Source organism: Eleutherodactylus coqui, chromosome 6, assembly GCF_035609145.1.
Source record: "Eleutherodactylus coqui strain aEleCoq1 chromosome 6, aEleCoq1.hap1, whole genome shotgun sequence".
In the NCBI taxonomy this organism is placed as follows: Eukaryota; Metazoa; Chordata; class Amphibia; order Anura; family Eleutherodactylidae; genus Eleutherodactylus; species Eleutherodactylus coqui.
Genome location: NC_089842.1, coordinates 97,568,838 through 97,851,510, shown reverse-complemented (window position 1 = coordinate 97,851,510; position 282,673 = coordinate 97,568,838). Strand labels below are relative to the sequence as shown.

The window sequence follows — 282,673 nt, the reverse complement described above, 5'->3', positions numbered from 1 at the left end:
AATCCATCCTAAGATTCCCATGCAGCATGTGAATTTTACCCTCTCATTTAACCTTTTAGTGATCAAGAACTTTAAGTAGATCGCACTTGGTCCTAGGCTTTACACCTGCACTGTTGTAAATTTACGTGCGAATAGGTTACCATGACAGCAGGAGGCCAGAAGTAATACAGTGTGGTACTGTTGTATTATGTCTCCACTGGATGTATGGGTGAAGACATGGGTTGGCCGCTGTTAGTTACAGGGAACTCCGAGCCCATGCCCCCCCTCAGCTGCCATGGGTTCTGCTGAAAATTGGTTCCTTTGGTCTCAGTGAGCCAACGAGGAGAAGGTGTAATGAGCTGCCAGATGCAGGGTGAGCGTGCAGTTTGCGCCTGCGGTGGCAGTGCAGAAGGTATTGTCAGCGGCGTGATGGAGGGTGCCTGCGGCACATACCACACAGCTGGGGGCCGGACTTCCCGATCTCTGACATTGCCGCCATGCATGATGATACAGTGGCCGCAGAATAGAGAGCACTGCAGGACTAGCACCGGAGGACACACTTTCAAGTGGTGATGGAACGGCAGCAGAAGGGAGAGCAGGCGCACGAAAAGAATGGAGCACACCCATTGCAGCAGTAACTGGACGCCAGCGAGGACAGTGAAAGTGCAGTAGCCGGGAGGGGACAAGCGACAGCAGTAGGGAAAGTCACTGCTGTGGGCAGAAGCACCCAGCCGCTTCTGGAGTGCACATTTCAGACCGCTGGGGGGACACAGATCAACAGAAATGCAACAGAAGGCTAAGGATCAGACGATCCAGTGCTGTGGGCGTCACCTGGCCCTCTCCAGCAACTCAAGCAGGGCAACCTATGTCCCCACCCATTCTTCTGGTGGAGACAAGATACAACAGTACCGTTTGTATTAGGAACCCAGAGGAAAAGAGATTTATCTTAGATGGTATAATCCAAAGTAGAATTAATATCTCCATCAATGGGGGCTCCCACATATAGTCATGCAACTGTCCTCCATTGCTCCATGTATTATAGAGTGAGAAGACAAAAAGGAGCTTGCATAAAGGGTGATATAGTGGCCCTCTATTGTTGAGAGAATAAAAAATAGAGTGACCCTGACAACCTGGAGCTTTACAATCTACCCCAAGTCTCTAATTTTTGCCTAAACTCCTATTGCTTTTAAATGAAAGACCTTTACATCAGCTCAATCACTTTCTTCCATTTTCACCCCATGATCTAATCTCCCACTAAATCTTGCTGTTTCTGGAAGTGAATGTAAAAATTAAAAGCAAAAGGGAAATAATTTCAGTTTGGCAGAGGCTTCAGCCTGGAATGGAATTATTTTTTTCTGCATTCTCCCAAAAATAAGTTTTACAACACATTCATATGTACCCTAAAGTAGTGCAATTAAAAAATACAACTTGTCTTGTAAAAAAATAAGCCCTCATATAGCAATGTCGTTGAATAAAGAAAAAAGTTTTGGCACTTTCAATACAACCATGAAGAAACTAGAAAAATAGCTTGGTCATTAGGGTGCATAATAAGCCGGTCAGTAAGGGGTTAAAGGGCTAAAATCCAAGCTGAAAACCTGCAGCATACATTGACATTCTGCTGATTAAAATGCATACAACAGGTCAACTTTTGCAGCAGACATTTCCCATAGTCTGTGGACAAGATTTCTCATTATCTCACTGCTAATACAGTAAAGTGTTGCAGCACTTCCGCTATGTGTGAACATGCCCTTATACTCCTCCGCCCTGTGAACCCCATGTCTGCACCACATACTGCAATCTGGACTCTTCTTTCTGATTATTTGCCTTTGTACTTGGTTCAGCTCTTGCAGCTGTCTTCCTGTGAGCTTGAATTATATTGATTCATTCTGGAGTCCCAATAAAGGTCACACTATGTTTGTCTTTCCGAGTCGGTAATCTTTACTGCTTCCTTGCCTGCAGGCATTTAACCTGCTGCTGGAGTGACTGCTGTTCAAGGTAGAAACTTTGCAAATACCTTCAGCGCTGGATGACTGCGAAATACTAGGTGTCAGGATGTCCTTGACTGCGTGAGAACTCTGTTGACCCCAGAGGAATGACAAATGTTTCCATGGAAACTCGCTGTTGGTGGACCCAGGGCTAAAACCGCGACGAGCTTGAAATCTTCAACTTTATTCTTAGCGAATAAAGTGGTAAAGTTTGTTTTACAGGCTGGATTATGTTGTGTTGGCATTAAAACTGTGATTCAAACCGTTTCTTTCAAAGCTGATGAAATCCTATCCAAAGGCTTTATTTGGGAAGCATAAAGATCAGACCATTAAAACAGATTGCAGAGTCAGGAACGCAATCCTGACCAACGGCACAGACCTCTCGCTAGCCAAGCCAGAAACCTACTGCACACTGATGAGGGGCAAACACCCTGAAACAGCTTTCTGTGTATGGATTTCGGCTTGGTTTTCAATTCCCAGTTGGTGATACAAGGCTTGTATAAAGAGTCTAACATTGACTTGCAGGAATGCTACCTTCCAATAAGTGGCACGGCAGAGGTATTGTTCCATCTCCATTATTTGCAGCTGGCAGAGAAGCATACGAATGTGCTTACATGTTTGCGGCACACACAGTCCTTAAAGGGGCTTTTCCAGGACAAAGGCTCCTTTTTACACTGATTGAGAACTGCACTATTCTCATTTGAATGAGTGAATGAACTAGTGACGTCATCGCCAGCTTGTTCGCGCTCATGGAGTCTGTTTTGACAGGCAGATTCATCGTTGAGAATTGTTCACTTTTCCGTCAGTGTTTCATGTTCGCTACGTGAAACAATGAATGAGAAGTGTTTAAACAGAATGACAAGTGAATGAGCCAACGATACCTTTTGGAAACTGAATGACGAATGAGAAGTGCAGGACTCTTCTCCATCGTTCAGTCGTTGGCTTACGTTTAGACTGAAAGATTACACTGGGGAACACAATTTTTTGTGACTAAGATGTTAGTACCTTTTTGGGATATTTTGGGGTCGTAGAGTCTAAAAATGACATTATTTTTTCTCAATCGGGTCTGCTGATGAAGATATGACATATGTCCGTATAAATGTACGCACTGGTGTAACTATGGGGAATGCAGGGGATGCGATTGCACCAGGGCTCAGGAGCCTTGGGGGGCCCATAAGGCCTCTCTTCTTATAGGGAGCCCAGTACTATGAATAAAGCATTATAGTTGGGGGCCCTGTTACAGATTTTGTATTGGGGCCCAGAAGCTTCGTTACACCTCTGAATGTACATATATTGTATTATACATGTAATGACTGCCAATCAAAAGCTGAAGGTACAAAGATAAATCCCAAGAAGACTAGACATGAACAACAAAGCAAAAGTTTCGTCCTTGAGATGTTGATGAAACTACGGTACATTTCTGTGACCTCCTGCGATGAGATTTTCCTGGATATTCGCGCTGGATGTTTCACCAGTAGTCCTCTATCATATGCGTATCCCATTGTCCGCAGTCCTGTTCTTCCACGGTCACCAGTAGACGGCCATCACATGCGTTTCCCATCGTCCGCAGTCCTGTTCTTCCACGTATCCCATCGTCCGCAGTCCTGTTCTTCCACGTGTCCCATCGTCCGCAGTCCTGTTCTTCCACGTGTCCCATCGTCCGCAGTCCTGTTCTTCCACGTGTCCCATCGTCCGCAGTCCTGTTCTTCCACGTGTCCCATCGTCCGCAGTCCTGTTCTTCCACGTGTCCCATCGTCCGCAGTCCTGTTCTTCCACGTGTCCCATCGTCCGCAGTCCTGTTCTTCCACGGTCCTTATTTCCTGGAGACATTGCTCACCTTGTTCATCACTTACATCACCGAGACATTCTGCAAATCCATCAAAATGACTGCAGGTCCCGCAATTTGATACTCTGGTTACAATCAAGTGTTCACAAAGACGTGAGCACACATCCACTTACTCCGGTAATCCCATTAATGACCTTTTATATTAACCAAAGAAAAGTAACAATCATCACTGTGGTTTTTCTGTTGTCGCCATACTATCGGTATACCAAATTTCCCATCCCAATTTGTCCACTGTGCACGTTTTACAGACCACATGAGGTGTCCGAGGCTTATCTTATTCCACCAGTTTTTCTTTGAAATAGGCCAAAAAAGCTCGTGTTACAGAGTCAGTTAGGCCCAATGTCCACCTATGGATTTGATTTAATAAATCTGCGCAGATCTCCCACGCCTATAGGAAACAATGGTGCTTTGAGGATGCCCCGCGAGGATCTAAAATCGCAGCATGCTCCATTTTATCACAGATGTGTCCCCATTCATCTCTATGGGAGATGAAAACACACAATTTGCAATCACCCGCATGGCCACATAATGAGAAGACAAGATACCTTGGAGAAGATGCCAATGTTGGGGAAAGTGGAAGGCAAAAAGAAGAGGTGCTGACCAAGAGCAAGATGCATGGATGATATCCTTCAGGTGATGGACTGGACCTTGGTGGAGTTGGGGGTGGCGACAGCTGACGGGAAGCTCTGGTGTGGGCTGGTCCACGAGGTCATAAAGAGTCGAAAGCGACTGAACAAATACACAACAACATGTTTTTATTTGCACAGAATATGTTTGGATGACCGGAAACATATTACATACTCTCGAAATATTCCCCTGCCATGTCCCAAACCTGCTTCCAGATCTCTAGAAGACGTCTGCCACCATAAGCATCCCTGCTGCTGGTGATGGTCCTCAGAGAGCGCCCTATAGCTGCCACAATTTCTTCTCTCATTTTGAAATCGGGGATCATTCATTTTTTTGGATCAGGTCAAAGTCACACGAACTCCTATCTGGAGAGTAAGGGGAATGCTCCAACACCCCCCACCCTATTTTTTAAACCTTTGGTTCCCAGTATCGGCCACATGACAGCGAGCGTTGTCATGAAGGATGATTGGTGGATTCTGTAGGAGGGCTGGTCTCTGCCAAAGATGGTGTTGCAAGAAATAATGGTGATATTTGGTGTTCACAGTAACAAGTGGAGGGATGTGGTGAGACAGTATCACACCCTCGCAGTCATAGGCAACAATAAGCATTACTTTGAAGCTGCTTGGTGTTTGCTTGCATTTCTTAAATCCAGTAAATGGTAAATAGTCCATCGACAAGAGTGGCCATGGAGAAAGCAGGAATTTTGTAGAAGATAAACTTATACATAGGACAGTGCTCTCCTGTACGGTGATCTCTTAAAAGTTGTTTTTGGTACAACCCATTTATCACCTATCCACAGGCTAGGTTATAAAAGTCTGATTGGTGGGGGTGTCACTCTAAGACCCCCACCAATCCCAAGAACAGCCCCCCCCCCCTCCCTTCCTTACCGTTGGCTTTCTGCACCCCATGCAGTGACGAGGAGACTGAATGGAACGGCAGTCGCACATGTGTGGACCACATTTGTACTCCATTTCTCTCAGCCTCATTGAAATGCCGCACTGTATTGCTGCAAGGAGCAAAAGGTTCAGATTTATGCTTTAACCCCTTAATGACATGTCCTATTTTGGGCTTAAGGACGCAACGATTTTTGGCGGATTTTCATCTCCGTTTTTGAAAAGCCATAACTTTTTTATTTTTTCCGTCGACGCGGCCGTATAAGAGCTTGTTTTTTGCGTGGTGGACTGTAGTTTTTATCGGTGCCACTTTTGGCTACATAGACTATATCGTAAAACTTTTATTATTTTTTTTTTTATGACCACAGGGAGAGAAAACCCATCAATTCTGCCATAGATTTTTTTTTTTTAAAGCATTAATTATACAGCATAAATGATACAACACATTTTTTTCACCAGGTCGGTACGATTACAACGATACCAAAATTCTTATATTTTTTGGGGGGGGGGGTTATCCACTTTTCTGCAATAAAAACCCTTTTATTGGAAATCTTTTGTTTTCTAAATCGCTGCATTCAAAGTTCGATAACTTTTGAATTTTTTTCATGGATGGAGCTCTGTGAGGGCTTATTTTTTGCGAGACAAGCTGAAGTTTTTATTGGTACCATTTTGGAATAATTGCGGCTTTTTTGATTATTTTTATTGCGCTTTTTAGCTTTTTTTTTAAATTGTTTTTTGCCGTGCAGCATAAAAAGCATGTTCAACTTATTGTACGTGTCGTTATGGACACAATGATACGTAATATGCAGAATTTTTATTTTTTTTGTTTTTTTATGATAATATGAGAAAAAGACCCCCAAAAGGTTTTTTTTTTTTTTGTAAATTTTTTATTTTTTGTACATTTTTCTTTTCTTTTTTTTTTTTTTTACACCACTTCTGTCCTTCTAAGGGACTTGCGCCATACCAGCTCTGATCGCTAAGATAATGCATTATCGCTTATTACAGCGATTAGAGGCACTGGTGGCAATACAGGACACCAATATATGGCAACCAGCCGGGCTCTCTGCGATTATATCGCGAGAGCCCAGCAATGTCACAGAGGGAGCGCGCTTCTACATAGATCACGTCAGGGAAGGGGTTAACAGCACGGGGCGCATCTCCGATGAACCCACGCTGTTGCAGCGGGAGGCTGGCTATCACTGATAGCCGGCTTCCACTGCTGGATAGCACGAGATCTCTTATGATCTCGTGCTATCCCTATGATGTAAGGGTATGTCCAGTTGTGGGAAGTACCCCGCCCCCAGGACGTACCCTTACATCATATGGAGGGAAAGGGTTACAGAGAGTACAATATGGAAGGTTTAACAATTCAAATTAAGTAACAATCGAGCATACTGGTGAATAATTGTCCTACTTCTGTGAATTATTGTATCAATATCTACAAAGGATAATATATACATAATGTGTTTGTGAAATAATCTGCAACCCTTATGCTTTGCGCACACACTACAAAGTAGAAAGATTGCAAGTTATATCACATCACTAGCTACACATTACATGTTACCAAGAACATCATTGGGAAGTCCACTCATGTGAACCTTCAACTGAAGAAGCCAAACGGTGCTATAACAGAGTATCTTCTCCAGCAGAGTGACAGGCATGACACCTCCTCATCCCTTCACCAAAGGTTCCCCTCACTTCTAGGGGTTTGACAGATATGAAATGGACTTCTCATGTCTTTGGCTTAAAAAATAGGCAACTTTTCTACTATTCTAATACAGATGACTTCATGTCTGAGTTTGAAAGTCCCGTACACAACATATCTTGTCATAGGTGGAGAACAAACACACATTGTATGCTCTTTACCCAAGACCAGATATATCTCAAAATACACACGCAACATGTTGATCCTTCTTTTGTGTGCATACACCAATAAATACATCTTCTGAGATAGGACTATTTAACTTCGTCCTGTCTAGAACAATGATGGTTCAAAAGTCATGTTTGAGAGAAACATGGGGCCTTAAATAATTACACACTAAAGGCCCATTTACACTCAATGATTGATCAAAATTTGCTCAAAAGCCATTGTTTGAGTGATAATCGTTGTGTGTAAATGCTCCTATCTTTCACTTTTCGGCTGAACGATGATTTCTAGGTGAGCCTAAAATCCACCATTCAGCCAGAGAGAAGATAAAACAGACCACATGCTGTGTGCTGTCCATGATGCTTTATTCTCCACGGGAGTGCTGAATACATTGTATTCAGCTTGCAGCCCCGCAACAGAACAAAGCAGCTGAATGCAGAGAATAAACCACCGGCTGTTCTACGTAAATAGGTTCTGGAGGCTCATTTACATGCAAATGAAGGTGATGAAAAACAATCACTCAAAACCTCACTCAGAATCTTTTCAACGATTACACTGGCCAACACATATTTTGGTGCAGAGCATTTGATAGCTGATATAAGGTATATTTCGTGTGCAAATTTCAAATATGCCATGCATTTTTCCCTATCAGCTCTAGCTTCTGTGATATAGGCACCGACTGAATTTTATTACCCTATTCCATATTACACATACGATCAATATAATTAAACAAATACCATACAAATTAGTGTTATTTTCTACAATATCGTGATGCAAGGAACAAAACAAAGTGGACTATGTAACAATTTCCTATTCCAAATAATGAAAATGAAACCATAAATGAAATGGACATTAGTTTAGGTTTCTTTTATGGGACATTCGTGAATGAGCTTTGGTAAGAGAGTCTCTTTGCAAATTCCAGCAGTAATCAGCCATCATATGTTTATCCTATCATCCATTGCATGGTAGACCTGTTTCACGAAGTCTGATATAGGTTTTCTATTGTCTTGTAGGGTATATTCCCCACAGATGTAGCAAAATACATTTAGGTGATTTAAACAACTTCTCCGACTGGTAGAGGCCATCATGTGTATAAACTTTCAAACAACACAACCACAGGCGTATCGCTAGGAGGAGCAAGGGTGGCGATTCCCACCCGCCCCTTGCAATCAGGGGCCCAGCGACCCCAGCGATATAGAGATTGCATGCTGAGTGCTTGGCTGGCTGGTCACCAGCAGGAAGGGATGCCAGCAGAAGATCACCCCAGGCGTCCTGGAGAGGAGAGGACAGCCGCTGCTATCACTCACCTCACAGCCGTCTCACACAGACCCCCACTGGGAGAGCCAACAACAGCATCCAGGACCTGTGATGATGTCACCAGTGTTGGAGGAGTCAGTGATCACATAGTACCCTTGTGTGTGTATACTCTAGTGTGTGTGTGAGAGTAGCCTAAGGGGCTGCAAACAAATTTTCATGTAGCGTAGGAAATGCATCATATTTGGAAAGATTACACTAAGGGGCTAGATGATGTATGGAAATTTGTTTTGCAGCTGTATGCAGCATGATTTAGGAAGGGGGGGGGGGGGCCCAAGCTGAACTTTTGCACCCGGGCCCCTGAGCCTTTGGGTACGCCCCTGAACACAATGATTGTATAGTTACAACACTCCACAACACCTTGGACGATAAATGTACACAACTGTTCCTCACTACCGGTCGGGACAAAGTAAATGTACGAATAAGATTGGTGATGTGACGTGGCGTGGCTGGCCATGCGCATTTGCTGAAACTATAGCTGATGGAGAGAAACTATTTGCATATTCATAAATAATAGGCCAAATATACACTAAATCAGTTGTAACATTCCCGGCACCAAAAAATGTTTTCAATTTTGTTGGCCAGTGTTATCTTTGTGTGTAAATGGGCTTTTAGCAAATTCCTGACTGAGGGAATTAATATGTAGTTGAATCTAAATAATCATACATTCAGTATTTTCCTGCCACACACAAGAGCTCCTGCCTTCCCTCCAACATCATTGCAGGTGGGTACAGTAGAGCAGCGGTCCCCAACCACTGGTCCGCGGACCAGGGCCGGGCCGATGGGTGCTTAGCCCCGGTCCGCGGCACCGCCAGGAACTTTTCTTCTGAACACAAGGCCCGCGGGCCAAATCCGGCCCGCTGCCTCGTGTTATGTGGCTTGCAGCGTACCGATGCCGCTCACCACTGAAGCGATTACCAGTGAGAGCGCCGCAGCTCCCCGCTCGTAATCGCGCTGATCCCAGCGCACACGGACGTCAGTGTGCAGCCAGGATCCTCCTCCCCGAGTCCCCTGCTCATTAGTTCCGCAGGAGAGGACTCGGGCAGGAAGCATGCCGGGCTGCACACTGACGTCAGGGCAAGCAGAGAGAGAGCGATGCTGACAGCAGGGAGGAGGTAAGTATATGGGTTGGGGGAGTGCTTATTTCTGGGGGGGGGCTGCTTACTACTGGGGGGGGGCTGGTTATTACTGGGGGGACTGCCTATTACTGAGGGGTGGGGACTGACTGTTACTGGGGGGGGGCTGCTTACTGGGGGGGCTGGTTATTACTGGGGGAACTGCCTATTACTGAGGGGTGGGGGCTGACTGTTACTGGGGGGGGCTGCTTACTGGGGGAGGCTGCTTATTACTGGGGGAGCAGGCTGCTTATTCTTGGGGGGGCTGCTTATTCTTGGGGGGAGTGGCTTATTCCTGGGGGGTGGGCTGGTTATTACTGGGGGGATGCTTATTACTGGGGGGGGGGGGCTGTTTATTACGGGGGGAGGGTCTGCTAATTCCTGGGGGGGCTGCTAATTACTGGGGGGGCTGGTTGTTACTGGGGGGGAGGCTGCTTATTTTGGGGGGGGCTGCTTATTACTGGGGAGGGCTGTCTATTACTGGGGGGGAGATAAATTATATGCTGCCCTATGTGTGTGCTGGGGAGGGGAAGATAAATTATATGCTGCCCTATGTGTGTACTGCCCGGACATTCTAAATGTCATAATTAAATAAGTATGCACTAAACTCCAACCCCCTTCATAACCCTGCCCCATATAACCAAAGCCCCGCCCATGTCTCGCCCAACCCTGCCGGGCCTTGTAAAAATGTTCTTGCTTGAAGCCGGTCCCTGGTGCAAAAAAGGTTGGGGACCACTGCAGTAGAGGGTGGCATGGGACCTCCATTCCTGGGATCAGTGGGGGTCTCAGTGGTGAGTCTCCCACCATTCAGACTTTTATCACCTATTCTATGGATATATGATAAAAGTTGTTTTTAGAACAACCCTATTAAAGGGGCTTTTACCAATGACATTTATCCACAATTCAGTGGATTGGGGATAAATGTTAGATCCTTAGGGGTCCGACCACTGGGACTTCAATGATCTCGGGATCTATGTTCATTGAATGGTATGTGAGAATGGAGCAGTGGTGCTCATGTGCTGCTACCGTTCTATTCAGTTCTATGGATCAGATGGAGATCTATTTAAGGAATGAAGATTGGCAAGCACATCAGTCTTCTCCCTTTTCATAGAAGTGAATAGAGCAGTGGTCACACATGCACACCACCATTCCATTCTCATGGAGCATTCAAAGTGCACAGATCTCAGGATCAATGGAGGTCCCAGCAGTCAGACCCCCAGCGATCTGGCATTTATTCCCTATTCAGTGGATAGGAATAAATGTTATCAGTCTGAAGCCCCCTTGTAAGATGCAATGGCCTCAGTATACAATATTTTTAATGTACAATGGTCTTTTCGGGACAATTAAAACCAGATTCAACACACAGTGTCTCAGACAGTCAGAATCTGCGGCATGTTCACTTTACTGAAAAATCTAATAAATTGCCATGGGCATTTCACTAGTAAAACATATGTCTTACTGAAATACATACACTAATTGGCTGCCTAGTGGCTCCTCTCTAGTACAGTGCGGTACTACGTAATTTGTACTGCATGCTAGGATGAGCTGCTCCTTTGGGCACCAGGTGATGGCGGCTCCATTTTTATTTTTCTAGTACATTGTGTGCTATACAGACCATGAAGAAGCTTCTGTCCTCTACATAGAAAGTGATTTACATCTTCCAGATTGGCTTTATCTGTATGTTATCTGCTCCATTTTCTTTAATCTTCATTTTGTGTCATTTACCCCATCACAATCCCACCCCTTGTCTTCGTCTCCTTTTTTCTGGAAGGTGTGCTCCCTGCAACAGTGACTTTTCGTCCAGAGTTACCTCCTCACAGTAGATGCCAACTGGCTTCCACAGGCAGATGTTATGCAGCCCCTGTGTCATCCCTCATCCTTCCTAACAAAGAGCATCAGGGGACATGGTAGACCAGTAGCTGGAGGGAAGTATAGTACTGTATGTTGAAAAGTATGTTTAGAAGAAGCCAAGCTTAACAAGTAAGGCCTCTTGTCCACAGGTGGATCGGATTCTGCACGTGGGAGCCCTCTTTTTTTTCTATACTGCGAATGTGTGCGGAAGTGCCGGCCAGCGCACGTGCACAGTACAGGTTTTTTTTTTTGTTTTTTTTTTAAAGCTCCTGCTTGCCGACGGAATCTGTGGCCTGTCCACAATGGAAGCCATCCGTGTGGAAACCGCATTGAAATGAAGCATGCTGAGATTTGTATTCTGGACCAAAAGATCCGCAAAACAAATCTGCATGCTTTACCATTCTATGAATTGGAGTTGAAAGGGACCTCCAGGGTCATCTGTTCCAACCCCCTGCTCAGTGCAGGATTCACTAAATCATCCCAGACAGATATTTGTCCAGCCTTTGTTTAAACACTTCCATTAAAGGAGAACTCGCCACCTCCTGTGGTAACCTGTTCCACTCATTCATCACCCTCACTGTCAGAAAGTTTTTTTCTAATATCTAATCTGTTTCTCCTCCCTTTCATTTTCATCCCATTGCTTCTAGTCTGTCCTTGTACAAATATGAATAGGGCTGATCCCTCTGCAGTGTGACAACCCTTCAGATATTTGTGGACAGCTATTAAGTCTCCTCTCAGCCTTATTTTTTGCAAGCTAAACATTCTCAGATCCTTTAACTATTCCTCATAGGCCATGATTTGCAGACCGCTCACCATCTTGGTAACTCTTCTCTGAACTTGCTCCAGTTTGTCTTTTTTTAAAGTGGGGTGTCCAGAACTGGACACGGTATTCCAGATGAGGTCTGACTAAGGAAGAGTAGAGGGGATAATTACCTCACGTGATCTAGACTCTATGATTCCCTTAATGCATCCTAGAATTGTGTTTGCCTTTTTGGCTGCTGCATCACACTGTAGACTCACGTTCAGTCTATGATCTATTAGTATACGCAAGTCTTTTTCACAAGTGCTGCTTACCTCAATTCCTCCCATTCAGTATGTGCTTTTTTTCATTTTTCCTGCCCAGATGTAGGACTTTGCATTTCTCCTTGTTAAATACCATTCTGTTAGTCGCCACCAACTGTTCAAGCTTTTCTAGATATTTTAGCATATTCTTTCTCTCTTCCCTATCAATTCCCTCCTCCAGATCATTTATAAAATTGTTGAACAACCCTGGGCCTAGGACAGATCCTTGTGGTACCCCACTTGACACATTCTTCCACTTGGATGTGCAGCCATTTATGACCACTCTTTGAGTACGATCACTCAGCCAGTTGTAAATCCGCCTAACAGCTGCCTTGTCAATCCCATATTTGGTCATTTTTTTTCAATAAGTATGGTATGAGATACTTTGTGAAATGCTTTACTAAAGTCAAGATATACTATATCCACCGCATTTCCCTGATCAACCCAGTCAGTGATTCAGTCACAGAAGGAAATTAGATTTGTCTGGCATGACTTGTTTGTTACAAACCCATGCTGGCTCAGGTTAATTACTCCATTCTCATCCAAGTACTTGCATACATGCTGTTTAATAATTTGTTCAAAGATCTTTCCCGGTATAGAAGTCAGGCTCAGAGGCCTGTAGTTTCCTGGATCTACCTGCTTCCCTTTTTTGAAGACGGGGACATCATTTGCCCTTTTCCAAACTTCTGGGACTTCTACTGTTCTCCAGGATATTTCAAAGATTATGGCGAGTGGTTCAGCAATTATCTCCGCTGCTCCCTTTAGCATCCGAGGATGTAATTCATCTGGACCTTGAGACTTGAATTAATTTAAGTTAGCTAAGTGTTCCCTCTCCATTTCTCTGCTTATAGATAGCCTGCATTCTTTTATTCCCCATATAGCGCAGGGAAGATCAGTTGATGTTCCATCTACTTTGAGAGAAAACAGATACAAAATAGGAATTAAAAAGTTCGGCCTTCTTAACATCATTCTTAACCAATTCACCATTTTCATCTTGTAAGCATCCAATAGCATCTTTGACTTTTCTTTTGCTTTTGACATGCCCCCAAAATCCTTTTTTTATTGCTTTTGGCCTCTATTGCAAGCCTCAATTCATTATTAGCTTTTATGACACTTGCCCTACAGTTTCTGCAGACCGCATTATATTCTTCTTTAGATATTCCCCCCCCTCTTTCCATTTGATCAATATATTTTTCTTCCTTTTTTAACATGTGTGCAAGTTCTGTGTTCACTCATCCTGGTCTCTTTAAATGCTTCCCATTCGTCCTTCTTTTAGGGATTAACAATTGTGCTTTGAGAATCTTATTTCACAATACTTCCCAACCTTCTTAGACATTTCTGTCCTTAAGAACATCCAGCCATTGGATTCTTCCTATCCTCTTTCTGCATTCACTGAAATCTGCCTTTCTGAAATCCAACCTTGAGGTCTAAGTTATCTTAGGTCTTCCTCCCCTTTTTATCCACAATTCAAGGATAGCATGATCGCTGCCTCCTAAAGTCCCAGCCACCCTTCCCTCCCTGTTGTTAAGAATTAGGTCTAAGATAGCAGATCCCCTTGTTTTCTCTTCTACCTTTTGTCAGCAAGAAGTTGTCAGCAAGAGCGGATGCACATGCTTCCCTATGGGCGGCTTGAATTGTGGATCTTCCGCGCGGGTGCCCCACAACAAATCCGCCTCTGGACATTGGGCCTTAGAGAATACAAATAAAATGCTGCATCAAATATCTGTAGGCCACAACCGTCCCAGTGGTCTGAGGTCATGTACTCTGCAGATGACAACTTCATGTACCTCGCATAACACATCAGGTTATGCTATTTGGTTCAGGTTCGTCTTTAGGTAATGACTTGTTGCTCAGTAAGCGGCTGGCAATAACCTGGTGGATTTGAGTTGTTGTATAATAACTGGATCTTATATTAAAGCTTTGCTTCTCACTTCAAGTTCAAGGGACAAACACAGACTAATTGGCAGAGATGACACTTTGCTGCGGGAGACGGGTGTTTGGTGATGAGGATGACTTAAACTATCATACGACAAAGATAAGAGGCTGTTCTGGATGTATCTGTTGTCCGAGCACAATACACCTCTGATGCTGATAACAGCCCGGACGTTCATCTCTGTAGTGTGAGAATGTCACATAACGCAGCGTAAAATCTGTGGCACCATCATCCTCTGTCAGACATTGTATGCCACACCATGAATGATACAAACGTATCATAGTGACCAGATAATACACTGGCCACATCCCATGTTACAGGGCAGTCCGGTGTATGTAGTATGTCTGAGCCGCTGCTGTTTAACGCTTAATGTGAAAACTGATTTCGACCACATTTTACAGTAAGTTTTGCAATGTTCAGCCTGTAGTGTGGATGCAGACGTCTCTTCTACTGTGAACCAAGGACATTATGTGAAACTACCATCGTCTGAATTACTTTCAACCCCTTATTGACCACCCCATAGTGTTTTTACATCCTGGCTTGCTGGGCTTTAATCCCCAGGGACATAAAAACATGCTCCCTGCGAGGATTAAAACCCTGCATGATGTGGAAGTGACAGTTCCATGCTGCTGGCACCCGGAGGTAGCCGACATCCTGGAGCTGTCATCCCGGGACCCCCTCCCCGTTCACATAAAACTCAATGAAAAGTAAATAAAGTTAAAGATTCAGCTGCCCTGAGGGATCAGATCCAGCAGGGCAGCTGAAAGTACTCACCACCATCCTACGCAATGTCCCACGGTGTTCTAGCCTCCCGGTCCCAACGTCGCCTTTTGCGCATGCTCGCCAGATGTCATATGTGGGGCCCAGGAAACTTAAAATCTCTCTGACTCCTGGCTAAAATGTGTAGCCCAGAGCAGAGAGATGTGACCAGGAGCTGCTGTATGCGGTTCCCAGTCACATCATCGCAGTTATCCAATGGATAATGGCAATTACATAAAAGTTAAAACACAGTTGAAGTTTAGGGCTTCTTTCGGTTTGGGCCCCGTTGTGCTTATGGCCATAGTATTAGGGCCACAATGGGTATCCATTTTTGGTGCAAATCCTCATTATCATGTGAACTACAGAAAAGAATCCTATCTTTCAAATGACATATTTGGAAAAATAATGCAATTTGGAGGAGAAAAATTAAAATTTCAGAATTCCTGAAAAGAAACTGTGGGGTACAAAAAACTCCTGACCCCCCCTCAGTGAATACATTACGAGGTGTAATTTTTTAAATGGGGTCATTTGTGGGGGTATCTATCATTCTGACACCTATGAGCCTTTGCAATCTTGTCTTGGTGCAGGAAAACAGTGTTCCTCAAAATGTTAATTATCAATGTTAAATTTGTGTTTAAATCTTCTAAATGGTTTAAAAAAGCTGAAGTTTTTCCAATGTGTAGTCAGAATAGAGTAAACGGATGGAAATCTATATCTCATCAAAAATTTGTACAGTATGTTTGCACATATTTGAGATATTGCAGTTAAAAATGTGAAAAAAATGACGTTTTTCGAATTTTGGCGCTTTAATAAATATACGCAAATTCTATCGGTCTTTTTTCACCACATAAATGAAGTACAATATGTGGCGAAAAAACTATGTCAGAAGCACTTGGATATGCAAAACCTTTACGGAGTTATTCTATGTCAAAGTGACACGTCAGATTTCTAAAATTTGGCTTGGTCACTAAGGGGTTAAACACCACCCAGAAGCCGTCTAATCCCCTCTTAAACTCCTCTTGATTTTGCCATCACCACGTCCTCAGGCAGAGAGTTCCACAGTCTCACTGCTCTTACAGTAAAGAACCCCCTTCTGTGTTTGGTGATGATGCCTTCTTGTTACCATCCTGGTAGTGTGTACTGTACTTTAGGGGAGATTTATTAAAACTGGCTTTTCATGCACCAGTCTTAAGCAAAAGTATGTTGGACTAAAATGTGTCACATTTACTAAGAGGTTCATGCGTCTAAACATACTTGTGCGTCTTTGACTGTTGTTGTAAAATTAGTTGGGATACGGGAGTCTAAGCGCTGTAGAGGTTAAAAAAAAACCCCTGCCCCTTTATTAATTATAAGAGGCTAAAAGAGTCACAAATTGTAGCAGAAGTATAGAATGTGTTAAATTGTAAGTCAGAAAACTGTCGCAAAGCCATCAATTTGTATTTTGATTTACCCCTATTGTTACGATACCTGGTTGCCGTTGGTGAAAAGGAATATTAATTTTAACATTAAGTATTTACAAGCAGAGGTACGGGGCTCTTTAGGTGTATGGGTTGGTTGTGCACCTGTATAAGCTTTATTACCAGAACACCCACACCCCCCTCAAATGTACAGGGATGTATCCAACTATTTCAACTATTTCTTCATAGTACAATAGGAGGGCAACAAGCTGTATCTGTCTGGAGATACTGCGACTATAACCACTGCTTCGCGGTACCTTGTTGGTTACCCAGGGATAACCGCCCTGTGCTAGAATAAGCTGTACACGGCTCTGTATACCAGCAGGACCATGGACAGCAGCACAGTCCATGCATTCACTGGGTAGAGAGCCTTTTTCGGAGCCGATCAATAATGTGATTGTAATGATGACGGCTCACATCTAATGTGCGATCAGACAAGCAGGAGACACCATACAGAGCAGACTAATAGGGGACCATATGAAAACTCCAGCAGATGGCGCCACTAATTAAAGGTATATTCAAATGGCGGAATCCGTGCCGGATTTTTAAGCACAAATTCCGTCTCTAAAGCCGCCATGGAAATCTGTGGCTAAACCGCATATTCCTGCAGCAGATTTGCCTCCCTATTTACCACGGATCCGCACAGAGATGTTGCCCTTGTTAATGTGCAAATCCGCATGTGGCATTTTCAACGCAGATTCAGCACCAAATGCACATCAAGAAGTGGTATGTTACCTCTTTTAAAGGGACCTTGTCACTTGCCTATAGTACCATATACTAACTTATGGTGCTGTTAGGCGAGGGGACAGGGGGGGCTGTGTTTTTATACTTGCCTGGCTCCCACCGTATCCGCCACTGAAGTCCGTGTGCCGGACAAAAATCTGCCTGTGTGAATGTAGTCTGTGGCTGCTTTTATACGGCAGCTATCTTCTTACAATTATTAGTGCTAATACATGAGCATTAGCAATGCTTGTGTAACAGCGAGTGTACTATTACGTGAGTGTTAATGCTCCTGTAATTGCACTGATTGCTTGGGTGTACCTGTGCTTGCAGGTACCGCCTGACAATTGTCAGGAAGATGCAAACACTAGGAACAGTTGCTAGCGCTCTTGTAATAGCGGCCTTAGGCTGGGTTCACACAGGGCAGATTTGCCATGGAAATTGCATCCGGAAATACGGCAAATACCCCTGCGGACGCTAATCCCGGGATTAGCCGGCCATGTGGACGAGACTTGTCAAAAATCTTATCCACGCGGGACGGCCAATCCGTCACAGTAAAGTCAGCGCTGCAGCATGGATTCCCCAGCCACAGCATGTCTATTTTTTTTTCTGTTGTGGCCACACTGCTCTCTGGGCCGCAATGGAAAAGCGTGCGGCTAAGCTGCTCCAAAGTGCCGCGGGTTTTGAAGCTGCACTTTCCTAGCGGAAATCTTGCAGTTTTTCACTCGGAAAATAGCGCAATTTCGGACAGGATTCCGCCCTGTGAGAACCCAGCCATAGGAACCATTCACACGGGTGGAGTTAGTCCGCAGGACTCATCATGACCCACAGTAGATCCCACACTAAAATCTTGGCTTAATCCTGCTGGTAATTCCACATCAAAATCCCCTATAAAACACTTGCGGGTTTTTGTGTGGATGTGGGTGCGTAATGCTGGCCAATACCAGCCTGCGGGGCGGGCACTCTAAGGGGCATTTCACACAAGACAAAATCTTCCACAATATTGTTGCAGAATATGCTGTCCTGGAATTCTGCACCAAAATCCGTCTTGCTAACTGAGAATTTTGATGCGGAATTGCTGCAAGAATCCTGTTGTTTTCAACTCTGCATCAAAATCTGCAGTTATCAACAGCAGAACAGACTCTGGTGCTGAATATTCCACAGGAAAGCACTGTTGCAAATTATTCTGTCCCATATAAAAAGGTCCCTATGTCATTCCGCACATCAGGGACTGGGAGTGATTAAGTCAATTCCTGGCATTTTATTAACCCTTTCAAGACCAAAGCCTTCCCATGCCTGTATGTCCACAGCACCTTTCGGAATGTGACCACCTGAGGCCGGTCACATACAAACATATTCACGGCTAGAATATGCTTAATTATCATTGTCTAGCCCCGAATATGTTTGCTTGTCAGTGACTGAAGAGCAAATCTTTTTTCTTGACCGTTTTTCATTCCCACTTTTCAAGTTTTGTTTTTTTTTCAACCTTTTAAAAAAAAAAATTAAAACGTAAAATATATAAATATAATTTAACCTCTTCCATTTTTCTTTAGCCCCTGTAGCGCTTAACTAGCGCTCGTTATCATTTGTACAATATATAATACTTCGGTATTGCAGTATATTCTATTTGTAATGTTAATCTTTTAAGCCCTGCCTCCAATGCATGGCAGCCCTGGAAGTCTTCATTAGGCTTCGGGCTGCCTTGTGAACCCATTGACACCTTGTGATCATATCACATGGGGGGCCGATTGTGTTCCCCCTCTGACTAGCTGCTTGTCACTGTCAACATTGACCGCAGCGTTTAAGGCATTAAAGGGGTTGTCCCGCGGCAGCAAGTGGGTCTATACACTTCTGTATGGCCATATTAATGCACTTTGTAATGTACATTGTGCATTAATTATGAGCCATACAGAAGTTATAAGAAGTTTTTCACTTACCTGCTCCGTTGCTGGCGTCCTCGTTTCCATGGAGCCCGCCTAATTTTTGGCGTCTAATGGCCAAATTAGACGCGCTTGCGCAGTCCGGGTCTTCTTCTTTTCTCAATGGGGCCGCTCGTGCAGGATGCCGACTCCGTGTAGCTCCGCCCCGTCACGTGCCGATTCCAGCCAATCAGGAGGCTGGAATCGGCAATGGACCGCACAGAAGCCCTGCAGTCCACCGAGGGAGAAGATCCCGGCGGCCATCTTCAGCCGGTAAGTAAGAAGTCACCGGAGCGCGGGGATTCAGGTAAGTGCTGTGCGGATTTTTCTTTAGGTCCCTGCATCGGGGTTGTCTCGCGCCGAACGGGGGGGGGGGGGGGGTTGAAAAAAAAAAACCCGTTTCGGCGCGGGACAACCCCTTTAACAGTCCCGATCAGAACCAACTCTAACTAATCACAGCCATTGCCAGCGTGAGTCGGCTATTGAAAATAACGGATACCCACCAAGTATAGAATGGGTGGTACTCCTGACCATGGTCCATACACCACCCGCTGTACATTTGAGGCAGGGGGTTACGAAGTTAATTGTATACTCTGGGCAAATTATTTTTTTTCATGCACAGATGTGGCATTTATGTGCCCATAATACAGTCAACATGTGGTGCGAGGACTTAAAGGCTATTGTTTCTCTGTTATCAGCCTGAAGGCTGAAGCATATTATATATTGTTCTGTTTATTACATATGTATTTACCAAATTAAATGTAGCTTCTGTATACTAACTTTAGCTTTATTAACTTCCCTTCCTCTCCACTATGAAACGTAGTTGACTGTACATACTGTCTGCTGAGCTATGTATCTAATCCTCTTCTATGTGATACCATCTCCCATATTGTAGCTGATGAACACTGTAATTGGATACCAGAAGGAATGTAGCTGCAAATCCCCCACTAACACTTTCACCCTCCCTCTCCTCTTACTAAGTGAAAGTATAATATACTTTCTGCTCTTTTTGTTTGATGTTAACCCCTTAGTAACCAAGCCTGTTTTCCAAAATTTGGCCTGGTCATTAAGGCGCAATCTGACATGTGTCACTTTGACATAGAATAACTCCGTAAAGGTTTTGCATATCCAAGTGATTCTGACATTGTTTTTTCGTCACATATTGTACTTCATTTAGGTGGTAAAATAGACCGATAGAATTTGTCAATATTTATTAAAAGTGCCAAAATTTGGAAAAGTTTGAAAAAATCGTAATTTTTTTTCACATTTCCAACTGCAATATCTCAAATATGTGCAAACAGAATATAGAAATTTTTGATAAGATATATATTTACATCCGTTTACTTTATTCTGGACGCACATTGGAAAAACTTTCGGGTTTTTTTTAACCATTTAGGAGACGTACAAATTTAACATTATTAGCATTTTGAGGAACACTTTTATTTCCTGCAAGATTGCAAAGGCTCATAGGTGTCAGAATGATAGATACCCCCACAAATGACCCCATTTAAAAAACAACCTTAAAGGGGCTGTCCCGCGAAAGCAAGTGGGTCTATACACTTATGTATGGCCATATTAATGCACTTTGTAATGTACATTGTGCATTAATTATGAGCCATACAGAAGTTATTCACTTACCTGTTCCGTTGCTAGCGTCCCCGTCTCCATGGTGCCGTCTAATTTTCAGCGTCTAATCGCCAGATTAGACGCGCTTGCGCAGTCCGGTCTTCTTCTTTTCTGAATGGGGCCGCTCGTGCCGGAGAGCGGCTCCTTGTAGCTCCGCCCCGTCACGTGCTGATTCCAGCCAATCAGGAGGCTGGAATCGGCAATGGACCGCACAGAAGCCCTGCGGTCCACCGAGGGAGAAGATCCCGGCGGCCATCTTCACCAGGTAAGTAAAAAGTCACCGGAGCGCAGGGATTCAGGTAAGCACTGTGCGGTTTTCTTGTTTAACCCCTGCATACGGTTTGTCTCGCGACGAACGGGGGGGCTATTGAAAAAAAAACAAAACCGTTTCGGCGCGGGACAACCCCTTTTTTAATGTATTCACTGAGGGGGGGGGGGGGCAGGAGTATTTGGACCCCACAGTTTATTTTCAGGAATTAATGCAATTTAGACAAGGAAAAAGAAAATTTCATATTTTTGCAAATACGTAATTTTAAACACAGACTTTTTTTCTATAGTGCACATGAAAATGAGGATTAGCACCCCAAAATGAATACTCCCATTTGTCCTCTGTTCAGAAATATACCTATTGCAGCCCTAATCTTGTGTCTGTATGCACAACGGGACCCAGAAGGAGCAGCCGGTGGCTTTCAGATCAGACATTTTGCTTGAAGGCATTTCAGGCCCCATTGCCCACTTGTAGTAGACCCCTTGAGCGGCCAAAACGATAGAGAACTCCACAAATGATGTGATTTTGAAAACTAGACCTCTTAATGAATTCATCTAGGGGTGTACTGTGTATTTTGACTGCACAGTTTTTGAATGAATTGAAGCAAAGCAGAAGGAAAAAATTATGATTTTTATTTTTGTAGCAATTATGTCATTTTAAAAATAGTTTTTTTCTGTACAGCATACATATGAATGGAGGCTTTCATCCCAAAATGGATACCCATTTGTGCCGTGTTCAGAAACGTACCCTAATCTTCTGTCCGTATGCACAACGGGGCCCTAACCGAAAGGAGCAGCGGGTGGTTTTCAGATCAGACATTTTGCATGAAGGTGATTTAGGCCCCATTGCCCACTTGTAGAGTCCTTGAGTGGCCAAAACGACAGAAAACCCCCACAAATGACCCCATTTTAAAAACTAGACCCCTTAATGAATTCATCTAGAGGTGTACTGCGTATTTTGAACCCACCATTTTTGAATTAATCGAAGCAAAGCAGTAGGAAAAAATTACGATTTTTTGGGGTTTTTTTTGGCAATTGTGTCATTTTAAAAATAGGGTTTTTTTGTACAGCATTGTGTACAAAAATGGACTTTCACCCCAAAATGGATACCCCCATTTGGCCCGTGTTCAGAAATATACCCATTGTAGCTCTAATCTTCTGTCTGGATGCACAACGGGGCTCAAACTGAACGGAGCATCAAACTTTAACTGTCTTTTGTAACCTTTACGTGATCGCCATTATCCATGGGATACTGGCGATCACGTGACCGAGGAACACTAACCGCGGACCCCCGTGACATCTCCAAGCTCTCGGTTACCTTTAGTGCAGGAGCAGGGAGATTTTAAATTTCCTCTTGCCCTCCCCAGCTTCTGCGCTTGCGTCTGCAATTTTGGCGACGGGCGCATGTGCCAAAGCTGGGGAGAGGTCCATGGATAAAGATCCCATCAGGGGACATCGCTGGTGATCTTGATTAAGTAATTTCACCTCCTCTCACGGACCGGATCCCTGACGGGAGGTGAAAATTTAGCTTTATTTTTATTTTTTTTTACTTTTACGTGATCGCCGTTATCCATTGGATAACGGGGATCATGTGACTGGGAAGCGTGTACCGTGGCACCCCATAAAAACTCCAGGCTCCTGGCTACATTTAGTAACCAGGTGCGGGGAGATTTTAAATTACCCCGCCAATCTGCGGCTTTTGCGCCTGTCTGCCATTTTGGCGACGGACGCGTGCGCAGAAGCCAGGGTAAAGTCTGCGGATAAATCCAGGGGCTTTAGGTACCTAATTTCATCTCCCCTCACGGATATGATCCATAAGAGGAGATGAAACAAACTTTTTTTTCTTTTTTTTTTTTTACACTTTTAAACTTTTTAAAACGTTTACATGATCGCTGTTATTCATTGGATAGCAGGGACCATGTGACTGGGAACCACATACAGCGGCTCCCGGTGACAGCTCTATGATCTCGGCTACTCATATTAGCCGGGAGCAGGGAGTTTTTAAATTTCCCGGGCCTCCCAGCTCTCTTCGCATGTGCAGACGCCGGCGGCAGGTCCGGGGAGAACGAAGAAGATGCCGGACATCGCGGAGGACAGGGGTTGAGTATTCTCAACTCCCCTTATGGAGTCCTTATTGATCCGATCTTGAAACTTTAACTTTTCACAGAGTTTAATGCAATCGCGTGACCGGGAGTGGGGTCCCGCACCCGGGATGACAGCTCCATGCTGATAGCTACCTCCGGTAACAGGCAGCAATGGAGCTATCACGTCCAGAGCCTGCAGGGCTGTCATTCCCAGAGGAAGCATGTTTCTATGTCCTCTGGGAATTAAGCTGAGCAGGCTAGGACATAAAAAGGCAATGGGCTGGTCACTAAGGGGTTAAAGATAAGATGGACCAATAAAGGCCCTTTTACACGTAACGATTATCGCTCAAAAACCATCATTTTAGCGATAATCGTTGGGTGTAAATGTGCCCATCTTTCACTTTTCTGTCGGACGATTTTACGTTCGGCATAAAATCCATCGTTCTGCAGAAAAGCTGATAGCAGGGACTTCACGCTGCTTTCTCCATGGGGAGCGCTGATAACATTGTCTCAGCTGTCAGCCCAGCAGCAGAAAAAAGGGAATGTATTCAGAGAACAGTCCAGCCACTGTTCTCTGAGTAGCTGGGAGCTATATTCACACGCATTAATAAGCTACTATTAGGCATTTCTACCAATTAGTAGTTTATGCAAAATGATCGATTAAAAGTCATCTTTTGAGTGATCATCTTTGTGTGTAAATGGGCCTTAAGTGTTAGCTTTTAATAAGCCAACCCTACTTACTATATAAACTGATGTATGTGATGTAATAGCCACTCAGAGATTTGTGATCATTGTGTCCCTCTGAGTGAAGTGTCGACATAGAAATAAATTAATTTCCTACATGCCCTGGGTGTCTCATCATATATCATAATGTCCTGGCCCAACCACAGATCTGCTGAACTGACCTCTGAGCATCATGGATCAGATTTGGCCCAGGACATTCATCTGTATTATGGTGCATAAATGCATCCTTCTTGCCCTTCTGTGAAACTGGCTTAAAGGTGAAGAGAGATCTGCCTGAGTTTTAGAACTGGTAAGAAGCCTTTTGTGTCCTCTGTTTATATTGGGTTAACAGGAAACCCACAATTCTGAGGTAGCATTCATCCGTCCATACATGATCCTGATTTTGCTTGTACATCTCAGATTTGTAACCATGCACAAATCACCTGTGTATGGAAACCTTTATAATAGACATAAAAGCAGATGGGGACAGGGAAGGTGTTGGACAAAAAGACTAATGGCAGGAAATGCTTCATGTGGAATTGATATAATATACTCAAGTATTATTATATGCATCCATAGAAAATGCCTGATGGTGCGAGTTTATAGAGGAGGGGTTTAAAAATTTCAAAACTATTTCATTGGTCTTTTTAAATTAATTTTTATCATCTTAGGATAGGTCATCAATCTCAAAACACCGTGTCCAGTTCTGGGCACCCAAACTTAAAAAAGACATCGGCACACTGCAGCAAGCTCAGAGAAGAGTTACCAAGATGGTAGTCTTCAGAAGCTGGACAGACATTGGTCTGCGATGACTTGGTGAATCCTGCACTGAGCATGGTGTTGGACCCGATTACCCTGGAGGTCCCTTCCGACTCTACCATTCTATTTACTAGGGTTCAGACTTGGTTGTTTGAAGGGGCTGCAGTGCTTGGGCGAGTTCTGTGTCCTCTTCACTATCCACCAGGCACAGTGCCACATATTGCATGGTGGTGGTGTCTTGTGTTGCAGAACAATCTCATTCACTTCAATTTGACAAGCCTGTAGTACTCAGAACACCATAATGATTTTCTGAGTATGAACTGGTTTATGCTCGGATGTAAAAATTGAAGAGACTGTGACACTCACACTAGGGCCGTGCCCCCTTCAATAAGGCGGGAATCCCAAGTGGCGGACTCCCACAGATCAGATATTGGTGGCATATCCTGAGGAAAAGCCATCAATTTTAAAAGGTTCCATAACCCCCTTCACTGCTTCTTGCTTTCCTTCCTCTGCTCCTGTAGCTGTTGGTGCTGCGGGTCCCGGGACTGTTGTGACAACTTTGGCAGCTCCGATCTCTACAACTACATGCATGCATTGTTACCCTTTTTTACTACATCAGTCCACATCGCTCTACTTGCAGCTGCAGTTGGCTTGACTACGGGGACACTTTTACAAGCGGCTTATAATGTAGAGGATTGTTTGACTGAGGAACATCATGTGCTGAACCTATTCCAGCGGGTCCTCCCTCTTGCTCTTTGCTTTTAAGCTGCAGTATGAGCCATTGTCCTGCGGCATTGGCATCCAGCTCCTGGCCAGTTGACGTATTAGATTGATATATTTTAACACATTTTGTGTTTTATACCGTTTATCTTATTTTACAACACTACATTGTATCTCATTTTTGCACATGGTATTGTAAATGTAGTGATCACCCCCATTTTCCTGTGCCCCGACCCTCTTGGGGGAGCAGTTTGATGTAGAAATATGAACCGGCGTTGTTCCTGTTATATAACCCATCCCGATGAAGGCAGCTGTTGCCTCCAGAAACCTGCCGTCCAATAAAGTATATTCTACTATGTTATCCATTACTTTTGTGGATGTCCGAGTACATTTGCATCCAGGCACATAACTGTGGGCTGAAGCCCATGACCACCCAGAAGTAGTTCCATTCAATGCTGTGGCAAGAACATGCCACCTTACTGCCAATTCTCTTTGAGCTCAACCGCAGATGTAAAACCAGCCGTCATATCTTTATGGTAGACTGTCCTGGCATACAGTCAGTCTGGGAGCTTTGGTTCACTTGTGCAATGACCAGAGGGAAAGAGGGCTGTAGGACTTTGGCAGGGATAAATCTTGCCCTGGCTTTGGTGTCAGATCTGTTATGGCTTCCCTTGTTGAAGCCAGCAGGATGCCATCATTTAACCCATTAGTGAGTGCCAATACACCTTTTTTTTACTGACCTCATCAATGGGCTTTGAGCCTGCATATACATCTTTTTGAGGTGGTGACTTGGCTGACTACTGACACCTGGGCTCCTACTCTAATTTCCAGGAGGAGAAAAACCTCAGCTCCTGGCAATTTAACCCTGTACATGCCACAATTAGGGGAAGCATGTAAGCAGATGATAGGGGAAAGTGCTCCTACTGTCACTCATTGGCACCCCACAATATGATCACAAGGTATACGTGTGTTCACATGGCACTCGGAAGCATGACAAAGGCCTCCATGTCTGCCATGTAACTCAGACTTTTAGACCCTGCCTCTGGTGTGATCTAATAGACTGTTTTCATAGTCATAGTACAATGCACTACTTAAATGCAGTGTACTATACTAAGGCTTGAATGATCGCATCTTCAAGTCCCTTTGTTAAAATTTTATGACACTTTTGTCCCTCAAAGTTTTGGTGAAAAGAAAATCTACTTTAAAATGCGCTAATGTGCATGACATCATCCAAAAGAATTGGGTTCAGATTTGTGCATCTCGCAACGCACAAATCTTGCATGGCCTTTGTTAGAGAAGCTGGCCTTAGGCTTCTCTAACAAAGGTGTTTTCAATGCCTGCTAAAAATGCTGCACTAAGCCTTTACTTTTTAATGGGACTTCCCAGACGAGTGTTTTAGCGCAGCATTTATAACACGTACTAAAATGAATGCTGCATGTTCTAGTTTCAGCGTCGCAGCATGTTTTTGACGCCTTGCATTGCCCATTGAAATGAATGTATGGCTTTTTACAGCATTTTTGATGCTGTGTTCTATGCCACCGGGAGGGGAAAATGGGGACATCATCAGCCTGCTTTGCCTGTATTGTTACTCCACAAAACTTGCAGTAAAAATGCAGTAAATGCTGCTTTCACAAACGCTTGTGTGAGAGTGGCCTTATTCCCTGTCTGTTCTCTCTGCCATCAAAATTTGCGGTTAGGCCAGCGATGTTGGACATCTTTCCATTCATGGGCAACAACTAGTCTTCTAACTTGCCCACATTCCCTTCCACTGCTCCTATATGCTCATACACTTTCAAGTTATGCCAGAGGTTCTCCATACAGATGATGTGGATTCTGCAGCTAGCACATCTCTCAATGTGGCTTCGCTTGGCGGGCCTGAGGGGAGTGATGGAGTTGGAGAACTGCAGTGCCCTACTTGGAGTGACTGCCATCTTAGCTCACAGACATACCAAGCCCTACAGCTAAGTCTTCCCAGTCATCTCCAGCCATCTTACCTTGTGCACCTTGGTGGGAACAGTCTTCCTGCTCGGTTGCTGGATCCATCAAATTTGCTGTCCTTTTTTAGGCCATCTCCGATGTTTCTAGGTCTTGTCTGCCAGAAGTTGTAAAGAGGGACTTACAACACTGTGGCTTGCAGGAGGGCCACACATGCTAGATTATGTCACAACAGCCATCCTCGCTATCATTGGTATGTCACTAACACTCTCATTAGTGCGTTTATAGGGTCATTCCAACAAAGGCACCTTAACTGGCATTACATGGCTGTGGCCTGAATTTACTGGCAGATCTTACAGTCACCATGTAAGTTGGTTCTTAAAAGTGGATTCCCCAAGTAGCCTTGTGCAAGGCAATGTAATGTTATACTGTGGCCAGAAGGTGGCACTAGAGTACCACAAATCTGCAACTGGTATCTCAGACTTTATAATATTGTAGGTTTACCAAAACAATTATTATGCTTAGGCCGGTGGCACACGAACAGATTTGCATTGCGGAATCTATGGTCAGCGGCTGCAGCAAATACTGCATAGCATGTTCCGAATGGTATTGCTTTTTCTTACACACTTGCGGAATCAAATTGCGATTTTCATGCGGATAGTCAATGGGAGCTGTCTGACCCGCGGCCCATCCACATTTGACATTGCGGATAGCTAGCGGGTATCTGCATCATCGCCTAGCGCCAGCGCAGCATAAGGAAAGAGTTTTTTTAAAATCCGTATTGCGTATGTCCGACGTTGGCTGGCCGTGTCCATCTGCAATGCAGATTTCAACAGGTACTCACGGATGCCGGCCGGGGACAGGCCTATATTCCCGCTGTTTTATTCAAACTGGCGCACTATAGCACAGAGTTTGAATACTCAGAGAAAACAAAAACGTTCGTGTGCAACTACGTTGGGGACGATGGATTCTGGGTCCTAATATGATATAGCAGCTGTTCAACCCCTGCTACACAGGCTTAACAGCATAGTGGTATAAACAACCAGCTGAATTCATTCTGAAGATCAGTGCCATTATGTTGGTACCACATTTAAACAGTGTTTCTTCTTTATTTTACTTTTGCATACTTTTTTTTTTTTTTACAAAAAATGTAATTTTTCTTTCAATCGTGATATGTGAGGGCATATATATTTACATTTGTTTACCATTTTTGTAAACTTTTCTTTACTTAAGGCTAGTTTCATACAAGCAATCGCGATTTTGCCATTAGAAAATCTCAGCAAAATCACATCTTTGTACCCATGATTTTTTGAGCGTCAGCGATGTTTTTTTTAAAAATAATCTCGCATCACATTGCTGCCGCCCGCAATAAAATCGCAAAATTCAATAGGACTTTTTAATGTTAGTCACAGCAAACACGCATTGCGATACGATAAAGAGAAGGCTCCATAGGGAAACATGGGAGGTTAAACACCCCCCCCCCCAAAAAAAACCCCCCGCATATCTCAGAAAGCTAGATATGCAGTACGATCTGATGCATTGGATTCTAATGCATCAGATCACATTGCCGTATTACCGCGGTGTGAAAGCGCCTGGCCGGGCTAATATAGCACCAATCGCTTTGACGACGGCCTGCAAAGATAGTCCTGGAACTATCTTTTGGGCTGGAATACGTTGGCCGCTGTATGAGCTCCCATGGGAGTCAATGACAGCGGCCGGAGAAGGGAGGTGGGAGGGAGTTTAGCAGCGTGACTGCTGAACTCCCTCCCTCTTCTCTCCTCCTCTCCGGCTGTTTGCACTTGGAGGGGGTGGAACGGGGCTAAGCCGTTTACGTGTTTTTACGATGCCAGCGGGTACATGTAAGAACTCCTACGGCCGTATGAAGAAGCCTTAAAGGTGACTTAAATGCGATTAGGAACTATTATTTCTGTAAGGCCGCCTGCAGACGGGCAGAAATTCCACGGCGGGATGTCCCGCGGAATTTCCGCCCCTGGAAGCTGCCATAGGATTGCAATAACAAACGCAATCCTATGCAGATGGCCGCGATTTGGCTGCGCGAAAACTCGCAAGGCAAACAAACCGCAGCATGCTCTATTTCTGTGCGGGGCTTGCAGAGCCTCGCACAGAAATGTCACTCGCAGGCTGCGCTCTGTGCGTGCGCCGGCACATGAGAGCCGGGGAGCAGGTGAGCGTCCCGCTGCTCTCTGCAGACGCTTGGGTCGGGTCCCGCTGCGAGAGCCGGATCCGACCCGGCCGTCTGCAGGCGGCCTAACCCATAATGTAGACTACGAAGGACGGCTTTTCACACAGCATGATTTGGAAAATGCACTGGCAAATTTTTGCGCCAAGAATGGAAATGGATCCAGAAGGAAGTAGAAGTCCTCCCTTGTAGGGTTTATGTCTGCAACCGTGTTTTTCATCGCGTTTTGCTCGGGCACTGCACACATACGTGATGCGCGGTGAATGGAGTCAATGGACTTTCATTGTTCTATGAACACCGGTGTGTAATAGGAAAAAAAAGGTTTGGTACCATGTTTGCTCTAATGGCTAAGTGTGATTGTTCTCAGTAAGAGAAACCACGTAATCTTGTAGATATGATACCTTTTAATGGCTAACAAAAATACATGATGTTAGAGCAAGCTTTCAGGTTCTTCTATCGACCCTTCATCAAGCTAGTGAAACTGGTTTGGATGAAGGGTCGATAGAAGACCCGAAAGCTCGCTGTAACATCATGTATTTTTGTTTCAGACATTGGCTAAAAAAATGCATAAAAAACTACCAGTACATATTCCAAAAGAGGCTGTGTGTGAAGCCACCATAATACTTCAGTATTGCAGTGTATTAAATTGGCGTACAAGACCCTACCTCTGGCCATCAAACTTTAAACTATGCAAGCATGCTACCAAAGAAGAAAGTGAATAGTTTTTTGTTTTTTTTTTAATAAAGTTTTTTCCCCCCTACATTAAAAGGATTATTTATGTATTCTATATATTTGCCCCTGGATGGATTGGAATCTAGGACCCCAGCACTGCAGGGCAGCCGGCCCCTGCACCATCATGCTGTCTTTATGTGGTCTGCTTTAATAGACCGTGTAGATCAGTGTTTCCCAACTCCAGTCCTCAGGGACCACCAACAGGTCATGTTTTCAGGATATCCTATAGTACGAACCCCTGTGGCAATGTCTGAGGCACTGACAATAATTACATCACCTGTGCCATCCTGAGGAAAAGATATTTTCCTAAACATGTCGGCAGACTGGTCCATCTAGGCTACTATACAGCATTTCTGCTTTGTGTAAATGTATTTGTAGTGTGATGTTACGCAGAAGCTTCCCACTGTTTAACACATTAGCGTGCGCTTATCTGTAGTTAAGGGAGATGGAACAATACCTCTGCAGCGCCACCTAGTGGAAGGCAGCATTCCTGCAACTCAATGTTAGACTCTTTATACAAGCCTTGTAACAGTCTAACTGCTGCCTTCCAATAGGTGGCACTGTAGAGGCATTGTTCCATCTCCCTTATTTGCATATTACCCTGAGCAGCATGAATGTCTCCTCGCTCGCTCACCTAGGTGCTCTACCTAAGGAGAAAAGATAGCGTTTCTGACCCTTATCTGTAGTGAGAGCATAATAACCTGCCCAAAGAGCTGTGCTGCTCCCCTTTTACAAACTGTGGCTGTCACTATTGGATGGGAATCTGGAGGCTGATGGCTCAAGTCAGCCATCGCTAAAGTCTGATCTCAGGCCTGTGTCACAGGGGTGTATTTGAACACATAATACGCAGTGAATAAAAACCACGGATTTGAACAGGTTTGTTCACATAAGCGTATGCTTGTGCAGAAGCAGTTGCAGCATGCACATTTGCGCAGTGTACTAATTACACTAAGTGCCCATTTCAATGAATGGGAGCATGGTTTTGTGTCTTAATTTGAGTGTGCTAAAAGTACAGTAAAACACAAAATGCGCAATGCGAAAATATGAGTGTAAATAAGCTTACACCTGTGTAAGGCCGCCTGCACACGGGCGGGTCGGATTCCGCATGCTGGGTCTCGCAGCAGAATTTGACCCTATGCCTGGCTGGTGACCCATGCACCTGTCTGTAGTCTTTAAATCTATGCTGCGGATGTGGTGGCTGCCGCTAGGCGATGATATGGATCCTGAGGGCCGCGGGTCAGACGGCTTATATTGACTTAAGCATACTGCGATTTCCCCCCCCCCCCCCCCCCCTTCGAACAGAAAATCGCAAGTAATTTCTACTCGTGGGCAGGAGAAAAATCGCTTTTCCATAGCGTGCTATGACAGGTATTTATTGCGGAACCTAGATGCCCGCTTCGCATACCATAATGCAAATCCAGCCGTGTGCAGGCAGCCTAACCCGGTGTAAAAAACAAACAAGGAAGCTCTGAACTGCGCACATCCAGCGACCCAGGTAAGATAAGGCTGGTTTCACACAGCCAAGATTCTCTCAGAATTTCTCGGTCGTGTGAAAACGGCCTAAGGCTACATTCACACACAGCGGACATGCTGCAGCTTTTTTGCCGCGATACAATCCACAGCATTGGTGCAGATTTGGACTAAGAATCAGCATTTACAGCACCGCCCTCACTTCGGAATACCTTGCACTGCCAGCACCAAGAGCGCAGCACTGCCGGGCATGAGATGTGGAAGAGGCATCATCTGAACAGCAGTGTGGCACCCTCTAGTGGCTGCTGGGTGTGCTGACAGCACAAAGTATTGCGAGGAGAGCACTGTAGCTGCTGAAAACAGATGCAGATACTGCAGATTTTTAACAAGGAAGAAGCTGCATATGTCCACTACGTATGAACAAACCCGAGCAGGGGTTGCCCAGAATTGGAGAAGCACGACTACCTCCTAAAATCTGCATTGTTGCATTGCAGCTCAGCCCTATTCAATCCAAGCAGCCTTTAGTGCCCCGGTGTACCCAGCCCCTTACTTCCCAAGCAGATCTATGGTTCGGTACAACCACAAAGGTGCACGTGATAGACTGGGGCTACTGACCTCGAAATACAGGCAAATATCATCAATCTGGATGAAGTCAGAAAACGTTTGCAGCCTGAATAAGGGTACTAGTTAGAGATGAGCGAACGTACTCGTCCAAGCTTGATGCTCGGGCGAATATTAGCGTGTTCGGGATGCTCGTTACTCGTAACAAGTACCACGCGATGTTCGGGTTACTTTCACTTTCCTGTCTGAGACGTTAGCGCGCTTTTCTGGCCAATTGAAAGACAGGGAAGGCATTACAACTTCCCCCTGTGATGTTCCAGCCCTATACCACCCCCCTGCTGTGAGTGGCTGGGGAGATCTGATGTCACCTGAGTATAAAAGTCGGCCCCTCCCGCGGCTCGCCTCAGATGCCTTGTGAGATAGCTGAGGGAAAGTGCTGTTGTGTTGGAGCTGCTGTAGGGAGAGTGTTAGGAGTGAGTGTAGGCTTCAAGAACCCCAACGGTCCTTCTTAGGGCCACATCTATCCGTGTGCAGTAGTGTGGAGGCTGCTGTTAGGAGTATTGCACCTTTTTTTTTTTCAAAATCGGCTGTGCAGAGCATTGCGCCCTGCAGTAATACTACAGGGACAGAAGTGGTGGTTAGGCAGGGAGAGTGTTAGGAGTGAGTGTAGGCTTCAAGAACCCCAACGGTCCTTCTTAGGGCCACATTTAACCGTGTGCAGTACTGTGCAGGCTGCTGTTAGCAGTGTTGCTTTTTTTTTTTTTTTTCTTCAAAATCGGCTGTGCAGAGCATTGCGCCCTGCAGTAATACTACAGGGACAGAATTGTGTAGGCAGGGCCAGAAGACATATATTATTGATTGAATATAGTCAGTGGGCCTTTTCTTTAAAAAAAAAGGGAAACATTCTATTGGGCCTGCCTCTGACAGTCCTTAGCGTTCTGGGTACGTGTGGTGGGTGGAGAACGTAAATAAATCATACGCAGCCAGCTACGTTTAACAGCAGGCTTGCGACAATTTATTTCCTGCCTGGGAAAAATCACCGCTCTGCTGCACTTCATATAACACTGCAGTGCTGTGGAACACATTTCTTATCTGATTGAATATAGTCAGTGGGCCTTCCCTTTAAAAAAAAAGGGAAACATTCTATTTGGCCTGCCTCTGACAGTCCTCAGCGTTCTGTGTACGTGTGTGGTGGGTGGAGAACGTAAAGAAATCATACGCAGCCAGCTACGTTTAACAGCAGGCTTGCGACAATTTATTTCCTGCCTGGGAAATCACCGCTCTGCTGTAGTTAATAACTCTGCAACCCTGCAGTTCTGTGACACATTTGCAGGGCCAGAAGACATATTTATTATTGATTGAATATACGCAGTGGGCCTTTCCTTGAAAAAAAAGGGAAAACAATCAATAATAAATATGTCTTCTGGCCCTGCAAATGTGTCACAGAACTGCAGGGTTGCAGAGTTATTAACTACAGCAGAGCGGTGATTTCCCAGGCAGGAAATAAATTGTCGCAAGCCTGCTGTTAAACGTAGCTGGCTGCGTATGATTTCTTTACGTTCTCCACCCACCGCACACGTACCCAGAACGCTGAGGACTGTCAGAGGCAGGCCAAATAGAATGTTTCCCTTTTTTTTCAAGGAAAGGCCCACTGCGTATATTCATTCTATTTGGCCTGCCTCTGACAGTCCTCAGCATTCTGGGTACGTGTGTGGTGGGTGGAGAACGTAAAGAAAAATCATACGCAGCCAGCTAAGTTTAACAGCAGGCTTGCGCCAATTTATTTCCTGCCTAGGAAATCACCGCTCTGCTGTAGTTAATAACTCTGCAACACTGCAGTTCTGTGACACATTGCAGGGCCACAACACATTTATTATTGATTGAATATACGCAGTGGGCCTTTCCTTGAAAAAAAAGGGAAAACATTCTATTTGGCCTGCCTCTGACAGTCCTCAGCGTTCTGGGTATGTGTGTGGTGGGTGCAGAACGTAAATAAATCATACGCAGCCAGCTACGTTTAACAGCAGGCTTGCGACAATTTATTTCCTGCCTGGGAAAAATCACCGCTCTGCTGCACTTCATATAACACTGCAGTTCTGTGGAACACATTTCTTATCTGATTGAATATAGTCAGTGGGCCTTCCCTTTAAAAAAAAAAAAAAAAAAAGGGAAACATTCTATTTGGCCTGCCTCTGACAGTCCTCAGCGTTCTGGGTACGTCTGTGGTGGGTGCAGAACGTAAATAAATCATACGCAGCCAGCTACTTTTAACAGCAGGCTTGCGACAATTTATTTCCTGCCTGGGAAATCAAATCATTGGTAATACAGCATGCTGAGGGGTAGGGATAGGCCTAGAGGACGTGGACGCGGCCGAGGACGCGGAGGGCCAAGTGAGGGTGTGGGCACAGGCCGAACTCCTGATCCAGGTGTATCGCAGCCGACTGCTGCGCGATTACGAGAGAGGCACGTTTCTGGCGTCCCCACATTCATCGCACAATTATTGGGTCCACGCGGGAGACCTTTATTAGAAAATGAGCAGTGTGAGCAGCTCCTGTCGTGGATGGCAGAAAGTGCTTCGAGCAACCTATCGTCCACCCACAGTTCTGCGCCGTCTACTGCTGCAAATCCGAATCCTCTGTCTGCTGCTCCTCCTTCCTCCCAGCCTCCTCACTCCACTACAATGACACATGCTCAGGAGCGGGAACACTCCCAGGAACTGTTCTCGGGCCCCTGCTCAGATTGGGCAGCAGTGGTTCCTCTCCCAGCAGAGGAGTTTATCGTCACTGATGCCCAACCATTGGAAAGTTCCCGGGGTCCGGGGGATGAGGCTGGGGACTTCCAGCAACTGTCTCAAGACCTTTCAGTGGGTGAGGAGGACGATGACGATGAGACACAGTTGTCTATCGGTGAGGTAGTAGTAAGGGCAGTAAGTCCGAGGGAGGAGCGCACAGAGGATTCGGAGGAAGAGCAGCAGGACGATGAGGTGACTGACCCCACCTGGTGTGCAACGCCTACTCAGGACAGGTCTTCAGAGGGGGAGGCAAGGGCAGCAGCAGGGCAGGTTGGAAGAGGCAGTGCGGTGGCCAGGGGTAGAGGCAGGGCCAGACAGAATAATCCACCGTTTCCCAAAGCGCACCCTCGCGCCATGCCACCCTGCAGAGGCCAAGGTGCTCTAAGGTCTCTCAGTTTTTCACAGAGACGCCTGACGACCGACGAACAGTGGTGTGCAACCTTTGTCGCGCCAAGATCAGCCGGGGAGCCACCACCAACAGCCTCACCACCACCAGCATGCGCAGACATATGATGGCCAAGCACCCCACAAGGTGGGACGAAGGCCGTTCACCACCTCCGGTTTGCACCGCTGCCTCTCCCCCTGTGCCCCAACCTGCCACTGAGATCCAACCCCGCTCTGAGGACACAGGCACTACCGTCTCCTGGCCTGCACCCACACCCTCACCCTCACCTCCGCTGTCCTCGGCCCAATCCAGCAATGTCTCGCACCGCACCGTCCAGCCGTCGCTAGCGCAAGTGTTTGAGCGCAAGCGCAAGTACGCCGCCACGCACCCGCACGCTCAAGCGTTAACCGTCCACATAGCCAAATTTATCAGCCTTGAGATGCTGCCGTATAGGGTTGTGGAAACGGAGTCCTTCAAAAGTATGATGGCGGCGGCGGCCCCCGCGATACTCAGTTCCCAGTCGCCACTACTTTTCCCGATGTGCCGTCCCAGCCCTGCACGACCACGTCTCCCACAACATTGTACGCGCCCTCACCAACGCGGTTACTGGCAAGGTCCACTTAACAACGGACACGTGGACAAGCACAGGCGGGCAGGGCCACTACATCTCCCTGACGGCACATTGGGTGAATTTAGTGGAGGCTAGGACAGAGTCAGAGCCTGGGACCGCTCACGTCCTACCCACCCCCAGAATTGCGGGCCCCAGCTCGGTGGTGGTATCTGCGGCGGTGTATGCTTCCTCCACTAAAGCACCCTCCTCCTCCTCCTCCTCCAATGCAACCTCTGTCTCGCAATCAAGATGTGTCAGCAGCAGCAGCGCGTCGCCAGCAGTCGGTGTCGCACGTCGTGGCAGCACAGTGGTGGGCAAGCGTCAGCAGGCCGTGCTGAAACTACTCAGCTTAGGAGATAAGAGGCACACGGCCCACGAACTGCTGCAGGGTCTGACAGAGCAGACCGACCGCTGGCTTGCGCCGCTGAGCCTCCAACCAGGCATGGTCGTGTGTGACAACGGCCGTAACCTGGTGGCGGCTCTGCAGCTCGGCAGCCTCACGCACGTGCCATGCCTGGCCCACGTCTTTAATTTGGTGGTTCAGCGCTTTCTGAAAAGCTACCCACGCTTGTCAGACCTGCTCGGAAAGGTGCGCCGGCTCTGCGCACATTTCCGCAAGTCCCACACGGACGCTGCCACCCTGTGGACCCTGCAACATCGGTTTACTCTGCCAGTGCACCGACTGCTGTGCGACGTGCCCACACGGTGGAACTCTACGCTCCACATGTTGGCCAGGCTCTATGAGCAGCGTAGAGCTATAGTGGAATACCAACTCCAACATGGGCGGCGCAGTGGGAGTCAGCCTCCTCAATTATTTTCAGAAGAGTGGGCCTGGTTGGCAGACATCTGCCAGGTCCTTCGAAACTTTGAGCAGTCTACCCAGGTGGTGAGCGGCGATGCTGCAATCATTAGCGTCACCATTCCTCTGCTATGCATCTTGAGAAATTCCCTGCAAAGCATAAAGGCAGACGCTTTGCGCTTGGAAACAGAGGCTTGGGAAGACAGTATGTCGCTGGATAGTCAGAGCACCCTCCTGTCTATATCTCAGCGCGTTGAGGAGGAGGAGGAGGAGGAGCATGAGGAGGATGGGGAAGAGACAGCTTGGCCCACTGCTGACGGTACCCATGCTGCTTGCCTGTCATCCTTTCAGCGTGTATGGCCTGAGGAGGAGGAGGATCCTGAAAGTGATCTTCCTAGTGAGGACAGCCATGTGTTGCGTACAGGTACCCTGGCACGCATGGCTGACTTCATGTTAGGATGCCTTTCTCGTGACCCTCGCGTTACACACATTCTGGCCACTACGGATTACTGGGTGTACACACTGCTCGACCCACGGTATAAGGAGAACCTTTCCACTCTCATTCCCGAAGAGGAAAGGGGTTCGAGAGTGTTGCTATACCACAGGACCCTGGCGGACAAGCTGATGGTAAAATTCCCATCCGACAGCGCTAGTGGCAGAAGGCGCAGTTCCAAGGGCCAGGTAGCAGGGGAGGTGCGGAGATCGAGCAGCATGTACAGCACAGGCAGTACAACAGTCTTTAAGGCCCTGGACAGCTTTATGGCTCCCCAGTCAAGGCTGAGTCGGCGGGAGCACTGTAAAAGGATGGTGAGGGAGTACGTAGCCGATCGCACGACCGTCCTCCCTGACGCCTCTGCCCTCTACAACTACTGGGTGTCGAAGCTGGACACGTGGCCTGAACTCGCGCTGTATGCCCTGGAGGTGCTTGCTTGTCCTGCGGCTAGCGTCTTGTCAGAGAGGGTGTTTAGTGCGGCTGGGGGAATCATCACAGATAAGTGTACATGCCTGTCAACCGACAGTGCCAACAGGCTTACACTCATAAAGATGAACAAAGCCTGGATTTCCCCAGACTTTTCTTCTCCACCAGCAGACAGCAGCGATACCTAAACAATACGTAGGCTGCACCCACGGATGGAAGCATCGTTCTCTCTCACCATCCAAAACGGGGACATTTCTGCTTCATCAGTCTGTGTATAATATTCCTCCTCCTCCTCCTCCTCCTCCTCCTCCTCCTCCTGAAATCTCACGTAATCACGCCGAACGGGCAATTTTTCTTAGGGCCACAAGGCTCACTCATATAATTTTTCTTAAAAATTTTTATACGTTTCAATGCTCTTAAAAGCGTTGAAACTTTAACTTGAACCAATTTTTCGTTAAACTGGGCTGCCTCCAGGCCTAGTTACCACTTAAGCCACATTAACCAAAGCGATTAATGGGTTTCACCTGCCATCTTGGTTGGGCATGGCCAATTTTTTCTGAGGTACATTAGTACTGTTGGTACACCAATTTTTTTGGGCCCTCACCTACAGTGTAATCATAGTAATTTCTATGTTCTTCGCCTGCACTCATCGTACAGAAAGGTGTGTGTGGTTGGCCTACACTTTAGCTACATAAATGTAACTGGGGCCTTGTCTATACTGCAGCTACTGAAATGTGAAAGAGACTGTTATCTCCCTAAACTGCTGCAATGGGAATGTTACTGGGGCCTGTCTTGAGTGCTACTATTACTGAAATGGAACTAAGACTGCGCTCCCCCTATACTGCTGCTAGTGATATGTTAGTGGGGCCTGTCCCTAATGCTACCGCTGAAATGTTAATAATTCTGGGCTCTGCCTATACCGCTGCTAATGGTATGTCACTGGGGTGTGGAAACAGAGGCTTCACAAAGACATGATGGCGGCGAGGTCATTTCCCACCAACGCTGTTACTGTTAAGGTGCATATAACCACAGACACGTGTAGAGGACACATAGTGCCTCCAAAACATCCCCCTCCTCCTCCAACAATGAAAACATTCTTGGCAAATACCTTTGCATTGGTCCGTCTGGTGGCAGTCCAAGAATTTCACCTTTAACGACACAACAAGAGAGCACCACCACCATCCCCCCGCCACGGCCCACTTAATCCTGGCCACATTCCGAGAACCAACTACATTAAACCGCGCTACCAGGTCCGCAGTCACCACCACATTACCACCAACGAGGTTACTGTTAAGGTACATATTACCAGTCAGACTGGGGCATGCAGTGTGGGCCGAAGCCCACCTGTATTAAGCACGACATTACTAACTCAGCTGTGTTGGGCAATGCAATGGGATATTTTTATGTACCGCCGGTGGCTTCCTGGCACCCACCCATGCTGTGGGTCCACAGGGAATTATAAATGCATCTGTTTCCACTTCTAAAGAACCCCAGTCTGACTGGGGCATGCAGTGTGGGCCGAAGCCCACCTGTATTAAGCACGACATTACTACCTCAGCTGTGTTGGGCAATGCAATGGGATATTTTTATGTACCGCCGGTGGGTTCCAGGGAGCCACCCATGCTGTCGGTCCACAGGGACTTCACAATAGGGAGTTGTACCTGCCTGTGTCTATGAATTAAAAACCGCGGTCTGACTGGGGCATGCAGACACCTTGACAGAATGAATAGTGTGTGGCACATAGGTTCCCCATTGCTATGCCCACGTCTGCAGCTCCTGATGGCGGTGGCACAGGATTATATTTCTCATTGCTTCTGTACAGCATTGTGGGCTATCGCCCCGCCCCTTTTAAAGAGGGTCGCTACCTAGCCGTGCCAACCCTCTGCAGTGTGTGCCTGCGGTTCCTCCTCATGGCAGACGCACTTATAAACAGACATGAGGGTGGCGTGGCATGAGGGCAGCTGAAGGCTGGGCAGGGACAGTTTGGTGTGCGCTGTGGACACTGGGTCGTGCGGGGGGGTTGGGCAGCATGTAACCCAGAAGTGGCAGCGGAGTGTCATGCAGGCAGTGATTGTGCTTTGTTGGAGGTAGTGTGGTGCTTAGCTAAGGTATGCATTGCTAATGAGGGCTTTTCAGAAGTAAAAGTTGTTGGGGGGGGGGGCCCACTCTTGCCGCTATTGTGGCTTAATAGTGGGGCCTGTGAACTTGAGATGCAGCCCAACACGTAGCCCCTCGCCTGCCCTATCCGTTGCTGTGTCGTTCCCATCACTTTCTTGAATTGCCCAGATTTTCACACATGAAAACCTTAGCGAGCATCGGCGAAATACAAAAATGCTCGGGTCGCCCATTGACTTCAATGGGGTTCGTTATTCGAAACGAACCCTCGAGCATCGCGATAATTTTGTCCCGAGTAACGAGCACCCGAGCATTTTGGTGCTCGCTCATCTCTAGTACTAGTACAAGCGCCGCTACGTTACGGTACCGGTAAAAAGTCTCTACTCGTGCTTGAAATTGTAGAATCCGCAGCAGCCGGGTCACAGCTGCTGAGTTTTACAGCGGATTTCATTCATTGCAATGCAACGAGGGACATCCATCGCGCAGGCCGCGCCAAAATCTGCAATGTCATGTGCGGCTTTCACTGCGGATCATCTCAATGGTGTGTGTACATACCTGTGTCTGGAGCAACGTCCATCATCCAAACTGGTAGTTTTAGGTCGGCTTCACACAGGCAGCGCATTTATGCTGCCTACTTGCACGACGGGCGCTGTTATTTTGCGGGCGCCTGTGTGTTTTACTGTACTTTTTGTGTGTGCGGATTTGCAAACGCAAAAAAAGCAAGTATGCCTTCATTGATGGCAATGAAGTTAAATTAGTTTAATGTGCTGCGTTCATACTGTGAATGTTTTGCGCAAATGAAATGAGTGAGTATAATACGCTTATCTGAAGGAACCCGTTGAAATCAATATGTTCTATTTACTAGGTATTGCGTGTACAAATACCTTTGTGTGAATAAGCCCTTAGGATCATAGAGCAGTTACTATTGACAATTGCCTACAGATGAGGAGGGGAAATGGTGAAGAGGATTTCCGGTATTTTCTGGTTCTTGTAAACATTGCCACCCTGTTCTAGCTTCTCTGCCCTCCACACACCTCAGTATCGGGGAACTAGTTATAATCTGCAAAAGGGAAGTCTCCCTGACTTGCTTCAGGTTTCTGATGACCTTTTCCACAGCAAATCTGTTGTTTGAAAGTCCCCGGAATCCCACCGAGTTCTGGAGCCCCACAGGAGTGGATACAGAGGTCAGGGACAACTAGCTTTCCTGCTTTTCAGACCTACTTTTGGCTTTAACACAAAAAGCTGCACCAAAATCTACATGTGTGACTCTAGCCGAACAGATCTTACCTGAACGGACAGATTTGCATCAAGCCATCAGCTCTGAGCAGGATTAGGTCATGAGGGGTTGAGTACTTGAAGTACAAAGTTACTGAGATCCCCAACCTTTTGTACCTTGTGAGCCACATTCATTTGGAGTGATTCTCAGCGGCTGCATTCAACTTCAATATTTCTCCATTCATGTTAAATAATGGAGAATCGGGGGAATCACATATTTGCCAATACGTATTTGTGTGAAATCTGACTCTAGTATTATACTTATCCATGTTGGTAGCAACTGCTGATTATATGTCTGCAATAATGTCAACTGCTCGACTAGAATGGCCATACAGTAACCCAAGACTCGTATAGCAAGCCGCATATCCCTGCCGAGCCAGCGGTTGGGGAACACTGGGCAAAGCATTTGCAGTGGGGTTTTTTAAAATCCCTTTGTGCGGTGAAGATCGGGCCGCCGCTATCTTCCCATGGCTTTTTTTAAGCTCCTGTGCTTTGGCATCATCCATGTAAATAGACCCAGTGCAAATAATGGGTCCTACGTTTGTGCGTCTCATGTGAGGGCTTATTCAGACGACCGTATGTCAGCCGGGTTTTCACGCCCAGCCAATATACAACGTCCCTCGCTGCAAGGGGGGGAGGCAGGGAGGGCAGGGAGCAGTGCACTGAGCTCTCGCCCCCTCGCATTGCAAATAGTGCCGAGGGGCAGAGAGAGGGCGGGAGCTCAGTTCCTGCTCCCAACTCTTCCAGCTCCTCCCCCTACAGAGAGGGACGCCGTATATCGGCTGGGCGTGAAAACCCAGCCGATATACAGTCGTCTGAAGCCGCCCTGAGTGTTGCTTTTACACAGAACGATTATCATTCAAAAAGTTGCTGGATCGTTTGAATTTGACCAACAATTGTTCAGTCTAAACACGGCCAACGATTGAAGGATAACTTCTCTGCTCATCGTTCATTTCATGCAGACTTGAACATCCCCGTTGGCTTCCTTCTCGCCACACTCTGAGCACTGCGGCCGAGGAGATTCCTCTGCTGTGTCAACGATAGAACATCAATTCAGGCGGATTGTGGATGTAATAATTGCAAAACTCTGCAATGAGGAGAACTTTATTCCAAGAATACAACAAAAATATAGACTTTCTGCAAACTTGATGCCTAAGAGAAGGAACTGATCACTAGTTAAATGGAGTTTAAGACACCGTATATAATAATCCACATAGGATTTGCTAGGTATGGCTATGTAAGGCAGGCGCAGCTCAGTGTCCTCATCGATCCTTCTCACCCAGGGTAAACTATCAGTAATGGTCGTCGGGTTGTGTAACTTGGCATCTTCCCGGGGCCCGGTATTTGTATGATACACATACGGTTAGCAGAATGTCATGATGTGACTACACATGCACTATAGGAAGGTGGTGGGGGGGGGTCTATCCATCCACAGACAACATTCATAACTTGAACCTTTACATAGTGGAAAAAAAATATTAACATCTAAGAATAAAGGGAACCACATCAAGAGGCGATAACTTGGACATCCCACAACGTTAAGGCCTCGTTCAGATCGGCATTTATTTCTATCGTTTGACTCCGTTCTGGTAACAGAACGACAAAAGGGATTGTGGTGCCAGATTTCAGCTAGGCTGGACACCAATGGCATCTGATGGGCCCCATAGACTAGAATGGGGTTCATCAAGTTTCCCTCATTTTACCTGACTAGTGCAGCATGCTGCGCTATTTTTTTTTCCTGCCCTTTTAAACCAGATCCAATGTGAATGAGGCTTAAAGAACATAAATTTATAAATGTCATGTTTCATAAACACAACAAACCCAATATGGATTAAATAGCAGTTCTTTATTCTTCTGAGTTCCTCCTCACATTTAGGAAGGACACCAATGGGGGAGAACGGTACAGGATTATGATATCACTGTTTACAACATAAAAACGGTCATCTAACGATGGAGTGCAGGAGTGTCGTGTCCGTGTGTATTGCTAGTTGTGTGTGTACTGAAGTTATTGTGTCATTACTAAGATTTGGTTCTCTTTTTTTTTTTTTTCACATTTTTTGTCTTTTGAAAAAATAAAACAGTCCGCTGTCCAGCAGGGGTCTGCCTAATAAGAATGAAGTTCTCTTTCCACTTTGCCCCCTCCCGTTATCCCCTGGCAGCCCCTCACTCCGCGTGGACTTTTGCCTCTGGCCTTTGCAGGGATAACTCTGCAGCTAGGAAAGCTCCCTGACCCAGTGCAGTAGCGTAAGTCCGGCCATGTGTAAGGGAAAAGGCATTTGGGTTTGATTGGCTTGTTGATCGATGGTGGGGTATGGAATGGTAATCTGCCACATTATCGTACTGGGACAATGTACTTATGGAGCTGTGGAGCTTTCCGTGGAGTGTTTGGTAGGGGTAGAAGATGGTAGGTTCTCTCTCTAAAGTCTCTGGGTTGTGGGTCCGGAGGCTATGGCTCCTCTCCGGTTTGGGTGGAGCGGTAGAGAACTGAGCCGCATCCTCTCTGTAACAGTCTCTGTGGGAGCTGTCGGGTGGCGGTCTGGCAAGTGACCGCTCTTTGTCCTCCGACATCCTCTTTTCCTTGTGATTGAGCCTTATTGGTTCCTGTGGATTCACATTGTATTTACTGTTTGAGGACTGATATGTGGATTCGGAAGGCAGTGGTAATGTTTTGGAGCTGTATTCAGCGGGTGGGAATGGGGGTCCATTACGTCCGTCAGATGACTGTCTATGTCCGGCATCCGGCGGCGGTGCAGTCCGATGCTCAGAGGTAAAATCATGCTGTATGCGGTTCCTACTCCCTCCACTCTGCTTCTGGGGTAGGGATGGTTTATCCTGGGACCCATTTCCATAAGGAGGAGGAGGATGTGCTAGACGTTCATCAGCCTCTGCTCTTCCAGGGTAGCGGACATCTTTAGATTCAGCAACACTAAGCAGTCCTGGAGTTTTTCCCGGGTCGGACCTGCTTCTCAAATGTAGGACGTCCAGTCCTACTATATCCTCTATGGATGGGGTAACGTTGTCATACTGAGACATCACCGGTCCCTTTGATCTTTGCCGTGTTCTGTTCTCCCGTCTCAGAGACTGTAATCTGTAGCGGTCCATGTCCTCCATATCCCAGGAGATGTGAAGAGGTCTCGGGTGTTCAGGGGGTAAAGCAGGAGGCACATCTCTGCTTATAAAATTGTGCTCACGCAGGCTTCCTCTGGGATATGGCGCCAACGCTTGTGACCGATATGTTGACTTGGGCTGCAGTCTCGTAGTATAAGATGCAAAGTCACGGCTGGGATAGACGTGGTACTGACGCAAACGCAATGTGCTGTAAGGGTCCATATCATAAAAGGTGCCATCTGAAGAGTAATATGTGGTGCTGCCAGAGAAGGGACTGTATCGATAATGTACCCTTCCGTTCTCAAAGTAAGGCTGCAGCTGAGTGACATGATAATCGGTGGAAGAACTGTAGGGCGGGCAGGGTTTGTACTGATAGACGGGTCGTGGACAGTATGCAGGCTCCTCATCTGGAGGGACCTCTGTTCTGGAAATCGGAACTGTACGCATAGGAGGTGGTGGAGGTTGCATAGGCACATGCAAGGATTGGACCCGTCTTATGGTTGGATATGGTGGAGCATCTTCTGAGTATGTACGAGGGTTCGGACTTAAGGATGACATATAATCCGGGCGACTCCTTGCACGGGAATGCTGTAGTCCTGGGTGTTTGACTGGGTTGATGTAGGTGCCATAAAGAGTAGAATTTGAAGATGGCGTTTCACAGCGGGACACATATGGCGGTGCTGGCATATGCAGTGCCGCACTGTCCGCCTTGTAAGACTTGGGGACTACAGATGGTTTAGAATGCACAAAAGCATCAAATGCCTCATTAAGATTTTCTGGTTCCACCTGAGAAGGATGTGTGTTTCTGTAGGCGAGCTCTGTGCTCTCAGGCTTACTGAGGGTTTGATATGAGTGTCTGTATCCATCTCCCATTTCAAGCTTTTCTTCCGGTTTGGGCTGGGAAGGATACGGGTGTCTGTAGTTGGCACCTTGATCCATCAGGCTCTCAGATTTTACATGAGCTGAATAATTGTGCCTTGGCAGCGCATCCTCTAGGGACGATGGCAGGGTGATAGTACTCAGGAAGGAGTGATAATTGCTAGCGGTGATGGCATCATTATAGTTGGAGTGCAGGGCAGTGGCCAGTCGACTTTCCATGGTTCTGACCGGTGGGGCTGGTGGTCCGGTACTATGTGTAGGATGGGAAGGAAAAGACTCCGAACGCTGGTGAAAATGAGGCCTCGGACTAGGTCTATCCGAAGAAAGGGGAGGAGTACACAATTCTGCACGGTAGTTGGTTTCACATGGTCCATAGTTGGATTCACATGGCCCGTAGTTGGTTTCACACGGCCCATAGTTGGTTTCACACGGTCCAGGAGGTGTAATCTCTTCCCGGGGAGCGGATTCTGGGACCTTGAACACAAACAATACAGGTTAGAACCATCCAATAGAATCCTTTGTACAAATAATAAAAAGTTTTCATAGTTAGGAAATGCCATAAAAGTCTCCATGACATAGCTGCTTTTAATATATATAGATTTAGTGACTTACACTACAAAGTTACTAATTTACTCCACCTGTTAAAGGTGTATTCCGGGCACAGAGTAACACTTCAAAATCCTAATATACATCAGCACAACAAGACATTCTGTAATAGCTTCTTCCTTCATTTTCTATCTGCGTCACTTGACCATCTGCCTGAAAAATATCTCCACTTCCCCTGACATCTTGTCCGCATTTGCTACTTTCTCTCCTGTCCCTCGCCTCCAACATCCTCTGAGCAGTGCATGATGAGGAGGACAGGAGCTTTCTCTGGCACGGAGTGAGAGGCAGGTTGGTGCTGGTAAGTTGTAGGACAGGTGAGCTGTGGGCGGAGCTACAGAGCTGGCTGGGAAACAAGCTCTATGCATGCTGGAAGTTGTAGGTAACAGTCCGTTGCTGCGTTTACTGCAGGAGTGATGCATGTAAGTACAGCGCCAGATTGCCGGCTGCACAGGATGAAAAAGAGGATTCAGAGTGGCAGATAAAAGTTACAGGTTGCTGGTACTTAGCCGGACCTCCTAGAGTTCAGCATTTTCAGAATTTCCATTTTGTGCTCAGAAAAGCCCCTTAAGGACAAAGTGCCATAAATATACGGCGCTTGGCCCTTAAAGGGTTAAACAAAAACAGCATGTTAATGGGTTTAAAAGCCCATTGGGCAAAATCTTGGCAAAAGTAGTTTGAAGATGGGATTTTCCCCCTTGTACATCAGCCTTTACTTAGATGTAGCTGAGTGGAGTACATTTACTAACTCCTCCACCGGTGGTATTAGATAGGTACAAATAAGGTGGGCAGTCCTATCACAATGTACAAAGTATCTGTATACAGATTAGACATGTAATACGGATGTCTGGAGGGGCTCAATGGAGCTCTCTTCATACTGTAATTGTATTGTAGTAGGCCTTTCTCCAGACCCAGAGGGTCGCGTTAAAAACAAAGCTTGCTGACGAGCTTCTCTAACTACTAGATGTACGCTGTGTATTAGTATGCATTGTTAGTCTAAGACACTAAAGGCCCTTTTACACGCAACGATTATCGCTAAAACGTCTGCAAGACTAAATGAACTGCCAACATTTTTGCATAAAATTACATGTACAGATAATGGCTTTTAATCATCTCCATTTCCTTCATTAACTAAAGTAAACTCTAGGAGTAGGAGTTGTTTGCTCAGGTGGGCGTGTACTTATGTCAGGAGAAGACAATGGAATCCTGCCAGATAATTGCTCGCATAAACAAACAATGTACTTATTACGTATGCAAGGGAAACACAATGATTACATTCAAGTTGGCAAGCTGTACCACAGACTGCACGAATTCAATTTTAAAAGAATTTTGAGCGGCTTGATGATGGTTTTTATGTGGGCTAAAAACCAGCAGCAGACGACATGTGAATAAACAGTGCATCACTGCCTGCGTTTACACGTAACGATTATCGCTCACTTTTGGCTGTTTGAATGAATTTTGAGTGATAATTGTTGCGCGTAAAAGGGCCTCAAGACTAATGATCGCCATGTGAGCAGTTCTGACCAGTCATAGGAGCATGCAGTGTCTTAGATTACCAATGTATACTATGAAATACGCAACTGCATGAGATGTGGCGGGAGACTTTCTGACATATATGTCATAAAGATGCCCTAAACACAGTGTGAACAGAGCCTTACAGTTGTGCGGACATAGTCCTTTGGTCCTGGCAGGGTCCAGTGTTTAATATTCACCGCAACTGTTGCTGTGCACAGCACCCCCATTCTTTTCATTGAAGACCCCAAAGATGTAAAGTGCTCCAAACTCCAGATACACTGACCTGCTGGGCTCCCATATGATCACTCTGCACCTGGGATGAGGGGCTGAGCCCCGGGGTGACCGTGGATGGGCTTTCTCCTGGTACACTGTAGTGACTTCTCACCGGACTGTACTGGATGGTGATGAGGGAGAAGGACGATGTGCTGGGAGTAGTCGCTGTAGTGAGGACGGGACTCGTCTCTGGGGATACAGCTGCAGCTGGCATTAGTGGAGGGGATGCCATCGGCGGTGGGAGATCAAGAGGGGGCTCCTCCTCTGGAGGGGGTGGCAGTGGGAACTCCATGAACTGCAGGTAGGGGGGTCGCCTTTGACTGGAAGCTTGTTGTGCAGACTCTGCTAATGCCAAAGCCAGCATACGGGCAGCGTTTTTAGGAGGAGGGGGCGGAGGAATGAAGGAAACACTGGTAACAGGGACAGGATCCAGAGGAGACTCCAGAACAGATAATCCTGTTTAATGTAAAGAGAAAAGTTTAATGTTTCAAATCCACAAAGTTGTGCAGACAATGTCAGTTATACCATAAGTTACATTATACAACACAGACCCCCAACTGTGCAGTTGCTGGGGGTATATAACTACTTTTAGGAACTGTCTTGGGAATGTCTGATCACTGGGGGCCTCACACCTAAGGCCATTATCAATCCTGAGGACTGGGGTCTTGTGTCTCCTCCAGGGGAAAGCGGCCGCAAATTTTTGCTCATTTTATCACCCCCTCATCAATCAGAGAGCAGATTTGTTCTCTGATTGTCACATATGGGGTTTTTCCCAGATAAGGAGTGAAATCAAGACTTGCTCATCTGCACCATTTAACCCAGCAGGTGCTGCAGTCATTAATGACAATAGCATACAAATGTTTTACAGGGAAAGAAAAAAACCTTTTTCCTTTTTCACAAGGCTTTCAATGTTAAAAAAATAAAACAAATCCTACGTATAATTATGGCCACACCCATAAGAGCTCTACATTTATCCAGCACAGTATATTCCAGTAAATAAACCTAAAATAGCAGTGTTCTGATAGGGCAAAACAGGCATAAAAATGTAAAAGTCGTATATACTTTTAAATGATACCAATAAAAACTACAAGTTGCCCCATAAAAAAACAGGCCTGATGCAGCTCTGTCAACTGAAAAACTAAAAATGCTCCGGTCCTGGGATGTGCGGCCACAGAAAAAGGTTTGTTATTTAAAAAAAAACAAACAAAAACATTTTATATTGCACAAAGGTGGTGAAGTATAATATAACCTCTATAAATGTGAAGTATAATATGACCTCTATAAATGTGGTGTTGCCATAATCGTAGGGACCCGCAGAATAACGGTTACAGTATTTATACCACATAAATTCTAAAAAGCAAAAGTAATTTAATACATTATACACTCCTTTTGTAAAAAAAAAAAAAAAATCAAGCACCTAGAAGAAGTTGTTTTACTGCTGTGTCTGTTTGAACCATTTCTAGGTGCTTGGCTGAAGGATATTTGGTCTCTCAGCGCCCAATATATGTAATGCCTTTGACACCCACCCACCGTCGCCTCCATTTACAGAGGTCCCATGAACAACAAAACTGGATGCTACGGAGTGGAACTGGTTTGTCTTCAGTGATTAATCCAGGTTTAATTTGGGCACCGACAACGGCTGTGTTCATGTCTGGAGACCTCCGGGTGAGCGCTTTAATCCTGCCTTTGCTGTGGATCCGCACACTGCCCCCTGCTGGTGTGATGGTCTGGGGGGCATCGCATACGACAGTCAGTCACCCCTAAGTAGTGGCACGAGGGACAATGACAGCCCAGCGATATGTTCAGGACATCCTGCAGCCACATGTGTTCCTCTCATGGCGGCTTGAAGCAGGATAATGCTCGGCCGCACACACAAGGGGGGCACAGGAATGTCCCCACAACACTGTCACACTTCCATCGCCAGTAGAAAATGTTTGGGACCATCCGGGACACCAACTTCAACAGATTTTTCAGCCTAGTCCCCATTTGCAACGAGCCCTATCAAAATGTCTGTACTGCTAATCGCTCTTGGCTGCTATATTTAGGGAGACCAATAAGGAAAATGTGGGAGGTAGCCCCAAGTAATAGCTGCACATACATCCCCGACAACACAGGACCAAACGGTAAAGTGACCTTGGCCATCAAAAAGCTAGAGGACCTATCAGTAGAGCTAAAGAAAACCTCAGGTATAAGTCACCCATGGGACCAATACCTTAGTCGGATGAGTGGGTGGCAGAGAACGCTGGCTCAGCTAGGGATAACCATACTTGTAATTTTGATTATCCTTGCCGTCATAGTCCGCTGTGTATTACCCTGCATGAAGAAACTCTGTGAGAAGGCCGTGGACAATGCTGTGCCGACGCTGCTGAACATGGACTACAAGAAATCCTACACCCCCCTGCAGACTCTTTCCCCTAAGCAATTATAATACCTTTAAGCCCATAGGGACAGCATCTGACCTCTCTATGTGCAGAGTCGGTGGCAGGGAGGGTCATGGGATGGCCATGACTCGTCTAACGTATGGCACAAAAGAGTTCCAAGGCACACAGAGACAGATGAGATAGGCCCGGGATTAGGGACAGGCAAAATAGTCATTTTAAGGGGGGATTGTAATAAACTAAGTAAAATGCCTCTTGCAAATATGTGCTTTTTCTACACCACTAACACAGCTGTCTGAAAGTGCTGACTAACTACTCGCTTCCCCCCTCCCACTGTGTTCCTAACAGTTAACTCAAGGTGGCGCCTCCATCCAGGAATGTAACCAAGCTAAGGCCTCATGTCCACGGGCAAAAGAAGAATTAAAATCCGCAGCGGATTTTAACTCTTCTCCCGCGCGCGGATCCGCACCCCATAGGGATGCATTGACCACCCGCGGGTAGATAAATACCCGCGGATGGTCAATAAAAGTGATTTAAAAAAAAATGGAGCATGAAAAAATCTGGACCATGCTCCATTTTCGTGCGGGTCTCCCGCAGGCTTATATTGAAGCCTATGGAAGCCGTCCGGATCCGCGGGAGACAAAAATCGGGATTTACTCACCTGCTCCGGTTCTTCTCTTCGCCGCGGCGCCATCTTCTCTCCATCGCGGCCAGATCTTCTTTCTTCGGGCCGGCACATGCGCAGGGCACGTCACTGACGTCATCCTGCGCATCCGCCGAGCCGAAGAAAGAAGATCCGGCCGCGACGGAGAGAAGATGACGCCGTGGCGAAAAGGAGATCCGGAGCGTGCGGGAGGTAAGTTTATTCTTATTTATTCTCATTTTCAGCGCTCATGTCCGCGGAGAATCCGGAGCGGGCCTGATTTTTCCCGTGGACATGAGGCCTAAGGGCCTCAGCTCCTGGAGGAAGAGACACATATATAAGGGCAACAACCAATAGCCACAGGTTAGTTTGTGCTGTAGTAAAGATCATCCAGTGATGAAACCGTATGGGGGCGACTGATCACATGAATGAGTGTTTGTCCCTCATGCCATATACAAAGGTCAGTTATAGGAGCACAGATATCGTTGAACAGTAGTCAGCAAAAGGCTGCTATCAGGCCCTAAGTGTGTGTGCTTCAGCTCACCGCATAGCAACTTAAAATGGCCTCACAAGCACTCTGTCCTACCTCGATGCTGCTGACCAGGTCATGTGACTGCTGCAGCCAATCGCTAACCACAGTAGTGATTGTCTATAGTCAGTGATTGGCTGCAGCAGTCACATGACCTGGTCAGCAGCATCCAGGAAGGACAGTGTGCTTATGAAACAATTTTAAGTTGTGGGAAAATCTCTTTAATAGTCAAATAGGTTTTGATATTTAAAGAGACACTGCACTTTTTTAAAAACTTTTGATATGTCAGAGTGAAATTTGAAAACTTTTGATCAATGTGGGGCCTGATGCTGATAACTGAAATGAAGGGACTGCAGTGCTTGTTGGCTCCTGTTAGCAGCTAAAGCCCTTTGCTTAGATGTTTATAAAAGTCTATGTGTCCATCTTCAGCCGCCAAGCAACAAAGATAGCTGAAGGGGCACAGAGCTCGGGTGCGCACTGCTGCCCCTTCATTTCAGTGGATCAGTGGGGGTCTCAGCACCTGGACCTCATGGGATCAAAACTTTTCACGTGTTGCTCTGACAGGTCAGATGTTTTTTTGAAAAGTGTTGTCACTCTTTAAATATCATGTAGAGAAAGATTCCTTCCAGCATATGACAAGACTGAAAACCGATTTTGTATGATCATTTATATAGGGTCCCCGGTCTTTTCTCGAGCTGCTCTGCCTTCACAATATACACTCTTTTATAAAGGTTTGATTGCCAATGTCAGATAAACTCAATAAGGACCAAGAGCAATAAACGTACGCCGCTTGGTCCTGGGCTTTAATCCCCACCGGTACTAAGAATACAGCGCAGGATTTAAGCTCCCGCAATGTCGCCGGTTCTGTCCTTGGCTGTTAGTCACAGGTGAGAACGCAGAGATGGCAGAAACGTTTAACCTCCTCTCTTGTAGGCTCAATGAGCGCTGTGACATGAATGAAGAAGAAGCAGAAGTGCCGTTTCCACTATTCAACCTGGCAATCATAGGATCGCTGGGTGCCCCCTGTGACAACAGAGCTGCAGGGTTTTACCAGACGCAGAACAGCTCTGCCAGTGACTACTTACTGTCACTGCAGTGGAAAAGTGTGAAATTAATAATAAAGACACAATGGGAATGACCCCCAGAGGTCTTATATGACATCATGGGGGACATAGATGGTAAAAAAAAGAAATTACAAAAAAAAAAAAAACCTACTGCGGGCGCAGACCTAAACGATTGCCATATGTGCTGTGTAATGTGAGACTATACAAATTATATATCAGAATGTCAATGTACAGGAATGGGTTCCTCATTTTATTTTTTAAATGAATATATTTACGCTAAGGTGAATTCTTAATTTAAAATGAACTTTTTTCAGCTATTTATCTCTAATAAAACTAAAAAACGGTAAAAATAAGTCTATGGAGAAAAAACCCTATAAAAAATAATATGCATGTAAGCTGTAAAAGTAATAATAGCTTTATAAAAATAGCTGTATGTGTCACGGAACAGAAAAGGCAGCAAAAATAATTTTGGTAGCTGAAGAAAAAAAAATTGGGCCATAAAAACCACCACATGGGTAAAATCCCAAAAAGTGTCTGGTCCTTTTGGACTGAAACACATTGATCCTTAAGGGGTTAGAGGAATTCCACTTTACTTGATCCCCAAAAAGCAGAGTACTGATATACACACACTGAAAACATGGCACACCTGTATACTACTAATACCCCTCCAGTGCCAGCGAGCCACGGCTGCTCCTCTGTAAGCTCACTGGTTGGAGACCTAACTTGCCATTTGATTCTCGTCACTCCAACACCAGTATACACTATGTTTTATTTAATGCTACATTGTAATTTGTCGGTGCATTCACTAATGTTACACTAAGTACCAAAGGTTTTGTCTTCCTTCTCCTACTGCTTTCATCACTTGAGCCGAGTCCTAATACGAATTCTATTATATTGGATGTGTGGATTGTACATACCTGGGGGTGGAGGCAGGCCTGGAATAAGAGTGTTCTCCATTCCTGACAATTCTGCGTTCTCCATCAGAGATGATCCAGCTCCATAACTGGTGGTGAACTCCTGGATGTAGCCATCAGCGGATGAGATCTCGGTGCTGCACACAGCATGGGGGATTCCTGGAGATACATTTTCTGCAGGGATGTCTGGTTCATATACAGGGCTGTTCCATGGAGAAGTTACTACATAGTCCACAGTCCTGGGCGATTCTGCAGCTGTTGATATAGCAAAGTGTGCAGGGCCCATGTCCAAAGATCTGCATGTAACCGCTGGAACAGTCACTGCCTCTCTGGAGTCGCTCTCCTTGCACCATACAAGAGACTGCGCAGCTCCAACACCTCCCTGCATACTTCCAATCATTTCCGATACGCGGCTAGGCAGCGAGACAGTGACTGGTTCCGAAATAGTTAATGGTGGAGATCTGAGTGCTTTGCGGCCCACTTTTGGAGAGAAGGCTTGCACCACCTTTTCTGCAAAGGACGAGGCTTTTGGGATCTTCTCAGCATTGGGGCTACGGTCAGGTGTTATGAAGGGACTGGTGATCAGATCCTGGTAAGGGGACATGGGTTCACAGCTGTGGCCACTGGCAGAGGGCTGGGGTCCGCCTTGTACTCTCTCTTTGCTGCTGCTTAGTGAGGAGTCCAAGAGGAATGTAGTGTGACTATCTAGGCCTTCATGGTCTAGTCTGGGAGGGCTGCACTGGAAAGACATTGGGTCAAAATCTAAACTGGCCACCCCAATATCAGGGGGACTCAGATCCTCATCTTCATGAGACCGTGTGGATAACATGGCGGGCACATGAATCAATCCCTCATCGCCGTCACTGTCTTGGTCATGAGGCAGATTATCGTAGGAGTTGCAGCGATTGCAGCTTTCCAGTAAATCCCCATTGTATGAAGCAGAAAGAGCGTCACTGCTAGAACGAGGGCGTCGAGGACGGAAAAGCTTGGACTCCACTGGAAAACGAAGAAGAAAATCACTGTCACAATAACAATCAAAACTTAGAATTTAGACTGAATTCACAGACCAATATTGGTTTTATCGTGGTTTCTGTCTTCCGTGCAAAAAAATTGCATTGGGACGAAAGCAAAGAACAAACCTGGGTGTCACCATAGGGGTTAATATGTGAGACAGAGGCTCTTTGGTCTCCATCTAACACAGTTTTCATCACTAACACTTTTTACACTGAATAGTAGGGCCGGCTGCACACGAACGGGTTGGATTCCGGATGCAGGGTCTGACCCTGTGCTGGCCAGCGTCCCCGCGTACTTCTCATTTCGCTTCTGTGCTGCGTATGGTCTGGACGGCTCGCCGTCAGACATGCGCAGTACATATACATTTTTTTAAACCTCTGCTTTTTCTCAATGGTGGTAGGGCCGCAGGTCGGACGGCTTTCACCGACTTAAATGGTAGCCATCTGTGCAAAAATAGAGCATGCTGCGATTTTTCCTCTGCAAGCGGATTTCTGCTCGTGTGCAGAACAAACTGCTTTTCCATAGCATGCTATGGAAGGTATTAGCTGCGGAATCCGGAGGCGGTCGCCCACTCCGGATTCTGCAATCCAAATCTGGTCGTGTGCAGCCGGCCTAAAGCGCCAAGCAGTTAGTTGCAGAGCTTGGTTTATCAATGATGCGTGAGTTAGGAGAGGCGGTGTAGACTGTATATACTGGGTAATGCTGAGGTTACTACACATCTGCTATAGACGCTCAATGTGTCATTTTGTTTTGCTTATCCAAAATACAGAAACTAATTAACTAATTATGAACCCCAATTATGTTGTTCTCAGTCTTAAGGCCACCTGCACACGGCTGGGTCGGATGCCACATGCAGGATCCTGCAGCGGAATCCGACCCTTTGCCCAGCTGGTGACCCCTGCGCACCTGTGCAGATGGTTCTTTTCTGTACTGTGGATGTGATGAGGGTGTGCTGCTGCACATGCGCAGTACAGAAAATGCCACGCCTTGGCTAGGCGATGATGCAGAATCCGCGACCCTAAGAGAGTGCACTACAGATGAGCATGTGTCAGGGGGACGTACCATCAGGGCCGTGCAGGGAACTCAACGACTCTTCACTTTTAGCTGAGCGCATTGTTCCGCTGTCTCCTCTTCCACCTGCAGGGATGACAATCCACAGTCAATAAAATCTTCCTTTTTATAGTCCACATCACAGATCTATGCTGGAGCCATAACTGAAACCATCAACGACTACTTCTCACCTGATAATGCCATGTTCTTCATTTCGGACGGTTCACTTGGGTTCCGGGTTAGCTTCCTCTTGGACATTGTAGATGACGAAGACTTCCCCAAATTGAAGAAGGAGCGCCAGCTTCCCACCGGAGACTTCTTCATCTTGGGGGGTGGCCGTTTTCTTACAAAACAAAGAAAGCAGAGGTAACTAAATAACCCGCATTATGCAAATGCTAAATTCTTATTTCACGAAAAACACTGGTATTAAATTTATCAAAACTGTCTATAACAAAGACCAGAGCGACCAATCAGAGCTCAGCTTTAAGTTTTATCATAGAAAAAAGTTGCAGTGCGATTTTTTGCCTATAGCAATCAGCGATTACAAAATCTATACATATCCAAAGGAAACCCCATCGATGCAAAGTGTTCATTATATATATAACATGTCTAAGCATGGAAGCCTGTACCATAAAAGGGACAGTCTGCTGTCTGTAAAGCAGTGGTCTGGCACTAAGTGGCCTCTAAGCTATTGTAAAACCACAACCCCCATCATCCCTTAAAGTGTCAAACCTGGGAGTTGTATTTTCTCAACAGCTAGAGGCGGCATGTGGCAGAGCACTGTGTATAAAGCCTCTGCTGCTGGTTCTTTCTTCCTACCACTAGGTGGAGCACTTTACAGTCCCCATTAGCCATTATTGGTAAGAGCTTGTTCTGCGTTCTCACCTCTCTGCTGGAAAATCAATGACTGTGTGAAACTTGCCCTGCAGAGCAGCTGGTCCTTCTCCCACTTCTATGTATTTACTGTCGGCCACAACTGGGGAGTTTATTTGAGCCTGCGTCCGTGCTTGGGCCTCTTCAAGACTAAGAAGTTTTGTAGAAGGTGAAGACACGAGGAGAGACTTTGGTCGCGACATAGAAGTGTGGCCTAATAGAGACACAAGGAAGATGCCGATAATTCAGGCCTATTTGGTGGAGAAATGAAATGTCATACAAATTGTGTACAATATTACTAGTGCAGTCAGTCAGTATACTTTACAGTATAAAGGTTTAACGTCGACCCCTACTTTAAAAAAAAACAAAACTTTTTGCTAAAAGGGTGAGGGGACAACAACAAAAAAGGTAGTTATTATATTGAGTGCTTCTTTACTGTCTTTGCTCCTACGGGTAGGTCTTTTTGGATTTTGTTAGGCAATGGAATGCATTGGAAGAGATACCAGTCAGCAACTGCCCCAATTAGTGGAAAGACATTGTACAGTATTATTTAAGGTAAGTATGTGCTTATATATAGCATGGGGGAACGAGCAGCAGCCCGAGCCTCAGGTGAGACGGGAGGTGAATATCAGACTCTCATACCCCAAGCTGGAGTCACTGACGAAGGCTGTGCCCTAGTGAAGCTAAGCTAAAGGCAGCTGAGTACTTTCCAAAGGTATATGCTAGGTTTTAGATATCGGAAACACATAATACAACATTACATGTATGTGCATGATGCTGGGTAATAATGTGTTACGTTTCTCTTAAATCAACCCTCCAGGCCTGGGCAAAAAAAAGTTGGCCACGTTGCTTTTCTAACTCCCTGATGCACACGGTGCATAGTATACATTGGTAGTCTAAGGCCAGTCTCACACAGACGGGTCGGATTCCATATGCAAGAGCCCACAGCGGAATCACTCTCCGACCGCGGCCAGCGTCCACGCTGAAATGTTTAAATCTGTAACGCGGATGCACAGCGGAATCACTCTCCGACCGCGGCCAGCGTCCACGCTGAAATGTTTAAATCTGTAACGCGGATGGTCTTAGACTAATGATGGATACTAATACACAGTGTAATTTAGACAATTAGAGAAGATGGTCCAGCCAACTGTTTGTCCAGGCCTGGAGGATCGCTTTAAGATGGATATGGATCTTCCCCGAGTGATGGACCTTTCATTCCTTCCTCCGACCACTGATAAGTAAGTACGAGGCTCTGTAATAATTACCTTGGAGCCACTCACCTGCTCCTTCCCGTATAACCGAGCTCAACTTGGGACTGAAGAGCACCTCCACGTGGTTCAGGATGAATTCCACAACAACGGACTGGATCCGCACCTCCATGAAGGCTGCCGTCCCACTGAAACAAGCCGACTCAATTTGCTTTGATCTTTAAAAAAATAGAGAAATAAATTATAATGGAGAATCCAAATAGCCAGCGGGATTCACGGACTGTGCTGACATTTGTCCTGTGATGGAGGGGGGTAAGTTTTATTAGAAGATAATCTGCAAGTTCATTATTTTGGAAAACTTAGGATGCTCCACCAGATATTCTGAGGCATCGCCCGCCATTATCTGTGTGATCCTTATATCATCCCGTTACATAAACTTTTACTAAATATTAATTTCCAGAACGCCAAGGAAACAGACCCCATCATCAGAGGAAGCAAAGATCTAATTATCGCATCATTTGGCTGGGGATGGATCTCGGCAGTAATCGCTTTCATCGTTGGTCATAACCACATCCCTCAAAATTTGGCGGAATGACACAGATGTTAATTGGTACAGCCAGCTGCTTCTACTATATCACTCAACATTAGCACAGCGTAAACTGTGTCACTGACTATGGAGATTCTTTACTATGAGAGAGGTTTATAAGAGGGAAAGAAAGGGAAAAGTGGAAAGAGAAGCTTTTGAGGCAAAGGGGAGTCCATTGCCATACTGCCATGTACCATACCGGGAAGTATCGGTCCCATACCGAAGCAGGTTTGGTGCCCAGACGATAGCCAAGTTCTTGGTGTGCATATTGGTGATGGTACAGTAGGTTGCCAGTCGGGAGAGGTGACGCATGAGAAACTCCAGTGTCCTGCAAACAACACAAGTGCCCAGCATGTCAGCTTAAACACAATGCCCACGTGTGCCAGGCCTATACTATTTCCTGCTCTTCAAAAACACAAAAAAACAAGGCTTTAACAGAGGCTCAAAATATCTGTAAATGCTTAAAGGGGTTGTTCAGGACTTTTTGGATTTTTTTTCTATTAATGAACTGAATTCAAAGAGAGTTGTGACCGCAATACCAACTCTGGCCACTGCACTATGGACAGCATGATGTGCTTCCTGTGCTTTCCATAGTGGTGGCGATGACGATAATAAGCAGGGATCTGAGTGGTGGACCCCCTTAAACATTTATTGATGACCTGACCTCTCCTGTCCCCTTTAATCACTGTGCATAACGACTAACAAATGACAATCGTACAACTATAACAAAGCTGCAGCTGTGAGAAGTACAAATGTTTCAGCCAAAAGTTTCCATTCACTGAGAGAAAACTGATGAAAAGGGAAGGTGAACAGGGGATTTATCATGCATATTCTGGGAGGAAAAAAAAAATTCCCATTTTGCGACATTTTTATGCTGGCTTGCGTGGGAAAAGTAGGCGGTGCTTAGTAGTGAGGGCTGCCAATGGCCTGTCAAATTTACTGTACGCCAGAAACTGGCATAAATTATACCAACAATCTATGGCAGTTGGTGTAGATTTCAGATTGTAGTGTACGGACGGCTCAAGATGCACCACATTTATTAAGAGGCTTCCATCTTCTAATATATTTGGTGCATATTCCAACAACAGGCTGCGGGTTAAGAACAGCGTATGAAATGCCAATCTTACAAGATATAACCCATTGTCTGCAATGTTCCATGTACAAAGATATGGGAGTCTGGCAGCAGTTTTACAGATTCTAGACTGCTGACAGCATTAGGTAAGGGCAGGGGCGCAGGGTGTAATCCTACTTTTATGGAGGCTTTTACCATCTGCATCAGTGATGAAAACCACTTCCACTCTATGGAAGGAACCACCCCAAGTGCTTCATTGGAGTGCCTTCTAACTGTAGTGCCCTCTGCTCTGCCCGTTGAGCTGTTCCATAGCTCCGATTGACTGCAGCGGTCTACTGGTTGGACACCACAGCTGTCCATTAGAAGAAAAGGCCAGCTTTCTGAGCACTTGTGCGGCTGTGCCATGGAATAAGACTGACTGCACGGAGACTTCTGTAGCACAACTTTCCAATGTAAAATCTTCAGTGAGGGCTGCGGGTCATAGGAGGGCAGTCCGTTGTATGCAACTCACAGCAGTCCCTGGACTGCAACTTGCAAAATTGGACTATTGAAACTCCCGATGTAGTCGCAGCTTCAAAACTGATGAAGACAGTAAAAGCCTCCCCAAAGCTTTGATCACATCCTGCTCCCGCGATCCCACATAGTACTGTCAGCAATTGTCATCCAGCTATGTACCCGGGAAAGGACAAGGCAGAAGCGTTTAAAAAACCCTTCTCCTCTGGATCAGCTGAGGATCTGACCTGCTCCAGCTTGATTGGCTTTAATCCCGCATCATATTTTTTGCCCTCGGTGGGGATTAAGGACCAAGCACCGTATATTTACCACACTTGGTCCTTAAGGGCTTAAGCTTCTCCTACAGAAGACTGGACACGGACCCGTTAACAACATACATTATTATGACAAAACCCTTCTCCACCAATAAAGTATCACATATCGTCTAAGTACAGATCCCATGATGATTAAACATCGTACTAGCAGCTGTTGAGGTGTCCGGGATTAGATGTTCCCTTGTTCTGTGACCATTTCTAATGCAGCTATAAACTATGGATCCTACAAATGTCCTGACGGAGGCCGACAGTCCACTGGGAAAGTGGCAGCCAATATGAATTGGGTGAATTAATCCAGTCGAAGGAATTTATTGTATTTCTAAATCACAGTATAGTCAACACATTCCCGGACAGGCACAGTGGGAAGACATGTCCTTTCACGAATTCCCCCTCCCCCACATTCCTTCATGCTGAGGGGGGCTAGCTGAGACATGGGAATGGGCTCAGGCTGTATGCAGGATAATCCTCTCTTTCTCTACCCGGTGGCCTTTTTTTATGATGTGTACCCCCTGGTGAACCTTGGTTCTAGTCTACACCATAAGACTATGTCCGGTACTGAAAATCAGTTCCATATACTGTATGTGAACCTGATTCTTTCTGCAGCAGGTTTGCTGTGTGTGAACTCACCCTAATGTGATCTCCATGATTCATGATAATTGCACCACAGAAATTCATTCATTAATTTACTGGGTGTGAGAGGAACTGACCGGTAATGTGGAGGAGGAAGCTGCTGGATGACATCATGTATTTTCACTAGTCGTTCTTCATCGGTTGCGGCAGAGACTGCGTCCTAACACACACAAAAAGATGGAAAACTCAGATTGACACAGTTATTTACAAACATCTAAACTAGACAAGTCCTATAAGCAGCACGATTTTATATTATCAATAACAATTAATGCATCCATTACAGTACAAGGAGGTCTGCATCGGGACAGTGGGGGCCGTGCTTTTCCAAGAACTATAAGGATACATTCAGCACGTTACACACTGGTTCACAAGAACAGAGATAACACAAAGAATATAGGGAAGCGCTGCGTTTCTCTCTGCAGGCTGCATCACAAGGAAGATTAAAAAGGGGGGGAGAAAGTGACAACTTATTCCACAGTGCGTTCAGGTAATTTATTACCTCCCAGCAAACTGGATACTCATTTTACTGACCTCGGAATGATGGACGGCTGACAGAACCATGAGGGGATTGAACTCACAACCTTCAGGTCATGAGCAAGGGCTTAGGACTGCATACTGCTGCCTTAACACTCTGCACCCCACGAGGCGGTTGTACCAGAATATCAAAGTTAACCCCAATCCATAGGATAGGGAATAACTTGCTGATCGGTAGGGGCCTCACTGCTGATCCCCCTGCCAATTTCAAGAACCAGTGTCTTGTGTTGATCTCACTGTGGGGTTACTGCACCCTCTGCAGTGAGGAGCAGACTGAAGAAAGTGCTGGTCATGCCAGCGCTCCAGTCAGAGTATAGCTACTGCAGGGGGAGAAGCGACCCCCGCAGTGACAGGACAATGGGACATGGGAGTCCTGTTCTCAAGATCAATGGGGGTTTCAATGGTGAGACCCCCAGTGGTAGGGAATAACTTGATATTCTGGTACAACCCCTTTAAAGAAGTTTTCCAACCCCATTAATTTTTTTGTTGTTTACCAACAAAAAGAATCACCTTACTGATCCTCTGCCAATGAGGTCCACCAGTCTCTACTTATTGGGCTCCAGTGACTGGTGCAGCCAATCACTGGGCATCACTACAACCAAGTAAACAGAGACTGGCAAGGAAAGGTTGGCAAGCGAGCCGTAGAGGATCGGTAAGGTTGGGTGAGTAACACTCCTTTTGTTATTTTTAGATCATTTTAAGTGGTTTGTAAAAGATTTCATGAAGCTAGAAAACCACTTTAGACCCCAGTGATGTCCATACAGCATTAAATCAGACAATGCAACAGCAGTCCACTCAATGGGCTTTATTTATCAAAACTGACAGCAACCAATCACTGTACAGCTTTAATTATTCCAGAGCAGTTTCAGAAATGCGACTGATTGCTATGGGCAACAAATGCAGGTTTTCTTTTAGACCATTTTGATAAGTGAGACCCATTATGTGTCTTTTAGATGTTGATATTTTTCTATTTTTGCAACAAGTGACAACAGCTAAGTGCAGCCATACGGGACGACACCTTTGAATCACGGTCTCAGAAGTTTATGGGAAATCAATCACTCTGTTACATATAGAATAAATTGGGTTTCTGATGGAAATACTCACAGAGAACTTCTCGTACAGCTGGTAGGTGAGAAGGGGATTGGGCAATTCACGGAAGTAGAGCTTACAGAGGGAACCCACGCAATGAATGTCCTGGATGTAGACATCTTTGGTCAGATCTGGGATCTGCTCAGAGTCAAACTCATGTCTAGAAGAGAGAAGCTGAAGGGTGAATTTATCATTCCTAGCTTCCACCATGTTCTACACATTACAATGGTTATAGCACTCACCGTAACTTCTGAATATTGGAGGCAATCCCAGACAGGCGATATATTCCATCAACAATCCCATGTTTCTCTATAAACTCTGTACAGCTCCGGAGGACCTGAGGGACTTAAGAGGGGAGAGGAGCAGGAAGACATTAGAAGGCAGAGCAAGTCAACAATTTCCTGCCCCTCCGGCAGATATTGATCTGTATATTACATCTGCAGTCATAAACGAGGAGCATTCAGCAAGTATGTGTTCTGCTCTTCCATTCATTTCTATAGGACTGCCAGAGATAGTCGAACAATTGTACGCTGCCATCTATGGCATTCCAATACAGGAGAATGGAGTGGCGCATGCAAGGCTAATCGCTCCAGTCAGAGGACAACAAGGGATCGACGTTCATGTGACTATTGGGAGGTCTCAGCAGTCGGACTCCTACCAATCACATTTATCTGCTATCCTGTGCTTTTTAATCGTGGAATAACGCCTTTAAGAACAATATATATATATTTTTTAAATCTGCTTTCCTGCGGTATCTGCAGCGCATCCACAATTGAATTGCGGACAGGCCAGCTTCTATTGACTTCAATGAAAGCTGTCCTTGCGGGACTCGCAGAAAAATGGAGCGTGCTGCGATTTGTTTTCCAGATCAAAAGGTCCGCAAAACAAATCTGCATGTTTTAATTCAGCTGCGGACACTCATGTCTTCCTATGGGCATCTTGAACTGCGGATTGTCCACAGTTCAAATTTGCCTGTTGCCATTAGGCCTTAGGCTGGCTGTCCACAGGCAAGATGTCACTGTGAGATCGGCAGCCATAAATTGCACACTGAGCTCGCATGACAGGCTTTCCATAGGATTCTATGAAAAGCGCAGCCTACTATATACACACACACACACACACACACGTGGAAAATCGTAGCAATTTTCAGCTCGCGTGATTAAAATCGCGGCATGCCGCAGTGAACCTATTATTAATATAGGCTAATCGTGGAGAACTTTTACGGCTCCCCCCTCCTCCCCCGCGGTGGAATATCGCTAGCGATATTCCGCCGCGGCCGTGGACAAGCGGCCTTGAGGCTGGGTTCACATGAGGCGGAATTTCCGTGCAGAAAGTCCACATGGCAATTCCGCCTGCGGCCACTAATCCCGGGGTTAGCCAGCAAAGTGGATGAGATTTTGCAAAAATCTCCTCCACACGCTATGGCCAAGCAGCATGAAAACTGACATGCGGCGCGGAATTCAATTCCGCAGCATGTCAATTCTTTTCTTATTTCCACAGCGGCCTCTCTCCTCTCTATGGGGAGAGAAAGATGCAGCGGAATGCCGACGGCAAAACCCCTCCTGGCCGCAGGTTTTGAAGCTGTGCTTATCCCGCGGAAATCTTGCGGTGCCATTCCGTCCCGTGTGACACCAGCCTAAAGGGATTATCTGACTTATTTTTTATGTAAACAGACTCCCTATGAGTAAAGAAACAAACAAAAAAAAAAAAAAGTCTATACTCCTGTCTCTTCGCTGTGTCCAGTGCTGCAGCTCCGGGTCTCTCCTGTGATGTAATGCTTACAGACTGTAGCAGCACTTGACTGCTGAATTTTGAAACTGGCTGCAGCAGCATGTGAGGTCTCGTATACAGGCTGCTGCAGCCTGTAAACAATACGCCACAAGAAAGAACTGGAGCAGCGGCGCTGGACACCGCAGGGAGACATAAGTATAAGTATAGTTAATTTTACACAAGGAGCCTGTTTATATAAAAGCTGAATAATTCAGACAACCCCTTTAAGTAGAATTATGGTAATGGATAGGCTGTACCCTGTCCACACTACTCCTAGGTTTGTTTGATGGACAAGAAAAGGAAGGTTTTGTCTTCTTTCAAACATATACATTTTAACAACAAATGAGAATCCTGCAGGTTACAGCTGTCTGTACATTCTATAAAACCTATAAAGTACTCCATGTGAATGTACAACTAAAGCCCATACAGAAGAGAATACACCCCAAAAGTACAAACATAATAGATCAAGATTATTACAAAAAAAAGAACCTATATAAAAAGGCACGTGGGCTGCCCGACCTTGGCCGTGTCTCTTTTACGCATTTTTATATGTACTTTGTATTTATAATAAATTTGATACATTATTTTTGTACGTTTGGAGCGTATTCTCTTCTGTTTGTACATTCACCTACACAATACCAGGTCTGTGTGTAGAAGCGGGTTCTGTGGCTGGCATCCTCAGGTGACAAGGAGGCAGAATGCATGTAACATGTTTGAGCTTTTCCCCTTATTACCCCTGAGGACAAACCTTAAGAGAACAGGATAAACCGTGAGCGTAACCCCTCCCTGTATAGCAAAATGTGGCAATGCAACAAAGTGAACCAAACATCCAATTCCCTCATTACTATCACTCCAGGAATGCTGCAGTGCCGGAGAGGAGCCGTGTGCCGGCCTGACATTAGTGGCGGCAGGAGGAGACGCTTTTCTTCCAGGTGTAACTCTCACACCTGGTTTCAGGTTTTCTACGTGTCCCTACTGAAAACATCCAGTGATTCTTCCCAGCGGTCACACCCCGTCCCAGGCAGCTCTGCCCTGTAATTACCGCAGACACGTGTGGCTGTAGGTGTTTTCAGGTTCTTACTCCATAGTTCCGGACAAATCACAAAAGACTACTTGACTGCCACCATCACTGTGTCCTCTCTGTAACTTGCAGTATTACCATAATCAGAGACATGATGAGTGATCAGACACAACCCAGAGAGACAAGTAACAGGTTCATTAAATCCTAAGAATAACAAGAATTCATTAAACTCAATTCTAACATATTTCTAGTAAGAAAAAACTATCTGACTCGCTCTAAATCCATAGTGACTCCGGCACTGACCCCTCGAGGATTTGGGGATTCCATTACCTGATTATCCTTACTCCCCTGTCCCTGCTCTGTCCCCTGCCTGCTATTCTATTACTAGGTTTCATCTCATGTTACATGTGTCTCACACTAGATCTCAGCCTCTTCCCTTCACATCTGCAACCAATGAACCATTCATTATAATGTTCTCCAACTGGGCTTTATTTATACTCCATAAAATATTATAAGGAAGTTGCGAAGGAAAAGTATACAGAACGTTACCGCCATAAAGCCAACACCAGCGGAGTAAAAGCGCTCCTCCAGTCGCCTGTAATAAAGATTAATCCCTGCATAATAAAAGCCTTACAACGTAGTTGACTACGCTAGGCTATCCGGCAAAGATGCCAAAAAGGAGCGGAAACCTGTTCAAGCGGAGACATTATTGGCTCTCTTACTAATGAAAGCCTATGGCTCTGCCCAGGGTTCCAGCCGAATCCCTGTATAAGGGGATACAGACAGAATCCCGGAACGCGGCCTGAGCAGAGACTTGACGAAAAAAAAACAAAAAACAATCTCTATCAAGCTGTGACTGTATATGATTCTAATGCTCTGAACGGATGTTTCGAGGTGTAATATGAGCACCATCCCACTGGCTGATGTCCGAACTTTTCAGGCCCACCCGGTCATCCCATTCATTGTACAAGACGGTAAAATAACGAGGCAGATGTAGATAGAAATGAGGCATGAGTTTTGCCTTGTGCTGAACTCACAGCTGCGACCACCCCTGGGAGTCCTTACCATCCTGGCCGGAGTTCAGCAGATGCTCTCCGAGGTCGCAGCCGAACACACGTTCCCTCAGGATCCCTCGCTGCTTCAACTTCTGTTTGCTGGGTCTGGACTTCATGAAGGTTCTGAGGAATGTGATGAGCTTGCCGTGTTTCCGGGACACTGCGCACAAAGTATGAAATCCACTTTACTTTAAAAAAACAAACCCAATTGTCCTCAACTGTTACAGACACAGACAGACATTGTGCAGATGAATGGACAACACCCCCATTATGGATCAGTTTATAAAGAGTCAATGATTCCCGAGTCGAGGAGCCTGTGCATCTCATTATTAGGCTGAATCCGGGATATCTCTTGATGGCCACACACAGCACTGGATATGGAGGAGGACAACCCGCCATTCAGAGCTTTCCAAATTCATTCATTACCCAAATCTCAGCCAGCGTACAATGCACAGAGAGCAGGAGGCGACCCAGAGCATGTCACTACCAATTACTATAATGAGGACACCAACAGAACAAGCTCATTATCACATATTACAGAAAGGTCAGTGCTGCACCACATAGGAATAGATCACATCTGCTGCTGTCATCATATGGAAGAGACCGCTTCTCTACAATTCATACTAGATTTCATTATCTCAATGCTTCAATCAGCATCCACTAAGTGCACGGTTCACAAAAATATATGGTACTGCTACCTGGAAACTACCAAGAAGCAGGCTAGTGGATGTCCATATACGATGCGCTAGGTTATCACAGTCAAATATCCTGATATAAATACATCAAGGATGCACAACCTGCAGCCCGGGGGGCTACATGCAGCCCACAATGTCATTCTGTGCAGCCCCCAACCATCTGGGCACAGCAATATTTGTCAGTGTGCCTTTTAACATGTAGATTCCAAGTCAGAGAGGAGTGGTACACAGGAGCAAGTGGCAAGTATTGTGTTTCTCCAAAAATAAAACCCTGTCTTATATTAGTTTTTGCCCCAAATGAGGCACTAGGTCTTATTATACTTATCTAGCAGGCTCGGTCCACACCCCTCCCGCTGCTCTCCAGAGCATTGTGGATGCGCGATTTATGAATTGGCCAATTCATAAATCCTGCCTCCACAACGTGATGGCTGCGATTGGTTCTCGAGTGCTGCTCAGCCAATCAATGCAGCATTGGATGAAGCAATCGGAGCCATCGCATTGGTTCATTGAGCGCTGCATTGACTGACTAAGCAGCGCTAGATCTTCTGCGGGCAGCCAGAGACTGCAGGAAGCCTGCCAGAGCTCTGAAGAATAGTGGAACCAAGCCTGCTAGGTAATGTATTGCTTCTTTTTTATTATGTAATGCAGCTAGGGCTTATTTTTGGGGTAGGGCTTATATTTCAAGGCTCCCTGAAAATCCCCCCAAAACTAGGGTAGGGCTTTTTTTAGGGGGTAACACGGTACTTATAATGGTACACGCAATCTCTGGGTCCCTCAAATATCAAGAAAATAGGGTCTATTGACTTTACAGAGCAATATCTGAGTTACTGAGGTGGTTGTCTATGCGTCCGGTTCTCTCCATTGTAGCTTATGGAAATTGTAAATTATTAGGCTCGTACCATAAAACCCATAGTCTACAATAAAGAAAGCTACATGTATGGTTTCCTCCTTTCTTGAGTGATGGTGGAGAGAGAAGGGGACCCGCATTCTTCCAATAGGTGGGAGTCCTGAAAGGCATTCATGGCATATGCTTTTAATATGCCCTAAATGTCTCAGGATGAGAAAACCCTTAAGTGTTATTTTGATCCTTCAAATGCTTCATTATGACAATGTGGTCCTTGCATCAGAAAAGGCTATGCATCCCCGGAAAGCACAATACCTAAAATATTAGTTACCCCTTAATGAGTGAGTGGGGCTTTAGGCGGTATTAAATTGCTGAGCCAATCAGAAGCACAGTCCAATCGCAGCATAATAGTCACATAATAAGAACAGATCTACAGTATTAATAGCTAATCCAAATCAGCTTCATTGGCAGAACCAAATACACATGACCACTGCCAAAACGGGAGATTGGGACAGGGACACATCTGAGGTAGGGGCTATAGACGTTCATGATGTATCATGTTTTCCCAGAAACTTGTTAATGGTTTTCATAAAGTAATAGCAAAATGTATCACCCCACTACATAGTAACATACTAAAATTAGTAAAAACTGTTGAAAAAAAAATGATGTTCTACAACACACATCGTTCTCGGCTGATGATGCAAGCTGGAGCTTCCCTGCATTGGTTATAGTTCTCAGGAGTTGGAGCAGATTCGTATACACCAAGTATTGCAGATCTTTTTACTTCCTGCAGTTTCGGGTGTCCTGACAGTGGTATACTAATCATTACCGCCATGACCTCTGTGCCCCGCTGCTCAGCCTATGACTCTTATCTGTTGGTTCTTTGTTTTCTGCAGGATGTGTAATCAGGCCTAATGCTAGGGAAGCTCTTGTCCTTGGTGCTCATGCAGTCATGCCTGCTCATCACCTGACACAGGCGGATACTGACCCCATAAGATTAGGTGGCAGCTTACAAACACAGCGGCCGCAGCTCGGTTTATGGCGATGGTGACCACTATGCTTGCGCCGCACTGCAGCTCTGTCATTTTTATGTGACGGTAATTTAGAAAGGAGATCGGTTCTATGGACATCCCATGTATAAGCTACACACATTCTGCCGCTCCACTGTTACATCAGCGGTAATTATGGATGGGGTCCAAGTAAATAAACTCCTTCACTTTCAAAATCTCAGAATTCTGATAAGTCAGCTGCAGTTCACAGGAAACGTTCATACACAACATTATGACGGGACACGTTCCATGAATGTGTAGATGGCCCTCAAGTGTCTGTGCCAACAGCTGCCATCATAAAAGCTTGGCAGAAACTGGCACGACTGTATCCTTCCACTCACTTCTGGAAGCGTGCCCGGCGTCTGCAAACGCAGAACCTCCATCTCCGAACAATACCCTCATTTAGACCTAGGTGTCACAGTAACTAATGAGAGCTGCACAGCCATGTAGTATTGGGAGCCGCAACAACAGCAAGAGATCACAAAGCAGCCTCAATAAAGCACAAATATGAGAGTAGATTTAGGGTACGTTCACACCGAGCGGAAACATTGAAATTTCTGCGAAAAATTGCGCATAAAGTCCTGCACCGTAGGTGTGGATTTTTGACTAGGTATTGGCAGTATATCCACAGCTGACTTTAGTAGCTACATCGCTCCCCACCACCTCGGAATACATGGAGCTGTCGGTGCATTCCGGGAACAGCCCCCCCCCCCCCCCCTCCCGGCAGACTCTAGTGAGCGCTAAGCTGATAGTCAGGTGATTCCACTTCCGCGTCACCTGACCAGCGGCTCGGCGCTCACTAGAGGCTGTCGGGCAGCCTGTGCCGGGTTGCTCTTACAGCACCATGTATTCCGAGGTGAGAGGGAGCGATGTAGCTACTAAAAAACCACCTGCAGATATGCTGCAGAATTTGCCACAGTGTTTCCGTCCCGTGTGAACAATATCTTCCCGATGACTAGTGGTGTTGAGCGAGTCATCGGGAAATAATTTTTTTAAATAACTGAATTGGGACTCCAGATTTCGACTTCCATTAAAATCAGTAGGAGTAAAATCGTTTTTCGAATTTTAGCTACTTGAAAAACAGTGGAGGTTGTGGTGGCGGAGGCCCAGTGGTTAGCATTGCTGTCTTGAATCAGCGTGGTCCCAGGTTCAAATCCCTATCAAGGTCAGATTTAAACCTAGAACTCCAGTACTACAAGTCAGCAGCACTTAGCCAACACATGCAAAGTAGAGAGCCAATATTTTGGCAATTTTTGCTAACAATCAGATTTGAATGAACCAATCCAATTTAGTAACAATCGGCCAGATTTGATCACCCAGCCAATCACAATGAGCAGCACTATTGACTACTTGCTCGTTCACTTGGTTTTCACACAGGCCAACTCAAAAATGCATGAGGGACGAGTGATTGTTTGTACCCCGTATATTTTTATCACTGTCAGCAGCACATTACCCGGTGACAGCGCTGCTGACAACAAGGATTTCTTTTCAGCTGCACAAGAAATGTGACCAGCCGATAAACAAGCATTTGCACATATGTTGGCTGACCAGGTGCAGTTTCACATGGCCGGATGATTGGGTAAACAAATGCTCCTAAGGATATGTCATCAGTAGATGGTTGGCTGGGGTCCGTCGCTCGGGACCCCGACTGATCAGCTGAGTGGGCAAACGCTGGCAGAATAAGTCATCCGTAGCTGATCCGGCTGGTGTCCGTTGGTGGAGACACCGACGGATCAGCTAATCGGGTGCAAGCTGTCAGCGCCGCAAATACACAGAGTTCAGAGTGGAAGCAGCAGAAGTCTCCACGCCGACCTCTGTGTAGTGGCCGGCGCTTGTAACTGCAGGCACAGCTCGCGTTGATTTCATTGAGACCCGTGAGAGCGTCGGCCACTACACAGAGGTCGACGCAGAGACTTCAGCTGCTTCAGCGCCGACCTCTATGTATTTGTGGCGCTGACAGCATGCGTCCACTCAGCTGATCAGTCGCGGATCTGAGTGACGGACCCCAGCCTATCATCTACTGATGACCTATCCTGACGATAGGTCATCAATAGTCTTCTCCCTGGAAAATCCCTTAAGGCTACACTGCGACTTGGTTAAGCGTTTGTTACTTACTGCATTGAATTTCCATTACTATTTTAAAAGTGCAATTTAGGATTTGGAACACTCCTTCAAACGCTGCAAGTAGGTTGCAAGCAACTTACATTGATCTCTATGATAGAAGAGACGCCTGCAGTTCACAACCCAAAATGCAGCACGTCTATTTTCTTTCATGATGCATGTAGTTACGCAACCACAATCACTACTTGCAACGTCAGGCCTTATTCACATGAGCGTTTTATTGCGACAAGACGTCAGACGAAAATCTCGACCATCTAAAGTATTGGATTTCAATGCGTTCATTCAGACGGCCAATGTTTTGCAGCGTAAAATTTGCCGGCCAGAAAAGATAGCACATATGCTGCTGATTCTAGCAGCCGGATTTGGCGCGACTGGCAAAGATACATTTGGCCCTGATGTGTTGGCCGCAATTAGTCGGCAGTTCCCATAGAAGCCTATGGGAGCTGCTGGCAAAGGGACGAGGGAGTTTAGCAGCAGCTAGTGCTGCTTAGCTGTCAGCTGGCTCTATAGAGCCAGTTGAAAGATTTCTCTCCAGTGGACGGACTTCCGGGCTGCGGCGTATATACGCCACACCCCCAACCATTTGAATCGGCAAGAACATGCGAGATTCAGCTGCGACTTGGTTGCGGCCTTCTCTTCTTCATGTGATTTTTGGACGGCCGAAAATCACAACGCTTGTGTGAATGAGGCCTCACCTTGTAACCTTGGTCTACCATGCAGCCCTAACTTGAAGCAAAGAAAATTAGTAGCACATGCTAATTTATGCTGCAGACTTTTCGGCAGCTCCTGGATAACCGTTCTTGAAAGCTCATCCACATTGCTGGTTCTGTAAAAGGCTGCCGATTTTCCGCAGGAATCTCCGCATCATTATATTACGATTGGATGGACTCTACAGCTATGTTCACACTGGGCTTTTTGACTACGGCAAAGACTGCACACAAAACCGCATTAGCATAATCATGCGTTTACCATAGTTTTGATGCGCTCGCGGGTTTTTACTGCAGTGAGATCCATAGCAAAAACGTGTGCAGTTCTGCATGTGCTTTGAAACTAACCCAAAGCACCCTGTGTGAATTCAGTGCTTCTCAACTCCGTTCCTCAAGTTGCACCAGGTCATGATTTGAGAAGACCTGTGGCAATCTCTAAGGCTCGGACAACAATGACATCACCTGGGCAATACTGAGGGAAACCCTGAAAATATGGCCTGTTGGGGGCACTTTAGAAACACTGGCCTAAAGGGCAGGTTCAGCCAGAGATATGAGTGTGAACAGATGACATGGTTTTAAGATAACAAATTCAAGATGCTCCTTCCCTGCAGATCAGCGCTTCCACCAGGCATTATGACCATTATTGCCTGTGTCTATAGAAACTAAATATCCGGGCGCCTGGAGAAGAACCAGCATTTAGTGGAACAGTGGGAGAAATATCTGGAACATTTGTATCCTAAACAGAGAAAAACTTAAGACGAAAAAGCCCCTCGCCCGCTCCTCCCTCATGCCTGGAGGGCTGCAGTTCAATCTCAAATAGCAAAGAAACAAAAGAAAAGGAAAAAAACAAACAAAATGTTTCCAGCAACTTGGAAATCATTGTTATATAGGGTACTTGGGGTCGTGTTCTTACCTGGTCCTTAGTGAGTCCCACCGTTCAATCAGTGTGGTCTACAGCACAAGAATTCACCATTGGCTTTCTTTCTGACACTCCCCAGAACTGGCAGAGGGCTCACACTCCTCTACACTGCATCCAGGATTATAGGCAGCACAGACCCCCTGGACCCCGGCCAGACTTCTGCACACCAGCCCCCTATCCCAGGACGCAGCTTCTCCTTGCACAGCACTTCCCTGTTTCTCCTCTTGGCTCAGGTAATCGCTCCTCCTCAGCCCTTCTCCAGTCACACCTCTGTCTCAGACTCCTGCCTTTCTGTAGTGGCTTTTTTTTTTTCCTTAACCAGGTGCAAAGTCTGTCCCCGTCCCCACCTCCTCCATGCACAGCCCTCCCCCTCCTGCATGGCAATCACACAGAGGACCCGGTAACCTCTGTTGGACCGCTCCACATACTAAATCTGGAAGTTCCTTTGCATTGAAGCTTAGATGTGCCTGTGCCTCCTATGTGCCGTCCTGATCGCAGATGACGGACATTCCCATCATCTCCATACAATGTCCAGCGCTCCATTTAGCTCTCATAGTGTCAATTTTTCACTTCAGCCAATGACTGCAAGCCTCTACATTTTTGGCTGGATTACCACGTTTGGGTGCGATGAAAGCTAAAAACATTTTGCCAAGGTTGCAGTTTATACTGCAACTACATTCACGGACTGAAAAACACCTATTAAATGCAAAAGGGACAAAATCGGCTAGACAGCTCATTCATTTTTTGCGCAACAGCTCAGTGAACATGCCGGTTTCGTGCGTATTTACACAGCCTCATTGTCTGCAATGGACTATTTTCGTGCGTAATACGCACTAAAATCGGACATGTTGTGTCAAAAATACGCTTGTGTGAATACCCCAATCTAAATCAATGGGGATTCACTGCTGCGCAAATGAACCAGCCCGTCATTACATCTTATACGCAGATTGTATGTCAGCGTGGCGTTCCCTCATGTAAACAGGGACAGACAATAATGCAAACTGGTTCGCAGAAACAACGGAACGATTGTCCATACTAATCGCCACACCGCGTCTGCAGCATTTAAGACCAATAATCAGCTTGTTGCATTGGTGCTCGCCGCACGCCTGTGTAAAGGGAGCCTGACGATTATTTCCATGTGTATAGAAAGCTTAGTGGAGCTATAAAGGTCAAAGACCAAGGTGCCCATTAGAGTGCAAGCTCTTCTGCCAGGGTCTATTTGTTCTCATGCTGACTGTTCCCCTGAACATACAGCTCGGTATGTTCCCGTTATTACATGGCCACTTATGATGCAGCGCTCCAGACTGGATTTTGAACCAGTATGACAGATATTTTGATAAGTAACGTAATAATCATGAGCAGGAACAGAGCGCCTAGTAATTACTGGGATCGGACACGGCATGAGTGACTCAAGTGACCTCATTTCACGAATACTTGGTCACCCCTCCCTCATGGAGGATATCGGAGCCCGATCTCACATACAGAAGGCTATGATGCAATGTGGCTGCACAAACAAATCACCCGCTGCCAGAGCTTCATACATTATAGAAGAGATTCCCAACAGATAGGAGACAGACTGACATCTGTACGCCGGCCATGTAGCAGCAGGCCGCGGCGCTCCTGTCGCTAGCTACTTGTTAGTAGAGACTTCTACAACTAGACTACACCAGTGTTAAAAACTCAAGCCCTGTGCGGAGTCCTGCGGGGAATACGCCACTCTAGTTCCACATGGAATTTCTCACTAGCACCGGAGCTCGAGCCCGGCCTCACACGAACGGATTTAAATTTTGGAATTCGCCATCGCTGACCGCACGGAAGATCCGCGGGACATTGCAAGACACGTATTTTATATTTTTCATATTTTAGCGCGGATTCCGTGCGGACGGCCTTAGTTAAGTCAATGGATGCGAGTGTTCCGTCGCCCATACGCATATGAGCAGTGGAAACGCTCGCAACTTCAGGGGAAGAAAGATAGAAAAGCCGAAAGGGGGAGAGATCTTTCTTCCGCGTTGACGACACACTGTGCATATGCGTACGGAAAACCGATCTTCTGCAATTGGTTTCCGCGAATGAGAGCAGTTTTTTCACTGCGGTAATCCGACCCGTTCGTGTGAGCCCAGCCTAAGAGATATAGACCCCCGATGACAACACAGTGGGAGGTCAGGAAACCAGCATCTTTACAGAATTCACTTCCATAGGAAATATCATTATTAGTCTACGACTTGTAGACAACGGGGGAGATAGTTGGGTGTAATGATTAATATGATGCTAGATTTAGTGGGGAATAGACGTTAAATCTGTGGGCCCTTTTACACGGAACAATTATCGCTCAAAAAATAAATCGTTGGGACTGTGCGAAACTAAACCAACAATTGACTGAAAAACAAAAATTTGCTTGCTTAGTTTGTTGTTCTTTTTATGAAGGCATAAAACTCCTCGTTCAGTCATTTGTAAGTGTTAAAAAGTGATTATTCAGTCGTTCCCATTCACTGGCTCAGTCCCCTGAAAGACCAAGTGACCATGCGAATGATTAAAGATGTAAACGATTGTGTGCGTGTAAATGGCCAGCATCGTTTCTCGCTCCGTGTAAAAGGCCTCCAACTCTAGAGGAATCTCCTCCCCCAGGACTCTCAGGCACAGGGGCTGCTTGTAGAGACACAACGACATACAATACCTGAACTGAGCTTGTAGGGGCTGGGTACCTCAGAAAGGCATGCTGGCCCTGGCCTGACACTATCCATCTCCAAATCTGCCGTTGTGCGGGGAAGGGAGACACATGAGATAATGAAGGACAACGAATGTGGGTAAAAGCTGAGAAACAGATTGAAAGCGTGAAAGTGATAAAGTGCAGGACGGCCTGTGTGACCTGAGCGATACCAACCACCCACCAGTGATCTGACGTGTGCTGCCAGGGTACTAACTGCAAGTCATGTAGGCCGGTTTCACACGGGCAACAAAATTGGACAATTTTCTCACGATGTGATAGCGCGACAAACCGCATGTATGTGAAGCCCATGCTTTCCAATGCCTTCCTTCACATTAGTAATATTTAGTAGGCTGCTACATTGTGAGAAAAAAAAACTGCAGGTAGCTAAATATTGCCACGATTTGTGAGGTTTTGTATCCCATGTTTCCCTTTGAAGCCTTCCTTTTTGTTGCATCGCTTTTTGTTTCACTGTGTTTTCGTGCGGTGTGATGCAACTTTTACAGTAGGAAGTCCTACTGTAAAAGCCCTAAAATAAGCCATAGCTGCATTAAAAAAAAATACATTGCCTATCATCAGGTCCGCCGCACTTCTCCGGCACTTGTTTGAAGTCTTCTGTCAGCGCTTCCTGGATTGGAGGTTCAAAATCCCTGCCTCCAGGGAGTGCTGGATATGATTGGTTCATCGAGTGCTGGCTCTGATTGGCTGAGCTGCGGCGCTCCAGAACCAATCAGAGGCAGCGCTTTCTAGAGGCGGGTTTTTTTTAAACTCTTGACCAGAAATCTCTGCCGAAACACTTCAAACTAATGCCAGAGATGCAGAGGAGACTAGCAGTGAGCCAGACAGCGCCTCTTAGGTGAGGTTTTGTTTTTTTGCATGCAGCTAGGGCTTGTTTTTCAAGCCCTCCTCCAAATCATGGCAAAAGAGCGATACCGCTGTCGCCCATGTGAAAGAGGCCTTAATCCTGATGTATACTCAGCTGCACAATGCATTTGTATTGGAGTATAGGTGTCTGTACAGTTACATGGGAGACTCGAAAGCAAAAAACAGACTCTGGAATAATTCTGGATGTAGTGTCCATATGAAGCACAGCCATATTCTATAGATCGCTTGCAGTTGGCCATGTAGCCCTGGGCTTCTACCTCTATATGTGGTAGCCTACATCAGACCTTACCCTGTATTCTGCAACACATGCATTATAGAGTGAAAGGGAAGGGAGAGAGAGAAGACATGGAACCGTACAGGGGGGGAAGTAGCTCCAGGACGCCGGCCTCATTCCGTGTGCAGGGGAGACTGGAGGGAACAGATTACAACAAAGGATTAAAAAGCAAACAAGCAAAGCACAACTTCAACCCTTCCTATTGTAGTTTTCCTTTAGAACCAAATCATCAATTGATGTTAATGTAAAAAAGCGAGAGACAAGACCCTGGAGAAACATCGCTCAACACACAACATAGAGAGACGGGACAACACGGCTCAAGAGCAAAACTAGAGAACAAAAACTACACAAATGTGTCCTTGCGGGCAGCGGCTGGCACAGAACCCAACCGGCTCCGGTGTTAGTACAATGAGGTGGAAGACAGGATGATGAGCACACAGCACGACACAACACAGGCCCCGCTAGAAAATACAGCAAGAATGGCATTTGGGCAAAGACGGGGTAACCGACGGATTCTGCACCCTTCAATCACATGGATGTCTGTCCTGCACTCACGTCACCCAGCAAACGATCATTTAGCTGCAGAGCTACGGTAAACCTGTTAAGGAGAACTCATCATAAGGATCGCTATCGCTGTTCTAGCAACCCAAGGGAGGCAGCAGAGCGGTAGAGTCGGGGAAAGTTCTGTAGTCTAGATGTAGCCAGGGTTCGGCAGTTTTGGCTTGCAGCACTGGGGTTCTGGGCTCAAATCCCACCAAGGACAACATCTGCATGGAGAATACATGTTCTCCCAGTGTTTGGATAGGTTTTCTCTGGGTACTCCAGTTTCCTCCCACACTCCAAAAACATAGGTGAATATAGATTGTGAGCCCCAATGTAAAATGTTGCCTAATATGCATGCGCTATAAAGGCGAATATTACTATAAGTCACATATAGTCTGATGCGGTTTCTGGACCCGAGACGCTTTTCTCATCTGTGTTCCCCCTGCATGCTGCTTATCCTCCGTATACCTGGACGTCCCTGAAAGTTTTCAGCAATTTCTTTCCTCACTCATTGAAAGGGTCATCTGACTTTGGCAAGCACCCCAGCAATGAGCAGGTCCAACTACTGTGACCCCTGGACTATTAGGGATAATATAAGGCAGCCACTGCAGGGAAAGTGTAGCATTTCATAGCTATACAAATGGCAATGTAATATATAGTCACGCCAACACCTCTAGAACAGAAACGTCTTTGCTGCTCCTAAATCTCCTCTACGACATCTTAATCGAGCCTTTTAAATGGATTTTCCAGTTGTGTGTAAATGAAAGTTAACCTCTTAAGGAACAGGCTGTTTTATACCTTAAGGACCAGACACTTGTGGTCTTTTTGTTACACACTTTTCCATTGTAGCTGGGGCATCCATAGGAGCGCCAAATACTGTCAGAGGTGATCAGGGTCTGTGAGGACCCTGCAGCTCTGCTGTGCCAGGGGTTTCCTGGCGGTCATGTGATCATTGGGTTGCAAAGTGGAAACACTTCTATTTTCACTTCTTAGTACCTAGCGCTCATTTAACGCTATGTACCTGGGAAAAAAGAAGGCAGAAGCCGTTAAAAAATGCTTCTTCTTTCTCCTTTGGGTTCTCAGCTGTGACTAACAGCTGACAACCAGACCTGCTCCTGCTTGATAGCAGTAGTACAGGCCTTAATCCCGCGCCGTAAAGCCCAGGACCATGCGCTGTATATTTACCGCGCTTGGTCCTTAAGCGGTTAGTTATTGTATATTCTGCGACATTTTAATATTGGTATTCTAATACGTTTATGGCCTCCCTCACGCAGGCGTTGCGGTAAGTGTTGCGATTTAAATCTTGGCGCTCTGCCACTATTTTACTTTCGCCCGCAGGCAAAAATAGAACACCGCTCAAAAAAACGTGGCTCTAGAAAGCGCTGCGATCGAGCAGCTGTCAAAGGGGTCCCATTGAAAACAATGGAAGCGTTATACTGCAATTAGCGCGGTGCTGAAAGCGCGGTGCTAATCGTGGTAAAAACGTCTGATCTGTGTGAGGGAGGCCTAAGGCACATGCAGCAGATTTTTTTGCAGAAATTTCTGACTGTGGCTTGCATAAATGCATGCGCCTTCTGCAGAAACAACCCCATTCACATGCATAGAAGGGATTTTCAGTCACACAGAAACAAATCTGCATTGTGTGTATAATCATACTTGCTGTCAGTGAATGAAAACATTGCTGAATTCACAGACTAAAAACCTTCCCTGACCCATTCCTGCTCCCCCTGGTGAAGGACTCATTACATGTACCGCAGATCTCAAATATAAAGAACCCTGCAGTTGTGTCAGCTGCACGTGATCAGTACTGGTTCTATGTCAGACAGTGAATGTTTCACTGACAGCAAGCAAAGATCTTGAAAACATGAATAGACAGTCTATTAGAAATTTGGAATTGTGTAATGATTAGGCATCATTTAAATAAAACAGTAGACTCCTATAAGGGGACCTGCCGGCAGCATGTTGTGGAGCAGGAGGGGCGCAGCGGACGGATACATAGTTTTGAGGAAGACGACTCAGTATAACTTCTACTCTATTCATTGAAATCAGCTCTTTCTGGGCTTCGAGTGATATCCGGTCCTGGACAAACATGGCCGAACCACTTATTTGACTAACTCATGCACACTGTGTTTAAGTATGTAACCTAAGGCCGCTGTCACATGGACGAGAAAATCGTGCTACGAGACACATAAATCTCGCACGAATACGAACCCCATCCTTTTGAATGGGGTAAATATATAATAACAGCAGCGTCGGAGGATCGCTACTTCCCTTACACAAAAATGCCTCATATCTGTGGGGAAATCCCATGTTGCCGAGCGTTATACCTGGCAGAGTTTCACGGCCCGATATTGCGCTTTCTTGTGTTAAATTTAGTTTTAGGCTGCATCCACACGGGCTACAAAACATTGCTACAAAACACCGTATTATATGCAGGCCACATAAGGCCATGTGAGTTAGCCCTTAGACTAATGATGCACACCAGCATACTAATACACCGTGTGCATCGGATAGTCCGAGAAGCAGTACGGCCATCTTTGTTTGTCCAAGACCAAAGGGCTGCTTTAATGGTCCAGTGGGCGGTACTATCTGTGATTGACAGTCTTCCTTGTATGACTGCATCGGGAGATAGCTGCCAATCACTACATAGGACGATCTATTGGATTCCCAAGCAGAAGCAGATCAGGGATGTAAATGCCCACTGTCTTTTTAACAAAGTTATGATTGTTGTAATGTACTGACTAATAAACCTGCAATGCACTGAAAAATCGCTGCTGGCCACTAGGGGTCTCCCTTTCTTCTAATATGCAGTTTATTGCCCGTTGTCAAGTGATACCTGTCTCTAGTAACAGACAGATTACAGGAAGTGGGGGAGGGGCCTAGCTAGCACACCTGAGTTCCATGTAACAGCCTTTTCATCCTGCTTTTCTACTGTATACGTGCACCACCTCGTGCGCAGTAGGGGATCACTCACATGTGTACATTACACGCACATTATAGTATATAGTTGAGTAAAATGCACAGTGAAAACACATGTGATATGCGTATTTGCTGAGTACAATGCGCGTAAATGGGAAGATGGAATACCTCTGCAGCGCCACCTACTGGAAAGCAGCATTCTAGCAAGTCAATCTCAGACCTTTTATACAAGTTCCGTCTTGCATATTTCCTAGAGGAGCATAGATAAGTCTCCTCATACCTTCTAGGTGTTCTCCCTAAGGAGAAATGATACCCATTTGTGCATAATACACAAGTAAAATATACTTGTGTGAGTGAGGCCTTAGTAGCCATCAGTCCTGTCCTTCTACAAGCCTGCCGTGTTGTGCCTGTCGGACAGCTGTGTTACGCTGGTGCCTGTACTGCAGCCCTCAGTGAGTAGAGTTGGGGACTCAGATCTGGGCAGGGGTCCCATTGGCCAGGTGCAAGGGGCAACTAAGAGGAAGTGGCAGCATATCGGTACTGGCAGGGCTACTGCCACTGATAATGAGTGGATGCATTATAACTCTGCGTCACCTTCCAGAAAAATAAGGATATGTGTCCCAATTCCCAAAACTAGACAATCTGAGGCAGAAGAGATAGAAGCCCAAGTTATGTGATGAAATGACAGGTAGGCTTTAAATGAATAAAATACACAAGTTACACTGAATCTTTTCCCCACTGCGAGATTTCCGCCGGGAAAGCGCAGCTTCAAAACCCACGGCACTTAGCCGCATGCTTTTCTCTTGCGGTCGGCTCTCCCATAGAATGGACATGCTGCGTCCCAGAAATCTGTGCCACAGCACTGGCTTTGCTACGACAGGTTCGCCGCCCCGTGTGATTGAGATTTTTGCCAAATCTTGTCCACGAGGCTGGCTAATCCCAAAATTAGCGCCCGCAGGCGGATCTGCCGCAGTGAAATTCCGTGGCAAATCTGCCCCGTGTGAACCCAGGCTAAATCAATGTAAACTGCTCCTCCTGCTCTATAACTTGCTGCCCGCAGACAGCACTGATGTACAACGTAACAGGTTCCCTTGAAGTCTAGTGTATCCCTCTGTGTTATCCAAAGGGCAGATTTACTAATCCAGTCTAATGCAGTGTAAACTTACACCAGGAAGTCTAAAATGTGCCTAATTTTTCACAGTGGTTAATGCTAAATTATTAATTTGACACATCTTCAGACATTTTAGCTGACCTTTATACTACCCACCTATTGGTTCTCCTACTTTACTCAATTTTAGTGCACGCTGTCACATTTAACCCTTTCCAATCCACTGTCTGACATCTGAAGACATTATGATTTAAGCCTATACAGCTCCGATGTTGGAAGACGTCCGTCGGGGCTCTGTTACTGTATATTGCCAGCCTCTCTGCTGTCGGAGCCTATCCAACGTGTCACCTCATGCAGTACTGGCTTTAGCCAGCAGATAGCGCTGTTGTATAACGGCAGAAAAAGAGTAAGCCCCCTAGGAAAACCAGGATACAAATTGGATTGGAAAGGGTTAAACTGCAGCCCTAAAGTCACTCCGTTTCAGATAAGCCAACCCCCTTGTTGAGCGAGGAGAAGTGGGTCATTCTTTCTTTTGTATTTGCTTCATAAATAGCCTTACACTTAATGCAAGAAATGTGCCAAATTTTGCCGCATTTAACAATTCCTGGTCTTAGGGCCTTTTTACAGGGAACGATTGTCGGGCAAATGATAATCGCTCAGTGAATGGAGGCGGAGTGGGCCGGAGATCACTTCCACCCCCGTCCATTCACAGTAAATAAGCAGATGTTTTTCGTGCCTGCGGAAACTGAATGACGAGCAATAATTCACCAAATGATCCTTCGCTGTTCAGTCACTGGCAGCATTCACACTGCATGATTATCATTCAGATTGGAGTTAGAAAGGAATTTTTTCCCTTAAATGGGGAAAATTGGCTTCTACCTCATTGGGGTTTTTTTGCCTTCCTCTGGATCAACATTGGGGGGGGGGGGGGGGGGATAGGCTGAACTGGATGGACATAGGTTTTTATTTAGCCTTACATACTATGTTACTCTGTAGCTTCCCGTGATCATCTGAACAATAATGGTTTGATTTTAAAGGGCCCCTATGTACTTGGCATCAAGTCTAATACCCGCCCCGGTCACTACATCATACAGAAGCTCTCTACTTTAATGTGAGCCAGTATTACCTATATGACAGGTGCCTGACCCCCTCTTTCTATCGGCTCCACACCTACTGACACTTGGGCTGTATGTGTGACCCACCGCAAGATGATGCTTGTGATCTGTTAGGACTGTAGACTTTTAGGAACACACAACACACAGAACACCACAAACATACATGACTTGCGGTGGCAGCATTGCTACATCTTGACACTTAGGAGTATAGGGGACCGACGGGCTGAAGACAGGACAGTGACGGACATGTTATAGAATAGGTACATACATGTGTTAATTCAGACAACACGTTTTTAACATATCAATCACCCACCTGGTTTGGGGACAGAGTTGGTCATTGACTGGGGAACCTTGTCATTGATTAATTCAACACATTCGCTGGGAAAAAAGCCAACCTGTGGAAGAAAGCATCATGTAACAGGGCTCTAGGATAAAAAATAAAAAAAAACACACTCTGGTGCCTTTGGCTCCCAAGTCTAAAAATGTAGGATCCAAACGATGATATTTCTGGGTTGCACTGGCCACAATTTAGGTTTCCATTTGGGTCCGTCTTTAAGTTCAGCTTGTGTGCTGTAATCCCCCAGCATTCCCTGTCTGTTCAGTTCTGAACAGAGTATGTCAATTTGTCATCTTTCTAACTGGCTCTGAAGAGACATTTGACCCCCTGCTTGGGTACTGCAAAATCAGCTAAACCGTTAGTGGTATGTAACAACAAGCAGAATAGTGAGTGCAGCACTGGAGTATAATGTATGTATATGGTGATTCTACCAGCAGAATAGTGGGTTGGTTTAGAATAAGTAATGTATGTATGCGTGTACACAGTGACTTTGCTGTATATATAGGATTCTATATGTCACTTGTAACATGGTTATTAGACATGAAGGAATGAGTCCAGAGAGAGCATGAAATGATGATCAGCAATAGCCGAATGGGGAGATGTGAATGTTTCATCACCTGGAATCCATGCTTTCCCCTCCACCACGTGGTCAGTTCTTTTGGTGGCATATCAATAACAGATACAATGTCTCCGACCTGTAGAAAAGTGAAAACATTACAGCTACATCTGACAAATCATGCATCCAACCAATTTAGATGGCACAAACTGTGCCTTATGACCATGGAATGCAAATCCGTTCGTGTGCAAGCGGCCCAGCTTATCATCTTACTTCAAAGGACAGTTCATCGGCAGCTTGTGCGTTGTAGCGTTTGATGACGTGAGCGGCGGCGATGGCAGGAACATTGATGGACGATTCTTCATGCACAAGCAAGTGGTTCCCTTTGTTATCAATCTAGTGAAGAAAAGAGGAAAGCAAAGTGATCCTTCTGTGTATTCAGCAGAAAACTTTATGCAAACATCGGGTCCCGGCGTCTGTCTTACCTCCATCCACGTCAGGGCTGGTCCACAGTTGATCTTATTCCCGGCAATGGCGGAGAGGCGTGCCAGGTAAGCCATCAGCATCTGCGTGACCAGCTGAGAGAAGACAAAAGACTGTTACGTAACAAACCAGTAGAAATTAAGGGGTGGACTCTCCATCTATATATCCCTATTTACACAAGTGTCGCTGTCCTGCCCACCCCTCCTGTATGTAAATGGGACATGAACACCAAGGTCTTGGCTGCTTCATTCAAATCAGCAGGGTTGGCCCGGCAGACACTCGGGGAAATCCAGCCATGTTTTCTTAGTGTGTGCGGTGTTTACTAACTCTACAGACTGTGACAAACAGGCAGACGCTCCCAGGGACATTTAACCACAAATAGGAAGTTTCTGTTGAAAAGGTCTAAATATAAAGCCAAGTTCCTCAAGTGAGGACATTGCAGCCACCGCACGTGGACTACTGCACTCAGCATTTCATCTGCAAGATACACCCTCATTATTGGTCTTAACATCTAACCCAATGAGCCCCCATAAACAGAAACGACTACAATTCAGAACGCCCAGCTCTAGATGCCCATTACCTCTGGACTTTCCTTCACGGAGTCGGACCGGGGCAGCTCTGAGAGCTGAGAGAAGCGTCGGTCATATATACATAGATGAAGGTGTTTGTCCAGCACCCGGAAATCTTCATAACTTCGTTTTACTATCCAGCTGCGACCCTGGAAGACATCATCATCACAAGTTACAAGCTGCTTTAGGAGTTGCAGTGCTGCAGGTGTGTGAGGGTTAAACACATGGTTGGTTTTGGCAGTAGTAGTAACTACCCCCCCAATCACCAAGACTCATAATTGCTTTTCCATCTGGCCAGTGCGGAGTCTGCCGGGTGCACGGTCCTTCTTATAGGGGATGCCGTCATTTGCATTTCTTCCTCAGCGCTAGACTCTCATTTTCAGACCCCCGTTCCGTCTGCCATTCTCGGCTGGTGTAAGCGCGAGGATCTCATTGTCCAGAACAGAATTAATAGCTGAAAAATGCCAGACATATCTGCAGATCTCAGCACAACTGACAGGCAGCGAATGTAAGACTCCGCAAGCATCATTACTCCTCAACACGTCACGCATACAGACGGTCGGGAAGAAGGCCAATTTTCTCACCTCCACTAAAGTGAATGATTTGTTCAGGAAGCCACGGGAGCAGATAGACGCCATTTTCTTAGATATCAAATAGTGTTATTTGTTCCAGAAACTTCACTGAGAGGAGGGAGAAGTAAAGCTGAACCTGATACTCCACATATTGCCAAGCAAATCGTGAGGCGCCCACCCAGTGGTCACCTTAGACACTCGGAAGGAGCAGGTGTACTTATAAGCACACTGGCAGACAATTCTTGTGGGTACAGGGCAGCATCCATCTACACAGCCCACTGCTGCTTCACATTATACACTCAATGGTCACTGCATTAGGAACACCTACTCAATAACGGGTTGGTTGATCCACCTTGTTTTGGGTGATCACGGCTTCCAGACATCAGAGAATAGATTCCACAAGGTGGCGAACATCCTCCATACTCAACTTGACCCCCACCGGCTGTAGCCGCGCCATCAGTTGGTGCACACTTTGTGGATATGAGGGAGCAGATCTCACAGTCCTTTCCAGCATATCCCAAACATGTTCAATAGGGTTACAGTCTGATGAGTTTGGGGCCAAGGCAGTATGAAGAATTACTTGTCATATTCCTCCAACCATTCCCTAGTGATCGGAGCTCGATGAGACGGAGCATCGTCTTGTTGAAAGATGGTATTGTGATCAGGGAAGACTTCCTGAAGATATGGGTGCAGATGGGCAGCTAAGAGGTCCCTGCAGTGTTCAACATTCAAGGATAGTGATATGCTGACCAATGGTCCTACACCATGCCAGGAAAACACTTCCCAGAACATGGCACAGCCACCACTGGCCTGTTGAACCCCAATGGTGCACCCATGCGATATGGCTTTATGCCGTTTACGCCAGATGCAGACCCCGCAATTAGTATGGTTCATAGGGAAACGAGACCTGTCACTCCAGATGATTTTTTACCAAGTGTCCAAGATCCACTGACGTCTGTCCTAAGCCCACGTAAGACATTTTTGGAGGTAACTTGGGAGTCATCTGGGGCACCCTTGTTGGGCATCGGCTATTGAACACCAGTTGCCGGAAGGTATGCTGCATGGTTCTGGTGGAAATTTGTCCGAGTCCCCCCCGCTGTTGTACTGCTAGGTCACTTGGTCCACTGTGGTACGTCTTTCCTGAGATACCAGTTGCGCCAGCTGCCGCTAGGATTAACCACATGTGGCCTGCCACTGTGTGATCTTCTTTGTGATTTCAGTCCATGGTCAACCAGTGTTGGACAATTGACACCATGGTTCAGGAACAGCCAACAAGTACAACTGTTTCAGAAATACTGGCACCGTTCCTCCGGGCACCAACAATCTGCCTGTAGTCAAAGTCACCCAAGTCACCACGTTTACCCATGACGGCCAGAGAAGAGGGCAGCACTTATCTGAGAATAGACTGTGATGCGACCATCATGTGGTACCACAATACTGATCACAAGATGCCATGTGCCGGCTGTTTCTAATGCAGGGACCGCTCAGTGAGTAACAGAATGACATGGATGTTATGTGCGATTATTATGTCACCTCAAGGAGAATAGATTCAAAATTCTGAGAATAGTGGGGGCTGCGAACTGGATAACATCACTCGGGGGGGACAGCATACGGAACAACATCAGTCTGAGGGTGGGAAACCATTAACAAGTCTTGTGAGCACATTTATGGCAGTGCCTTATGTTCCACTTCCATAAACCGGGTTACAAATGATCTTCCCGATTCGAAATACTCACAAACTCACGTTCATTGACACTCAGATATATAAATTTGACATCAAGGTTAACAGCAAAATTAACAATTAAGTCAGAAGTGAGTTTAATAGGCGACTACTAAAGAGATGGACTATCCGTGACAATAGTGAACTGCTTCCTTGGCCTCCATGTTCCCTGGCCCTTACACCTTGTGATTCCTTTTTCTGGGGGAGTGTTAAACATGGAGCCTACATGCCCCCATTACCCCCCACCATGTATGATCTGCAGCATCACAGAAGCCATTGTATCAGTCAATCGTGATACACTATAACGTGTATGGCAGGAACTTCACTACAGCCTTGATGTGTGTTTGCCAAAGGGGGCTCACATAGAACACTGTGATGTGGAAAACATTTTTGATGTTGAGTAACAAAACTTTTTGAGCTTCTTTTTCTATTGACCTCAAATATTTATGTATCCGAGTGTCATTAAAAGTGAGTTATGAGTGTTTTTGAAACTGGGAAGACCATTTGTAAATAACCCTGTACATGTCAAATAATTGTCCTTGAGAATGTGGGTGCAGGCATTATACTTGTTCTCTGCTCCCATTAGTCAAGTGTGTTTTTGTCAATATGCGGACTGAGAATACAGAATTACATTCTCTTCTAAATTACCCGGTGAGCTGCTGACCCACTCGCACTCTTCCCATAGGAAAAAGTGGTTGCAGACAGGAGAAGGCTGAAGGAGGACGACGTGTGCCACGAGGGGCGCTGCTGCTTCCTAGACACTGGGGTTTTTGAATGGAAGCCAAGTAATGCATTATGAGATTGGAGTAATCATGTTCGGTAAATTGCAGCCGGGCCATCTCATGTTATGTGCTCCTGCATCACTGGAGAGGTATTGATCTCCTCTCTCAATGAGCCAAGCAATGAAGTCATGCAGATAAAAGCCTACAACAATTGCCTGTAACTTGCTTCTCAGCATCTACGGTGACGCTACAACCACCATCCTGTGTCTATCCAGGTCCGCTGGGAGTTGTAGTTTCATCAAAAGTCAGGAGGTTGGCAATTGCTAGAAGGTGACATTCTGAGGCTGCTGTAGAAAGTAACTTTACTTCTGTATCAACTCCTGCAGTCTCCAATGAATAGGCTAAGACCAACGGCATTTCCAGCAACAAGACAAACTCCTAGGCTGCCTGCAAACGGACAGATTTTTGATGCAGAATCCGTGCACCGCAGATCGGCAGCAAATACCGTCCATAGCATGCTATGGGAAATTGATTCTTCCCGCACACGAGCGGAAGTCAATTGTGGTTCCCGCTTGTGGAGGAAAAATCACAGCATGATCCATTTTTACACGGATTCCACATGAAAAGCTTTCATTGAAGTCAATGGAAGCCATCCGACCTGCAGCCCGTCCGCATTACCTAACAACGGCATAGAGAAAAAAATTTGCCAAAAAATTCTGCACTGCACATGTCCGACGACGATCCGCCAGGTCACTCCGCAGTACAGAGGAGAAATGATAGGTACGCGCGGACGCCATTGCTGACAGGTTCGGATTCCGCATGCGGAATCGGGCTCTGCTATGTGCAGGGGGCTTTAAATAGGAATCGGACTCTGCGATGTGCAGGGGGCTTTAAATAGGAATTGGACTCTGCGATGTGCAGGGGGCTTTAAATAGGAATCGGACTCTGCCATGTGCAGGGGGCTTTAAATAGGAATCGGACTCTGCCATGTGCAGGGGGCTTTAAATAGGAATCGGGCTCTGCCATGTGCAGGGGGCTTTAAATAGACCAAATGACTGCCCTCTGCCATCAGCCCACCATTACCTGACATGCGACTTGTACCAGGAAGACCAGCTCCTTAGATTCACAGCCGTTTCTGCTTTGTTCACTCTGCTCCTCTGTCAGTGTGAGCTGGAAAGGCCAAAGAGGAGACAACAATAAGATGCCGGAAACTAAAAGACAGCATAAACAAACAGTGCATAAAAAGAATAACAAAAAAGATTAATATCAACCATGGCACTTGGGCCCAGGAGCTGACACTCTTCAGCTGCTTCCTGCACATGCAAATCATCATTTCAGATGATCCTTAGATGAGGCATTAGTGAACGAAGGAGCACTGGGGGTCATAGGTCAATGGTCTCTTACATATAAAGGAGAAAGGGGCTTCCAAACACAGCGCCACCCTTGTCCATTGGGTTGTGTGTGGTATTGCAGCTCTATTGAAGTGAATGGGAGCTGAACCGCAATACAAGACACAACCCAATGGACAAGGGTGTTGCTGTATTTAGGAAGAAAGTTACCATGTTTTTTTCTAACCCTGGACGCAAGTCCTTTAATGGCCCGGGACGATTATCGCTTAAATTCCGATGGGGGCTTGAACGATTCTGAATGATAATCGCCCTGTTTAAACTCAGGCAGCAACTATACGACTGCCTGCTTACTGTGAATGGAGGCAGGTGGGGGGGGGGGGGGGGGGTAGAGAACGCTCCCCTCCCACTCCGCTTCCATCCCAGCAGCTCTTTGAGCGATATTCGTTCCTGTGTAACAGATCTGGAGCTAGTGTCAGGCATCGTGTGCCCAACAGCTCGTCCCGTGTAAATGGACCGTAACTCTTTCTACTCAAAACCCCTAGACAGATACTGACTTTAACCTTTTCACCACCCTATGCCCCTGGGCTATTACCCTAAAACCATTAAAGGGATTGTGCCAAGAGAGGAAGTTATCACCTACCCAAAGGTTAGGGAATGAATAGTGATCGGTAGGAGGCTGACGGCTGCGACCTCTACCATTCCTGAAGGACCCTGAATGTCTCATGTGTGCCATCTCTCCATTCATTTTAGTGGTAGCACCGGAGTTCGCAGGGCACTTAAACTCAGCAATCTCTAGCGCTCCCATAGAAGTGAATGATGTGGCAGTGCGCATCTGCGACTGCCGATCCATTCATGCAGGGGATCTTCGGTACCCATGTTCTTGGAATCGGTGGAGGTCCAAATAGTTGAACCCCCACCAATCAGAAAATTCCCTATTCTGTGAATAGGGGATAACGTTCTATCTTGGCACAATTCCTTTAACCACTAATTAATTTTAGCCAATTATTTGCCCAATTGAGAAGGAATGGTGCCCATGTCCCTAACTCCCACTCACCAGCTACAAAGGCTTAAAGGGGATATTGCTTATAAGACAAAAAAATGTCAAACACAATAAATGGGCCAAATGTCCATACAAATGAGATCCAACTGCAACTCATCTGCCTAGATAGCGAGTATATAATGTCACAGGCTTTAATATACATAGATCTCAATACCAACATTGGATATATGAGCAGGTAAAACCATCACGTCTTACATGGGTCACATCACTCGGTTGCAACAGTCACAAGCCTTGACAAGTGGAAACACAAATATATCAGCATTCCTGGGGCCTTATTCATCCTCACCACAGCTATTGTATATGGATGGCATCACCAAATTCAGCGTCAATAACATTTCAGTTGTTTTCATCCGATTGTTGGAGTTCCAACCGCTGTGTTCCCGAGGCCCCCCATCACCAGACATTGCATATGTCAGATCGATTCTCACTAATCTCATACTATGAATTCTAATTATATATGAGATGAACCTGGGAAAGCATGCAGCAGCTCAGCCACAGGGACATTAAATGTTGTGCAGTGAAGGAGCAAGGACGTCAATTACCGGAGGTGCAAGGAGTCCTGAAGGGCGGCCTTGATCTTAATGAGGAAGCCACATCTTATATAACATCTCCTCTGACTGAGCTCAGATAATGAAGGAGAAATATTCCATAAATATGGCTGTGAATATTAAACACAAGGCAGACAGAGCCAAGACACACACACGAGAGGAGAATACCGCTGTATGATGAATACGTATGAGGAGAACCTGAGTCACTGCGGGAGGTGAACAAACGACAAATCCCGCACGTGCCCCCCATTATAATGGGGACTGTGAGAGCTTACGAGTCTGAACGTTGTCCATTACTAGTGCTGGGGCGTCCGAGGCCTCCTGCGCTGCGGAGAATGAAGAATTCACTTCCGCTTTTTAGGATACAAATGTTATTTGCTTGTAACAATTGCTCGGATCCAGCTGCTGACCAGATGTTGATCTATCCCTGATGGAGCCTTTATCTGCCGAGGAGTGGCCATGTTTACATCCTGCACTATTGCAGATCACTGCAGGCTTCCCAAGTGAATGTTCAAGGTCTTATCTACATTAGTCAGGATCTGGCTCTATGTAGGACATTACAGCATGTATCTCAGGTCACCATGGCTGATGTAAGGCAAGGACAGGCCCAGCAGATACTGAGGTACACGACTCCCTAATAAGTGACTGCTGACAAGTGTGGTGAGTTACGGAAGTGACAGATGTTACATGGGAAAGTTCTTCCGATTCTTGAGACCTCACACGAAACAGCCAATGAATGGTTCATATTAAGGGACCAAACCCTCCAACACTAATGTGTTCGTACAGCTGCTGAGACTACTAATGCAAACCGCCAAGAAGGACGAGTCTTGAGCCAGAAGAACAGACAAAAAGTCAACACAAAGTTTTGTGTCCAAGACAAACTTCCACTATGGAGGCACTGGGGAATAGGAAACTACAAGCCTGGAAGTCAGGTGCAATGATGGGGTGTATTCCCCCGGCTATGGGGCGTCCCAGTGCTCTGGTTACTAAAGTGTGGATAATGTGCAGCAGATGAAGAGCTCACACCAAAACAGGAAGTCTTTAGACACAACATATCCTCAGTAATACGCTGGGACTGGATACTCTGCAGGCTTCATATATGAAGAGAATCATCCCAAAAATTATATTTTAAGAATAACTGTTTAGACTGGAGAAAGTGGAGATTTTGGACCTGGCATATGGAAAAAGGTGCCCATACAAAGTGCTGGCAGAATGTCCCATCCTTTCCCCATTCACATCAGATAGTCAGGTAAAGCCACTGAAGTGGCCGGGTTTGGACGAGATTTGTCTATGAGTAAGAGCAGCTTAAAGGGGTTGTCTCACGCCGAAACGTTTTTTTTTTTTAATTCAATAGGCCCCCCGTTTGGCGCGAGACAAACCCAAGGGATGGGTTAAAAAGAAAAAAAAAGTTTATTACTTACCCGAATCCCCGCGCTGCGGCGACTTCTTTCTTCCTTTACCAAGATGGCCGCCGGGATCTTCACCCATGATGCACCGCGGGTCTTCTCCCATGGTGCACCGTGGGCTCTGTGCGGTCCATTGCCGATTCCAGCCTCCTGATTGGCTGGAATCGGCACACGTGACGGGGCGGAGCAACGAGGACCAGCTCTCCGGCATGAGCGGCCCCATTCACCAGGGAGAAGATCGGACTGCGCAAGCGCGTCTAAAAACGCCAGAAGACAGCGAATTTAGACGGATCCATGGCGACGGGGACGCCAGCAACGGAACAGGTAAGTGAATAACTTCTGTATGGCTCATATTTAATGCACGATGTATATTACAAAGTGCATTAATATGGCCATACAGAAGTGCTGAACCCCACTTGATTTCACGAGACAACCCCTTTAAGGTACTCTTCACATTCAGAGTTTACTTTCAGCATGCAGGTCTGACGTGCCTGAACATAAGCCCCAGCTGTATACAGCTATGTGCCTACATACTTGTGTATTCCCACAACTTTGCCAGCATTGTCCATTGACTCATTGGAGAAAAAAAGAACAAAGCATACCAACTGTACGTATCATAATATCCCACTGTAATGGCATACATTTGGTTAGTGATAGTCTGTTTGGGCATGCTGATGTTGACCGATCAGCCACAACATTAGAACCACTTGCCTATTATGTAGGTCCCCCTTACGCCGCCAAACAGTTATGACCCATTGAGGTATGAACTCCCCAAAACCTCTGAAGCTCTCCTGTATCATCTAGCACCAAGACGTTAGCAGTAGGTCCAAACGTGCAAGTCATTTTAATTACCTAAAATGATATTTTTGTGCTGAAAAATAACTCTAATTTGCTGCCCATTAAGAGTCTCACTTCTTTCTAACTTGCTGTTCACAGCCTGTCAAGTGAAGTCAGCATCTGGTAACAAGGCATCAAGACTCATGCTGACCACAGAAGTCTACGGGGAGGTGAATGGGGAGGAGTCTGCTGCAGAGAGACTGGCACAACTGTGCTGCTGCACCCAATAGTGAATGATTTTCAGTCAGATAGCTACTGGAATGACATCTACGCTGCTTAATATTGCTGTATAACATCCTCCATGTTATTTCAGGAACAGAATCTGTATTTTCCATGTGCAATGACATCATAGCAACTGGTCTCCATGCACCAGCTCAGACTGGGAATTAGAGGTAGAGCCCAGAGAGGGCAAAAGTGTTGACAAATATCATATTCAAGACATATAATGGCCATAAATAGCTCTATATCTCAGGTACACACACTGCAGTTTATTATTGGGGAGTGCTTTAAGCTCTGTTGAGGTTAGGCAAGTTAAGGGGCTTTTCTGAATCGGACTTCATTTTTCCAGCACATCCCAGAGATGCTCAATTGGATTGAGATCTGCAGAATATAGAGACCAAGCCAACACTTGGACAGGAGTCAGCATGGCCATCATGACTGATATGCTTTCGCAGCTGCATATGCAGGATACTGCAAGGCACACCTTTCTATAATAACCAGTAGTAACCTTCACAGCAATTCAGGTTATAGCAGCTCTTCTATGGGATCAGACCAGATTAGCTAGTCTTTGCTCCCTAGTTGCATCAATGAGCCTTTGGCGCCCATGACCCTGTCGCCACTTCACCAGTTGTCCTGCCTTGGATCACATTTGGTAGGTACTAACAATTGCATAGCAGAAACACCCCATAAGAAATGGTGTCTTCAAGCTGAACTGATCCAGTCATGTAGCAATCGCAATTTGCCCTTGTCAAAGTCACTCCGACTTGCTTATTTTTCCCGCTTCCAACACATCAAATTCAAGGACAGGCTGTTCACTTGCTGTCCAGTATATTCCACCCCTTGATAAGTGCCATTGTAACAAGATATACAATGTATTATTAATCTGTAGCCCTAATTAAGTTTTTAGAAGAGTTTACCACTATTTTTGGCTAGACAGAATATCATCATAGAGATGCGGATGGAATAATTAGATTATTGCAGTAAGGTAGGAGCACAAGAAGCGATACTTTTGATTGGGTGTTCCGTACCTCGTGATCGAGCACAAGCGTCTAACAATGGCTAAACATGTGAATATATGAGAGTAAGAAAAATAAAGAATTCACTGTTTTTATTGGAGGGGTTGTACCATGTGATTGGAAGTAAGGACTCCACAGTCTATTTGTGAGGAAGCTATCGGCACAGAAGATTGGTTCTTCTCTCCTGGACTCTTGGAGTGGTGATTACTTCTCAACTGATGTTCCATTCTTTGGTTTCCGGTGAAGAACATTCCGTAATGTACGAATAACCATTTCCTCTGTCCGTGGTTTTAAATGTTACGGCTTATCGGTGTATATGCCGAACACACATTCTAGAAGTCATGGTAACAGAGCCTAATCTCTGTTCAGTCAGTCACTAGTGGAAAACCAGCCATGCCAAATCACCAGCAAAATACAAAAGATCCATAATTTTAAGTGCCAGGGATGAGAGCAGACTGGTAATGGAGGGCTCTCCATAGATCAGATGTTCTCGTTACCTCCGCTCAGTGCAGTCTTTACATTTTTAATAAGTGATCTTCATCTCTAGAATCCTAATGTAGCTGAAGACACTCTCTATTAAAGGTCACCTTGTAGAAAGCTGCAGCAACAAGCTATGGCATTGAGGAAACCCTTTTCTGCTGTTGCTGAATGGACCTCCTAACTCCACCATACGAGAACCTCAACAGCCAAGAAGTAACCTCACATAACCTGCTAACATGAAGGACACGTGGGGTCGTGTATCAAGCTGATACACCGTTTCCCTGAAAATATGACCCTGTCTTATATTAATTTTTGCCCAAAAAAGGGCACTAGATCTTCTTTTTGGGTGAGGTCTTATTATGCAGATGGCTATGATTGGTTCTTTGCCCGCTGCTCAACCAATCAATAGAGCAATGGATGAACTAATGCGGTGGCTGTGATTGGTTGAGCAGCGGTGGAAAAACCAAATCACAGCCATCATATTGGTTAATCCAGTGCTCCATTGATTGGTTCTTTGACCGATGCTCAACCAATCACAGCCATCGCTTCCTGGAGGTGGGATTTATGAATCCCATAACCAGGAAGTGATGATGTACGAGTGGCTGAGGACTGCAGGAACTGCGCCGAACCTCGAGAGAGAGCACAGTGAGAGACCTGGACCGAGCCTGCTAGGTAATGTATTCTCTTTTTTTATGTAGTGTAACTAGGGCTTATTTTCGGGGTAGGGCTTATATTTCAAGCCTCCCCGAAAATTAGGCTAGGATTTATTTTCAGGGAAACAGGATAGTATGACAGCCCAGTAGGCCATGTTAACCTAGTCCAGGTGATCTAAAACAGTGGTGGCGAATAGAGATGAGCGCGCGTACTCGCTAAGGCAAACTACTCGAGCGAGTAGTGCCTTATGCGAGTACCTGCCTGCTCATCTCAAAAGATTCGGGTGCTGGTGGGGGAGAGTGGTGAGTTGCAGGAGTGACCAGGGAAGAGAGAGTGAGAGAGAGACCCCCCCCCCCCCCCCGTTCCTCCCTGCTCTCCCCCGCTGCTCCCAGCTGGCACCCGAATCTTTTGAGACGAACGGGCAGGCTCACCTCTAGTGGCAAACCAATGGCACTATTACTACTGGGGCTACGGGGGGGGGGGGTGACATTGCTGGGGCCGCTGTGGAGGTCACTTTTACAGCTGGGGCTGCTGTGGGGGTCCCACCATTACTGCTGAGGCCACTGTGGGGGGGACACCATTACTGCTGAGGCCACTGTGGGGGGACACCATTACTAATAAGGCCACTGTGGGGGGACACCATTACTGCTGAGGTATGTTTACATGTGGCGGAAATGCTGCACAATATCCTCAGCACAGCAGAAATATTTTGTGGCAAATTCCGCAGCATTTCCACTTCCAAAAAGCTGTCAAAATCAGCATCCTGTCTATTTTGAAACAGCACTGTCCTTTTTATAACGACGAAGGTAAAAATCATATGTCGTGATAAGCCCCGCCCCCTGATGTGCTGGCACTTTACGATAAATAAGTGGGTTTTGTGTTACACTTTGGGCACTTGGTCTTTAAAGGTTCACCATCACTAATCTAGCAGGTTCTGGGCGTTTTGTCATATTTTGGAGAAAACAAACTAAATGATCGTATACCACATCTAACAAAAAGAATATTGTTTGGAAAATGTAACAATGCATCAATAACTATGGCACATATATGTTTACAGTAGAAACCGCTTCAGATACATGTGCTTTTATGTGCCACCAAAACCTGACATTTCTATCTGTAGTATATCATAGATTAGAAGCAGCATTTCACGTAACCTCAGACTACACATGATGCCGATGCCACCAGGAGAGGATGCATTCCACCTTCCATTGCAGGCCACTGACCAACAATCCACTTCTATCTTTGAAATGATGAAGCCAATGTATAAGGTGGTACTAAGAATTTGGCAGTTTTGGTCCATAGTGAGGAAATGCTGCTATATGACAAGACTGGTGGGTAAGTGCATTAAGCAGATCCGATTTGTCCTCAGTGGTACAAGGCTGCCTCTATAAATCCCAGCCTTACCGAATTAACCTGTGATGTCCTGAACCATACGATGTGGCAGAAGCAGATATCAGACTCCTGTGACAGCAGCGTGCTGCTCTGCCTTCACCTGAACCAGTTAGTTCAGTCTAAAGGGAACAGAGTATTAACAGGAATCAATGCCAGGGACAGCAAAAGGAGGAGTATTGACATCCGTGCCCCACATGCAAAGCATCGTGTCTCTGAATCAGCAAATAAGGACTGATAGATCTGCTTAACATCTGCCGATACTAAAGAGGGCAAAACCTGTGAACTGCACTCGTAGTCAAAAAAAATCCATCCTGTTAAAAGAGTTGCCAGAATCTAATGAAACTTTCTATGTGTGATTGTACCGTTAACATAAGGGACTACAGTATCAGAGTAAAAGGATAAATTATTGCACAAAACTGAACCCTTGAAGGGAGGCTCTAGTACCCTGTTGTACCGCCTCTAGCTTGGATACAAGATGTGATACAGGCAGGCATGGAGGCTCTAGTACCCTGTTGTACCGCCTCTAGCTTGGATATAAGATGTGATACAGGGGGGCATGGAGGCTCTAGTACCCTGTTGTACCACCTCTATCTTGGATACAAGATGTGATACAGGCAGGCATGGAGGCTCTAGTACCCTGTTGTACTTTCTCTAGCTGGGGTGTAAGATGTGATACAGGTGGGCATGCAGGCTCTAGTACCCTGTTGTACCACTCCTAGCTGGGATGTAAGATGTGATACAGGCAGGCATGGAGGCTCTAGTACCCTGTTGTACCGCCTCTAGCTTGGATACAAGATGTGATACGGACGGGCATGGAGGCTTTAGTACCCTGTTGTACTGCCCCTAGCTTGGATACAAGATGTGATACGGGCGGGCATGGAGGCTCTAGTACCCTGTTGTACTTCCTCTAGCTGGGGTGTAAGATGTGATACAGGTGGGCATGGAGGCTCTAGTACCCTGTTGTACCGCCTCTAGCTTCGATACAAGATGTGATACAGGTGGGCATGGAGGCTCTAGTACCCTGTTGTACCGCCTCTAGCTTCGATACAAGATGTGATACAGGTGGGCATGGAGGCTCTAGTACCCTGTTGTACCACTCCTAGCTGGGATGTAAGATGTGATACAGCTGGACATGGAGGCTCTAGTACCCTGTTGTACCGCCTCTAGCTTGGATACAAGATGTGATACGGACGGGCATGGAGGCTCTAGTACCCTGTTGTACTTCCTCTAGCTGGGGTGTAAGATGTGATACAGGTGAGCATGGAGGCTCTAGTACCCTGTTGTACCGCCTCTAGCTTCGATACAAGATGTGATACAGGTGGGCATGGAGGTTCTATTACCCTGTTGTACCACTCCTAGCTGGGATGTAAGATGTGATACAGGCAGGCATGGAGGCTCTAGTACCCTGTTGTAACGCCTCTAGCTGGGATGCAAGATGTGATACAGCTGGACATGGAGGCTCTAGTACCTTGTTGTACCGCCTCTAGCTTGGATACAAGATGTGATACAGCTGGACATGGAGGCTCTAGTACCTGTTGTACCGCCTCTAGCTTCGATACAAGATGTGATACAGGTGGGCATGGAGGTTCTATTACCCTGTTGTACCACTCCTAGCTGGGATGTAAGATGTGATACAGGCAGGCATGGAGGCTCTAGTACCCTGTTGTAACGCCTCTAGCTGGGATGCAAGATGTGATACAGCTGGACATGGAGGCTCTAGTACCTTGTTGTACCGCCTCTAGCTTGGATACAAGATGTGATACGGACGGGCATGGAGGCTTTAGTACCCTGTTGTACTGCCCCTAGCTTGGATACAAGATGTGATATGGGCGGGCATGGAGGCTCTAGTACCCTGTTGTACCGCCTCTAGCTTGGATACAAGATGTGATACGGGCGGGCATGGAGGCTCTAGTACCTTGTTGTACCGCCTCTAGCTTGGATACAAGATGTGATACGGACGGGCATGGAGGCTTTAGTACCCTGTTGTACTGCCCCTAGCTTGGATACAAGATGTGATATGGGCGGGCATGGAGGCTCTAGTACCCTGTTGTACTGCCTCTAGCTTGGATACAAGATGTGATATGGGTGGGCATGGAGGCTCTAGTATAGTACCCTGTTGTACTGTCCTTTAGCTTGGATGCAAGATGTGATACAGGTTCCGTCTGGTATCAGTCATATCAGTCTACATTTGTTGTAACAGATCCTCTAGATCATACAAAGTCATAAACTGTGGAAATTTGTGTCACAGATGGCCCCGTACATGTTCTATGGGCAGTAAATCTGGCGACCGGGCAGCCACAGAAGTGTGACAATGTTGTGGAGGCTTCTGTGACCCCCTTGTGTGTGCGGCCAAGCATTATCCTGCTGGAAAATGCCTCTTGGAAGCCGTCATGAGAGGAACACAAGTGGCTGCAGGATGTCCTGAACACATCGCTGAGCTGTTATTGTCCCTCCTAGCACTACTACATATCGACCGACTGTCATATGTGATGCCCCCCAGACCATCACACCAGCAGGGGTCAGTGTGCCGCTCCACAGCAGAGGCAGGATTAAGGCATTCACCCCTAGGTCTCCAGATACAAACACGGCCGTCATCGGTGCCCAAACTAAACCTGGATTCACAGCCAAAGGCATCCCGGTTCCACTCTGTAGTAATCCAGTTTTGTCGTTTATGACACCACTGCAAACAGAGGTGATAGTGGGCGTTGTGAGACTAAGGCCTCATGTCCACTGGGAAATTCGGGCCGCGCGAATTCTCCATGCGGAATTCCCGAGCGGGTCCCTCCTTTCCCGCAGAAATGAGGCCTGAAAATAGATTTCACTTACCTGTCCGGACGCTGTGGGTTCCCATCCGTCGCGGACGGATCTTCTTTTTGTCTGCCTGGTGGATGTGCTCGGCACGCCGGCAGTGTGCCGCACGCATGCGCCGTGCACTCTTTTTTTTTTCTTTTTTGAACTCTGCTCTCCCGCGGCAGAGCAGAAATTCAGCTGCGGGTGTACTGCGGATCCGGACGGCTTCCATAGGCTTCAATGGAAGCCTGCAGGAGCTGTCCGCGTGGGAAACCCGCAGAAGAAGGAGCATGCTGCGGGTGATTTCCCGCATGTGCGATCCGCACGGCAGGGAAAAATGACATCCGCAGGTATTTACTTACCTGCGGGTGTCCAATGCATCCCTATGGGCGCGGATCACGCGTGCGGGAGACCCGCGCGGATTTTGTAAATAGAATTATCCAGTGGACATGAGGCCTAAATGTCCTTCAGCCCAGCGCCTGGAAATGGTTCCAACGGACACAGGGATGTAACGATGCCGACACCTGTCTCTGGAGAGCAGACAACAAAACCGTTGGAGCGGCCCGTGCTCGTCGAATGAGCAAACAATCCTCTAGTGGTCAAAAGCTCTACTCAAGCAAGGCCAAGGTTGGAACCATTTGTATGGCCTCAGGTGGCAAGACCGTTCATCTAATCACAGCTCTAATCATTTGCACATCGGCCTGAGATGTAACTGCATGCTGAGTTTTGCAGAAAAATGACAACTCCTAGGTGTTTGATATTGTCTGACAGTTTATAAGAGCTATCGTCTGACACTGCTCACTGTTCTTTCTATTAATTTGTTTCTTTGCTGTGGTATTAGCAAGAGCAAAGCAGATTAGGTCAGAGCCTTAAATCTATAAAAGCTTCCCTGCCTTAACTCTGTAAGGAGGTGTTGGCCGTCGTTCCGGCACAGCCACATTCACGATGAACCAACACTAAACATTGCAGGGAGATCAATAGACCAGACAGGCATGACACCAATCACATGCATTATATCCACCAACAAGGCAAGGAATATCCGACAGTGCAAGACGGAAAATAGAAGTCTCACCAAGCACATACATGAACATGCCAAACATATGACTGTAACTCACATGCATTGCATCTGTTGGGCAAGTAGAATAACCAAAGCTATACAGCCGAGGAACATGCACGGTGGGTATAAAAAGTCTACAGATCCTTGGTAAAATGCCATGTTTTTGTCATGTTAAAAGAAAAAATAAAATCAACAAAGATTAATCATCTCAGATTTATTTCCACCTTTAGGCCTCATGCCCACAAGCGTCGCGGGATACGCATGCGGATTTACGCTGCGGGAGTACCACAATTAAAAACAAAAAAGTGCCTGCTGGTGAGTGTAGAATTCAGTGGTCTCTATTAATGCTATATTAATACAGACCTCCCGCGGCGTAAATCTGCAGCAAATAGATCATGCCGACATTTATTTCCCGCTGCGGAAATCCACAGTAGAATTCCGCAGGTGAGCGCTGGTAGGCAGAAAGCCATTAGGTTCAATAGAAACTAATAGCTGCGGAATTCACACGCGGGAAACACGTAGAAATCAGTCCGTGGGCATTTACCCCAAAATGTGACCCGTCATCTGTACAATTCCATTGAAAACCAAGCTAAATTCTTTTAGGGTGGGAAGAAAAAACTAAAATCATGTGGTTGCATAAAGATGCACAGCCTAAAGCTAATACTTTGCTGATGTACCCTTGGACTTTATGACTTCATTTCAGACTTTTAGGGTAGGTGTCTTATCAGCATGGCTCATCTTCCTTGCGAAATTGAAAGGGCCTCTTCAAGTCAAGCCACAGATCTTTAATAGGATTCAAGTATAGGCCATTTCAAAACCTTGATCATCTTCTGGGGAAGCCATTCTTTTGTTGATTAGTTACGGTTGTGCCGAAAGGTGAAATTCCTCTTTATCTTCAGCTTTTTTTGCAGAGCCCTGAATGAAGGTTGTGTGCCAAAATGGACTGATATTTGGAACTGTTCATAATACTCTCCACCTTTACTAAAGCTCCAGTTCCAGCGGCAGAACAGCCCCAAAGCATAATGCTGCCTCCACCATCTTCACTGTGGGTATGGTGTTCTCTTGATGATGCACAGTGTTGGATTTGCGCCTTACATAGCTTTTGGAGTTATGGCCAAAAGGTTCAACCCTGGTCTCTTCAGACCATAACACGTTCTCCCACATACTTTTGGCAGACTTGATGTAGGTTTTGGCAAAACATAGCTGGGCTTGGATGTTTTTCTTTGTTAGAAAAGGAAATCTTGCCACCCTACCCCACATCCCAGACATATGAAGAATACGGGACATGGTTGTCACATGACTACACTACCAATACTTGCCAGAAATTCCTGCAGCTCCTTTAATGTTTCTGTAGGTCTCTTGTCAGCCTGTCGGACCAATTTTCTTCTGGTCTTTTCATCAATTTTTGAGGGACGCCCAGTTCTTGGTAATTTCATAGACTGTGCCAAATTTAATTCACATCTTGATGACCGTTTTCACTGTCTTCCATGGTACATGTAATGTCTTAGAAGTTTCTTGGTACCCTTCTCCTGCCTGACACCTTTCAGCAATCAGATCCTTTTTGTGTTACAGCGTTGTACTGACTACTACTTAACATGACTCTACATGTGATTGGCTACTTCTGAACACGACCACATCCCCAAATAGAAGAGTGTGCTCACACTTATGCAACCACATTACTTTAGTTTTATTATTTTCAATTCCCCCCCCCCCCGCCCCCCCCCCCCCCCCCCCCCCAATGATTTCAGTTTCTTTAATAATGGAATTGTACAGATAACAGGTCACATTGAAGGTGGAAATAAATTTGAAATGATTGATCAGTTTGAACATGACAAAAACACAGCATTTTAACAGGGGTGTGCAGACTTTTTATATCCACTATATTAGGGGGGGGGGAAACTATGAAAATCGGGGGTGCAATATAACAGATGATGCAGGATAGGAAGAGTTAACAGACTTAAGATGGCATGGGCTCCCAAGATCCATATGGCAGCACTTGGTCTAAACTTTCAGTCTTAAGCACAGGAAATGATGACTAAATTGTTTAACCCTTGTGAGAACCTAGCACATTGTCTCACATTCCATACTATTCTCTGGGGCAATTGAAATAATCAAACACATCTGCATTCGCATTGAGTTGTAGATCCGTACAATCCTCTGATGATTAGGCGACACCTATGCACATATAGCCTGATACATACCCAGCAGAGCGCTTGCTGGATGCATCTTGCTGGGGTTGAGCTAGCTCTGGAGATGGATCCTTTGTTTGCCGGATCTACAGCCTTACTGGAAGGTGTTTTGTCTGTGATTATGTGAAGAATTAGACAAAGGCTCAGAGGGATGTTACTTACCTCCGGGACAGAGTGCTACTTCTGGCATGAAGATGGGGGGTACCTGGCCCAGGCCCCAGGTCTATACTTTGTGGTTTCCAAGTCCCGACTGCAAAAGACATTGGAGGAAGCAGCAACCCAATGAAAGTCACGAAAGGGAATCTTGCGCTGTGTTAGCCCTCCGATGCAAATGGAGGGCAGCTCCTGGCTCTGTAGCTCCGGTGTCCTGGCTGAGGCTTGTACACCGCCAATTTCACGCTCAATTTGTACTACAGAAAATCAGCGGTGATCCCTTTTCTCTTGTATTCGCTCAGTCTGTAGCTGGCTGCAGGGGTCCCAGAGGACACTCCGGCGGAGAAGCAGGGAGGGGAGGGAGGATGGGAGGCGATAGTGAGGATGCCTCTCCACTCCATCATGTTAGGATGCAGAATACAAAACACATCCGAGCAGCCACCGAACATGGAGAAGCCATTATCCCCTCGCAGACTTACAGCATTTCACAATAGCAGATTACATTTTCATTGTTATGAAAGCCTTCTTATATGAGCTCATGCTCACTGGAGACGGGCTGCAGGAAGACTCAACCAGATCACAGCGCGACTTACACTGAGCTTCATGCCCCGTCCAAGCCAACAAACCAGGGGACGCAAAATGCATTACTTACAACAGCCGCCTAAGCAGCACATTGATTTTTGCCCAAGTGTAACACACACACTGATATATAATGTATGTAATATATAATGCATAGGCACACACATAAGTATGCATGCATATATTATATATATATATATATATATTTATTACATACACACGTGCATGCATACTTATGTGTGTGCCTATGCATTATATATTACGTACACACACATACTATCATAGAACAGGTATTTGAACATCCCTATTAGTAGAATTAGCAGGTCACGTGTCCTAAACCATGCTACATAAGATGAAGACCCCTGGAAGTGTCAGTCAGTTTGTTATGGGAAGTATACGCTATTGGATATCTGGGTTACGCCTCCTGCCCACGGGCGATATGTCACTGCGTTATTTGCGGCGATAATCCGGCTGTGGGTAACGCAGTGAACGCTTCCCACAGACTTAACTATGAAATGCGCATCCCGACGTCCACGAGCGAAGAATCGTAGCGATTCTCCGCTCGCGGGGTTCAAATCGCGGCATGCGAGTGAGACCTGTCAGTACTCCCCCCTGCTCCCCCGCGGTGGAATATCTCTAGTGATATTACGTCACGGCCGTGGACAGGCAGCTTGGAATTGCTCCATAGTGCCGAGCTTGAGAGTAATATACATATATATGCGTAGCCTCATGCTACTACACACAAGCCGTCCATCACAAAGCACAATGCAGCAGCCCAGCTCCAATGATGCAAGAAGCGTCGTCATTGGACAGTTGAGCAATGGAAGAAGGTTCTATAAAGTGATGAATTACACTACTCCACTTCATCAGATGGACATACCTGGTGTGGAGGATGCTGGGAAACGCCTTTTGCCTGAGTGTGTTGTGCCAACAGTTAAGTACTATGGAGGTTCTGTTATAGTCTGGGGGTGCTTTATGTGGCATGGTTTCGGTACATTTGGTTGTGTTGGCAAGAACCAGGAACACGGACGTGTAACTTGACATTCTAGGCAATAATTTGCTGCCAAAAATGTGACAATACTCTGGGAATGGTGGGCAATACTTCCAACAAGATAACTTGCCTTGTCACAAATCCCACATGGTTTTATGTAGGTTTGAGGATATGGATGTTCCATGATTGAACTGGATGCACAGAGCCCTGACTTGAATCCTATTGAACATTTTTGAGACTGGAACATCGGATCAGAAAATATGAACAGCATTCATCTTCTTTAATAAAACTCACTAGACCTTTGCAGGATGAATGAAGGGAAATATCAGAGGAAGTGTATGATATCTTAGCAGAAAGTATGCCATGGAGAGTATCCAATGTCATTAGGGCCAAAGGGAAGCCTCATTAAGTATTAACATATATAAATACTTTTAATTCCTGCTCAGGTGTCCACTTACTTTTGGTAGGATAATGTACATACACACATACAGTATATATTAGCTGGATACGTCCGAGTTTCAATGAGCACGCTTGAGGGTTACGCATTTGTTATCCTGTCTGCCAACCCCAAAACTGAATAGTTACTTGCAGCGTTCTAGTGGCAATGTACAATTTAAACCAGTAGCAAATTACAATAAGATAAAATCTATAAAAATGTTTCTGCAGTTACATAGGTATATTGAGCCTTTTCAGCTAGTACCGACCTATCTGCATGTGATATGTCCAAAATGTATCCTAGTATATATCCTAGCAGCCTGACAATGTATCTGAACTCTGCATACCCACTGCCAGAAAATCAGTACATCGCTTCTACCTTACAATTACAAGGGCTAGAGGTAGTAGCACCAGTATCGTTTTGGTTAGGGCTACATGGTGATGTCACATAAATGACATCATCACTACAGCAGCACAGGCCCACACTATGGTGTCCCATCATCCTCTCATATGCACAAAACTAACTTAACTGAGTAGTACGTGTGCAAGAAAATGTCATCTCACATCAAGAGGTTATTGCGGCTCCTTCAGGTCTCCAATGTAATAATACATGAGGTGGACCAATGTGGCAGTGCAGTCCTCCCCTAACCCAATTTTCCAGGTCTGTGCTGTATTACTAGGGTCTCGTTCCTTACGTCATCCATGACTTTCATACAGAAATCTTTGCACTTTCCTTCAGGTTTATGGTTCCTGTGGAGCTTTACTAACCTCTCCACCACTTTACTAATCACAGTCCGCTCACATGTTTGCTCCATCAAAAACTAATTTTCGTATTGCAATACCTTCTGAAAGTGTCAGCCGGCTGACCAGCACTCGTCTGACTTCACAGTTGGACTTGATCCTGGTGGAAATGGTGAGTGTCTAAGAGTTTAGAAACTAATTGCAAAAAACAGCTACAAACACTCCTGCAAAAAGCAAAAAACCTGAAAATTCAACACCTGCGTTGTAGCCAAGCGATGCCCCACGAGAGGGCAGGGTGTACAGTGTGTGTATGGTCTGGCACGTAGCTGGAACTCCAGCCGGTGAGTCAGCCCTGCAGCAGCAACAGGCAACTCATTTTCCACTATTCGTGCCATGTCAGCTCTGGTGGTTTTGTGCTCTGGAGTTTATCGCGGTGCGGAGACGCTGCAGTCTGCTCATTTACACCCTGGTATTGTCACGCTCAGACGAGGGTGCCCTACATATATGAACACAGCATAGCTAACCGGTGCAACAGATCCAACAAAGAGAGAGGCAATGACGAGTGTCTGAAAACAGACATCCCGAGACCAGATGTCAATCACTTTGTGCATAGCTCAAATGGGGTAGAAACCCATCATCTAACAATAATGCAGTCAGCTCCTTGTAGAGGGGCCACAGCAGCTAACGCCGGGACCAGGCCGTCCCCAGTCCTCTATCTGCATTGTCTTTAGGCACAGATAAGCCTTAGTGCACCCTTGCACATCACCATTACTGTCACATAAGGTTAAAACCAATGATTAGGATTGAGTGAATGTTACCAACATTTTATAAACTGACCTTATTACACGCATTGTCAAAAAAATAATCCCTCCCCTAGAAGGAGTTGTCTGAATCACATGATTATAACACTGGTGTAAGCGATTACTATATCAGGGCAGAAGGATAGTTTATTGTGAAAAGTGACCCCTCGCAAGGAGGCTCTAGTACCCTGTTATACCGCCTCTAGCTTGGATACAAGATGTGATACAGGCAGGCATGGAGGCTCTAGTACCCTGTTGTACCGCCTCTAGCTTGGATACAAGATGTGATACGGGCGGGCATGGAGGCTCTAGTACACTATTGTACCACCTCTAGCTTGGATACAAGATGTGATACGGGCGGGCATGGAGGCTCTAGTACACTATTGTACCACCTCTAGCTTGGATACAAGATGTGATACGGGCGGGCATGGAGGCTCTAGTACACTATTGTACCACCTCTAGCTTGGATACAAGATGCGATACGGGTGGGCATGGAGGCTCTAGTACCCTGTTGTACCACCTCTAGCTTGGATACAAGATGTGATACGGGCGGGCATGGAGGCTCTAGTACACTATTGTACCACCTCTAGCTTGGATACAAGATGCGATACGGGTGGGCATGGAGGCTCTAGTACCCTGTTGTACTGCCTGTAGCTTGGATACAAGTAGAGACATACAGGTTCCATATGTTATCTTACGGCATATAGGTCCCCATTTACTGTAACTGAGCCTCTAGATAGTGCAAACTGGTAGGCTGTGCTGAGATGGAACTGCATGGGGAGTTTTGCAGCAAAACAAGAACTTCTTATAAGTGCATGATTGTTTTTTCTTTAAATTATGCATTTTCCTCATTTATTAGCAACCATTGTGGATTTCAGTTGATGCATCTGCAGCCATGGACATGAATATTTGCCAAGATTCTTCCTCCAGTTCTGTAGTCTGGGGTTTTCCGCTTTGGTGCCCTAATCGGACTGTTGGCTGGATGCGGGGGACATTATTTGGCTTTGGGCTTTTACTACTGCAGAGGGGTGATGGGGGAGATTCGATGCCTCCTGGATCTGTTCTTCTGCAAGAAATTATATTCAAGGAGATTTTTTCTTTCCTGATTCAATATTTTTGTTGCATTTTTGGGACAGACATTCATGCAGTTCAGGTTTCTGTTGGCTTTTCCTGCCTTTCACTCTTCACAATGACTAAGATGCACTTCACAGGCGGTGACAATATGAAGCAACGGAGCATTGCAGACAAAGACTTTGCTTTCTGCCTCCTGCGAGGGAATCATTTTTAAGGCTCATAAGTGAGGACAGTGGGGAGGACAAATGAACGTATTGTAACCACTTCCCCCGGTCTACCGCTTGGTGCAACATGACCCTAAGATCACGAGTTTCCCCTTCAAAGACATGAAACTGGAGCCAGGGAAGGAGAAAGGCTGGAGAGCCCATGGAGCGTACAGTACACACGCCCCGCACACAGCGGGCTCTTGACCTGCTCTCCCACTACAGTACTGCGGACACCATTATTTATATACATTCAGCATGCTGCCACTGCCTCATCAGATAGGGAACAGTCCTAGAAGACAGCCGCTCATCCTCATGTCTCTTCTTAATGGCAAAGGAGTCACATGGATGGAACATAAAACATAATCATATGGAGAGACCGGTCAGTGCTACAGTTATCCTACGAGACTGCCAATTCTGAGAGTGCACCCCTGGGGTGGGGTTATCCCAGTCTTGGGTCCTGTGGCATGAAGTGGTTACAGTCGTGGTATCGCAGCACAATTGTAAACGCAGTGATGCAAAAGTATTTCATGCGCATCCACAGATCAGCTCAAATTACTCAGAGCACACATGGAGCCGGGGAGGGGATGGCGGGACGTGAGCAATGAGATGAATGTGATGGGGCACAACCAGGTCGGCCTCTCCAGAATGCTAACAGTGTGAGGGGGGTACTGCAGAGGAGGGAGGCATCACTCATCCACATTACAAGGTCTCATAGTGGGGGGCATTTATGACTACGCCTGGGACAACTCTCAGCATTGTAAATCCTACTCTCATGTACACTGATACATTGATGGACGTACTGTGACTGCTGCACCCGATCAGCCGTATCTGCTGTACAGGTTTAAAAATGTAGCGTGTTTCTAATTCACATGACAAGGCATCTGTCTGATAATGTGCCCCATTGTATAAACCAGGCAGGTGGGTGGTCTCCTGCACCGTGCACACACCTATGTACAGCCTGTACCCCGATCACAATGATCCGGATACTAGAAGGAGGTAAAGAGAGGACAGCCACCAGTTTGGGATTATCACTTCTATTCTACATATATGAGAATTTGTACCGTTTTTCTATTCTGTGTATGTGGCGACTGTAACCCACTTTTCACCAGGATCCCCAAGTGAAATGCTGGTTTGAGGTAAACTGACTTTTGTCTGGCACCGACTGTATTGTATGAAACGCAGAGCAGTGGAGGAGTATGGAAATAAGAAGCACATGAATTGGGCAAATTGGGGACAAAATGATTATAAAAAAAGATTAAAAATGCTTAAAAATCCTCGATCAGCATAAGATGAAGGAGTAAAGTGGTGGCTCCTTTAAGGAGTTAATGGACCCAGCCGTGGAGTTAGTCAGCAGGGCTTGTCACGGTGCCGATGTTGGAGTAGGATGCAGGAATTCCCTGGCATGAGGCACGGAAACCTTTTCACCGTGAAATACTTCCTTTTCCTGGATGCAGATGAAGAGGGAGGTCGGGCGCTCTCCCTACATCTCCCCTTCGCTTGGGACTGCAAACACTACTTTTCTTGCGTGCAACAGAGATGTTCCAATTCATGACCATCACTTAGAGAGAACACCACGTCATGTAAAACAGTTCTTACGCGTTTCACCCATCGATAGACAGCAGGAGGCGGCCATGCTATTGGTGAACAGCCGAACCATGAATGGGGCGACATCATCGGCTAGGAGAGATGCCTTTAGGAAAGATTCGCTTTAAAGGCAAGGGCAGACAGCAGCAATTCTGCAGCACAAGCCCTCCCAACATATCTAAATAAGCCCCTTTTACGGCTCATTCACACGGCCGTTATTTCACTGCGTAATATGCATGTGATGCACGCCCGTGTTATACGAGGTGAAAGTACATTGATTTTCATTACACTAGTCACATGAGCGTGTAAACATTGCGTGTAGATACAGATACGTGCGTGAAAAAGATCGCAGCATGCTCGATTTTATTGCATATCACACATGAACAGGCCTATTTATCTGTATGGGTAGTATATGCAAATATACATTGCATATGGGTGACGTACCATACACAATGCTGCTATCAGATAGAGAGGGGAATAAAAGTTAAAAAAAAACAAAAACACAAGTCACATTGCGCCCGTCTGCGTGCGGGAGATACGTTGCCATCCGCAGCAATAGTCGGCTCTCATGGCAGTAAAGCGCTGCATGATCCACACAGTGGTTTACGCATATGCCCCTGTGAATGAGCCCTTACAGGGGCCAATAACTGTTCAAGTTCCTGTGATCCGGGGATTATATTCCAGCTACCAGATTCGAGTTAGCAAGAAATTGGCTTCTACCTCATTGGGGCTTTTTTTGCCTTACTTTGGATCAACATTGGGTGGGTGGTGGTGGGGTTATAGGCTGAACTGGATGGACATGTGTCTTTTTTCGCCCTTACATACAATGCTACCATGATTACCCTTCAGTGTAAATGCATACACTGACTGACACTAAATTCCTACAATTATTATTTGCTGTTCAATTTCTTGCTTGCCGATCGGCCCGTGGAATCTATGGACAACTGCCTGTTTACTGTGAATGGAGGAGGGTGGGTGGGTCGAACGGTCCCCTTGCCCACTCCGCCTCAATTGACTGAGCAATGATAGCTGCAGAGACGTTCATAGCTGAGACGACTGTCTGGACCTCTGCACCAGATGGGTCGTCCTGTGTAAAAGGGCCCTTACCGTGGGGGCAAAAAAAAATAATGACTCGTACTGGATGTGTGACCGCTGGACTGTGCTACATCTGTCACCGAAGGCCCTTTTACACTGCAAGATAAATTGGAAGGAGGATGCAACTGTCGGTAAACTAGCGATTGCGTAGAATTCTCTTGGCATGTATTTACACTAAACAATAATTGGGTAGTTTTGATTGTTCAATGGATCATAACAGCCTCTAGTCACCCCGTCTGCCACTGCTCTCTACTCAGCCAATCTTTAAGTTAATGAATGCTGCCTGGTTCTTCTCCTTTTCTGCATTGATGACCAACGGTGGACCCGGGGAGTACCTTGCACCAGCGGTGTGACTAAACTTTTGGAGTGCTGCTGTAACTCTTTCTTCTTGCATCCAATCTTTAAGACGCCCGTTTATACCAAGAGATTTGCGGCAAATGAATAATGATTTGTAGGTCCACATAAAAAGTCAAAATCAGTGATAATAATTTATTGCTGATTGTTCGCTCGCTGTATATGTTTACACCTAACAATTATTGTGCAAAAATCAATCTAACAGTTATTTGTACAATAATGTACTGTGTAAAAGGGCCTTCAGTTGTGAGTTCAAAGAACAGATAAGAGACGTAGATATCCAAAAGAGAATACGGACAGGAGTAGAGACTCCAATATTCAAAAAGACACATGAGACAAGAAGAGATGCCGATAGCAGAGGACAACACGGACGACAGACGAGATGCCGATAGCAGAGGAGAACACGGACGACAGAAGAGATGCCGATAGCAGAGAAGAACACGGACGACAGACGAGATGCCGATAGCAGAGGAGAACACGGACGACAGAAGAGATGCCGATAGCAGAGAAGAACACGGACGACAGACGAGATGCCGATAGCAGAGAACACAGATGACAGACGAGATGCCGATAGCAGAGGAGAACACGGACGACAGAAGAGATGCCGATAGCAGAGGAGAACACGGATGACAGAAGAGATGCCAATATCAAAGGAGAACACGGACGACAGAAGAGATGCTGATAGCAGAGAAGAACACGGACGACAGAAGAGATGCCGATAGAGGAGAACACGAACGACAGACGAGATGCCGATAGCAGAGGAGAACACGGACAACAGACGAGATGCCGATAGCAGAGGAGAACACAGATGACAGACGAGATGCCGGTAGCAGAGGAGAACACGGACGACAGAAGAGATGCCGATAGCAGAGGAGAACACGGGACGACAGACGAGATGCCGATAGCAGAGGAGAACACAGATGACAGACGAGATGCCGATAGCAGAGGAGAACACGGACGACAGAAGAGATGCCGATAGCAGAGGAGAACACGGACGACAGAAGAGATGCTGATAGCAGAGGAGAACACGGACGACAGAAGAGATGCTGATGATAGAGGAGAACACGGACGACAGACGAGATGCCGATAGCAGAGGAGAACACAGATGACAGACGAGATGCCGATAGCAGAGGAGAACACGGACGACAGAAGAGATGCCGATAGCAGAGGAGAACACGGACGACAGACGAGATGCTGATATCAAAGGAAAATACGGACGAGAGAAGAGATGCCGATAGCAGAGGAGAACACGGACGACAGAAGAGATGCCGATATCAAAGGAGAACACGGATGACAGAAGAGATGCCGATATCAAAGGAGAACACGGATGACAGAAGAGATGCTGAAAATAGAGGAGAACACGGACGACAAAAGAGGAGCCAATATCAGAGAAGACGAATGAAACAAAAGAGCCAGATTGAGAACATGGATAGGAGAAGAGATGGTAATAACAGAGGGGAACAGAATGGTATAGGATGGACTATATAAAATAGAGGTGGCAGTGCTGAGGTCCCAGGATCTCCAATATCTGCAATATGTGCCGTTTCATGGGTGATTAATAATACAGCTGACCGCACTTCCAGGTGCGTTACAGACCAGGTGACTATTATAAAGCTCCCACACTGAGGACTATATGTGACCTGCTGATGTATCCGAAGCTGCACCTGTGATGATGAATATAGATGCTGCTAGAAGAGGAAATGCTCCTCACGCTACTAATACAGGGCAAAATGAATAATCTGGAACACGAACACAACAGAGACACTAGTTTGTGCCGAAGCCCGTGTGCTGAAATCACCAACATCATTCACTATGTGGAACTAACCACCATGGAAGGCGTATCTGGAACATAACCTAAAGGTTGGGTCACTTCATGCCAACTAAGGTTATTACCAGTTCCGGAACCCTAGAGTCATAGAACAAGATGTGTAAAAGGCGGGAGAAGAGACTAAAAGCAGAGTGTAGCAATCAGCTGCGGCCAGGAAGACCATGTATGAAAGGAGGTCAGCAGCTCCCTGCCTAAACACCACCATACTGGTCTGCTGTCGGTGGAGATTGTTTCCTAGCAGTACATGAGTGCCAACTCCACAGAGGCGGGCAGGTCAGCTGGAATGGCACTCTTAGCTCCTGGACATGAGAGAGAGCAGTTCTATATCCCATGACACCGTGTTAGTCAGACACATGTATTAAGAAACACAAGCCTCTTAATACATTTGTGGTGTCTGGTGGAACCTCCATGCGCCAAACTGAAACCTACGCCAGCTCTCAGTTGCTGCGTGAATTAGTGGAAATCTTATGACCCATGTGAGGCCTCGCCCATTTTTTTTTCAAAAATTGTGACTTTTGTACGTCAGTAATCTGACATACAAATAATAATAGATATGCCCCAGATAAATTGAGGGTTTTTTTGTGATTTTTTTTTATATTTCATTGACTGCACTAACGACAAAAGGAAAATAAATGGATGAGGATGTGATTTTCTGATTAGTGAAATCCCTCTGTAGATGTCAGTTTTGTATCTGGTAGATTGTGACAGCAGGACGCATCCTTGTATGAGCGAGCGCCTCTGATGTGTGCCGTGCTCGGGGGATGGGTATTTTTCCATCTTGGTTTAGCAAGAACAAAATACTAAAAAGAAAATAGATGATATGCGGGTAATAAGTCACAGAACAAAGTACAGACAGGACATAGCTGGATATCAATTTACACCATCTGAAGAGCCCAACATATTTGTATATTTGTGGCTTCCTGTCTGCGATCTGCAGGATTGACATGGAAAGTAAGTACTGGGGAGCCTTCCCCTGGGCGGAGACATTTATACCGAGCGAGCGCACAGGAGAACTCTGGGCAGGAGCTCACATTAGCATCAATATAAATGACAAAAACAATCAATCATCTTTGGTAAAAGCCAATCTTCATGTATACAGCATCTCTGCAAACCAATGCATCTCCATGGTGACAGCATTATTCAAGCATAGTAGGTTATAGATCCTTGAGGAGTCTTCTCTCAGAAGTCACAGCAATACAATGAGGAGACATTCTAGGGAGAGCAGCTTTACAGGGAATGCCCACTGAAGTCTGAACCCGCATCTCCTTCCTCAGGCACAAGGATCTATCCCAGTAAGCCTGAGGAAGAACCCTAAGCAGGTCCGAAAGCTTGCTATAACACCAGCCAATAAAAGGTATATCTACCAGATGACTTGGTTTCTCTGAGAACAATCACACTTTGCGCTAGTGGCCAACACCGTACCAAACCTTATTCTTTTTAGAAAACAGGTGAAACAGATAACAGCAGAGAGCGGCTTTAACTACTCTAGAAACAGCTAATAACTGTTTTCCACAGTAAAGGTGCCAAGTTTAACATCAAGATGAAATAATATAGGTCAGGTGATTACCATATATATTCAAGTATTAGCCGACGCAAATATAAGCCTAGCTATACTCAAGAGTATATTATATACACACACACACACAGTCTATACAGGAATATGGGGTCTGACTAGAGATGAGCGAACGTACTCGGATAGGCACTACTCGTCCGAGTAATGTGCTTTATCCGAGTACCTCTCTGCTCGTCCTGAAAGATTCGGGACGCGCTGCGGAGCGGGGAGCTGCAGGGGAGAGTGGGGAGGAACGGAGGGGAGATCTTTCTCTCCTTCTCTCCCGCCCGCTCTGCCCCGCTCCCCGCTGCGACTCACCTGTCAGCAGCGGAGCGCCCCGAATCTTTCAGGACGAGCGGCGAGATACTCGGATAAAGCACATTACTCGGACGAGTAGTGCTTTACCGAGTACGTTCGCTCATCTCTAGGTCTGACACATATACTCATTATTTATACATACATATATATATATATATATACACACACACACACACATATACACACACACATTATACATATACAGATACATATCATGTACACAGACTGTACAGTGTAGTATACAGACATATATAGTATACATACATATATACAGCCATATACCCCCCATATGAACAGACTACACATATATACACACACATACATAGAATACAGCCATATACCCCCAATATGGACAGACTACATACACCATACATACAGCAGAATGAATCTTCCCTCCGTCGGGCGCGGTAGGAGCTCCGCGGCCGCAGAGCCGCTCACTCATTATGTCCTCAGGCCCGGCAGCCTGTGCGGCGCTCTGTATTGTAGGACAGTCCGGCGGGGAGGAGAGGAGGACCGGCAGCAGCGCTCACCGGGGGATGGGGACTCCCGGCAGCGAAAGGAGAAGACCTCCCGCTACACCGCGGCTGTGCGGAAGGTGAAGGAGCCAACTCGTGAGGTTTTGTAGCCCATGTTTCCCTATGGAGCCTTCCTCTGTTGCACCGCATGAAAACACGATTTTCGTGCATTGCGATGCAACTTTGCCATAAGCCATAACTTAAGCCCTAACTGCAGAAAAAAAAGCATACATCACCTAGAAGCGCTATCACCTCCAGCGTTTCTCCCCGGCACTATTCTCTTTCATCTCTCCTGGTCAGGGATTGAAAAATTCCCACCTCCTGGAAGTGCTGGCTCTGGTTGGCTGACGCTTAGCCAATCACAGCTAGCGCTCTATTAACCGATCACAGCCATTCATCGAGCGCTGGCTCCGAATTGGCTAAGTGTCAGCCATTCACAGCCAGCGCTTCCAGGAGGTGGGGATCTTTCAACCCCCGGCCAGAAAAGATGAAAACAGTGTCGGGGACCAAGGAGAAGATGCAGCGGAGCCCCAGAAAATGCTTCTACGTAATGTATACTTTTCTTTCTTCCCTGCAGCTTGGGCTTATTTTTGGGGTAGGGCTTATATTTCAAGCAACCCCCCCCCCCCCCTCCCCAATCCTTGCATGTGGTGCTACAAAATCGCAGTATCATGGTGGGAAACCGCAGCGATGCGATAACACTGCGATTTTCTCGCGGCAATGCCATGTCGCCCGTGTTAACAAAAGCCTAACAGACACAGCTCCTATTAAACACAATGGATAGCACATTTCAGAGTACAGGAGCGTCTTGTGAAAAATCTTGGAGATGGGAGTAGGAGAATCAGACTATTGCAGAACTTCGTCGTCAACAGAAAGGAGAGCACAGGTATGGTGGCAGACAGAGATGAGGCAAGAGCTATAGGGAGGTGCAGCACTGTGGAGAGCTTTATGGACGAGAATGATAAGTTTAAAAGGACACTAACTTTTCAGACAACTTCTCATCTAATAGCCTATGACTCAATCTTGTAATATACTTTCATTTAATTTTTTTGTTTTGTTTTACCAAGTTTGAAATGCAGGCCCTCTACAATCCACTGTTAGACATTCAGTTTCTCTAGAAACTGGGACATTAGAACGTCAAGCTGTGGGGAAGGAGTAATCTTCACAGACTGCTCCCTTGCACTCAGATCTGCTGCCCCTGTGTGCATATTCCCTGCCTCTCCTGATGTTTTAGTTACCTAATCTACACTTATATTTAGGCAAAGCAACTTAAAGGGGTTGTCTCGCGAAAGCAAGTGGGGTTCAGCACTTCTGTATGGCCATATTAATGCACTTTGTAATATACATCGTGCATTAAATATGAGCCATACAGAAGTTATTCACTTACCTTCCCTGCGCTGGCGTCCCCGTCTCCATGGCTCCGTCTAACTTCAGCGTCTAATCGCCCGATTAGACGCGCTTGCGCAGAAGGGTCTTCTGCCTTCGGGTCTGTCCGGCAGCAGCGGCGTTCTGGCTCCGCCCCTTTCTACGCGTCATCGCGTAGCTCCGCCCCATCACATGTGCCAATTCCAGCCTCCTGATTCCCTTTTTAATAGTGGGATATGACAGCATATTTAAAGAGGTTTTCGTCGACATAGCAGTGTGAAGTCTCGGTTTTTGTGGGATGCCCTGTATTTTTCATTGGTACTATTTTGGAGTACATACAACTTTTTGATCACTTTTTATTTATTTATTGGAGTTGGGGATGACCATAAAAAGTGCGGTTTTGGCATTGCGTATTTTTTTTTCTGACAATATTCACCGTGATAAATAATGCATTACCGTGAAAAAATCTGACTTTTAGGCCTCATGTCCATGGGCATAATATGGCATGTGTGGATATTTGATACGGATTTCCGCAACAGATGCACTGCGAAATGATCTTTAAATTGTATTTTTTTTTGGCTTGCGGGAGATCTCGGATTTTTCGCGCTCACATGTACTGCAGATCATCCGCGCGTGAAAAAAACGCAATTCCACCTCCCAACCTTTTCCCCACCTTCCTAATGGAATTTAACCTTCAAATCCGCTGATGAACTGCAGATCTCCCGCACCCATAGAGATCAATGGGGCCCAAATGTGCGTGATCCGGGTTAAAATGGAGCATGCTGCAGGTTTTTTCCCACACGTGAAATCTGCAAATTGAAATAAATCACATCTGTGGCTGTTAAATTAACCGCGGATGGGCAATGATTCCCTATGGGAAAATTGATCTGCAGGTTTCACGTGCGGGAAGCACGAGCGGATTTGCTAAATGAATTATGCCCGTGTACATGAGGCCTTACAGACGCAGCTATACCAAATAGGTTTTGTTGTATGAGGAAAAAATTTTAATTTTTTAATTTTTATTTTTTTAAACCTATTTTTACATAATATTCAAGTTCAACAGAACTTGAACTTGCGACCGTTTGATGGCTCCTGTAGTGTTACATTGTACAGTGATCTGACATGCGGTCTATCAAGCCACAGGCATGGCTTTTATAGGCAATGAGCTATGGCAGGGCTGTGGGCCTTCAGAAGGCTCCAGGGTGCCATGGAACCAAAGGGCACCTTGTGATCTCATCACAGTGAGGCCCGTTCAGAACTACGAAAAACAGATTGGGGGATGCAAATGCTGCTGTCAAAACTGTTAACCATGATCAGCGCGCACACCAATGTGAGAAACAGCCAACACCCACATTATATGGGGCGGGATTGCCCCCCCCCGATCCCACTCCATACAAACCCTGAACGCACAGGATGTAAATGTAAATTAAGGGGTTAAAGAAGGAGGAACATGGGTGAATATTTCTGTAATCTAAAGGCCCTTTTACACGGGCCAACAGTCGGGTAAACAACTGCAGGAGTGCTGATGTCACCACTAAGGTTGTCAGCGCTCGTGCAGGGCATTAAGACTAAAAGACGTCGCTGGCTTCTTGCTCAGCGCTTCTCCTTTTATGTGAAGCGCTGAGCGTTTACACTGAGCGAAAAGCCAGCGATGGTTTTTTCGCTGCGTAAAAGTCAGTGAGATAAACAACCGCGAACGAATAGCGAGCAATCTTTCTGCATTTAGATTGAACGATCATTGCTCAAATTCATTTGTTTGAACAAACTTTGAGCGATCATCGTTACGTGTAAACGGGCCATTAATTACAAATTGGTAAACACGGTTATCCACCTCTGCATATGAATGAGGCTGGGAATACGATGGGAATAAAAATACAGTGTGCACAAAGATAGCAGACCTGATACACTGCTCCCTCTTATTACATGTCAGATACAGTGTAACACTAAGGGAGGAACGGTGCCAGTTATTACACGCTGGATATAGTATAACACAGGGAAGGTCTGTACACACTGCTCTGATGCACGGCCCTTGTTATTATATATTACATGTAAGGAGGAGTTGTGTGCACTGCTCTGCCAGCGCCCCCTGTTATTACATGTCACATGGCATATAAACAGACACAAGACAATCACATTCAGCTTATTCTCATGCAGTGCTTATACTATGCAAGCAATTTCTGTTAGGACAAATTCCTTTTATCCAAGAGAGGAAAACAAAAAACAAAAAAACAACTTTCCGATTCCAAAAACATTGTCTACCACAGATAAGCAGTGCGGTTATTTTGGCCAGAACTACTTCAAATATTAAAAAAAAAAATCCAAATGACAAATCAATCATCACCACATCCAAAGGCAGAAAGTTCCATCGTGTGACCGCTCTACATGAAGGGGGCGCTCCATAGTCACAGCTTTAGACAGATCACAACCTTTCATAAATGTGTATATACCAAGTATTTACATTATACAGTATATATATATCATACATGTAGATGCACGTATGTTACATCGTATTAATTGTTGATAAACGACAGGAGTAAGAGAGAAAGGACTGAACCTTTGGCGGCCTAACCACCCAGACAATGGCGACCCCACAAAACTGAACCTAGAAGACCCTGAAATGATTCTTCTGCCTTTTTATACCTGAGCTGATTTGCGCTCGTGCAGAATGTTTAGACAGGCAGATCATCGCTGAGGATTGTTCACTTCTCGCTCAGCGCTTCACATTCCAATGAGTGGGGAGTGTTAAGACGTAACGAGGAGTGAGCGAGCCGCCAAGGATTTTCATGCAGGCTGAAACGGAGCGACAAATAAAAACCGAACAAAAAGTGCGCGACGGTTCACGTTTAGAGATAACAAAGATCGCGCACATTCGCTCATATGAGCAAGTTTTGAGAGACAATAGTTTCAGCCCCAATGCGTTATCATGTCCCAGTGGTAATGTATGCACTATGGTTGATGCCGCCATTGTCTCCTCTTAGTCAGTGATCAGACCACCCAGATATGACCACTTCGCCTGTACATCTGCTGAGTGCGAAGAATACTATTCTATATGATGAAAAGATTAAAATAAAAACCCTCAAGTATAAATCATACAGTCATAATGACGTTAATTTGCCCTACTTAACGCACTTCACATAACATTCCTATCGTGTACGCAGCATTTATCATCAGCTTCCTGTGTGTTCATACTGCCCCCTCATGGTCAATAGAGAAACTGCTACTAACACAATCTCGTCTGTAGCTCAGTGAAACTTATTTTATGGATTATTCAATTGCTTCTGCAGTTAATTCAGAAGGTCCTCCCGACCGGTGGATTTGTATAGTTGTGAATTCAATGTCCATATGTGGGGAGGAATGTAGAGCATCCAAGGGAGACCCTTTCTATAGAAGAGGTGGAGACGCCCACGTGGCAGGCACACATGTATAGAATCATCTGGTGAGGGACATTGTGTGAAATGTAATGGTAGGTAAGCTGTAGAGTGTATGGAGCCTTTAGGCTGCCGGATGGAAACGATGCGGAATTTCCACTTACAGTACAAGCCATGTGGATGGGATTTAGGAAATCTCCTTCAGATGGTGCGGAAAATATTCGCAGCAAATCCACAGCATGTCTACTTATGCTAAGGAAGTCAGCCCTTGGAATGCAAGAGTTAAATCCCGCAGCAGATCCGCAATTGAAAAAAACGGAGCCCTTACTACGCGCTTTCCACAGCGGAATGCCCATGTGTGAAGGCGGCCTTAGTATTCCATTGGATAAGGGGAATGTCCGAAATGTGGGCCATACAAGGCAGATTTGATACACCCCTTATGGTGGCGTCCGGCCATCAGAGCACCATGGAGAGCAGATGAAGGATATTTACACAACATTTACTGCTAAGGAAACCATTTTGGATGCGTGGTTATTAGAGATGAGTGAACGTACTCAGTAAGGGCGATTTCGCAATCGAGCACCGCGATTTTCGAGTACTTCACTACTCGGGTGAAAAGATTCGGGGGGCGGCGTGGCGTGGTGGAGCGGGGGGTAGCAGCGCGGAACAGGGGGGAGCCCTCTCTCTCTCCCTCTCCCCCCCCCCCCACTCCCCTCTGCAACCCCCGCTCACCCACAGCGCCCCCGAGTACTTTTCACCTGAGTAGTGAAGTACTCGGAAATAGCAGTGCTCGATTGCGAAATCGGCCTTACCGAGTACGTTCGCTCATCTCTAGTGGTTATGCATTCGCCACTATGATATACTCTAAGGACTTTGTTCATCTGATATATTGGCAACTGATTAAGTAATTCCTTAGTGGGGGTGGAGGTATGTGTATCGACACAATCGAGTTACACAAGACTTGCACTGAAATAAGCCACATTGCTCCCAACAGATCCATTTACACGTGTGATTTCCCTCTCGTGGCGAAGCTGCGAGATAGAAAAATCACAGTATGATCTATTTTTCTGCAAGTCTGACGAAATCTTGCCCATTGTTTCCAATGGGTGGGGGGGGGGGAAATGGCACGAGTGTGGTACGATTATTAATTTGTCCTATTAAAAATACATGAGATTTTCATGTGCATGAAAAAAAAAATCGCATATCCAGCGATACGATGCTAGTTTCTCGTAAATTGCAATGCACTCTATTAGATAGGTTCATCGAGGAGACCTGTCAGTGGAATATCGCTAGCGACAAAAACTTAATTTTTGCACTATATTTTTTTTTTGAGGGGGTGCGTGTCTTGTTTTTATGCCATTGATGGTGCAATAAAAAGGACATATTAAACTTTATTACGTGCTTTAGTACAATTATGGCAATACCAAATTTGTACTTTTTATTACGTTTTACTACATTTAGCCAATATAGAAATCGCTTTTTGTTGTCAATTTTTTTTTATTTTTCCTTCGGGGGGCTGTATGAGGGCTTATACCCCGTCCCTCACGCTAGCTGCTTAGATGCCACGGTCAACACTAACTCTGACATATAAGCAGTTCAACTCCGACCATGGCCATTGCTGGCGGATGTCAGCTATCAGAAACAGCCGACAGTCTCAGCTACTGAGCCCACTCCATACCTCCTCTCTTGTGACCTGTATATTCATCAACAGTTCTTAAGGGGTTAATGGACCAGAACAATGCAAAATGAAAGAACCCATGGTTCCCAATGTTACGTGGTTTATTTTCTGTGGTGACTGAATAGATATGTGGTCAGGGAGCCGCCGTTAGAGGGAGGAAGGAAGGAATGGATTCATGGCCGGGTCAAATGAAAGCAATCATCTGTATTTTATAAAAAGTTGGAAAAAGCAAATAAAGTTTAAATTCTAATTACTACCCCAAATGGGTCTGTACTCCAATACTCATAAGAACTCAAAACAGACTAAGGCTTTGTGATTTCTGCAACATATATCTATGTACGGCATATATTATATATTTTAGGCTGCCTTCACACAGACGGATTTGCATTGTGAAATCCGGAGCGGGCGTCCACCTCCGGATTCTGCAGCAAATCCAGCCTAAAGCATGCTATGGCAATACGCAATTTCAAGTCAATCGATTGCAATTTTCTGCTAGCGAAGAAGAAATCGCAGCATGCTGTGATTTTGTGCAGGCTCCACACGGATGGCTTCCATTGCAGAATGGTCGCGGGATCCGCGTCATTACCTAGTGATGGCATCATCTGTATTGCACATGTGCGCCGGCCGGCACATCCGCAGCACAGGAAAGACAACACCGGACAGGTATGCAGGGGTCACAGGGTCGAACTCTGGTATATGTGTAGGGACCACCAAAGTGTGAACACCACCCCAGCAGAACAGCTAAGGATACCTTTAGATTGAATGATTCTGTTCAAAAAATCATTCAAATGAATGAAAGTGCACATAATCGTTCAGTCTAAACGTGAGTCAACAACCGAATGAGAATCATTCGCATCTCGTTCGTCGTTCCGCTTCTGCCGGCATAAGGCTGCATTCAGACGAACGTATATCGGCTCGGTTTTCACGCCGAGCCGATATACGTCGTCCTCGTGTGCGGGGAGGAGGGGGGGGGTATGGAAGAGCCAGGAGCAGGAACTGAGCTCCCGCCCCCTCTCTGCCTCCTCTCCGCCCCTCTGCACTATTTGCAATGAAAGGAGGCGGGGCGGGGCTAAATTCCGAGAATTAGCCCCGCCCTCGGCCCACCTCTCCCCATTGCAAATAGTGCAGAGGGGCGGAGAGGTGGCAGAGAGGGGGCGGGAGCTCAGTTCCTGCTCCTGACTCTTCCATCCTCCCCCCCTGCACACGGGGACAACGTATATCGGCTCGGCGTGAAAACCGAGCCGATATACGTTCGTGGGAATGCACCATAAAAGTCATCGTTGGCTCGTTCAGGTGTCGTTCTGTTTAAACACTTTTCATTCATTGTTTCGCATACTGTTTGTGAACCACTGAACGAGAAGTGAACGATTCTCATTGAACGAGTCTACAATGAATCTACCTGTCTAAACAGGCTACAGAGAGCGAACTGGTGATGACGTCACCTGTGCAAACGAGATTGTGTCATCTAAGAGGAGCCTAATGTACACCAAGAAATCTGTCCTAATTAACTGTGTCAGTTTAACTCCAGTGGAATTTAACCTCCAGCTCTTGTGAAACTACAACTTCCAGCATGCCCTGACAGTCACTGATCTAATGAAATGAAGAATGCAGGGACAAGGACTGTTGGGGGGACTGCGGTCGCTCCTATTCTCCCAATAGAACAACACTGACAGGCAGCGGGGACAAACGTTCCAGCGAGATCAGGTGAGCATTTCTCTCAGGTCAGCTTATGAGCCACTTACTGTCATTTCTGTATCACTTCTTTCTATTAATCCACTTACTGTAATCTCAGATTTGCCCTCTAGCGTTGAGATTCTGCGGGGTGAGAATTTACTATTATTCATTTGCACCTCTGATCTGTCAGTTCTTTGCGGAGCGAGAGAAGCTTAAGAAGAAGCCAAATCTCCAGCTCTACCGGAGGCTGTTTGAGGCCGAGGATTTCATTCTAAGCCTCAGAGTAAGATGACCTTATGGAATTCACTAGATATGGCGCAGCGGGCTCTGGCTGCACAGCTCTGGGGGAGAGACGGACAAGATGGCGGTATACGTGTGGCCGGGAGAGGGAGGAGTGCCATGTCTGTACAGGCGGGGGTCACAGCATTCTGGGTTGTCATCTTCGGACAGAGTTCTGTTTGTTCCTTTCTCTTATGTATTGTTGATTACTTAAGTGGCCCTGAACACAGATGGTAATCGCTCCCATGAGCCCTGTCCCCAGGAGCTCACAATCTAATCTCACACAAGTACTGAGACCAATTAACAAGTCAAGAGGTTCTTGTCTGCATAATACAATAAAAGGATGAGACTGTGTGCAGGGCGGCCTTACCTGAATACTGCCGAAGTCTACGTTCTCATAGTGGAAGTGGGCGCACTCTGCCAGTTTAGGGAAATGGCCCTTGGTGAAGGATATTCTGCTTGGAGGAAAAGTAAAAAAAAGGACAATAAGTGATGTCTCCTGCGCTCAAACAGCACCCTAAATCCTGAAATCCCCTAAGGCTGGGTTCACACAGGGCGGAATCCTGCCGGAAATCTAGCGGTTTTGCCACAATGAAAAACCGTGAGATTACCGTCGGGAAGGCGTAGCTTCAAAACCCGTGGCACTTAGCCGCAGGTTTTGTAGCTGCTTGGCTGCCTGCTTTTCCGTTGTGTCCGGAGCTCCCATAGAGGAGAGCGTGGCCGCAACTGGAAAGGGGGGGGGGGGGGGGGGGAATGCTGCGGCCGGGAAATCCGTGCCGCAGCGCCGGCTTTGCCGCAACAGATTGGCCGTCCTGTGTGGACAAGATTTTTGACAAATCTTGCCCACATGGCTGGCTAATGTCGGGATTAGCGTCCGCAGGCGGATTTGCCGCAGCGAAATTCCGCACAGATTTTCCACGGCAAATCCGCCCTGTGTGAACCCAGCCTAAATCTTAAAGGGGTTGTCTGGAAGAAAACAGCCATCTTTTTCTAGACCAAAACACAGCACCACCCTTATCCATGGGGTTGTGTTTGGTATTGCAGCTCCGTTCCATTAAAATGAATTTGAGCAGGGCTGCAATACCAGACTCAACCCACAGACCAGGGTAGTGCTCTGTTTGGAAAAAAGTAGCCATGTTTTATAAACCCGGACAATCCCTTTAAACTGAAATCTTTTTTTTTTGTTTTTTGTAACAAAATCTCGGAAAGCTGAGTGGCCGCCTTCAGAGCTGTAACACAGGCCACCTCCCAGGCGTCTTAAACAGGGGAAGAATCATTGCTTTCCCAGGGAGTTCAGTGGTCCCCCATAGATATACCTAATAAAAAGTTAACAGTTGGCGACTCCACTACCAAAATATTTTGACTATTCTAACATAAGGACAGTTTAGCACATGTGAAACATAGGCTGCTTCATATGTGCAACACTGCAAGGTGGTACAAGTGCGCCCTCATGCAACTTTTTCCTGCTGTTCTGTATTTTCAGCAGCCATCTCACCCTATTAAAGGGTTATCTATCTCTGCTTATAATGAGTTTGACTTTAGATATCAGCTTTCTTCAGTTCACGCACTATAAATGTCGCCGATACTGTTATATACAAGGGGGTGCTGAAAAGAAACAGGGACCCTCTTCTGATGGGTGGGACGTTAGCAGTACAGACTCTGCTACTAAGTAAACGTTTGCGGAGCCCTTCTGAGGCGGTATTCCGGCTGACATCGTCGGGGAAGGTTACGTTTGGCTCCAGTGATTTTTTTTTTTAACAAGTTGTTCAGTTTTTCGCCTATCTTGTGATGGGCAATCCATATGGACAACTGTGAAGTTGTGTATGCCTGTTACCCTATCAAGAGCCTCTAAAGGCAGCTGCCGTGAGTACAACAAGTTTACGATTGGTTCTTTCGTTTCAAACGAGATGATTTGTCAATTAATGATCAACCTCGTTCCGGACGCCCTGTGGAAACCAGTAACGGCTTTTTCCTTCATGGCACGCACCGCCCATACAGCAATTTTTGGTGAAAAACAGCATGACATCCCTGCCTCACCCTCCGTATTCACTCCAACTTGCTCCGTGCAACTTTTCTTTCACTTCCTCGGGTTAAAAGAGAGCTCAAAGTAAACTGTTTTGCCTAAGTGGAAGAGGTACTCCCTCGTGTGAATCAGCCATTACAAAATAGGCGAAAAACGGAACAAAAAAAAAATCACTGGAGCTGAACGCAACCTTCTCCAATGGCGCCGGCTGGCAGACCGCCTCAGACACGCACCCAGCAACAGAAGCCTGTACTAGTAACGCCCCGCCACTGGTAGAAGACCCCTCGTACACTGCTTCACAGATACAACAGAGAAGCCCAGGAGCAGATGACACGTAACTCACTTTTTGACGTTCTTGACTTTCATGCTTGCGGTGTGACTGCAGGATCTCATTGGGAGTTCTGTGGCAATGGGAATCTCTCCAGGAACCGGAATATCAGCTCCCCGTGCCTGCCAGGAAGAAGAAACTGTTCTATTAGAAACAACTGTGCCGCAAACTACTTAATTTCACATAATTAACAAGCAAGCACTTGCGGTTTTGGAAAGGTGCCTACACCAGAAGAGAGAGAAGCTGAGATGGGGCAAGCCCACTGTCTGTCACTTGTCTTATATGCAGTCTTACAGACATCAAGAAGACAATTACAAGATGTAAAGGATACAATGTATCAACTATGAAGCAAAAGAATAAGACTATGAGCAAAGGACATAAAGCCCGACACATCACTGCTGCCTCATAGTCTACTGTACCCCATGTGGCGAACCCCTGCCAGCACTTCATGCCTGGTCACACATTACTATGGACCAACCGGAAGTGTACATCCCCATCACTGAGGCCAGCGGGCAACAGACTACAGAACTGCTGCAGACTCCTCTACTCCCCGCCGGCCGCATCCTCCTTCTCATATGTCATCAGCAGGAAAAACATCCTGTACAGCAAACGTGTGAACACGGCTGAAGGCCACGGGCGGCAGGGCAATTGGGCGCTCCTTTGCGCAACCTTTTTGCTCTCTGAGCAAGGATTTTTGCGTGTGTATTGGCATATTTTAGCGGACTTTTTCTGCCTGCAAAGAAGGTTCATTTGAGCACAGCAGCCACACAAACCGATACAAATGGCTAATTAGTTCCAGATGTGTTCCTTTTCCCGGAGTTTTTCTGCAGCGTTTCCCGCATCTCCTTGCATATTACGCACCCTCCATTGACTGCTATAGGGACCATTGGTGTGCAGAATACGCAGAACGATAAAGCATATTCTTTTTTTTTGCGGGGCGTGTTAACGAACTCATTTACATCAATAGGTTCTATTCATTATGTATTCTGCACACAACTTTCTTTGTGTCAGGGCTCCCACACTTGCATTTTTTAATGCTGCGTTAACTCTGCGTTGCTTTTTTACGCAAATGTGAATGGGACTTAAAAACACGTCGCACAAAAAAACCCCAAAAAACGCAAAAGCACAAACTTGCGATGCGTTTTTAACATTAGAAAGTCATGTGTGGGAGCCCTAAATATGTCTTTGTGAAGCCGTGTAAGGGACATTTACAGCAGCCAACAATGTAGGGCTAGAGCAGTATTCGGGTGTACTCACGGACTGCTGTATCCTACATCACTTCTGATCTAGATGGAACAATGCCACCCACGCTGCCAGAGGAGGCGGCCCCTTCATCTGTCGCTCTTCTTTTAGTCTATGATTTGTAAACCCTTTACATTGAGGGGGTGTGAACACTAATGCACAGTCCTCTATGAAGTTTGCTCTTCTTTCCACCAGCTTTCTGCCGTTTGGAGAACACGCTGGAATACTCCATCCAGTAATAAAGACAGGAACCCATGACTCCCAACCACAACCCGGCCTTCTGCATCGTCCTGTGACCATACAATATTACGTTGTCAACTGCTTGTGAAAATGGCTCAACAGCAGCTATTAGGATTATTTGGTCTATTTTACAGGTCAGATGAGTTCAAACTAAAGGCCCATTTACACGTAACGATTAGTGCTCAAAATTCGTGCAAATTAGAGAATATGAGCGATAATTGTTCAGTGTGAATGCAAAAAAAAAACGCTCACTCGTCATTCGCTGTTGTTTAAGCCGACTTTTCAGTCATCTTGAAAAACCTTTTCATCCTGTGTAAATGCACCCCATAGGAGGTGAAGTGCTGAGCAAGGAGCGAACGAGAAGCCCGTGATCCGGCGCTATGTCTTTCAGTATGAATGCTCTGCATGAGCGACGACGACTTTAGCGGTGACGTCAGCACTTGTGTCGTCCTCTCTTAAGGGCCTTTAGCGCGCCCACACACTTTAGATAACTGGCTCAGCGCTATTCCTACTGACCCCCCATATACACTCAGGTGGAGGGAGCGCTCATGTGTTCTCAGTAGGGATAGGGGGAACAAGCTGCTACTAGACTCCTCTGTCCACTCCTAATGGTGGCAACATTCCTTGATCACACAGGATCCACATGTTAAAGTCTAACACACCCGACCCGCCTTCCATCAGACGAAGGGGGAAGTCCCCATACAAATTAGAGGGCCAGCCAGTCCCACCAAACCTGGCGGATTCAGCCAGCATTCATCAAATGTGTATGCCACCTTAAGACCCAATGAATGAGATCGAGTCAGTAGCAATAACTAGCCAGCAGGGGGCAGCAGAGTACTGAGTTGGGCAGCAATCACTGACACTTCGTTAACTGGTTCACAACTGTAAAGCTGTAATAAATGTTTGTATACATCCCTACCAAGTTATTACAGATGATCTTCCCGATATGAAACACTGATCACTCCTATTTATCGACCCTCGGATAGATAAATTTGGTATCAATGGAAATAGAAACTCAGACTGTTCTGCTAAATTTTTAACGGTAACATGTCCTTGTTGCCCCGAGTAACCAATCACAGCGCAGCTTTCATTCCTCAAGCTGCAGAGGTTAAATGCTAACTGCACTGTGATTGGTTTCTATGGGCAGCAAGGACATCTTACCGTTAGACAGTTTCGCCAAATAAGGCCCAGGCGGTTTAATCCTGCCACAGTCATCAGTAGTGTCTTATGAGACAACACGGCGGCCAACGAAGACCGGGCAGAGTTTTGTGTCCATGATTTTCAGGTCTACTCGTTTGTTATTAATGCTCAGCACCATTTTCGAACAAAGTTTGGTGAAGATCCACCCAGCGGCCGCACAATTCGTAAGTGGTACTCTGATTTTAAGGACAAAGGTTGAATCTGTGAGCATCATCCGGCTGGCCACTAGTAGGCGTGAAAACAGCAAAGCGCGTCCTCTGTGCAAGTTCTCACACGAAGTCCTCAGACATCCAGATCAAGCAGAGAACTGTCCAACCCGGAGTGTTCAGTGATGGAGCTGTCTTCCACCTTCTGGACACCGTTACCAAACGTAATGTCAGAATCTGGGGAGGAGAACCCTCCCGTCACCGCGGAGCGTACATGCGACTCCCCCAAAGTGAACGTATTCTGCACTACAACCTGCCGGAAAGTATACGGCCCCCTTCATTTTCCATGAGGCGACAATCATGGCGATTTCTAACCTGGACGCTACAGCTACGGCTTCTGCCGCAGCCGGAGCAGGAAGCCGGTCCCAGGATTCATCTTCCAACACCCTCCCCATTTTTACCATGAAGTCAGGTGTGAGCTTAATAGACGCCTACTAAACAGATGGACAAGCCGTGCAGGTTGTGATGGGAGTCAACGTCTTCCTTGGCCTCCACGTTCCCTGGACCTTACAGCTTTTAATTTCTCTCTGGGGGAGTGTTAAATGGGTTGTCCAGTTGCAAAGCTGTCCGAGGGTTAGTGTGGGTTAGTGTGCTTGTGCCCTGAGCTGATTTCTGCAGGAAGCAGACAGCTCCATTCCCACTGCAGTGACCAGGCTTGATATTGCAGGCCAAGTTTCCATTGAAGAGAATAGAAAGTGGGCCTGCAATACCAAGCCTGGTCACTGCAGAGGGAGAGGAGCTGTCTGCTTCCTGTAGAAATCAGCTCAGTGTACTAGTGTACTGGCCCAGAAAACAGTGGATTGTCAGGACTCCTCGCAGCAGAGCCCCAGCACTCTTCTTCTAATGGCCTATCTTGTAGACAATAGTTTACAATTGGGCAACCCTTTAAAAGATGGAGTCTACAGACAACCCTTACCACCCACCATGCATGATCTGTGGCATCACAGAAGCCATTGCATCAGTCAATCGAGATACTTTACAACATGTATGGTGGGAACTTCACTACAGCCCTGATGTGTGTTGACTGACAACGGGGCCTCACAATGAACATCTCTGATGGGAAAAACATTTTGATGTAGTGCAACAAAACTTCTTGAATTTCTGTTTCCATTGATGTCAAATTTATGTAGTTGAGTGCCAGTAAAAGTCCATTATAAGTGATCCAAATCGGGAAGATAATAACCCTGTGTGTATATTATATTACCTGTAATAGCTATAAGCTACAACCCTGCATTTCTCAATGCTGACCTCAGGGTGGGATCCGGGGGTCCGGCTATATGTCACTCCGACACACGAGGTATCTTTCTTGCACAGGTTGTCGTGAGACCATCCCTAGAGATGCAGACCGCTGGTGACAGGGACCCCAGGAGACATGAACTACGGAGGTGAGCAGAGCTGGCAGCCTCCGCTTACCATTTCTACAAGCTGATAGTCAATGATAGCGGAGGGCTTTAGTGATGTCATTACTAAGGGGGGACGCAGTTCCCTTCTCCTCTTACTATATACATGTGGCAGTTTATCAATTACCTTGATGGGTTTTTGGTCAAATCCCTGCACTTGCATCATCCTTCATTTCCATTTCTACTGGTGGGCCAATAGTGAACAGATGGGGGAGATTTTGTATATTTCCACGCTTTATAAAACCAGTACATAGCCATACAGGGAGGTGGCATTAGGCCCAATGTCCACAGGCGAAAAATGAATTGCGGAATCCGCTTGGGGCAGCCGCATGGCCTATAGACAATTATGGGTGCCTGCAGCTGAATTTAAGCATGCGGATTTGATTTGCATACCTTTTGGTCCGGAAAATGAACCGCAGCATGATCCATTTTGCTGCGGGTCCCACATGGATGACTTCCATTGAAGTTAATAGAAGCCGTCCAATAAGCGGCCCCCTGCAGCTGACACTGCATATGGGCCATGGATCTGTGGGAAAGCAGGTGATTTAAAAAAAAATAAAATAAAAATTCCACTGCGCCCGCACGTCCGCCCACATCCGCAGTGGAGGAGATGGAAGACCTGCACAGTCACGAGAGGATCCGGACAGGTAAGTAATGTCCTTTCGCCACGGGCAGGGTCGGATTCCGCTGCAGGCTCCCGCCCATGGACATGAGGCCTTACTTTTCACTTTGCTCCTGACATGGCCTTCTACTATGGAAAACCAGCATACAGCGACCCATCTCCGGTGAGAAAGCCGATGTGTGCACCACCATATCCATCAGTCAGGACTGCCGGCTTATAAGGGAAGGGACAGACGGGATAAGACGACTTTAGCAGCTATGGTGACTGCAGCATTACCGGCGGTGCACTGGGCTGCAGAAGAGTACTAGTCATAGCCAGTCTCAGCCCGACATGGCTGATAACAAAGAGCAATAGTTTATAGCTGGAGACAGTCAGCCTTGCCCGATAAATTGTATTTCCCTGTCGTGTTGTCTGTGGATCCTGAAATAGTGGATAACACTGATAACAGAGAGCAATAGAAAATAAACAGTGCAGTGATGATGAGTAATGCTACATATGGCCGGGTCTATAGAGAAGGCTGGGGATGGCAGATCTCCTGCAGTACAGTAACCAGTGACTGGATGTGAAGGAAATGAGGCAGTAATAGTAATAAACTGCAACCCGGTATTTCCAATGCTGATGTCAGGTGGGGTCCCAGGGTGCAGCGCCTACTACTACACAAAGTACGGGGCTTCCCTGCTCTCACGGGAGACAGGAAACCATGAATACCACCAGCATGGGACATCTGAAGGTGTGGGGACTGTCAGGGTAGAATGATCCGTCCATTATATTACAATACACCAGAAGAGCTCTCTGCATCATTATAAGGATGAAGCGAGGGATGCAACTCAACACTTAGAGGGTTCTACCAAAACCAACCTATCACTTATCTACAGGACAGATGAAAAAAGCATGATTGGTGGTCGTAGTGGGGTGTCTTACCAGTACCCCCAATGATTCTGACAACGGGAGTCCCATGTTCCCCTCTTCTCATCACTGTGGGGCCGCTGCACCCACCTGCAGTGATGTCAGATTGAATGGAGCAGCAGTTATACTTACACGGCGCCACTCCATTTCAATGGGGTTGATGAAAAGTGCTGCAATACGGGCGTAAATGGTTCTCTCGTACGTTTTTAGTACAACCCCCTTTAACCACTTAGTGACCGCCTCATCGTGTTTTTACGTCCTGCCATTGCAGGATGTGTATGGCGGGAGATAGCACCGCTAACTCCCTCCATACAGTGCGGTCGTCAGTTGTTTATTACAGCTGACACCTGCGAGCAAAAGCCCCGCCATGCCGCGCGTCCGATTGGGACTGTTAACCCTTTAAATGCTGCTGTAGATTCTGACAACGGCATTTAAATCCCCGGAAGGATGTTTAGGGGTCCTGTACAGCCACCCGGCGGTAAGATCGGGGGAGCCGTATGGATATCATGCCAGCAGGGGGCCTTCTGAAAGGCCCCAGGGCTGTCGTGGAAGTATGCCTATCAAGCCATACCTGTGGGGTGGCTTGATAGGCTACCTGTCACAATGCAGTATGAGAGCTTCAAGAAAAAAATGTAATAAAAAGCGATCAAAAAGTTGTATGTATTCAAACATGGTACCAACGAAAACAACGGGATGTATCACACAAAATGAGCCCTCACAAAACTAAGTCAATGGAAAAATAAAAAAGTTATTGTGTGTAGAAAATGGAGACAGAAAACAATTGAAAAAATGAAACCTTAAAGGGGTTGTCCCGCGCCGAAACGTTTTTGTTTTTTTTTCAATAGCCCCCCCCGTTCGGCGCGAGACAAACCCGATGCAGGGGTTAAAAAAGAAACCCGGATAGTGCTTACCTGAATCCCCGCGCTCCGGTGACTTCTTACTTACCTGGTGAAGATGGCCGCCGGGATCTTCACCCTCGGTGGACCGCAGGTCTTCTGTGCGGTCCATTGCCGATTCCAGCCTCCTGATTGGCTGGAATCGGCACGTGACGGGGCGGAGCTACGAGGAGCCGCTCTCCGTCACGAGCGGCCCCATTCAGAAAAGAAGAAGACCGGACTGCACAAGCGCGTCTAATCCGGCGATTAGACGCTGAAAATTAGACGGCACCATGGAGACGGGGACGCCAGCAACGGAGCAGGTAAGTGAATAACTTCTGTATGGCTCATAATTAATGCACAATGTACATTACAAAGTGCATTAATATGGCCATACAGAAGTGTATACCCCAACTTTGTTTCGCGGGACAACCCCTTTAAAAAAAAAAATACAAGTTGTTCAGCAAAAAAAAAAAAAAAAACTATAAATTTGGTATTGTAGTAATGGTACTGACCCATAGAATAAAGTTATCAGGTCATTTTTGTTGCAGTTTGTGGGCTGTAGAAACAAGACGCAACGAAACATGGCGGAATGTCATTTTTTTCCCCATTTCTCTCCACTTTTTAAAAGTTTTTCAGTACATTATATGGTACATTAAAAAGTACCATTGAAAAATACAACTCGTCCCGCAAAAAAAAAAAAGCCCTCATACAGCGACGTCGTTGTGTCATTTACGCTGCATGATTAACGCTGTAAAGAAACCCAAAAAAACCTATGGCAGAATTCATGCATTTTCTCCCCCTGCTGTCATAAAAAAAAAATTAATAAAAAAGTTTTACAATATAGTAATTACGTTCCCCAAAATGCCAATAATAACTACAGTTCGCCATGCAAAAAACAAGCCCTTATACGGCCGCGTCGACGGAAAAGAAAAAAAGTTATGGCTTTTGAGAAAGGGAGATGATAATCCGCCAAAAATCGAAGCATCCTTAAACCCAAAATAGGTCATGTCTAGAGATGAGCGAACCTACTTGGCCACGCCCCTTTTTCGCCCGAGCGCGGCAATTTTCGAGTACTTCTGTACTCGGGCGAAAAGATTCGGGGGGCGCTGTGGGTGAGTGGGGGGGGGGGAGGGAGAGGGCTCCCCCCTGTTCCCCGCTGCTACCCCCAGCTCCGCCACCCCCGAATCTTTTCACCCGGGTACGGAAGTACTCGAAAATCACGGTGCTCGATCAAGTAATTACTCGAAACGAGTATATTCGCTCATCTCTAGTCATGTCCTTAAGGGGTTAAAAAAAAATACCACAAGGACAGCGCTATAGGGGCGCTTGCTTTTAGAGGGTCAAGTTGTATTTTTTTTAAATTATCATTTAATTAATCATTTAATGCACTGAGAATGTCCAAGTGGGATGAAATGGAAAAATATGCAACTAACAGAGCTGTGTGAGCAATTATTTTTGGTACCATTATAAAGTACATGCAGCATTTTGATCACTTTTTATCTAAATTTTGTTTTTTGTTTGGCAGTGTGACAATTTGTGCTTTTTTTTTTCCTTACGGGGAATATATAATGCATGACAAATAATGCAAGACTTTAATATTGCAGACTTTTACAGTCATGGCAATACCAATTACGTTAAAACTTTTTAACGGTTTTATTTTTTTTCATTAAAACCGGAAAAGGTTTTTTTTTAACATTTTTTTTATATTCCCTTAAAAACATTACATCTTTTAAAATTCTCTTTAGTCCCTGCAGGAGCCGTGAACTTGTGATACAACATACTTCAATACTTCTTTATTGCAGACTATTAAGAGAAGTATCCTCAGGATAGTTCATCAATAGCAGGGGCCAGCCGGAGCCTTCCTGGGTCTGTCTGCGAGCACGGAGCGGTCTTTCTGCTCAGCATATTGAGCAGTGGTCCTGACTGGTATTGCAGGTGTTACGTGTGCGGCTGGGATCTGTGGTACTATGTACTCCTAGCAGCACTCTCAGGGTTAATTGAGCTGGCTGGGTGTGGTACTTCCTGCTAGCCAATCTCCTGGTTCTGTGCTCACATATAACCCAGCTCCTTGTCAGTCTCTGTGTGGGTTCCCTAGGGTGAGTACTCATGTTGGTTCTGTGTCCTGTAACTTGTTATCAGTCATGGTCTGTCCTGTTTCCACTCTGATCTGTATTTGCAAGTAAGTCTATTGTGTGGCTCTGCTTCCCCAAGATTGTCTGGACACCTGTCGTCCTAGTCTGCAGTACATGCAGCCCCCTTTTCCTTCCCCCTGTTCAGGTGCAGCCTCCAGAAATCTTCTGTCTTACTCCGGGTGTCAGCTGTGTGACCTGCTATCTGTGTTCTGTCCTGTTTCAGATTTCTGTATGAACTCTGTCCGGTTCTGTTGGACTCCTGGTTAGTGTAGGGACTAGCGGTATAACCAGGAGCCGTGAAGTGGCCCGCTAGCTTCAAACATCTTGTACAACATGTCAACTAATACCTGGTATTTATATTCAGCTTATCTGTTTCTAGTGGTTGCATGTTGTGTGCTGTGTATCCTGTTCTGTCTTTGTCATGTGGCATGTGTATGCCTTCTCTTCTGTGGCATGGTTCCTAGGATCAGCTAGAGCCGAGTTCCGAAGACCGATGGGCTGCCCTTATTGGGGCAATGTTCCCCGCTTGGGTAGGGCCATGCCAACCTCCCGGTAGTACAGGGTCAGTTTGCTTGTAACCTGTGTGAATCCCGTGTGACCCTGGTGCTACCTGTGTGCGCCCATCCATTACATTTTCCCATTTTTGGGTACGATCGTGTGGGCTCCCATGCTTAGGTTGCCCACACGATCGTAACAGCAGGCCCATTTAAATGACATGAATAGGTCGGATACAGCGCGAATCACTAACAAGGAAGTACTAGATCGCGGCAAGCAAGAAAAAGTTCCAAGAGGCGAAATTTGCAAACAAAAGCCATCTTATTTTGGACACAGCCAATAGCCACTGGCCAAGAAGCGAGCTCCACTTTATACCTCCCCTTGTAACCCATGATGGACATAGCAGTCAAAGATCTTAAGGGGTTAAGGAGGCCCTTTACATAGAAAAAAGTAGGTTGATGGCTGAAAGATATCGAATGATCGTCTGCTGAACGATTGTTTCGCCGAAGGGCCGCACACATTTGCCTTTACAATAATTAAAATTGGCCAGGAAAGATCGATGGAGAACAAACATTTTAAACAAGGCAGAGCAGACTAATTGCAGCACCAAAACACAAAGGATGTGACAGCTCAGAGGGAACAGGCGCCCCCTACAGACCAAGCACATTAGTACCAGGACACGCTGCAATGATACCGGAGCGGCATCCCTAATCATATATCTTCATAATATAATATGGTTATACTCCATACCCCAAAACACTGGACTAGACCCTAATACAAATCTATGATACAACCCTACCATCACTGCACATCAGATATGAGGGATGGAGAGCAGTGAAGAGTGGATACAGATCAGGAGACCAGACACAGAGACTGGGGCTAGGACCCAATGTCCACGGGCGGAATGGAATTGCGGAATCCACGTGGGGCACCTGCGTGGACAATCAGGCAGTTCAAGCCGCCCCCAAGAAAAACATGGGCGTCCGCAGCTGAATTTAAACATGCGGATTTGTTTTGCGGACCTTTTGGTTCGGAAAACAAATTGTAGCATGCTCCATTTTTGTGCGGTTCTAGGTCAATGGAATCTGTCCGATGCTGCGGACCGCCCATAGTGGAGAATATAGAAGACCCCCGCACAGACATGCAGAGGGTCCGAATGGGTAACTAGTGTCCTCGGCCGCAGGCAGGGTAGAATTCCCGTGGACATGAAGCCTACATCTGGGAGTAAAATGGCCCAATCCGACCCGTGGGCTCATATTTTTCACTGTTTTTAAAAACACTGTGTATAACTAGGACAATATGATTTGCTCCCCATGTAATAAACTTGTAATAAAAAAGCTTTGAAATCCACGAGAACAGATAACAAGGGACAACAGCACAGGAAGGTTACATAGTAATGGAGACGACAACCAGTTGCCGATCTAGGATTATTCTCATCCACCGGCAGACTGTACCCATCATCTGCAGTCAGGCAGAGGGGAGTAGGCTGGGATCCCATAGGTTTCCTCAGAGATAGATGGTTTCTGCGTCTTGCTCATATAGATAGAACAGCGGGTTGCAGCGGACGGACGATGAGTGACGTCACAGAACAAAATCACACCCATCAAGTTCCATCTGTCAATTTTGCAGACCCGTTCAGCATGGAGACGTTCTGAAGGAAGTATATAATTGTTAGCTACAGACTAAATCTGTGCACTTCATTGATCCCAAGCAAAGAGGCATTACCTTCCCACACAAATGTGTCAGCAGTAGGAGACAGCGGCGCAGGGGGAGGAGACCTAGTGAGGGATATGGCAGTGCCTTCATACATGGCTGCTCCAAATTATTAGAGCAATGAGACAGAAAGAGAGCAGAAGGCAGCAGTCAGCGCACAAGAGCAGCCGCTCGTCCCAGATACCGGGGTTACACATGTGACAAGCATCTGATGAGATGACAGACGAGACAACAAGAACCCGGGTACCAAAGTGACATCAATGATCAAGAGTACAGGGAGTCCAACTATGCAGTCACATATGATTCAACTGCTAAGTGCCAATAAACTGCAGACAAGTTAGCAAGTAAGTGAATCTGAGGAAGACGATAGAAATCCGTCTAAACGGAGCGCACGAGAGCGAGCTCTGACGGCGTCCACTCGTTCAAACGATAAATCGGCTCATCTGAAGGGGCCCTTAGTGTAGATCTGGGCCCTAGTGTAGATCTACACTAAGGGCCCCTTCAGATGAGCCGATTTATCGTTTGAACGAGTGGACGCCGTCAGAGCTCGCTCTCGTGCGTTCCGTTTAGACGGATTTCTATCGTCTTCCTCAGATTCACTTACTTGCTAACTTGTCTGCAGTTTATTGGCACTTTGCAGTCACATATGATTCAACTGCTTAGTTGGACATAAGGATTAGAGATGAGCGAACGTACTCGGATAAGCACTACTCGTCCGAGTAATGTGCTTTATCCGAGTATCGCTGTGCTCGTCCTGAAAGATTCGGGACGCGCTGCGGAGCGGGGAGCTGCAGGGGAGAGCGGGGAGGAACGGAGGGGAGATCTTTCTCTCCTTCTCTCCCGCCCGCTCTGCCCCGCTCCCCGCTGCGACTCACCTGTCAGCAGCGGAGCGCCCCGAATCTTTCAGGACGAGCGGAGAGATACTCGGATAAAGCACATTACTCGGACGAGTAGTGCTTATCCGAGTACGTTCGCTCATCTCGAATAAGGATATATCAGAGTTTAAGGAGCATTAAAGCATTATTGTAAATGATAATGGATCTGGACACAATGTGTAATCTGAGCTCACATTGCACTGCTTTGTGGTAATGCAGCTGTAGATGCGACTGAAGTATGATGCGAAGTACAGGAATGCTCAGCACAATACAGTGAAATCTGTCCATGAGCAGAGCTGTGGTTTAAAGGCCGTGGAAACATATGCAAGAGCAAGTTCAGGCAGGAATGTGACATCATGAAGAACTAATCTGAAAATCCCCAATAGACCACAAGTCCGAGGCCAGGACAGCTGGACAGTGCAGTCTGCAGAGAGACATAGCTCAGCCATATGTACATATCCAGCACAAGAACAGCGATTCACAAGTGGAACCGTCCACAAGCAGAGCATCGTGTACTTGACTTTGTGCAGCAGCTGCCAGCCGCTCACTGCCAGGACAAAAGGTGATGAGAGGAGGGAACGGTCTGGAGAAAGGTCCACGAGTTCAGGCTGAGGGACGGGAGAAGATACTGCAGATCTACAACATAGCCGGCTCTGCTATACGGTGGGAGAAGGTACAGTGCAGCGCAGGCAGCAACAGCCTTTTAAAAGGAGTTGCACTGTTAGACGTCCTTCACACCTGCATTAGTATTTCTTTTTGTCTCCACCATGGGAACAGAAGAAAGCAGAGGATCCGGCATGAATGATGCCCAACAGACCCACTGACTACGGGGTCCGTAAAGCTTCTGTCATGCCGCCCAGCATCTTCCTAAACAAGATAGCACAGCATGTTGAAGTATTTTTTCTGGGATTTTCATGCCAGGTCTGCATTGGAGTTCAGATGTGAAGAAAGCCTAAAGACGGCACAGTCGCCCAAACTGCTGTACTTTTTTAGAGTTCCCCCAGTTGAGGTTCCCTCCCCTTATGTACAAAGCTTAGCCATCAAATTTGTTCTGCAGGACTCTAAAGGTCAAAAAGGACGCACTCTATGGAAATAATCGTGGGAGCGCAAAATGTAGCCAAATACTACCAAGCAACACAAATTTCATAGCTGGCCCTATTATCACTGCAGGATACAGAGGCGCTACAAAGCATCACTGGCAGGCTGCATCCACACGGGCTACACAATCATTGCTACAATGTGAAGCCCATGGTTTCCAATGGGGTCTTTCATATGAGCAATGTTTTGTAGCCCGTGCGGATCAGCCACAGCTGTATACAGAGGCGCTACAAAGTATCACTGGCAGGCTGCATCCACACGGGCTACACAATCATTGCTACAATGTGAAGCCCATGGTTTCCAATGGGGTCTTTCATATGAGCAATGTTTTGTAGCCCGTGCGGATGCAGCCACAGCTGTATACAGAGGTGCTGCAAAGTATCACTGGCAGCTTTGCTGTAGGCCTCCTTCACACGGGCGACAAAGTCGCACGATTTTGTAGCGTTGCTACAAATCGCATGTATGAGAAGCCCATGCTTTCCTATGGGTTACTTCACACATGCAATATTTTATAGCCTGTGACAACCCGACACAAAAACCTCACCTTACAAACGCCCTCCGCCGCCGCCGCAGCAGCTTCTCATCGGGTCCCGGCACTGTTTCTCCTTCATCATCTTCTGGCTGGGGATTGAAAAATGCCTGCCTGCTGGAAGTGCTGCCTGTGATTGGCTGACGCTTAGCCAATCACAGCCAGCGCTCAATGAATGGCTGTGATTGGCTAAGCATCAGCCAATCACAGCCAGCACTTCCAGGAGGCAGGCATTTTTCAATTCCCAGCCAGAAGATGATGAAGAGAAACAGTGCTTGGGAAAGAGGCTGCTGTGACGGCCCAGGACAGCACGGGAGTGGTGATATAGTAGGCGGGAGAGGTGAAAGGGGAAATTTATATTTCAAACCCCCCCCTTCCCTGAAAATCCTTGCATGTGGTGCTAAAAAGTCACATCACCGTGAGACACCGCAGCGATATTGCACGGACCAACGATGTGATACCGCTGCAATGCCATGTTGCTCGTGTGAACGAGGCCGACTGCATAGGCACTACAAAGTATCACTGGCAGCTCTGTTATATGTTAAGAAGGGTTAAAGTTTATCACCGGCAGATCTGCAACATGGATAGACTGCTACAATGTATTAAGCAGACCACCCTGCAACATGAAGAGATGCTACGATCTATCAAAGGCAGCTCTGCTACATGGACAGGCTTGTAGAATCCTCTTTCCCTGGTTATTTGCATTGAAAAGCCATTTCATTTCCTTGCAGCATAGAAGTCATCTGAACAATTTCCCCGCAGCGATCAACATGCTGCCTCTTCCCTCCACTGTCCTGAGGATTTAATTCAGGAAACCAGATGGCAAACTCCAGAACAAGAACAATGTGTGGTATGTGGCTGGAATGATCAAAGATGCCTGGACACCTCACAACGAAATGTGCGGACTCACCATAGCGCTGATGGTCTCCTCCCAGTCCGGCCTCTCCCGGGGGTGAATACTGCGGGGAAGCTCCGGTACAAAGTCATCTTCCTCTAAATGCAGGGAGGACTTCATTATTCTGCAGCACAGAAGAGAGCGGCGATGATTAGTGACAAATTGCAGTAGAATAACCAAGGGTTTCATAAAATCAATGGATTATCCACATTGTCAAACACTAAGCAAACCTTCTTTAAAAAAAATAAAAAATTGCGCATGGAATAATAATTTGGCACAACTTGCTAAGCATATCAGACGTCTTTTCCTTATGCCACCACCCGACTGAAGAGCAAATACTCTACATGTAGAATTCTGCACCTTTTATAATAAATTGGTTGGTTTTCATGATTTCTCTTCGCTATGCCCCTTTCTCTCGAAATTGGCATAAAAGTGTCAAGAATGCATATTATTGGCATGTTGGATTATTTTGCCACTTTTTCTTAAAAGGGACCAAGATTTCTTTTCACTATTAAAAACCAGATAAAGAACTATTTAATTATTTTAATCGGTTTTTATTTTTTGATTCCAAACTTTTTAATTCTATTTTCTGTACACGGAGCGGCCCTCTCGTCTGAGCTGCAGCTAACAGAACTTAGAGATATGCTTCACAGCAGCCTCATGGGCCATAGGCTCAATGGCCATGAGGGCATCTATCAACGTGTTCTGAGACATGTGCAGAAATCAATGTGTAGGGAGGGGGAGGTGAGCTGTGACCAACATCTAATGCAAACGGAACAATCCCATGTTATCTGTATAGAACGATCACCCTTCTTTGGAATCCTGCCTGTGGCGAGGAGATGACTGCTGAAAAGTGATCATGACCAGAAGAAGTCTCAGTCTATTAATGGGTTTAATGGTCAGCATCAAAAATGCTGGATCTTTTTCAAAAATTACATTGTGACATGAAAAATAAAAAAATCGCCAAAAGTACGTAGAATGTTGGTGTCACCACTAATTTAATAAAATGATGTACAATGCGGACTGGAGCTCCAAGGCCTCCTGTACTGGTCAGGTGCAGCCCACCAGCCAACGACACAAAAATTAGTCCATTTGTATGTAATGCTCCACATGGAAGAAAAGTGAGTCCTCCATTACTGGTAGAAGGATTTCAAGGACATACATGACAGCAGACAGGGTGCAAAGTATAAATGATCTTAATTCCTTCTTTCCATGTGCAACACTTCACCCATATTGGTCTTTATCAATCTTGGCCACAATGTTGCACATGTAAAGGAAGAATAAAGTTTCTGCCTGCTGTCACTGAGGACTACAGCTCTGAGGATCCCAGGCCCTAGTGACTCTGCTGAGTCCTGATATTGGATAGATGACGCGTCCTGTTTAAACGTTCTGTTCCTTTGCAAATGCGCAATGTCCTGACAGATACAGCTCGGGTGTACACGCGCCCCCCTCCCCCCCCCCCAAACCAGGTGCTGGCCATAATGCTGCACGACATGCCCCTCACTCAGGGTGCTGGCCATAATGCTGCACGACGTGCCCCTCACTCAGGGTGCTGGCCATAATGCTGCACGACGTGCCCCTCACTCAGGGTGCTGGCCATAATGCTGCACGACGTGCCCCTCACTCAGGGTGCTGGCCATAATGCTGCACGACGTGCCCCTCACTCAGGGTGCTGGCCATAATGCTGCACGACGTGCCCCTCACCCAGGGTGCTGGCCATAATGCTGCACGGCGTGCCCCTCACCCAGGGTGCTGGCCATAATGCTGCACGACGTGCCCCTCACCCAGGGTGCTGGTCATAATGCTGCACGACGTGCCCCTCACCCAGGGTGCTGGCCATAATGCTGCACGACGTGCCCCTCACCCAGGGTGCTGGTCATAATGCTGCACGACGTGCCCCTCACCCAGGGTGCTGGTCATAATGCTGCACGACGTGCCCCTCACCCAGGGTGCTGGCCATAATGCTGCACGACGTGCCCCTCACCCAGGGTGCTCGCCATAATGCTGCACGACGTGCCCCTCACCCAGGGTGCTCGCCACAATGCTGCACGACATGCCCCTCACCCAGGGTGCTCGCCAGCTCTGGATGTTGCACTCCATTGCACCATATGCAGCTTACTTCATTATCTCAAGGTCAGAGATGTTTACCGCTCATCAGAATATTTAATATGACAATAACGCTCATGTCAGGATGAGGAAGGCTTCTCTATGCTTCCAGGAGCAAGAAAGAACAGGAAATGCTGAGCCCAGCGAAAGGAAGGCTCCCCATACTGTGCGAGGAGCGAGGGAACGATCCGGCAGCGCAGCTAGAGACCTCCATGCTACAAATAATGAGCGATCTCAGCAGGCAGCATCTTGTTCCCCGTGGCTGTAGCCAAGGCTTACTATTTAACTCGTTTTGGCAGCACTTGTAATAATCGGGTCCAGATAATGTAGTAGATGGTAGTTGCAGTGCTATGTAATGCCACAGAGGACAGATCAAGGCATCCCAGAAGTTACACTAAGTTAGCTCTGCTTATGGCGATACCTACAGTTACTAACTGTCCCCTGCAATGCTTGTGGCCGGATCGGCCTGTCCCGAATCAGACTCGTTAGCCACCAACGAGCTTGTAGTAGACGTGGACAATCTCTTACCTTGGGTCAGTCTGACACAACCGGATGAGTATTGCGGAATCAGCGATAGTCACTCGCACGGACGATCCGCGGTATTCCACACACATTGACAGAATAGAACATTCACATATCTGCTCAGATGAGCGCATAGCGATTTCTAAGAGTGGATTTAAAAATCGCAGAATGTATTTTTCTGCGGAATCCACACGAACGGCTTCCATTGAAGTCAATGGAAGACGTTTCGACCCGCAGCCCATCCGCAATTGACAATGCGGATAGGCCAAGGGTACCAGCATCATCGCCTAGGGACAATGTGGGAAAAGATTTTTTATTTTTTAAACTCTTCTGTGCATGACTGATGGCGAGCGTCCACAGTCAGCTGCAATACAGAAAAGTGAAAGGTACGCAGGGCTGCCGGCCGTAGTAAGAGACGGATTCCGCTATGGGCTCCCGTATGTGGATTGCCCATGTGAGACCGGCCTTATGGTGCGCCTACAGTTTACTACAGTAACGGTCTCCTGCATTGGTTGTGGCCGGATGGGCCTATCCCATACTGGAGTCATCGGCCACCAACAAGCCTGTAGTAGACGTGGACAACCTCTTACCAAAACCTTCGTTAGCGAAGCCAAGCCGTACATTACAGTATATAATGATCTTTATCAGGACTATGTTTAGCCTAGAGAGTGGGCGTCTGTCTACAACAGCTATGGGCTAGGCCGTATTTACAGGGCCATATTCCGGTGAGAGTTTAGTGCACTGCGAGACACATAACTCATCCCATTGTTTGCAGCAGTCTATGTACATGGCAGAGATGCTGCAAGTAGAAGAATCTCAGCATCTCCCACTTCCGTGCGAGCCTCGTATGAGAGTGGTACACGCACAGCACACGGACGGGGTGTTGAGCGATGCGGGGCTCAGGCATGACTCGCGATCAGCCGTGTACATGCGGCCTCGCTGTTCAACAAGATGTCATTTTATCGAGTTGCAGTTGAGTAAATCCTGCTGACCTCCCCACCCAAAGCCCTGGCGCGATTCCCCCCCCCCCCCCCCCCCCCCACTACTGGCGCTTCACGAGCGGAGGGATAGCATTTCCTGCATTTTAAAGTGCGGGATTAATTTTAAGACACAGTGAACGGTCTTCGAGGTCCCGCAGTAAATACCCAGCGGACAGAACATGCGCACGTTATAGCCGATGGCCCATGAGTAATAGAGCTCCATGTACACGCAGATCGGACAGTAGACAAGGTTCGGCAGCGTTTCCATATGCATCCCTGACTAAACAGAGCAAAGAAGAAAAATAAAAAAAATTCCAAAAAAAATAAATAAAAATCCCGCTGTGCACGTCCGTGAGCCTGCAATTTGCAGGCATGTGCAGTGCCAGGCGCAGTCTCTGCCCACTCTCTGCAAACAGTGCGTATGGCTGGAAATGCGTGAATCGCTGCGGTGGCACCTAAAGTGTTACGTGCATATGGTCGTGGGCATAAGGCCTAAGGCCGGGCTCACAGAACCGGTTCGTAAAACGCTGTGTAAAAATCGCAGCGTTTTATTTGCACGACGAATTGCGTATCTCCGCATATTGTAACATTTGTGTTCGTTTATGCCGGTGCATTATGGCATATTTGTCGTACGCTGCCCTGCACTGGCTTCCTGGTTTCTTCTTTTTTTTTTTTTTTACTTTTTTCCTAAGTTTCCTAGCAAATGCTTAAAAACCTCCTTACAGACGCGATGCAATTACACAATACAAGCTGTACCAGCGTAATACGCGGTAAGATAGAACATGCTACGTTCTTTTATTACGCAAGTGTGAATGGAATAATGGAAAATCTATGTACTTACATGGACACCATTCACCACACGTACAGCGCATGCGTAATACAGCCGCACAGAAAAGATAACTTCCCATCAGGCATGTGCGCTTTCGCCTGATATGACTTTTGGGTATATTTACAAGCAAAAGGTCATTGACCTATTCCATCAAGTCACCAATAGCTCCTTATTCTAGTGAGCCTTTTGGCCCATGAATCCAGAAATCCCATTAATTGACATTGCGCCATTCAGACCTGCGTATTACATACGTGAAAAAAAAAAGGACGCACAATGTCCTATTTTGGTGCCTAATATGCAGTATTCTAGTCTATGGGTGCATACAATCTGCAGTAAATATGTGAGCGAGCCTTACAGCCAGCGATACAAGTACACAACGCTACCTCCCTACGGGCGAGGGGGGCAGATTCTGCAGCCATGCCCAACGCTACCAACTGACTGGACACGTGACAAGCATAGAACAACTAAAACAAGAGGGAGATTTATCAAAATTGCTGCAAAGGAAAAGCGGAGCGGTTGTCAATGCCAGTCAGCGCCCTTTACGAGCTGAAAGCTGCCATCTGCCCGGTAGCTTGCCTGGGACTGGCGTCGCCCCGTACAGGCTGCGGGTGCCTCGTACCTCCCTTTGATGTGACGTTATGTAGAGGCTGATGACAAATATTTAGGTAACATGGTTTTCATTCAGGAGGCCGGTGCAGAGCCGCCAGCAGGGAGCCTCCGAACGCCTTTGTTCTCCTCTCTGAATTGCTTTTGTATTCCGGGCCACGGATTCCAGCGTCTCCTCCTCACATTCCTGCTACATTGTGTGTGAACAAGGCCTCATTGTAGGGCGCTGCATTCTGGGGGACAGCGGTGACGGCGCTGCACTAGCCATCTGGGATCTCATAGTAGACGAGGCTCTATGAGTGGCATGCAACGGGCACCGTGGGTCTGTACTGCTGCATGACTGCGCTCCTGTTATACAGAGAACCACAGGAGCGCCAATCTCATGTAACACACGTCAGCTACAGTATCTGTAGACTATCACTGAATCCCATTATCCTGCCAGAATTACCAGACAGGGTCCCATGAAAAACTGCATACTACGCTATAATATGGCGGTCTAGTAACACGGGCACCTATGATCATATGTCCCTGCTCACAACCGGCTGCCACCAGATTCCTGAGGAGGACGTTGGGCAAAACCCTCAACTGCAACAAGATTTGATGGCAGTGGACACTGAGGTATTTAGGTGCGTGGTAATTCACGGGCAGCGCTCCGCCCTATTGCAACCCAAGGGTCTATGCACACTACCGTTTTTGTAATGTGAAGTTATGTTGTGTGTGAAAAACCTCTAATGTCCTATTCTTTGTGTCACGGACCAGAATTAGGACATGCAAATGCATATTGATGTGCAGCAGTCTGTGTATCGGACAGAACACAGGTGTCCATGTGGTATCGGGTACAAGTTTCGCCAGAGCCTCTCGGGCACACACGGCAAGTGTGCTCCCGGCCTGAGGCACATACTAAGCTCTGAAGGTCTTCATGGCTAAAGATGTAGACCTCCGCTGACCCTCAAGCACAAGACCCCCCTCAACTCAACATGGCGTCATTCCCACAAGTGGCCGGAAGACATCTGGAGCGAGGTTAGATAGCCCTCCAAAGCTCTGTGGTATTTGTAGCTGCAGGATCTCAGGTGGAAAATGCACCTCTCCAACACATCCCATAAATGCTCAATTGGGCTCAGGTCGGGCGAAACTGCAGGCCGCACCATTCATAGGAACTCTCCAGAATGCTGATCAAACCCATTCTAGACAGTGCATTATCCTGCTGGAATATCCCATCATTGTGGGGTACATGAAGACCATGATGGGCTGCAAATGGTCACCAAGCAGTGAATTGTAGCGGGCATCGGTCAATAATATGTCTAGGAAATCTAGTGAACACAACACATGCCATGAGAACACCCCACACCAGTATGGAGCCACCACCGGCCCGCACAGTGCCTTGTGGAAACTGGGGTCCGTGGGATCATGGGGGCTGCGCCACGCACAAACCCTACCATCAGCTCAAAGCAATTGGCACTACAACTCATCGGACCATGACACACTGCCAATCCTCTAAGGTCCACTTTGCAACTTCATAAGTCCAAGTGAGGCGCAGTGTCCGCTGTCGTGGGGTTGGCAGAGGCATCTGGGGGGCCTTCTGCTTAAATATGCCATGGAAGCTAAAGAACGTTGCACTAATCTGCACGATACGCATCGGGGCCTCCTGCGCTAAATGTCATTTATGCCACAGTCGATTATCTGTTCGCATGAACAATTCTATCCAGATGCCACTGGTCGCCATCATTAAGCACCCGTGGGCAGCCAAAGCGCTGTCCACTGTGGGTGGTAATGCCTCCATATTCACAGTACATGCGCGACACGGTGGATCATGGAATATTAAATACCCGCACCACGTCTAAAACGGGGAGTCCCACCCATCTGGCGCCCCCCATCATGTCTCGTTCAAACACTGATCATTTCCGTTGTCTTGTCATGGGCACGCTAACCAGTGCTTAGCCCCACAAGATGCCTCGTTATCGTCACGCCATGTCTTCACACGGATCTGCGCAGAATCCCGTTGGTAACGACACAATTGGATTTCGCCAGCTGATGGCGCTAAATCCACATACCAATCTGCGGCAAAGTTCACAGCAGAAATACGCGTCGATGCGGTGCAGTTTTAGAGGCAGAATCCGCACCGAAAAATCCATCACTGGTGTGAATACACCCTAATAGGTAAAAGGACAGCATGGCGGTTCACGAGCTGAAAACCTGTGAAATCAGAGATTGTTACCCGAGATCAGACAGGACTTGCTCAGAGCCGCTAACACAGAAGAGCGCCGATCCCCCCCAAGCCGTCCGTATCTGACGCTCACACATTAGAAGGCTTTATAACGCTCATGTCTTAAGACAAGCTCTCTATGTGCCTTCAATTTCAAACAATTAGTAACGAAGGGTTAACTCTTCCTGCACCCCATGACCTGTGAGGGTAGCAGTCTGCAGCTCCCGCATGGGGATTTGTGGTTTACCACTAATTAATGACTTAATTGATATGATGCACTGCAAGAGAGGAGATATTATAGTGCAGAGGTGTTAATTGCATGAGGAAGGTCTCTACACACAACAGACGGTGCGTCTCCCTCGGACCGCAGTACAACCACGCAGGTACTGCAGTTATTATGGGCAATGGAATAGCCATGCTTAATATCTGGCCAACTATATCACCCCCCTATGGTAGGTGCACACGGATGTGTTTTTAGTCCGATTCATTTAAATGGCTGCCTGCACTCGAGCTTCACTTTACTCTGATAGTCAAACAAACTGCAGCATGTCCTCTTCTTGGGCGCACATAGTGCATGTCAGTGTGCGGTGTCCCGCAGATCGGACGGCACGCGAATCTTGGGCAGGCCTGCGTCACAGAACATAGTTGCGCAGCCCTTTGAGTGCACAATATTCAGTGAATAGAACCCACTGATTTCAAGGGGTTCGCTCACGTAAGCGTATTTTGCGCACGCATTTTGGTTACACAAAAAATTATGCCGCATGCTGTATTGCGCACGAAAATAGCACATATCGCACTAATTAACTAAATTGCCCGGTTCAATGAATGGGAGCGCGGTTGGGTTGATGGCGATTTTTCTAAATCACAGCCTGCTCTGGCGTTTCCCCAAAGGCTTCTCTATAGGAAAAGTGCCAAAGACAAAAAAAAGACATAACAGAAAATAGACGCCATTTCACTGGCATTTTTATTTAATCCAAAATACAATTATGGATGAATGCACACGGGCGGAATTGAATTGCGGGACCAAGAGCGGGGCGCTCAGCTCCTGATTCCGCAGCAAATACCGCCCATAGCATGCTATGCAAAGGCGATTCCTCATGCACACGGGCGGAAACCAATCGTGGTTTCGACTCGCAGATGAATAATTACAGCATGCTGCATTTTCCTGCGGTGTCCGCACGGACGACTTCCATTGATGTCAATGGAAGCCGTCCGACCGCGGCCCATCTGTGGACGGGCTGCGAATTCTGCGGGAAAAGCAGGAGTTTAAAGAAAGAATCTGTACTGCGCATGTCTGACGACTCACCGTGCGGACCATCCGCAGTACAGCTGAAGATCAAGAAAAGCAGGTACGTGCGTAATACGTGGTAAAATAGAACAGGCCGGGTTCTTTTTGTGCGCGTATTATACGCAATGTATACACGCAAGTGTGAATGGATCAATGTACTTTCACTGCATCAGTTCACTAAATATTACGCGAGTGTGATACATAATTAAACAACGCTGTGAGTCCTCCCCTAAGACTGAGCTTCTCACTACCATTATTTATTAGATGATTGGACATAACACCGGCAGTGCTGCCCCCCCCGTAATAAAAGGTTGGGACTGTGCAGGCAATCCGGCTGGGTACTTCTCCTTATTCAGGACATTCTCTGATCCGCACGCCCGCTCATGTGCCGACATGCAGGAGCCATTGTTCCAAATATTCACTAATTAAAGACTCGGCTCATCTGCTATTAGTCACAATAACTGACTACATGCCGCACCAATCACATGGTGGAGAGGGAGATTTCACATGCCGAGAGCCAACGTACTACGTCTGCAGCCAAGAGAGGAGGGCACTAAAGAAAAGAGGGCACCAGGGCGAGGGACCCCACTCCTGCGCTGATTATTTCCAGGGCTCCCAATTATGAATGACAACCTACCAGAGGGAGCGCCGAAAACGTACGTCAGTCATGCCGGTGACGCTCTATAATGACTTGCTCGGGTGTGAGACTAGGTTTTAAAAGTGGAACCAAAACTTGTCAAAACAATTAAAACAGAGGTACTTCCCCTTCCCCACCGCCCGACGATCCAGCTGCAGCTCCGCAGTCCTCCCGGTCTTTGATTAGGGACTGCTACCACCTGAGCGCGGTGCCTGACCGCCATGGTCTCTGATTGGCTGCGGCAGTCATATGGTAGCTATTCCTAAACAAAACCAAGAGGACTGGTAAGTACCACCGCTTTTACCGTTTTAACAGATTTTGATCGTTCTGTTTTTTTTTTTTTAATTGCATCACACGTGGACAACTCCTTTAATCTCTGCAAGCTACTGGGAGACAGGGGCCCACAGACTGCTCTTGCCTAGGGGCCCCGGCTGTCTACACGTGTCCTCACTGAGGCTGTATGATTATTCTAATCAATCAAAGAAGAGATGAGGCCTAGCGGGAGGAAGTAATAACACCTCTCCGACTCCTGGCAGTATAGACACGGGATGTACAGAGATGGCGGTGGCTGCCATTACTCCGATCGCCGGCACATTCCTTTCTCAGCGCTCCGCAGGCTACTTGCTTTTCATATGTCGATTAAGAAGTAAAAATCAAGACACAGATAATACTTGGATCTAACCCCCAATACTGCCCCGTTACCTATCTGAGACCACAATACTACCCCATATAGTCACAAGCCCAGTTTGACACAGTTACTGCCCCTCTACAGTTAGGTCTGACACCACCAATTCTACCCTCTATAGTCAGCAGTATCAAGTGGTCACCCTCGTCTGACACTCCAATACAACCCCCCAGGGTCACTCCAATATCCATCATACCAGGGGTTAACACTCTACACCATTCCCTGCTGTCATCATCTTCACCAGGGTAAGTACCCTCAATAGCCCTCACATCTGCCTCACTGTGGTCATCTAGACTCCCCTAACCCCAATACCGTCAGAAACCTCTAGCCATCACACCAGGAGTGTCACCCCCCCACCCCAACCATTACACAGGAGTGTCACCCCCCCCCCCGCTATAATCACCACATCACTGTCACCCCCCCCCATAATCACCACATCACTGTCACCCCCCCCCCCATAATCACCACATCAGTGTCACCCCCCCCCCCATAATCACCACATCAGTGTCACCCCCCCCATAATCACCACATCAGTGTCACCCCCCCCATAATCACCACATCAGTGTCACCCCCCCCATAATCACCACATCAGTGTCACCCCCCCCCCATAATCACCACATCAGTGTCACCCCCCCCCCCATAATCACCACATCAGTGTCACCCCCCCCCCCATAATCACCACATCAGTGTCACCCCCCCCCCCATAATCACCACATCAGTGTCACCCCCCCCCCATAATCACCGCATCAGTGTCACCCCCCCCATAATCACCGCATCAGTGTCACCCCCCCCCATAATCACCACATCAGTGTCACCCCCCCCCATAATCACCACATCAGTGTCACCCCCCCCCCCCCATAATCACCACATCAGTGTCACCCCCCCAAAATCACCACATCAGTGTCACCCCCCCCATAATCACCACATCAGTGTCACCCCCCCCCCATAATCAGTGTCACCCTCCCATAATCATCACATCAGAGTGTCACCCTCCCATAATCATCACAACAGAGTGTCACCCCCCATAATCACCACATCAGAGTGTCACCCCCCCATAATCATCACATCAGTGTCAGCCCCCCCCCCATAAACACCACAACAGTGTCATCCCCCCCATAATCATCACATCAGCGTGTCCCCCCCCCATAATCACCACATCAGAGTCACCCCCCCATAATCATCACATCAGAGTCACCCCCCCATAATCACCACATCAGAGTCACCCCCCCATAATCATCACATCAGAGTCACCCCCCCATAATCATCACATCAGAGTCACCCCCCCATAATCATCACATCAGAGTGTCCCCCCCCCATAATCACCACATCAGAGTCACCCCCCCATAATCATCACATCAGAGTCACCCCCCCATAATCACCACATCAGAGTCACCCCCCCATAATCATCACATCAGAGTCACCCCCCCATAATCATCACATCAGAGTCACCCCCCCATAATCATCACATCAGAGTCACCCCCCCATAATCACCACATCAGAGTCACCCCCCCATAATCACCACATCAGAGTCACCCCCCATAATCACCACATCAGTGTCAGCCCCCCCCCCATAATCACCACAGTGTCAGCCCCCCCCATAATCACATCAGAGTGTCACCCCCCCCCCACAATCACCACATCAGTGTCACCCCTCCATAATCACCACATCAGAGTGTCACCCCCCCCATAATCACCACATCAGAGTGTCACCCCCCCCCCATAATCACCACATCAGAGTGTCACTCACCACATCAGAGTGTCACCCCCCCCATAATCACCACGTGTCACCCCCCCCATAATCACCACTTCAGAGTGTCACCCCCCCCCATAATCACCACATCAGTGTCACCCCCCCCATAATCACATCAGTGTCACCCCCCCCATAATCACCACATCAGTGTCACCCCCCCCATAATCACCACATCAGTGTCACCCCCCCCCATAATCACCACATCAGAGTGTCACCCCCCATAATCACGAGTGTCACCCCCCCATAATCACCACATCAGAGTGTCACCCCCCCCCATAATCACCACATCAGAGTGTCACCCCCCCCCCATAATCACCACATCAGAGTGTCACCCCCCCCCATAATCACCACATCAGAGTGTCACCCCCCCCCATAATCACCACATCAGAGTGTCACCCCCCCCCCCATAATCACCACATCAGAGTGTCACCCCCCCCCCATAATCACCACATCAGAGTGTCACCCCCCCCATAATCACCACATCAGAGTGTCACCCCCCCCCATAATCACCACATCAGAGTGTCACCCCCCCCCATAATCACCACATCAGAGTGTCACCCCCCCCCCCATAATCACCACATCAGAGTGTCACCCCCCCCCATAATCACCACATCAGAGTGTCACCCCCCCCCATAATCACCACATCAGAGTGTCACCCCCCCCATAATCACCACATCAGAGTGTCACCCCCCCCCCATAATCACCACATCAGAGTGTCACCCCCCCCATAATCACCACATCAGAGTGTCACCCCCCCCCATAATCACCACATCAGAGTGTCACCCCCCCCCATAATCACCACATCAGAGTGTCACCCCCCCCCCATAATCACCACATCAGAGTGTCACCCCCCCCCCATAATCACCACATCAGAGTGTCACCCCCCCCCCATAATCACCACATCAGAGTGTCACCCCCCCCCCATAATCACCACATCAGTGTCACCCCCCCCATAATCACCACATCAGAGTGTCACCCCCCCCCCATAATCACCACATCAGAGTGTCACCCACCCCCCATAATCACATGAGTGTCACCCACCCCCCATAATCCTCACATCAGAGTGTCACCCCCCATAATCCTCACATCAGTGTCAGCCCCCCATAATTATCACATCAGTGTCACCCCCCCCCCCCATTATCACATCAGAGTGTCACCCTCCCCCCCATAATCATCAAATCAGTGTCACCCTCCCCCATAATCACACCAGAGTATCAGTCACCCCACCATCACACCAGTGTAACCCCCCCCCCCCCCAAACCACCATCACACTAGTGTCACCCACCCATAATAATCACACCAGGAGTGTCAACCGCCCCCCCCCCCCCCTAATTATCACACCTGAGATTTACCCTCAATCATCACAGGAGAGTCACCCCCCCCCCCCCAATCATCACATTAAAATATCACTCTTACCCCCCCCATCATCACACCTGTTTCCCCCCACCCCCACAAATCATAACACCTGAGTGTCACCCCTCTCCCCCCCAATCACCACATCAGAATGTCACTCCCCCCCCCCTAATCACCACATCAGTGTCACCCCCCCCCATAATCACCACATCAGAGTGTCACCCCCCCATAATCACATCAGAGTGTCACCCGCCCCATAATCACCACATCAGAGTGTCACCCCCCCATAATCACCACATCAGAGTGTCACCCCCCCATAATCACCACATCAGAGTGTCACATCCCCCATAATCACCACATCAGAGTGTCACCCCCCCATAATCACCACATCAGAGTGTCACATCCCCCATAATCACCACATCAGAGTGTCACCCCCCCCCCCATAATCACCACATCAGTGTCACCCACCCCCATCACATGAGTGTCACCCACCCCCCATAATCACACCTTTCCCCCCACCCCCACAAATCATAACACCTGAGTGTCACCCCTCTCCCCCCCCCAATCATCACATCAGAATGTCACTCTCCTCCCCCCCCCCCCCCCCATAATCATCACATCAAAGTGGCATCCCCCATCACACTAGTGTCACCCCCCATAATAATCACACCAGAGTGTCAACCACCAATCATCACATCAGAATGTCACTCCCCCCCCCCCTAGATCATCACACCTGTTTCCCCCCACCCCCACAAATCATAACACCTCGGTGTCACCCCCCAATCATCACACCTGAGTGTCACCCCCCACACCATCCTCAGGCCAGCCGCCCATTCCTCCCCCATCCGCGCTCTGCAGCCTGGCAGCTCGTCACACAATGTCCTGCAGCCGGCGGTGCCGCAATGTGCCACTGGGTTGGACGATGCGGGGTCTCCGGCTGCGGGGAGCAGGTGCCGCACACAATGCCGGGCCCAGCAGCATCCCATGTGCACGGCGCCAGCACTAACCTCTCCAGCTCCTGCAGATCCTCGCCGCTGCCCGCCGAGGACGGGGGTGCCAGGAGAGCGGGGAGAGCTAGGAAGGCTCCGATCTCTCCCTCCATGCTGCCGGCCACTATCCCCCGGGACCGCTCATGGTGCGCCGCCGCCTGCCGGGCATCCAGGATGCAGGTGCAGCTGTCCCTGTAGGCGCAGGGAGGGGCGGTCAGCGGGCGGGGGACATTGTTCTCCTGTTACACGCTTCACACGATGCGTCCGGCTGCGGCCGAGCGGGATCCTGCGCTGCTCTCCTGGCTCTGCCCCCACTCACACTGTACCTGCCCACAGCACGGCAAGCCCAGGCAGGCAGAGGCTGCTCCCTGCACTAACCCCTCCCGCCGGGAGAGCACGAGGGGCTGCGGGAGAGAGGAGATCCGTCAACGGGGGCTGCGGGACAGACGAGCTCGGTGTATCGGGGGCTGCAGGAGAGACGAGCTCGGCGTATAGGGGGCTGCAGGAGAGACGAGCTCGGTGTATAGGGGGCTGCAGGAGAGACGAGCTCGGTGTATAGGGGGCTGCAGGAGAGACGAGCTCGTGTATAGGGGGCTGCAGGAGAGACGAGCTCGGTGTAGAGGAGGCTGCAGGACAGAAAAGCTCGATGTATAGGGGGCTGCAGGAGAGACGAGCTCGGTGTATAGGGGGCTGCAGGAGAGACGAGCTCGGTGTATAGGGGGCTGCAGGAGAGACGAGCTCGTGTATAGGGGGCTGCAGGAGAGACGAGCTCGGTGTAGAGGAGGCTGCAGGACAGAAAAGCTCGGTGTATAGGGGGCTGCAGGAGAGACGAGCTCGGTGTATAGGGGGCTGCAGGAGAGACGAGCTCGGCGTATAGGGGGCTGCAGGACAGAAGAGCTCGTGTATAGGGGGCTGCAGGACAGAAGAGCTCGTGTATAGGGGGCTGCAGGACAGAAGAGCTCGTGTATAGGAGGCTGCAGGAGAGAGGATCTTCGTGCACAGGGGGACTAACGGAGATGTAGAAGAGCTGGGAGCATGGGGGGGCTGCAAGAGGAGTTTAGTACATGAACAGGGGGCTGCAGGAGACTGGAGCTCTGCACAGAGGGACTAAAAGGAGATAGAGGAGCTCAGTGCAGGGGAAGCGCAGCACAGAGAGTGGAAAGGAGCCACATGAGAGTGCAGGGATGGGGGGCTGCAGGGAGAAGGCAGCTCACTAGTGCGCCGGAGGGCTGCAGGGAGAAGGCAGCTCACTAGTGCGCCGGAGGGCTGCAGGGAGAAGGGAGCTCACTAGTGCGCCGGAGGGCTGCAGGGAGAAGGGAGCTCACTAGTGCGCCGGAGGGCTGCAGGGAGAAGGGAGCTCACTAGTGCGCCGGAGGGCTGCAGGGAGAAGGGAGCTCACTAGTGCGCCGGAGGGCTGCAGGGAGAAGGGCGCTCACTAGTGCGCCGGAGGGCTGCAGCATGAAGGGCGCTCACTAGTGCGCCGGAGGGCTGCAGCATGAAGGGCGCTCACTAGTGCGCCGGAGGGCTGCAGCATGAAGGGCGCTCACTAGTGCGCCGGAGGGCTGCAGCATGAAGGGCGCTCACTAGTGCGCCGGAGGGCTGCAGCATGAAGGGCGCTCACTAGTGCGCCGGAGGGCTGCAGCATGAAGGGCGCTCACTAGTGCGCCGGAGGGCTGCAGCATGAAGGGCGCTCACTAGTGCGCCGGAGGGCTGCAGCATGAAGGGCGCTCACTAGTGCGCCGGAGGGCTGCAGCATGAAGGGCGCCCACTAGTGCGCCGGAGGGCTGCAGCATGAAGGGCGCCCACTAGTGCGCCGGAGGGCTGCAGCATGAAGGGCGCCCACTAGTGCGCCGGAGGGCTGCAGCATGAAGGGCGCCCACTAGTGCGCCGGAGGGCTGCAGCATGAAGGGCGCCCACTAGTGCGCCGGAGGGCTGCAGCATGAAGGGCGCCCACTAGTGCGCCGGAGGGCTGCAGCATGAAGGGCGCCCACTAGTGCGCCGGAGGGCTGCAGCATGAAGGGCGCCCACTAGTGCGCCGGAGGGCTGCAGCATGAAGGGCGCCCACTAGTGCGCCGGAGGGCTGCAGCATGAAGGGCGCCCACTAGTGCGCCGGAGGGCTGCAGCATGAAGGGCGCCCACTAGTGCGCCGGAGGGCTGCAGCATGAAGGGCGCCCACTAGTGCGCCGGAGGGCTGCAGCATGAAGGGCGCCCACTAGTGCGCCGGAGGGCTGCAGCATGAAGGGCGCCCACTAGTGCGCCGGAGGGCTGCAGCATGAAGGGCGCCCACTAGTGCGCCGGAGGGCTGCAGCATGAAGGGCGCCCACTAGTGCGCCGGAGGGCTGCAGCATGAAGGGCGCCCACTAGTGCGCCGGAGGGCTGCAGCATGAAGGGCGCCCACTAGTGCGCCGGAGGGCTGCAGCATGAAGGGCGCCCACTAGTGCGCCGGAGGGCTGCAGCATGAAGGGCGCTTACTAGTGCACAGGGGACTGCGTTTTTCAGAAAACTCATCCACATATTCTAAAAAGTTTGCATGCAGAAATTAATCTGCAGGCAATTTGTAAGTGAGCAGCATGTGATGTCTGTTACAGATTTTCACCATGGATTTCACTTCTTTCGGATATATTCACACGTACTGTTATTGCTGTGGAAAATTAAGCTGAGGGGTAATCTCCATAAACGGGAGGCGCTCTCTACATACATTGCACTGCTTATACTGTACTGATCTCAAGTTACATAGTATTTTAGGCTGAAGACTTGTCCATCCAGTTCAGCATATGAGTTTTGTATCATCTGCAAATAGATATTTTACTGAACAATCCTTCTGCAAGTTCGTTAATGTATTAAAAAGGATAGAGCTCAGTACTGCCCCCTTGTGGTACCCCACTAGTGATTGTGACCCAATCAGAGTATGCACCATTTATAACCCCCCTCTGCTTTCTATCACTGAGCCAGTTCCTTACCCACTTACACACCTTCTCACCCAGACCAAACATTCTCATTTTATATACCAACCGTTTATGCGGCTCAGTATCAAACGTTTTGGACGAGTCCAGATACACAAGATCCAGTTACTCTCCCCGATCCAGGCTAGAACCTACCTCCTCCTAGAAGCTGATCAGACTGATTTGATGGGAGTGACCCCTCATAAACCCGTGCTGATATGGAGTTATACAGATATTTTCCTTGAGGTACTCCATGATGGCATCTCTTAGAAACCCTTCAAACATTCTACCCACAATAGGAGACTTACCAGCCTGTAGCTTTCAGGTTCACTTTTTGACCCTTTTTTTGAATATCAGCATCATGTTGGCTATGTGCCAATCCAGTGGAACAAACCCCATCACTACAGTCCTTAAATATAAGAAACAGTATGTCTATCACAAAACCCAGGGGTGTATGCTATTAGGACCCAGTGATTTGTCTAGTTTAATCATTTTAAGGCAGCTCTGCACTTCCTCTTGTGTTAGACTGGTGAAATTTAATGGAGAGTTTACTTTATCACTATGTATTTCACCTGACATTTCATTTTCCAGAGTGAATAGGCAAAAAACCTCAAAACATCGATTTGCTTTGTCCTCATCACCCTCTGCAATATTCCCTACAATTTTTTTCGCGTGGTGCAGGAAAACATCACTCACGACTCACGTATATGACTCCATTGAAAAGAATGGGGTTCGTATCCGCGCACAAATCGCTGCCATGTGAAACCGGCCTAAGGTGTGGATTTTGATTTGGGTTTTTATGCAGAAATGCTACAGAGGTTTCCGTCTATGTGACTACACCTGAGGCTGCCTTCACACGGGCACTAAAAATCGTGCAAGATTTGTACGTTTTGAGACACACAAATATGAACCTTATTCTTTTGAATGGGGATCATAAACAAGAGTGATGTTTTTCTGCAGGGCACCACGATACGTGAAACAAATCAAGGCATGTTCTATCTTGCTGCTCTTGCATCGCAGCATCCACTGTTTTCTCAATGGGGCAGGCAGCAGCAGCGCTGGCCCCATTGAAAGCAATGGGAGAAACTCCGCAATCCTCCTGCTGCAGCTGTGACAGCCGCGTCGGAGGATCCCTGAATCCTGCAATGAAAACGCCTTGCACACTCAGGGAATTCACATGGGAGCACGATATCAGGGTAGGATTCACATCGCCATATCACGCTTGCCCATGTGAAGTTAGGCTTAGGCCCAATGTCCATGGGCAGATCCGATTTGCAGAATCCGCGCAGGTTGTCCGTGCGTAAGATCCGCAGTTCAAGCTGCCCATACGGAAGCATGGGTGTTTGCACATGAATTAAAGCATGCAGATTTATTTTGGTCCAGAAAACAAAAATCGCAGCATGCTCCATTTCAGTGCGGTTCCACATGGGAGGCTTCCATTGAAGTCAATGGAAGCCGTCTGATCCGCGACCTGTAAGCAATTAAATGGCAGATTCAACGGGAAAGCAGGGATTTAAAAAGAAAAAAAACTCCACTGTGCATGTGCGGCGGCGCACCGGACGTCACTAACACGCACATCTGCAGTGAAGAAAATAGAAGACCTGGACAGGCACGCAGAAGACCCGGACAGGTGAGCAGTGTCCTCAGCCGCGGGCAGGGTCAAATACCGCTGCGGGCTCCCAAATGCGGAATCCGATCTGCCCATGGACATTGTGTGCACAGGGTGTATTTCGAGCACAATTTCTGTGTTTTGTGTGATGTTCGGAAATCCCACTTGAAAATAAGTGATTACTTTAAGTGGGTCTATTTACATGTGCAATTTTTCTCTCACACCAACGCTGCAAGATAGAAAAATTGCAGGATGTCCTATTTTTGGGTGATAATGTTCAAAAATCGCCCATTATTCCCCTTGGCAGTTGCTTGGTCACAGAAAATGGCTTGACGTGAACAGACTGCTGAGGACAGATGACTAGCTCCTGCTAATATGTATTGACATCGGATGACTGCTGTTCATTCGACGCCCTGGAAGCAATCGCCATACCCAGTAATTGGGTGTGAATGGAGTCAATTTTGAAATTGCTACTTTCTCTTTAAGGTGAGTTCCCTGGATAATCAGCTTGGAGTCACCTTGCCCAGTGATTATCTCAATCCCCTCATGCCAGCTCCTGGGGACATGCGCTCAGTGACAGCACAGCAGATGTCTATTGGGGGGGACGCTCTGATACAAAGTATCGGTGCCTTGTGAAAGAGAACCACCATACTACTGAGATTAGCACTGTATCCAGAAGGGCCGGCAAACGTATCAGTGACAGCCACTACTGCGATCAGTAAAATGTTTGCTATAAGATCACTGAATGTGTGCGACGGCCTGAGGCCACCATCGGACGTGGCGTAATCGCTACAGAACCAGCAAATATGCACCGAATCCACACACGGAATTGCAGCAGGATTTTTAAACCCCGGTTTTTAAAAAATCGGATGCTTTGCGTAAATTTCCCCCACCATGTGAGATTCATTTAAATCCCCCGCACATGGCCGGCCTTGAACACGGTGCAGACTTTTTGCAGCGATTCTGCCAGTGGAAATCTCTCAGCGTTTCCGGCCCATATGAAGGCGGCCTGAGGGTACCTTCACACTGAGCAATCATCGCAGGTAAGCCGCCCAGCAGTCACCGAGAGGTAAAGCCCTTTTACACAGAACGATTACACAGAGCAACAAATTTTTTAAAAATTTCATAAAGCAATGGATATGTTTCTGTAGAATTAAAACCTGCTGATTCCACTGGTAAAAGTTGATAATAGCAGCAAGTCTTATTTTCCAATTGTTTAACCCCCTAGTGACCAAGCATTTTTTTTTTTTATGAAATTGCAACTCTTATTTATCCATAAACGTCACTGGCTGAAGAGTTGTTTTTTATGGGACGAGTTTTATTTTTGAATGGTACTATTTAATGTACCATATAATGTACTGAAAAACTTTTAAAGAGTTCTAAGTGGAGTAAAAAGAAAAAAAAACGAAGTTACGCCATTTTTCGGTGCGTCATTTCTACGGCACACAAACTGCAACAAAAACTACATGATAACTTTATTCTATGGGTCAGTACGATTGCTACGATACCAAACTTAGGGCTTATTCACACCAGCGTATATCGGCCGACCCCTATCCCAGTCCTAGCAAAGCCAGACCTAATGTACACTGATGAAGGGCAAATACCCTGAGACAGCTGTCTGTGCATGGAGTCCGGCTTTTAATTCCCAGTCATTGTGACAAGGCTTGTATAAAGAGTCTAGCTTTGGCTTGAAGGAATTCTGCCTTCCAATAGGTGGTGCTGTGGAGGTATTATTCCATCTCCCTTGTTTGCACCTGAGCAATTTATGGTTCAGTCTAAACACTACCAAGCGCAATGATGAGAAATGTAAGCGATTATCTACAGGTGTCAACAGTCAGCGTTTGAAAGCAATCGAGTCGTTCAGTCGGGCCAACGACTGCTTTGTGTAAAAGCACCTTGGGGCTGCATTCAGACGAACGTATATTGGCTTGGTTTTCACGCTGAGCCGATATACGTTGTCCTCGTGTGCAGGGGGGGGGGGGGGGATGGAATAGCCAGGAGCAGGAACTGAGCTCCCGCCCCCCTCTCTGCCTCCTCTCCGCCCCTCTGCACTATTTGCAATGGGGAGAGGCGGGCCAGGGGCAGGGCTAAGTTCTGAGAATTAGCCCCGCCTCTTCCCATTGCAAATAATGCAGAGGGGCGGAGAGGAGGCAGAGAGGGGGCGGGAGCTCAGTTCCTGCTCCTGGCTCTTCCATCCTCCCCCCCCCCCCCTGCACATGAGGACGTGAAAATCGAGCCGATATACGTTTGTGTGAATCCAGCCTCAAGGGCAGTTGCTTTTACACCAAGTGAGAATTGTTCCATCAGGTCTGTAAAAAGTCATTCAGGAGGGGAGAGAAGCAGCTTTAGAGATGAGAGTCCCCACACAGATTCATTCGCAAGTTGTTCAAATGTGAACGTCTGACCTCACACTAGGCGACTTCATCAACCCATGGCTATTTTTTAAGTGAGATGCAACGAAATGACAAGCCAATCATTGCTCGTCACCCGGTTGGTGGCCGTGTTTACATGGTTGCATTCGCTCGATCGAGCAATTATTCGGCTGATAGTCGTCCCATCTAGAGGTACCTTATAGCGACTCTCTGGTCCTGGGCAATAATGGTTAAATACATGGCAGCCCTAGGACCGTTCATTAGGAGCAGGGCTACCATGGCAAGCATCAGCAGCCACGATCACATCACAGGAGGCCAATGGTGAGTTGGAGGGGGACACCCCGCTCATGCTGCGGTCAGTAGTAACTGCGCATATAAGCTCCAATCACAGGTGTAGGCTGTTCCAAACTGGCACCTGCAGGGCCCGCTAGACTTGTCTCCCAAGCCCGCTTTATACCCACCCCGCACTTCTGTGACGTATATGTATATCACAGAGGGGGGAGCGGTTAAATAGGTACTGTGCTTTTGGCAAGCTCTACACATCAGTACTACAGATGAATAACAGATGTATAGTAAGAAATAGAGCGCTACGGTATCTAGTGGCGGGGCTGAAAGTAGTGTGCATGCGCTCCTGAGATACTGGCCAGCAGATTTAGATGAAAGAAGTGCGCAAGCGCCGGCCTCCTCTGCTATTTCTGTGCATAGGAGAGGTGTTCTGTTTCCCTGGCAACGAACAGTAAACAACCTGAGACCAGAGGGATCAAATATCTGCAGTATCTGGAGAACGGAGCATTTTGGAAACATATCTTATGGGTAAATGCATGGTTATGAAATTGAGAACATTCTGAAATAGTATTTAATTGACTGGTAGATCATTGTAGTTTCTGGGTCTATTTAAACTCTGTACAATGGATACTGTGTGCCGCCATATTTGTGATCTGCCTTCAACCCTGATTTGGGATGAGCCTAGTAATGATGAACAAACCCAGCATGCACTTCTGAGATACTCAAGGCAATGATGAATAGGCAGAGCACATCTTCACGCTCTGAGCATGCTCAGAGTGCAATGATGAATATGCCATCACTTCTTATACCAATCTGCTGCTGCTCAGAGGCTTTCAAGCCAATCATTTGGCCCAAAATGGAAAATTTTGGAGGGAAACCAAAATTGGGTGGTGCTGATTTAGACAAGGGTTATCACTCAGCTTTCCCAAACTCCTGAATGGTACATCTACCTAGAGATACAGAGGAATGGGGAAGGATAATAAGTAGTTTGTTGGAATGTTGTGCTCACCCAGCTTCCTGAGGGGGCCTTCACACTTGGGATATCGCTGCTTTTTTTTTTTTTTAATGCAACCGTCAATGGGACTATCTAATGTTAAAAACACAATGCGATGCGTTTTTAACAGTTAAAAGTCCTATTGACATTCGTGCTTTAAAAAAAGCAGCGGTATCACACGTGTGAAGGCTCCCTGAGAGACAGATATAAATGACGAGAATTCTGCGCAACCTGACAGAAGCGATGACTTGATTTCTATTTACCAGGCATTTTCCTAATTTTTGAAGGCAGTTGTCTGTGGCAGGTCCCAGATGATAGCATTATCTAGATAATAACCTGCGCCGCTGATGGAGCGCAGATATAACGGCACAGAAACATAATGGTGCGATAACGAAGGCAGACAAGTGCACAGTGACATCGCGCCAACCCACGTCACATTCGCGGCAAGAGCAGTACGCATTATAGTAACATGAAGGGGGAAACAGCGCTGCGTTTCATTACAACCTGGAACGGATTTAATGAGCGAGGGGGGGGAGGGGGGGGGGGGGAGATGAAGAACGAGCGAAAGCAGCTGCATAAATTATCCTGAAAATACGAGGCTGCTGATTCACCCGTGAATGCATCCCACCGTTCAAGACACCCACGTCCAGGTTCTTATTAACCGTCAAGCCCTGGCACGTCTCCATCGGCGAACAGCCGGTTACTATGACAATGTCAATATCTGTGTGGGCTCCCATTAACCCCAAAGAGCCAGCGACACGGCGAGAAGAGGGAAGCGTGACCTATATAGAAGGAGAAATGTCAAATAAGTTCATGAATTCTCATTGAACGGCAGGGAAGGGGGCGGCTGAAGACAGAGATCTCCTTGATTCCGTCTTATTGTTTATATCCCATCTACTAGATAACAATGGCATCTTCCACTTTCATCAGCTCAATGTATCGCTCCCATCAGTCCTGTCCCCAGCAGCTCACAATCTAGCACCCAGTGCAGCGTGGGTGAGGATGTATAGCATCTCTAATGACAAGGAACACACCTGCATATGTCAGTCTCAAGAGAGAAGTAAACAGTCTGTGACATCATCGGCAAAGCTAACGAGGCGCCGTCATGTCACCTCCTACTCGGCATTCAGGAAAACACAGCAGTGACAAACAGTGATACTCAGTGGATCACAGACGCTCTACAGATACTGGGGTCCTCAATACTGATTGATGGACACCTTTGGGGTGGGGGGAGGGGGTTCACTTAAATGCATGTATTTAGAGTTGACAATCTTTTTCATAACAGGGTTTAATTAAAAAAATTGCAGCATTTGTTTCCTTCTACTGTTTTTATCATTGTATATAGACTCTGCAGTGCTTGTAATGGGGCGATAGTCAGGAGCTTAAGCACCTAACAGTCGGAGGCAGGGCAGGTCAGAGATCTCTTCCAGCCACTTGTCTCCAATCACTGAGGCCAGCTTCACATGGGTGAGAAAAATCGCGTGGGATTTGTGCGTTGCGAGACACATAAATGTGAACCCCATTCTTTTGAATGGGGTTATATACATGAGCGATTGCAAGAAATGAATGGCGTCAGGTTCTATCTTTGGGCATGATCTCGCATCTCCCATTGTTCTCACCACGTGATGCATCGCTTCTTCCTTGAAGTAATGCGAGGCATTTTTGAAAGAAAAACGCCTTGCATCCACAGCGAAATCGCATGTTGGCGAGTGCGAACCCAGGCCGATATCGCACTTGCCAGTGTGAAGTTAGCCTAAACAGGCAGTAAGCACGGCCAATTGCTTTTTAATTTTTAGGCCTGCTTACACTGAATGAAAAGAGAACAAATCACCGTTCGTTGTTTAGTCGCTGGAAATTTTACACTGAATAACTATCGTTTAGTTCCACATGCTTCAGTGATGAACTGAACAATAATCAGTCCGTGTAGAAGGGCCCTAGGCCTTCAGTCCCAGCGTAACTAACAGATCTCCTACTGGGACTTAGGACTTATTAACATGAGCGCATTTGCGCTGCGTATTACACGTGCGATATTTGCATGAGCGATACGCAGTGAATAATACCCACTGATTTTAATCACAAGTGTGTTTTTTGCAAGCACATATTGGTTGCGCAAAATAAACCCCAGTAGGTATTACATGACCACTAGGATAACCTGGCAGAACAGAGCTGCAGGGGCCCAACAGACCCTGATCAACTATGCCAGTGACTATTGTCACTACAGGGGATGTTTTCCATGTACCTGGGGCTCCTATGGATGCCTCAGCTACAATGGAAAAAAATGTCAAATAAAAAAAAAAACATGCGAATATTGACGTCATGGGGGACATAATTGGTAAAAAAATAATTACATTAATAAGAAAAAATTGCAGAATTAAATAAAAATATATACATAAAAAAAATAGAAAATAACCCAAAGTCGACGCCAACCAAAACAGTCGCCATATGTGCACTGTAATCCAAAACCATATATATTCTATATCAAAACGTCCTGAAAAAAAAGTGGCACCCATTCCCATACTTTATTTTAGCGTAAATAGAAAAATTACTATAAATGTTAAGAAAATATATATTTTTTTAGCCTTTTACCCCCTATAAAACTAAAAAAGAGTAAGCGAAAAACCTATTTTAAAAAATATGTCATGAGGAAAACAACGCAGCAAAAAGAATTTTGGTAGCTGAAGGAAAAAAAATAGGGCAGTAAAAAATCCACCACATGGGTAAAATCCCTAAAAAGTGTCTGGTCCTTAAGGAGTTAAACTAATTAATCTTCATTGTCCTTTGAAACTAATGGGAGCACGCTCGCATTTTTTTTTGCGCATGCAAATATATACAGCATGCGTGCGCAATAAAATACAGTGAAATATGCACATGTGCATTCAAATACATAGTGCAAATGCACACATAAGTATACTTACACCTGCATGAAATCAGCCTTAGGGCTTATTTCGATGTGCATATATCGGATGGGTTTTCACCCCAGCCGATATAAGCTGTCCCTCTCAGCAGGGGGAGAAGGCGGGCCGGGCGCAGTGCAAATAGTGGCAAGGGGCGGAGGGGGGCAGGAGCTCTGTACACTGCTCTCGGCCCGCCTCCTCCCCCTGCAGAAAGGGACACCGTATATCGGCCGGGCGTGAAAACCCGGGCGATATACGGACGTGTGAATAAGCCCTTAGGAAGCATGCACATGAGCGGGTCGGATTCTGCATGTGGAACACCGCAGAGGAATCCTGCGCTGTCAGCGGCAGCGTCTGCACGTACCGGCTTTCTTTTTCTCTTCTCTGTACTGCAGATGGTCCGCACGGCGAGCCATTGGACATGTGTAATAGTTTGTTTTTTTTGCTTTAAAATCCTGCTTTTCCTCGTCATCGCCTAGCGATGATGCGTAATCCGCAACCTTTCCACAATGTCAGAAGGGCCGCGGATTGGACGGCTTCCATTGACTTCAATGGAAGCCGTCTGCACCAAATCTGTGCAAAAATGGAGCATGCTGCCATTTTTAATCCGCGAACGGAAACCGCAATTGGTTTCCGTTCGTGTGTATGAAGAATCACTTTTCCATGGCATGCTATGAGTGGTATTTGCTGCAGAATCTAGAGGTGGTCACCCACTCTGGATTCCGCAATGCAAATTTGCCCGTGTGCATTCACCCTTAGACTACAAAGTATATACAGTGATATGATGAAGCTGCATAAGACAAACCGTGCAAAGTTTTTAATTAAACTTTATTGCAAAAATTGGCAAACCAAAATACATGCATTTAAGTGGAAGGAAAAGTGCCCCCCAAAAGGTGTCCACAGCCTATAAAGATGAAGACCCTCTCTCTATCTCAGGATGCTAATTCAGTCTTAGCATGAAAAGAAAGGTCTCTACCCACCTACAGCAAGCAGAGATATCGAGAGGCGAGAGCAGTAGAGAGTAGGATCGAGGTATCAGCTCTTGGAAGTCTAGTATCCCACACATATATTATCTGGACTTGGAAGGTTTGCTAGCAGTTTGACTCCTGCCAAGTCCATTTTCCAACATTCTCAAGCACAAAGCAATGTCGCCTAGCGTTACATATAGATTCATTTCTCGCCCTGCACCAACCTGCAGGCTATAAGTAAGCAGCTGAAGAAGTGGACTGCAGTGCAGGGGGCACAGTAAAACTCCCACCACCACTTGGGGCTATTATGACTGGCACTGTCATACATACCTTAGCTGCTGCAGAGCCTCATGCTCTGCCGCGTGGCTGATCCGAACTATTAAACCTCCTGAACGAAATTCAGGGGTCCCGTACGGCCCCCTGCGATGAGGCTGCAGAGAGCCGCGCGGGAGTCATGGCAGCCTGGGGCCTTCTGAAAGGAGTGGCTTGATAGACTGCCTGCCCAATAGCAGTATGATGTAATGTTATGCAATTGTATCATACTGCAGGAGCGATCAAAGCAGCGAAAGTTGTTGTCCCCTGTGGGGACTAAAAAAGTAAAAATAAGATCAATAAAGTTTTACTAATTATTAAAAAATAAAAGTTTTTAAAAAATAAAAAAAAACACACCTTTTGCCATATTTATAATAAAATAACCTAAATAATAAAACAAAAATACATATTTGGTATTGCTGCACTCATAGAAGTCTGATCTATGAAAATGAATGCATTATTTACCCCGCATGATGAATATGGTCAGAAAAAAAAATTAAGAACGCCAGAAATGCGTCACCCAGTCTCCGAGAAAAAATGCAATAAAAAGCGAACAAAAAGTCTTATGTATTCCAAAACGGTACTAACATAAACTACAGGACGTCTTGCAAAAAATGAGCCCTCGCACAACTACGCCGACGGAAAAATAAAAAAGCTATTGCGTGCAGAAGACGGCGGCAGAAAATAATTTTTAAAAATTATATCTCTTTGTAAAGAAATACAGGTAGTACTGCAAAAAAAAGTTTGGTATCAGTAATCGTACTGACCCATAGAACAAAGTTATCAGGTCACTTTTGTTGCAGTTTATGCGCCGTAAAAACAAGATGGACTTAAAATGGCGGAATTTCAATTTTTTTTCCATTTCTCTTCACTTAGAATTTTTCAAAAGTTTTTTGGACATTAAGTAGTACCATTAAAAAACACATTGTCCCGCAAAAAAAAGCCCTCATACAGCAACGTCGATGGATGGATAAAGAAGCTGCGATTTTTTAAAATGGGGAGGAAAAAACGAAAATAGAAAAACGGAAAAAAGCTTGCTCACTAAGAGGTTAAGTAAAAGAGCTCAAGGTCTTTGTGAATGTCTCAATAGAGGTTGAGCCATGGATCATGTTATAGAGCAGGAGGAGCTGAGCAGATTGTTATATACGTTTTGTGGGGAAAAAAAACTGAGTATAAGGCCGGCTGGACACTGTCATATTTGCACTGCGGAATCCGTAGCGGGCGTCTGCCTCCGGATTCCGCAGCAAATACCGCCCATAGCATGCTATGGAAAAACGCTTTTCACTCCACATGTGCAGAAATAAATTACAATTTTTCACTCGTGAGGAAAAAATTGTAGCATGTTGTATTTCTGCACAATTGGCTTGCATTAAAGTCAATAGAAGCCGTCCAATCCGCGGCCCTTCTGCAATGGCATTGCGTAAAGGTAGCCGATTCTGCGTCATCGCTAGGCTTGAAACATAAAAATCTGTACTACGCATGTCCAACATCTCGCCGTACGGACCGTCCGCAGTACAGAGAAGATACAGAAAAGGCAGGTACATGTGGACGCCGGCTGGACACAGGGTCGGATTCCGCTGCAGGCACCCTAATGCGGAATCCGACCCGGTCGTGTGCAGCCGGTGTATTTTATTCATTTATATCCCTGCTCATTCCTAGCTGAACAGTCCAGTGGGCGGTCCTATCAGTGACTGACAGCTACCTCTGTATGCACAATCACTGATAGCTCCGCCCATTGGACTGTTGAGCTCAGGATGAGCAGTGATATAAATGAATAAAATACAAGTTATACTGAATCTGTCCCCATAAAACTATATACAATCTGCTCGGCTCCTCCTGCTCTATTACATCATGCCTGCAGTTGGAACCGCGTGTTCCAGCTGACAGGTTCTCCTTAAAGGGCTCACCTTAATAAGTGTTCCCTTTTTAAATTTCCTACCTTTTTTAAGATCTGGACTTTGGGTCAGTGAATGAAAATATTCTTAGTCACTTGCTCTTGCTGTATTCAGTCTAGGCATTCCTATGACAGATTTATAATATACCTGGTTTCATTTCCGCACCATTTTCAAGATCAGAGCTGACAGTGAGAAGAGACATTCCTATTTACATCCAGAGGCTTCAAAAACCTTCCCTAACTTTAAAGGGTTTTCACAAACAAATATATTACCCCCCCCCCCACCCCCACCAATCTGATATTGATTACCTATTCTGTGGATAGGACATCAGTATCTCAGTCCCTGAATACTCCTTTACGTCAAGGAAGGTTTTTAGTAAGTGGTTATTTCAGAGAGCTGATCAGTGGGGGTCCCAATTGGTAGCCCCCACCGATCGGATACTGATGACCTATAGGTTATTAATATGTTAGTCTTCGAAAACCCCTTTAACATTCCCCATGGATGAGTGGTTTTTTTACAATTGCATCCAGTGCATTCGTTCCTTCGCGAGGTAAACACATCAGGAGCCGTTTTAAATCCGTAAATGCTGACTGCGGCATCTAAGGAGCTGCCCCCTCCAGCGCCATATCCCACCCCCACTTGACACAATCACAGGGTACTGATTGGTGCAAATGGCAGCTTGGGCTAAGTGAAACCTCACAGGCCAGTACAATAGATAAGTATTGTATCAAACAACAGCAAGTTCACGATCCCCTAGTGGGCCTAAACACAAAGTCAAATTAAGTTTACTAACATTTTTAAAAATAAAAAAAGCCTTTTCTTATTTTTCAAATTTATTTTAAAAAAAACGTATCACCACATCGGTGAAATTTGGAACTATTAAAAATATTACATTAATAATCCTGCATAGCAAACAACATAATAGACAATGCCAGAATGATGGTTTTAGGAGCACCAACTCACTCAAAAATGTTTAATATAAAGTAATCAAAAAGTATGCTTTAGGGCATATCGATCGTGATGTTGTCCGTTTTGGAGGACAAAATCGCCCTCATAAAAGTAACAAATGACCTGATGACTGCAAAGTCGAGAGGCGACTACTCCCTACTATTCCTCCTTGACCTGTCTGCTGCATTTGACACTGTCGACCATAACCTCCTCCTTACTATGCTCCGCTCTATTGGTCTAAAGGACACTGCTCTCTCCTGGTTCTCTTCCTACCTCTCTGACCGCTCTTTCAGTGTCTCCTTTGCTGGTTCTATCTCTGCTCCACTTCCTCTCGCTGTTGGGGTACCCCAGGGCTCGGTCCTTGGTCCCCTTTTCTCTATCTATACTGCCCCAATTGGACAAACCATCCACAGATTTGGCCTCCAATACCATCTCTACGCTGATGACACCCAACTATACACCTCCTCTCGTGAGATCTCTAAACCATTCCTCCAAAATATCACCGACTGTCTGTCCGCTGTCTCTAATACTATGTCCTCCCTTTTTCTCAAACTGAACCTCTCTAAAACTTACGACCTTGTCTTTCCACCTTCCAACCGACCTCCCCTTAAACATCTCCATTCCAGTGTCTGGCACCATCATAACCCCCCGACGGCATGCCCGATGCCTTGGGGTCACACTGGACTCTGACCTCTTCTTTATCCTCCATATCCAATCTCTGGCCCAAACATGCCACATGCACCTCAGAAATATTGCTAAAATACGGCCGTTCCTCATCACGGACACGCTAAAGACACTCGTGGTCGCCCTCATCCACTCCAGGCTTGACTACTGCAACTCACTATGCATCGGCCTGCCCCGCATTAGACTCACTCTACTCCAACCCATAGTAAATATGGCAGCTAGGCTAATTTTTCTATCCAGCCATTACTCAGATGCCTCTGCATTATGCCAATCGCTGCATTGGCAGCCCATCCACTACAGAACGAAATTTAAACTCCTCAACCTCACACACAAAGCTCTGCATGGCGCCGCACCACCATACATCGCCAACCTCCTGTCCGTACACCACTCAGCCCGCTCACTCCGAACCACTAAACACCCCGCTAATACGAACCTCACATGCTCACCTCCAGGACTTCACCAGAGCAGCACCGATCCTCTGGAACGCTCTACCCCAAGGCATCCGGACAATTCCTGATGCATGAAATTTCAGGCGTGCCTTAAAAACGTACCTTTTCAGGGAGACATACCAAATCTCCTGACCTAGTCCCCGCCCCTCCCTATGGCTCCCCATTCCTTCCACCCTGCCTATCACATACGACCTCTACCCCTGCACTTCCTCACATCCCACCCTGTTTGCTTTCTAATAACTGATTTCCACATGAAATCCTCTACTGCCTGTGTTCGCTATACAAAGATTCTTATTGTCTTTGTTCCCACTGATGCTTTTTCCTGAGAATAATCGCATCGGTGTGATAAAAAGGAGTCTCTATAGAAAAACACGGTCGATTTAAAAAACAAAACGCAAAATGTAGAAAGACCGGACATGCTGCGATTTTGTCATCGCATAAGTGAAAACATCACAAATGGGAATGAAACCATTCAAAGTAATTGGTTTCATAATTATGCGTGTTCACTCACTCTCTTGCATCACGCACTTTTATCACCAGTGTGAAGGCACCCTTAGTTGGTTATGTCTAACCCTTTCATTCCCTTTGTAAATCTTTTTGTTTTTATACAACTTGGAAAACTCCCTTAAGGGCCAGGGTTCGATTCAATCAACGTGCCCCCATCATCTCTTGTATGTGGATGTGTCGGGATCTCTGATCTCTAATACATGGAATACTGTGTACAGTTCTGGACACTGCTGCTCCGGAAATACGTTGCAGTGCTCGAGGGGGTTCAAAGAAGGGCAACTAAATTAATACATGGAATGAAGGGACTGTAATATCCAGAGAGGTTATCAAAATTGGGATTATTTACCCTGGAAAAAAGACTGTTAAGGGGGCGACCAAATAACTATGTATAAATACATTACGGGTCAATACAAGGATCTCTCCCATGATCTATTTATACCCAGGACTGCGACGGTAACAAGAGGGCATCCGCTACATCTAAAGGAAAGCAGGTTTCATCACCAACACAGAAAAGGGCTTTTTACTGTAAGAGCAGTGAGACTGTGGAACTCTCTGCCTGAGGATGTGGTGATGATAAAATCCATAGAGGAGTTTAAGAGGGGACTCGATTTCTTTCTAGAGCGTTACGATAATACAGGATATAGACATTAGGTGACCAGCGGGGTTGTTGATCCAGGTCTTACAGTCAGGTAGGAACTATCAGAGGTTGATCCAGGGATTATTCTGTCTGCCATTATGGAGTTGGGAAGGAATTTTGTCCTCCAAATGAGCTAAATTAGCATCTGCCTCGGTGGCGGGTTTTCGCCTTCCTCTGGATCAACAAGGGGGGAGGGGTAGAAACAGGCTGAACTAGATGGACATGGTCTTCATTCAGCCTAATATACTATGTTACTATGTATATTAGGGACCCTGGATAAGGCTGTCTGAACTTGTCATTTACCACTGTTTTTAGCAAACATAAAAATAGTCATCAGGCAGTTCAAAATTCGTTCTACTTGAATCGAAATCCTGCAGTCTTTTGAGTGGCTGGAGGGGAGTGAACTATATACTTATTGTGTTTGCCTTGCATACATAATGAGTACACTGTTTACTCTGCTAGGCGAAGACAATGGAAACCTGCAGGCCAGATAATCCCTCATATAAACACACATCCACCTGAGCAAACAACTAGTTCTCTTTTTCTCTCATTAGCTAAAGTAAACTTTAGTAAAAGTAGATGATTTCAAGACATTAAATTTTGTGTAAAAAAAGTTGTCAATTCGTTCAGTCGTTCGGCCATTTAAGTGATAATCGTTTTGTGTAAACGGGGCTTAACGCTTACCTTTTTGTTTTGTTTCACAGAAAGGCCATTCTCCAAATACCAGTTTTTCTGTGTGATATGCAAATTTCTTCTAACTCCTCCAATGGGTAGTTCATCTCCGGAACCCATCCAGCCCCCCCCCCCCCCCCCCCCACACACTTTAGTAAAGCACTCCCCTCCTGCTGTGGACTGACATCTGCAGTGCTGGAAATGCCATGCGTTTAACACAGATGGCGCATGCGCCACAGCAGGAGGGGTGTGTTTTACTAAAGAAAGGGAAACATGTATAAGTTTGAGTGATGAACTGCTCATTGAAAGGTTTAGAAGAAATCTGAAAACCTTGCAGGCAGAGCAAGAAAAAAAAGCAGATATTTGGAGTATGGCCTATCCACAGGATAGGTGATAAAAGTCTGATTGGTCGAGGTCTCACCGTTGAGACCCCACTGATCCCAAAAACAGGAGTCAATGTTCCCCTCTCTTCTTTACTGTGGGGTCATTGCACTCAACCGCAGTGACATCAGATTGGATGGAGCAGCAGTCGCACACGTGTTGCAAAGCTCCAGTCATTTCAACGGGACTCATGAAAATAGCAGTGTGCAAGCGCTCCGCTGACTCTGGCAGTCCCATTGAAAATCAATGGCTTGGAGCTGTGCGTGCATCATGGATTGGTGATAAGTCATTTTTTTGTACAACCCCTTTAAAAGGTTTTAACTGTGTGTGTGCACAATTGTGTTAGTTTGGTTACAATAAAGAGTCCTCTTTGCTCTATGTAGGGTCAGACATGTATGCTTGTGTTTTCTTAGTGGTGAAGGAAGAAACATACTCACAGAAAAACCACTGGTTGTCAACTTCACTGATGAGGCGTCCATGGCTAGTTTGTGCTGTGATGTGTGTCAACACTGGCGTACCATGAGGGGTCGCAATAGCGACCCAGTCCCTTTGCTGTGGGGGGCCCCAGAGGCCCCGCCATATTCAAAATGCGCGTTGCGTGCATTACCGACACTGTCGGACACGTGATTGATGCAGCCAACAGTGTGTGGTTGTTGGAGGAGGAGGGAGAGAAGAGGAGGGGGGCAGCGTGGCAGGTCGGCACTCAGAGAGGGGAGAGCTGTTACCAGGGAGCCGGCAGCGAATTACAGGCTGCAGACTCCCATGGCACGCAGCCCTCCCACTGATAGGCTGCAGTTTTAGTAGTCACAGCGGCAGCCTATCAGTGCACTGCTGGCCAACAATTACCAGGGGGAGGGGCTAGTATCGCTCTACTCACCTCCGGAGCAATGAATGCACAGCCGGTAAATGAGAGTGCATGAGGACCTTTGATTACATAGCAACGCGGATCACATTTGCCGGCTACGGTCATGTGATCAAAGGTTCTGGACTTTCATTTACAGGCTGCCCAGACACTGCTCCAAATGGGAGTTAAGAAGTGAGTGCCATTATGTATGTATAGCTGGTATACCAGCTGTACATATAGAATAATATACAGGAGACTCCAGGTTACACCAGCATGCTCCATATGATATACACAGGGGGATGTACATCTACTGTATATAGTGGTATAAGCCCATACTGGTGTAACCTGTGTATTTCCTGTATATAATTATATATGTACAGCTGGTATAACCTATACATCTTGTATACAGTAATATGTAGCATGCTGGTATACCCTAACCCAATTTAGATGAGCATGGTTAATATCACTATATACAGGCTGTAGAGCTTCTACTAGCTGTACATATGTAATTATATGCAGAAGATACCCGTGGTTTCACACCTGCACTGGGGGATTCCGCTTTCCTGTTCCAGCTGAACACGTCTGTCTATGGACAGAACCAAACAGTGCCGGACGGACTCCATTGACTACAATGGGGTGCGTCTGCTTTCCACCTGGCTTTTTGATGGAAGAAAAAGCGTGGCATGCGGCACTTTTTTTCCAGTATTTGGCTCCAGATCTGTGAAGGAATCTCCGGCCAACGGTCCCGACGTTATGGGCGGTACTTGCTGCGGAACCCAGAAGTGGATGCCCGCTATGGATTCTGCAATGCAAATCCGGCCGCGTGCAGCCGGCCTAACGCTAATTTCACACGGGTGAGTCTGATATCGGGCTGTGAAACTCTGCCCCATAACACGCTTGCCAACGTGCGATGTCTTCACGGAGGTGAGGGGTTTTTGTGTTAAAGCCAGCTTGCATCACATTGGGGAAGTAGCGATGCTTTTAGCCGCGGCGCAGGATCGCAGAGTGTTTACCGTTGTTTTCAATGGGTACACCTTGCATCGCACGCTCATGCACCTCATAAAAACAATGGGCGATGAGATGTTCCAAGGGAACACCCAAAGATAGGACATACGATATTTTCGTGCTATGCAGGGAACAAAATCACTCACGTGTATGACCCCATTGAAAAGAATGGGGTTCATATTAGTGTGCTTCGTACAAATCTCGCGTGATTTTAGCAGCCATGTGAAAGCAGTCCAAGGCGGCTACCAGCAGATTTTCATGTAGTCCAGGAAGTGAGTCATGTTTCGAAAGCTTACGCCAAGGGGCTAGATCATGTATGTAAATTAGCACAGTTTAGGTATGGGTACAGGTACAGGATGGAGGGAAGGGGGCCCCAGCTGAACTTTTGCACCCAGGCACCTGAGCTTTTAGGTACGCTCCTGTCTGTAAGTCCACGTCTCCCAGTGCAGAGAAGCCATAAAATGTGTTTTGTCACCAGGTAAAGTACTTTGAGGAATGTGGAGGGGAACGGCCGCACCCTCCTGTCATGTCAAGTGGTTTGTACTAGAAAGTCATTACAATGACAACAGGCTCCTGGGAGTAGTAATTCAACACCTCTCCAGCCCTCAAGTACAAGGACTGTGGCTAATGGGGGAAGAATGGGCAGCCTTCATCCTTGTATGATATACATCGTGCTGTACAGTCAGTAGAGGGTACAATAAATAAACCAGTTTTTGTGAAGTTTTATGTTTTGCTATTTTGTACTTTTCTTTTAAAGATTTGCTTTTGTGCCTCCGCATTTCAAGAGCCATAGCATCTTTATTTTCCATCGACAGAGCTCTCTGGCGGCTTGTCTTTTGCGGGATGGACTCTTTATCCCATGTTTGGGAACGTATAACATTTTGATTGCTTTTTATTCCATTATTTTCTAGAGGCAAGATTAAAAAAATCTGCAATTCTGGCATGTTTTTTTATTTTTAACGGCGTTCACTGTGTAGTATAAATCATGTGTTAAATTAATTCTGCAGGCCGGTACGATTCCACCAATACCAAATTTATAGAAGATTTTTTTTTTAAATGTATTTTTTGTTGATCGCTGCATTCAAAGACCCCTAACATTTTTCTTTTTTTTTGTCAAAGATGTTATTTGAGGGTTTTTTGTGGGATGAGTTGTAATTTTTAATGGTTACATTTGTTGATCCATCTAGTGTTTTGATCACTTTCTGTTCTGTATTTTGCAGGTGAAGATGGTGAAAATTAGCCATTTTCACCAAGTTTTTTTAATATTGTTTTTTCATGGTGTGCACTGAGCCACTTAAATAATCTACTAACTGTTTTCTCTGGGTCCTTACAAACGCAGCGATACCAGATATGTGATTTTTTATTTTTTACATAGTAAAGGGGAAAAGTGGGGTTTTAACGTGTTTAATTTTGCAAAACTGTGCATTTCGAGTGCGGAGAAAAAACACGACCTGCTCTGAGAAAAAAATGAATACGGAGGAAGCCATTAAAATCAATGTGTTCCATTTGCTGCGCATTTGCCCTAAAGTTTCTGATCTTTTTCACAGCATATGCTGCTTATTGTAACCCGGGAGGGGTGGGAGACGGACAAGGCGAAGGGGGGGGGGGGGGGGGGGGAGAGACGGACAAGGCGGAGGGGGGGGGGGGAGACGGACAAGGCGGAGGGGGGGGGGGGAGACGGACAAGGCGGAGGGGGGGGGGGAGACGGACAAGGCGGAGGGGGGGGGGGGGAGACGGACAAGGCGGAGGGGGGGGGGGGGAGACGGACAAGGCGGAGGGGGGGGGGGGGAGACGGACAAGGCGGAGGGGGGGGGAGACGGACAAGGCGGAGGGGGGGGGAGACGGACAAGGCGGAGGGGGGGGGAGACGGACAAGGCGGAGGGGGGGGGAGACGGACAAGGCGGAGGGGGGGGGGAGACGGACAAGGCGGAGGGGGGGGGGGAGACGGACAAGGCGGAGGGGGGGGGGGAGACGGACAAGGCGGAGGGGGGGGGAGACGGACAAGGCGGAGGGGGGGGGAGACGGACAAGGCGGAGGGGGGGGGGAGACGGACAAGGCGGAGGGGGGGGGAGACGGACAAGGCGGAGGGGGGGGGGAGACGGACAAGGCGGAGGGGGGGGGGGAGACGGACAAGGCGGAGGGGGGGGGGGAGACGGACAAGGCGGAGGGGGGGGGGGAGACGGACAAGGCGGAGGGGGGGGGGGGGAGACGGACAAGGCGGAGGGGGGGGGGGGGAGACGGACAAGGCGGAGGGGGGGGGGGGAGACGGACAAGGCGGAGGGGGGGGGGAAGGACAAGGCGGAGGGGGGGGGGAGACGGACAAGGCGGAGGGGGGGGGAGACGGACAAGGCGGAGGGGGGGGGAGACGGACAAGGCGGAGGGGGGGGGAGACGGACAAGGCGGAGGGGGGGGGAGACGGACAAGGCGGAGGGGGGGGGAGACGGACAAGGCGGAGGGGGGGGAGACGGACAAGGCGGAGGGGGGGGGAGACGGACAAGGCGGAGGGGGGGGGGAGACGGACAAGGCGGAGGGGGGGGGGAGACGGACAAGGCGGAGGGGGGGGGAGACGGACAAGGCGGAGGGGGGGGGGGGGAGACGGACAAGGCGGAGGGGGGGGGGGGAGACGGACAAGGCGGAGGGGGGGGGGGGAGACGGACAAGGCGGAGGGGGGGGGGGGGGAGACGGACAAGGCGGGGGGGGGGGAGACGGACAAGGCGGAGGGGGGGGGGAGACGGACAAGGCGGAGGGGGGGGGAGACGGACAAGGCGGAGGGGGGGGGAGACGGACAAGGCGGAGGGGGGGGAGACGGACAAGGCGGAGGGGGGGGGGAGACGGACAAGGCGGAGGGGGGGGGGAGACGGACAAGGCGGAGGGGGGGGAGACGGACAAGGCGGAGGGGGGGGAGACGGACAAGGCGGAGGGGGGGGAGACGGACAAGGCGGAGGGGGGGGGGGAGACGGACAAGGCGGAGGGGGGGGAGACGGACAAGGCGGAGGGGGGGGAGACGGACAAGGCGGAGGGGGGGGGGGGAGACGGACAAGGCGGAGGGGGGGGGGGGGAGACGGACAAGGCGGAGGGGGGGGGGAGACGGACAAGGCGGGGGGGGGGGGGAGACGGACAAGGCGGAGGGGGGGGGGGAGACGGACAAGGCGGAGGGGGGGGGGGAGACGGACAAGGCGGAGGGGGGGGGGGGGAGACGGACAAGGGGGCACAAGAGGCGGAGGGGGGGGGGCACAAGAGGCGGAGGGGGGGCACAAGAGGCGGAGGGGGGGCACAAGAGGCGGAGGGGGGGCACAAGAGGCGGAGGGGGGGCACAAGAGGCGGAGGGGGGGGCACAAGAGGCGGAGGGGGGGGCACAAGAGGCGGAGGGGGGGGCACAAGAGGCGGAGGGGGGGGCACAAGAGGCGGAGGGGGGGGGGCACAAGAGGCGGAGGGGGGGGGCACAAGAGGCGGAGGGGGGGCACAAGAGGCGGAGGGGGGGCACAAGAGGCGGAGGGGGGGCACAAGAGGCGGAGGGGGGGCACAAGAGGCGGAGGGGGGGCACAAGAGGCGGAGGGGGGGCACAAGAGGCGGAGGGGGGGCACAAGAAGCACGGGGGAGGGGCACAAGAGGCACGGGGGAGGGGCACAAGAGGCACGGGGGAGGGGCACAAGAGGCACGGGGGAGGGGCACAAGAGGCACGGGGGAGGGGCACAAGAGGCAAGGGGGGAGGGGCACAAGAGGCAAGGGGGGAGGGGCACAAGAGGCACGGGGGAGGGGCACAAGAGGCACGGGGGAGGGGCACAAGAGGCACGGGGGAGGGGCACAAGAGGCACGGGGGAGGGGCACAAGAGGCACGGGGGAGGGGCACAAGAGGCACGGGGGAGGGGCACAAGAGGCACGGGGGAGGGGCACAAGAGGCACGGGGAGGGGCACAAGAGGCACGGGGGAGGGGCACAAGAGGCACGGGGGAGGGGCACAAGAGGCACGGGGGAGGGGCACAAGAGGCACGGGGGAGGGGCACAAGAGGCACGGGGGAGGGGCACAAGAGGCACGGGGGAGGGGCACAAGAGGCACGGGGGAGGGGCACAAGAGGCACGGGGGAGGGGCACAAGAGGCACGGGGGAGGGGGTGGGGGGAGACCTTCCAGGATGGTGATTGCCTCCTTAGTAAAGTTGCCTAGTTACAGAGTCATATACATATCCTTGACTCCCATAGACCAAGGCACGTCCAGTCAGACAGGAGAACTAGTTGACAACTCCACACTGAAGTTTAAGTAGTGATCATAATGGTTGTCAGCAGCTTGTAAAGAGATTGCTATAACTAAGGAATCGCAGAGTGGATTTTCATCACACCGGCAGAAGAGGATGAGCCAATGACTTGCACTTACTGAGGGCTTATGGTATTGTCCTCCTCTTAGTGGGGAGGGGAGTCCCAGCGACATACTGGTAAGTCAGTCAGTGCGCTGTGTGATAGATGCGGTCCGCGCTCTCTCTCCACCTGGGGGCGCTAAGACGTGAGCTCCATGATGAAGATCTCCTGCCAGTGACACCGGGCTCAGCTACACAAACACCAATCCCATCTATTCGTCTATCTCCACTTCCACTCCCCACAGCGAGCGGCTTCTCGAGATGTGAGGGGAAGAGTCAGCGCCAGCTTATCTGTTGCCATAGCAGCCGCCCAGCAATCCACAACCCAGGTGAGAAGCATCCACCAACGCTCATCAGCCATGATGGCCTGCGCTGGGCGAACACCACATCACCCGGCACTCTCGTTATACACAGTACAAAGTGAGAGCGAAGAACTACTACTACCACCATCATCATCCAGCATTGTTATACACAGTACAATGTGACAACTGAGAACCATTACAACCATCATCATCCAGTGTTCTGTTATACACACCACAAAGTGAGCCAAGAACTACCACCATCATCATCCAGCATTGTTCTACAGAGCACAAAGTGAGAGCCAAGAATCACTACAAACATCATCATCCAACAGTCATACAGAGCACAAGGTGAGAGCCAAGAACTACTACTACCATCATCATCCAGCATTCTGTTATACACAGTACAAGGTGACAGCCAAGAACTACTACTACCACCATCATCCAGCATTGTTCTACAGAGCACAAAGTGAGAGCCAAGAATCACTACAAACATCATCATCCAGCATTGTCATACAGAGCACAAGGTGAGAGCCAAAAACTACTACTACCATCATCATTCAGCATTGTTATACACAGTACAAGGTGACAGCCAAGAACCACTACAACCATCATCAACCAGCATTGTTATACACAGCACAAGGTGAGAGCCAAGAACCACTACAACCATCATCATCATCCAGCACTGTTATACAGAGCACAAAGTGACAGCCAAGAACCACTACAACCATCATCATCCCGCATTGTTATACAGAGCACAAGATGAGAGCCAAGAACCACTACAACCATCATCATCCAGCATTGTTATACACAGCCAAGGTGCGAGCCAAGAACCACTACAACCATCATCATCCAGCATTGTTATACACAGCCAAGGTGCGAGCCAAGAACCACTACAACCAACATCATCCAGCATTCCGTTATCCATAGTACAACATGACAGCCAAGGACTACTACAACCCTCATCATCATCCAGCATTCTGTTATACACAGCACAAGATGAGAGCCAAGAACCACTACAACCATCATCCATCATTCTGTTATCCATAGTACAAGATGACAGCCAAGGACTACTACAACCCTCATCATCATCCAGCATTGTTATACACAGCACAAGGTGAGAGCCAAGAACCACTACAACCATTATCATCCAGCATTCTGTTATCCATAGTACAAGATGACAGCCAAGGACTACTACAACCCTCATCATCATACAGCATTCTGTTATACACAGAACAAGATGAGAGCCAAGAACCACTACAACCATCATAATCATCCAGCATTGTTATACACGGCACAAGGTGAGAGCCAAGAACCACTACAACCATCATCCAGCATTCTGTTATACATAGTACAAGGTGACAGCCAAGGACTACTACAACCCTCACCATCATCATCCAGCATTCTGTTATACACAGCACAAGATGAGAGCAAAGAACCACTACAACCATCATCATCCAGCATTGTTATACACAGCACAAGGTAAGAGCCAAGAACCACTACAACCATCATCATCCAGCATTGTGTTATACATAGTACAAGGTGACAGCCAAGGACTACTACAACCCTCATCATCATCCAGCATTCTGTTATACACAGCACAAGATGAGAGCCAAGAACCACTACAACCATCATCATCATCATCATCTAGCATTCTGTTATAAACAATACAAGGTGACAGCCAAGGGCTACTACAAACCTCATCATCATCCAGCACTCTGTTATACACAACACAAGGGGACAGCCAATAACCACTCCAACCATCATCATCATCCAGCAATTTGTTACACATAGCACAAGGTGAAAGCCAAGGGACCTCCAGGGTCATCGGGTCCAACCTCCTGCTCAGTGCAGGATTTACTAAAATCATTCCACACAGATATTTGTCCAGCCTTTGTTTGAAGACTTCCATTGAAGGAGAACTCACCACCTCCCGTGGTAACCTGTTCCACTCATTGATCACCTTGTACAAATGAGAATAGGGCTGATCCCTCTGCAGTGTGACAACTCTTCAGATATTTGTAGACAGCTATTAAGTCTCCTCTCAGCCTTCTTCTTTGCAAGCTAAACATTTCCAGATCCATTAACCATTCCTCATAGGACATGATTTGCAGACCGCTTACCATCTTGGTAACTTTTCTCTGAACTTGCTCCAGTTTTTCTATGTCTTTTTTAAAGTGGGGTGCCCAGAACTGGACACAGTATTTCAGATGAGATCTGACTAAGGAAGAGAAGAGGGCGATAATTACCTCATGTGATCTGGACTCTATGCTTTTCTTAATACATCCCAGAATTGTGTTTGTCTTTTTGGCTGCTGCAGCACATTGTTGACTCATGTTCAGTCTATGATCTATTAGTATACCCGTCTTTTTCACATGTCCTGCTTAGCCCAATTCCTACCATTCTGTATGTGCTTTCTTCATTTCTCTTGCCCAGATGTAGGACTTCGCATTTCTCCTTGTTAAATACCATTCTGTTAGTCGCCGCACACTGTTCAAGCTTTTCTAGATCTTTTTGAATACTCTCTCTTCCCTAGTGTTAGCTATCCCTTCTAGCTCAGTGTAGTCGGCAAATTTGATCAGTTTCCCATCAATTCTTTCCTCCAGATCAATTTTAAAAATGTTGGGCATAGGACAGAGCCTTGTGGTACCCCACTTGAAACATTCTTCAACATGAATGTGCAGCCATTTATGACCACTCTTTGAGTACGATCACTCAGCCAGTTGTGAATCCACCTAACAGTCACCTTGTCAATCCCATATTTGGTCATTTTTCCAATAAGTATGGTATGAAATACTTTGTCAAATGCTTTACTAAAGTCAAGATATACTATATCTACCTCATTTCTCTGATCAACCCAGTCGGTAATCATGATCCAGCATTCTGCTATACAGAGTACAATGTGAAAACCAAGAACCACTACAACCATCATCATCATCCAGCATTCTGTTATACAGAGTGCAATGTGAAGGTCAATAACTACTAAAACCACCTTCATCTTGATTAAGCATTCTGGTATATACAAAGTATGATATAAAGCTCGAATACTACTACGACTATCATCATCTTGCATTGTTCTACAAAATACAATGTGAATGCCAAGAATTACAACAATCTGCATGACCATTCAGCGTTGTGTTATATAGGCTACAAAGTGAAAGTCAAGAACCAGCAGTCAGCATTCTGTTATATATAAGTTACAAGGGGAAGGTCAATAACTATTGTTGAAGTTTGCAGTAGTGCCGTGTGCAGAGCAAGAAGCACATGTGCAAGAGACGCATTGTAGGTGAAGTTTTACTAACAGGGTCTCAGATGCTGAGCATGCAGCTTTGTCATAATTAACCTTTGTAATGTAATAATAATAATAATCTTTATTTGTATAGCGCCAACTTATTCCGCAGCGCTTTGTAATGTATAATTAAGGCCGCCTGCACACAAACGAGTCAGACTCCGCATGCGGGAGCCAACCGCAGAATCGGACTCTGACTGCGGCCAGCAACCGGGCATACCTTCTTTTACTGTACTGCGGATGACCATGGATGCTCGCCGTCAGTCATGCACAGTACAGGTTGTTTTTTTTCTTAATATTTCTTTGTCCTGTGCCGCCGCTAGGCGATAACATGGGTACCTGCAGCCCATCCGCAATGTCAGTTGTGGATGGGCTGCGGGTCATACAGCTTCTATTGACTTCAATCTAAGTGGTCCATGCAGAGTCAACAAAAAAATAGGACATGCTGTAATTTTAAATACACTTGCGGAAATCACAAATCGCTATCCACTCATCTGAGCAGACATGTGAATGCTCTATTTTTTTTTTTAATGGGTGCGGAATACCGTGGATCGACAGTGCGATAAACCAGAAGAGCTTGGAAACATCACTTGAGTGTTTCTCACTGCATTCTTCTCTGATGCATTGAATAATTAGGCATACCTGATTGAACAGGCTACTATACCCTTGGGTATCACCTAAATTAAGTCATTACTTCAGCACCATAACAATAACAACCATCAACATCCAGCATTCTGTTATACACAAGTGACAATGTATGATCTAAGTATTCTGTTGTATACAAAGGGCAATGAAAAGATCAAGATCATCACCCAGCATTCTGTTATACACAGTATGCAATAAGGCCAAGAACATCTAGCATTCTGCTACAAAGAGTACAATGGGAAAGCCAATAAGTACAATCATCACAAGCCAGTATTCCAGTACACAGGTTATAACGTATGACCTAAAAACCTACGTCTCATTCGCACATTTGGAGTTTAATGGAAAATTTGCTACAGATTCTATATCGGCTATCATTCTGCATCCAATACAAGTGAATGGGAGCATTTCATCATTCATTCATGTGTAGTGCTTACATTGTCTACGCCATGGGAAAAATATCCACAATAAAAATGGTTGTTTTAATTCTTATGGCCTATTACACATGGATGGGTCCACTGAGTAGGCAAATGCAGATTAGCCTTCTTGAATGGGGCTAATCCTCATGCAGATACACTGGCACGTCTGCGGTGGAATCTGAGTGTTGGCCTCAGATATCTGTGGTGGATCTTCTTGTAAATACAGGTTAGATTTGCCACCAGCATCATCAACCAGCATTCTGGCCACGAACTACTACAACCAGCATCATCCTCCATAACTCTGTTCTATACATGATAGGGTGTGTACCCTAAGTACTACACAAGCATCATCATTATCCAGCATTATATAGAGTTTACGGTAAGCATGGGAGGGGACCCACAGGGGTAAGGTTCCACTCATTTTGGGGTGTTCTCTGCTGCAGGGTGGAGGTGGTGATAGAATTGCTGTCAGGTTCAGTGATCTCTCGGACGCTCTCGTTCGGGGCCGCATTCTGTGACTGTTTCATCCCTGCACGGTCGGTTCGGAGGAGTCCAGGGCAGGGACTGCAATGCAGCAGGTTTGAAATATTTATCTGATGGTGCGGCAATGGCTTCAGCATTTGTCATACCGGCTTCCAAACACATGCTATATGATTACCCACGTGACCCCGGAGCACACAGAAATCAGCTGGCTACTTAATTCATTGCATTGTGGTACAGATGAAGACACAATAGCTCATTTTAGCTGTAAAAAGATTGTGCTTCAATTTCTCAGCGTTCTTAAGATCTCTGCTTGCAGTCAGTTAATGAAACATTCTTGTTTAGCTGCAATGGATAACTACCTGTCCTGACCTAATACTTCTCACTGCTGTAGGTTTGTTACAATTGTATCCAGTGTAGGCAGTCCTCTGGGAACTAAATCACACCAACGTTCCAAATCACTGACAGCTAACAGAAATCTTTAAAAAATTGCAAATAAAACTGCAGTACGAGAAAATATACATGCATGTAGCAATTAAGCTTTATGCACATAAAACCCTCCAAAAACCATTAAAGGGAACCTGTCAGCTGGAACACGCTATCCAAACTGCAGGCATGATGTAATAGAGCAGGAGGACCCGAGCTGACCGATATATAGTTTTATTGGGAAAGACTTCGTATAACTTGTATTTTATTTATTTAAACCCCTGCACATTCTGAGCTGAAGAGTCCAGTGGGCAGAGCTATCAGTGATTGACAGCTACCCCTGTATGTACAGTCAAATGCAGACAGCTGTCAATCACTGATAGGACCGCCCACTGGAATGTTCGGTTTCAGTGAAGCCATCTGGCATTTAGGACTTATTTACACGAGTGTATATCAGCTGGCCGTGAAAACCATCTGAGCAGTCCAGTCCCCCCCCCCCTTCCCTCCCACTCACCGACTTTCTGCCTCTCTCCTCCACTCCGCCGGTTGCAATTGGAGGGGGCGGAGCTAAGCTTCGCTCTGTCCCACCCACTCCCACTGCTGGCTGCGGACAAGGGGAGGGGGCGGGAGCTTAGCTCCACCCCCGTCGCACCCACTCCCATTGCAAACTGCTCGGAGGGGAGAAGAGAGACAGAGAGTCGGTGAGGGGGAGGGAAGGGAGTGGGGGACTGCCCAGATGGAAGCGTATATCGGCCAGCCATGAAAACGCCAGCAGATATACACTTGTGTAAATAAGCCCTTAAAACCAGACGAATAAGTCCTCCTTTTTGTCCAGGACTGAAAATAATAAATATCTTTATTTGTGTAGTGCCAACTTTTTTCGCTTTTCAGGTAATTTACTTATTACCCCCAGCAAACTGGGTACTCATTTTACTGACCTCGGAAGGATGGAAGGCCGAGTCAACCTTGAGTCGGCTACCTGAACCATGCAAGGATTGAACTCGCATTGGAACCTTCAGGTCGTGAGTTTGAGCTCGTCTGCTGCATGTCTGCTGCCTTAACACTCTGCGCCACACGGGGCTGGATCTGAGATAGAACCTCCTAACAGAGGTTCCCAACGCAGATGTAAACATAGCCTTAAATGCTATGATAAAATAAATACTAAAATGCAAAAACTGGATTTAAAAAAAAAAAAAAATTCACACTGCTTCAAAAAAAATGGTATAAAAATTGATCAAAAGTTGTGCGTGGTACCAATAAAAAAACTACAGCTTGGCCTGTAAAAAAAAACAAGGCTTCATGCAGTTTCTTCTATCTAAAAGTAAACTATAGCTCTCTAGATTACGGGAACATAAACTATATAAATTGTGAATCACTATAAATCACACAAACCCCCAGAGTATAAAAGTGAACATGTCATTATATATCACAAAGCGAATGCTATAAAAACACAATCCGTACAACAATGATGGGAGTGCTGGTAATTGTTAAGTCCTAATGTACCTGTAGTTTATATATACCCCACATTAAAAACTGAAATATAAGTAAATACCACACAGAAAACGACTACTTCTTTTACTCTTAAATACCCAAAGCAGGGTCACATTTCAGGGGTTTCCACTGTAATGGAACATCAAAAACTCCAGAAATGCGACATGGCGCTCGAACACCAATCCAGTAAAATCCGCAGTCCAATAGTCAAATCTTGGCTCTCCCCTTCTGAGCGCTGCAGAGTTGTCAAACCAATGATGTCCACATATAACGATGTCAATGTTGTATATGGGAGAACCCACTTATTAATTTACGACATGTGAGATTCTGGTGGCACAAAGGGCATACATTATAGTGGGCACTGAAATGGCATGTCTATGAAACATTTGCAGCTTTCACTTCACACCATCAGAGGCGCATTCATTTTTACAAAATATGAGTAGCATCCAAATGCTGACTATACGATGAATTATTCTGTCGCTTCCAAAATGGGGTAATTTCTCAGGTTTTTTTAAAATATTTTACAGCAGACCCTCTGCAGTTATCGGGCAATGATGTGTAAATCACCACATTGGGATGTAAATGTGCCCCGTGATCTTTTTCTCCTAAGGCCTCATCAACTTTGCATGCAGAAGATTAGGGCCACAGGTAAGGGGTTTCCAAAATTAGGAGACACACTAGAATTAGACTTTCCTCAGAAGCACTGAAATGGGTTAACTGTGGAAAGACTGCAATTTTTACTTGCACCATCTGCTGCACGTTAATTTATGGAAAACACTTGTAGGTCAAATTACACTCTCCTAGCTGAATTCCTTGAGGAGTGTAGTCTTGAAAATGGGTCACTTCTTGGGGGTTTCCTCTGTAAGGTAGGTCTGCAAATGTGAAATGGTGCCCAAATACCATTCCAACAAAATCTGTGCCTCAAAGGCTAAGGCCTCATGTCCACGGGGAAAATCAGGCCCGCCGCGGATTCTCCATGCAGAAACCCGCAGTGGGTTCCTCCTTTCCCGCGGACATGAGGCTAAAAAGATTAAACTTACCTGTACGGACGCTGCGGATCTTCCCTCCGTCTTCCTTCTTCGGCCCGGCAGCATGCCGCGCGCATGCGCCGGGCACTCCATTGTTTTTGAACTCCTGCTCTCCCAGAAATTCAGGTATGGGTGTGCCGCGGATCCAGACGGCTTCCATAGGCTTCAATAGAAGCCTGCGGGAGACCCGCACCAAAAATGGAGCATGCCGCGGGTGTTTTCCCGCAGACGCAATCCGCGCCTCAGGGGAAAATGACATTCGCAGGTATTTAATTACCTGCGGGTGTCCAATGCATCCCTATGGGGCATGGATCACGCTGCGGGAAAAAACGCTGCGGATTCTTAATTTTATTTTACCAGTGGACATGAGACCTAAATAGCACCCCTTTAAAGTGGATGTCCAGGATAGGTCATCAATAGTAAATAGACTAGGGTCTGTCGCCTGGGACCTCCACCGATCAGCTGTTCTCTGGGTTGATGAGCTTGTTTTCAGAGCTCATTTCTGCAGGAAGCAGACTGCTCTATTCTTACTGTAGTGGCCTGGATTGGTATTGCAGGCCACAATACAATTGAAGTAAATGGCCTGTAATACAAAGTCTGGCCACTGCACTGAGGATGGAGCGGTCTGCTTCTTCCTGAAATCAACTAGACGCACAAGCACAGCGGTCCAGAGAACTGCGGATTGGCAGAGCTCCCAGGTGACAGACCACTACCAATCTACTACTGATGACCTATCCTGAGGATAAGCCATCAGTGGTTTATAACTGAACAACCCCTTTAACTCCTGAGCCTTACCATGTGCCCAAACATCCATTTACAACCACATGTGTGGTATTTCCATACTTGGGAGAAATTATGTTACAAATTTTGGGGTTTTTTCCTTTTAAGCTATGTGAAAAAAAAAGTGTTTAAAATTACATATTTTTTAAAGGAAAAAAAAACACATTGTTCACTTTCATGATCCAATGTTAAAAAAATTCCATGAAATACGTACCGAGTCAAATTGATAACCAAACCTCTATAGGAATTCCTTGAGGGTGTGGTTTCCAAATTGGGGTCTTTGGGGGAAGGGTATGCTTTGGCACCTCATGGCCTATGAAATCCTAAAACACTGACTAGAAAAAGTCCTAACAATGAGGCTTTTTTTTTTTTTTTAAATACACAGAGGTCAGAGCAGAAGCAGATGAAGTCTCCACGCTGACCTTTGTGTAGTGGCCTGTGTTTGTAACTGCAGGCTAAGGGCTCATTGAAATGAATGCGAGCTGTGCCTGCAGTTACAAGCGCCAGCCACTACACAGAAGGCGGCGCGGAGACTTCCGCTGCTTCCACTCCAACCTCTGTATTTGCGGTGCTGACAGCATGCGCCCGCTTAGCTGATCAGTTGGGGTCCCGAGTGACGGACCCCAGCCGATAAACGATCGATGACCTATCCTGAGGATAGATCATCAGTAGTATTCTCCCTAGGAAACCCCTTTAACCATTTTATGTGGTATAACTACAAGCAGAATATTTAAAATTTTGTAAAATACTAATTTTTCAGTAATTTTTCCCCCACAAAGAAACACAAAAGGGAGAGAGAGTTATAAAACTGTCTAAAACAAAAACAAATCTGTTTCCCATAGCAACCAATAACAGCTCAGCTTTCAATCCTCATTGTGCTCTTAAAAGTGAAAGCTGCTCTGTGATTGGTTGCTATGCGCGACAAAGACAGTTTCCCTATTAGACAGTTTTTTATAAATCTGTTCCAAAATGTACTGATCAAAATTTACCACTAATGTAGAATACAATGGGGCAGATGTACCAAAAACTGTCTTGCATGCTTTGCAACCAATTTTAGACACTTTTTTTGTCCCATCTCAAAAAAAAAAAGTGTGTGCCTTCACAGAAAGAAGCGTGGTTTCATAAGATAGGGGTGTGTCCTAAATTTGCCACTGCTCCAAAACCTTTGCCACAACAACTGGCATAAACTAAGCCACTAACAGAAGGTATAAAGATAGACAAAGGGTCTGTCTAGTCTGTCTGCTCTGCCTATTTATTAGACAGTATTAGTAAATCGGCCTCAGTGTATCAGGAAAAAAAATCTCCCATGTCAGAGCTGAATAATCGGCCTGCGTCCATGGGGTCAGAAACAGGCTGTGGCGGGAAGGGGTTAAATAAGCACAGCTGTATCCCGCATGCGTGTGCAGAGTTCTTTATTTTGCCCCAAGTTGTCCTCTGACCTCAGACCTGTAAATGACAGATTAGGCCACTGTGTGGGAATGGGATGCATCCTCCCTGTGGTGGGAAATTTCTACCCCCATGTATCCCAGGATCCCACTTGCCCCAGGGGCTTCACACACAGCTGTGGATTCCTCTTTATTCCACCATAGATTATTGTGGACGCAGAAAATAGGAATCAAACTCATGGAGGAAGACAGGGACGCCTGGAACCCGCTAATCTTCACCCCGTCTTGGTCCCCTGACCTCCTGCTCAGGATCTCTTCTGGGTTGTGACGTTCACCGCTATATTTCACCAAATACGAATTACTGACATTTGTATTTCCCAGATGCACAAAAGGGTCATCCAGCCTTACATCGATAAAGCCTTAGAATGACAATTTTTGTAACTTTCTTCTATACTTCAAATCCCTGCTTGTTGGAAGCATTCATAATGATCTAAAGTGGCATCATAAATGTTGTAATTTACAGTGATATCATGAATATTGTAAAAGACAGTCGCAAGAAGAGAAGATTGGCGCTGCTGTGAAGTGGCCGGACGGCTGGCCAGTGAATGAAAACTTCCTTTATTCGGCAATGTATTTCAGAGCCGGATTGTCTCCTTTCTCAAGCCGGTTACAGAGAGTGAATTTAAACACAATGCCAGAGCAGAAAACCATAGCCAGTGTAATCCACCAATCATTACATAAGGATATTATAATACAATAAAACAGTAAAATACTTATAGTAATAAAATGACAATACAAAATTTGTTACGAGCAGCAAGTGTGGACCCACTCTGCCAACCAACTAAACTTAAGGGTGTTGGCCTGACTGTTTCCTGGTATTCTTCCTTTAACCCCTGAACAGGGATCTGGACTTCGCCACAGGGAACCGGGCAGGCCGCTACCTCCCGGACTAGTCCCGGTGTGGATGGCAGCTGGCCAGTCTGAGCTATGAACAGGATCAGTTCTGGTGTCGGGACAGGCAGAGTGCAAACGGAAACCAGGCAAGCTGCTTTAGAATTCTCCCCACTGTCATCTCCCTGCTCGGCTTTCAAATCCCCCGCTGTCAGCGCTGTGGAAGTAAGCTCTGTGATTGGATCGAGCACTGGCCAATCACAGCCAGCGCTCGAGCCAATCACAGCCCGACAGCAGGGGATGACAGAGCCGAGCAGAGAGGATGGCAGGGGATGACAGCGGGGAGGATTCCAGCAGCTTGCCGTATGCCGCCGGGAACACAGACGCTGGCTGGGTGGTGAGTATGGAGTTTTCTTTTTTTCCCAGTATATACTAGAGTATATCTAGGCTTACACTCGAGTCAATAAGTTTTCCCAGTTTTTTGTGGTAAAACTTATTGACTCGGCTTATCCTCGGGTTGGCTAATACTCGAGTATATACGGTAGTTTATGGAGCGCAAAGATGATAACTGTGTCCCCAAAGGCTTCAAAAGGAAGAAAAGTTGGGCTAATTGAGCACATCATGAGATAGAAGTCTTAGTAAAACCATGGCCCTAAAGTAACCCTCTGGTTTCAGGACAAAATTGTGTCCCAGGACCAAAGGGGTGGGAGGGTGGGGGGGGGGGGGTATATTACCTGCAGTTGTTCTTCTGTTCTCCCTCTGATCCACCTACTCCGGATCCCATTTTCGGGCATCCAATATGGCCAACACATTCGTCAGACAACCTAATGTCCACAGTCAATTGGTAATGTTATACTACCAGTGCAGCATACCTGCTCTCGGATTGGCTAGAACAGCTCATGTGAGCACTACTGGCCAATCATAGAGCAGAACACAGTGTTCACTAGGTAGTTAGAAAACTGCTGCAGCTTTCTTGGATGGCCAATGACAGCACCCAAACCTGGCAGATTTTGTCCCAAAACTGGAGAGTTGCTTTACTTGCAGACTACTCCAGCAGGTGAGATTCACATTCTGAGCTCGGATGAGCCACAACTTTCAGCCAATGTTCTCCACATAAAGGTTTAGCTGGAGGGCGGATTTTCAGCAGCAATTAACAGAATCGTTCCGTCTCTACTACAGGGATTCTTACTGAAACACTCATGATGAAAAGACCTGACAGCTTCCTGATCACCAAGCACCTAAATAACAGCTCAACTAGAAAACTCCCATGACAAACTTCAAAAGGAAACACTACTTATCAACTTTTTCACATTTCTTAGTATGAATCCCCAGAAGATACCCCAACCCACCCCCTAAGATTCTTTGCAATTCATCTCCTCTTCTTATGTTGTGCTGGTTCTTGGTTATGTCAGGTCCTATACACCAGCCACATCCAGAGCTGCATCCACAATTCTATTAAGTCTTATACACCAATCACATTCAGTGTTGTATCCACAATTCTGTTGATCCCATTAGAATATCGAATGACTTCCCATTCCCAACATGTTCATGGGTTTCATCACAAGTATAACTTTCAACAGAAAAAACATCCAAATGTAAAACTATAACATATCCACAGTAACATGATGACAAGAGAGTCTTATTGGCCAGTAAACACCTGAATACTCTATCCTGACAATAGAAAAAGTAATGAACAGTCTTGTCACCTGAGACCCTACAAGCGGTTCCCCCCTTGGCCTATAAAAGGCTCTCAGAGGCTCCTTGTGTGTAGTGACCTCTTCTCCTGCTTGTGTAGAGCTTGTTGGCCACTAGACGCCTCTACAACGCAATCAAAGAGCTTTCACCGAATTAACAGAGTCTGAGAGGGGAGCATTATTGGGATGTGAGAAGCTGGATGGTCGTATCGACTGCCACCTGGGCTGTTCCGACCAGACTTTTAGGAAGGGTTGGGACCAGAGCGCACACAAGGTGACTGGGATCAGGACACCCTTGACTGACCATCAGTTAAAGAGGATCATCTGCTCATCCGACAAGCATGAGCGGCTCCAACTGTTTCATTGTTCACCATCCATACACAGGCGGCACCATCGCTACACCCCTGTGTCTGTCGGACCAATTCCAGGCACTTGGCTGAAGGACATTTGATCTCACAGCACCCATTCTGTGTACCGCCTTTGACACCCACCAACCATCGCTTCAGTTCACAGTGGTGTTGTGAATGACGAAACTGGACTGCTACAGAGTGGAACTGAGTTGTCTTCAGCCACAAATCCAGGTTTAGTTTGGGCACAGATGATGGCCATGTTCATGTCTGGAGACCTAGGGGTGAATGCCTTAATCCTGCCTTTGCTGTGGAGCGGCACACTGACCCCACTACTGGTGTGATGGTCTGGGGGGCATCATATAAAACAGTCTGTCACCCCAAGTAGTGATACGAGGGACAATGACAGCCCAGCGATATGTTCAGGACATCCTGCAGCCACATATGTTCCTCTCATGGCGGCTTCCAAGAGGCATCTTCCAGCAGGATAATGCTCTGCCGCACACAAGGGGGTAACAAGAATGTCTCCACAACATTGTAACACTTTCATCACCAATAAAACATGTAAGGGACCATCTAGGACACCAGTTTTGACAGCCTATGAGTTTGCACGATCTAGACGCTTAGTAATAGCAAATGTGCAGTGATATGTCGCAGAATACCATATTCAACCTGTATGCCTCCATGCCCGCCCGTGTCACATCTTGTATCCAAGCTAGAGGTGGTACAACAGGGTACTACAGCCTCCATGCCCGCCCGTGTCACATCTTGTATCCAAGCTAGAGGTGGTACAACAGAGTACTAGAGCCTCCATGCCCACCTGTATCACATCTTGTATCCAAGATAGAGGCAGTACAACAGGTTACTCGAGCCTCCATGGCCACCCGTATCACATATTACATCCAAGCTAGAAGCGATACAACAGGGTACTAGAGCCTACATACCCGCCTGTATCACATCTTGTATCTAAGTTAGAGGCGATTTACAGGGTACTAGAGCCTCCCTGCCCACCTATATCACATATTACATCTAAGCTTGAGGCGGTACACAGGGTATTAGAGCCTCCATGCCTGCCCACTTAGAATTTTTTTTAAGTTTTTCAGTACATTATATGGTACTTTAAATAGCACCATTGAAAAATATAACTCGGCCCGCAAAAAACAAGCCCTCATACAGCGACGTCGATGAATAAATAAAGGAGTTATGATTTTTTTGAAGGGGGGAGGAAAAAACTAAAATGGAAAAAGAAAAAAGGGGCCGCGTCATTAAGGGGTTAATCATTCCAGTGATTTTTTAGTCATCCATTATGTAACTATCCCCCAGTATATACAAGTCAGCTACTATTAGCTTGTTTAGTTATTTCTCTCCATCTTAAACTTCCTGGAGTCCTTCTCCTCACGTGGGACATGTGATCTCAATTCTGACAACCTAAGATTCACTTGGCTTTATGGTTTCTCAAAAGGACAGTTTTTCAGTGTGATGGACCCTACCACACAAGCTGTTTAGATGGGGACACAAACTCCTATCACAGTTACTGCTGATGATTAGAGGCTCCTGTCACAGTTATAATAAAGGAGATCACAGCTCATCCTTCTGCCTGTTCTCTATTTAGGAGAATATAGAAAGCAGGGAGAAATAAATGCCTGGTAAGTATTGGATAGGGGGCTGTTCTACATGGAATCAAGTACAATATACCCAAGAAGGCAATCAGCCAAGGGGGGCAGCAATGCAAAATGTGCATTCGCCGTAGTGGCATTTTCATAGAAGTAAAGGTCTTGCACTTACCAGAGCTCAAGGGTCCAGCCTCAATGCTACACGTTATTCATTCATAACTGCACAAATCTCACAGCTGGAAAAGAAGTAAAGATAAGAATGATCAAAGAACATTCCAGAGACACCAGCCAAGCCCTCCCCACCTTACAGAACTGAAGAAGGAATCTGGATTCCAAAAAGAGGAGAACCAGGGGTCCGTTTACACCAAATGATTTATGGATTGAACCAGCGAATGTCGTCAGAGGTCTCTCAGGCAGCCCATTTATACAAGCAGATTCATCGTTAGTTCATTCAAACGAGAAATCATTCAGTTGTTTACATTCACTGTATAAGTGAATGAGAACGACTGAACGATCGCTATTTAGGCTAAACGATTAGTGAACGAACCAATGAAGATTTTTATGCCTACATAGAATGAACAAAAAGCAAACGATTTATGGTTCATCGTTGGCTGCCTTTACACTAAACAATTATCGTTTAGGCCGCTTCCACACGGATGACTTTATTGCGCAATTTCGTTGCGATAAGACAGTGCTACAAGTTGCATGTATGTGAAGCCCATGGTTTCCTGTGAGTTCTTTCACACAAGCGATGTTTTGTTGCCTGGGACATTGCAAGACTACAAAATCATGGCATGCTCTATATAGCTGCCATTTTTTTTGTAGCCCACGTTTCCCTATGGAGCCTTCCTTTCTGTTGTATTGCATTGCATAAAAAAAAAAAAAAACCATCACCTAAGACTATCCTCTTCACCTGCGGCACTTGTCTTTAGTCTTCTGCCGGCCCTTCTTGAATTGGAGGATCTAAATCCCTGCCTCTAGGAAGGGCTGGCTGTGATTGGTTCTTGAGAGCTGTAGCTCAGCCAATGAGGGGCAGCGCTTGATGAACCAATCACAGGCATTCAATGAATGAATGGCCGTGATTGGCAAAGCGCCATGGTGCTCAGTCAGTCAGATTCAGCGCTTCCTGGAAGTGGGGATTTTCAAATCACTGACCAGGAAGAGATGCCTGAAGACAAATGCCGGGGACCTGGGAGAAGACACGGCAGAGCTGACAGCACTTCTTAGGTGATGTATGTGTTTATTCTACGTGGCAAAGACTTTTCAGAATAGGGCTTATTTTTCAAACCCCACCACCCCCCCCAATCACAATCCACCAAAAATCCTCGCACATGGTGCTACAAAATTGCAATATCGTCGCAAGAAAAACGCAGCAATATCGTGTGGACCACCCATGCAATATCGCTGCGATTTTCTCACAGCGATATCGCGCCGCCCATGTGGAAGCGTCCTTAACTGATTTTTTTGAACAACAATCGTTACATGTAAAAGGGCCTTAAGTGAAGAGCTGGACAGATCCAGACCCAGAAATCTGCTTTTTGAGTTGTTTTCTATTGAAAGGAAGGATGTGCAGTTGCTACAGACCGTAGGATAGAGTACACCCGGCCCTGGTGGGTCCCATCCCCTTAGCTACCGGCTGGTAAGAACCTCTGCAGAAGAGCTACCTTGTTAGTAAATGTAACAGTGGAATTGGCTCCAGAGGTGGGAATAAGGGGGCCCTAAATTCTATCACTACATGTGCTTTATCAGGGCTTGTAATGTGGCTTCATCGGCTGGGAGTCTGGGAAGTATTAGGGCAGTACAGGTTTTCAACCTTTTGATGCAGATAAAAAAATGTTAAATCACTAACAGCAAGCAGAGATCTTTGAAGAATTTAGGTACAAAGTATATTAGACAGATGCCGAACTTTTTGTTTTGCATCTGTCAAAAGAAACTCCGGTATAATATATGGCAAGTAAGTGATCACTGGGGGAAGGTGTGTAATATCCAGTGGAGGGGTCTGTGACCACTAGAGAGGGGTACAATATATGGGATCCCGCGACAACTGGAGCTGTACAGATCATGAGGGCTTTTGATGTCCTTGTACTCTTTTAGCAAACAACAAGAATATTGAGAATAAGGAAGGGTTTACAAAAAAGATTTTTAAATTGTAGGCCGTATTGTCCTGCTGTACATACGTATGACCCATTAATAAAACCTCATAGGTCACTTCACTACAAATCTGTCACAATGCTGTCATTGGTTGGAGCTGCTCAGTCAACTTGTCAGATTCCGGCAGAAGATCCCCCACACAAAGCCCAGGCTACAGCAGGAGATTGCACCGACCCGAGCACCTAGCGAGTAACACATTGCTCACAGGGACATGAGCCAACATTCATCCAGGAGCCCATTGCAATGTCTATGGTGGCAGAATCAATCAGCTACAAACAATTGGACCGTTATTTAATCAACACCCCAATACTGCGCAGACTGGACCAGTGATTCACAAATCTAGCAGGTCAGTAAATAAACAGAACAATTGCAGTGAGATCACAACTGATCTCCAAAAGTATTAAAAAGACTAAATTAACACTGTAGCCCTTGAAGATGACACAGTAGATAGAGCTCAAACAGGGAATAAGGCCGGTTTCATACGAACAAGTCGGATTCTGCATGCGGGAGCCTACAGCGGAATCCGGCTCTGACCCCGGCCGACGACCCAGCGTACATTCGATTTCTGTATTGCGGATGACCGTGGACGCTCGCAGTCAGTCATGCACAGTGCAGATTTTTAAAAAATATGTATTTGTTTTTTCCGCGTCGTCACTAGGTGATGACACAGGTACAAGCAGCCTATCCACAATGTCAATTGCGGATGAGCTGCGAGTCGGACGGCTTGCATTGACTTCAATGGAAGTCATCAGTGTGGATGCCACACAAAAATAGAACATCCTTGAAGTTTAAATCCGCTTGTGGAAATCTCTATCTGCTCATCTGATCAGACATGCGAATGTTCTATTATTTCAGTGGGTGTGGAATACTGCGGATCGTCCATGCAGGTGATGATCACAGATTCCTGTGAGACTGGCCTTAAGGTGTGTGAATTTAAAGGTTGGCAAAAATGGTGCCTGTGGCATACAGTAATATATTTGGCACATCTTGTTGGCCATTTTACAACAAAGTTTTTTTGCATAAACCATCAAATAGTTGCCATTCATGTGCATAAAAAAAATTTAAAAAAATGCGCACATCTTTTACAGATTTGCAGCATTTTACGGGCAGACTTCGTATCCTTTTATACGGAGCAATAGTTTGTTCGCATCAGCAAACAATGACAAAATCTGTTCGTGCGGCCTGTTCATACAGGCAAACAAGCCGTTCGCAATGTCGTTTAGACGTTGCATACATAAGATGGATTAGCGAGAAGTGAACAAATTTTGATTTGTCGTTTAATCATTGGCTGTATTGTTACTGAAAGATTATGGTTCAAATTCACAAGTTCCTACGATTTTTTTTGACCGCTAATCGTTCCGCGTATTAGGCCCGCTGGCCACGCCTCTTTCTCTTGATACATTTTTAAAAACTGTTAATACGTAAAATGAAAACGCGTTCTCCGCCTGGCTCTACGTCCTCCAGGTTTGGGGCAGAGTCTGCATTATAATTCCATCCCATTTCTAGCTATTAACCCTTTATGCTCCTACCATGAAGTATACGGCTCAGCTGTATGCCGGGGTTAGTCCTCGATTACCTGCCTTTGGTAAGAATGAACCCAATGTCATGAGCTGACAGACGGCTGGTTGGGTGGAAGCCCCTCCACTCCGCTGGTGTTTGACAATAACTTTGTTCTTCAGACAGCAGATTTATCTGTGAGCCATCCATCTGCACAGAGGCGGAGAGGTTAAATGGATGCTTTTTCGTGGCAGCGCTTCAAATCCTCTTGGCTCGTGTCCACTTCAGCAGTCTCCATCTTCTCATTCGATGACTGCCAAAGGCTTGACTGTGATGTAATGTGGTGGACTAATACGAGGCCAGATTCTGGCAGTACTGAGCATCCTGTCTACATATGGGGATTATTCTCTTCTTCGCTCGACCCTCTTTTCTCACGCTCATAGGGTCACATCCACGGAGCAGGAAGACAGTTTTGCCAAATCACAGGGGGGTCATTTGTTCTGTAACCACATCTGTCGGTTGAGAGATACAACAACACATCCAAGAGATAAAAGTCTGGAACCAAAGCTAAAGTTGTAGATTCATTCAGAAGAGTAACTAGGGGGGTTATTGTATTGTATCACTGGTAATGATCCATTGTGTATTGGGGTCCTTGTACGACTTAGGTTGGTCACATCCCAATTTGCCAAGAAGTTCTCTGCTACCACAAACCCTACTGCTATAGAAGATCCTGTCGCTGATTAATTACTATTGGCTATTTAGACCTTTATTCTTGTAATTCCTCATCTTCCCTCATTATAAACCCCTGAATCGTCGCTGGCGTATACTGCATAAGAGAAGTAATAAAACATAAGGAAACAAGCACGATGCCACTCTGACTCCTGTAGGAGTCTATAGCCACTTGTTCGAATGAATGATAGGAACGCTGCCGAAAATAACAGTAATGGTCTAATAATGGACTTGGGGCTCATTCACACGGCCATTTTGCGTATTTCCGCCCATCAGTAGTTTATTTACACACGTAAAAAAAACAAAAAAAAAAACGGACAAAATCACCCTAATTTCATGTGAATATTGCACCCAATATCATTTGCTCTCGCACTCAAAAGTAAGTTTCTTGCCTATTCCAGGGGCTCAGAAAACAATACTGAGGGTCCCGGACTGACTGCTCATGTCTGAACAGTGCTATGACAGACCTAAGGGCATTATGGTAGAGAGAGAATATTGTCCCCATGTCAGCAGCCAATAATGCCCCATTACAAGTGCACTGCCAAGAGGTCCTATTACATTAGAAGGCACCAGGAGTTGTGGAGTCCTAGACCGAGGTTTGTTGCATTGGTGTGCTCAGCACAGATGAGGAGCAATCAGAGATGTGGCATGTAAACCTGTTCCTGCACCGTCCATGGATAGGAGGATTATATACAATCTGGTGACACAAGGCCAGGAGCGTCCAGATAATACTCAGCCTGACCTGCAATGAACGGGACGTATACAGAATATGAGCTGCTCCTATTACAATCAGTATAAGATTCCCTCCGACATCCAGTAACATCGGGGATGGGAGACAGTGGAGGAGTCGGATCTGCAACACTTGTACATTATAATCCGTTTGTGTGAAACCCCCTTTACACATGGATGGAAAAGTAACTAAAAGCTCTTGGGCTCCGATGCAAAATCTGTAACAGGGCCCCCTGCCTACCATGTGCTATTTATAATAATGGTATCTTCTTATGTGCTAGAGTGGCCTTTGGGCCCCGTAAGGGCTCCAGAGCCCAGTGGCATCTGCACCCTCTATAGCTACGCACAAATTTTCCAGATGACGCCACAGATTTAGCTTTGGGTGGCTTCATACCTGCATTGGGGATTCTGGGATTCCTCCGGTTCAGGAAGCAGCAAAGGGGAATCCTGGTGGCCATATGGCATCTGTCTTAGGACAGAACCGAACAGATCCCCTTGACTCGTACAACGGAGTCAGTTTGCTTTCTGCTCAGCTACCCGGCTTTTAGCTGGAAGAAAAAGTGCTGCATGCATTTATTTAGTGCCGAATCTGAGACGGACCGTCCAACCAGAGGATCCAACGCAGATGTGAAACCGGCCTTTGTTGCCGAAAAGAACATTATCAGAAGCAAAAAGTATTCCATTGTTGCATTCTATTGGCAGGAGGCCATCATAAACATATACAAATATTGCTACATGAAATGACTCTACAAGTATGCATGTAAACACGTCTCCTCTATTTATACAAGCACTCATAGCACCCTGCTCAGACACCGCCTGTATGCAGCACATGCAGGAATGTCCTTCTCCAACGATTGTGGCCGATTATCAGGTCCATCATCTCCTGTCCCAGCATTCCTCTGATCACATAGCCATCACTAAAGTTCGAGGTGTCCGGGAGCAAGAGGTTACATACATCATGATGGAATGTAGTTGTAGCAATGATGAGTTGTGAGCTCCATACCTTCCAACCCCTGGCTGCATCAATGATGACTTCTACTTGATTTTTGACATTTGGAAATCTGCTTTCTGCAATATGGCTAAAAATAAAGCTAAGTGCTTGTTAAATAGTTAAACAGATGCGGAGAGGTTGTACACATGCAACGGGTCAGTGCCGCAGCTCTATCACCGAGGCGAGCTTTCAGCGCTCACGGAATACATTTCTTTTCTTTTAGAGGAATTGTCAACATTGGGGGAAAAAAAGCTCTTTCTACGGCTTCAGGTTCAGCGCACAGATCGCACGCAGGAAGCGCAGGCCTATGTATAAAGCTACAGAAGCACCAGCAGGTCTGCACATTACAGATGCATGAAGGAACGGACTCTCTGGAGGACACCAACTTAGGAACGGACACGGAGGGGGCCGAGCATCATCCTATCATGTGGCAGGGGACCGGGAATACACTGCAGCCTGTAGCCCTCGTGCTACAGCGGGTCCCCAAGTGTCACCATATGATGTGGGAACTATTCTTCTTTATACCTCTGCACATATAATGCCCGATGGCACACGCCAGGATTCATTTCATGTCAGATTGGTCCGTAAAGACTCGTGCATGTCTCCGGAGAAGCCCCAAGCACAGCCAGGATACCGGAATTAAGGTCCTTTTACACGGAACGATTTCCATTCAAAAAATGGTTTAAAACGGGCAAAAATGAATGAATCATTCAGTGTAAACGCAGCCAACGACCGAACAATAAATTGTTCACTTTTCATTCATTTTAAGCTAGCATAAATATCATCTGGTTGGCTCGTTCACCAATCATTCAGTTTAAGTAACAATTATTCATTCGTTCTCATTCCCTTATACAGCGAATGTGAACGACTGAATGATTTCTCATTTGAGCAAGCCAACGGTGGATTTGCCTGTATAAACAGGCTGAACAAGCAAACGGACATTGCTTTCTTGCTCAACCGATATATCGTTTGGTGTAAATGGACCCTTATGTCAGGCTCACATAGCTGGATTTGTATTGCGAATTCTGCGATCACCGTCCACGCTAGCGATCTATGGTAAAACGTGGGCATTCTCGCTTTTTTTGTTTACACTCATGGATAGCGTATTCCATGAGCAGATGAAAAATAATGGCATGCTCTATTTTGCGGCGGAATCTCCGCTGAACGGCGCGCGTTTTAAAGCTGCATTTGTGCCACGGAAATCTTGCGGTATTTCTGTGCAGTCCCACTGCGGTCATTCCGCTATATATTTATGTGGGATTTACGCCCCGTGTGACTGCAGCCTAAAGGGTCTACAGCAAATTGCAGGTAAAGTGTACTGCAGCCATCCAATCGGCAGAAACCCGCAGGACACCCGTAACGTAGAACGCATCTCGCCATCGCCTCCACAAATCGTACCATGAGCGCGCAGAAAAGAGTGACAGTGTGTAGTGAGCGCCGCCACGGATCGTCCTCCAGGGAGCTGGTGTTCCCACAATCTGGTTAGGACCGAGATCGGAACGCTGGCCCCACACAACTGGCAGAAGCTACTCATTCATCTCATCTTGCGATTCCGGAATATGTCCGCCGCAGCGTACGTGAAAGGCCGCAAGACACAGAAGGTCGTGTATCCTTCCTGTCCCAGCTGCAGGACGACACACAGACGGATGGAAGCATCCTGAACCAGGTTTAATGTCCCTCTTAAACAAGCAATAAACGTGAAGCCTCAAACAACGGTCAGAAGTGATGGAGCGTATCACCCCTTCCACCACAGAATGGCTGATATCAGGGAGCAATAGCTTGTATAAACTGGTCCTACAGTTAAGGGCCATTTACATAGCAGGATTACTTTGAGCGATATCGTCCAGTGTAAATGCAAAAAAATCGTTCACTATTCCTTATTATAATAAATACCCATCGCTGGATTGCGAACTTACAGCCATAATTTTTAATTTTTCCATTGAGCTTGATTTTTGTGTATATTTTAATGGAATTGGTACATATGATATACATTTTAGGTCGGGAGGGGTGTCGTGTCTCCTTAAGGAGAGCACCCAAAAAGTGGGTGGAGAGACCTAGGGTGTGAACGGGTCCGGGGATGGTCTAGTCTCTTCCCAAGGAGAGCACCCAGAAGGGGTGTGGGGACACCTAAAAGGTGAGTAAGGAGACTTATAAGGCCATGCTAGCTCCTCTGGGTAATTTATGCAAATAAGGAAAATGGAAAAATCCCTTTACAGCGCCACCTATTGGATGGCAGTATTCCTTCAAACCAAAGTGACTTTGTAATAAGTCTTAACAATGATTGGGAATAGAAAACCAAGCCAGAAAACCATGCACAGACAGCAGATTTGTTTCATTATTCCTGAGGAAGGACCCTCAGAGGTCTGAAAGCTTGCTGTAACATCAAGTATTTTTTGTTAGCCATTAAAAGGTATCATATCTACAAGATCGCTTGGTTTCACTTGCTGAGAACAATCACATTTTGCTCTACTGGCTAACACGGTACCAAACCCTGTTTTTTTATAAAGCCTATGAAGCTCATCCAGAAGCTGAGCCCCATAGATCACCATAGCTGGCAGACCTGGAGGCCATATTCAAGCCTCTAAGTGCCATAGCAACCCATCAGGATCCAGTGATCACATTTGGGGGAAGCGATGGGTGAGAGAGGAAGCCCACCTCCCTCTGTCAGCGTTTTACATGCCGCGGTCGCACTGATCGCGGCATGTAAAGGGTTAAACAGCAGGCATGGGCGGTTTCTCCAGTCCTCACTGTTTGAGCAGATGCCAGGCTGTTATCCAACGGCTGAGCACCCACTCCCCCTGAAAAGGAAGACCCGTGCCAGGCTACTGATGCAGTCTCCGTAAAAAGGCGATTGCATCAGAATAAAGCCCATTAACGGAAGCCGGTCACCTTTCACAGTCAACAGGCAGCTGCTCATAGATGAACGACTACCTGTTTACACAGGCGGATGGACGTTTGATGTTTACTTCTGCATAAACTGAAGGACGAACTATAAGCGAGCGTGCACATGTGCATTATATCATGGGGTCTTATTGGGTTTCTGCAGCTTCATTCCTCATATGTTGGTCTGCAAACTGCTGCCCGTAGACTTCCACGGATGCTGCGGCTGCAGATTCCTGGTAGATGCGCAGCACTGAGCACATCACCCCACACACTCTTCCATATACTGCGAGTTAAACCCCCCATACTGCGAACTGTGGTTTATGTGGGTTTTGATGAGCTGACAGCGGCTGCAAACATGCCTGGGGTAATGGCTATAAAAAGCTGAAAACCATACAATTCTGAAGTCACAATTAAGAGGATTTCAGAATTAGCGTTGGGCTGTACATTTCTTGCAGATTATCTGTGTGGGGCTCTGATGAACGCAACGCAGCTGGATACAGATCTGCAACCGGCCCAGAAAAGCAGCCCAGATATTCACCCTACAAATGACACTTCTCCTCATCACTAACATTATTTAGGCAAAGCCCACAATCTGCCATCAGGCTCCGTCTGTAAAGAGATCACCAGATCTCCGGATTTATCCTGTAATATACTTCAGAGCTGCGCTCACTATTCTGCTGGTGGAGTTACTCCTACACTACACAAACCAGCAGAACGTGTTACAATGGCGCATTCTTCATATAGGCCAACTGTTGCTGGAAGAAATGCAATGTTGATCCAGCAGTGATTGTAATTTCAACTTTATTTAATCCACTTCACAAGAGAAAAACCACTTTAATGCTGCTTATACGTCGCCTGATTACGGTTCAGGGGCTTTTTATATGATTGCACGTTGCTGTAAGTGGATGAAATGTTATGATGGGAGGAAAAAGCCGAAAAGGTAATGAGCGATGAACAGCCGGCAACCGGGTCAACACAGTGAAATAGCAGCAAGTATGCCAGTTACAACACGCAGGGTCTGCAGGTCACCAGTTGTGGTCATGGCAAGCTGAGTTCACATAACCCTACAAGGGGTTGCTGCATCTATGTTAGAACTACTTAAGGAGATAATGTAGTAAAAGGGACAAAATTAACTAAATACATAAAACTCTCCGGGTTGGTGGGATGAGAGCGAGATCCTGACACAAGAGGAGGTTGCCATGTATACAAGTCTAGGAGGTCCAGTAGCCCTTTATGCCGTACTGGCCACTACACAAAGGTCAAGTTGTGTTGAAGAGCAGTGGCAAATGCAACGGCGCTGTATAAATCTAGTAACATCATTTGCATTGATGGCGAGAAAATATCCGAAGCTTCTGTACTCAGCGGAGGTACGCGACGTATAATTATCTTTAACCCTTTCACAACCATAGATCACCAAGTATGTAATCATCAAACCCCTTTACCAGCTTATCCAGTGCAAAGTAGTAGAAACATTATCTTCTAAACCACTGTGTACCACATCATTTTAACCCCTCAGCTACTGCAGACCACATGAGCATTCAGCATTAACCCTTAGGTAACCCCTTATAACCAGAAATACACGACATGAATCTCGCTTTTGTCTTGGATGCAATAATAGCCAGATTGGTCCAATGACCAGGTAGGCAATGCCATGAAGAGGCCTTCACACCGGTCCTACTCCCGTGATTAGGGTGTGGGTGGCATAATGTAGGTAGCCGGACCCCTCTAGTCGTGTCCAGGTACATTAGTAGCTCAGCGTTATGTTGATTTGGTCATGTAACCAGTGGTATGGCCATTTCTCCGAAGTGTTCCAGAAGCTGCATTACAACACAACGCCAGGTCGCATGTTACTTGTACAACTGTGAGCAGCCGGCGTGGCCTAAACGTGCTAGCATGGCCTGCAGCGTATCCGGACTAGTCCCCCATTAAGGACATCTGAAACATCGCTGGTCAGCAATTGCAGAGGGAACCGCCGGCAGCGCATCTACAGGAGTTACATGCCCAAGTGCATTTAGCGTGGCAGGACAATCCTCAGACAACCATTAATAACCCCATTGGTAGCATGCCAAGGCGTGTAAGTACGTGGATTTCTGTGCGTGGCATTTACTGAATACTGAATGAAGCGAGATGTTTTGAATATTTTGCTTCCCTTTTTCATAATTTGCAAATCATTAACATGTCCAACGATCCTGTGATTTCCATAATCACCGACTTTTCCTTCATGGTGTTGTAATTTCAATGTTGAGAAATGTATAAAAGAATTTTGCAGGAAGCGCCCGGCAGGGAATACACCGGGGTGGGGGCAAAAGCACTGCTAAGACCCCTGTGTAGCGGCTGGCACTTATAATTGCAAACGTAGCTCCATTGAATGCAATGGCTGTGATTGGCTTAGCCGCGGTGCTTGAGAACCAATTACAGCCAGCGCTTCTTGGAGGCGGGGATTTAAGCGCTTCCTCCAAACCAGGAAGCGCTTGCTAAAAACTACAAGCAAGTCTACCGGAGATCAAGAGAAGACGTGTGCCGGACCTGACACACGTTAGGTGATGTTTTTTGTTTTTATGCAGCTAGGGCTGATTTCAGGTCTTTTACAGTAGGACTTGTTACTGTAAAAGTTGCATCGCCTGAAAACCGCGTTTTCGTGTGATGCAACAGAAAGGAAGGCTCCATAGGAAACATGGGCTACAAAACCTCGCAAATCGTAGCAATATTGAGCAACCCATGATTTTTGTTTTCTTGCAATGCCGCATCGTGAGAAAATCGCACGGTTTTGTCGCCTGTGTGAAACTGGCATAAGTCTGTATACAGTAAATGAAGGTGTGGTCTATCATGTGACTAAGATAGCCAAGTACAGTATTCTACAAGCGAAGATGTAACCACAGCAACAGCGCAGCTATGAAAACATAGGATCTCCAAACCATAAGATAATATATAGGCAATGGCCCTGTTCTGCGCCCCTGGTGGTGGAAACAGCAAAGTGCAGCAGGAAGCCATGTCCTCCGTCACAGAATCCCCTCCACAGAGCCATGTCTTCCCATCACAGAATCCCCTCCACAGAGCCATGTCTTCCCATCACAGAATCCCCTCCACAGAGCAATGTCTCCCCATCACAGAATGCCCTCCACAGAGCCGTGTCTCCCCATCACAGAATGCCCTCCACAGAGCCGTGTCTCCCCATCACAGAATGCCCTCCACAGAGCCGTGTCTCCCCATCACAGAATGCCCTCCACAGAGCCGTGTCTCCCCATCACAGAATGCCCTCCACAGAGCAATGTCTTCCCATCACAGAATCCCCTCCACAGAGCCATGTCTCCCCATCACAGAATGCCCTCCACAGAGCCATGTCTCCCCATCACAGAATGCCCTCCACAGAGCCATGTCTCCCCATCACAGAATGCCCTCCACAGAGCCATGTCTCCCCATCACTGAATGCCCTCCACAGAGCCATGTCTCCCCATCACAGAATGCCCTCCACAGAGCCATGTCTCCCCATCACAGAATGCCCTCCACAGAGCCATGTCTCCCCATCACAGAATGCGCTCCACAGAGCCATGTCTCCCCATCACAGAATGCCCTCCACAGAGCCATGTCTCCCCATCACAGAATGCCCTCCACAGAGCAATGTCTTCCCATCACAGAATCCCCTCCACAGAGCCATGTCTCCCCATCACAGAATGCCCTCCACAGAGCCATGTCTCCCCATCACAGAATGCCCTCCACAGAGCCATGTCTCCCCATCACAGAATGCCCTCCACAGAGCCATGTCTCCCCATCACAGAATGCCCTCCACAGAGCCATGTCTCCCCATCACAGAATGCCCTCCACAGAGCCATGTCTCCCCATCACAGAATGCCCTCCACAGAGCCATGTCTCCCCATCACAGAATGCCCTCCACAGAGCCATGTCTCCCCATCACAGAATGTCCTCCACAGAGCCATGTCTCCCCATCACAGAATGCCCTCCACAGAGCCATGTCTCCCCATCACAGAATCCCCTCCACAGAGCAATGTCTCCCCATCACAGAATCCCCTCCACAGAGCAATGTCTTCCCATCACAGAATCCCCTCCACAGAGCAATGTCTCCCCATCACAGAATCCCCTCCACAGAGCAATGTCTTCCCATCACAGAATCCCCTCCACAGAGCAATGTCTTCCCATCACAGAATCCCCTCCACAGAGCAATGTCTCCCCATCACAGAATCCCATCCACAGAGCCATGTCCCCCCTCATAGAATCTTCTCCACAGAGCCATGTCTCCCCATCACAGAATGCCCTCCACAGAGCCATGTCTCCACATCACAGAATGCCCTCCACAGAGCCATATCTCCCCATCACAGAATCCCCTCCACAGAGCCATATCTCCCCATCACAGAATCCCCTCCACAGAGCCATGTCCCCTCATCATAGAATCCCCTCCACAGAGCCATGTCCCCTCATCATAGAATCCCCTCCACAGAGCCATGTCTCCACATCACAGAATCCCCTCCACAGAGCAATGTCTCCCCATCACAGAATCCCATCCACAGAGCCATGTCCTCTCATCATAGAATCCCCTCCACAGAGCCAAGTCCTCCATCACAGAATCCCCTTCACTGAGCTATGTCCCCCAATCACAAAATCGCCTCCACAAAGCCAAGTCCTCCATCACAGAAAAAAATCACGGCATGCTCTATCTTTCTGCGATGTGCTATTTTTTATCTTAACTTATCGATTCCCTATGAATCCCCCTTGTTTATCACATCGCAAAGCATGAACTTGCGATTTCTGCGCGATGAGTTCTTAACATCAGAAGGTCCTATTGACTTTTGCGATAAAAAAAATGAGCGCTTTTTTTCGCAGTTTGCATCAATGCAAATTGTTCTCAAGAAATAGCATTGCTGATGCTCAAAAAAAAAAATATATCACAGGAACAAAGCTACAATATCGCCACGATTTTCTCATGGCAATATCATGATTGGTTTAAGCCAGTTGCACACAGCCAATTAGGGCTTTCCCTGACAGTGGAGGGAAGCAATCATTGCAGCCCTGCCATGGCTGACCCCGGAGTTCAGAAACACAGCTGATCCCACAGATAGGCGATCATCAGTGCTTCCTTCTAGCAGGATGGTGGCCATCCATCCGCAGCACTGCGGGTCGTAGGTTGTGCACCTCCGGTATAGAATGAATACAACTGTACCAAACCCTCAGTTGTGAGAAATACTAGGTCTGTGCAGATTCTGTATAAACAGGCTACCAGCAGATATATTGAAAAATGGTGAGGAATTAAAGTCCTGGAACATTGTATATTAGAAAATTGCAAAACTTCAACATTGATTAAACATAAAAGCCCTTCATGATCCAGCATCTCGCAGCGCACATACATTCACAGTATGGACCTATCAGAGTACGCCCTCCTTGCTGCCAGCAGGCCTGATGCCAGGCACCACAAGCTGATCGGGAAACGAGAGCCGCCCCTCCTGCAGTCTAGTGTGCAACAAATCTGATTTTCTGGCATAAGCGGTCATTCTCAGTGGTGCCAGCTTCCACGCCTTCCCGCATTCCTACCTCTATAGAATGCAGCGTGGTTCTCTCACCAATCAGCCAGGACCTCAGAAGAAGTCTGTTTATTTGACTTGTGTCTGTGCGATAAGTATTCACACCCGGGGCGATCACACAAGATATGAAGGCAGCGCAAACCATGTGACCCCGCAGCAAGATCATGAGTTCCCCGCTCACCTCCACCTGCTGCTGTAACCCATCCCAAATTCTTCTTTTTTAAAGGGAAGCTGTAAGCACCTTTATGCTGCCCTGTCTGAGAGCAGCAAAAATTAGTGGCAGCCACGCTTGTTTCAGCAGTCTGTCACTTACCTGTCAACATGCTGCAGCTTTGGAGAATCTACAGTCATGTCCATAGCTATGACGGAGGCTCCGGTATAAAATGCCAAACAAAATAGCACAGCATGCTGCGTTTCTTTGCCAAGAAAGTGCTGGAGGGCAGGCTAGAAGCCCAAAATACCCTATACTGATGGCAGTCAGTAGAATTTGTGTCCGGCATGTGCCGAATCCGGCATTACCGGCTTATGACAGAGTGGAGCAACAGCAACTAAAAACGCTGGTGTGAACGCAGCCTTAAACAGTGCAGCACAACAGTAGCACCATGAGGCAGGAGTCCAATGCATTAATGGAATGCAGGCTCCTCCCGCCTGCCACTGATTGACAGCTTTTTCCCCCTACACCAAATCGCTGAAATAACTGCAACCCATCACCATTTTAAACAGCCTGCAGAGAAGGCAACATAAAAGGGACTGACCGATTCCCTTTAAGGACACATTAGTTATTATTTCAAGTGAATATGAGGCTCATCTGCTGCCTTTAACTCTGTTATTTGAATTTATTTGGATTTCGGCCCGGGATCCACTCTAACTTTACACATACTGATTATTGCAAGTTATTAATATTAATATTAACCAAGATGTGATAATTGCTGTCATATCAACTTGGAGCCTAGGGTATAAAAGTAACATGGAAAAACCCAGTCAGCAGGCCAATCAAGTTCTGTATTACCGTAGTCAAGTATATGCTAACCATACTGGAAAAAGCAGGGAGTAGGGACAGACACGTGTATAAATGTGATCTAGCCCCAAATTAACGTATATATTGTTTGAACGCTGTCAATGGACATCTACACCCAAGAGCGCGATGATTTATCAGATTATCACACGTAACGCATCTGCTCATGGAGACTGAACGCTGCCTGTCAACAAGATCAGGGATAAACTACCATGAATTAATATGTACTGATCTGTTCCTGTTACAGTTGGAAGAAACAGCAGAGAACGAGTGTGGGATCAAGGAAAATCCTAATACTTGTTGGCAGGAAAGTGAGGAGATGTTAAGATGATGAATAAAGGAGTACGTGACGGGAAACTACGGCAAGCTTTTAGTTTCAGGCAAGATTAGAACTTTCTCTTAGATAAAAATCGAGATAGAAAATCCAAAGAGTCAGGAGCAAGCAACACAAGTGCCTGATGGGAATTATGATAGACAATGGAAGAAGGCCAGATCTACATCATTCCCTTGCAGAACGGACTCAGAGGGTCATCTAGCCTTATACATAAAGGGTCCTGCTGCTCAGTAGATCTTACATTTATTAGAATAGCCTGCTTTATATATATTCACATTGGGGGGATTTCTCTGATCTCATCACTTGCTGCAGTCAATAGAAATATCATGCTTGCTCTGGGGTTGCCATGGTAGTATCAACAGACTTCCTGTCATGTGTCACTTTACCTGTGTTGTGATAAGTGGAGGTCACATGACAGGCAGTCCATGGCAACCCCAGAGCCAGCGCACTATTTCCAATGACTGCAGCTGTGAGAGACATATGAAGCGTTACACTAAGTCAGCGAGTTTATAGTCAGACGATTCCCTGAGATTTAGTGCTCAATAATTTCAGAGTCTTGCCTAAAAGCAAAATTAGAATCTCAGGGGCATCAAAAAGTGCGGTTTGCATGGAGCTTCATTATACATGTAGCATCTAATTGATTTTCCTTTATTAGTGTTGCCTGTAGTACAAGAAGATGTGGTAATTCACCTAGGATTACCACCCATGTACAGGACTCCGTTGGCTTCCAGGCTTACATTTTAAATTTAATTAAAACTGCTCAGTGGTAAATCTACGCGATACAGAACGCCGCGTTCCGGTCTGACGGAGGATTCTGTGCGGCTTCTGGAACAATTTACAATCAATCTAAACTCATCTAATAAGAAAGTGAGATGCCTCGTCCGCTATGCGAGTCATGCTAACAAGGCTTCATTCACATGGGGCACTAACTCCCAACCCCGCATCAAGACTGCATCATTACCGCTCCATGGATAATTACCTTCATCCATTAACACTTTACGTTTTGGGGGTATGATACCTAATGCAAGGGGACTTAAACTTACGTCTTGTGGATAGAAAAAGCGGGCATCCACAAATAATAGCGCAAAAAAAATGGCGTTTTACATTGTGCAGCGATCGATTGTGAGCTCAGTTATTGGCTGCAGCACCAGTGACTCCTCGCAAACAGGCTGCAGCAGCTTGTAAACATGATATCAGAGGGGAGACGCCGGAGATGTTCGTGTAAGCCTAGTTGTCAGGTGGAGAATAGATTTTAGACCAGGTTCACACGACCGGATTCCTATTGTGGAATCCACAGTCGGCGTCAGTTATATACTTTTGCTTTTTCCTTCACACTCGCAGATATGAATTGCGTATTCCGCGAACAGGGGAAAAAATCTTAGCATGCTCTATTTTGCGGCAGACACTACGCGGATGGCCTCCATTGATGTTAATGGGGGCTGTCCGATCCGCAGCCCATCTGCAATTAACATTGCGGATAGGCTGCAAGTAGGTGACGTGTGGGAAATATATATATATTTTTTTTAAATCTGTACTGTGTATGACCGCTTGCGAGCCTCCACGGTCATCCGCATTACAGATTTTGCAGGTATGCGGGGTTGCTGGCCGGGGTCACAGCAGTATTCCTCTGCAGGATCCCGCATGCGGAATCCGACCCGGTTGTGTGCAGCCGGCCTTACACAGGAAGGACTACAACCCCTTTAAGAAAACCTAGTGAAAGCAGAAAAGTAAACGTGCCAACTGAGGCAGAACAGTAACTTTATGAAGAATATATGAAGTGTTGCTCATTTCCAGCAGCTGTCCAATTAGTTGGATTGTCACTCTATGCAAATGTCCTCATCAAGTGAAGATCTTTGAATGGTTGCTTCCTGGATGCAGACGTCTCGCTGGTGATGCCAGCTACTCAGCTCTCCTTTGTTTTCATTTTTCTGGGAAAAGCAAAATGCGGAGACTTTCAAAAATTAAAATCGTGGTTTACTGTAACATCTATGACTCGGAGGACAGAACTTCATGAAAGAGGCTGTGCTAAGGCTCCGTTCATCTCTGCGCTATCATTGAAGCGCTACATTGATAATGTCAGAAATACCAGATCCCACAATTCTTGCACGAATACGAGTCATATGCATGAGCGATGTCCTATCTTTTCGCATTTATCGGAATGCACTGCCCTTTGTTTTCAATAGGACAGTAAAACACATCACACAGCATATGATGTGCATGAGAGGTTTCCCATTGAAAGCAATGGGGAAACTTGCCAATTCTCTAACGTGGTTGAAAGTTGCGCCAGAGGATCGCTACTTCACAGAAGGGATGGGAGGCATTTTAGACAGCTCGCGTTGACGTGAAAATGCACACTGGCGAGCACGATATCAGCCAGAGATCGTTCTTGCCTATGTGTAGGTAGCCTTAGGTCCATACTGTTCTAACTCCACTTTTGGTCAATCTTCTATTAAATCGACATCTGTGTTCCAAGTCGCATCATTGGGAGACAGTATTGTGTAAGTTCAGATTGTATGTCTATGTGGGACACTAATTATGACACTTTGTTCTAACACCCCAGGTTACTGTAACTTCTTTGACCAATAGCAGGTCGGTAGTTTGTCAGCTGACAGGCGGAAATGTAATGGCGTTGGTGAGGATGGAGAGCACAGTGGCATGTGGTGTAAAACTGCATCAGATTGTTAAAAGAGTTTTTGCACAACTTAAAATTACTTCCCAAGCACTTTGTTCTTCCTGGTTGCTGCCGATTTGGGTGCGGAATTCAAAATTGCAGAATCTTGCTGGCAATTCCCCATCAAAATCTGCATTTAGCAGTGCGGCATTCGGGACAGCATATTGCACAATGCCATCGCAGAATCTTCCATCCCATTTGAAAGCTCCCATAGGAGGGATAGAAAATATTTTTTCAGTTGCAAAGCTGAACATTAAAGGGGTTGTCTGAGTTATGTAAAGCCTTCTCACTGGACCCCCATGTTGTAAAAGAACATCAGCTGATACTCACTTCTCCCCCGCTCATAAACCGCATGCATGTGACGTCCCATAAACCTGCTGCAGCCAATAACCGTGCTCAGCAATCATCACTGAGCGCTGTAATTGGCTGCAGCAGTTTGTTCGAAGACAGCTCAGGCTGACTGTAGCATGTAAAAATGATGTCAAAAGGAAGACCGGAGGGAGGAGTATTAGCTGGTCTGTTATTTTACAGCATGTGGGACCCTGTAAGAGGACTTTACTTAAAGGGGTTTTCCAGGCAGCAGCCGCAGGGATACAACAGGATTGCAACGCAAGCATTGCTCCGATCCCTGTGTAGTAGCTGGCGCTCATAATTGCAAGCTTAGCTCTCAATGAAATCAGTGGGTGCTGTGTCTGCAATTACAAGCGCAGCTCCCATTGAGTTCAATGAGAGCCGTTCTTGCAGTAACAAATGCTGGCGGCTACACTGGGGTCGGTGCAGTGTTTCCGCTCCGACCACTTCCTATATAACCGATTCAACTCACACAACCCCTTAAACAAATCCAAAGATTCTGGAGTGGTCCACGTGGTCTAGTGTGGCACTCCTACTGCTACCTGAGAGAACCAGGAGTCTGACAAGGGTGGACAGCCCTTAGACTGGCACTTTGGATGGGTATAAAGTGTTGGAGTTATGCTAAGGTACTAGGCCTATTTGATAGTTATGTGCAACGGCTATGTTATTTAGCAGCCAGGGATGTGCTAAGATTGTGTATACTGTGACCATTAACAGTGTAAAGATTATGCTAGTGTTGCTGTTCTTCTGCAGTAAAGGGCCTATTTACCCAGCTTGGCCTGGCCGTGGTTTATCTGGTGTGCTGCCATCCATTGGGTGGAAGAAGGAGGGCGATCTGCTGAGCTAACAACCCCCAAGTTGTCTCAAAAGGCAGTGGTTCATGGACGAATGAATGTTTACTGTGAATGGAGGGGGGTGACCAGAACGATCTCCGGCATGTGCCGCATCCATTCACTGAGTGATCATCGCGCCGGTGTGAAAGCGCAGGAGCAATTACCTCTGGGACAACTGGCGGGCGCTAAAGCACCCCGTGTAAATGGGGAAACTGCACCAACCCTTTTCAAGAGAGCACAGGGCACGTTGGGAGGCTCTTCTGAAGTGCACATCGATTGCAGTTTGTTACTTGTGACCCCATAAGTCCCGTATAAACAATGTCTTTGTATGCAAAAGTTATTGTTTTTAGAAGGGATTGTTCTTAGTGAAGATATTACATCAAATAGTAAACTCGGAGTTAATTCAAATGTTAACTTTAGGAGTTTTCTTGGAGGGCACTTCTCGTTCAGTCGCTGCATGCGTTTACACGAGACGAGTATCCTTCAGACCCCCACGGGAGCCTGACCGATCCTGAACACCAATCGGGACGTGTAAAAAGGCCATAAGCCAGCGATCCGACTTCAGAAGGAAATCCCCCAACAGTGTGAGAGGCATCTACTGCATTGCACAGGGTAACACACGGCGCACTAGTCATGCGTGCAGAGCGCAATGTTACATGGTATGCAATGATAATGCAATGTGAAGTCAGAGCATGAAATGTAAATGAATTAATGGCTTGAAGCAGAAGCTGCAGAGGGAGGAGCGGGGAGGGCCATATATTTCAGCTGTGGGAGAAAAAGACAAATGAGGCAGAAAAAAGAATCTCCAGCAGACCGAGAGCTAAGACGTGGAATCAGACAGTGAGCGAAGGAACCTCCAGGGGTATGTGAAGTCCAGGAGCGGCACACATCACTGTGTAACATAGTGCAAGCGTGCTGGCCACAATTAGCAGGGGTCATCATTTAGCTTCCAGCATGCCCACCAAGTTATGCGATTATTCGGATAAGGGGAATGTCATAACTGAATATCAAGGTAGATTTGCCAAGCAAGAACCTAAAAAAGCTGAGTGGGACCCACGAAGGGACCAAAAGATGTGCAGACGGTCTATTACATGTTAAGATGGACACGATTTGAGTTTTCTGGCACCTGATTTGACATGAACCTGAATGGACAGAGTTAATGCTATGACGTGCCAAAGAAATCCTTGCCAACGGCCAGGGGCGTAACTATAGGGAATGCAGAGGATGCGGGTGCACCCGGGCCCAGGAGCCGTAGGGGGCCCATAAGGCCTCTCCTCTCAATATAGGGAGCCCAGTACTATGAGTAAAGCATTATAGTTGGGGGCCCTGTTACAGATTTTGCATAGGTTTGCTACTTAGTATTATACTAGTAATTATTAGGAAATTATAGTACCAGTGTTTCTGGTGGCACAATGCGCCACACAGCTTTGCTACATGTACGTCACACACACATAGCTGTGCTACATGCCATGCGCCTGACAGACACAGCTCTGCTACATGACATGCCAGTTACAGACACAGCTTTGGTACATGACATGCGCCTGACAGACACAGCTCTGCTACATGACATGCCAGTTACAGACACAGCTTTGGTACATGACATGCGCCTGACAGACATGACATGCGCATGGTACAAACACAGCTCTGCTACATGACATGCGCATCACAAACACAGCTGTGCTACATGACATACATCCATGCTGACTATACACATTACATGCGTAGCACATTAGAAAAACAGCCACTCGCAGCTCTACTACATTTAGGGCTCATGTCCACGTGCAGGTTTGAATTCCGGGATCCGCGTGGGGCACCTGCGCGGATGATCCGCAGTTCAAACCGCCCATAGACAATCATGGGTGCCCGCAGCTTAATTAACAGACGCTAGTTTGTTTTCCGGATCTTCTGGTACGAACAACAAATCGCAGCATGCTCCGTTTTGCCATGGATCCCGCAGGGACGGCTTCCATGCACAGAGGAGACAACAGACAACCCGCACGCATCCGGACTGGTAGGTAATGTCCGTTTGCCGTGGGCAGAGTAGGATCCTGCGGCGGGGCTCTCACCCTTGAAACCCGACCCACCCGTGGACATGAGGCCTTATGCTGACTGCATACATGACACACACAGCTCCTGGAATACAGTGAGGAGCCCATGTGATCCCTGACTCCACCCACACAGGTGATCAAATAATGATGACATCATCACAGGTCTTGGTACTTTTTGTTGGCTTATCCAGTATGCATATTAACTTATTCCACAAGACTTCTGCTCGACTCATAACCCGATTGGTTGTTTAGGTTGGCTGATTCACAATTACAGCAACCTGATTGGTTGTTTGGGTTGGCTGATTCACAGTGATTGGTTGTTTGGGTTGGCTGATTCACCAAACAACAAGTCAGGTTGTGAATCGAGCAGGAATCTTGTGAAATAAGTTAATATGCATCCACTATACAGTACTACCAAACTCCAGAATGGCTCCTCCCACAGCAGTGATGTCACCACAGTTCCTTCAGCCCGCCGGATCTCTGTGGTGACGGTAGGTCGGTGTCTCCTGTCAGGACCGCAGAGTTGTGCCTGGCATAACAGCTTAGTTGCATTCTCCGTGTGTTAGGACCTGCCATAACGGTGCCAGGGGGCAGAGCTACGACATCACCAGGGGGTGCAGCTATGACGTCACCAGGGTTGTGGCTATGATGTTGCCAGGGAGTGGGAGCATGAAAATCACTCACTCACATACTTACAAACATGTGATCATTAGTAGTTTGACTTGCACATAGATAAAGCATACAAAGGGTGCCAGACTAGCTGATTCGTGTGGTGCACCACTCAAGGTCACAACCTATTAATGATACCATTAGGCTGCCTGCCCACGGGTGATAGGTCACTGCATTATCTGGGGTGATAATCCGGCCGCGGGTAATGCAGTGAAAGCTTTCCATAGGCTAACTATGGAAAGCACAGCCCGACATCCACGAGCAGAGAATCATAGCAATTCTCCGCTCGTGGGATTGAAATTGCGGCATGCTATGATTTGCCGCGATTCTCCACGGTGAACCCATCTATTAGATAGGCTCATCGCAGAGACCTGTCAGTGCTCCCCCCTCCTCCTCCGCGCCAGGATATCGCTAGCGGTATTCCGTCATGGCCGTGGACAGGCGACCCAAATGATTCAGCCCAGTAAGATTGCCCTCCACCTCAAAGGTGAGCCATACGGACAACCTGGGCTGCTTGCCAATACATACGAGGCGTTGTAAGGCCGGCTGTCCACGGGCGATGCGGAGCAGGAGCCGCGGGCGAATCTCCGCCGTGAGAATCACAATGATTCTCCACTCGTGGACAGGTGCGGGCGCTTTCCATAGCAATGCTATGGGAAGCGTCGGCCAGTGCGATTCCCCAGCGGTTTACCGCCGGCGAATAAACTGCCGTGGACAGGGGGCCTAAGTCTGCATGGTGCAGCTATTCCCCTCAATATGTGGTAGGTATGAGGGTGGTTGTTCATTGGTATTTCGCACCCATGCAGTGCTCCTCCGTAATCCCTGCATGCTGAGTGATGTGGTGTGTATACCTGCCCTTGTATTTTTTATCAGTATGGCCGCTGGCAGTGATTTTTATTTTTCTTTGCACTGATATGTCCTCTTTCTGTTATGTCATGTCTCACCGCAGGTACAGCCGCCTCCATATAAAGCTGAGTTTCACAATAATTGAGAAGATCAACCCCAATATACACAACACAACTCAATGACCCAGCGCAGACATTAAGGGCTGATGCACCGGATATGTGCTGCATGGATAGGATTGCGAGTGGGAGGCTATCAGATGAAATCTGTAATCTTCCTGCTGCGAGGTATCTTTATCGTGAGCGCCTTCCCTGACCTTGAGATGGTTACACGGGGCCAGCGAGTACGCCAAGAGGCTTTTGATAAGACCATTATAAAATTCTCTATTCTATTCTTTACTGTATCCAACTAAAACAAATCTCCTGCGTCAGGAACCCAGAAATACCAGGACCCATCGTTCAGCAGATGAGTGGTGTGTGATGGGGTTATACATGTGGTGGCAGGACCATTTCCAATACATAGTAACATAGTATTTAAGAGGGGGGGGGGGGGAAGACACCTATCTATCCAGTTCAATCTATTATCCTACAAATGTTGACCCAGGGGAGGAAAAAAAAAAACCATAAAAAGGTAGGAGCTAATTGTCCTTGTTTTAAGGAAAAAAATTCCTTCCCGACTCCAAATCTTGCAGTCAGAATAAATCCCTGGATCAACAACCCTTCTGATGTCATCTGGTGACTAGAACATTAATATTGTTACACTGCAGAAAGGCATCCAGGCCACTCAAACTCTTTTAGTGAGTTCGCCATCACCACGTCCTCAGGCAGAGAGTTCCATAGTCTCACTGCTCTTACAGTACAGAACCCCCTTGTATGTTGGTGCAGAAACCTTCTTTCCTCTAGATCAGGGGTGACAAACTAATTTTCACTGTGGGCCACATTAGTCTTATGGCTGCTTTCAATGGGCCAATTGTCATTGTAAGACTGTATATTAATAGGGTCCCCCATATTGGCCCCAGTAGTAAAAGTGACCTTCTTAATGGCTACAGTAGAAATGGGCCTCATAGTGGCCACTGTAGTAATAGTGACCCCCATATTAACCCTAGTAGTAGTAGTGACCCCATGGTGGGTCCAGGAGTAACAGTGTCCCCTATGTTGGCTCTACTAGTAATAGCGCCCCCCCATTGGCCTCTGGCTGTGCAGCATCTCTCAAGGCATTTCACTCACCCAGCCTGCAGCTCCAGTCCAGCAGTGGCAGTACGGAGTCTGTGACTGCTGATCTACCCCCTTGGCGTCTGCAATACATGCAGGACAGCAGACGCTGACACCGAGAGGAGAGGTCAGCAGTCACAGACTCTGCATTGCCGCCTCTGGACTGGAGCTGCATGCGGCGTGAATGGAATGCCTGTTAGTTTGCTGCACAGCTGGTGGGCCACATAAAATGAGGCAGTGGGCCTTGTGTTTGATATATGTGTTCTACATGTAGATGATGCCCCCTTGTTACAGTCACAGTCCTGGGTATAAACAGATCATGGGAGACATCTTTGTATTGTCCCTTGATATAGTTATTAGGTTGCCTTTTAAGGCTGCCTTCACATCTGCAGTGAGGACTCAGTTTTCCTGCTCCGTTTACTAAACCAAATAACCCCAATTTTAATAGCCTCTCTGGGTATTGTAGTCCGCTCATTCCATTTATTACTTTAGTTGCCCGCCTTTGCCCAAGCTCTGATATGTCCTTTTTGAGTACCGGTGCCCAAAACTGTCCACACTCTTCCATGTGTGATCTGACCAGTGACTTGTAAAGAGGAAGAACAATATTATCATGTGCCCATAGACCTCTTTTGAAGCGCCCCATGATACTATTTGTCTTGGCAGCAGCTGCCTGACACTGGTTGCTCCAGTTAAGCTTACAGTCAGCTAAAATCCCCAAGTTTCCATGTCGGTGTTCCCCAGTGGTTTCCCATTTAGTGTGTAATGGGGACATGTATTTCCCTGCCCATGTGCAGAACCTTACGGTTATCAGTGTTAAACCTTATTTGGCACTTTTCTGCCCCCAACTTATCCAGATCCATTTGCAACAGTAAACGGTTTTCTCTTGGTACTTTATATAGTTTTGTATCACCTGCAAATATTAATATCCTAAGGGTACGTTCGGATGTAGCTGCACATCTGTGTCATATCTGCATTAAAAAAAAAAAAAAAAGCGAAACACGGATTTTGGTGCGGATCCACAGCAGAATTTCCCCTTACGGTAGAAAGGGTGAAGATTGCTGCAAATTCACACCAAAATCCGCTCCAATGGTGTGGAAAAATCAACACCATGTCTGCTACGTGTGAACGTACGCCAACCGCGCAACCCCTCTATGAAGGGATTTAGGTTTTAAACAAGGAATAAAGCCCAATATTGACCCTTCTGTTTGCATCAAAGCTACAACAATACCACCTGTAACAATACCTTTATTAATGCCCCTACTGTTGTATCCATAGACATGTAGCCGACTACTGAATGGTCCTCTCCAGCATCGGGATCACACAAGAGCAAAGGATTCACTGGAGAACTATCGCTCCTGTGTGAAAGCATAGCAGTGATAGTCGTCCCACGTATAAGTACTAGAGATGAGTGAACTTACTCGTTTAGGGCGTTTTGCACTCAAGCACCACTTTTTCCGAGTAACTGACTACTCGGACGAAAAGATTCGGGGGGGGGCGGCGTAGTGGAGCGGGGGGGTAGCAGTGGGGAACGGGGGGAGCTCTCCCCCCCCCCACTCTCCTCTGCAACCCCCCGCTCACCCCGGTGCCCCCCGAATCTTTTCGCCCGAGTAGTCGGTTACTCGGAAAAAGCGGTGCTCGAGTGCAAAAACACCCGAACCAAGTACGCTCGCTCATCTCTAAAAAGTACCCCTTAAAGTTACTGATTCTCAAATGTGTCGCCAAGTGAAAGTACACCAAGGATGGGCACCAGGGCTACATGGTTCCAGCTACTGGACCAATATGACTTCCTCTGTTACTCTCTAAGGACAAACAGCAGGATGAACGTGGATGGGCCAATACTTGCTGATTTGAAGGAACAGATGACAGAATCCCATGTTGACTTGATTCTAAGACTGGGTAAAAAAATAAAATAAAAATCTAGCAATCATCAACTATTTAGCCATCAGAACGCAGCCACCTCCCAAGTACCGGCTCCATATGATGGGAATTTCAGAGATGACTTGGGGTCAAGTGGTTAAACAAGGTGACCTATTTGGAAGGATCGTGCCTGAAAAAGGTGCATATGTATGGATGTATCCTATCCTTACAGAGGAGGTGGGAACATAAAATACACTTTTCTATACCGTGTAGTAAAGAGCAAGAATCCCACTTTTTTAGGAGATGTTTGAGACCCATCAAAAGTGTTCCCAGATCTCACATAAAAAACTCTGCTTTATAAAAGGTCAAAACTGTCTGTACCTTTTATGTGAAAGAAACAAAAGCTTCCCGGGAGCTCTGTCCTAGAAACTCTCCGTAACCCAGCCATGTGGATGCGGATCAGAGGCGGACGGGTAAAAATATCCAATTAATTAAGATAGTTCCTGTGGGAAATGCTGAAGGAGAGCAGGGATGTGAGACAGGTTCTGGCAAAAGCTTATCTATACGATTAACTTAACTCTTGGTGTGCAAGGTAAAATCAGTAGTCAGAGGTCACCGAAGCCCAGACTTGACCTATGACCTGCAGATGAGACCCAAGCACAACATGAGAGACTCCAGAAGCCCATTCCAAAAACACCTCCGATCTCCCAAAATAACACATCTGACCTGAGAATATCAGACAAGACATGGATGGTGTCATGGGTATTGTAAGAAAGCCAATGCTCTGCCCAGTCATTCCCTGACATGATGCTATAATAAAATGTTATGTTCATTTTAGCATCTACGGGCAAACGATCCTCCCTGATCTCCACAACGGTGACCCGGAGGACTAGAAGGTGAGGCATGAATAGTAATTCCCTAACACCATAAGGTTACTAATTACACACCGAGTCCTGAGGCCTACTGTGCGTCTTCAGAAACCTGTGTGTATTTTTTCCTAGGGGCAGCTTATGCTAATTGCACATCCGCATTCTTTTATCAGTTTTTGAAAGATTCAATTTTTGTTCTTTTTTTTCAAAATTTAATAATTAATGCCTAACGACAGATTCGGTCAATGGATCAGCCAAAGAAACAGATGTTTAGGTTCTATCCGCATCCGTTTCTTGTCTGTTAGGATGCGTTCACACATCATGGGAATTTGTGCCAATTTACTGCAGCAGAAAATTCGCAGCTAAGGCCCCCTGCACACGGGTGGAAATTCTGCAGCGGGATTTCCCGCAGAATTTCCGCCCGTGGAAGCTACCATAGGTTTGCGTTAGAAAACGCAATCCTAGGTAGGCGGCCGCGATTTGTCCGCGTGAAATCACATGCAGAAAACAAATCGCGGCATGCTCTATTTTTGTGCGGGTCTCGCAGAAGCCCGCACAGAAGTGTCACTCCCCGGCCGCCGGCTCCACTCTGCACATGCGCCAGCTGGACGGCAGCCGACACATCACAGAGCCGGAGCAGGTGAGCGCCGCACTGGTCCCTGCAAGAATCTGCGGATCTGCAGCAAAAGCTGCGTTGAAATACCCACCAAATTGTGAGGATTGTGTGTGTGTGGGGGGGGGGGGGGGGGGGGGGGGCTTTGCTTCGAATCCACAGCGCAAAATATGTTGTGGATTTTAGTGCAGATCCGCAGCAAAAGACACTACATATAAAAGGGCCCTATAATCGGGTTTTAACAGACTCTTCAGCTCTTGTGCTACAACTGTACATTCAGTGTGATTTTAAAGATCCAAAAGAAGCCCAAATGAATACAAATGGAAACGTTTCTGATTATACTGAATGGGAGATGGGCACAATGTAAAAAATAAAAAAGCAGAAAGCTTCAATTCATCCATTCTTTCATTTTTTTTTCTTTCCGTCAAGAAAGGCCGCCTGCACACGGGATCCCGCAGCAGAATCCGACCCTGTGCCCAGGCGGTAACCCCTGCGTACCTGTCCAATGGTTTTCATATCTGTGCTGCAGATGAGCAGGCCAGCCACATGCGCAGTACAGATAATGCAGTGCCGTCAACTGGCGATGACATGGATCCTCAAACCTTTCCAAAATGATGATTGCGGAAGGGTTGCGGGGTGGACGGCTTACATCGACTTCAATGGAAGCCGTCTGCATGAAAGCCGCACAGAATCGCAACATGCTGCGATTTCTCCTACGCGAGTGGAAAGTCGCAATCGATTTCCGCTCGTGGGCAGGAAATCGCTTTTTGTCATTGCATGGTAGGGGCGGAATTTGCTGTGGAATCAGGAGGCAGCCGCCCGCTCTGGATTCCGCAATGCAAATCCGCCCGTGTGCAGGCGGCCAAAAACAGAAACCGGAACGGAAGCAAACTGAAACAAAATTAATCCTATTACAATGGGGTTTTTTTCTGTTTTTCTTAGGACAGAACAGAAAAAACGGAGAATAAAACGCTGTTTTGAACGCAGCCCTAATGGTGGCAAGTGTGAGGGAAGATGTGCCAAGCACCCCCTGGTGGCGAGTACTGACATTCCTGCTGTGTAGCGCACTCACATGACTGGGAGCGGCACTGACCCTTCCCTCCTAGAACATTTCTTTCAGACATTCCAACATTATACTAAAAGTCAGTGATAGGGCATATTGTGCAAGTGAAAAACAACCTTTGTACATGGATTCCGCAGCCTTCTAATATACTTTAGGTTTAATTTCAGCCTCATTTTCAAGATCTGTGCTTGTTGTCAATGAATGAAAACATTCTGAAAGTACAAGATTTATTTAATCACTAACAGTAGCATAAATCAAGTTTACAGGAGTATACAAGTCCTGTCGGAGCTTTCGTTAGCGGCCCTCCTCATACATTTCACTAAAAAATAGCACAGCATGCTGCAGTATTAGGGCTAATGCCCACGGCCAGATTTCCGAAGCGTTTCCGCGGCGTTACATCGCAGCTATTAGGTTCTGTTGAACCTAATAGCTCAATGTTCACGCTGCAGAATTCCACCGCGGAATTTGGCAGCGTGAAATAAACAGGGGCAAGTCCTATTTGCCGCGGGAATACGCTCGGCCGGCATCCATTATAGTCAATGGAAGCTGGCCGTCACGCTATGGAAGCATCGCGTGAATACGCGACCTCGCCCTCCGCCAGCAGCGTCATGTGCTGTACTGCACATGCGGGTCAGGCGGGACGTGCACAGCGGATCCAGGAGGTGAGGAGGGGGTCTTTGGAAGTGGGGGGGGGGGTTCCGGACTCTGCTGCGGTATTCCGCTGGCGGAGTCTGTCACGGCCGTGGGCATGAGCCCTTATTCTGGTAAACAGAAAAATGGACGTATAAAAGGCGACACGAATGAAGCCTGAGAAAACTTTGTAATATATCTTATCAAAGATACAATAAGCAAACAAATCATTCATCATTCATTTGTTGGCCATGTTTACACTGAACCATTACTGTCCAAACTCACATTATCCAAGGCCCTTTACTCTTAATTCACTGTTCAAAATCCATATTGAGTGTAACAGGAGGGATCAGGTTACAGTTGCTACCCAATAAAGTCTATGGAGAGGAAGGGGTGCAGGGAAAGCTGAAAAGAGACAAAGAAAGAGGGGAAGAGACAGCACACAGACATGGCTGCAGGTTTTAGTAAGTGTTCCACCTCACGCAGGTACTAGATTCACAACTACACTGCTCAGTACTGCTGTATAATGTCCTCCATGCTGCTCCTAAGGGTGTGCAACAGAGATATAGCATGCACAGGGTAGGGGACACATCATAGTTACTACTGTGTTTCCCCGAAAATAAGACAGTGTCTTTTATTAATTTTTGTTCAAAAAGGTTTAACTTTTTTACATGTATAGCTGCCTGGATACTATTTAAATTGACTTTTTTAATTAACTGTTAGCAGGGCTTAATTTTGGAGTAGGGCTTATATTTCAAGCATCCTCAAAAGCCTGAAAAATCATTTTGCATCCTCAAAAATTCTGGAAAATCATGCTATGTCTTATTTTCAGGGTATGTCTTATTTTCAGGGAAACCGGGTATCTCTACCCTTTAGCTCTGGAAAAACGGATATTAGAGATGGATCATACAGGGAGGAAACGCCAGACAGAAGCACAGAGTCTAGGTCTCACTTTCTTGCACCACGCTACTGCCGATTCCCCAATTAGGTCAGCTTGCATTGTTTAATATGTGGGGCTTATACTCTGCTCAAAAGCAAACATGCAAATGAGGGTTCGGGCCAGTAGAAGTGGGCACAGGGCTGTCAACAGCCTATTATGCAGGCCAGACGCCCTCCACAGAGTGGAGAATAATGCATTATTAATACTATCATTGTTGGCTGGGGCTAACTTCAATGCTGGGGAGGGGTAAGGGGGGTTCACATGGAGAACAGGCCTGCAGGAACCATCACTTTGCACAGTAGAGCACTGTCTTTCCTGGAGAACTGTACATAACAGCGAAAGATACCATTTGCTCCTCTGTGAAGCCGACATTAAGTTTTTATGGAGAGGTCCCCAGAGTTTATGATAAGTCTTCAGTTATTTATTTTTTGTGGAGGAAGGGAGGGGGGGGGGGTGCTCGTTCTCCTTGCTGAACTCATTAAATGCTTTAAAAATCGGAAGAAATTACTACACTAGTTTTTGGGTTTTTTTAGGGATTTCTCAGGTTCTCTACATAGTGCTGTGAGCTGGTCAGACTCAGATTACAACTAGAAGTCATCATCCCTGTTCTCATATATTTAGTTATATACAACCCACTGTAGTTCCGTCTCGTCCCCATACACCATTCTCAGCCCATTTTATTAGCAGGGAATATTAGATAGGCCTGCGTAGAAGTATATGACAATAACACAGAGCAGCAGCGGAGATCTGTAGCCATGATGCCCAGGAGCCGGATAGAGCACCTCGTATCATATTAATGATTGCTCCCATGTCCCTGTAATCTAAGCTGCGCATTCATAATTTACAGGCATTATCCATTCCCAGCCAGGGGTCAGCAGTGCACTCACTAAAAACCTCCGCTGGGATAAACGGGGTTAAAAAGTCTCTCTTTGTACAGTAAAGATAATGTGCTTGTATCAGATGGGTGATCGCCCACTTACCTGATACTAATGTACCAGTCAGGGTGCAAAAGATATGTCCTGCAGAGGTGCAATGTTCTGTACTCTATCCTAAGGGGGTTATCCCACCAAAATAATTTATCACCACTTCACAGAATTGGTGATAAATGATCACTGGGGGTCCAACCACTCAACCAATGGGATCCCCAAGGATTATAAGAATAGCAAACCCCAGCCCACAGTGCCAGGCTGTATCCATTAGCCTCACAGAAGTGAATGTAGCAGTCATTAAGCACATGCACCACTGCTCCACTCACCTGAGGGACTCCAGGGTGCCGTTCCCAGGATCCTTGGGGGTCTCAGGGGTCAGACCTCCAGTGATAAATTGTTAAATCGATAAATTTTTTGGTGAGATAACCCCTTTTAAAAGGCTCCAGTTTTATGTATATAAGGCTGTATTTATTTTACACAGGCGATTATTGTGCATGCATTGCATGGGAATAGAACCAATTATTAGTAATTGTGGTATTTACATATGTAAATTTTTCTTGCAGCAATTTGAAAAACCTGTAGCAGATCCTATTTTTGGATCCTGAGTTGAGCAGGGGGTTGGACCTGATGACCCTGGAGGTCCATTCCAACTCTACCATTCTATGATCTGCCAACTTTGCAAACTTGTTGGGGTGTTCCAGTTGAGGACTAGCCTCCTTGGCATTCTTCCCTCTACCCCTCCTTCTGTCTGCTCATCCTGCTCTCCCAAACTACCATCCACCCCCACATCTACCCCAGTGAGTGTCGGTACTGGTGTATCCTGACACCACCGGAAGCTAGGGGTTTGACAGGGCTTCCATGGAGGAACATCCCTGTTGCACCCCTAGCTCCTGATTGGCAGAGTAGTGCAAGGTCCTGCAATGTATGAGGGGAAGAAGCAGTGTGGCATGTGAGTGAGCCGCGCTCCCCTCTGTGTTCCCCGGCACTGTGCGACAGTCCCCCACCGCTGTTGCCTCCCAGCTTGCTGTAGCGCTGTTAGGCGCCTGTGTGTCACAGTGTCCCCCCCTATCTGCTGTCCTCATGCAGTCACCGGAATGTCCCGCGCCACTGTCGGATCCCTGCTGTGCTCCAGCAGTCTGCGGCCTCCCCCTGTCATTCTCTCTGTCCCCCCGGCGCTGTGGCCTCCCTGGTTGTGGCCACGATTTTAAACTCACATCAGTGGGGGCCCGGATTGTGGGCCGCCGCTGGGAATGCTGCTTCACGGCACTGTGGCCTCCCCGCTGTGCACTTCGGGGAAGGGCCTTGCAACTGGGGATGCCTGCTTGCGGAGGTCGGGGTATGCTTTCGCCAGCAATCCTTAATGCCCTACCAGGACCTGCAGCCGATCCCCCTCTGCAGCCAATCACGTACAGGGGGCGTCACCCCCTGTCAATCTTGACTCCACCAGCTTTTCCTGGTGGCGTCAAGATTCTCCAGTACCGTGCGCGTCTACTTTGTGAGCAGCAAACTCCTTTCCATGGTGCCAATTGATCTCAGTGTTGCAAGCCGCACATTTAGATCCAAATGTGCAACATTCTCACATCTCGTACAGCAGTAGGCACCCTTGAATGGCATACATGGCACAAGATGTACAATGAACGGCACTGTTAATCCTGCAACACATTCTAAATGGAGATCGTACAGATAGGTTATATAAAAGTATTATATGCAATCGAAAATTAAAAGATAGGCAGCAAATAAATAAGTGACTTTTCTAAAGTCCCTGAATCTCAAGTCACTAACCTCAAGTCACACACTTAAGAAATAGCACACTTTAGAATAGAGGACACCTATAATACAGCAGGCACACTCGCTTTTGTTTACTTTTATATAGCCGTTATATGAAATACTCCTGCTTCTCCTCTGCTTGGATAGGACACAGAATGCAGTTTATCGCACCCCATTGGGTAACCTTGCCCTTAAAAAAAAAAAAAAAAAAAAAGAATTCTATACTTACTTATTCCTCCCCAGATCTTCTCCTGGTATCTCCTGTCCCCTGGGTCACATCACCTCCAGCCGGCCGGATCCTCTTCTTTCTGTGGAGAAGTGTACATTGCCGGCATTCTGCTTCCTGCAGGGCAATGTATGCTACATCACTAGTGACGTACAGTTCCCTGCCTAGCAGGGAATGACGAACCCTCGGCAGCCTGCTTTAGCGTGCATGCGCTATGTTTTGCCACTAGTATTTCATATACTATATGAAAACACTAGTGGCGAGATATCGCGCATGCGCGCTAAAGCAGGCTGCCGAGGATTCGGCATTCACTGCCCTGCAGGAAATGAACTGCAGCTAACGAACGCTCCAAAGCAGGAAGAAGAGGATCCGGCCAGCTGGAGGTGAGGCGAGGCGGGGGGCTGGAGGAGCCTGGAGAAGACCGGTGAGGTGAAGATGCGGTAAGAATAGGCAAGTATTGATTGTTTTTTGTTTTTTTTTCTAATGACAGAACCTCTTTAATCACCTTTGCAAAGAAACGGAGACTAAACTCACAAGCAGACTACATGTGCTCTTAAAATGTAACAATGTTTAACAAAATAACCTTCCAATATACCCCATTAGCATAACGTATTTAATGTCTAAGAAAAACAAACAATATAGCTACAATGTATAAGCTAAAAGAATTGTATGACTTGATACAAAACACAAAATAAAATAGGGAGAGCTGCACTCAGCGATGTCCACTAGTTTCAAGTCACACACTTAGGAAACAGCACTCTTTAGAGTACAGCATGCACACTCACTTCTGTCTACTTTCTATAGCTCTCCTCTGTAATACTCCTCCTTTGTTTGGAAAGGCTCACGGTATTTCAGAACAAGCCATGATTGGGCTGAATGATGTGATGTCCGGTATGAACAGACTGCGGTACCTCATGTATCCCCCACAGACCAGCTGCTAGGCCATCAGATCTCTTCACTAGGGGGGCATTAACCAAAATCAATGAACAAACCACATCCAGAGTTTGAAAGCTTCACCACAGAAATCAACAGCGCTCACATTTTCCCTAAAAGTTCCTCTCATTCATAAAATATTGAAGAATTCCACTTGCTTTCTACATCATGCTGGCAGTGACTGTAATTATCAACAATTATCACTATTAGAGAGGTGTGAGTCTTCTTGCTGCCGCACATCGGGAGGGTCTCTGGGGCCTTCCCTTCACTAACCATGGGGAAGGTAACACACATGCTACATGTAGGGAGCATTACCTGTTCCATCTCCCTTATTTGCACGTAACCATCTGACACAGAAGAGAATGGCCACGGCTTGAGACGAAAGGTCCATAAATGTTAAGAATGGGAAGGAGGAGATAAGTGTTAGTTAAATGGGACCCCTACATGAGCCAGGTCTCCGGATCAGCGGTCGACCCAATGATTTCAGGTCTGCAGAGACTTTCCTGCAAGGAATATGTCCCGCCGTGTCTTGAGTTTTAACCAGATCTCACACAGCAGCATTATTACGCACGGCAAAATCTCTCCCCATTGCGTTACAACTCGCATGACGATATAAAATGGAAAATGTAACTGGAATGCAAATAGAAAACCCAGCTAAAGCCATAATTTACTGTACAGTTCACAATGTAATAACCAGACACTGGAGATGACAGTGATGCTTTAGATTATATCACTGGAGGAAAGACAGTAGGGAGCACTGCTTACTATACACTGGAGATCCCCAATGATCAGCCAGGACTGGTGGAAGGGTATAAGCCCTCAGATTCTACAGGAGGACATCATAGGGTAGCACGGGGGAGTCTTCCTCCAGCCTAATTGATATCTATTTAGCAGTGAGGAGGAGGATGAAGCATTGCTTCCTTAAAGAGGCTTTTAACAGTCAATGCAGGTAAGTGAGCGGTCAACAAAATGCAGCTTTGAGGTCAGTGAAGCGAGGCCGCTCTGCAGCAATTAAACGCTCACTAAATGATGCTCTGGAAACAAAAAATAGGACATCAGCAAAGGCAAAAGCTGAACTCCTGCCAAGAAACTGCTTTTATTTTCTCATTTCACATCTCCATACAGGGTTTTCCACAAAATAAGATTTTTTTTTTTTGTAAATCCTCAAGACTTTAAGAAGGACGTCATACAAAACCCTACCTGTCTGGTCCAATTATATATCGCAAGGGTATCCCTCACAACTCTCTAGATGTCTATGTGATAATAACATTGGGTATGGGGGTTTGTCCCAGCTCTATTAATAAAGGAGTATATAGCTAGGATTCTATTTTCCCTGAATGCATTGGAGGCTTAGGCCCTAACTGAGGAGAGTCTGTTCAGACTAGGACTTTTCCAAATGAAGGTTGTCTGGACGTGACGAATGAGGCAACATGTTTTGATCAAAATGTGCCAAGAACCTTGCACTTTTATTTAGTTAATATCAGTTATGCAATTTCATTCTGGTATTAGATGCTAATGTGCGTTGCAGCATGTGTTTTACTGCTATATTATTGCAGCCCTGGCTTACATGCACCTTTGCATTTAATTCACTTTGTTCTTTTGTTTCATCCTGAGGACAGATGATGAATATCTGAGTGCAGGGAAAACTCCTTTAAGCAGTGGTTAATGCTGGTTGCTCTAACATGAAGAGGCAATTCTAATTCAAAAACTATAAACCTAAACAAGAAGTAATTGAAATAGGATATTTATATATATATATATATATATGACATATTCTGACTGCAGACTACAGCTACTAGCCATGCAGTAATCTTGGGAGAAACAGAAGTTTACTATCTGTTGCTGCTCTCTATTGTTAGCTGGAGAACGATTCCTAGAATGGTAGAGTTGGAAGGGACATCCCGGGTCATCGGGTCCAACCCCCTGCTCAGTGCCGGATTCACTAAATACTGCAAGTTAAAGGAGTGATCCTCATTGTTTTTAATAAAAAGCCTTTGCCATACAGTAAAATAACAAACCAGGATATACTAGTCTCTCCTGGCTCCTGCCATGTCCCAGGATGCTGCTCAGCCCTTCGCTGCCTTGTTTATTTACAGGCGCAGACCCTCCCACTTTACAGGATGTCACAGGTGCTGCAGCCAATAAGAGAGGTCAGCCATCGATCACTGAGCATTGTTATTGGCTGATGCCCGTGAGGTTCTGCAAACAGCCTGTAAATGTGACATCAAAGGGGAGACCTGAAGCAGCGCTGTGGGACCCAGCAGGATCCGGAGAGGGGAGTATATCCCGATTTGTTATTTCACTGACTGGCAAAAACATTTTAGTAAAAACCTACAACTTGGACCATCCCTTTAAAAGGGGCGAGTTGAGCTTGTGCAAGCTAAGCAATGGAGAACATTTGCGAAGCTGCGAGTTGTCTCCCAGCCAGAGAAAAATGGATTACTGATGACACAAAGAAGACGTCTTTCATTTTTACCTTTTAGACTATAATTGACGGGAAGAAAGGGATATGCAGTTAAAGGAGATGTCCCGCGCCGAAACGGGTTTTTTTTTTTCTTTTAAACCCCCCCCCCCGTTCGGCGCGAGACAACCCCGATGCAGGGGTTAAAAAAACCACCCGCACAGCGCTTACCTGAATCCCGGCGGTCCGGCGTCTTCATACTCACCTGCTGAAGATGGCCGCCGGGATCCTCTGTCTCCATGGACCGCAGGGCTTCTGTGCGGTCCATTGCCGATTCCAGCCTCCTGATTGGCTGGAATCGGCACGTGACGGGGCGGAGCTACACGGAGCCCCATAGAGAAGAGGAGAAGACCCGGACTACGCAAGCGCGGCTAATTTGGCCATCGGAGGGCGAAAATTAGTCGGCACCATGGAGACGAGGACGCCAGCAACGGAGCAGGTAAGTATAAAACTTTTTATAACTTCTGCATGGCTCATAATTAATGCACAATGTACATTACAAAGTGCATTATTATGGCCATGCAGAAGTGTATAGACCCACTTGCTGCCTCGGGACAACCCCTTTAAGGTTTGCAACTTTGAAATGAAAGCAAAAAAAAAAAAGAAGAGTGTAAAGTCCTGGAAGGCTCTTCTGAAGCGAGCAGGAGCTCAGACTGGAGAGCCCCTTCAGCAGAACCTGCAGATAAGACGGTGGCCCCCTTATAATACAGCAGATCTACAAGGTGAAAGAATCACTGGGTGCAGATGGCGGAGCAGTCCACTAACTAATAGCATGCAACGCTGATGGGAGATACAAAATCACCGCGGCCTCCCTGCTCCCCACTAACTTTGCCGACAGATTCTCAGGAAACTGTGGAGAAGCTTTATCCTAATATATTATTAATGTTTAGTTTTAATTAAAATCTGAAATATTGTGGCACCAGCTCAGATCATTCCGTAGTTGTGCAGATCTCTGCAGTTTATGCTCAGTGTGCAGCAGGTTTTTAATGCCCATTGAAGTTGTTAGAACGCCCCGCACACCAGGCCTGGCAGCAGCCGCAGCCCAGATCAGCCGCCTCACTTTCCCAGATGTCCGGAAGCAGACAAAGGGTTTTCTTCTAAGAACCTGTACAGAAGCAGCAACAAGTGGACACGTTTAACCCTCTCCAGCCCAGCAGCCGTTGGCCTGGTCCTGCTCCATGGTCTCCTCCTCCCCTGCCTCTGTCCAGAGTGCTGCATTCTGCTGCTGCCACTGGAGCTCCTTTATTATTGGATTTGTGAATACATTTCATTGAGAGGAAGTGAAAAGAGCCTGGAAGAGGCTTTAAAAGAGAAAGCAGATATAACAGAGGGGGGAGCACCTTACAATGGGGTCTGGAGAGAAGTAAGGTCGGGTCAGCCAAGAATTGTATTAACTCCAAGAAAGTGATGGGAACAGGGAGCAATGAAAGCCGCAGGTTCCCACAAACTGACTATGGAGCACTGTACAAGGGGCGGCCGAGGGAACGGAACTGAACAAAACCGTTGTGAAGCTCTAGCCTTAAAGAAACCTCAGCAAAGCGGGACTGGGAGCCCTGCCCGAAAAAAAACCTGAAATACATTGTCACTAGGAATGAACATGTTGCTCAGCTCTGGATGTGACCGGAGTATAAAACATGATACAACCTGCCGGAGAAGAGCTCGGAAACATGTGGAATTTAAATTGGCAGGGGTATGTGCAGGAAGCCTAGAACACATCTGAACGCCATGTGATGCATGTTCCCGTGTCTGACGGGGTCGACGACTCGTTTATCACAAACATACGCAACCTATATAAAGTCTGCAACAAAGTATCGGTCTGGCAGAATCCTCCAATATATAAACCAGCACCGAATCCTCCAACGTCCGTGTACAAATCCGGCCCCATTACTGATGGCACAGAACTAGAGGCGAGGAGACTCTCCCCAAGTGTCCAGCAGCAGCTGGAGTAACGGGCACATTTACTAACTGTGGAACCTATGGCAAAAAAGTACATGTGCCCCAAATTATGTCACACCAGCCCGTTGAAAACAAGAGTGCAGATCCACATATTGTACACGGATGTATCTGCTGAGCACAATGTATCAACATGAGAATCTTTGCTACTTTCTGCTGCAGCTGTAGAGAGTTCATAGCAAGTGCTTATAATGGGTCACCGCTCAACGGAGTGCAGGACTGACCGGCGACCACAGCGCCTGCAGGAGAGACCCAGCAGCCCGACAACATGCCCACCGCCAGGCTAAAGGCCCTTTTACACAGAAATGAGCAAAAATCAACGATCCCATTCAGTGTAAATGCAGCCGACGAGCAAACAATTAAATTTTTTTTTGGTTCATCGTTCATTTTACGTATGCATAAAAATGATAATTGGCGCGTTCAGTTGTTCTCATTCACTTATACGGTACATGTGAACGACTTCTTGTATGAACGAGCTAACGATGTGTCTGCCGGTATAAACAGGCTCCACGAGCGAGCTCTGACACGAGAAATGGGCAGGTGTAAACGGACCTTAAGTCCTCTGGGCTCCGGGCACACCGCCCCACAGCACAGCCACTGTGAACAGATGGTGTGGCCCAAAGCCCTGAGGCCTAGCTCAGCAACAAGAGGGCGCTGTTGGGCTGCTGAGTTGCACTGGTCACCGTGTAGAACTGCACCTAACAAAGTAGTCACGCACTATAGAGGTCGCTAGAAGTGGGTATACAATTTGATCAAAATTATAACCAAGAACCTCATGTTCTAACTTTTGCTTAGCAGCGATAGATCAGTGAGGTCCATGTCAGCGGACAGTGAGTTTGCTGTACGTAATATCGCTCACCTTGTACAGCCTTTGTGTCATAATCTCCCAGATAGTTCAGGTGCCTTTGTCTAGTAAATCTACCTGCCCCCCTGCACATCCTCCACCTGATCCCTGTGGTTTAGTGACGTGTAATCCCCGGGGCCGCAGCAGGCACAATGCGCCGATGGCAGGAGAGCAGCTGGGAGCGCACATGTCATACATGACAAGCAGCGGATTCCTGGCACAGCACTCATCGCACATGCCCATGATCAGCCGACGTGCCCAGTCACTGCCAGACTCTTCAGGAGGAGGGAAACAATAGACATGCAGCGGCTTCATTGTAGATTCCTGTGGGAAGGAGCTCAGGTGACAGCTAAAGCAAATGCTCCACACCTCTGTTTATCTTCACCTCTGCTCCATAGGAAATACACACTTCGCCAGCCCCGGCATCCAGCACCCCATTAGCACTAAGGAGGCAGATGGAGCAGAGCTGGATGTGTTAACTCTTTAGACCTGCATAGATTGTACATCTTCTTAGTACAGATAATGAATGGTAGTAGGGGCCATGTGCAGTCCTATGTAACACCACAGATAAGACAGTGATAATTCTGAGTAAAGCATGTAGTAGATGTTCCCTGCAGTCCTATGTAACACTACAGATAATGCATAGTGATGACCGAGTACAGATAATGTGGTAAACCTTGCCTGTAGTCCTATGTAAGGCCACAGATAACACAGAGCAGGGCTGAAGAGTCAGGGGCCCATTTTGATGGATCATCAGACTTATAATATATATTATATATGTGTGTGTATTTATTTATTTGTATTATACACATATTCAATGCAACATTTGTTGCATATTTCCTTTATAAGAGTTTAGGAGAGTTATACACATAGTGTGTCCTGCATAGTGTGTCCTGCAGGGACGAGCGCGTACTCACCCATGCCTGGTGGCCCCGGCTCTTTCATGTGCCGGCTGCCGGGCAGCCGGCGCATGCGCAGACCGGAGCCGGCGGCCGGGTGAGTGACGTTTCTATGCGAGGCTCTGCGAGCCCCGCACAGAAATAGGACATGCCGCGGTTTGTTTGCCACGCGAGATTTCGCGCGCCCAAACCGCGGCCTTCTGCATAGGAGTGCGTATTGTAATGCACTCCTATGCAGGCTTTCAGTGGCGGAAATCCCGCGGGAAATACCACCGCGGGATTTCCGCCCGTGTGCAGGCGGCCTAATGTCCCCTGTCCACGGGCGAGGCAGAATATCGCTAGCGATATTCTGCCACGCGGGAGCAGGGGAGAGAACTGACAGCTCTCTGCGGTGAGCCTATCTGACAGATAGGTAGGCTCACCGCAGAGAATAGCGGCAAATCGCAGCATACTATGATTTGAGTCCCGCAAGTGGAGAATCACTATGATTCTCCGTTCGTGGACGGGGGGGGCTGAGCTTTCCATAGCAATGCTATGGAAAGCGTGCACTGTGTTACTCGTGACCGGATTATCGCTGCGGGGAACGCAATGCAAGATCACCTGTGAACAGGAGCCCTAAGGCCGCCTGCATGCGGAATCCAGCCATGACCGCGGCCGGCGCCCCTGTCTACCTGTCATCTTTTTCTGCACTGTGGATGGTCTGGACAGATCACCATTGGCGGACATACGCAGTAATGATTTTGCCATGATGACACAGGTGTCCACGACCTTTCCATAATGTTAATTGCAGAAGGACACGGGGCGGACAGCTTACACGGAATCCAAAGAAAAATGGAGCATGCCGCGATTTTTCCTCCGTGAGCTGAAACAGCAATTGATTTGCTTTTCCATAGCACGCTATGGACAGTATTTGCTGTGTAACTGAGGGGCGGACGCCCGCCCTGGATTCCGCAATGCAAATCCGCCGGCTTAAATCTGCTGATTATTTTATCATAATGCTGATGGAACTCCGGATGTAACCGGTCTAATACAGCAAGTTTATCATGAGTCAGATATGAAGGAGCCGGAGTCTGGGAAAATCAAGGAGTCAGAGGCTTGGCTTACTGACTCCACAGCCCTGGCTCAGGGTACAAGTAGTAGAGGTCGCCTGCAGTCCTATGTAACACAGGGATAATTGTGAGCACAGACAATGCAGTAGATATTACCTGCAGTCCTACGTAACATCATACATAACAGGGATAAAGGAAGGCCTTTCACTTCCTTAAGTACGTTCGTTTCCTCAATCATTGAGTTGTTTAAAACAGCAAACGATCAAACAGGGACGGGGGGGGGAGGCTGCGCTGAATTAGGAGGCGAGGGAAGCGCTATATCTGACAATCGGCTGTGGATATTCCACAGCATTCCCGCTGCATGTGGACTCTTAGGGCTTATTCACACTAACATATGCGCAGTGCACGCAATATTTGCACGTACAAGATGCAGTGAATAGAAACCATTGATTTCAATGGGTTTGTTCAAATAAGGATATTGTGTGCACTCATGTAGTTTGTGGAAAAAATGCGCAGCCCGATCTACTTTCTTGCGTATCGCACGCAAACATCACATAATAAACTATTTTAACATCATTGACAAGTGAAATCAATGGGAGCGTGCGGGCGTGTTTGTGCGCGCAAATACGAAGAATACAGTAAAACATGTACAGGCGTGCGCAAAAGTGCAAGGCCCGTTGTGCACATACATGCATTGATGCGCATCGCAAGCCGCACAAATACCGACTCCGTTCATTTGAATGAATTTATTCACATCAGCGATTTTCTTTGCCGCTCGCAGTGATGCTGTGAAGATAAAGACGCCTCTTCTGTGTTTGGCGCTGCCCGCGGAACGCTTCCTGCATTGTTTACAGTCGGTCTCTGCCGTCTCAGTAAGGTGCGAGGTTTCCTGCCGGAGGATCGCAACTTTACGGAAGTAATGAGAGACGGTTTTGATGGGAACCTGCCTCGACCCTGCGGGTGCATCGCACGTTGGCGAGCACGATATTGGGCAGGGTTTCTCGCCGCCCGTATGAATGTAGCCCAAGTCTGTATTTACACTGGCAAGCCTGCTTTAGGTCAATGAAAAACTGCGATATTCCTGCATATAAAATGCGTATTTAGATAAAAACACACATTTTGCAGAAGATTCCGCTGGTTTTTAGCACATAAACAGACCCGCGGATCCAATAGTAAAATGCTTGAAAAACGCAATCCGCTAGCAGGCAAATCGCAGGGGCTGCAGTGCGAAGCTCCCATCTGTGTCTGCATCCTCAGCACATCCGTATTGGTTCAGGATTTTGTGTCAGATCTGCTGAGGATTCCAACAGACATACCTGCAGTCCTATGTAAGACCACAGCCAGCACCAAATTTACCTGCAGTCCAATGTAAGACCACGGCCAGCACCAAATTTATCTGCAGTCCTACGTAAGACTACAGCCTGCACCAGATGTCACTGCAGTCCTATGTAAGACTACAGTCAGCACCAAATTTCTTTGCAGTCATATGTAAGGCTACAGCCTGCATCAGATATATCCCTGCAGTCCTATGTGAGACTATAGCATTGGATATCCCTGCAGTCCTATGCAAGACTACAGAATGCACCGGGTATCCCTGCAGTCCTATGCAAGACTACAGAATGCACCGGGTATCCCTGCAGTCCTATGCAAGACTACAGAATGCACCGGGTATCCCTGCAGTCCTATGCAAGACTACAGAATGCACCGGGTATCCCTGCAGTCCTATGCAAGACTACAGAATGCACCGGGTATCCCTGCAGTCCTATGCAAGACTACAGAATGCACCGGGTATCCCTGCAGTCCTATGCAAGACTACAGAATGCACCGGGTATCCCTGCAGTCCTATGCAAGACTACAGAATGCACCGGGTATCCCTGCAGTCCTATGCAAGACTACAGAATGCACCGGGTATCCCTGCAGTCCTATGCAAGACTACAGAATGCACCGGGTATCCCTGCAGTCCTATGCAAGACTACAGAATGCACCGGGTATCCCTGCAGTCCTATGCAAGACTACAGAATGCACCGGGTATCCCTGCAGTCCTATGCAAGACTACAGAATGCACCGGGTATCCCTGCAGTCCTATGCAAGACTACAGAATGCACCGGGTATCCCTGCAGTCCTATGCAAGACTACAGAATGCACCGGGTATCCCTGCAGTCCTATGCAAGACTACAGAATGCACCGGGTATCCCTGCAGTCCTATGCAAGACTACAGAATGCACCGGGTATCCCTGCAGTCCTATGCAAGACTACAGAATGCACCGGGTATCCCTGCAGTCCTATGCAAGACTACAGAATGCACCGGGTATCCCTGCAGTCCTATGCAAGACTACAGAATGCACCGGGTATCCCTGCAGTCCTATGCAAGACTACAGCCTGCACCGGGTATCCCTGCAGTCCTATGCAAGACTACAGCCTGCACCGGGTATCCCTGCAGTCCTATGCAAGACTACAGCCTGCACCGGGTATCCCTGCAGTCCTATGCAAGACTACAGCCTGCACCGGGTATCCCTGCAGTCCTATGCAAGACTACAGAATGCACCGGGTATCCCTGCAGTCCTATGCAAGACTACAGAATGCACCGGGTATCCCTGCAGTCCTATGCAAGACTACAGAATGCACCGGGTATCCCTGCAGTCCTATGCAAGACTACAGAATGCACCGGGTATCCCTGCAGTCCTATGCAAGACTACAGAATGCACCGGGTATCCCTGCAGTCCTATGCAAGACTACAGCCTGCACCGGGTATCCCTGCAGTCCTATGCAAGACTACAGCCTGCACCGGGTATCCCTGCAGTCCTATGCAAGACTACAGCCTGCACCGGGTATCCCTGCAGTCCTATGCAAGACTACAGCCTGCACCGGGTATCCCTGCAGTCCTATGCAAGACTACAGCCTGCACCGGGTATCCCTGCAGTCCTACGCAAGACTACAGCCTGCACCGGATACCCCTGCAGTCCTACGCAAGACTACAGCCTGCACCGGATACCCCTGCAGTCCTACGCAAGACTACAGACTGCATCGGATATCCCTGCAGTCCTACGTAAGACTACAGACTGCCCCGGATACCCCTGCAGTCCTATGTAAGACTACAGACTGCACCGGACATACCTGCAGTCCTATGTAAGACTACATGGCTATACACTAAGCATGAGGTAGAACTGCTCAGCTATGAGGCTGCGGCAGCATCACTCCGGGGGCTTCCCCCTGTATATGCCCCCCACACACTCCCGCCATCTGCTCCATTCCACCATTCTCACCCGAGAGGAGGAAGAGCCCGCCCTCACTCCTGCATGACGTCATTCCCCGCCGGCCGTACAGGTGGCCGTGCTGGAGCCTTACCTGAGCCACCGCCGGTCCCTCCGTCGGGCAGTGTGCTGTGCTCCGGGGTGCAGCAGCGCCGTCACCAGTTCATCCCCGCCGTCCTCCCGGTTACACGATGACAGAGAGCCCGAGGTGAAGGAGGGACGGTCCGCAGCCTGAATCCTCCCCCAGGGCGCGGCCACCCTCCCTGGGACATTCCCACAGCAGGCACCGGAGCAGGGGGGAGATACCGGGCACCGGGAGCCTCTCACTGCGGCCGACCAGTCCCCGCCCCTCAAAGCGTCACCTGCGGGGGCCGGGGGCGGTTTCCTAGCAACCACCCCCTCCCCAACCGCCAGTACACAGGCTATGTAATCATCACTGCCCCTGTATACAGTGTACTACAGCCCTCAACATCATCATCACTTCCCCTGTATACAGTGTACGACAGCCCTCAACATCATCATCACTTCCCCTGTATACAGTGTACTACAGCCCTCAACATCATCATCACTGCCCCTGTATACAGTGTACTACAGCCCTGAACATCATCATCACTGCCCCTGTATACAGTGTACGACAGCCCTCAACATCATCATCACTGCGCCTGTATATCATCATCATTATCACTGCCCCTGTATACCGTCATCATCACTGCCCCTGTATACAGTATACAGCAACCCTCATCATCATAACTGCCCCTGTATACACTGTACTACAGCCCTCAACATCATCATCACTGCCCCTGTATACACTGTACTACAGCCCTCAACATCATCACTGCGCCTGTATGTCATCATCATTATCACTGCCCCTGTATACCGTCATCATCACTGCCCCTGTATACAGTATACAGCAACCCTCATCACCATCACTGCCCCTGTATACACTGTACTACAGCCCTCAACATCACCATCACTGCCCCTGTATACACTGTACTACAGCCCTCAACATCATCATCACTGCCCCTGTATACAATACACAGCAACCCTCATCATCATTACTGTCCCTGTATACCATCATCACTGCCCCTGTATACAATGTACTACAGCCCTCAACATCATTATCTCTGCCACTGTATACCATCATCATCATCACTGCCCCTGCATACCATCCGCACTGCTCCCTGTATACCATCATCATCATCACTGCCCCTGTATGTCATCATTATTACTGCTTCCTGTATACCATCATCATCACTGTCCCCTGTATACCATCATCAACATCACTGCCCCCCTGTATACCATCCTCATCAGCAGCATTATTGTCCCTGTATACCATCACCATCATCACTCCCCCTGTATACCATCATCCTTATCACTGCCCCTGTATACCATCATCACTGCCCCTGGTATACCATCATTATCATCATCACTGCTCCTGTATACCAACCCTTGATACCATCATCATCATCACTGCCCTCTGTGTACCATCATCATCACTGCCCTCTGTATACCATCATCCTTATCACTGCCCCTGTATACCATCCTCACTGCCCCTTGTATACCATCCTTATCACAGCCCCTGTATGCCATCATTATTACTATTTCCTGTATACCATCATCATCACTGTCCCCTGTATACCATCATCAACATCACTGCCCCCCTGTATACCATCATCATCACCACTGCCCCTGTATACCATTATCATCACTGCCCTTGTATACAATCTACGGCAACCCTCATCATTCTTATTATTTCCCCTGTATACAATGTACAGCAAACCTCATTATCTTCATTACTGCCCTTTGCATATTGTACAGAACCTTATTGTCATGACTGTCCACAGAACATAATATACACCAACAGCACGTCATCACTGGCTCCTATATATAATGTATACAGTATAACGCAACCATCATCATCATCACTGCCCCTGTATACTATCATCATCATCACTGCCCCTGTGTACCATCTTCACTGCCTCGGTATACCATCATCATCACTGCCCCCTGTATGCCATCATCATCACTGCCCCTGTATACAGTGTACGACAGCCCTCAACATCATCATCACTGCCCCTGTATACCGTCATCATCACTGCCCCTGTATACAATATACTACAGCCCTCAACATCATCGTCACTGCCCCTGTATACAATGTACTACAGCCTTCAACATCATCATCACTGCCCCTGTATACAGTGTACGACAGCCCTCAACATCATCATCACTGCCCCTGTATACAGTGTACGACAGCCCTCAACATCATCATCACTGCCCCTGTATACAATGTACTACAGCCCTCAACATCATCATCACTGCCCCTGTATACACTGTACAACAGCCCTCAACATCATCATCACTGCCCCTGTATACAATGTACGACAGCCCTCAACATCATCATCACTGCCCCTGTATACAGTGTACTACAGCCCTCAACATCATCATCACTGCCCCTGTATACAATGTACGACAGCCCTCAACATCATCATCACTGCCCCTGTATACAATGTACTACAGCCCTCAACATCATCATCACTGCCCCTGTATACACTGTACTACAGCCATCAACATCATCACTGCCCCTGTATACACTGTACTACAGCCTTCAACATCATCATCACTGCCCCTGTATACAGTATAGAGCAACCCTCATCATTACTGCCCCTGTATACACTGTACTATAACCCTCAACATCATCATCACTGCCCCTGTATACAATATATAGCAACCCTCATCATTACTGCCCCTGTATACCATCATCATCACTGCCACTGTATACAATGTACTAGAGCCCTCAACATCATTATCTCTGCCACTGTATACCATCATCATCATCATCATCATCACTGCCCCTGCATACCATCCGCACTGCCCCCTGTATACCATCATCGTCGCTGCCCCTTGTATACCATCATGATGATCATCATCATCACTGCCCCTTTATGCCATCATTATTACTGCTCCCTGTATACCATCATCATCACTGTCCCCTGTATACCATCATCATCATCACTGCCCCCTGTATACCATCATCATCATCACTGCCCCCTGTATACCATCATCATCATCACTGCCCCCTGTATACCATCATCATCATCACTGCCCCCTGTATACCATCCTCATCAGCAGCAGCATTATTGTCCCTGTATACCATTATCATCATCACTCTCCCTGTATACCATCATCATTATCACTGCCCCTGTATACCATCATCACTGCCCTCTGTATACCATCATCATCACTGCCCCTGTATACCATTATCATCACTGCCCTTGTATACAATCTACGGCAACCCTCATCATTCTTATTATTTCCCCTGTATACAATGTACAGCAAACCTCATTATCTTCATTACTGCCCTTTGCATATTGTACAGAACCTTATTGTCATGACTGTCCACAGAACATAATATACACCAACAGCACGTCATCACTGCCTCCTATATATAATGTATACAGTATAAAGCAACCATCATCATCACCGCCCCTGTATACTATCATCATCACTCCCCCTGTATACCATCATCATCATCACTGCCCCTGTATACTATCATCATCATCACTGCCCCTGTGTACCATCTTTACTGCCTTGGTATATCATCATCATCACTGCCCCCTGTATACAATTATCACTGCCCCCTGTATACCATCATCATCACTACCCCTGTATAACATCATCATCACTGTCCCCTGTATACCATCCGCAGCAGCAGCAGCATTATTGCCCCTGTATACCATCACAATCATCATCATCACTCCCCCTGTATACCATCATCCTTATCACTGCCCCTGTATACCATCATCACTGCCCCCTGTATACCATAATCATCATTATCATCATCAATGCCCCTGTATACCAACCCTTTATACCATCGTCATCATCACTGCCCTCTGTGTACCATCATCATTACTGCCCTCTGTATATCATCATCATCACTGCCCCCTGTATACCATAATCATCATTATCATCATCATCACTGCCCCTGTATACCAACCCTTTATACCATCATCATCATCACTGCCCTCTGTGTACCATCATCATTACTGCCCTCTGTATACCATCATCATCACTGCCCCCTGTATACCATCATCCTCATCCCTGCCCCTGTATACCATCATCGTCACTGCCCCTTGTATACCATCATCATCACTGTTTCCTGTATACCATCATTATCATCACTGTCTCCTGTATACCATTATCATCACTGTCCCCTGTATACCATCATCATCATCACCACTGTCCCCTGTATACCATCATCATCACTGTCCCCTGTATACCATCATCATCACTGCCCCCTTTATTCCATCATTATCATCATCACTGCCCCTGTATACCATCCTCATCATTATTGCCCCTGTATACCATCATCGTCATTGCCCTTGTATACCATCATCATTATCATCACCACTGCCCCTGTATACCATCATCATCACTGCCCTTGTATACAATATACTGCTACCCTCATCATTCTTATTATTTCCCCTGTATACAATGTACAGCAAACCTCATTATCTTCATTACTGCCCTTTGCATATTGTACAGAACCTTATTGTCATGACTGTCCACAGAACATAATATACACCAACAGCACGTCATCACTGCCTCCTATATATAATGTATACAGTATAAAGCAACCATCATCATCACCGCCCCTGTATACTATCATCATCACTCCCCCTGTATACCATCATCATCATCACTGCCCCTGTATACTATCATCATCATCACTGCCCCTGTGTACCATCTTTACTGCCTTGGTATATCATCATCATCACTGCCCCCTGTATACAATTATCACTGCCCCCTGTATACCATCATCATCACTACCCCTGTATAACATCATCATCACTGTCCCCTGTATACCATCCGCAGCAGCAGCAGCATTATTGCCCCTGTATACCATCACAATCATCATCATCACTCCCCCTGTATACCATCATCCTTATCACTGCCCCTGTATACCATCATCACTGCCCCCTGTATACCATAATCATCATTATCATCATCAATGCCCCTGTATACCAACCCTTTATACCATCGTCATCATCACTGCCCTCTGTGTACCATCATCATTACTGCCCTCTGTATATCATCATCATCACTGCCCCCTGTATACCATAATCATCATTATCATCATCATCACTGCCCCTGTATACCAACCCTTTATACCATCATCATCATCACTGCCCTCTGTGTACCATCATCATTACTGCCCTCTGTATACCATCATCATCACTGCCCCCTGTATACCATCATCCTCATCCCTGCCCCTGTATACCATCATCGTCACTGCCCCTTGTATACCATCATCATCACTGTTTCCTGTATACCATCATTATCATCACTGTCTCCTGTATACCATTATCATCACTGTCCCCTGTATACCATCATCATCATCACCACCACTGTCCCCTGTATACCATCATCATCACTGTCCCCTGTATACCATCATCATCACTGCCCCCTTTATTCCATCATTATCATCATCACTGCCCCTGTATACCATCCTCATCATTATTGCCCCTGTATACCATCATCGTCATTGCCCTTGTATACCATCATCATTATCATCACCACTGCCCCTGTATACCATCATCATCACTGCCCTTGTATACAATATACTGCTACCCTCATCATTCTTATTATTTCCCCTGTATACAATGTACAGCAAACCTCATTATCTTCATTACTGCCCTTTGCATATTGTACAGAACCTTATTATCATGACTGTCCACAGAACATAATATACACCAACAGCACGTCATCACTGGCTTCTATATATAATGTATACAGTATAAAGCAACCATCATCATCACTGCGTCCTGTATATAATGTCCAACACTCCCATCATCATCACTGCGTCCTGTATATAATGTCCAACACTCCCATCATCATCACTGCGTCCTGTATATAATGTCCAACACTCCCATCATCATCACTGCGTCCTGTATATAATGCCCAACACTCCCATCATCATCACTGCGTCCTGTATATAATGCCCAACACTCCCATGATCATCACTACCTCCTGTATATAATGTCCAACACTCCCATCATCATCACTGCGTCCTGTATATAATGTCCAACACTCCAATCATCACTGTGTCCTGTATATAATGTCCAACACTCCCATGATCATCACTACCTCCTGTATATAATGTCCAACACTCCCATCATCATCACTACCTCCTGTATATAATGTCCAACACTCCCATCATCATCACTGCGTCCTGTATATAATGTCCAACACTCCCATGATCATCACTACCTCCCGTATATAATGTCCAACACTCCCATCATCATCACTACCTCCCGTATATAATGTCCAACACTCCCATCATCATCACTGCCTCCTGTATATAATGTCCAACACTCCCATCATCATCACTACCTCCTGTATATAATGTCCAACACTCCCATCATCATCACTGCGTCCTGTATATAATGTCCAACACTCCCATCATCATCACTGCCTCCTGTATATAATGTCCAACACTCCCATCATCACTACCTCCTGTATATAATGTCCAACACTCCCATCATCATCACTACCTCCTGTATATAATGTCCAACACTCCCATCATCATCACTACCTCCTGTATATAATATCCAACACTCCCATCATCATCACTGCGTCCTGTATATAATGTCCAACACTCCCATGATCATCACTACCTCCTGTATATAATGTCCAACACTCCCATCATCACTACCTCCTGTATATAATGTCCAACACTCCCATCATCATCACTACCTCCTGTATATAATGTCCAACACTTCCACCATCATCACTGCCTCCTGTATATAATATCCAACACTCCCATCATCATCACTGCGTCCTGTATATAATGTCCAACACTCCCATCATCATCACTGCGTCCTGTATATAATGTCCAACACTCCCATCATCATCACTGCCTCCTGTATATATTATATCCAACACTTCCATCATCATCACTACCTCCTGTATATAATGTCCAACACTCCCATCATCATCACTACCTCCTGTATATAATGTCCAACACTTCCATCATCATCACTGCCTCCTGTATATAATATCCAACACTTCCATCATCATAACTGCCTCCTGTATATAATGTACAATAGCCGAACAGCATGCTGCACAATTTCTTTAGAGATTTTCTGCTGGATCTGTGCTGAAGGCTCTGAATGGAACCCCGACTCAGACGTGAATGGGCCATAAGATTGCATTCCCTGTCTTGCAGTCAGATTCTGTGTCTGAAATGACTGATAACAGGGAACAATAGATTGTATTAATTTGTCCTACAGTCAGCCTCTTCCCAGCATGAAATTGCTGATAACAGTGAACAAGAGATTCCATTACCCTGCAGAGCACATGGAGAGAAGTTGACTGTAGTTTTTTTGCATATTCCCACAGTGACCTTATATATAACATACATAACGTGAAGTTTGTAGGGAGCCAAGTCAGCAGACGCTCATCTTATATAACACTGCGCTGCCTCCAGGCTAGAATCAACCTTATCTGCCTTCTTTCTGCTGATACTTTTCGACGGTCCAGACAGGAGCAATGGATTTTCTACTCATTACCTGCACCTATCACCCCCAGATTTGACAGATGAATCCCCACATGTTTGTTTCTGACGCATTTGCCCTGTTCCATTCTTTCCTATACTGGATTTTCAGGTCCATAAGGCATATGACTATTGTGCTGGGGCAGGGAGTGAGGGGAGGCTCTGCATAACAAAAGAAAGGCACATAGGAAGATGGCACCTTATATAGAGAAACTTTTTTAAGACGCCCACCCAAATGTGCATAGAAAAGTAGTCTTCTGGTGGGGTGGTCTTCTCAAAGAAGATGGCCAGTATGCATAACACATAGTAGAACTGTATCAGGTAAAGTATTGTCAATGGATCATGAAAGGTTGAGGGCATAGAGAGTAGTGTGTGGGGGACCAGTCTGAGAGGGCAAAGGAGCAATGTGCATGAGAGTGGGCAACATGATAAGTAGTCTTTGTGGACGGGCAGCCGTCTGTGAAAGAGGAAAGTGTGCAAAGTTGGCGATGTGAAGGGGGAGCAGTCTTTGTTTAGGAGTGAGCAATTTGTGGGAGGAAGCTTAACAAGCAGGTTGTGATGGGGGAGCAGTCTGTGAGAGGGACATAAGGAGCAGTCTGTGAGAGAGAGAGGAGTATGATAGCAGTTTGTGAGAGACGAAGACAGGTACAGCAGTCTATGTGAGATGGGGAGAAGTGTGTGAGAGAGATAAAGTATTCATGTTTGCCAGCAAGCCCAGTTTTGATGGGAGACTCTCGAACACTGGACTGCAAAAGGGGTGGTGTTTTATGAAAACTCAACCCAAAAGTCGCCAGTTTGGTGGCGCTCACGGATATTCGTGGAAAGGGGCCTAAATGTCCTAAATTTGTCATTCAAAATGTTGGTAAGTGTGGGCATAGGAAGCAGTCTGTGCGAGAGAGGGGATGGAGAGCAGTTGAGAAAAAGGAGGAATTGGGAGCAGTCTGTAAGAGAAGGGCGCATGGAGAGGAGAGCAGTTCATGTAACAGAGGGGGGAGTGGGGAGCAGCCTGTTTAGTAGAGGGAGGCAGGAGGAGCAGTCTGTGAGAAACATAGGAGCATGGAGAGCAACCTGTGTGAAGTAGTGTGGGCAAGGGGAGCAGTCTGTGAGATAGATGAGGGCATGGATGAAGAACAGTCTGTGTAAAAAAAAAAGGGGGGCATTAGAAGTAGTCTACGTACCAGAGGGGGCATGAGAGCACTCTGTCTAACATTAATGATAACATTCATAATCGCTCTTGGAGGGGTTCAGTCCCAGGGCTCTCTCTCAATAGGTGAAAATGTCATCCAGACGCTACTGTGGACTGCTCCATAGACTACGAATAGAAGCCTATTAAAATGGAGACCAAAGTTTGCACACCCGAACTGTGCGGGATGAAACGTGTGCCCTATTATATGGGCCTTGTATAGTGCTTTCATTGGAAATATTGGTCTTTGTATAGTATGAGTCCTTAGGCCCTAATCTTTTAGTCCCTAACCATGCTCATGGAAGCGCTGAAGATCAGTACAGTACGCCCCACCTTCTTAATTGAGTGAATATGTTGCCAGTACAATATTTCAGCATACGGAGCCCCACTTTTAATGCTCGGTTCACATTTGCGTTCAGGGTTCCATTTTCCTGCTCCGTTGTGGCAGCAGGAAAGGGAAAACCCCTAGTCCAACGGATCCATCTTATGACGGAACCAAACGGCGCCAAACAGACCCCATTGACTATAATGGGGGATGTTTAGCGTTTTAAGTTGAATCTGCGATAAACCTCCTAACAGAGGTTCCTAAAGGCCCATTTACACGGAGCGACGATTGCTCAAAAATCGCTAAAAAGTGATCGTTTGAACAATAATCGTTGCGTCTAGAAGCGCGGCCATCGTGCACTTTTCATGCACTGCTGGCTGATCGTTCAATTCAGGCCAACCGGTCTTATCAGGACTGCATGCTGAGTTCTGCATGGGTAGTGCTGATAGCATTGTTACCCATTGGAGAACAAAGGGGCAGAATGCAGACTAGAGCCCTCTGGCTATTAACTGCATTTAAGTAATTTCTTCATTTGCATGCTAATAAGCTATTAAAGGGGTTGTCCCGCGCCGAAACGTTTTTTTTTTTTTTTCAACAGCCCCCCCGTTCGGTGCGAGACAAACCCGATGCAGGGACTTAAAAAAAAAACCGCACAGCGCTTACCTGAATTCCCGCGCTCCGGTGACTTCTTACTTACCTGGTGAAGATGGCCGCCGGGATCTTCTCCCTCGGTGGACTGCAGGGCTTCTGTGCGGTCCATTGCTGATTCCAGCCTCCTGATTGGCTGGAATCGGCACGTGACGGGGCGGAGCTACACGGAGCCGCTCTCCGGCACGAGCGGCCCCATTGAGAAAAGAAGAAGACCGGACTGCGCAAGCGCGTCTAATCCGGCGATTAGACGCTGAAAATTAGACGGTTCCATGGAAACGAGGACGCTAGCAATGGAACAGGTAAGTGAAAAATTTCTGATAACTTCTGTATGGCTCATAATTAATGCACAATGTACATTACAAAGTGCATTAATATGGCCATACAGAAGTGTATAGACCCACTTGCTTTCGCGGGACAACCCCTTTAAGTAGCTGAATAGCTACTTAATAGTTTATGCAAAATGATCGCTCAATGCTGTCACTCATACTGTCATTTGAGCGATCATCGCTCCATGTAAATGGGCTTAAATACAGATTTGAACAAAGCCTTAATTAATTTGCATGCATGAAAATGGATTTCTGGTTCATGTAAGTAAAGCTGAATCACTGTATAAAGACCAGTTCTGCAACTTCTTATCATACTTTTTGAACGTTGTTTATAACCGCAGACTGAAAACCCTTCCGGTCTTAATACCTTTGAAAGCTGAAGGTTTATTACAGTTGTACTGAGCCTGCACAATCCTCTCTGAGCAAAACAGCCTGGACTCCGTAGCAATTCTTTTTACCTGCATGATACATTGCTTCAAACTCACTACCAGAGAGAGCATTTTGCTGCTGACTTGTTTAGCTCATTGGGGATTTTCTCTGCGTTGGCACCGTCTTATTGGGATTGATCCCTGCCTGTGACTGTTTATAATTGTGTTCTGTTTGGTCTTTGGTATATAAGAACAGATAGGTGATTTCCAGTATATACACTCACCTCTGGTCTTTAGGATGCCCACTTTTTTCTTGCACATGGTACAGAGAATTTTCTCTACTGGATAGGCTGTAATAACCCCGCAGTTAGCCATAGAAATAAGTATTAGGATTGTAAGCCCTTTTCTGCCCAAGGATTTCAGCACTAGGGCAGAGAAATCTGCTCGCTTACCTCCAGTACAGGCAGCCATTATATGGAAGAATAATAGCCTGTGCAGTACGAGCTGCTCGCTGGAGAACGATTCATCTAAGAATATAACCCACATGCGCACGTGACACTGATAGGAATCTGAGCGATGGATCAGCGGCTGTGATGTGGCAGAGGAATCACATTATAATGAGTCACATACCATACACAAAATCTCTGTCCATAGACAAAGCTTACCAGTCACAGCTGAGACGTCTGCACACAGGGGGCTCTAAATACAGGAGACTAGTGGCGTCATGTGCAGCACCGTTCTCAAATCAGTCCTTCCTGAGGGAGACAATACAATGTCTAACCCAAATCCTTCCATCACACAGACTATACATACACTGAAATTCCTTTACACAGGCTGTGACAATTGCTGGATTATTAAATATTATGTACATAGAAACGATACAGAACCTTCAGGAAGAAGGCAAAATAATAACAAAATTTGCTACATTGTTACAATCTGTTACATTGTTTTCCAATCAGAAGAGACAGGTTGCTTAGTCCATGGATTCTCACTGGATAATCAGAATTATTGGATCATTTGATGCTGGATTATATTTTTTTCATAGTAAGTGGTTTGACAGAATGGTCCAAATATCTTTCTTGCAGTTGTAGCATAGAGGGACCAGACTACACCAACACCACAACTATTATCAGTGGTAGTGAAGTAGCACTGACACGCATACAATGTAGGTCAATGTCTTGGTGATCTGTAGTGCAGTCTGTGCCTCACCATATAAATCCATGTATATGACATTACTGTGTGATTGAGGCTTAAAACTGGATTGATAGTCTGCATTTTGTACACTTTTTCTTTGGGCAGATCTATTTGCAAGAGTCAAGGACACACATGTCAAACAAAAGGCACACAGGTTGAATCCGTCCACCACCTCATTTTATGTGGCCCACCGGCCTTTATGCGGCCCACCGGCCTTGCAGCAAGCTAACAGGCATTCCACTCACCCAGCCTGCAGCAGTGGTCCGGCAGCTGCAGTGCAGAGCCTGACGGCTGATGTCTTCTTCCCCCCACTATTTCTATGCGCCATCCTGTATGCAGCGCAGACACCGATGGGAGAGGTCAGCGGTCATGGACTCAGAAGCGGCTGCCACTATCGGACCAGAGCTACAGATTGGGTGGGTGGCATGCCTGTAGGGATGCTGGCCGGCCAGAGGCCAATAGGGCAGTTGCTATCACTACTGGGACTACTATGGGAGACACTTATTACTACTGGGGCCAATATAGGAGGCACTATTACTACTGGGGCCACTATGAGGGGCCTTATTACTACTACTTGGGTGGACTATGGGGAACATTATTACTATCGGGGTCACTATGGGGACACAATTACTACTGCAGAAACTAGGGGGCACTATTACTATACAGTTTTATAATTATAATTGGCCCTTTGAAGGCAGCCATAAGGCTGATGTGGCCTTCGGTGAAAAGGAGTTTGACACCCCTGGTCTACGATGAAAAAAATGTTATTCTTGTCACAGATTTAGACATAAAGGTATCAAATGCCTATATCTAGGAGATTTTGACATGTAACATTTTTCCACATCCGCACGAGATTCTTTCAGAAATATGGATGTTTATATAGTAAATGATATAAATTACTCACATTCCTTTGTCCGCCCAAAAAGCTGTTGAAAATTTCTTCTACAGTGTTGGATTTCTTGCACAAATGGAATTTATTATACAGCATAACTGTGGCACTTGCTCTGCTTCAGGGCTAGTTAAAAAAACGTGCAACTTTCATGTGCTTATAGCTATCTTAAAGGGGTGTTCCCATCTTGGCTTTTCATGGCCGAGATGGGAAACTTGATGCTCTGTCCTGACCACCCGTTGGAAAGATCCAGGCACTTTGCTCGAGAGTTAATTCTGCAGCTCTCATTGAAGTGAATGAGAGCTACAGAAACAGCATTCCACCATGTGCAACGCTGTTTCCGTAACTCGGGGAGTTATGAAAACAGCGTAGCCCATTATGCTATTTGTTTCCATATTTCCTATTGAGTTCAACAAGAGCTATGGAAACAACACTCAGTTGAAGGGCTGATGTTATTTAACCTGCGTAATATACATTGTATAAATCAGGGGAAAAAATTACAAAATTGCTAATTTTCTGTATCCTACCTCTGAAAAAGAGGAATAAAGGGCGATCAAAAATTGATATGAGCCACAAAATTTTAGTTTGTAGGGTGAAAAACAAGTTCTCACATAGTTTTGTTGATGGAGAATGAAAATATATCAGTCTATGAATGCGGTGACAAAAATAAATGTTTTATTTCTTTAAGCTGTTTCTATTGCTCAAAAGTAGTAAAAGATACAAATCCTATGTAAATATGGTATGAATGTAATCATACTGACCTGCAGAATTAAGATAATATGTGATTTATATTGCACTTCAAATGCCATAATTAAAATTCTATAAAACAATGTCAGAATTCTAGCTTTTTTTTGGTTAATATGTCATATGTTCTCAAAAATGGTATCATTGAAAACTACTAGAGATGAGTGAACTTACTGGTTTAGGGCGTTTTTGCACTCAAGCACCGCTTTTTCCGAGTAACTGACTACTCGGGCGAAAAGATTCGGGGGGCGCCAGGGGTGAGTGGGGGGTTGCAGAGGGGAGTGGGGGGGGGGGGGGAGAGCTCCCCCCTATTCCCCACTGCTACCCCCCGCATCTTTTCGTCTGAGTAGTCAGTTAGTCGGAAAAAGCGGTGCTCGAGTGAAAAAACGCCCTAAACAAGTAAGTTCGCTCATCTCTAAAACTACATTACAAAATGAAGCTCTTATGCAACTCCATTTATGAAAAAATCTAAATGTTATGGGTCTTGAAATGTGGCAACGCAAAAGATAATAAAAGTCTTTTTATTGTGCAAAAGTAGTAAACCATGAAAGAAAACTATATAAGGCTGCTTTCACACCTGCATTAGGGCTCATTTCAGGGTTTCCGGCTCCCTGCTCCATTTTATGGAGGAGAGAAACTGAAATAAAACTCAAAAAACGGATCCATATTTTTTCACATTCATTTCAATGGGGTTTCAAAAGAACAGAAAGAAAACAGGCTTCTGTTTGCTTCCATTCTGACAGGTTTTTTTTTCTTATGGAAAACTAGCGTGGGCTACAGCATTACTCTCCTGTCCAGAAAAACGGAAACCTGACCAGAATGGAAGCAAACAGAAGCTTTTCAGTTTTTTTAAAACCCCATTGAAATCAATGGGGAAAAACGGATTAACTTTTTTCAGTTTTACTGCAGTTTTTCTCCTCCAAAAACTGAGCAGAAAGACGAAAACCTTGAACTGAGCCCTAACGCAGGTGTGAAAGCAGACTTAGGCCAGTTTCACATGACCGAGAAACTTGCGCGAGATTCATTCAATGCGAGATGCAGACATCTTGCACAAATATGAACCCCATTGTTGTGAATGAAGTCATATATTGAAGGGATGGAAGGTATTTTTTGCCAAAAAAACACATCGCATTGCCGTAAAAACGCACGTTGGTGAGCGCAACATTGGGATGAGTTTCTCGGCTCAATTTTAGGGCGGCTTCAAATGACCGTATATCGGCCGGGTTTTCACGGCCGGCCTATGTACGTTGTGCCTCTCTCCGCCGCCCCTCGCCACTATTTGCAATGGGAGAGGGTGGGACAGGGACGGAGCTAAGATCCAGAACTTAGCTTAGCCCACCCCGTCCCTTCCCATTGCAAATAGTGGCGAGGGGCGGAGAGGGGGCGGGAGCTCAGTTCCTGCTCCTGGCTCTTCCAACCTCCTGTCCCTGCAGAGCGGCACACCGTATATCGGCCGGCCGTGAAAACCCAACCGATATACGGTCGTCTGAAGCCGCCCTTAGTTTGTTATCATCATAATCGTGCTGCCTCAGAGAATATCTATAATATTATTTATACTGCATGGTGAGCGCTATAAAAGCAAAACCAAAAAAACTATGGAATTATATTTTTTTTACCCTTTCTCCATAAAAAAGTAGAAGTTATATAAATCATTATATTTAGCCCAGAATGATGCCATTAAAAAATTCAACTCATCTCTTAAATGGCTATGTCAATTAATAAATAAAAATAAAAATACAATGTTGGAATTCGTTTTCTTTACCCTCCCCCTCTAAAAAATTAAGTAAAGTTATCCAACACATTATAGATAGCCAACAATGATGCCATTAACAAATTCAACTCATCCAGGGACAAAAACATGCCCTAAGGGTGGTTTCACATCTGCGTCGCAACCTCCATCTGGAAGTTCCATCGCAGATCTGGCTGAAAATACCGGAAGAGAAAGCTCTGCATGCAGCGTCCATAGAAGGCACTTTTTTTCCCACAGGGATTCCCCATTCCTGCTCCCCGAATGGAGCAGGAAAGTGGAATCCCCAGTGCCAATGTGAAAGCACCCTTAAATAATTGGTTGGTCCTTAGGGCTTAAAACAGACTGGTTATTAGGTGATCAATATATTGTGACTGGAGTCACAGTACATCCCTCCTAAAGACCATGATGTTACAGCGTGCTCCCAGTCACTTCTTCACACACAGAGCGAGTCCTATGGGAATTACGGATTATAAATCGCTCTCTGCAGATCACACTTTTATACATAAATTATTTCGTTTGCAGCGTTGTCTTGATATCTCGTCTCTGATTGCTTTCATATTTTAGCCTAGTTGGCAATGCTCAATTTTTATGACATGCAAAATGAGCAGGAAAAAAATCTGAACAGACGATGTCTCAAGTGGCGGTGCATAAATGGAGTGGAGGTGATGTCATTCCCATCTGCGAGGAGAGTGCTCTGCAACCATCTGTACGACTGTCCCCAGGCTCTCATAATTGGCCTGTAGAAGAGTGGGACACCCACGTGACACAAGTGCTCTCCGGCTGTAATTGTCACATCAGGTAACGAACAGAAATAAAATGACTTGACTAATCGCTATTATTAACACCCAAGAAGAAAAGATTTCCAGGACAGAAAAAAACTAAAATGCTGTGGGTAGAATGCAAGATTTGGGAATCCGCTACTGATGCCCTCCATATACCATACAGGTAGCTACTAGAGTTAGTTGATGGCATCCATATGCAGCTAGCCTCTTAAGTTGGAGAATGACTTCCATATACAGCTTTCTTCTAGAGTCGGGTGATGCAACTAGCCTCTAGAGTAAGTTGACCTCCATAGAGTCAGGTGATGTCCTTTAGAGGCTAGGCTGCATACAGGTGATGACATCTGTATGCAGCCTAGCCTCTAGAGTCAAGTGATAGACTTGAAAATCAGTTTTCCAAAAATGCAAGTTAAGGGCTTATTCACACGAGCGTATATCGGCCGCCGTTTTCACGGGCGTCTGATATACGCTACCATCTGATGCATTGGATTCACATGCATCAGATCACACAGGCATAAAAGCACCCGGCCGGCAAATATAGCGCTGGGCGCTTTTACGCCAGGCCGGAAAGATAGTCCTGGAACTATCTTCCCGACTGGAATACGTTGGCCGCCTAATTGACTCCCATGGGAGCCAATGACAGCGGCTGGAGAAAGGAGGTGGGAGGGAGAATCCAGGTTTGAACTGGTCTGCCTGCAGTCCAGACCTTTTCAGCAATAGAAAACATTTGGTGCATTACGAAATGAAAAATCCAGCAAAGACAACCAAGGACTGATGAGCAGCTAGAATCCTACATCAGACATGAATGGGGCAACATTCCTCTCCCAAAACTCCAGTAATTGGTCTCCTCACTTCCCAGACATTTAGGCCTCTTTCACATGGGCGACAGTGATATCACTGTGAGAAAATTTCAGCAATATCACATCGGTTTTCTGTGCGATATCAGTGCGTTTTCTCACGGCAATATAGCGATTTTGTGTCACTACAAAGTTAGACGAGTTTGTAGTGCTCTTTTGACTAGATTTTTGGAGGGCTTGAAAGATAAGCCCTACCCCAAAAATAAGCCCTAGCTGCATAAAAAAAGAAGAATACATTACCTATCAGGCACTGTCAGCTCCCCATGTATCTTCCCTGAGCATATATCTATATTACACTCAAGTTCGGCACTAACAACCAATCAAGTTGAATCAGGGAACCCAAACAACCAGTGAGGTTGAATCAAACAAGCCAAACAAGCAATGAGGCTGCTTGAATTGTGAATCAGAACCAATGAGGTTGCTGGAATTGCTCCATAGTGCCGAACTTGAGTGTAATATGGATCTATGCCTCCCCTGAAGCTTCAGCAGACTTGCTTGAAGTCTTCTGTCATCGCTTCCTGGATTGGAGTTTCAAAATCCCCGCCTCTAAGAAGCGCTGGCTGTGATTAGTTCTCAAGCGCCGTGGCTCAGCCAATCAGAGCCAGCGCTCGATGAACCAATCACAGCCATTCAATTCAATATGCAATAGATTGCAAATGGCAAGAGAAAGGAGGGAGCCTGCAACTCAGAAGCACAGCTCCATAACTGACATTGTTCAGAAAACCAAGCTGCAGAGACTACAGCTAGAGAGACTGCTACAGAGAGTCCATATTGTCCTGCAGCGCTGTGCATTTGGGTACCAAACGAACTAAAGATATGTAAGTGAGGTGGACCCTCATAAAAAAAACTGTGTGCGCACACAGATAGTGACTTAAGGACAAGCTTGCCAGTTAAAGACTCATGGGCTTTAGGCAACACAGGGGAAATGTATAATCATCCATCATCAGTCTCCACAGGAGCGCAAATTATTGTTACCAGAATTCACACTCCTGCGGAGACTGATGTTGTCAATCGTTGATCTCTGCAGAACGGAGGTGCAAGACCTCGGCAATGCTTATAGATAATCAATGGGCCACTTAGGGGCCTTTCAATATTTCTGCAAGACACACGTAAGAGTGGATTCACACGAGCGTGTCTATGTGCATGCATACATGGTCACAAAAACACGTGTCTGTTACAACCACTGAATTCCCTATGGTGTGTTCACATGTCCGTGTTTTACAGGCATGTGCCTGTAAAGATAGGACATGCGTGCACCATAGGTCCTGCATGCATTGCCTTCAATGGAGCCGCGGCTGCTGCCGGCGGCTCCATTGAAGGCAATGGTCTGCCGGCACCCCTGAAGTGATTTTCAGGGAAGAGTTTTAAATATAACATCTTCCCTGAAGATCATCCCTTTAGTGTAAAATAAATAAGTAAATAAAAAAAATAAAATATATATATACTTACCTGTCTGCTGCTGCTGTCTCCCCGCAGGGATGAAGAACACATCTGCCACATGCGGAAGATGTTTTCTTCATCCAAGCGTGGAATAAAGAATTCCCTGCTGTAACTGTCACATGTCGCATGTATGACCTCTGTCCAGTTCATACAGAGTCCATACTGTTTAGAGGCAGCGTCACATGAGCGTATGACAAAGTACGTGCGCTACTGCGCAACTTTTTTGCGCATACCATGAGTGCATTTTGCGCACATGCATGTGCAAATACTGTGCGTATTTGAGCAGGCATGGATGGTTGAATCACCGTACCATGATTTAAATTACTATTTAGCCAAACGAGCTGCCGGTGTTCGTGCAAATGTGCACAAAAAAGAGCCAGTCTTAAAGAAGTCCTAAAGAAATGAGAATGAACTCACTGAAATCAATGGGCTCTATTTTTCACGTTTCTGCGAGCTGGATTTTTCTGCATGCAAAATGCGCTAAAATACACTCATTTGAAGGAGACTAACATTACAGAGGATTGTCTAGACTGGAAACATTCTTACAAACCTTGTGAGAAACCTTGTTTCTTTACAAGTATTGGGTCTTTGCCATAATCTTCCCATTCACTGACAGCAAGCAGAAATCTAGTGGAAATCTGGTAATTAGCAACACATTTTTCCTGGCACCACGAGTGATTGCCTTCTTCCAAAAATGAAGTAAAAGCCACAGGAGAGGGATTCAGAAGACAATCATCCCATGTGCACAGATGAATGTCGAGTCATGTAAAACTAATGTGAGTCCTGTGTGATGTGTGCAGGGCTCCTGATTGAGGCATTCCTAGCTGTGGTCACATGTGTGCCAAAATCTGCAAACCTCCTCCAGGCCACATGAAACATGGTTAATTCACGGGGAAATAAAATTGCTGACTGAGCACAGAGTGCGCCCAGAGCCGGCAGAATATTAACTCTTAAGTGTCAACACATAGCCGCAGAAGAGGTTTTAAGATTCTGTGTAGACTCTAGTTATTATTACTCAGTTACAAGTAGTTGCACAGTGAAGTCTTAGTTTTTAGTAATCTTAGTATAGGCCATCCATAGTAGATTGGTGAGGGTCAGCTGGGCCTTTGTGCTTATACACTGAGCTGATTTGTGCAGTAAGCAAAGCAGCACCGTTCCAAGTACAGTGGTGAGTCTAGGTATTACAAGTATTGAAGCGAATGGGAACTTGGCTTGCAATACCAAGCCTAGCCACTGCACCGAGAACTGAGCTGTCTGCTTCCTTCAGTGCATGAGCGCAAAGGCCTAGTTTACAGCTGATTGGCGGGGTCCCAGGCAGCAGATCCCCATCAATCTACAATAGTTTACAACTGGAAAAAAATTCAATGTGCCATTTTTGGTGAGGTTTTGTTTATAAGGCGTTCAAAGTTATGTCGTTTTTTATGTTGTGTTTAAAAAAAATGTTTGTTAAACAATTGCTTTTCCTGCTATATTCTGACACCTTGAACTTTTTTATTTTCCTGTGGATGGGACAGGTGTGAGAGCTGTTTTTTTGTGGGAAAATTGTACTTTCTATTGCTATCATTATAAGGTAAATTTTTTAATCACTTTTTATTCCATTTAGGGCTCCTACCCACTAGCGATAGGTTTTCTTGTGATGTGAAAGTGAGTGAAAATGCATGATTATGAAATCAATGGTTTTCAGTGGTTCCATACTCATTTGCAATATTTTCACCCAAGCCTTGCAGCGCTAAGAAAAATATGCGCTATCGCCCATTTGTTTGGTAAGCGCTGCCCCCTCCCATTGCTTGCTGTGGACAAGGGGCGGGAAGGGGGCGAGAGCTTAGCTGCACCCCGCCCCCTCCCATTGCAAACAGCCGGAGGGAAGGAGAGAGGGAGAGAGGGATAGAGGCAGAGAGGGAGAGAGGGAGAGAGGCAGGGAGAGAGGGAGGGAAGAGAACTTAGATGGTAGCGTATATTGGTCAGCTGTGAAAACGGCGACTGATATACACTCCTGTGAATAAGCCCAGACTTGACCAACTCAGTCCTGCTTACATGGACCCATTGCACTGTAATTTCAAATAAGTTTCCATTCACTGATAACATGCAAAGATCTTGAAAATGATGGAATCAAAATTAACATTGTATTTGCATATTTTTTATTTAGACATAAATTATTATTCTTTAAGGAATATTTTCATAACTGCAACAAATTATTGCAACATTGCTTCATTCAATAAACAGCTGTATCTTTGTAGTGTAATATCTCCTTGTATAAAGCCTAGGCTTCTGACCTATAGGATTTTCTAACTGGAGATCATACAGAAAATGATAGAGAGCCATGTCAAAGAGCGCTCCCTGGTGGAGAATCAGCACTATGTCCATCTCCAGGACCAGTGTATTATAGAGCTGAGCTCTGTGTTATAAACTCAGTGGTGGATTAAGTAGATGATAGGTCTATATACGTCTGTCATGTCCATAGTCAACGCCACCTTTTTGGGCTAGAAGGATAAATTTTGGTTAAACCGTAAACCCCTGTTCAGCTGGTATGAATAAATTGACAACGAGCTTTTACCATTTTGCCCATTAAAGCAGAGCTTTACCCAATCATCACAGACAGTATCAGACTGTACAGACATACATCCTTTTCATCTCTCCCAACCGTCCCAGGTTAAGGGAGACAATCCAGCCTTCCCAGGAGGCAGAAGGCATGTCTCCATTCCCTTCCATATTCTCTGTGGCCCAACGTAGCTCCAGCGCCCCTCTGTGGCTCCACATACACGTGGGTTTATTTTCCCCATATTATCAGTTTGAGTGATATATACTGTAGTTCATTGTCTTCATGAAGTATAATGCCACTTGGAACTTTGAATGATTGCATTTGCACTTTTTGCTAAAGAGTAACTTGTGTATACATTTACTGACTGATGACTTATTTAGTTGCGGCATTGAGGGTCTCTATTTCTCTTGTGACCCTTGTGTTCTCTTTTCAGGTTTATAATTGTTTTAGCCATATCATTTGTTCCCTGGCTAGGGGTACAAGAGAAATAGATACATATTTGTAGGAGGTTAGAAGTATCAGTTCTCTTTATTTAGGCTAAATGTTATGGTTGCTAATATTTATTTGTAGCTATCTGGTTTATGTTACAGACCCTGTTGTGACATCACTGATACTTTGTGTATTGTTGTGACCCCAGTGTAGTGGCCATTGGAGGTATGTATAGTTAGTCACCGTACTGGAGTAAGGCATGTGAGTCTGGCAAATGGATGGTAGGGCATGGCTGATCCCACAGGGAGGTGGCACAAATGGCGAGGTGTGGCACGCTAGTGTGTTTGAGTAAGTGGTTGTTGAGAAGTATGGTCCAAAGTGGTCTGTGAGAGAGGTTGGATGCTGACAAGTGTAAGCAGTGGTAAGCCCTGGAAGCTCCTGGCCATGTGTGCACAATGAGCTGAGGCCAGTGACCTGCTGTACTGCGGAGAGGCTGGAAGCCTTGTGACCCCCAGGGCTGTGAGTGCATACCCCCCATGTATTGACTATTGTCATATCCTGACTTTGGAGCCTGCAGGCTAAAGGTCTGTGACTGTGTTGCCAAATTGTAAAGACGGTTACCACACTGCTGCCCTACTAAAGACCCGGATGCAAGGCATTTTTGTAACAAAAGCTCCTTGCATCACTTTGGTGAAGTAGTGATCTTCAGCCAAGGCTGTCAGCTGCGACGGAGGATCACAGAGTTTCTTCCATTGTTTTCAATAGGGGAAACCTTGCATTAGATCGCATGCACCTAGCACATGGTGTGATGCTGCTGCTGCCGCCCCATTGAAAGCAATGGGAGATGCAATGCAGGAGCACGCAGAAGGATAGAACATGCTGCGATTTGTTTCTTGCATCGTGTGTATGACCTCATTTATAAGAATGGGGTTCATATTAGTGCGAGATTTGTGTGTCTCGCAACGTACAAGTCTCACGTGATTTTTTTCACCTGTGTGAAGCTGGCCTTACTGTTTACTGCAATGTGAGTTCTGTTAACCTACGTAATTGAGGGGTCTCACATGCTGTTAATTATGGGAGTGCACAATGCATGTGTGTTTCTTTTGTGCTTTTGATAATGCATTGACATTGTAGGTTTTTGTTACACATATAGCACTCCATTGGGCTAATTTCGCATGGGCGAGTGCGATATCATGCTCGCCAACATTTGATGGCCCCGTGGATGCGAGGCGTTTTTATATTAAAACCGCCTCACATCATTTCAGGGAAGTAGCGATCATAGAGTGTTTCCCTTTCTTTTTAATGGGTAAACCTTGCCTCGCACTCATGTGCACCACTCACGCCGTGCGATGCTGTGGTGGCCCCATTAAAAACAATGTGAAATGCGAGGCATTCGAGGGAACACCCAAAGATAGAACATGCCGCCCAAAGATAGAACATGCCGCTCCTGTGCATGACCACATTCAAAAGAACGGGGTTTATACTCGTACGAGATTTCTGCATCTCGCAACGCACCAATCTTGTGGTATTTTCTCCGCCGTGTGAAAACTGCCTTATTCTTTCTTTATTGTCTCATGACTTATTAGGTCATCATTATTTTTGAATGCAAGATACAAGTCAAACAACGGACAAGAATTCCTGTACACAAAAGTACAAGATCCTGAAAATGTCAAATGTCTTTGTCCTTGCATAGGCTTAAACAGACGGGCGTGAGTTTGTTACATTATGCAGCCGTGAAAATCACAGCTGCATAATGGGTCGAAATTAGAGATGAGCGAGCGTACTCGGAAAAGCACTACTCGCTCGAGTAATTTGCTTTATCCGAGTATCGCTGTGCTCGGGTCTGAAGATTCGGGTGCCGGCACGGAGCGGGGAGCTGCAGGGGAGAGCGGGGAGGAACGGAGGTAAGATCTTTCTCTCCCTCTCTCCCCTGCTCCCCGCTGCGACTCACCTGTCAGCCGCAGCGGCACCCGAATCTTCAGACCCGAGCACAGCGGTACTCGGATAAAGCACATTACTCGAGCGAGTAGTGCTTTTCCGAGTACGCTCGCTCATCTCTAGTCGAAATGAAACCAATGATTTCAATGACTTTGTTTTCACTATTTGGATTCTTGCGTGTTATTGCTACGTGCGAGGATAGGCCTTGCCCTATATTTCTTGCATGTTGTTAATACAGGGCAGGACTTATCTTCATGATTTTTTTTCCCAAACTCGCACATACTAGCACAGAGTTTGAATAGTTTGGGGAAAAAAACTAATTGATGCGCTAGTACGCTCTGTAACGGCGGGCGTATTAGTTCACGTGCCTATGTGTTTTTGCCCTAACCCTGTAAAACAGAATGGAAACATGCCCTCTCCATTGGTAGTGTGTGTATGTATATATAAACAGCACCCTGGCCGGTGTTTTCACGGCTGGCCAATTTACGCTTCCATCTGGGGCATAGACGCTCGTGAACGGGCGCAGAAATCTAACGTTTGTGCGCCCATTCACACGGCATGGGGCCCGATGCATATGCGCTGAGCTCACCATGCTGTTGCCCATTTCGCAGGCTCACCTCTCATCTCCTCCCTGCTCGTTCTTTGCAATGGGAGGGGGCAAAGCAGAGCGGCGGCTCGCCTTGCCTCCTCCCATTGATGTCTATGGACAAGGGGCGTGGAGAGGGCAGTAGCTTGGCTCCGCCCACATCCCGGCCCCTTGTCCATAGCCATCAAAGGGAGCAGGCGAGATGGCACTTAGCTCTGCCCCCACCCAGCCCCCTTCCATTGTACAGAATGAGCGGGGAGGAGATGAGAGGTGAGCCTGGCTGCTAAACTCCCTCCCACCTACGGCCATAGGAGCCCATGCAGCAGCCGACGTATTCTGGCCCAAAAGATAGTTCCAGGACTATATTGGCCAGTTGGGCGCTTTTACGTCTCAGTAATACGCCAATGTGATCTGATGCATTGGAATCCAATGCATCAGATCACAGCGAATAGTGGCTGACCGTGAAAAAGGCCGGCCGATATGCGCTCATGTGAACGAAGCCTGACTCTCATGTGAATGGCAATGTGAAAAGTTAAGTGGTATCCTTGTTGTCCCGTTGGTTGTATAACCATATGTAGCAGGCAAATGACTTCTGGAGGCGGTACCACACGAGCGTATGCGCAAAAAACGCTCACCTCTGCGCAGTATTTGCACATGAACCAGGTTTAAAGAGGTAAATAATTAATGTGCTGTACATGTGTCTGCGCATAGTACTGTACTTTTTGCGCATGCAAGGCCAGCTCACATACGCATGTGACACCCCCTTTCTATGGATTTAATGGTTAATTAAAGCCTAATAAGGTCCAGAAGTATTCTTTCCCTGCGTTTTGCACATTGTCACTCCTTCCCCTTTGCGTAATTCTGCACCTCCCATAAACTTCTTCGGCACGTTTTCTGCGCAAAACACATAAAAATACTGCAGGATCTAATTTTTCGCATGCACGAAATGTGCTAGAAAATGCGCTTTTAATCACAAACCCATCGAAGTCAGTGGGTTCTAGTCTCTGTGTTTATCGCGCATATTTTGCGTGCGCAAATCCCTGCTCAAACATGGCTGCGTGACGAAGTCCTGAGATGTAGATTGTGGAACGCTCTGACAATCAGATTCATGGGCACAAAAGCACACAATGCTCCGCTGTAATTGTTGGTCCCCAGCGGGCAGCTGGTATAGGAAGATCCATCAACAATTAAATGACATTGAAATGATATAGTTAAATGGTTGAACGTAATTGAATTGAGCGGAAAGCATTGCGGTAACCACACTCAGAATCAATTCAGTAATTACATTACTGACAAATGTTATGTTACTGCAGCCTTCCATGGGGGATGAGACTCTCCATGCAATCTCACAGGAGGTAGCCAAACAAGCCGGAGTGATAATAAATAGTGTTATGGTGTTATCTAAAGAAGGAACTATTTGCAAGTTATAATGTGACTCTATAATAATTTATATTGTTAATATCTTGGCTGCAGTAATAGGAGTGGCCAGCAGATGACGCTCATAACCTTCCCTGCAGATAGAGATGAGAGTCTATAAATTGGGCAGAGTATATCTCATCCCTATCCCCTTATCTCACCATGATGGGTTCATGCTCTTAGGCTGAATGCACACAGGTGGAAATTGGATTGCATTGGTTTATGTAATCCTATGCGGACAGCCGTGATTGTGGTCGCGGAAAACTCGCGCAATAACAAAATCGCGGTATGTCTTATTTCAGTGAGAACCTTGCAGAGGCTCGCACAGCCGCGTCATTGCTGACGGACGGCTCTGCACATGTGCGGCTGTGCGCCACCCGTCACATCTGCAGGGCAGGGTGAAGACGCTGGACAGGTAAGCTGCGGGTCACTACAGGGGCACGGGTCGCATCCCGCTGTGAGAATCTCGCAGTCGGAATCCAACTCAGCCATCTGCATTCACCCTTAGGGCGGCTTCAGACGACCGTATATCAGCCGGGTTTTCTCGCCCGGCCGATATACGGTGTCCCTCTCTGCAGGGGGAGGAGGCAGTCCGGGAGCAGTGCACTGAGCTCCCGCCTCCTCTTCACCCCTCGCCACTATTTGCAATGGGAGGGGTGGGGTGGAGCTAAGTTCCGGGACTTAGTTCAGCCCCCGTCCCGCCCCTCCCATTGCAAATAGCGGAGAGGGGGCGGCAGCTCAGAGCACTGCTCCCGGCCCTTCCAGCCTCCTCCCCCTGCAGAGTGGGACAGAGTGAAAACCCGGCCGATATACGGTCGTCTGAATAACCTCTCAAGGTCCTTTTACACGGGCTGATTATCTGACCCAAGCATTTCTTCAAGTGCTTGTTCGCTTGACAATCGAGCTATGTACAAGAATCAACAATCACCGGATGAATGAGTGAATGCTCATTCATCAGCTGATCATTCACTTTCAGATACTTGCTGATTGGTTGGACATCTCCCCTGTGAACATTTGGCCTGTAAGGATAATCGATTCTAATTACAATTGTTTGTTCTTATAAGCCGATTAGCGGTCTGCGTGAAAGAACGTGAAATGAAGGCTGAATGCAACTCATCAGGCGGAGAATTCGGATCATTTAAATTGCCCTTAACCCCTTAATGACATGGCCTATTTTGGAGTTGAGGACGCAATGATTTTTGGGGGATTTTCATCTCTACTTTTCAAAAGCCATAACCTTTTTATTTTTCCATCGACGCGGCCGTATGAGCGCTCGTTTTTGCGTGGCGAACTGTAGTTTTTATTGGTGTCATTTTTGGGTACATAGACTATATTGTAAAACTTTAATTTTTTTATGATAAGGAGAGAAAACACATCAATTCCGCCATTTTTTAGGGTGGGGGGGAGTTTACAGCGTTAATCCTGCTGCAGAAATGCACATTACATTTTTTGGCTGGCTGGTACGATTATGGCAATAGCAAAATTTATTATTTTTTTATAGGTTTTTCCATGAGCGTATATCGACTGACATTTTCACAGCCGGCCTATATACGCTACCATCTGATGCATTGGAGTCCAATGTATCACATCACACAGGCATATTTCCGCGCCGTAAAAGCGTCCAGCCGGGCTATGGCCGCTGCCATTGACTCCTATGCGAGCTAATGTCTGTAGGCGGAGAAGGGAGGTAGGAGGGAGTTTAGCAGCGTCACTGCTAAACTCCCTCGCCCTTCTCTTCTCCTCTCCGCTCCTTACCACTGTTTGCAACGGGAGTGGGCAGGGGCGGAGCTAAGCTCTTTCCTGCCCCCTCCCATCGCTGGCTGCTGACAAAGGGAGAGGGATGGGAGGTTAGCTCCGCCCCCAGCCTGCTCACTCACATTGCAAACAGCTGGAGGGGAGGAGAGAGGAGGTGAGCCAGCGAGGGGAAGAGAAGGACAGCTTAGCAGAGCTAAGCTATCTACCGCCGTCCCACGGCATATATACCGAGCCCGTGCATCACATGGTAGCGTATATCAGCCGGACGTGAAAATGCTGGCTGATATATGCTCGTGTGAATAAGCCCTTAAACCCCTTTTTAAAAAAATTTTTTTGGGATCATTGCATTCAAAGTCTCATAACTTTTTTATTTTTTCATGGACGGAGCTCTGTGGAGACTTGTTTTTTTTGCATTTTGCGTTTTCATTGGTACATTTTTGGGGTATACCTAGCTTTTTTGATGACTTTTAAGCCGCCTGCACATGGGTCAGTCGGATTACGTATGCGGAATCATGCAACGGAATCCGACCCTGTGCCCGGCTGGCGTCCGCGCAGAAGTCTTTTTGTTGTACTGCGGATGGTCCGCACGGCGAGCTTTATTGTGTTTTTTTTGGGAGGCAAAATGAACAAAACAAGCATTTCGCCTGAGTTTTTTAAAGGGCTCTTTTATGACTTTTGCCATGTCGGACAAATAATGTGTTCAATTTATTGTACAGGTTGTTATGGAAATGATGATACCAAATATGTGGGTTTTTAAACAACTTTTTTATACCAATGGGGAAAGTGCGCAAAAAAGGGAGGTTTTTAGGGGTTTTTTTACACTATTTTTATGTACATTTTTTCTGTCCCTATGGGAGACTTGAACCATAAGAGCTCTGATCGCTATGATAATGCATTGCAGTACTTCTGTACTGCAATTCATTATAACTCACAATAGCGATCATAGATCATGGCAAGCCCGGACGTCAGGGTATGGCGGAGGGCCATTGACGTCCCAGAGGGAGTGCTTCAAAACCCACATCAAATGGTGCGAGTTTAGAGGCAAGCTTTCCGTGGCTAATCAACCCCACGTGGACCCAGCCTTAAGGCCCATTTACACACAACGATTATCGCTCAAAATTTGCTCAAAAGCCGTCTTTTGAGCGATAATCGTTGTGTGTAACTGCACTGACCGTGCAGTTTTCGTTAAACCGTCGCTCATCGCTGTCTTTCAGCGTGCTGAAAGACAACGATCAGCCTTATCAGGGATTCACAGCGGGATACAGCTGATACTATTGTTTCAGCTGTATCCCGCTCCCTGATCACAGGCTGGGTATGACAAACAGAGCGGTATAACAGCCGAGCGCTCGGAGAGGGGAACAGCTGTACGCAGAAGACAACCGTGGAACACCCCGCTGTATAACAGCCGGGCGCTCAGAGCAGGGAACAGCTGGATCCAGAAGACAAGCGGGGAAATCCCGCTTGTCTTCTGCATCCACCGCTCGCAGCGCAAGGTGATCTCTCATCTTGCTCTGTAAATGACACAACGATTGTCGCTCAAAATACATTTTTTGAGCAATAATCGTTGTGTGTAAATAGTCTTTAATTCATCCTCATCTATCAAGTTGTTATCAATTCTTTTCAAAGTTGGATAGTTACATCCGATCTCTGGACAACATGGCTATAATCACAGTTCATGTAGCTTTCCTACAGTCCTGAATGATGAAATCATGTGTTACCTTCACCCCTGTTCTGCTTCTTAACTACCACAGCACTTGCATACTGTCCCGGTGTCTAAGCAAACGGCTCACTATGTAAAAATGTGTGAATATTGTGTAGATAGGACAACTTGTGGTTTGTATATGATGTTTGTGGACTTCGCTTGCTGCAATGTAATACGGAGCATGAATGCACCCTAACAAAGTGGGTGACAGATGCCTGGCGGGTTTAATGACAGAATTATTATTTGTCACCCATCATTGTCAGAAAAAGACCTAGCAAATGCCAATCAGATTCAATGATGAACCCATTGTCCAGATTTAGAGAGTGACGCCTGCTGCTGCGGACCGGTCTCTGATGTCCTGCCACATGATTGCTGCATGACTCTACACCCAGCAATGTGAAGTTCATTAAGAAGCATTTACCCAGATGCTGGCTCATCAGTGAGTTCATGCACAAGTCACCGAGTGCAGCACTTCTCTTATGTACATGTTTAGTATACTTACAAACCGATCTAGAAGATCCAGGGGATCCTTTTAACTTTCTTCAATTCTATTAATTCTTCTCTGTATACGTTTCTTTAAAGATGGGATCAAAGAATGTGGCAGCCCTTGGTACAATGTGTTGGGACCCAAAGGAGGGAAATTAAAAGCCATACAATGACTGTGCTACTGGCCATATAATAGGTCCATGCAGTTCACACATAATACAATACCACACAATGACTACATAATATGGCAGTAGAGTATTCATATAACAGTACCATACCAAGTATGGTACTGCCTACATAAGTTACCCACATAATACTACCATACGCCCCTGTTGTGCGAAGAGTTGTGTTGTGTGGTAGCACAGGTACAAGATGGACATGAAAGAGTAACTGTGCGTTTGTTAGCTGTGTCCTACAGGATTCAGAATGTAACCACAACAACTAGGAACTACTTTGCATTAGCACTGTTAGCGTTAGCTTCAGGCATGACCAAGACGTTTTGCAGAACATCTAATGGCCCATTTTGATACAACGATTATTGCTCAAAGCCATCTTTTGAGCGATTTTCGTTGCGTCTAAACGCGCAGCCGGCGTGCACTGTTTGTGCACTATTCGTTCATTGGTGATTCCTAGCAAGCTAGAAATCACCGATGACTGTTATCAGTGCCGCACACTGATTTTCTCAGCGGGCGGCGCTGATAGTATTCTTTCAGCTGGTATCCCACTGGCAGTTTTCAGCAGGACACCAGCTGAAAGCTCCCAGAACAATGCAGCTGTTTACTTATACAAAACAGCTGCCTTGTTCTTGGAGCTATCGCAGTGATATCCTGCTCTACCTGCATTAACTCTTAAGTAGCTACCGTAATTAGCTACTTAGAGTTATGCAAAGGTGATCGCTCAAAACTGTCACTCAAACTGTCATTTGAGCGAATTGTGAGTGATCATCGTTCCGTGTAAATGGGCCTGAACTGAAGCTGAAGTACAAGTTAAAACTGATAATTTGCTAGCTCATCTAGATATGATTAAGGCAGGCTACACATGGCCGAATTTGCATTGCGGAATCTGGAGTGGGCGCCCCTCCGGATTCCACAGTAAAGCGGTTTTTCCTGCACATGAGCGGAAATCAATTGCAATTTTCTGCTCGCGGAGGAAAAACTGCAGCATGCTCTATTTCAGTGCGGATTCCGCATGGAGGGCTTTCATTGAACTCAACGAAAGCTGTCCAACCCACGGCCCTTCCGCAGGGTTGGACAGCAGAAAGGTCGCATGTACCCACGCCATCGCCTAGTGATGGCGCTGGAAAAGCAGGGATTTAAAAAGATAAATCTGTACTAGCCATGCGGACCATCCGCAACACAGGAAAGAAGAAGAAATGACAGGTACGCGTGCATGCCGGCTGGCCACAGGGTCGACTTCTGCTGCAGGCTCCGGCATGCGGAATCTGACCCAGTCATGTGCAGCAGACCTAAGCCTGGACCCCTACAGCGGCAATGGGTGGTATAACTTCAGCATCTGGCATAACTCCAAGAGTGTGACAACCATTTAGGCACTGTCAATGGTGGTGTTTGTGTCTGAAGACCTAGGGGTGAGCACCTCAATAATGCCTTTGCTGTGGAGCAACACACTGCTGGTGTGATGGTGTGGGGGATCACTGCACATGACAGTTAGTCACCTCTAGTAGTGGTATGAGGGACAATGACAGCTCAGCGATATGTTCAGGACATCCTGCAGCCACATATGTTCCTCTCATGGCGACTTCCAAGAGGCATTTCCCAGCAGGATAATGCTCGGCCGCACACAAGGGGGTCACAGGAATGTCTCCACAACATTGTTACCCAGGCACCAAATTTATCACCAATAGAACATGTATGTGACTATCTGGGGCACCAACTTCGACAGACTAGGAGTTTGCACGATTTAGAGGTTCATTTACAGCAAATATGAAGTGTGAGGGATTAGCATTTAGGATCGGTAGCAACCTGGGCATAAGCAGTCAGAGACAGTGACACATGGGATAAAGTCTTTAGTCCAGGCTTTGCCTGGGTTTATTTCCAAGCAAACAAAGCAAAATACAGGCCTTTACTTCAGGCCAACATAAAGTAAATCCTGCTCGTCTGAGCACTTACTAAACATGGAGCATCCCTGTCTACACACTGGTAACCAAATGGTATCTGCGCACAGCCAGCCAGGCTCTTAGGGCTCATGTCCACGGGGAAAATAGGATTTAGGATCCGCAGCGGATTTCCTGCATGCGGATCCGCATCCCATAGGGATGCATTGACCACCCGCGGGTAGATAAATACCCGCGGATCGTCAATAAAAGTGATTTAAAAAAAAATGGAGCATGAAAAAATCTGGACCATGCTCCATTTTCATGCGGGTCTCCCGCGGGGACGGCTCCCGCGGGCTTCTATTGAAGCCTATGGAAGCCGTCCGGATCCGCGGGAGACCTAAAATAGGAATTAAAAGCATTTACTCACCCGCAGCGGACCGCGAAGCTCTGCTCTTCCTCACGGCCGCATCTCCCTTGCTTCGGCTCGACGGATGTGCCCGGCGCATGCGCGCGGCTCGTCGACGACGTGCCGGCGACGTGCCGCCGGCGTCAGGAATTCATCCGCCGGCCGAAAATGAAGATCCGGCCGTGAGGAACAGCTGATCTTCGTCGCCCGCGCCGGATAGGTAAATGCCTTTAAATTGCTATTTTCGGCGCTCATGTCCGCGGGGCAGGAGGGACCCGCTGCAGATTCTACATGGAGAATCTGCAGCGGATCTGATTTTCCCCGTGGACATGAGGCCTTAGACCTGCAAAGGTCTCAGCTCTTCTCTTTCAGGACCTGTAGGCCCAGGCTTTATAAGGCCTGGTACCAGCCTCACCTGGTACATGGGAGTGGCCATCCCACCCTTCGCTTTGACCACTCCAGGAAAAGCCGGCCCGGATTATGTGGCTTGGAGCCACTTACACACTGCAACGTGTCAGTAACTTAATGTTACTGACACCATACTGCCGGCTTCCTCCACCGAGCCCAGGCTGCTCGGTGGCACGTATCTGCCCAAGTGCTCCCTAAAGCCGCATAGGAGAGCATCCTAGGCGAAATGTAACGGCCCTCCAGCACTTTGCCGGTCACTGTCTCACAGAAGCCATATGCTGCAGGATACCATATGGAAACTGTATGCCTCCATGCCCTCCTGTATCACATCTTGTATCCAAGCTAGAGGCGGTACAACAGGGTACTAGAGCCTCTATGCCTACACATGTCACATCTTATATCCAAGCTAGAGGCAGTACAACAGGGTACTAGAGCCTCCATACTCGCCCATATCACATCTTGTATCCAAGCTAAAGGGCAGTACAACAGGGTACTAGAGCCTCCATGCCCCCCCATATCACATCTTACATCCAAGCTAGAGGCGGTGCAACAGGGTAATAGAACCTCCATGCCCTCCCGTATCACATCTTGTATCCAAGCTAGAGGCGATACAACAGGATAAAAGAGCCTCCATGTCCACCCATATCACATCTTGTATCCAAGCTAGAGGCAGTATAACAGGGTACTGGAGCCTCTATGCACACCCATATAACATCTTGTATCCAAGCTAGAGGCGATAAAACAAAGTACTAGAGCCTCCATGCCTGCCCATATCACATCTTCTATCCAAGCTAGAGGTCGTACAACAGGGTACTAGAGCCTCCATGCCTGCCCATATCACATCTTCTATCCAAGCTAGAGGTCGTACAACAGGGTACTAGAGCCTCCATGCCTGTCCGTATCACATCTTGCATCCAAGCTAGAGGCAGTAGAACAAGGTAATAGAGCCTCCATGCCCGCCCGTATCACATCTTGTATCCAAGTTAGAGGAGGTAGAACAAGGTACTAGAGCCTCCATGCACATCTCTATCACATCTTGTATCCAAGTTAGAGGCAGTACAACAGGGTACTAGAACCTCCATGCCTAGCTGTATCACATCTTGTATCCAAGCTTGAGGTGGTACAACAGGGTACTAGAGCTTCCATGCTCGCCCGTATCACATCTTGTATCCAAGCTAAAGGCGCAAGAACAAGGTAATAGAGCCTCCCTTCAGGTGTTAAGATATCCTTTTGCTCTGATATTGTAATCACTTAGTTATATCAGTATTACTATCACTCATAAAGTTTCATCCAACTCCTTCTAGGTGTTTGATATTTTGTGCTTGAATAAACATTTGGCCTAAAATAGCCCCATTCCTGCAGATTTCCCCAGGTGAAGATTTTGCATACTGCTTGTTACACCTATGTGATACCTATGTATCTGTAACAATAGGCCTTTATCAGAGTGAGGGTGCGGCTGGCCTAATGACAGGGAACATACCAGGACATGACACTGAACTGAAGGAGTCCTGATCTCACTGATAAACACATTATCATCAGAGATGTGTCACAGGAGGCGCTCATATGAACTCGGTGCCCGATCAGTCCATGGTGTGCAGGAACGATGTACTGTTGTAAATGCTGCACTCAACATCCTACTAGAGCAGTCACTATATATGACTTATCCTGTACTGATCCTGAGTTACATCCTTCATTGCACTCCACAGATGCACCCACTATTGCGCTAGTGAAGTTATTGGATACATACATTACGTTGGGTATCATTCACATCTGCGTTGTCCCAACGCCAGTGTGAATAAGCCCTTATTTACCAGATACTGATACTGAGTTAAATCCTATACTATACTCCAGAGCTGCACTCACTATTCTACTAGTGGAGTCACTGTGTACATATATTAAGTTACTTATTTTCTACTGGTCTTGAGTTGCAGCATGTATTATACTCAGGGGCGGGCTGGGACAGTCACTCAGCAACTGTTTGGGGCTGGCTGGCCATTCTAACACATTAGGGCTCCTGCCCACTTGTGTTTTTTTTAATGCTGCGATATCGCTGCGTTTTTTTAAATGCGATTGTCAATGGGACTTTCCAATGTTAAAAACGCATCGCACAAAAATTGCAAGGCACAAACTTGTGATGCGGTTTTAACATTAGAAAGTCCCATTGACAATCGCGTTAAAAAAAATGCAGCGATATTGCAGCGTTTAAAAAAAACCGCAAGTGGGCAGGAGCCCTTACTGAGAATTGCACTTCTGTGTGCCTCTAAGCCTGCTGTGCTACTCTGCCCCATATACTTTCAGTATATGGGGCAAAGAAAGTAGGAGAAGTACAGTCTAGCAAGAGTCTAGCTTACTAAATGCTAACCGCGCTGAGCCATTGGAAGAGGAGCATGCACCGCTACAAGTCATTCCTAAGTGTGACACTATGGACGATCAGCTGATTTCCAGCACCGCTATCACATGCACAGATTACTGTGCAGGGTCTTGTTGGTAGTGCAGGCTCAGCTCCCACCGACTTCAATAGAAGTTGCACCTGCAGGACAGGCAGCATGATCTAGTTTCTGTGCTATCTGCACTAACAGTGGTGCTGGGATTCATCTGATTGGTGGGGATCCTGATCCTGACCTCACCAATCATCTACTAATTATGTATCCACATCAAAAGAAAACATGGCCAAATTCCCAGAGAACCGCTTTAAAAGCAAGATATTTTCCCCCTAAAATCATCCATTTCATCAGCCATTGGGACAGTTCCTTTAAAGGGGTATTCCCATCAAAGCAAGTTATCCGCTATCCGCAGGGTAAAGGATAATTTACAGTTCATGTAGCATTTTTCTAATGCCAGAACCTCTGGACAAACTAGGAGGGAAATCTCAGGACCGGTGGGTGTCGTAACAGTCAGACCTCCACCAATCCGGAGATTTCATTGCCCCTGGGTCCCAAAGTTCTGGCATAAGAAAAATTGTACATATAAAAGTGCTCATATTTTATCTGACATCAGTCACATGACATAGCAGTCACATGACATAGCAGTCACATGACACGGCAGAGATGTTTATTTTTTAGACTGTATATTACGAAAAATCTCTGTGTAACTGGTTCCGTATTGATGAGAGCTTGGTTCTGGTTCTGTATTTATGTTCTGAGCTTGTTTCCAGTGCCGTATTTATATTATGTACTGATCTTGCGTCTCGTGCCTTATTTATGTTTTGCCTAATTGTAAAAAAGGAGAAAATGGTTGACCGTGGGCGCAACCCTTGTAGTGTAAAGTGCATAAAAGCAAAGGTATTAACCCAAATCCTTCTTTATTAATTCAATTATAGCTAGCACAAATAATGCGTTTCTTCAGAAATGGACAGAAAGAATACAGGGATGTTACTGATTATTCATGTCCTGTATTCCCAGGAAAGAAGAACTGGCATTTACACTGAATGATTATCATTCAGATTCCAGTGATCTAGCAAGAATCTGAATAATGCGTTCAGTGTAAGAGGGCCATTATCCTGTACTGATCCTGCGTTACATTCTGTATTATACTCCAGAGCTGCACTCACTATCCTGCTGGTGGAGCCATTACCTACATATATTATACTACTTATCCTGTACTGATCCTTACTTACAGCTCCATTATAACTGCAGGGAAGCACTCATTATTGAGCTACTTGAAAGCTTAATTCTTCCTGGCACTCTCTGCTTGTTCAGCATCTGCACATTAAGGTAGAGTCCATTAACAGTAAAAAACTCATTATAACATACTTTATATTTAAATATTACGGCTGTGGTTTACTTTGTTGTTAATTGCAGTTGCACCAGTAGATGGCGCTGCAGTTGTGCATTCGCCAGTGTTGCTGGCAATGTAATGCGATGTCATAAATCACATTTTTCAAATTGGACATAGAGCAATTGGTTCTAAAACATTAAAACAGTTGTCCTAGGAATAGAACCCCATTTTAAAATAAAGCCAGGGTGGCAATCAGCTGTCTATATCTAGACTTACTTTTTCTCCTGCTGGGGCTGTTTCATGCAAATGGCCTTCCATATAATGCATGGATGTGCTGGCTCCACCATGAAGAACAGGCACCCGCCATTCTTGGCTTGTCCTAGTTTACTTCATTATTAGTCAGTAAGATCTAAAGTTTATGGTAGGGATCGTACGCGAATAGTATTATGGTCAAATTACGGTAAGTGACCACCCACCCAGAGAAATGGGTCACAGCGGCAATTATGCCAATTCAGAACTACAAATTCCAATAATGTCACGCCTAGTTCTTAAGTCAGATGCCTTAGTATTTACCAGTCGGCGCAGATCGACCAGTATGGAAATGTAGCATGTTTACAGCATAATGAACATCCGCCTTAGCTGTAGGTCACAGAAGTGTCATGTGATACATATCTGTCGATAAAATGCAGGAAGGATATCCATATGTTCATTATGGTCAGCATTCCCATTCATGCACTGCAGTATTTTGTGGAGGGTCTACAATATATAGTAAAGACATGATCCAGTTTTAGGTTATCTTAAATCCACCTTCTGTCTTGCCAGAGACTCAAAATGCTGCTCTCTGCCATCCTTTACACTGAAGCTCCATTGCATTGATATGATCAGGGGCGTAACTATAGACGGTGCAGGGGATGTGGTTGCACCCGGGCCCAGGAGCCTAAGGGCTCATGTCCACGGGCAAAATATGATTTAAGATCCGCAGTGGATCTCCCGCATGCGGATCCGCATCCCATAGGGATGCATTGACCACCCGCGGGTAGATAAATACCTGCGGATCGTCAATAAAAGGGATTTAAAAAAAAATGGAGCATGGAAAAATCCGGACCATGCTCCATTTTCGTGCGGGTCTCCCGCGGGGACGGCTCCCGCGGGCTTCTATTGAAGCCTATGGAAGCCGTCCGGATCCGCGGGAGACCTAAAATAGGAATTTAAAGTATTTACCATCCGGCGCGGGCGGGGAAGGTCAGCTGTTCCTCACGGCCGCATCTTCCTTGCTTCGGCTCGGCGGATGTGCCCGGCGCATGCGCGCGGCACGTCGGCGACGTGCCGGCGACGTGCCGCCGGCGTCAGGAATTCATCCGCCGGCCGAAAATGAAGATCCGGCCGTGAGGAACAGCTGATCTTCTCCGCCCGCGCCGGATGGTAAATACTTTTAAATTCTTATTTTCGGCGCTCATGTCCGCGGGGCAGGAGGGACCCGCTGCAGATTCTCCATGGAGAATCTGCAGCGGATCTGATTTTCCCCGCGGACATGAGCGCCGAAAATAGGAATTTAAAGTATTTACCTATCCGGCGCGGGCGGGGAATGTCAGCTGTTCCTCACGGCCGGATCTTCATTTTCGGCCGGCGGATGAATTCCTGACGCCGGCGGCACGTCGCCGGCACGTCGTCGACGTGCCGCGCGCATGCGCCGGGCACATCCGCCGAGCCGAAGCAAGGAAGATGCGGCCGTGAGGAACAGCTGACATTCCCCGCCCGCGCCGGATAGGTAAATACTTTAAATTCCTATTTTAGGTCTCCCGCGGATCCGGACGGCTTCCATAGGCTTCAATAGAAGCCCGCGGGAGCCGTCCCCGCGGGAGACCCGCATGAAAATGGAGCATGGTCCAGATTTTTCCATGCTCCATTTTTTTTAAAATCCCTTTTATTGACGATCCGCGGGTATTTATCTACCCGCGGGTGGTCAATGCATCCCTATGGGGTGCGGATCCGCGCGCGGGAGATCCGCTGCGGATATTAAATCCTATTTTCCCCGTGGACATGAGCCCTTAGGGGGCCCATAAGGCCTCTCTTCTCCATATAGGGAGCACAGTACTATGAATAAAGCATAGTTCGGGGCCCTGTTACAGGTTTTGCGTTGGGGCCCAGAAGCTTCAAGTTATGCCTCTGTGCAGCATGGTTTAGGTATGGGTACGTGTACAGATACAGATAGATGGGGTGCCCCAGCTCACCTTTTGCATCAGGGCCCTGAGCCTTTAGTTACGCCCCTGGATATGATCATTGATCCCACCCTAGCTGTATTGTCTGAAGCATGAAGAAATCAAGCTTCTGCCTCATAAGACTCAGGCTGCTGCTCTTTCTTTTCCCTATACTTTATACTGCAGCTCAGCAGGAAATCAGTGCCTGGAAATTCTAATATGAGTAGATCTGTCACGTATTATTGTCATGTTGCAGTTCCTGCTGCACTAAGCATATCCCACATCTCCCTCCAGTAATGGCCCCTTTGGACTGCCCAAGCTCTCGCCCAGTGCTTTCTTAATTTTCTTGCACACCGGCTTATGGGGACAAATAATTGTAATTCTGATTTTCTTCCCTGTAGGCTGCCTGTACATCTGCCTGTTCACACCAGGAGATACACGATCGATCCTCGAGAGGTTTTATGCTCACTGGAACTGATCGATCCACCGTTGCTCATCGTTGGTCCTCTTACAGTGATTGTCAGGTGAATGAGTGTTTGTAGGAACATTTGCACCCCTTGTTAAAGGGACATAAGGTGCATACACCTCCATGGGTGCTGTATTACAGCTCTTTAACGGTAGGAGGTTGCAGTGAGTCTTAATGAGTCCATGTGATTTGCGTTGTGCGGGAGACGTCACATCTGCATGCTCTACTCTTGTGCAAGACTTGCACAAAAACAGAATATGCTGCAAATTTTCCATATCGCAGCATTGCTGCGGGAGAAAAATCGCCCACATAAACGCACCCATTGCAAATAATGGGCTGTATTTTCGTGCACGTTTTGTGCATCTCGCAGGATTTTCTCGCCCCTGTGAATGCACCCTATCAAAACATGGACATTTCTCTGCTATAGATAATGAAGCTTTGTTGAACATTGGAGGAAATGTTTGCTTTACTAGTTACCTGTGCTCATTCTTCTGCCATCATCTATTTCTGCCATCCAAATACCATGTCCTGTTAGTGAGAAGTGACATCGCCTGCAGCCAGTGTCACCTATCAGCAGTACAGAGGCATATTGTTCTCGGCTTTCACACCTATTATCAAGTTTTCCGGCTTGTAGGTGACATAACAGATATGCCCCTTTTAGAAGAGCCCATTCTCATTTGAATGAGCGAGTGATGTCACCGCTAACTCGTTCACACTTGTGCGAATTGTTTAGACAGTAAGTTAAGATAGATCATCATTGAGAATCGTTCACTTCTCGTTCAGCGTTCCACACTTCTATGGGAAACACTACGCGGAGTGTTTCAACGCAACAATAAGTGAATAAGCCAACGATGATTTTTAGACCGGCGGAAACTGAACGAAGGAGGAAAAGTGTGCGATTCTTCTACGCTGTTTAGTAATCGGCTCGCATTTAAATTGAACAATCATGCTTCACTTTTGCTCATTTTAACGATTTTTTAACTGATAACCGTTACGTCTAAACGCAGCATTAATGGCAGCTACTGGTCATCTCCCGGTGTATAGAGCACCATCGATGCTTCGGCCTCCACAATGGCGCACCTGAAAGAAGTTTAACTTTCGTGTTGAACTTTTACTTCTGGTTAGAATAATGTCCTCCTTATAGTTCTTGTCTTTTATTTGGTGTCTTTTCTTGTATTTTGCATTGTTTTTTTGAAGATGGTACGTCAGAAAGGCCTCCCGGCTCCTCCTCTTATTAAAGCTGCTTTCCACAATCCACATGCAGCATTTTTCAAATAATCTTTTTTTTCATACCGGTGATTTAATTAACCCCTTCACACTCGTTGATGATTGTGAACAAACATTTGTCCAAATGTTCGTTAACCCAATCAACGCCACTTGTAAACACGGCAGCGATTAGTCAACAAACGAGTGAACACTTATCTGTCAGCTGATTTAATATTTTGTGTTGGCAAAAAAAAAAATTGTCACTGCAAGGGTGGGTTCCCACAGGGCGGATTCCCGCCGGAAATCTCGCAGTTTGGCCGCAGCAAAAACCGCGAGATTTCTGCCGGGAGAAGCGCCGCGGAAAAACCCGCGGCGGCTTTGAAGCGGCCTGGCCGCTCACTCTTCCGCTGCAGCCGACGCTCCCATAGAGGAGAGCGTGGCCGCAGCGGAAAGAAAAAAAAATGGACATGCTGCGGTCAGCAAAGCCGCGCCGCAGCCGCGGTTTCGGCTGGATTAACCGCAGCGGATTCGCTGTCCCGTGTGGACGAGATTTCTGAGAAATCTCATCCACATGGCTGGCTAATCCCGAGATTAGTGGCCGCATGCGAATTTGCCGCTCGGAAATTCCGTCTGGAATTTCCGCGGCAAATCCGCCATGTGTGAACCCAGCCTAAATGAGGGATTTGCTGCCAACAGCGATGAAAGTATATAGGAGACAAACAAATGTATTAACAATCGTTGATCAACCCCCATATGACCATTTAAACAAGCACCGATCTTCTTGATCAGCTCTTGTCATCCGGCACACACCGAGCCGTATAAAAGCACCTTTACTTGTGGTTTATCCCTTTCTGCCCCTCCTGTAATCGAAGCCATGTCTCCATCTCCATGCACTGACTTCCTACTGAGCCTGTGATGATAGACAGACAGTAGCCAATCTGTAAAAGTAGCGCTGCAATGTAAGTAATGGTGATGAAAAGAGCAGCAGCCTGGGACTTTGATGAGACAGGGGGTTGATTTCAGTCTTCCGAAAGTCAGCAACAGATAGAGCAGTTCCGCGTACATCTCCAGTTTGCAAAGTTAGAAAGCAGCCAACACTGAAGTTAAAGAAAAGTTGGTAAATATTAGATGATTTACAAACTTCACTGTTTTGCTGCAATTTTAACAAAAATGCAACAAAATCGCAACATTTTTGTGGCAATTGCCGAAATGCTGCAAATACAGCGTTAACAATAAAATGGACATCTGCTTTATTTCTGGCCCTGGGAGAGGGGTATTTATAAGGTTCATGCCGTTTTAATTGGGCAAAACATATCTATTACCAAATGCAGAATTATTCGTATGGGGGGGGGGGGGGGGTTGTCATTAATATACCAGATATCATATGTGATGGATCTATCCTGGCGCTGGCTGTGTGGTCTAAGGCCTCACATGTTTGGTTTCTGTGTCCTCCACCCCTGGCTATTGTCATGTGTGGATGACATCTGCCACCTCTTGTCCTTCTCAGTCAAGGTCTCTGGTATGGGCAGGAAGCAGACTGAGCAGCCATGGAAATTTGTCATAATGACTAAATCTGAATGACACACATAACATGGAAATACTTAATTGAGAGAGCAGAGTCCTAGCACGGCGTAATGAATTAATCCCACATGGCGTCTCATGAGCTGTGGGACAGGGATTAAATGGGTTAATGTGTCTGTGAGGCTGATGGACATATAAGGAAAGGTTTTAGGGACGGAGTACATATCCTACAAGCCAGGGAGGGCAGGGTGGCACATCGCAGGCCTGTCACATTCTGGGGGGCAAATCATCAGCTTGCTATGTCACAGCATGCCATTGACTAATGCTTTCCATGCACCTTTCACGGTTTGGATCCTAATAGATTGTGGGACGGTATACAGACAGAAGCTTTCGCCTTCCCATTACCTTCACAATTAAATTCACCATCTCGATGAAAGTCGGTTTAGTGTTTCCGTAGATACAGTAATGAGTCTGACAAATATTATCAACACCTCTTATCAGTCAATGAAATATATCCACATTGCACTAGACTAGACCCGCTCCTTTATAATGAGCACACAAGCATATTGAATACATGAAAAGTCAGTTAACCCTTTAATGACGCAGCCTATTTTGGACCTAAAGACGCAATAATTTTTTTGTGATTTTTTTTTTTCTCCACTTTTTAAAAGCCATGACTTTTTTATTTTTTTCATCAACATGGCCATATGTGGGCTTGTTATTTATGTGGCGAGCTGTAGGTTTTATCAATACTTTTTTGGGGCACACATAATGTATTGTATAACTTTTATTATTTTTGTTTAGAGGGTTGGGTGAAAAGACATCAGCTCTGCTTTTTTCTTTACAGCGTTCTTCAGGCAATATAAATGACATGCAGTCGGTATGATTACAATGATATCAAAATGATTTTTTAGGTTTTTTCACTTTTGCACAATAAAAACCCTTTTTTAGACTTTTTTTTTTAAATCAACATATTCCTAAATTTCCATAACTTTATTTATTTTTCCATGAACAGAGCTGTGTGGCGTCTTGTTTTTTGCATGACGAGCTGTAATTTTTATTGGTACAATTTTGAATTTTTTGATCACTTTTATTGTGTTTTTTTGGGAGGCAAAATGAAGAAAAAAGCTCAATTTATTGCATCGGTCCTTACAGACGCAATGATACCAAACATGGCTTTTACATATTTTTTAAAGATTTTTTATATACAAAAAAGTGTGCAAAAAAGTTTTTCTTTTATTTACTATTCTTATTATAATTTTTTTTAACTATATTCTTTTTTTTTAATCATTTTTTGAAAATTCCTGTAGGGGACTTGAACCTGTGATCTCAAGATAGCTCAAATAGTACACTGCAGTACTTCTGCAGAAAATATACTGCAGTATTCTGTACTGCACTGTATTATCTCTATTTCTGCCTATGACAAGTAATGGCAGAGCTGGACAACACTGACTGGCATCCCCCATTGGCCCTCCATAATTTCTGTTAATCTTGTACATGTCACGATCAGCATTGTCCTCACCGATCCCCACTGTTGCAGCAGGAGCTTGCACCATCCATAAGACATAAACATATGTCATTTTGCAAGAACCACTTCTCCCCAGGACATTTATATATGTCCTATAGCAGGAAGGGGTTAAGAAGCTCCTCTAGTCTTCTGCAATTCTTCCAGCTGTAATTGTAGCAAATCCTCAACTGTGAGAAGTATTAGGTTTTGTACAGATTTTCAAAATCTAAGCAATAAATGTTTCCATTCACTGCCAGAAAGCAGGGATTTTGAGAATAGGAACTGTAAGAAATTCTGCTGGAAAGTTGCATTATACAGTGATTGAGCCTCATTTACATAATAATATATGTGAACTTTAATGAAACAACAAATTTTGACACATCCACACCCTTCTTACCAGGAAAAAGTGATGAGTAGAGCACGTTATGTACAATACAGGGACACTACAGGGTAAATCTATCGCACTATGGACAGCTTGGAGGAAAACCAAATCGAATAGTTCATCAAAGAGGCTAATTACACTTGTGAGCAATCTGAAGCAAACGCCTGCCTTAATCCGCCACTATTAACCTCTTCTTAACACTTCCATAATTGGAGCAAAGCAACTTCTCTGAAGGTCTATGTTTAGAAAAAACCTGAAACACAACCTTGATAAGAGTGGATGCGCTCCTATCTCTGACATGATCCCCTGGTAATAATCACCTTACAAGTAACATTAAAGATGCAGCGTAATCTAATTAAAAAGAATGGCTGTCCGCTGCCAGCCCTAAGAGAGTGTTCCAGAAACACCCAAAGGGGGCATTCCTTGGCGTACGAGTCTGCAACCAGTGCACATGTCAGAGACCAAAACTCCCAAAATGCCCCGATAGTCTACTTATACGAGGGGGTGCTGATAGGTCCTTGGCTTTTCGAACTTTATTTTCACATCAATGAATGTTATATAATTTGAAAGCTTCATTTTTGCAGTACATTGTAGGCAAATTTCACATGATCTTGTGTGTGTTTCTTATGCTATGCAGGTTGGAAGACAACATGGCGGAATCTGCAGCATATTTCGCTGCTAAGGAGAGCAGTGTTGAAGTTCCTGTTTCTGAAAGGGATATCGGCCAAAGACATTCACAGTGACATGGGGAAATCATTAGGAAACAAGTGTCCTTCATGCTCCAAATATAAAACCCGCCACTTCAATACCGATGTTGAAGACCGTTCCGGGTGATCCCCAGTGGTGACCGTTCCAGAATACATAGACGACATCCATGACATGATTCCGGAAGACCATCAACTTTCTGCTTAGAGGACAGCCGAAGGTTCTCCATGTTTCCAGCAAAAGAGTTGGGTCCATAATTCACGATCATCTAGACATGAGAAAGGTGTTGCCAAGTGAGTCCAAAAATGTTTGTCCGCATATCAAGAGTGCCCAGGAGTGTTATGGAAGGGGCAGGTGACACAGGAATCGGGGTACAATGTAGACATCAGGCTTAAAAAATATATATTTCCTTATTTTAACAAATAAACTTAGAGATTGAGTTGGCAGTAGAAGCTTCTGTTAATAGATGAGCAATAAGTGGTTATTAAGATACGTTGGACAACTTAACTGATGTGAAGAGTATGCTATAAATCACAAAGATCACCAACAGACTTGAACTGTAGGACACGTGGTAGTACCACCGAATGCTTCAACCAAGAACATTTCAGCCCACACAGTCCGAAAGTAAAGCAAGTGTTGTCCAATTCGTCTGCAACTGGCAGATGAATATGTGTTCCTTTTGGTGTCAGCTTGAGCTTGCGTATTCTAACTGTCAGGTCTGCATTTCCCGTTTGCACATGTCGGGCCTTTTACATATCTCCAGCGTGTTCACTACCATAATGTAGATGATGCGTCTTTGGATGTCTATTGGAGGTACCCCAATTTGCAGAGTTGCAGGGCTATGTGAATCCTTTGTAGCAGTCTGTAGTTGTAGTCCCTGCAGCTTAGTTCTCTCATCAATGTTGGTTCATTATGAAGTTGTGCTTCTCAAACATGTTCAGATTCTCCAGGACGCATCTCACTTAGTTCTCCAAGCCAACTTCCCGCTCTTATGGCAGCTCAATCTCCTGGCAAAGCAGTCTCTCTTAAGCTTCAGTGCCACTGGAATTGCTCTTGAGCTTACAGCTCTCTATGATCTCAAGTCCTCCATATCTCCTACCTGACCTCTGCGGCCAATAGGAAGTCACATGCAAGAGCCCATATAGAAATACACAAACTGCAGTAATGTAGGATGGCAAGTAGAGGTCGCCATTATACCATCCAAATTACATAACTATAGGAACCATAACAGAGCTCATTACAGCACAAACTAGACCCTGGGTTCCCTTCTTACAAGGTCAAGCTTCCTGGGGTATTTTGCATTGTTTTCAGGAGGATGCTGATGCTTTCCTGTCTTGACTGGTGATGATAGATGAGATGTGGATTTTTATGTATGGTCCTAAGCCAAAACAGCATTAAAAAGTATGGAGACGTAGTGGTCCAAGGTAATGCTCTCTGTCTTCTGGAATAAAGATGGGATACTGCTTGTGGATTACCTTCCAAAGGGGTCTATCATCATGGCTGTGTATTACACAACATTTCTGGATAAATTGAAGGTTTTGAATGTCTTGCCCCACACAGCAGAACAAACTGGCTGACCTGGGCTTACAGGTCCTGGCTTATCCTCCTTATTCACCTGAATTGGCACCCTTGGACTACTATCTGTTTTCTAATTTAAAGAAACACCTTAAGGGAACTAAATTTGCCTCCATTCCTGATGTAATTGCAGCGGCTGACACCTGGTTTCCCGCCAAACCAAAGGAATTCTTTCTGGATAGGTTGAAGCAAATGCAACACAGCAGTCAGACACGCACCGATATCTGG

General features: G+C 46.6%; 1 protein-coding gene across 8 annotated transcripts; it reads right to left on the bottom strand.

Moving 5' to 3' along the window:
- Positions 1–42,386: 42,386 nt before the first annotated feature.
- On the bottom strand, positions 42,387–237,677 carry ARHGAP32 (Rho GTPase activating protein 32). Of its 8 annotated transcripts, XM_066607241.1 has the most exons (23): positions 237,487–237,677; positions 192,795–192,858; positions 139,159–139,267; positions 124,728–124,834; positions 122,732–122,819; positions 87,859–87,945; positions 83,773–83,910; positions 83,195–83,287; positions 82,983–83,105; positions 82,771–82,848; positions 82,130–82,211; positions 65,944–66,093; positions 62,330–62,432; positions 62,103–62,247; positions 60,542–60,624; positions 58,135–58,263; positions 57,407–57,567; positions 56,154–56,355; positions 55,460–55,611; positions 55,281–55,355; positions 53,208–54,200; positions 47,687–48,132; positions 42,387–45,759 (listed from the first exon to the last, which is right to left on the bottom strand). In XM_066607241.1, exons 3-23 carry the CDS (start codon positions 139,261–139,263, stop codon positions 43,462–43,464), a joined length of 5,838 nt encoding a protein of 1,945 aa, XP_066463338.1. In that variant the 5' UTR covers positions 139,264–139,267; positions 192,795–192,858; positions 237,487–237,677; the 3' UTR covers positions 42,387–43,461. The 8 variants fall into 8 exon arrangements, with proteins under 8 accessions (XP_066463338.1, XP_066463331.1, XP_066463334.1 ...); XM_066607234.1 differs by lacking the exons at positions 192,795–192,858; positions 237,487–237,677 and adding an exon at positions 153,110–153,382; XM_066607237.1 differs by lacking the exons at positions 192,795–192,858; positions 237,487–237,677 and adding an exon at positions 153,110–153,382 and having other exon boundaries at positions 57,422–57,567.
- Between the last annotated feature and the right edge of the window lie 44,996 nt (positions 237,678–282,673).

Excerpts from the sequence above, each read along its gene's own strand:
- ARHGAP32 (XM_066607234.1), bottom strand. The coding sequence starts at position 153,204 with ATGGAGGGAGAGATCGGAGCCTTCCTAGCTCTCCCCGCTCTCCTGGCA. Across the intron at positions 83,288-83,772 it reads CCGTGAAGGAAAGTCCAGAG|CTGGTCACGCAGATGCTGAT; the intron begins GTAATGGGCATC and ends GTCTTCTCTCAG. Across the intron at positions 66,094-82,129 it reads CAACTCTGTCCCCAAACCAG|TGTCCCGGAAACACGGCAAG; the intron begins GTGGGTGATTGA and ends CTTTGTGCGCAG.